Source organism: Zalophus californianus, chromosome 10, assembly GCF_009762305.2.
Source record: "Zalophus californianus isolate mZalCal1 chromosome 10, mZalCal1.pri.v2, whole genome shotgun sequence".
NCBI lineage: Eukaryota > Metazoa > Chordata > Mammalia > Carnivora > Otariidae > Zalophus > Zalophus californianus.
In genome coordinates, this window is record NC_045604.1 from 63,756,333 (window position 1) to 64,044,690 (window position 288,358).

Below are 288,358 nucleotides of genomic sequence, written 5' to 3' on the forward strand. Positions count from 1 at the left end.
AACCAACTTTCGGTTTCACTGATTTTCTCTGTTGCTTTTTAGTCTCTATTTTGTTCCTCTTCACTCATCTTTATTATTTCCTTCCTTTTACTGGTTTTGTGTTTAGGTTGCTTTCTTTTTTTAGCTCCTTAAGGTGTAAAGGTAGGTTGTTGATGTGAGACCTTTCACTGCTTTCAATTTCCTGTGGAGCGCTGCCCATGTTTGCAGCTTCCCATGGTTTTACTATGTTGTGCTTTTGTTGTCATTCATCTTTAAGTGTTTGCTGATTTCCCTTATGATTTCCTACTTGACCCACTGATTAAAAGTGTGTTTTAAAATTTCCACTGTTTGTGAATTTTCCAGTTTTCCTTCTGTTATGGATTTTTAGCATCATGCCATCGCCATCAAAGAAGATACTTTGTAGGATTTCAATATTTTTAACTCTCAGGCTTGTTTTGTGACCTATCATATGGTCTTTCTTGGAGAATATCCCATGTGCACTTGAAAAGAATATGTATTCCATTATTTTGGGGTAAAGGGTTCCATGAATGTCTGTTAAGTCTGGCTGGTTCATAATGTTGTTCAAGTTCTCGATTTCCTTATTGATCTTGTATCTAAATGTTCTATGAATTACTGAAAGTGGGGTATTGAAGACTCCAACTATTATCATAGAAATATTTCTCCCCTCAAATCCATCAATGTTTGCTTCATTTATTTGAGGGCTCTGTTGTTTGGTGAGTATATATTTATAATTATTACATCTCTTGATGACTTTTTTATCAATACATAAAGTCCTTTGTTGTGATAGTTTTTGATTTAGTCTATTTTGTATGATATTAGCATATCTTTTTCCATGCTTCCACTTTCAACCTACTTGTATTTTTGGATCTAAAGTGAGTGACCGCTAGACAGCATACATGACCTTGGGTTAGGCAGAAGACTTCTTAAACATGATAGTGAAAATGCAATCTATAAGTGAAAAAATTGATAAATTGGACTTGATCAATATTTAGAACTTTTGTATTTCAAAAGATACCACTAAGAAAATGAAATGGCAAGCCACAGATAGGGAGAAAATATTTGCAAAGTCTGTATCTGATAAAGAACTTGTATCCAGGATATATGATGATATACAGTGATCTGCTATAATTAAAAAGAAAATTACCTACTTCAAAAATGGGCAAAATATTTGAATAGACACTTCACCAAAGGTATACAAATGACCAAGAAAAGATGTTGCAACATTATTAGTCACATTAGGAAAATGCAGATTAAAACAACACAACCCTTCACACCAATTAGAATGTCTACAATCAAAAAGACACATTATTACAGGTTTTGACAAGGATATGGAGAAACCTTTATACATTGATGGTAGGAGTGTAAACTGGTGCATTTTGGAAGTTTCTTTTAAAAATTAATTATAAATGTACAATATGGTCTAGAAACTCCAGTCCTAGGTGACTAGCCAAGAGAAATGAAGATATGTCCACACAGACTTACAAATGCTGAACAGATGAATGAAGAAAAGGTGGTATATCCATATAATGGGCTACTGTTCAGCACTAAAAAAGGATGAAGTCCCTGGTATATCCTCATAACATTAAATGAAAACAGCCAGATGCAGAAGACTGCATGCATATTCCATGATTTCACTTACATGTAATGTCCAGAAAAGGCAATTTTATTGAGACAGAGAGTGAGTTTGTGAGGTTGGGGGTGGGAATGGGGAGTGACTGCAAATGGGCACAAATAATTTTTTAAGATTTTATTTGTTTGAGGGACGCCTGGGTGGCTCAGTCATTAAGCATCTGCCTTCGGCTCAGGTCATGATCCCAGGGTCCTGGGATCGGGCCCCACAACGGGCTCCCTGCTCAGTGAGGAGCCTGCTTCTCCCTCTCCCTCTGCTGCTCCCCCTGCTTGTGCTGTCTCTGTCTCTCTCTGACAAATAAATAAAAAAATCTTAAAAAAAAAATTTTATTTATTTGAGACAGAGAGGGGAGCAAGAGCACGAGCTGGGGGAGGGGCAGAGGAACAAGCAGACTCCCCACTGAGCAGGGAGCCCAATGTGGGGCTCAATCCCAGGACCCTGAGATCATGACCTGAACTGAAGTCAGATGCTTAACTGACTAAGCCACCCAGGCGCCCCTGGCACAAAGAACTTTTATGGGGTGATGGAAATGTTCTAAAACTGGATTATGGTGATGGTTGTACAGTTCCATAAATTTACTAAATCACCAAATTGTATTCTTAAAACAGGTGAATTTTATGGTATATAAATTATACCTCAATAAAGTTGTTTCAATAAAAACCATTATGTATGTATAATTTTGACAAAAATAAAACAAAATCAGACCAAGAAGTCTCTAAGGAAGACAGATCAATGCTGTGCATAAAGATGATCCAAATCTTATTTTCCTTCTTGGTAGAGTCTATAGAGGTGGATGCAGTTCTAAATGAGAAGCTAGGCTAATGGTATATACACTGGTATTTCCAAACAAAACTTTTCTTTAGTTTTGGAGAAAAAAACAAAAGCAGTGGGAAAAGAGTTACAGAGCTAATAGTCTTCTCTTCCCCCCCCCACCCCACCACATTCTAGAAGCTAATATACTACGTGACTGCTGAATCCAGTGAACGCATAGTTTTCCCTGCATTCACTACCTCTGTATTTGTGTCACTGTGGACCTTCATTCATGAGGTTTCTAAAGATTGAGCCAAAAAAGTGATGCCAAATGCCAGTATCCCAACCATACTTCCCAAAGGGGTAGTGACTGTGACAGACAATGCATTTCTGAAAGTATTAATCACTAAATATACTTGGTTCTCAGGTACACCTGAAATAGCAAATTATTCTCAGTAAACTGCTGTTGCTCATTTCTTAAAAACATTTAAAATTATATGCTTTTAAAATACAAAGATGAGGGGCGCCTGGGTGGCTCAGTCATTAAGTGTCTGCCTTTGGCTCAGGTCATGATCCCAGGGTCCTGGGATCGAGCCCCGTGTCGGGCTCCCTGCTCAGCGGGAAGCCTGCTTCTTCCTCTCCCACTCCCCCTGCTTATGTTCCCTCTCTTGCTGTGTCTCTCTCTGTCAAATAAATAAATAAAATCTTTAAAAATGAATAAAAATAAAAATAAAATAAAATACAAAGATCAGGGAATCCTTCAAGTCCTCTCCAAGTGACCAAGGTTAGCTATTTGATATATCCCCCCACATACTTTGTCCAAGCTTTAGATCAATAGTTTTCAATTTTCTCCTTCCCTTCCCCACTCTTTCCAAATGGGAGTTGCACAGTAGAAAACATGCTGCACTCATGTCAATGTGTCATGGTCATCTTATAATCAATACATATTGATCTAACTGGATACTTTTAAAGGTTTCATAGAAGATCGTGGCATGCCATTAATGGACATTCATGTGTTTCTAATGATACAATTACAAGCAAAATAGGCCTGCTTTTGGTGGGGGGATGGAATTGCTGGTGAGTCAAAGCATTTGCAAATAAATTGTATCAGAAATTGCCAAATTGCCTCCCCCATATTGCAGTAATCCCCCTCTGCTAGCAGTATACGAAAGGGCCATAGCACTGACTGCATATTTACCACTCTGCGAGATTGGAAGTGGGATCTCATCGCGTTAACCCACATTTTCCTCTCTGCAGGGACAGTGTCTGCCTTTTCATGTTTTGGGCCATTTACATTTATTTTTCTGCGGATTAACTGGTATTACTTTGTCCATCTTTTCTGTTAGTTGTCACGTTCTTACTTGTGGCAGCTGTGTAAGGGCTAGCTGTTGAAATATTTTTTCCTAGTTTGCCTTTTGTTTTCTCAGGGTTCTTTGTTTTTGTTTTTTAATGAGCTTTAAGTATTTAAAAATTATTTGATTTGGTCAAATCTGTATGTATTTCTTTAGGGTTTCTAGGTTTCCTAATTTTTCTTTACAAGGCTCTCCTGAAGATATTTTCCTGTATTACTTTCATTAATTAAACCTTTTATAATTTGAGTTTTATTCAATCTGAAGTTCATGTTTTGAGATTGTTTTCCTATCACCTTCTAATGCACTTTCCCAATGACATGAAATGCCATTGTTGGACTCTATCAAGCTCCCATGTAAAGCTGCACCTACCTCTGAAATGCCCCGTCCATTCCCTTGTGTATTTGTTCATTCCCATGACAATATCACATACTTTGACTACAGGAGCTTAACAGTGTTTTAACACTCTCCACACATTCTTTTTTCAAAAATATCTTAGGAATCCTTGCACATTCATTTTTCCACCAAAGCTTCAATTACAATTTTGTCCAGTTAACAACCCCCTGGCAACTCTGACTGGAATGGCATTCAACTCACATGCTCAATTGTGAAGGACATTCAACTCTATCACTCCATTAATATATAAAAAGTAAATATACTAAATAGGCCATCTCCCCATTGAAATACCTTGTTCTGCCATCTAGTTCCCTTCTACTGCGCTTTAAAATTTGGAGAGCTTGTTTCTGTTTCAGTTTTTCTGTGTCCCTGTTATGCCCTCCTAAGCATATCTATTACATTTTGGCCTTGGCCTTTTCTTTCAGGGGAAACATATTTTGGTTATTTGGCAGAGGGCTCCTCCAACTTCTTGCCAACTTCATCTGCCTCACCAGCCCCTCACTCATTTTTTTTCAGTTGCTCCAACTTTCCAAAGTGTTTCCAGCCTCTGGGTCTTTGTCCTGTCCCTGACTACTCATCCTCTTAATCTGTTTGAATGCTATTCCTGCTAAAGGCCATCTCTGACTCTTTCCAAACAGATTAAGTTCTCCTTCATAACACCCTGCACTTTACCATTGTAGCACAGATTGCTTACAAATAAGTTTGTCTGGCACGCTGTCCGCAATACACCACCACACCCCCAACACCTAGTGGATTCCAGCAAATACTCTTGTTCAATAAAGATTACTGTTATACAGTTACCTAGGATTTCAAACACTGAACTGTATCTGAAGAGCAAAACCTCTCTCTTAACCAACTTATTTAGCAAACAGCTCACTTCTGAAGACAGAATCACTCAACCTGGTCAAAAATGAGTAAATGTCCATCAACATCAACAGATTTGCACTTTTTTGGTTTAAAAAAGAAAAAGCACTGACTTGGAGTTTTTTTTTTTTTTTTTTTTTTGTAATCTCTATACCCAACGTGGGGCTCAAACTCACGACCTGAGATCAAGAGTCACATGCTCTTCCGACTGAGACAGCCAGGTCCCCCTAAGACAGTTTTTCTTTCTTTTTTTTTTTTTTAAGTTTATTTACTTCTTTAGTAATCTCTTTGGAGAATGAGTTCTTCACATCTGCCTCTGGACCATTACTAAAATTGTTTCAGTAACCCAACACTTTCAGCCAAGATGAGAATGTGGACTTAAAAAAGCTCATTTCAACTCAACTTGATTTGTAGTTCAAGTAGGAAGATAAAGGGTAAGGAGAAATAAAAGCCCATTTAATTTCCATTAGAATCAATAAAAATTATTTATTGTAATATTAAATATAAATTTTACATGGTCATTATTGATTGGCAATGGGCTTGAAAGATCATCTATACTATCCTTTTAGTTTATTGAATCCAACAAGGCTGGCTCTCTTTTAGAATTTTCTAAACTAAGTATTAATAAAAATATGTCTAGTGAAGACAAAAGATACTTACATTCTTTTCTACGACTGTTTTGATGTCTCCCCACTGTATCCCTACATACTACAGGGATAAAGCTCTCCCATATACTAGTATTACCAGTACTTCTTTTACTAGAACAAAAACACAATACACAAACCATACTAGAAATATTTGGTTCTTTTTAATCAGCTATTGATGGTATAATAAAATAAATTTAAGTGGCACCTAATTTAAACATTTAAAATAGTTCACTGAAGGATAATCTACAACACAGTATGTTAAGCCTAATTGTCAAAATGACACCTCTTTTTTTCCAAGAAAGAAAAAATAAAGGCATGATCAAAAGTATGACCGACAATTTGGGTTCATTTGGACACTTATATAGATGATTCTGTAGGCATACTGGCAGGCACAATGTTGAAAATCAATCCATTAGATTTAGAAATAATGGTAAGATAGAAAAGAACAGCTATACATTTCAGAGTTAATGCCTGAAATTAAAGAAAAATATCCACCAATTATCACAACGATCTTTTAATGACTAATTTTTTTTTAACATTAAGATTGTTGTTTTAGGGAACACCTTTCTCTGGACATTTAATTAAATGTTCAATGTATTAAATAATTTACAGAGAGAAATAAGTTTTGTGTTCTGTACAAATTAAAGAATACATGAATATAATCCCCTCCCCCCTGCCAAAGCTCAAATTTGCAATGGTCTCAGCAGAAAATAAACAGTTCACGAGTTAAACAGAATTTAAAGCATTACAAAAGTTTACAGAACCCTTCTTTTTATCATTTTTTTCAAACAGAAAAGATCACAATGACAAATTGAATGATCAGAATGTAAAAAATATTTGTGCAAAACTGCATTAATTGTTCTTCCTATTTAATAGAGGTGAAACCTAAGAACACACAATGACAATAATGAAGAAAAACTACACTGAAAGGAACTCTATTTTAGATTCCCAACAACATGGATCAAACTATGACTAAACACTGAGAGAGGACGCGGCACCGTGAGCAGCAGGAGCAGCACATGACTCGGCGGTTCTGCCAGCGAAGGTGGCTGACACCGGCACACACCGAAGCTTTTCTCCACACAGCCGGCCATCTGAAGTGACTGAAAACAACTGGAGGGCTTAAAACTCACTTCAGTTCTTTCTTCTTTAAATTTGCAGATCATAAATGATATATTTAAGAAAGTCCTTTCCCCCCCTCCTCATGGAGTGTTTCTTGTATCACTGGAAATCCTTAGAAGAGTTGAATCATAGACTCTCTGGATTTACCTACACCGATCCATTTAACTGGTAGGGGGGAAAGTACAAGAATAGTATTAATTCATTTATAATGTTCAATCCAGGGTCACTAACTTTGCCAGGTGCCTTCTGTTATCCTTTGCTGTCCTGCTAGAAGACTGGGCTGATTTCTAAACAGAACGTGCAGTCAACATCCAGCACAGCCTTACCAGCTCCAGTTTGAATCACGTGATATTTTCAAGTCCTCAATGCCTAATAATTAGGTTAGCAAAATATTGGCCTAAACCAGCAGAGACCTAAAGAACCCTTAATTAAGTCCCTAATAACTAGATAAGCATCTTTGATAAATGCAGGATGCTAAGAGATGACGGTGTAACTTCTGTATCTCAAAAAAGTAGAAGCATCTGTAAAAGAATACTATTTTAACTTGCACAGCCTGAACCAGTCTATAGGAATCTCTAAATATTGTACCACATGGGTTAACCTTTATGGAATTTTACACAGGCCACTGTTAAGTTCACTGTTGCTTGCATTTCAAAAAATGCTGACCAAGAGCCATAGCAAACATGCTGACTAAATTGGACGTCACACTGGCTGGGGCAGCGAGCAATTTGGAAAACAAGACTCGTATTTGAGACGAACCACAATACAAATCAGAGTAAGTATATAATGAATTCTACATAGAGGACACCTTCTACCCACTTCGCTTTTGTCTCTCCAATCTCTACCAGTACAAGTAGAAGGAAGAAAGCAATGTGTTAAAAGACTTCCCTTAACTAGTCACAGCCATAACCTGGTTATACCTAACTCCCTGGCCAGCTTGTTTTTTAATAAAGTTTTATTCTTTCCTCTCCTCTTGTATTTTTTCAGACTGGATTTCCTATTTTCTGTACCTGTTATCTCCTAACTATTCAAGAAACTCCCCCAACTCCCAACAGTGGTTTAATCTTGAGTGGAAAAACCACAAACCATTTTTGGTGGAGGTGAAGATACAAAAGGATTTGTGACTAGGAGGGAGAAAGCAACAAGCATGAATGTCACAGGGTAAAAACCAGAGTAGCAGAGAATTAAGACAGGGTCAAAACAGTGTGAGGTAACCTATTGTCTTCAGGCATACAAAGGATTAAAAAAGGATGACTATATTTACTCTAAGAAATAAGGTTATTTTGTATTTTCCCAGGCATTGATGCAAATCATGAACACTCTACAAAGTAATAATGATCTTTTATTTTATCTCAAAGGTAGAAAGGTACAAATAGAGAAAAGACAGTTGTTCATAAAGTATACTCACTTGGAATCTGAAGCTCATCTTCAATAAATCGAACATAATTTTGTGCATTAACAGGTAGTTCTTTAAATGTCCTTGCATTTGATATATCTGTGTTCCAACCTGGGAGCATCTTATACTGAACTTCAACTTTATTTAAGACTTCTTGGTTTGCTGAAAGTTAAAGAATAAGTCTGTTTTTTTCATGGTAGAACGCTGCCTATTGCCGAACAGCTTTTTGCTGTGTCAAAGGTTCATGATCTCTTATGAAAATCCTTGGAGCCAGAGGTGTTTTGGAATGCAGTTTCCCAGAGTGCAGGAAGGTCAGACAGTACACATTTACCACCTGAGGCAATATTTTCATAATCAAACACATTCCTGCAGCAACAGGACTCTTCACTCTAAGCAGAGAGATTATTAGCTCTGATATCAACTCAAGTCACGTTTTGCTGTCAAAGGACTTTGATGCCAAACTTTAAACTTTCCATTTTTAGAGCTTTTTAGATTTCCACACTGTGCATTAGAGATTATGGACCTGCGTAAAGGCAGCAACCTCACAGAAAGGAGACTTGCATACTTGCTCTCATCTGGGAAATCTACTGATTTTGTGATTGTGCAAAGCTGAGCTGGAAATTTCCTTCCTTATCTCACCTAATCATTTTCTCTGTATCCATATCCCCTAATAGAAATGGACAATGTACGAAAGTAAGAACAATTTCTTTGACTAGAGACAGTACAGTGGATGCTGTGGGGAATCTGTCCAGACTTCCCAAGTCAGCACTCAGACACTCATTCCACTGCCCACTGAGGACTCCCGCTCAGAAATTACTGTCCACTGAAGGGAGGTGCCTCCCCAGAACAGCCCACATCCCACGACTGGTCAATGTGCACAACAAGCAGCACAAAACTGCAGGTTCTGAGAAAAAGAAAACTCACAAGCAAGTCCTGAAAGTACTCAACTCTCTGCCCAAGGACAACTTCCCAGCCTCTGGAAGTCAGGACGCTAGAGTCAGGGGAGAAACAGTAGTCCCATTGAGCTGAGAAGGCAGATAACCAGGTTTCAGCAAAACTGAAATGGCTCGAGTCAACACGGGCAAGTGTCAGAGAGGAGGGAGCTATATGGGGAGCTCCCAGCCCTCAGAAGTCTGGGTGAAAGTCCCATGGCTAATGTTCAACTTCACATGGAAGGGACCCATGGGACCACTGGAGGCCTACCAGATGCAAGTCGTCACCCAGTTGAGTGGGACAGATTCTAGAGGCCAAGCAATGCTGGCAGAGGGAAAGGGACAGGATACACTGGAGCTCCAGCACTGCCACATTGGAGCGATCTCTTTACACCTTGGTAACTCTCCTGGCATCCAGCTGAGGTAGCAGAGAGGCTGCTCCTTAAAATTAAAAACCATGCTCAAGAGTATAACTGACTGCAGACCCTCCATAAGGAAGCCTAAAACCAAGCTACCAAGTTCCACAGAGGAGACCGAAATTTGGAGACTGACCCACACTAGGTTAGAGGTTTGGGAAACACCCTGGGCGCTTCACATAACTACACTAACACAGCAGAAAACCGAGCTTATACAAGTTCAAGATGATCAGCCAGTAATTCAACTGTCCCCTAAAACAAGAACCAATACTCTTCAGAGGAAGATAACAGAATCTGAGTCACTACAACCAGAAGTCATTAGTCCACAATCAAGGAAAAGAACAGTCAAGAGAAACCGACTGGAGATGGCCCATTGGACTAAAAGATAATGATTTTTTTTTTTTTTAAGAAAGATTTTTTTTTTAAGATTTTATTTATTTATTTGAGAGAGAGAAAATGAGAGAGAGAGAGCACGAGAGGGAAGAGGGTCAGAGGGAGAAGCAGACTCCCTGCTGAGCAGGGAGCCCGATGTGGGACTCGATCCCGGGACTCCAGGATCATGACCTGAGCCGAAGGCAGTCGCTTAACCAACTGAGCCACCCAGGCGCCCCTAAAAGATAATGATTTTAAACGTGTTTCTAAGAACTTAAGGTGATCCTTGGTTCCCAAGGACTGGTCGTCATCAGCAAGTCACAAAACCTACAAGCCTACCAAGTTTCATTAAGCTAGTGAGTATTCCTTTGTTTGGCATATTCCCAGGCTTACAGGATGACTAAACAAATGAATGGTTCCTATTTCTGGAAGCTGGAAACATTTATGGAACTTCCTGAGTAAATGAAGAAATCCTATAACTAAAGATATGCCTGAAGAAACACAGTACCTCATGTAGGAAGTCTCCCTACAACCACCCACTTTTGACATAGGAGATCAGAAAAAATCATTCATGTGGCTTGAAGAACAGGGTGGGTAAATGTATTAAGAGCCTGCTTACTTTTACGAGCAGCACTCTTCTCCTACCCCACATTTCTCAAGGAAGAGAAGAATGCTATACTGAAGTTACTTTCAAAATAGGGAAGATGAGATTCAGGAGCAGCACAGCTGGATGGGCTCAGAGGGACCGTGTTTCTTCTTTCCTATTTTGAGTCTGAACACACGCTTATTACTGCAACCCAGGATCCAAATGCATAGCAGCTATGAAACAAATGCCAATAACATGTGAATATACTTTTGCTATTCACAAAGAACGTATCAACCCTGTGGCTATACATCATAGACTAGACATAGGTACTTGATTAAACTGCTCTAACACGTTCACCTAATAATATTCTTTTTTTCACAGACTGAAAAAAGTACCTGGGAAATGAGGTATGATTTCACCATCTAACTTGTAAGCAACTCCAACTTTGATTTCCGTAAACATGTCCAAAATATCCAATTTGGTAAGTGCCAACCTAAGTGGAAGGAAAGGCAATGTTCAAACAGCAAACTATTAAAGGCCCTAACATCTAACTTGATGAAGAAGTAAAGGAAAATTCATACAAAGCTAAACATTCCAAAGCAATTCTGAAAACTGGTTAGGATTATATTCTAAAGTGTGCCACACATAAAGCATGCCTTTTCCTGATAATAAAAAAATGACTTAACTGATCTACTTGTGAGTTACTTTTCTAATAATTCTATTTTCCCTGATTGATCCACACCACCTTTATTTTATTTTTTGAGAGAGAGTGTGCACACGAGTGGGGTAGGGAGGAGCCGTGGAGGGGAGAGAGAATCTCAAGCAGGCTTCACGCTCAGTGCAGAGCCCAGAGCATGGCTTGATCTCACGACCCTGAGATCATGACCTGAGACGAAATCAAGAGTTGGACGTTTAACCGACTGAGCCACCCAGGAGCCCCGCTTAGCTTTCTTATGATGGATCAACACATATCTGAGGGACAGCAGCCTGGAGTAAAGGATGCACTCTGTGGGACACAGCAGAACTCGCTGTTCCACATGGAATACTACAAGATACAGGTACATTTACATGTAGGCCATCGATCCTCATTTCTTTACTCTGGTTATTATCACCTCCATCCTTCTGCTCAGAAACTGTCAAAGCAAAGTGAGGACACCACATCAAGGACCTCTTCAAGATACATCAAATCTCCCAGTAAACTGACTAGGAAATAATTTTAAGGGAAAATATATATAATTAGCTAAAAGAGTAAGTTTGGGATTCTTACCCACAAATTGTTTTTTGTATCTTTTATTCTGTTATTTGCTGGAACTTAAGCCTAATTAATACAAACAGGAGTACATTTATTTACATATTTATGTACATGTGTGAATAGCAACTTTTTACCAGGTGATTTCAGTGAGCCAGGCAGCACACTATATGCTCTCACTGTATTTCTCACCTAATTTTCAAAACACTCACAGGAAGTAGGTAATAATATTGTCTAGATTTTAAAGATGATGAAAGAGGCACAGAAAGAGTAACTTGACCAAAGTCCTGGCACAACGCATGAATCTGAGATTTGAAAACAGGAGTTAGACATAAATCAAGCCCATGCACTAAATCAGTTATATTGCTTCCCCTCCATATAAGCAAAATGCACCATCTACCTACCTACCCCCGTACCTCACTTCCTTCTATATTTACATGCATGTGGGAGTAACATGATTCCTTTTTCCCAATCGTGGATATGTAGGAAGACAACCTGGGGTCCTTTCCCTTGGGTACCCTTTCCCTAGATCTTGGTCCACTTGAACCTTGAGCTACAATTTCATCTGGAGGCCAAACAGTGAACCTTTTCTACCAGGGCACTGTTTTTCAAGTTTGCACTCCACAAAATTTAACTTGTGGTCATAAACTGTACCTTAGTTTCCTGAAACAAATGTTTCTAAGAATACTCACGCAGTAAATCCATTAATCATATGAGCATATTTGAGCAAAACCAGGTCCAGCCAGCCACACCTTCTTTTCCTTCCAGTGGTTACCCCAAACTCTCGACCTCTTTTTTGTAATAATTCTCCAATTTCCTAGAAAACAGAAAACAGGACTTTAGGATTATAATACCAATGCTGTCAATCTAGTAGAATTACATGTAAGATCATATACCAAGTCAAAGTCTTATAGAGATGAACATCTTCCAAAAAATAACTAAGTGGAAGACAGAATTCCCTACCGATGATGGATCGTATGTGAGGTAGGCATTATTTGGAAGAGATCCACTTTGGGCTTCATTTTTTACCATTTCTTTAAAACCTATAGTTTTTACAATGTTGGATAACTTCTTAAAATTTAGAGTAACATACAAAATGCTTCATATTAAAAACAAGGTTAATTATTTATTAAAATAGACAAGTTAAGCCAATTGTTCCAAGAACTGTAGTTCAATGAGCCTCCCAAAAACCAGGAGACAAACTCTTAGCTGGTCAGTCGGTGTGGACAGCACAATGCCCTTTCGACATTGCTCAAAGATCTAAGCCACAGCCATTCCCTACAACCCAATTTTTCACTTATTGTCTATCTACTCCTAAGTTACACCTTTCTGATTAAAGTCATCATTTCACTACCTCTTGTATTGACATCAATACAACTATGTGTTTTTTAAAATGTTGCTCTGTCAGGTTTGAATCCCAGCCCCGTCCCTCTGAGTGACTTTGCACAAGTGATTTCAGCTCTCCGTGCCTGTTTCCTCATGTGCAGAAGGGGGACGGTGACACCACCCAGCTCCCCAAGGGTCATGAGGTCCAAAGGTCCAAAGACCTTCCAAGTATACAACACTCAGACAGTGCCCCACCCGACGTCACTGCCACAGAGCTGTTGGCTGGGAATAGACCAAGTCTGGAAGTCTCTCTTCTCAGCCTCGGCCCAGAAAAGCTCTTGGGGAAAGGCAATTCTTATTTTTACCCACTTCTTTCTCCTCCACTATCTCAACCTCCCTCCTAAACCCACCTTCCTGTAGCCTGGTGCTTAAAATTACCTTTAGGTTCTCTCTAACCCTTCGTCTTTTGTTGCCAATCTGCTGTCACTTAAGTGAAAAGCACAGGAAGAATTCATTAAGGGAAAAAAAGCAGAAGTTTTTATTTTATTTTTTATTTTAAAGATTTATTTGACAGAGAGAGAGCGGGCACAAGCAGGGGGAACGGCAGGCAGCGGGAGAGGGAGAAGCAGACTCCCCGATGAGCTGAGAGCCCAACCTCGATCCCAAGACCCTGGGACCAGGGCCTGAGCTGAAGGCAGACGCTTAACAACTGAGCCACCCAGGCACCCCCCCACCCACCTTCTTTTTAAAGATTTTATTTGACAGAGAGAGAGAAAGATTTTATTTGAGAGACGGGGGCGGGGGCAAGAGAGGGAAAAGGAATCTGAAGCAGACTCCCCGCTGAGCGTGGAGCCTGACGCAGGGCTTGATCCCACAACCATAAGGTCACGACGAGCCGAAACCAAGAGTTGGACTTAACCAACTGAGCCACCAAGACACCCCAGAAGTTTTTATGTTAAAACTTTCAGAACTGGATCTACTGAAAAACAGGCTTACATTGTCTTGCTCTGTTGGGAAGGCACCAATGCCAACTCTAGTTGTGTAAGCTTTCACGACCCCATACACTTCTCCAACATTTTGAGGGGGCATTCCCAACCCGGTACAGACACCTCCAACTGTACAGTTCGAAGAGGTCACAAAAGGGTAAGTTCCTAAAAAAGAAACAAATATTATACACACATATACATTCCTCTGAAACAGAATTACTGTGAAAAATCTGCATATGAGTACATTCTAGGTACTGGACAGACTTGACTATAACTGCCCTCTCAAACCTCAACCTTTAGTCCTTGATCCTTTCTGTCTGTAATGAGATCAAAACACAGGCAGTTAGAGCTCTCCCTGCGGTGTTCATTCTGGGGAGGTTGCTTGAATGTGCACAGTTACTCAGCTCTATATGGTAGGTACTCACCTAATGGATTGCTGAATAATTTCATGCCAAAACACGGCGTTATAATCTGTGTTTTTAACATGTTCCTGTTAGTTTAAAAATGAATTTATTTTATTCTCTTGATATAGATTTTTAAGATACAGCCACAACCTAGAGTGACACCAGTATACTAAGAATTTTGTGGTATTCATTATCCTATCTTCTGATCTCTATTAAGGGAATAATCCCAAAAATGATAAGAGAAGCTAAGAGGGGTGTACTCCCCCATCCCTAAAGATCCTGTTCCTACTTAAACTATCCACTAAGCTAACCAGATACTCCGCTTTCTTTCCAGATTCCACAGGCATATTATGGAGTCAAAAATACCAATCTACAGTAATAGAAATACACTTTTCCTTTAATTGGTATACTTGGAGTCAAAAGCCAATGAAATGTCAGTAAGACCTGAGAACAGACTTATCTTTGGAGATTATGTTCAGAGGGAAAGGCCAACAACCTAATAGGGCAGTAGTTGGAAGAAGTTAAAGCCTTAACTTTTTTAAGATGGAGGATGCCCTAATCCATTCAGAATGTCACGCCCAGGGAGTTAAATGGATTTCCACAGATCTTAGAATAGGCATGTTTAATGACAATGTTGATTAGTTTTCGATATTTAAAAAAAAGGCTGAATTAAAGGTAAAGATCCTTCCATAGGATTCCCCTAATCATCTTAAAGTTCCAAGCAAATGGAGCATGAACCAAACAACGGAAATCGGTTTAAAGAATCCCAAACCCACTGACCCAAATAGTGATTTCATTTTTCTCCTGAACTACAAATCGTAACACATGCATTGTGTATTCCACAATATTGCTTTAAAAAAAAAAGAGAGAGATTAGTAAGAAGAAGATAGCAGGAGAGGAAGAATGAAAGGGAGTAAGTCGGAGGGGGAGACAAACCATGAGAGATGATGGACTCTGAAAAACAAACTGAGGGTTCTAGAGGGGAGGAGGGTGGGGGGGATGGGTTAGCCTGGTGATGGGTTATTAAAGAGGGCACATTCTGCGTGGAGCACTGGGTGTTATGCACAAACAGTGAATCATGGAACACTACATCACAAACCAAAAAAAAAAAAAAAAAAGAGATTAGTAGATGACAAACGTCCATCATTCCTGAATATACAAGCTAAAAGCCTTGTTTTAAAACCCCATAAGGCAAACATTAATTATTTATACCCTAAGTACTTTAGGGCTCAGTTAAGCTCCCGCAAGTCCTATCTCACTTACCAAAATCAATATCTAGTAGTGCTGCATTTGCACCTTCTACCAAGATTTTCTTTGGTGGTCCATGCAGGGCCTCGTAGAGGAAGTAAACTCCATCTCTCACCATTGGTTTAATCCTTTCCATATAACCCTGTAGACAAAGACAAAAAACAATTTCAATGTGTGCTAATAAATTTACAACATGACCAGTACAAGTACAACTCACCTGACTGTGACAAGGCAAACTTAACTCTTGCAAAGCAGAAGGGGGTTGGTGACTACGCTCACCCTACTGCATATTTGGATTAGCTTTGGTCTCTTGTCCTGATCCCCCAGAACCAGACATGAGACCCTAGCTCAAGAACAGTAGAGAAACAGTGAAATTCAGAGGTTCTACACTAACCTCACTGCAAGTAAGGTTCCTCACCTTCCATTCTTCACAAACCAGCTCTCAGGAAAATAAAAAGAGCTGAGTATATTACACTGTGCTTTTATATTTTGTGAGGTATTTAAAAAGCCATATTTATAATCCATGTAACCACGAGTTTTGAAACTTGCATCCGGGTGATTGTCAAAATGTTGGTGCAGGTCACAAGTGACATTGCCAAGCATGCAAACGGTGACAATTGTTAATATTCTTTGGCACTGTATTCCATTACAGCAATATCTCAGCAGTATTACTAGATAATATCAAATACTATTTTACACATAAGCATTGTAAAACTCTCACAAAACATTAAAAGTATTAATAACACTGCTTAATTTTAGAATTCAATTAAAAATGTAATATAAATAAGAATTCCCCCAAGGCCTAAAGTATAACTACAATAAAACCTAGTTTTAACTATGTTTCCATATTTAGCCAGTCTAGTATGCAAATTCCGCCATCCACTCATGAACTAACCAAGTATGTTACACCTACTGATGAATGTCTGGTGTCCCTCCACCCCCTTGGCTCTAGTCTCCTGCTTATTCCTGGTTTAGACCTTTTGTCATGCTGGAAATGACCATGCCATTCATCATGTCCCTTATTCCTTAAAGTGCTCGTTCGACATATACCACCTATCAACAATCTTCTTCCCCAATTCTGTTCGTGATTATTCATCTGCTTTACATTCACATGAAACATGGATAAAACAGAACCAAAGAGCCATATTCACATTTTAGTGCATAAATATTTCCAAGTTGCCAGGAATAAACTGAAAATATTTGTTTCATGACAGAATGAAAGAAGATGGCAGTCTATTCTGAGCAATGACCAATACACTGAAATCTAAATTCCCAACATTTAGAATCTTCCAGGGAGCTCTTTTTTTTAAAGGAATTTAGTGAGTAGATAGGCCTAAGGTATACAACCATTCTAGAATGGCATATGAGGTTCATAAATTCCTATTCAGCTATGGAATTCACGTTCATACCTATTTATAGAAGAGAAGTAATAATCATATACATAGGACCCATCTTGAAACGCACCAAACATCAGGGACGAATGTAAGGGTAGAAAGGTAGATTTGCCTACTGACGAACTCAGGCACCACTGACAACTGAAAGCGGCCACACATGGACCCAACCCTTGGCCAATCACCTTCTCTGTCTTTTAAGACAAACTGCTACAGACACTGGCCCTGTGGGGCGTCCTTCCAGAACGGGCCGGCCAGCTTTACAAGTTATCTCCTGCTGTCCCTCTGTTGATCTATGCTCCACATTACTAAAAGGGACTTTTATATAATACAAATCTAGTCTTTTTTTCTGCTCAAAATTACTCGATAGCTTTTCATTAACTCCAGGATAAAAGCCAAACTCTCTATCATTGCGTATAAGACCACTACAAGACCCCTGAACTCCTCCTCTCTGCTCCCCACTCAATCTTTTATTTCAGCCACATCATGTGAAGTGACTCAAACATACTATGTCCTTTTAGGTAGGCCTATATACTTTTAGACATAAAAAGGACAAGTAATTTGCTTTACCAGTTCTCACTTCCAATGCTTTACGCATATCTGTATGGCATTTATTATACTACAAATTATTTAACATATAACTTCTCAGTCACAAGGTAATTTCCGTAAGGGAAATTAAACACTCCACGTTCTTCATTCTTAGGTTTGCAGTTCCTAATGCAAAACGGGAATGAATGAAAGATCTTAGATGCCAATCTGGCAAACAAGTCTTAAAAAGGACATTAAAAAGGCCAGAAAGCATTACCTTGAGTTTTTGTAATTCGCCTTCAATGTCGATTTCCAGAGTGGGGTATATAGATTTGTATTGGTTAGCCAGAACTTTGAACCTGAGAAATAGACATAAATCAAGACAGTAGCTCAATTAAAAATAGTCTGAATATCATTCGATTCAAATGGTTTCTGTAGATAAGTGTTGAAACCACTTAAAACAAATGAATCCCAAACTGAAGCTCCATTCTAAGAAATAAAATCTAAACAGGTCAGTCATATGAATAAGTGACACACTCAAAAGCAGTATTTTTTATTCAAATTTAGGAATACCAACAACATAATTGGGGTGATGTGCGTGGAGGGAAGAACTAAAATCTCCAACACTTCAATATGAATTTTACTACACTGTGAAAAATAAAAGGGGGTGGTCTGCATGATGCTTTTAAGAGAGACAGAGGTAGGGCCTTTGGTGCCACCTGTTACTAAATACAACCAACTAACTCTCCATCACAGAGTCACCATATAGCTTTGATGATGATGATTAGGTTTCTCATGGAGATTTTTCTAGAGAGTAAGTGTCAGTGAGGCAATTTCTATTGTTTAAGGGGAGTTTGGGACACAAGAGTTCACCAGTACCTAAAAGCCTAATTATGTCTGGGCGGGGGGGGGGGGGCAGCGGGTCTCCAGAACTGAAAATCTGAGGGTCAAGACTCTGGGATGTGGTAGCTCCAAAGCACCCCCCAGAATCTCTGTTTCTCAGCAAACCATTCCAAACTCCAATCCTTAAATACAATTTTGGCTTTGCCTTCTTAAGGTACTGCTAGGATATCATCATGAGGTTACTTTTCATGAAGTTTAATTTGAAATTAAGTAATAAAAATAACTTTAAAGTCCAAATAAAACCAAAAAAGCCAAACACCACTATTCAACTACAATACTGATTTTACCAATTTGCATCCTGGATTTGAAAAATTCCAAAAATCCCATTTGCTCTTGCCACTCTGAAACACGAGTTTTAGTTACCTCTCAGAGAAGCCATCAAAGTCAGAAACCAGATCACACATCCGCAGTCCACTCCGAGCAGCTTTGGAAGAATAAACTGGGCCAATGCCCTTTTTTGTGGTACCCAAACTTAAAAATAAATCAGAACAAGCTTTGAGTTAGACAAGAAAAATGGAGTTCTTGTGGTCACATCATCACAACGAATGAAGGTACTTTGACTATTTTCTGTTTTGCTATCTTCTGTAAGTTTAGTTTCACAATCCTATAGATTTCTCTGGAGTCTAAACAGGATATTCTAATAATTTTTCTTAAACCTCTGGCCTGGAATTTAAACATTAGGGTCTGGATATGCTTAAACTGCACCGAAAACAAAAACAAAAAACCCTACTTTTTTCCTGCTTGTTCTTGTCTCTGCTGCTCCTGGATACCATCAGCTGCTTGATGAAAGTCGAACACTGAGGGGAAGAAAACCAAATCACAGTTGTTGTTGAAACAAAGGTAACACAGGAGGAGCAAAACATACTGATTACTCAAGCTATGAATCCCTTCAGCCTAATTTCATCATGACTAATCAAACGGATACATTTTATTTTTTTAAAAGATTTATTTATTTATGAGAGAGGGGGGGAAAGAGGGAGAGAGGGAAAGAGAGAGAGAGAAAGAGAGAGAGGGCACGAGCAGGAGGGGCAAAGGGAGAGGGAGAGAGGATCTTAAGCAAACTCCGCGCTAAGCATGGAGCCCGATGCGGGGCTTGATCTCATGACCTGAGCGGAAACCAAGAATTGGAGCTGAGCAGCTGACTGCACCACCCAGGCACCCCAAATGTATACGTTTTAAAAAGCAACAGCAATGGCGGGAGTGAAGGTTTATTATGCCAACAGGTATACTAATATGAAAATATGCCTGATTGTTCATTCCTACTAACTGCAACCTATATTATTTTAAAAATGGTTAGCGGGTACCCCACAATTCTGTGAAACTCGGTTTACTAGGATACCCTCTTTTCTTTAGGTTCCACCCTCCAGACATCTCTAGGTTATTCTGACATCTCTCTCTCTCTCTCACCAGTCTCTCATGAGCTTCCATCGTCTCTAGTCAAAACTGTAGCCAACTAATGAGTGTGCATATTTCCACTCTTGGACATCTCGAATTCATAATTTTGAATGCAGCAAAGCCATCTTTCCAAGACACAAATATAATGTCACTACCCCCTTTGCCTTTAAAAAGTCAATGGCTTTCTATTGCTCAAAAGAAAAAGAACTCTTTTATGTGGCCTCCCTGCATAGCCTGCTCTTTCATCTGGGGCCCCCTCCTTTCTGCCCTTGGGTCACAAAGACATTCTTCCACATCCTGGGCTACAAGGCATACGCTTCTGTCTGAATGTGCCTCGCCCTGTGCCTGCTCACACACGTGTACTCACGCCCACACACTCACTCTCTCCTACCAGTATTTTAGGAGTCTTGGGACCATGTCAGTTAGCTTACCAGATTTCCTGCACCTACAAGTTCTCAAATATTGACTGACTGAATAAATAGCGATTTTATGGAACAGGCAGGCCTAGAATTTGGTCTTCGAACTTTTAACCAAGGCTTCTTTTGTTTCAAAAAAGCCTTAGGGGAATATAATTTACGTACCATAAAATTCACCCACTTAAAGTGTACAATTTAATCATTTTCCGTACATTAAACCACGGTAAGTTGAAATGTATAAATTTTAAACAGAATGACTGATATAAGGTTCCTAGAACTAGTGGTGGCATGTATAAAAGAACTATTTGGCAGGATCAGAAGACTAATATTGTAGTTATAGATGTTGAAACTAAAAAAAAAAAAAAAAAAAAAAAAACCCCGAGGAAATCTGACCTTAAACCTCCCTCTGACTAGCCCAGCCTCTAAAGCCTTCTGTGCCCTAGGTCCCCTTTCTGAGACACTGAGAATTGTCAAGGCAGTCATCTCCTCTGCTTGGCAAGGTTAATAAGCACAGCTGTGTATAGCTAACAGGTTTCCCTAGTGGACTCGTAGGGGCGTTCCAACACTTCCGACACGAGGTGACCACAAGACAGAAACTACGTTCTTATTGTGTGATTTAAAATTATCCTGTAAATGACTATCTGCCTCAGTGCCACAGAACTGGATAGCAATGACATCCTTAAACTACACTGGGATATTGTACACCAACAGACATTTACAGAAATGTGCACAGCAATATTATTTATAATAACTCAATACTGGAAATGACTCAAAGTTTCATCAACAGTAAAAATGGACAAATTGGGCCACAGTCATACAATGGGATATACGATTCAGCAATGAAAATAAGATATTGCTTCATTTAATAATAAGGATGAATCAGGCATACTGCTGAGTGGAAGTCAGGCACAACAGATTATATAAATGTATAATTTGTATAAAATTCAAACACAGACGAAACCAACCTATGGTTGAGAGAATAGTGGTTACCCTTCATGAGGGGGAGTAGATAATAACTAGGAAAGGTCATCAGAGCTTTTTTTTTTTAATTTAGATATATGGACATATAACATTAGTTTCAGGTGTAGAACATAATGATTCGGTATTTGTATACACAGTAAAATGACTACCACAGTGAGTTTAATTAACATACATCACCATAAACAGCCACAAAGTTTTTTGTGATGAGAACTTTGTTTTCTTAAGTAGGCTCCATGCCCAACGTGGGGCCTGAACTCACAACCCTGAGATCAAGATCTGAGATAGCCAGATGCTCTCCCGACTGAGCCACCCAGGTGCCCCTTGATGAGAACTCCTAAAATCTATTATCTTGGCAACTTTCAAACACGCCATACAATACTGTTAACTATGGTCACCATGCTGTCCATGACATCTTTGTGACATTTTTATTCTGGAACTGCAAGTTTGTAACTTTTGACCACCCTCGCCCATTTTGCACTACAACTGCCTGCCCCTGGCAACTACCAATATGTTCTATCTCTGAGTCTGTGGGGTTTTGGGGTTTTCTTTCTCAGGACTGCCTTGACTATTCCATTTCTTTATAGTTCCAAATAAGTTATATTTGTTCTATTGTTCTATTTCTGTGAAAAATACCACTGTAATTATGATAGGGATTGCCCTAAATCTGTAGATTGCTTCGGGTAGCATGGACATTTTAACAGTACTAATTCTTCCAATCCATGAGCACAAAACATCTTTCCATTTATTGTGTCCGATTTAATTTCTTTCATCAGTGTCTTACAGTTGTCAGTGTATAGGTCCTTCACATGCTTGGCTAGCAAAGCAGCTTTTTCCAGCACTAGAAAGGTTCTGTATAACAAGGTAGTCAGTGGTTAAAGGGGTAAAATATTGTATACTTATTGTGCACTTTGTGTATTGTGTGCAATGTTAAAATGTTGACTTATTTCTAATAATAGCTATCCTATACTATAGGGATTAGTTTATTGTCATGCTAATTTAGTATACAGCTTATAGCCTTTCTTACCTACTTTTGAGGGGCCAGAATAGTTCTTAAGAAGCTGTTTCATTAAACTCCAACTTTGCAAATCAGTTATGACAAAAACTGAGATGTTGGAAGAAGCCATTTCTTTTGAATGAAAAGATACTTTAAAGTATTTTTGTTATTTTCTATGTTCAAATAAGTTACAAAGGCACCTGGCAAATCACAAGTAAATGGTTGATGGAAAGCAGGTAAACCATATTTTTCAGAAGTTAATTCAGTACCCTGCCATAAAGCTAATGTTTTTTAGGTGTTTGTAGGCCCTGGGGAGCTATTAGTGAAATCAGAATAATTACTTTCATAAAGCTCCATTGTAGCATGGAGCCTTAATACCTCCACTAATACTGTTTTTGAGAGAATAGTCTTTGTGTGAAGTTGAGTATCTCTTCCATTTTCTACAGCCTAGATACTAAAAACAAAAAATGCTGCCTTGGGAACGCAGTCTAATTTTTTAAAATAAAAGATGATTATGCACGTTCAGTAGGTAAGTTTTATTAACACCATCTTTTTTTTATTATTATCGTTAAGTTTTATTAACACTATTAATGTTACACCCTATGAATGTGTCCAGTGTGAGCCTCAGTACCTGTAATATCCAGTTTGCTGGCTTCTCCTATCTCCTTAGGTCTTCCTTCCCCAAAGTGTTTTTGTTTTTTGTTCTTTAAATCATGGTCCCTTCACATGAGACCTACCCTCTGAGCAGGTTTTTAAGTCACAATATGGCAATGTTATGTACAGTATGGTGCTGCGTGTCTCTAGAACTTACTCATCGGGCATCTCCTTCAGCAGATGACGTGAAAGTCATCTTCCCACTGAAGCGTCCCCAGCCACTTTATCTAAAATTATAGATCCCTACCTACATAGTACAAACAGCCAGACACTACCCATGGCTCCTTTCTCTCCTGCGAACTTATCACTGCATGCCATGGTACATTTATCACATATTTATCTTGTTTATTATCTGTCTCTCCCTACTGTACTACAAGCTCCATTAGGAAGTTTTCTTGGTCTTTTCTGAATCCTCGGTGCCCACCACCACACCGGGCACCGAGTGGTCTCTCAACAGGGAGTTGCTGAGTCAAAGGACAGACACCCAACAACCTGCATTTCAAATGTTCAAAAAAATTTAAAGTCTCAGCCACTTCTCAGGTCTCTTTCCCTCAATAAGGATCTCTTATATTACAAATTTTATTATGAGTTTCAACGAGACAGGGCACAATTATAATAGTTTCTTGCATAATTGCTAAAGTATGCTAATATAAAGAACTGGACTCTTAAATTTCTCTATAAGGAAACTGACTGCTCAAAGCAAAAATGTTAGAACACATTACAGAGTTCAGAACAATGTAGACATGAAATACATGACAATAATGACACAAGGGACTGGACGAGGGAAGTGGGAACATTTCTTTGTAAAAAGCTTGGGTTAAATGTTATATTATTTTAAGGTAGATAATGATGATTTAAAGTTGTATATTACAAATCCCAGAACAACTACCAAAATTCACAAAACAGGAGGTATAAACTAATAAACTAATAGTGCGGATAATATTTAAAACGTTAAATCTAAAAGAAATCAGGAAAAGGAACAAAGAGAAAACAAAAAGCAGATATAAATGCAATCATACTGATAATTAACTATATAAAAAATGATCTAAACACTTCAATTAAAAGCAACACTGTCACAATGAATAAAAAGCATTTATTTAGTCTATAATAAATGCCCTGTAAATACAAAGATATAGGTAGGTTAAAGATTATTAGATTGAAAAAGACACACCATGCAAATACTGTTCTTAAGGAAGCTCTGCTGGTTATACTAATATCAGAGCAGGCTTCAGAATAAGGAATATTTACATAGAAAGAGAGGATATTTCATCATGATGAAAGCGTTAACCCATCAAAAACATAAATTTAAATATATATGCAATCTACCTGAGCTTCAAAGCAAAGCAAAAACTGACAAGAGTCAAAAAGAAAAACAGACAAATCCACAACTCTTGTTGGAGGTTTCAACATGCCTCTCTCTCTCCAGGTGATTGATAGCAAGGAGAAAAACACCAGCTAGGACACAGAAGATTTGAACACCATTTAAAGGACACCTCAAGAAGACTCAACAACTCTCAACAGAAGACATATTCTAAGTGCATGTAGAACATGGACCAAAACAGACCCTGTGCTGGGCCATAAAAAAAGTCTCAACAAATTTAAAAAGATGGAGATCATACATAAAGTATATTCTGTCTACAACAAAATTAGAAATAAATCAGAAAAATCATCCAACCTTTAGAAATTTAAACATATTTCTCAATAACTCACAAACAGAAATCACAAAAAAATTATGAAGTTTTTCAACTGAATGGAAATAAACATACAGAGTGTATTTGTGGAATGTAGCTGAGGTAGTATTAACGGCACCTGTGCATCTTTAAATGCTTATATAAAGAAAAGAAGGGTCTCAAGTCAATGATCTAATAAGCTTCTAAAGAGGCTAGAAAAAGTGAGTAATACAGTTCAGTCCAGCTCAGTTTACTTCAAAGTTATTTTACTGGGTTACTGAGGCTACGCAGAGGCTTTAAGGCTCTGATTGTTATTTGGAGGCACGGATACTTAAGAATTTTGATTGGCTGCTCTTTTTTTGTTTTTTAAATGTAGGCTCCATGCCCAGAGTAGAGTCCAACACGGGGCTCAAACTCACCACCCTGAGATCAAGACCTGAACTGTGCTCAAGAGTCAGACCCTTCACAGACTGAGCCACCCAGGTGCCCCTAATGGGGCTGCTCTTAAATAGGGGTCATGCTAAAACTAGAGTAGCCACTGCCTCAAAGGACACCTGTATTTAAATACAACTGAAGAGTTTGTAACAGTCCATTGTCTCTTTCCTGGTTATTGTCTCGATAATTAACAATTCTATCACATCAGATAGTAACAGGAAACAAACTTCGAATTTATTAGTGGTGGTTGAAATTAATTTTTTTTTTTAAAGATTTTATTTATTTATTTTGAGAGAGAGAGAATGAGAGACAGAGAGCATGAGAGGGAAGAGGGTCAGAGGGAGAAGCAGACTCCCTGCTGAGAGGGAGCCTGATGTGGGACTCGATCCCGGGACTCCAGGATCATGACCTGAGCCGAAGGCAGTCGCTTAACCAACTGAGCCACCCAGGCGCCCTGAAATTAATTTTAGAATCCAGTTTGCTCTAACTAATCACAGAGGAGAAGGCTACTCTGGATAAAGTCTGAACCACTGAAAAAGCTGCAATATTACATTTCAGACACAGAGTCACTCTACAGATATGCCAGACAGCAGACCTGCTTTTAAATAATTAATGTGCAAGTAATGCTCTTTGTATTTTGATGCAGTGTATTTTATAATAGAATTAGAGATGTCTTGTGAAATACTGCTTTTATGATTCAATTGTAGCTAATTCTTTCTTCAGAAATAGGTAAAATTTAGCCTAGTCCTTTACCAAAAGAGAAAAAAGAAAAAAATTACTAAGATTTCATGTATTTGGAGCCCAACTATTATAATCCATCTTACTTAGTTTTCACTAAAATTAGAAATTGGCTACTAAATGCTTCCACGTGACAAGTGTCTGATAATAAGACAGTTAAATGCATTATGTGCCCCTTACCAATATGAGCTCTGTCAGATATGATAAGCCTTTTTTCCCAGCCTTCCAGACCTAGAGAAGGAGAAAAAAGATACGGCTTATTAAACACTTTGTATAATATCTCAATTTCTTTAGAAATACAATGTTTAAAAGTGTTTTTCACAGAAGTAATCACTTACACATCTTGTCATCTGTATGGGAAATATGTTTAAACAAGAATTTCCTCACCTGTCATTCATTATATTTACATTCATTCACAAATTCTCTTTCTAAATGTTTTATTCTAAACAGCTCCAAACTCAAGCCAGCCAAGTCCACATAAAATACTTCTAAGAATTCAAAAGCAAATGGAAGGTAAAGGTCATTTTTGTTAGAAGCAGGGGAGGGGAAATTAGCTGCAGAGCTGGAGGAGAATTTCAAGAAAAGGGTTATCTGGGGAATAGAACCCTTTCCCAAAAGACAATTATAAAAAGGTGGGATTAAATGAAATAATAAAATGTTCTAATTCCTCCAAAGGTCTATGAACTATACTGCCCTTACTACACTGACTTGTAAGGTGACATACGTATCTCCCCATTTAGCTGTGAATGCCTGAGGTCAAGGGCCATGAATTTTCATAACATGGGGCCTATCATTCCATAAATGTTCAAAGAACTATTGCTGAATGAATAAATGAATCTAAATGGATAGGTTTCTTCAAAGACGGTACCTTAGTAAGCTACATGCATTCTAAGAATAAGCTGCCAAACTCTAAAATTTTCAAAACTAGTATCGAGATATTCAAAATCAGCTGTTAATTTTGATAATATCCAAAGATGTGTTTCAAAAATGATTCCTTATAAAGAGGAAGAGCTAACAGTGAAAAGGGAATATTAAGCCTCCCCCTCTCTAGCTGTTTTTGACATTAAGTATGTATTCTAAAGTTAGCTTCAGGCATATTATACAGAAAATATTACAAAGAAAATCAGTAAAATGGATTCAGCTGGATCAGACAGGCTGAAAGGAAAAAGAAAGGAAGGCAAAATTTTTAAAGGGTACAAAGGAGAACAGAGGGCAGTATGGGAACCTCAAGTTGACAAAATTCAAAAGCAGCCAGCAATACCTAGGTAAAAAATGCAGAGGACAACAGAGATGGTAGGAGGGCAGGCAGGATTCTGTGAAGTCAGATTTAGTTGTCAGGAACACCTGAGGTCGGATTGCTACTTTCAAACCTGAACAATAAACTTTAACAACGTAATGGAATTGAGTATTTTAAATATGAGCCAAGCTAAGGGGAAACAATGCTTTTCCTCAACTGAGTATTATTTACATGACCAAATTCCCCTAAAACCCTAGCAAGGCAGCCAAACTGAATGTAAACAGCCTTCCAAAAATCCAAAAGAGATTAAGAAGGGCAGGAAATTAAGCCTTTAAAAAATTTTTTTTGGGGAGACGGAAGTGACTCTTTTGTCATAGAAGGGGCATTTCCCTCATTTGGAGGGAGGGATAAAACAAGCCTCTTTTATCCCTGGGTTGTATGACGAACAGAAACAAGACTGACTGACTGTGCAAAGGGGACCTCACTAGTTTCCTGACTCAGGAAGCTAATGTTTGGTTTGGGAGACGGGGATGCCGACTTGAGCACAAATGACAAAAGGAACTCAGGAATCTCGAGTCTGACCTCCAGTGGATAGTAATTCCAGCAACCTAAAGAGACACTCTGCAGATGACCCAGGTAAAAAAAAATTAGGATTTACACAATGACATTATGTCTTTTGTTTAAAATACTGATTAAAATGAAAACAATTTAACTGACATTGAAAAATTTGTCCTACAATAACCAGCAATTTTAAAGTATAAGACAAGGGGCGCCTGGGTGGCTCAGTCGTTAAGCGTCTGCCTTTGGCTCAGGTCATGATCCCAGGGTCCTGGGATCGAGCCCCATGTCTGGTTCCCTGCTCAGCGTGAAGCCTGCTTCTCCCTCTCCCACTCCCCCTGCTTGTGTTCCTTCTCTCACTTTGTCTCTGTCAAAAGAATAAATAAAATCTTTAAAAAAAAATAAAGTATAAGACAAAATGTTAACTTTGTCTGACATGAGATCCCAATGAACTTTCCAAAAAATAAACTAGTCCCCAGGCAAAGTGGTCATTCTTTCCATACCTTTTCCTTTTTGGACATTTTTCTCTGCTTCCTCAAATAATCCGGGAAGATGAATTACCACACCATTTCCTAAAGGAAAGCAAACAAATCCCAACCTTAAATATCTATACTTATAATACAGACATCTACGATAACCCTTATCTAGAATAGTGAAAGAGTAAAGGACTTTGACAAATGGGACATCTGATTTATCAAGGGAGTTACCATAGAAATGATTCCAAGTTTTAAACAGTAGTGTAATGTAAATACGTAACATATAGAATATAAAACACTAATACTACATTTGGTATAATTTGAAGTTTCTTTGCAACAAAGTAAAACTGTTCTTTTGGAAGAACCAAGTTACGTTGTTCTAGTTACAGTACAGTAGGCGCTAAATCAAGGCCTTTCAAATTAGGGAATCATACCCTATTAGCGGTCATAAAATCAATTTAGTGGGTTGTGATTAGCACTTTTAAAGATAAAAACCTAGAAGAAAAGATTGCAGACTGCATCATGTTATGAGGGTTCAGAATGAAATCCATGAAACACCTCCTGTATTGCTTACTATGTATGCATCAGTGTTTGGAAAGCTGACTTGATGATCTGCTTTATAAAATTAAGATTGCCAGTGACCACAATTAAATGCAAATCATTCCAAAAAGTATCAGTGCTAAAAGACAAGAGGTGTAAAATAGCCAGTCAGGTATATTCCAGAAGGTACCAAGGTCAAGATTAATAAGGGATCAATGAATCATTTGAGTAATGAGAGATGAAATCAGCTCAGGTAATGAAAAATGAACACAATTATCAATCGAGGGGAGAAAAAACCCGAAGCGGTTCAGTTTATACACTTACCAATGAATGCAGTAACATTTGGATTAATTATTCCACTGGGTAAAAGATGAAAATCATATTCCACAGAATCTACAACAACTGTATGGCCAGCATTATTTCCTCCCTGAAAGTACAAGATAGGGAAAAATTGAACCTGACGATAAATATGACAAGTAACACATCTCCCTTCCAAAGTGAATTAATAATTTCTTCCAAAAATGTCAATATAACTTAAGAAAACCCAAGTATGTATTTGCCACAAATACATATTCTTTAAAGGCTTCACAATATTTTGGCTACCCTCTCTTCTTTCCCCATCACAGTACATAGAGTGGTTTCTTTCCTGACAGGATCTAGAAAACTGGGGAATTCAGGTTTCTGGAAGGTAGACAAACATACACCCTCTTAAAAGAGAAAAAAAACGTGAAAAAAGTACAGAGAACAAATTATTTTGTTCTTGGCACTCTATAGGACATGTAGCAATCTAATCAAAAATACATGATATTTTATCCAAACATAGAAAAATCCCAAAATTAGAAAAGAGTAATCTATCCAGTTACCCTAACTTGATGTAAACATTCATGTAATTCCCATTGCATTCAGAGGGTATCAAGCACCTTTGTGACCTGAAATTTGTATTCTTACATGGACTTATCAACTAGGAAATTTCCCAAGGAACTCCTCAAATATTGGCTACCCTGAGACTCTAATTTTTAAATTTATAAATCAATCCTGTGAGTCTGTTTGGTACCAATCCCTGAATCCACTCATCTCTGGATAAAATAATAATACGCTGGGTCAAGGAATCTCTAAGCTGAGAAACATACTATAAACCCATGGTGAAACTTCCTGAAGCTCAGGCCTAAAATGGTCAAGAAAAAGCAAGATATGAAGTCAGATTAGAAAAATCAGGTACACAGCAGACTGATTAAGTGACCAGATACTTTTTCTAATTTCTAAGTTTAAAAAACATAGAAAACACAAATCAACTGATGATATGCTTAAACTTCTACACAATAGTAGCAAAAAGTTTAAAGCAAACAAACCAGGAATGTATTTGCAACAAACAAAAACCTTAACATCCTGGCTGGACTTTAAAACATTATCAATCAAAACTATGTCCCCTGAGAATGACTGGTTTAACTTCATCCCTTGGCTATTTTTGACAAAATGAATGTTATTTTTTACCAAATCATCACCAATCACGAATTCACAAAAAATGCAGAAAACAGGTCCTGCAACAACAACAAAAAATCCTCCAAAAAGGAAATGCCTATTTACACTGTGTTTTGCACAGCTACAAAGCAAAGAATTCCTTACTTGAAGACTAGTGTATGTCAGGTGTGTTTAAAACAAAACAAGCCTCGACAGTGGGGCCTGAAGTGTAGAAGACAACAGGACAGAGGTCGGGTGGTAAACAGTACCTCCCTCCCTCCCTCCATATACCAACGGAACTCTTTTAAACAGGAAACATCTGCATAAGATACAAAAGGCACCGGATTCGCAGTACAAGTGAAGGCTTCCCATACGCTCCTCTCCCCGCCCACCCTTCCCTACTCCTGCCAGCCAGCTACCACCAGTTTTTGGTGTCCTTACTGAGGGAATTTTGCATAAGCAAACAGGTATTTGTATGTTGTTTTCTTCCACACATACAAATGGTAGCAAACTATATACACCTGGGCAGCTTGATTTTACTTAGCAAATCGGAGCGCACATTCCTCATCCTGTAAGCCAAGCCATCTCCTTGTAACAGCAGCACTGTCTGTGCTGCTTAGATGCACAGGGAATTTACCTGGTCCCACAAGAGGCAGACCGGTTGTTTCCAAACTTCTGTCATTATAAACAATGTCACAATACACTTCTGGGTACACACTTTATTATTCACACTTGTGCAAGCTTATCACCAATTCTGATAGACTCCTAAAATAAAAATAACCCACAGGACAATTCTTACTTGGTTTTTACAGCATTTCTTTTACTTTATCCCTCCTACCAATATTAGCCTTTTTATCATGACTTTTTATGATTTAGGAAACCTCCCCCAAACTTTCAGGAAAAATCTTTTCAGAATATGAAGCTCATTAAAATTTCTTGAGACCCTACGAAGATGCTAAATTCTAAATTGTTATAAATCACTGAATCTAATAAATTTTTACTAAACTGTTATAAAGTACTAGTAACTTTGCCACACACAAAAAAAACCAGTCAAGATTATTTCAGCAAAATCAGTTTATTTTTTTAATCCATCATTTGCTTAAGATAAAAAACTACACCGTAACTTTTGGAGTAGATCTTTAAGTAAGTCTCCCTAATATCCACAAAATTATTATTTTTTTAAAGATTTTATTTATTTATTTGACAGAGACACAGAGAGAGAGGGAACACAAGCAGGGGGAGTGGGAAAGAGAGAAGCAGACTCCCTGCCGAGCAGGGAGCCCGATGTGGGACTCGATCCCAGGACCATGACCTGAGCTGAAGGCAGACGCTTAACAACTGAGCCACCCAGGCGCTCCCACAAAATTATTTTTATAGAGATACTAACATAAATCTTTTGCTGAAACAATTATTAACTCGGTGGTGCTCAATTCCGTTCTCATTGTGTAACAAAACCATACTCTCTTAGATAATATTTTACCGAGATAGGCAGTAGGGGTGGCAATAACCGTAATAAAGAGATGTTTCTTTCTGTGAGGCAGGTGGTTGTGATCCATCGTGTTAGATGATGTTAGGGGGATAAAATGGTTTAATCTGTAAATTCTTCCAAGTTTTCAGGTGGTGGTTTGAGTTGGAAAAGTTCAGCTGCAAAAGGCTTGAATCACTTTACTGACCATCTGAGCTCACTCCAACATTAACCAACCCCTTCAATAACCAATGTCCTATTAAGGCTTACTATATGACTTAAATCTATTTTAAATTCTACTTGGTTGAACAAAAACATATGGTTAAATATACCCAGAATAACCCTAGATTATCCTATTAAGGAGCAAGAGGACAAAAATGTAAGTGTGCGTATTAGTATATCTGGTCATTAGGGCCCTAAGGTGAGTTGGAGTATGATGGCTTCTAATCTTACAACACACAACTATGCAGAAAAAAGGTTCCTAAGGTGAGTGGAGAAGGAGCTACTAAGGAGTTTCTTGACAAGGTGATCTATACATGAAGTAAGTTCTAGTATACCGTCATATTTTACAAAATGTAACAGATGAAGCTTCAAATTTGCAATGTCTATTTGGATGCTAACATAAAATATTTATAAATTGTGTGGAATATAAAAAATCACCTTGGGAGCTCAGGCAGTTGTCTCCAAACATAGATTATACTGGTCCAAGGAGAGGTCACGTTTATTAGCAAACAGCAAAACAAGGTTTTGATATGAGCACCATTGCCAACCACCACCTCACCTGCCCACCCTCACCCTCCAGTGAATTACAAGGGCAGAGAGCTTGAACTGCGGGTTCCACATCTGTGATCCCACTGCCTCTCACACGGGCAACTTTATGGTGGGTGCCAAAGTAGCAAGAACATATTTTTAATCACATTTAATAATTCTATAAGTAGCACTGGGGAGGCCACAGAGAACTATAATACACGTTAAGAGATAAATATTTTCTTGTCTACTTTTAACAGGAACGTACCATTCGCTTCTCAATGCAAAATTTCTGCAAACTTGATAAATTATCCCTAATTTATACAGTACTAATCATTATTCAGATGATTAGTTACATGTAACTACCTCTTGCTGTTTTGCTAAATTCCCATAGCACATGATCCCAGTCATGTAGCATTTAACACTTTTAATCAAAGCTGTATGTTTTATATTATGTAACTAAAAACACAATATTATGGACTAGCAATTAATGTTTTCCAGATCAATCATATCAATAGAGAAAATATTTTTTAACATTTTAAAATTTTAAATACTAAACATTTTAAATTTTGAAATATACCCCCTAAACCCCCAGGAAACAAAAAACCAGCGTGAACCCAAAGTGACTGCATATTATGTGGCAAGTTTCTTTGAGGAAAAACGTAAGTTTATAATGCCTTATTGATGGCTTTTCCTGTAGTGAATACCAAGAATGAATGCAAATTCATTGTATTAAAGAATAAATATATGAAAAAATCCAATCAGGTCTCAGCAGTCACAAAACATCCCCTAATTTGGTATTTATTTTACTCATTTTGACTATTATTCTTACATTAAGATTAAATGTAAAAAAATATTAAATAAGCTTCTTAATGACCAAGAAAAAAATGTCTCATTGACATAAACTAGAACATGATGATGGGGAAAAAAAACAGAATTAAAATTCTATGTTCTCAAAGCTAAAAATCAAACTTTCTGATGTATATACACTTTCATTTTTTTAAACCATTACTTAGATAGCTCACTTTCATAGTTTGAGTTAAAACAATAAAAACCTATTTAATTCCAAACATTCTTCCCTCTAGAAAAACCCTAGGTCAACACTGTATTAAGACTGTTAGCAAACAATTCACAAACAAGAATAACCCAGAACTAATATCTCCTCCTTCCGTATTTTCCTATCTGAAATTAACTCTAGGTCACAGCTACACCTTTTGTTTGTTCAGTCCCTCTTCTTTCCCCCCTGCTCTCCCAAACCCCTTATTTTGCAAATCATAGTAATCATTCCCTCGGGCCACAGAAATTGATCCAGACTGGGAAACCTGATCCAACCAAGCCTGAGACAATCAAGCTCCTCCCACCTTGGGAATTTGATTTTGAGAACGAGGAAGGCAGTTAGTTTAGTGACGCCTGGCATTTAAGGGAGCATACGTTAAAAAAAAAAATGGTTGCTAGTTCTGGCTGCTGAGATCCCCAGAGCTGCCTTTACCTGAGGCCACTCAGGATTGGCCACCCCACCTGGCTCTTGCTTCAAACAAATCCCCATTTTGCTTAAGGTAGTCTCTCTCCATTGCTTGCAAACAAAAGAATCCAAATGATTTACAACACAAACTAAATGCGACAAAGTATGTATACAGCTCGCTCTCTAAAGTTCACGTCTTAACCCTGGTGATAAACTGAATATAAAAAATGAGTAACTTACAAATTTTAATAGTTATGCTGTCAAGAGCAAAACTCTAAAACACTACAGGGATGATATAGTAGTATTTAGTTATTTTGTAACTGTTCTCAGCTGTATACTTAGCAATCTGGTTTTAAGCTTAAGAAAGAAGATAATTTTCTTTCCGTGCCTTGAGGAACCTCTGGTTCTGAGGGAACCAGAAGCTGTCAAGCCCAACTCTAGAATAAAAGTTTGGATCAGGAAATGTTGATATGTGGAAGTTTCTAATTAAGCAGCTCCAAAGGTCCAGGGGAAATTAAAAAAAAAAAAAAAAAGTGACTCCTGATTCTTAACTCAGTTTGCTATTAGGTCTTCCTCTTCCCCAAACTACACTGCCCGCCCCGCCCCACCCCAAGTTCCTGCTGTGTTCGAGGAGGTAAAGAGGGGTCCACGGCCTCCTGCAGTGCTATAAACCTCAAACAATGGCCTCTGTACCAGCAACAGTAGAGACCCAAGAGTTCCGGGCTAACAATCTCATGCACACAGCCCGGAGGCATTTCTCAGGCCACTTAGGCCTCTAAAATGGTCTGTGTGTCTTCTCTTTGTCCTTTCTGCTCTGAATACATGAACACTGTATTATAATCACAGAGCTCTAAGTGAACATCCATCAAGAACAGTGACTGCCCTGGGTTACAGCACAGAGCAGCAAGACCTCAGACCCCATGCCTCAGAACTATTTCAGCAACCACAAAAAAGGGTCCCTGTTTCTTGCCTAGAGTCTTCAAGCATCTTAGAAACCTAACAATGTTTTGAGACAATGCTTATTACCTGTGCTGGTTTCTTAGTAAAGACCTGTGTCTGTCTTTCCAAGTGAAACATTTCACTATTCACCAAAACTAAAACACTCGTTAATCCACAGCAACAAGGATGACTGTTCTTTTTTTAAGTTTTTAATTAATTTATTTATTTGAAAGAGCGAGAGAGAGAGAACGGGGGCGGGGCGCGGTGGGCAGAGGGAGAGGGAAAAGCAGACTCCCTGCTGAGCACGGAGCCCGAGGACCCTGGGATCATGACCTGAGCCCAAGGCAGATGCTTAACTGACTGAGCCACCCAGGTGCCCCAAGGATGACTATTCTTTTATGAAAAGTCGTATAATTGCAATTAGCTTGTGATTTCAAAGTAGAACAGGTTAAGTTACTATCAGTAAGTTGATCAATTAAACTATTCAACAGTAACCAGACACAGTAGATAGAAAGAGAAAACATACAGGGTATCCGAATTTCTTTTTAGCAAAGGCATCCAAGCACACTGCAGTTATCTTTTTTAAAGGCTTAAGATACCCACTTTACCTTACGTTATAGTTACCTTCCAGCTTCACACACAGATAAATACACATGATCAAAAGTTTTGGAGGTTCTTAGGTCCTAATCACAAAGCTTTTAGACTCTAGGTACCTAAATCTAATATACACACTTACTAAACCAGGGTCATAGATGGGAAAATCAGACATGCAACCAAAAAATGCATAAACCAATGATGTGTGATGCAGCTCTTCACAAATCCTTGATTAAAAATTCACCTAATCATTACATTTATAAAGACATTTTCTTAAAAACACACTGAAATAGCAGATTTCAAGTCAAAAAATATTTCTAATAAAACCCTTCCTTTAAAGTTTGTTCTAAAGGTAACTTAAAATTACCCAACCAAACTACCCATTCCCACCAAAACTAAAGAGACAAAATAATATTGATCATACACCACTGAGATGATCTCATTTTTAAAAAATTTATGCCTCAAAAGTAGAGATGTTTTTAATAAATTATATATTACATACACTTATATACTACTCTACTATTATATACAAATGACAGGATTTATATATTATGTCTATCAACAGAACAGGCTTAAATAGTGAACAACTTGGGACATCCTCATTAACTAAACTTTCAGATCTACTGCCCTCAGCAGACAAAAACTATTTACTAGAATTACATGGCATTCAACTAAAAGATGCTGAGGAAATACACACAAAAAAAGATACAAATATCAGTTATCTATTTTTAAACAGATACAAGAGATAAAACTTTAGTATAAACTATTAAAGCCCATGAACATAATGGTACAATATAGTAAATACTAGTTAAAATACCAAGTAACAAATATTAATCCAACAAATGCTGGGGATTCCACCTTAAATTCATGCCATCAGTCAGTTAACCTGTCCAGGAAGATGTTAAAATAAGTTACAGGAAAGGGTTAAACTACTGGTTTCAAAGAAATTTCTAGAGGTGATCCAGTCACCTAATAAATATTTGCTGAGTATTTACTTCCTCTCTGCCTCACCGAGTATTTGGTGCTATGGAAAACAACAATAAAAAAGAATTAAGTCCTCTTTTTGAGAAAACTTCTAGCAGGGAAAACACGGTAATCCAAGAAAGCAAGATCTAACCAAGTACACCACACACTGGTATACACTTATGTACTTGGGAAATACTATGAACTATATATAAAAAAAAAACTTATAGTCAGGGGGTACAGAAACGGCAATTATTATAAATCTGGAAGAATGGTTTACCTTAAACACTAATTCTCTACCATCTTCCAAATTATGGGAAGTGGTCTGGGAGGTAATTTTAGCTGTATAAAGTCAAGGCATTACATAACACTTTAGCTATCCCTTTTAAATTAGCTCTCAGTTGTTCTGATTATTCCAAGGAGAAAGTCTCCGTTTGCTGCTGTTAGAGCTTTTATTTATTTTATTTTTTTTTTTTTGACTTAGTAATAGCTGGTTTCAGAGCCTTCTGTGGATGCCAGCATCTAGACACAAATTAACATTTTTTTCATTATATTTACTTCACAGCAAGCTTTTATATATATAACAAGTGACAGGATAGACTTTCCCTTTAAAATTAATTTTAGTTAATATTTTCTCTTTATATTAACTTTAAAACCCTGGGGGCGGGGGGGGGGAGGGAAACACCAAGAAAGGAAATACTGTTCTAGCTATTCCCAATCACAGGCAACTTCCAAAACTACCTTGCTTGCTTTCCAGGAGAAAAGCCCTTGCTTAAGAAGTAGCAGAAAGTGGAAAAAAAAAGAAAAAAAAAAAAGTAGTAGAAAGTGCAACAGTTAAAATCTCTGTAGTTTCTACTCAACAAAATAAATAAAATATAACAGTTTATTTTGGAGGATTTGGCCTAGTGGGGGAGACAACTACTTTTATGCTGCCAGAATGGGGCCTTTCTCTGCCCATACCTTAACCCTTTGAAAAACTAGTACCCTCTCCACCCCCACCCTGTCAATACTTGCTTATGTAGCTGTTGTCCAGTAGACTGTAAGCTCCTTTTGGGCACAATCCCTGCCCTTTTCAGCTTAATTCTGGGGCCAAGCAGTTCCCCTAATAGTATCACTTGTAGATCCTCATTACGTGATTGTTGGATAAATGAACTAGGCCTGGAGTTGGTCCTATACTTCTTTTACTTAAAAGACATCAATTTGAAATTAAGATGTTTCTAGTGGTAGTCCTTTGATGTAAGTTCTACACACATATTTTTGGATCTAGAGAATTTACCAAATTATAAATAACTGCATATAAATCCTGAATCTGAAATATAGGCCTTAAGTGCACCGATGATGAAAATGCCACTAGCTTTGCATCTATTCTTTCCAAAAGGCATTTGATATATTAAAATATACAGTTAAATGATGATTAACATAACAATAATTAAAATATATATATATATAGTTAAATACAATACCAGTTTTTCTTTTAAAAACTTTATTTTGGAAAAAATTTCTTATGATTCCATTGTTAAACTATGGACACATTATGTGTATACCACTTCTAGAGAAAATCTGCATAAAATTTGAGTTTGGGGCATGAATATGACCAAAAACACATATTAAGCTCTAACAAAGTACCTATTTTCAGTAATACACAGAACTTAAATCATCAAACAAGGCAATTCAAGCTTAAAATGTCTTTTCTAATGCTGACTTTCCCAGCGCTCTACACATACTAAGAATTTCAGCATTCCATAGTCTTCAGTTTTATAAGTCAGGAGAAATTCATTAAGGAGAAGTCAGCTTGCTAGAGCTGGCCAATTAATATAAAGTTACCAAGGTGAATCACAAGAGAGATCCTTCAATCTCTTCATTCTGTGTCTACTTCCACTAACAAAACTAGTAGGAATCCTTCTAATGATGAGTTCTTAAAAGGCACTAGAATATGAAGATTTTAGAATTATATAAAGTGTGCAGAAAGTCAAAGTTTACAGAAGAGGAAAGTCTGCCTAACTTTCATTCACATGTTCCTCCTCTATCTTCAGGTAACAGTTTAAAGCCAAACTTGGCTCCTTCTCAATCACTTCTCTCTAGGCTTTCCAAGGGCATCAGATGAGATTGGTCCATGACCTTCTTCAAGAGGATGTTCACGATAACATACTAACACCTTCTCCAATCTGCAAACTAATTCTACTACTTTTCAAAGAAATACTAAAATCGAGAATCTTTTAGAATAAATGCTATTGATCGTTACATTTCCCACACCTTCTTACAACCCATAACGTAACTCAGCCTAAGTATTACTATTTCCGGGAAAGGAAGAGGTCAGGAATGACATGGAAGGGGTCAAACAGGACCAGCCCCTCTCCCTTTCTACTCAGCAAGAGTTGGGTATTCTCATACTTCTTTCCCTATAGCACGGCCAGATCTGATTTTAAGGCAAAAGTAAGGTGAAAACTGGCTTGCGGAGCAGCTCCTTAGGCAGTGTAGGGCAGGACTTCAGTGGAAACACGCTTCGGAGTAAGGTATTAAGGTGTGTCCCCAGAGCACCACCAAGGTGGGGAGAGGTGGTGGGGGTGCTAGGGGTAATACTAAGAGGCAACACCTATCTTAGCTAAGGAATGGGCAGGGTGTTTCTGCATGCAAAAAATAAGACAAATCAGAATCTCTGCATTTAGCATTTTCTGTACTTGTGATTACCTTGTTTCTGCGTGCTCAGAATGATAATCAGTTTCAGGTGGAAAGCTTTCAATGAAGCGGGCCTACTAACTTGTTAGAACATATACAGCATGGCATCATCATATTGTGCCATGTTCGTGAAGAAGAAATCCTCTTCCAAGGTAAACAGTTTCAGATATATTACAATTTGTTTTGAAAGTGGTTATTGCTCAACTATTTCGAATTTTGAAATTGGCAATAGTTACCTAAGAGCCTTTACAAAGGCGTAGCCTAGAGGCTGCTTCAAAGCAAGCGACAAATAGGAAGAAAGCTTACACTGAAAACCACGTGTCTCCCGGTAGGAAGTACATTACCAATCCATTTCCCGAAAGTTCACTTTCCATGTGAGCGTAACAATGTAAATATTTCTAAATACCAGATTTGACATCCACGTATTTACTTGCCTCACTCGCAAAAGAGCTGGGATTCTTTCCTCTGGGACCAACAAGTAAAAATAATCTACCCCTAATATTAATACGCGGGGTAGGGAGTCAAAAACCGGGGCCATTAACCGTCCAAAGCCCGGAGGTGGGTTCTCGTGTCAACAAAGTGGACGGGAGGAGGCAAAGGTCTGAACGCTGGGGGCCTGAAGGTGGGGGAGTGGCGAGTGGGTTTTCGGGCGCTTCGGAACAATCCATTCCCACTCGGTCTCGCTGGGTGGGCGGGTGGGCGCGCGATGGGGGAGGGGGTTATGGCCGCGTGGGGTCTCCGCCAGGAGTCGGGAGCAGGCCTCGGGCAGCAGCTCCTCAAACTCAAACCGTATCCCGCCCCCACCCCGGCCCCAAGCTCGGGGCTGGATACTGGCCCCCAGACGGAAAACTGCAATTCCCCAGGCATCGCGCATCCCTCAAAGACTCCGGGTCAACCCTGGTTTTCCTCCAGCGCCACCGCAACCCCTCAGCCCAAGACCTCAGGTCAGGGGTCTCTGACCTCCCGCCATTTCTCCACGTCGCCGCAGCTCCAAGCAGGAGAGAACCTCAAGGTGACACCTTCTTTGGGACGACGGATCCGGGTTCCGCGCCCGGGCTCTCGGGCCCGGCTTCCCGTCAGATCCCGGTTGCCTCACCTGGCAGCGGCACACGATGTCGGCGTCCTGCGCCAGCAGATCCACCACCTTCCCTTTGCCTTCGTCGCCCCACTGCGCGCCCAGCACCACCGTCACCCGGTTCCCTCCGGGCCGCGCCCCGGGGCGGCCACAGTCGCCGTTGGGCAGGGAGGATGCCGCCGGGTTGGTCTCGGCGAACGCCATGGCTCCAGTGACGCGAGGAGAGCCCGAAAGAGACGCGGGCGGCGAGTAGTGCGCGAACTGAACTGCTCTGCGGCCGCCAGCCACATGCGGAGGAAAAAGGAGCCAGAGGCCGGCCCCGCCCCCGCCCCCGCCGGGCCACCACCCTCCAGCCAGGCCCCGCCCCGCTCTCCTCCACAGCCCACTCAAGGGGCGACCATGACTGCCCCGCGCAGGCAGGCCGCAGCAGCACCGCCCGCAGGAAGAGGCCCCGGTGGCGGCAACCGCCGCCACCCGGGACCGACGCCACGCCCCTTCCGCAGCCTGGCGCACCACCCCAGGGCGAGCCCCGCGAGCGGAAGGGAGCGGGGGCGGGGCCTCTAGCGTGCTTCGCCTCAACGCCCCGCCTACCCGCCCTTCTCCCGCTTTTCAAACCGGAGAGGCGCGGAGGTGCGTGCTCGAGCGTCGGACTACAACTCCCGGCATGCAACGCTCTGGGCCGAGGCGACGTTTTCTGGTGCCATGCTGTTTGCCGTCTACAGGGTCTCAGCCTCTGAAGGCGTTTTGTTTTTCAACGACTTGCCTTTATTAAGGGATGAGATAACGTGTGCGAAATACAGAGGGTAGAATTCCAAAATACAAATGCGATGGAATGGAAACGTAATTGGGAACTAAAGGTCTACAAATAAGAACAGAGATGGAACCGGGATCGAAAAGGGCATACGCCAAAGTAGAGCAATAGAGGACATTAGAACTGAAAATCTAGAGCTCAAGTTCTAACCCTTCTCATTCTATACATTAGTAACAGGGGCTCAGAGAGGAGGAGGGCAATAGTGATGTATAGTTTGTGCCAAATACTGTGATACACTTAGATCTTTTAAATCCCCCAACAATATAAGGTAAGTAATACTATCTTACCCTTATATTACAGTATTTAAAACTCAGTTAACTTGCTCTAGTGCAGGCTGAGTTGGTACCGAGACAGTCCAGAGCCCAGACCCTTTTTTTTGTATATTCCATTACTCTTCGTGTTTCAGTTGCAACTAGATTCTGGAGTAAACTGTACCTACTGCGGCAACACAAATTAACTATGATATCTAATTCCGATATAAAGTTGCTTCGGAAAAACCTGGGATTAGAATCACATTAAATGCAAGGTCTACGACATATACATCATATACACACAATCACGTTCTCTAATGGTCCTAGAGCGTATTTTAGTATGATACTAGTTTTACTCAATGATTCGTCAGTAAACATAGAGGACCTATTACAAACTATGATGGTACTGGGCCCTGATGACATAAAGAGGAGTACAGATAATAGTTTGCAGCACTCAAAGATTCAGATTATTTGGTCTACCATCAAATAAACATATAAATTATAATACTATGTGACAATTTTGGTATTTGTTTATCTTGGCTTTACCACAAGATTACAAACCCCTTTGTAAATCAGAAAGCTGTCATATTTCTTTGTACTCAAGTGCGCAAGGTGTTGGGCATAAAGTAGGTGCTCAATAAGTACACGTTACTGTTCATTTCCGTTGAATTTAAAAAACCATTTATGGAATGCCTCACACTGGAAAGCACTACCAGATACGCATTTGTTATCGCAGTACTTATATACAGTCAGGACGAAAATTTGGGCTAAAAGATACCGTAACTTAAAAGCTTCACCTTCGTTCAGTCACCTGGGATTTTCCGAAGTGGTTTTGCTATTTCACTCCCAAACAGCATGAATTCTGCCTTTCCTCAAGTCTGGTTTACATTTTCGACTCCGACCAACTGCGAGGTTCCCAGGGAGCCAGGTAGCGGCGCGCGCTGGCACGCATGCGCACACGCACTAGCCCGCGCGGGCGGGGAGGCCAACCCCACCCACCCCCGGGGCGCCCGGCCCCAGCACCTCCTACGCGGGTCCGCCGGCGACCCCCGTGAGCGCGCGAGGCCAGGGCGGGCGCGGCCTGGGCCGTTGGGCGGACGCTGTCCGGGCGCCATGTCAGTCCAGGGAGTGGCGGTGCTGCTGTCGTGGCTGAGCTGCTGCGGCTTGGCCGTGTGGAGGTAGAGACAGGCCACTGGCGCCCCAGGGCACCGGGCGGGGGTCGCCCCCGGGACCGCGCTCCCGGTGCCTCCGCGTCCTGACCCACCCGCCCCCGCAGACCACCGCCTGGAGCCCGAGCTCCCCGCGTCCAGCACCTGCGCCCCGCCGCCGCCTTCCGAGAATTTTCGATGGATGAGGGCGGAGAATGAAGGAGCAGGTTTAGGGCTTTGCTCCTCCAGGGTCTGGGTAACTTCGTGTCGCTGTCCTGTGGACAGCTGAGCCCCTGCGAACCCACCCATAACTCCTTTCCTCCTGCTGCACTCTTGTTTTGCCAGAGAGGAGAGGACCAAATGAGAGCCCAAAAGTCGCCACTGGGGAGTGGAGGCAGGGGGTGAGGGCACTTTTCTAGGATAACTAGGTAGTTGATGGTGTATGTGAGGCAGATGTATGAAAGATTTATGACAAAGTGCTTTATAAATGTAAGCACTGTACAAATGTAAGGGGATGTAATTCCTGCATAAGGAATGGGAGCTGGTTCTGTGATTTGATTTAGGGAGTGAAGGATTTAACAGTTCTGAGAAATCCTCAGTGCGAGTGTGATTTTTGTTCAGTATTTAGTAACTGCTGGATTGGAAAGTGAATCGAAATATTTTAGAAAGATTTTCAGCATAGGTTAAAATACAGATAATTAACCAGAAAAATAATAATCTGTGAATATTCCGTTCAGTGGAGGTTTTGCTATAACTATTACCCTCTAACATTAGGATGTAAGAATACCGACAATCAATCAAACTATTATAGAGATTTCAGAGGAAAGGGATCTAGGGCACCTCATTGGATGGTTGGGGGCATCGAACAGTTAAGAGTAGCCTTGGAAAGGGTCAGTGAAGTAGTGAGAAAAAGCAAAAAGGTAGCATTCTGACAACTTTGTAAGCTTCTATTTTCTCTATAAAGTGAAGAAAAGAAAACCTGTCTCATGGGGTTGTTGTGAGGCTTGAATGCAAAGATATATTTAGCTCCCAGAACATGCCTGGCAAACAATGGGTCAATAAATAAGGAGAAGGGATATTATTAAGAATGGCCTGTGAATTCAGGGACTTCATAAACTTTATGTTGTACACCAGAGGTCATCAAGCTTTCTGTAAGGGCCAGGTAGTAAATATTTCAGGCTTTTCAGGTGATACAATCTATGTTTTTAACTACCCAACTCTGCCATGGTAGGGGAATGCACACCCCCAACAGTAGTAAACCAATGGGTGTGGCTGTGTGTCAAAGAAAATCTATTTAGGGGTGGAATTTGACCATAGCTTGCCAACCCCTGGTCATAATGATAAATTTCTTTCTCTTCCCCAAATTTCCAATGAGAATTTAGTGAAGACAAAGATGTTATTGTTTCCCATGGTAAAGTCACATGCTCCTTGAATTTTATTTCTTAGTAAGGTGTTCTTTTAAAGGACAAAATTTCTTAAATTTGATGTAATGATTTTTTATTGTTAGCTTTTTGGGGGTTGGAGAATTCAGGGTAGATGTCTTATTTAAATAATTCTTCCTTTCCCCAACGTCTAAGAGACATTTACCTAAATTTTCTACTAAGAGTATTAATGTTTTTGACATTTCTTATCCCAATGGAGTTGCTTTTCTTAAATGATCTAAGGTAGGACTGTGATTATTTCTTTCTCCTTATGAATCGAGATCCATTTTCCAGCTCCATTTATTATCACCTCTGTCCTATACAAAACTTCTCTCCAGACTTATATCTACTTCCGGGTTTACTATAGAATCCCTCTTATTTGGAGGAGAAATTGGTTTTAATATTTATATTTGAACTTTTCCTCCACAGGTATTCCACTAACAGCCCAAACTACCACATTTTTAGTACCAGAAGTACTGTAAGTGTGTAATTTTTTCAAACTATAGTATTATTATCTACCTTAAAGCAGAGAGCAGTATTTTATACTCAATTATAGCACAGTTATCATTTATTTTTATTTCATTTCCTTTGTCTCATCTATCATCCTAATATAATCCCCTTGCCAATAAATGTCCTTAAATATATATGTAACAAACATAAGTAGTATGGTTTTGAGTGTTTTTGTGATTTAATATTTACAGATAGGGTGGCCATATAATATATTGCATAAACTATTGAAAATGAAAGATAGTGCTATTAATTTTTATGCTGGGACAACAGATATGAATTGCAACTGCCTCCACAAACTGGGATGAATTGTCACTGAAGCTGTAGACTTCATTCTCTATATTACTTTTTTTATTCAATACTTTGTCTACTTCATTTCTTAATGCTGCCTGCTTACTAGTATGTGTGTGTTTTATTTGTACAGCCCCCCAGTGATGGACACATGGCTTTCTATCACTGCAAACAACATTGTGATGAATGCCCTTTTACATGTCCTTTTATGGGTCTGTGCAATAATTTTTCAGCTGGGATATAGGGAGAGCAGATGCCTGATTTAACTAAATTCTGCATGATTGCTCTTGAATGGCAATCACAGTTTCTACTGTCACCTAGTGCACATCTTCACCAAAGTTTGGTATTATTGAATTTTATTTATTTATTTTATTTTTTAATTTTTTTTAAGATTTTATTTATTTATTAGAGAGAGACAGGAAGAGAGGGAACACAAGCAGGGGGAGTGAGAAAGGGAGAAGCAGGCTTCCTGTGGAGCAGAGAGCCCGATGCGGGGCTCGATCACAGGACCCTGGGATCATGACCTGATCCGAAGGCAGATGCTTAACGACTGAGCTACCCAGGCGCCCCTAATTTTCTACTTTTTTATTACCAATTTTATTACTATATGTAATAGCTTATCACTGTCATTACTTTCAGCTATCTGATGACTAGTGATTTTGAGCATCTCTTCCCATATTTATGCAGGTTACTCTTCTGAATTGCCTGATCATAACTTTTGCCCATTTTCCATTTAATTTTGTGCCCTTTTCTTGTTGATTACAGAGTGCTGTATACATTCCACCCTCTATATTAGTTGAATGTTGGTTTTAAATATTTCATTTTCTTGTCTCTCATCTACTCATCTAACCATTACTGTTGTCTGTGAATATTTTATTTTTTAAGAAAAAGCTGACTTTTGTTGAGCCAAACCACCCCCCCCACACACACACATACACACATGCTTTTTGACCTCATACTTTCTACTTTTTTGGAGTCTTATGAAAAATCTTTTCCTACCCAGAGTTGGGTATTTCTCCTATTTTTTCTTTTAGGTGTGTTATATCCTGACCTTTCAAATATAGGTCATAAATCCATCTGGGGTCCATTTGTATATAATATAAAGTATGCATTCACATTACTTTCTCCACATAGTGAGCCACCACCTATTAAACAACTTATTGTTTTTCCATTATTTTTCAGGTATTATATTTTTTTTCCATATATAGATGTGTCAATTTCTGAACTCTCTTCTTTCCTGTGGGTAGAGTTGACTAATCCTCTCTTGTTTCATGTAGCTGCAGTTTAGTTTCAGTGCTATATACTCTTCCTTTGAATTAACATACCATAATATATGTATCATTTTACTGTAGATAAGCAATTAGGTGGTTTCCATTTTTAGTCTTTTTAAGCCTACTATGATTAGTGGGCTACTGGACTTGGTAGTCTACTATGAACATTTTAATACCTATCGTCTGCTTAACATATACATGCATTTCTGTTGGGAGTGAAATTGGTAAGTTGTAGGGTATATGCACATGTTCAGCTTTAGTTGATGGTGCCAAAGATTTTACAAAGTAATTGTATCAGTTTACAGTTATATTCTATGTTTATATATATCATTTTATTTACATTATTCAGAATCAGTCAAAAGGAATCTATATAAACTATATTTTCTTTTACAATGTCATTTGTTTTTAAATTCATTGCTATCCATTTCTTATTAAATCTGTACTTAACAGTTAAACTGTCATTTATAGTTAATTTCTTTAATATCATTTATTTATATATTTCATCTTTGTTTTTTATACAGATTTGCTGTATAATTGACCATTTTATTAGTCATTTTAAAAATCTCCTTTTTTCTAAGTAGTCTCTACACCCAACATGGGGCTCAAATTCACAACCCTGAGATCAAGAGTTGCATGCTCCACCAACTGAGCCAGCCAGGCACCCCCTAAGAATCTGTTTGATCTCTGCTGTTCCTTTATCATTTTTATAGAGGTGACAGAAATGTGTCATGTAACCAAAATAATGGAGTTATGTCATTACAGAAATGAAAATTGGGAGTCAGAGTTTGATTCTCAACAAAGGAGATAGACAAATGCAAGCGAGTAGATGGTAAAACGGGTGGCTTTGCAGGTTGCTTGCAAGTGATATTCAGAAAAAGAAAATATTGAGTGTACAGAAGATACTTTAGGGATTAAATTGTTCATAAATCTTAATGGAAAGCATTTTAAACAATATTTCTCTACCTATTTGCTTTTCCTGGAGCTTTAGCATGAGGGACAGGATTCAGGTTGACACACATCCAGGAACCTGTGAAGGTGCTCTCAGGGAACATAAACTGGTGGAGGCCATCTCTGTGCTTTCCCTCTGCCTCACCACAGCTTTCCAGTATCTCCTATAAAGGACCTTATGCATTTGTCTAGAGCCTGGTCTTTGTAACTGCTGCCCACAGGATATCTCCAGATTGCCTGGCTCTGGTGGCCATGGCTTACACTTGTAGTCCCATAGGACTGTATATATTTGTATACTTTAAAAGCTGCTGCTTGAGAGTCTAGCTTCCACTCAACATGAATCTAGGTGCTGACTGAGATCTTCCCTTTGGGACAATGGCAGGACTTGGCACATCCTCATCTACTGGGAATTATTAAAAATAAAATAGGCTGCTTGGACAATCACAGAGTTTTGAAGGACAACCAAGAGCTAGGGCAAGGTTAAATGATAAGGCTCATCTTTTACACAAGGCCACTCCTTCAAGACTAAGAGAAGTGGTTATTTTATTTAATGCATAAAAATGAACACAAGAGAGTCAAGGAAATAGTAGAAACAGAGGAATATTTTCCAAACGAGAATAAGATAAAAGCTCAGAAAAAAACCTCAATGAAATGGAGATAAGAAATTTATCTAATAAAGAGTTCAAAGTAATGGTCATAAAGATGCTCACTGAACTCAGGAGAAGAATGGACGAACACGGTAAGAACTTCAACCAAGAGATAAAAAGTATAAGAAGATGCCAAGTAGAAGTCACAGAGCTGAAGGATATAATAACTGAACTGAAAAGTACACTACAGGGTTCAACAACAGACTAGTTAAGGCAGAAGAAAGGATCTGTGAACCTGAAGATGGAGCAGTGGAAGTCACCCAAACAGAGCACTAAAAAGAAAAAAGCAGAAAAAAGTAAACATATCTTAAGGCATTTATAGAATAACATCGAGTGGACTAACATTCACATTATAGGGCCCCAAAAGGAGAAGAGTGAAAAGAGCAGAAAAATTTCTTAAGAAATAATGATTGAAAACTTTCCTAACTTGGGGAAGGGAACAGACATCTAGATCCAGGAATCCCAGAGAGTTACAAATAAGATGAACCCAAATTATTTAAATTATAATTTAAATGTCAAAAGTTAAGCACAAGGAGATTTCTTAAAAGCAGCAAAAGGAGCATCTGTGTGGCTCAGTTGGTTAAGCATCTGCCTTCTGCTCAGGTCATGATCTCAGGGTCCTGGGATTGAGCCCCATGTCAGGCTCCCTGCTCAGGGGGGAGCCTGCTTCTCCCTCTTCCTCTGTCCCTCCCCACACTCATGCTCACTCTCATGCACACGTGTGCTCTTGCTCTGTCTCTCAAGTAAATACAATCTTTAAAAAAAAAAAAGAAAGAAAAAAAAACTTTTGTTACATACAAGGGAAACCCCAAAAGGCTATCAGTAGATTTTTCAGCAGAAATATTGTAGGCCAGAAAGGAGTGGCACAAGATATTCAAAGTGCTGAAAGAAAAAAACTTCCATACAAGAATACTCTATGCAGCAAAGTTTTCATACAGAATTGAAGAAGAAATAGTTTTCCAGATAAGCAAAAGCTAGAGGAGTTTATCATCACTAAAGTAGCCTCACAAGAAATGCAAAAGTAACTTTTCATGCTGAAAAAAAGCTGGATGGGAGCTAATTAGTAACAAGACAACATGAAAGAATAAATCTCTATGAAAAGATATATATTAAAGGTAGTGGATTAATTATAAAACTAGTGTGAAGGTTAAAAGACTAAAATGGTAAAATATAACTGCAATAATTTGTTTAGGGATGCACAAGATAAAAAAGGGGTAAAATGTGACATTAAAAACAATGTGCAAAGGGTGAGTAAAAATGTACAGCTTTAGACTGTGATCAAACATGTTATTGTCTACTTAAAATAGACTTCTTACAACTTTTTGTATGTAAGCCTCATGGTAACCACAAAGCAAAAACCTATAGTAGATACACAAAAGATAAAGAAGAAAGAATCTAAGCATACCACAAAAGAAAGTCATCAAACCACAAAGGAGAGCAGAGAAGAAGAAAGAAACACACAGAAAATTACAAACCAGCCAGAATACAGTTAACAAAATGACAGTAAGTAAAACCATACTTCATATTATTGTGCTTCACTTTATTGTACTTTGCAGATGGTGCCTTTTTTTTTTTCAAATTGATGGGTTATGGCAACTCTGCATCAAGAAAGTCTGTCAACACCATTTTCCCAATCTTTTGCTCATTTCATGTCTCTGTGTCATATTTTGGTAATTCTCATATTTCAAATATGTTCATCATTATTATATTTGTTACAGTACTCTGTGATCAGCAAATATAACTTGCTGAAAGCTCACATGATGGTTAACATTACTCACAATATTTTTAAGATTACAGTATGTACAGTTTTTAGACAATGCTATTGCACACTTAATAAACTATAGTATAATCTAAACAATTTTTATATACACTGGGAAACAAAAAATTCATGTGATACACTTTACTGTGATATTCAATTTACTGCAATAGTCTGGAAATGAAACTGCAGTATCTCAGAGGTATGCTTCTACCTACCTATCAGTAATTCCTTTAAATGTAAATGGGCTAGGGGAGAGGAGCAAGATGGCGGAGGAATAGGAGACCTGGATTTTGTCTGGTTGCAGGAATTCAGCTAGATAGGGATCAAACCATTCTGAACACCTACGAATTCAATAGGAGATCAAAGAAAAAAATAGCAACTCTCTGAACAGAAAAGCAACGACTTTCTGGAAGGTAGGACGTGCGGAGAAGGGAATCCGAGGTGATAATCAGTAAGATAGATGACGGGGGAGAGGGCCTCCGTCGGCTCTTTCTGGCAAGTGATAGAGCTGCAGAGCACAAAATCAGAACTTTTAGAAGTCGGCTCTGCTGAGGGACCTCGCTCCAGTGGCTAAGCGGGGGTGGAACCCTCGCTGGGACACTGTGGTCTCAGGACCCTCGCGGCCACAGAAATGCCGGGGGTGCCTGAGTGCGCCAGAGCTCCCAGGTATCAGAGCGGAGAAGCCAGCTGCAGAGATGGAGCCGAGGCGTGGGCTCTCAGCTCGGGATTGCCATAAACCGTGATCTGCAGCACAGTCGGGCCACTGCTCCTCCAGCAGGCTCCCAACAAGTGGCAGATCCGGGGAGACTCCCCTTCCTCCGCAGGAGGAGCAGCATGGGAGTACACTGCAGGGATCTGCTGGGTTTGGAGATTCCACACGAGGTCGTGTGCCAGAGATAGAAACGTTCGGTCACAGGCCAGGAGAGCACGGAGTGCGGCAGGAGGCTGGGGAGACAGGAGTGATTGCTTTTCTCTGGGGGCTCGCTGAAGAGTGGGGCCCCAAGTTCTCAGCTCCTCCAGGGCGGAGATTGGGAGGCCGCCATTTTCACTCCCGTCCTCCAAAGCATTACGGAAAGCTTGCAGGAACAAAAGCTCCCAAGAGCAAACCCGAGCAGATTTACTTAGCCCAGACCCAGCAAGGGTAGGGCAATTCTGCCTCCAGCAAAGACATCTGAGAACCACAGCAACAGGCCCCTTCCCCAGAAGATCAGCAAGAACAGCCAGCCAAGACCAAGTTTACCAATCAATGAGAACGGCAGAACTCCAGTGCTAGGGGAATATTGCACATAGAATTCATGGCTTTTCCCCCATGATTCCTTAGTCTTTCAAAGTTAATTTTTTTAACTGTCTTATTTTTTTTTAATTTTTCTTTTTCCCTTTTTCAACAAACATCAATTCCTTTTTTAAAAAATGTTTTTTATTTTTTATTTTTCAGTTTTAGAATTGTATTCTATCCCTTCATAGTAGTTACCCTTATTTTTGGTGTATATATGTATATATATGTGTGTGTGTGTGTGTGTGTGTGTGTGTGTGTGTGTGTGTGTGTGTTCTCTCTTTAAAATTTTGGGATACAGTTTCTTCTAACAGATCAAAATATACCCTAAATCTCTAGTGTATATGGCTTTGTTCTAGTCTCCTGCCTGATCGCATTCTCCCCATCCCCTTTTTTTAAAAATTCTCTTTTCTTTTTTCAACCGAATCCTTACCTTATCAATTCCTTTTATAAAATCTTATAATTTTCATCTTTACAGTCATATTCCATCCTTTCATTGTATTAACGCTTATTTTTGTACATATATAAGTTTTTCTTTCCTTAAAGTTTTGGGAGGCACTTTCTCTAACAGACCAAAATACACCCAAAATCTAGTGTGTGGCACTGATCTATGCACCAGCCTGATCATATTTGATCATATTCTGTTTTGTTTTGTTTTGTTTTTGTTTGTTTATCTTTTCTTTTCTTTCTTTCCCTTTCTTTCCCCCCGGTCTCAGGTCTTTTCTGATTTGTTTAGTGTATATTTTCTGGGGATGTTGTTACCTTGTTAGCATTTTGTTCTCTCATTCATCTATTCTCCTCTGGACAAAATGACAAGATGGAAAAAATCACCTCAAAAAAAAGAACAAGAAGCAGTACCACTGCCAGGGACCCACTCAATACGGACATTAGTAAGATGTCGAAACTAGAGTTCAGAATGACGATTTTAAAGATACTAGCTGGGCTTGAAAAAAGCATGAAAGTTATTAGAGAAACCTTTCTGGAGAAATAAAAGAACTAAAATCTAACCAAGTCAAAATAAAAAATGCTATTAATGAGATGCAATAAAAAATGGAGGCTCTAACTGCTAGCATAAATGAGGCAGAAGAGAGAATTAGTGATATAGAAGACCAAATGATGAAAAAGAAGCTGAGAAAAAGAAAAACAACTACTGGATGATGAGGGCAGATTTCAAGAGATAAGTGATACCATAAGACGAAACAACATTAGAATAATTGGGATCCCAGAAGAAGAAGAAAGAGAGAGAGGGGAAGAAGGTATATTGGAGCAAATTATAGCAGAGAACTTCCCTAATTTGGGTAAGGAAACAGGCATCAAAATCCAGGAGGCACAGAGAACCCCCTCCTCAAAATCAATAAAAATAGGTCAACACCCCGACATCTAATAGTAAAACTTAGGAGTCTCAGAGACAAAGAGAAAATCCTGAAAGCAGCTCGGGACAAGACATCTGTAACCTACAATGGTAGAAACATTAGATTGGCAACAGACCTATCCACAGAGACCTGGCAGGCCAGAAAGCACTGGAATGATATATTCAGAGCACTAAACAAGAAAAATATGCAGCCAAGAATACTATATCTAACTAGGCCGTCACTGAAAATAGAAGGAGAGATAAAAAGCTTCCAGGACAAACAAAAACTAAAGGAATTCGCAAACACAAAACCAGCCCTCCAAGAAATATTGAAAGGAGTCCTCTAAGCAAAGAGAGAGCCTAAAAGCAACATAGACCAGAAAGGAACACAGACAATATACAGTAACAGTCACCTTACAGGCAATACAATGGCACTAAACTCCTATCTTTCAATAGTTACCCTGAATGTAAATGGGCTAAATGCCCCAATCAAAAGACATAGGCTATCAGATTGGATAAAAAAAACAAGACCCATCGATATGCTGTCTGCAAGAGATTCATTTTAGACCCAAAGACACCCCCAGATTGAAAGTGAGGGGATGGAAAACCATTTACCATGCTAATGGACACCAAAAGAAAGCTGGGGTGGCAATCCTTATATCAGACAAATTAGATTTAAACCAAAGACTGCAATAAGAGATGAGGAAGGACACTCTATCATCCTTAAGGGTCTATCCAACAAGAAGTACTAACAATTGTAAATATCTATGCCCCTAACATGGGAGCAGCCAATTATATAAGCCAATTAATAACAAAAGCAAAGAAACACATTGACAACAATACAATAATAGTGGGGGACTTTAACACCCCCCTCACTGAAATGGACAGATCATCTAAGCAAAAGATCAACAAGGAAATAAAGACTTTAAAGGACACACTGGACCAAATGGACTTCACAGATATATTCAGAACATTCCATCCCAAAACAACAGAATATTTTCAGACCACAATGCTTTGAAACTAGAACTCAATCACAAGAGAAAAGTCGGAAAGAACTCAAATACATGGAGGCTAAAGAGCATCCTACTAAAGAATGAATGGGTCAACGAGGAAATTAAAGAAGAATTTAAAAAATTCATGGAAACAAATGAAAATGAAAACACAACTGTTCAAAATCTTTGGGATACAGCAAAGGCAGTACTAAGAGGAAAGTATATAGCAATACAAGGCTGTCTCAAGAAACAAGAAATGTCTCAAATACACAACCTAACCCTACACCTAAAGGAGCTGGAGAAAGAACAGCAAATAAAGCCTAAACCCAACAGGAGAAGAGAAATAATAAAGGTCAGAGCAGAAATCAATGAAATAGAAACCAAAAGAACAGTAGAACAGATCAACGAAACTAGGAGCTGGTTCTTTGAAAGAATTAACAAGATTGATAACCCCCTGGCCAGAGTTATCACAAAGAAAAGAGAAAGACCCAAATCAACAAAATCATGAATGAAAGAGGAGAGATCACAGCCAACACCAAAGAAATAAAATTATAAGAACATATTATGAGCAACTCAATGCCAGCAAATTAGATAACCTGAAGAAATGGGTGCATTCCTAGAGATGTATCAACTACCAAAACTGAACCAGGAAGAAATAGAAAACCTGAACAGACCTATAACCACTATGGAAATTGAAGCAGTCGTCAAAAATCTCCCAACAAGACAAAAGCCCAGGGCCAGATGGCTTCCCAGGGGAATGCTACCAAACATTTAAAGAAGAATTAATACCTATTCTTCTGAAACTGCTCCAAAAAATAGAAATGGAAGGAAAACTTCCAAACTCATTTTATGAGGCCAGCATTACCTTGATCCCCAAACCAGACAAAGACCTCATCAAAAAGGAGAATTACAGACCAATATCCTTGATGAACATGGGTACAAAAATTCTCACCAAAATAGTAGCCAATAGGATCCAACAGTACATTAAAAGGATTATTCACCACGACCAAGTGGGATTTATCCCTGGGCTGTAAGATTGGTTCAACATCCACAAATCAATCAATGTGATACAATACATTAATAAAAGAAATAACAAGAACCATATGATCCTCTCAATAGATGCAGAAAAGGCATTTGACAAAGTACAGCATCCTTTCTTGATCAAAACTCTTCAGAGTATAGGGATAGAGGGTACATACCTCAATATCATAAAAGCCATCTATGAAAAACCCACAGTGAATATCATTCTCAATGGGGAAAAACTGAGAGCTTTCCCCCTAAGGTCAGGAACACGTCAGGGATGTCCACTCTCACTACTGCTATTCAACATAGTATTAGAAGTCCTAGCCACAGCAAGCAGACAACAAAAAGAAATCAAAGGCATCCAAAGCGGCAAAGAAGTCAAACTCTCACTCTCTGCAGATGATATGATGCTTTATGTGGAAAACCCAAAAGACTCCACCCCAAAACTGCTAGAACTCTTAGAGGAATTCAGTAAAGTGGCAGGATATAAAATCAATGCACAGAAATCAGTGGCATTCCTATACACCAACAACAAGACAGAAGGAGGAGAAATTAAGGAGTTGATCCCATTTACAATTGCACCCAAAACCATAAGATATCTAGGAATAAATCTAACCAAAGAGGCAAAGAATCTGTACTCAGAAAACCATAAAATACTTATGAAAGAAATTGAGGAAGACACAAAGAAATGGAAAAACGTTCCATGCTCATGGATTGGAAGAACAAACATTGTGAAGATATCAATGCTACCTAGAGCAATCTACACATTCAATGTAATCCCCATCAAAATACCATCCACTTTTTTTAAAGAAATGGAGCAAATAATCCTAAAATTTGTATGGAACCGGAAAAGACCCCGAATAGCCAGAGGAATGTTGAAAAAGAAAAGCAAAACTGGCGGCATCACAATTCCGGACTTCCGGCTCTATTACAAAGCTGTCATCATCAAGACAGTATGGTACTGGCACAAAAACAGACACATAGATCAATGGAACAGAATAGAGAGCCCAGAAATGGACCCTCAACTCTATGAACTCCATTCATCTGTCGATGGACATCTTGGCTCTTTCCACAGTTTGGCTATTGTGGACATTGCTGCTATAAACATTGGGGTGTACATACCCCTTTGGATCCCTATATTTGTATCTTTAGGGTAAATACCCAGGAAAGAATGTCTAATGGAAAAAAGACAGTCTCTTCAACAACTGGTGTTGGGAAAATTGGACAGCCACATGCAGAAGAATGAAACTGGACCATTTCCTCACACCACACACAAAAATGGACTCCAAATGGTTGAAAGACCGAAATGTGAGACAGGAGTCCATCAAAATCCTAAAGAAGAAAACAGGCAGCAACTCTTCGACCTCAGCGGCAGCAACTTCTTCCTAGGAACATCGCCAAAGGCAAGGGAGGCAAGAGCAAAAATAAACTAATGGGACCTCATCAAGACAAAAAGCTTTTGCACAGCAAAAGAAACAGTCCACAAAACCAAAAGACAACCGATAGAATGGGAGAAGATATTTGCAAATGACATATCAGATAAAGGGCTAGTATCCAAAATCTATAAAGAACTTCTTAAACTCAACACCCAAAGAACAAATGATCCAAGCAAGAAATGGGCAGAAGAAATGAACAGACGTTTTTCCAAAGAAGACATCCAAATGGCCAACAGACACATGAAAAAGTGTTCAACATCGCTCGGCATCAGGGAAATCCAAATCAAAACCTCAATGAGACACCACCTCACACCAGTCAGAATGGCTAAAATTAACAAGTCAGGAAACGAAAGATGTTGACGGGGATGCAGAGAAAGGGGAACCCTCCTACACTGTTGGTGGGAATGCAAGCTGGTGCAGCCACTCTGGAAAACAGTATGGAGGTTCCTCAAAAAGTTGAAAATAGAGCTACTGTACAATCCAGGAACTGCACTACTGGGTACTTACCCCAAAGGTACAAATGTAGGAATCCGAAGGGGTACGTGCACCCCAATGTTTATAGCAGCAATGTCCACAAGAGCCAAACCGGAAAGAGCCAAGATGTCCATCAACAGATGAATGGATAAAGAAGAAGTGGTATACACACACACACACACACACACACACACACACACACAAAATGGAATATTATTGAGCCATCAAAAGGAATGAAATCTTGCCATTTGCAATGACATGGATGGAACTGGAGGGTGTTATGCTGAGCGAAATAAGTCAATCAGAGAAAGACATGTATCATATGACCTCACTGATATGAGGAATCCTTAATCTCAGGAAAGAAACTGAGGGTTGCTGGAGTGGTGGGGGCTGGGGTGGCTGGGTGATAGACATTGGGGAGGGTATGTGCTATGGTGAGCGCTGTGAATTGTAAGATTGTTGAATCACAGATCTTTACCTCTGAAACAGGTAGTACATTATATATTTAAAAAAGAAGAAGAAGAAGAAGATAGCAGGAAGGGAAACATGAAGGGGGGTAATCAGAGGGGGAGATGAACCATGGGAGACTATGGACTCTGAAAAACAAACTGAGGTTTCTAGAGGGGAGGGGGGCGGGGGTATGGGTTAGGCTGGTGATGGGTATTAAAGAGGGCACGTTCTGCATGGAGCACTGGGTGTTATACACAAACGATGAATCATGGATCACTACATCAAAAATTAATGATGTGTACTGTATTGTGATTAACATAACCTAATAATTAAAAAAATAATTAAAAAATAAATGTAAATGGGCTAAATTTCCAATCAAAAGACAGAGTAACTGGATGGACAAAAAATAAGACCCACTGATATGCTGCTAATAAGAAACTCATTAGCTATAAGGACACATACAGACTGAAAGTGAAGGGATGGAAAAAGATATTTCATGCAAACCGAAACCAAAAGAAAACAGTGTTAGCTATACTTATATCATATAAAATAGGCTTTAAGACAATGTCTTATAGGAGACAAAGAAGACAAAGTCTTATAGGAGACACCCTACATAAAGATAAAGAGGTGAATCAACTAAGATGACATAACATTTAGGTACCTATTTTTGCATTAAACATAGAAGTTACTGAATACATAAAGCAAATATTAAAAGTACTAAAGGGAGAAATACACAGCAATACAATAATAGTAGAGAACTTAATATTCCTCTTTCATTAATGGATAGATACTCCAGAGAGAAAATCAAAAAGGAATTATCAGTCTTAAACAACACATTAGACCATATGGACTTAACAGATATATAAAGAACATTCCATCCAAAATCAACAGAATACACATTCTTCTCAAACACACATAGAACATGGAACATTCTCCAGAATAGATAGGTCATGCGTTAGGCCACAAAATAAGTTTTAATAAATTTAAAGAGATTGGGGCCCCTGCGTGGCTCAGTCATTAAGCATCTGCCTTCAGCTCAGGTCATGTCCCAGGGTCCTGGGATTGAGTCCCACCTCTGGCTCCCTGCTCGGCAAGGAGTCTGCTTCTCTCTCTCCCTCTCCCCCTGCTTGTGTTCCCTCTTCGCTGTGTCTCTCTCTGTCAAATAAATAAAAAAATCTTAAAAAAAATTTTAAAGAGATTGATGTATCAAGCATCTTTTCTGACTGCAATGGTTTAGAAATCAATGATAAATAGAAAACGGCAAAATTCACAAATATGTGGGGATTAAAGAACATGCTACTGAACAGCCAATGCATCAAAAAACAAATTGAAAGAGAAATCAAACAATAACTTGAGATGAAAATGGAAACACAACATAATGAAACTTATGAGATGTAGCAAAAACACTTCTAAGACAGAGGTTCATAACTTAAATGCCTATATTAAGAAATAAGAAAAATCTCAAACATTACACCTGAAGGAATTAAAAAAAGAAGAAATGAAGCGCAAAGTTAGTAGAAGAGAGATAACAAAGATAAGAAGAGCAGTAAATGAAATAAAGATTAAAATAACAATAGAAAAGATAAATAAAACTAAAAGCTGGTTCTTTGAAAAGATAAAATTAACTAGACTAACCAAAGGGAAAAAAGACACAAAATCTGAAATGAAAGAGGACGGATTACAACGATAGCACAGAAATACAAAGAATCCTAAGAGACTACTATAAACATGTTGGATAACCTAGAAGAAATAGGTAAATCCCTAGAACCACACACCCTAACAAGACTATGAAGAAATAGAAAATATGAACAGACCAATTACTAGTAAGGAAATCCGCCCCCCCCCCCAAAAAAGCCCAGGACTGGACAACTTCACTGGTGAATTCTACCAAACATTCAAAGAAGAACTAATATTGGGGCACCCTGGTGGCTCAGTTGGTTAAGCGTCTGCCTTTGGCTCAAATCATGATCCCAGAATCCTGGGATCGAGCCCCACATCAGGGTCCCTGCTCAGCAGGGAGTCTACTTCTCCCTCTGCCCTTCACCCCACTCATTCTCTCTCTCAAATAAAAAAAAAATAAAATCTTAAAAAAAAGAACTGATATCAATCATTCTCAACTCTACCAAAATATAAAAGAGGACCCTGCTACCAAAACCAGAGAAGGACATTACAAGAAGAGAAAATTACAGGCCAATATTTCTAATGAATATAGATGCAAAAATTCTCAACAAAATATTAGCAGACATAATTCAACAATAAATTAAATGGATCATATACCATGAGCATGTGGGATTTATTCCATGGATGGTTCAACATCTACAAATCAGTCACTGTAATACACCACATTAATAAAATGAAGGATAAAAATCATATGATCATCTCAATAGATGCAGAAAAGCATTTTATAAAATTCAGCATCCATGTATGATAAAAACTCTCAACAAAGTGGTACAGAGGGAACATACCTCAACATAATAAAACTACATATGACAAGTCCACAGCTGACGTCATACTCAATGGTAAAAAGTTGAAAGCTATTCATTTAAGATTAGGAACAAGACAAGGATGCATTCATGCCACTTTTATTCAATATAACATTGGATGTCCTAGCCAAACAATTAGGCAAGAGAAATAAATAAAAGTCATCCAAATAGGAAAGGAAGAAGTAAAACTATCTCTATTTGCAAATAACATATTATATATAGAAACCCTAAAGACTCCATCAAAAAACTGTTAGAACTAATAAATACATTTAGTTAAGCTGCAGGATACAAAGCTGCACCATTCAAAAATCTGTTGTGTTTCTGTACACTAATAACAATTGAAAGAGAAATTAAGAAAGCAATCCTATTTGCAGTTGCATCAAGAAATGAAAACACCTAGTAATAAATTTAACCAAGGAAGTAAAAGACCTCTATGCTGAAACTGTAAGACATTGATGGAAGAAATAGAAGAAAATGCAAATAAATGGAAATATATTCCACACCCATGGATTAGAAGAATTAATATTGTTAAAATGACCATACAACTCCAAGAAATCTACACTTTCAGTGCAATCTCTTACAAAATTCTGATGCCATTTTTCACAGAAATAGAACAAACAATGGTAAAGTTTGTATAGAACCACAAAAGACTCCAAATAGCCAAAGCAATCTTGAGAAAGAACAAAGCTGGAGGCATCACGTTTCTGATTTTAAATTATATCACAAACCTGTAGTAATCAAAATATGTTATTGGCATAAAAATAGACACAGAGATCAATGGAACAGAATAGAGAGCCCAGAAGTAAACCCATGCATATATGGTTAATTAATTTGCAACAAAGGATCCAAAAATATACAATGGGAAAAGGACAGTCTTTTTTAATAAAAGATGTTGTGAAAACTGGACAGCCACATGCTGGATCACTATCATATACCATATACAAAAATTAACTCAAAATGGATTAAAGACTTGAATAACAGACCTGAAACCATAAAACTCAGAGAAGAAAACATAGGCAGCAAGCTTTTTGACATTGCTCTTGGAGATGATATTTTTTTAACTGAAACCAAAAGCAAAGGCAACAAAGAGAAAAATAAACAAATGGGACTACATCAAACTAAAAAGTCTTTTCACAGAAAAGGAAACCATCAATAAAATGAAAAGGTGATCTACTGAATAGGTGAAAATATCTGCAAATTATATATCTCATAAAGGGTTAAAATCCAAAATATATAAATAATTCTTACAACTCAATAGGAAAAAGCAAACAATTTTATTTAAAAATGGGCAGAGGATTTGAATGGACATTTTCCCAAAGAAGATATACAGATCACCAAAAGGAACATGAAAAGGTGTTCACCATCACTAACCATCAGGGAAATGCAAATCAAAACCACAATGAGCTCACCTCATACCAGTTAGAATGCCTATTATCAATCAGAAATGAGAGGAGAAATAACAACTGACACCACAGAAATACAAAGGATTATTATACTATGAAAAATTATATTCCAAAAACTGGACAACCTGGAAGAAATGGATAAATTCAAACAATCTTCCAGAGCTGAACAAGGAAGAAATAGAAAATCTGAGCAGACTGATTACAAGTAACAAAATTGTACTGGTAATAAAAAAACTACCCCCCAAAAAAGTCCAGGACCAGATAGAATCACAAATAAATTCTACCAGATATTTAAAGAAGAATTAATTGTAGTCTCCTTAAACTATTCCAAAAAATTGGAGAAGGAAAATGTCCAAATATGTTCTACAAGTCCAACATTACCCAATACCAAAAACAGACAGACACAACAAAGAACTACAGGTCAGTATGCATGATGAACATAGAGGCAAAAATCTCCAACAAAATATTAGCAAACTGCATACAACAATTCATTAAATGATCAGGTGGGATTTATTTCCAGGATGCAAGGATGGTTTAATATCCATAAGTCAATCAGAATCATAAACTACATCAGTAAAATGAGGGGAAAATTATACAATCATTTCAGAAGATGCAGAAAAAGCATCTGACAAGATTCAACATCCACTCATGATAAAAATTCTCAACAAAATGGTATTGGAAGAAACATACTTCAACATAATAAAGGCCATATAGGAAAAACCCACAGCTACCATCATACTCAATGGTGAAAAGCAGAGATTTCCCTCCAAGGTCAGGTCCAAGGTCAAGAACAAGACAAGGATATCCATGCTCATCACTTTTATTCAATATACTGGAAGTCCTAGCCACAGCAATCAGACAAGGAATAGAAATAAGATGCATGCATATTGGTAAAGAAGTTAAACTGTCACTATTTGCAGACCACGTGATACTTTACGTAGAAAATCCTAAAGATGCCACCAAAAAACTGCTAGAAGTAATAAACCAATTCAATAAAGTTACAGGATACAAAATTAATAGAGAGAAATCTGTACTATTTCCACTAACAATGAAGTTGCAGAAAGAGAAATTTGAAAAACAACACCATTTACATCACATCAAAAATAGTAAAATACCTAGGAATAAACTTAACCAAAGAGGTTAAAGACCTAAATTCTGAAAACTATAAAACACTGATGAAAGACATTGAAAATAACACAAATGGAAAGATATTTAATGCTCATGGATTGGAAGAATTAATATTGTCCAAATGTCCATATTACCCAAAGCAATCTGCAGATTCAATGCAATCCCTATCAAAATACCAACAGCATTTTTCACAAAATTAGAACAAATAATACTAAAATTTGTATGTGACCCCAAATAGCCAAAGCAATCCTGAGAAAGAAGAACAAAGCTGGAGGTATCACAATTTCATATTTCAAGATATACTACAAAGCTGTAGTAATCAAAATAGAATGATACTGGCACAAAAATAAACACATAGATCAATGGAACAGAAGAGAAACCCCAGAATAAACCCACATTTATATGGTCTATTAGTCTATGACAAAGGATGCTAGAATATACAATGGGGGAAAGACAGTCATTTCAATAAATAGTGTTGGGAAAACTGGACAGCTACATGTAAAGGAATGAAACTGGACTACTTTCTAACAATATACAAAAAACAAAAAAACCCCAAAACCTCAAAGTGGATTAATGACCTAAACATGAGACCTGAAACCAGAAAAATTCTAGAAGAGAACATAAGCAGTAATTCTGTGACACTGACCATAGCAATAGTTTCTAGATATGTCTCCGAAGGCAAGGGAAAAAAAACAACAATAAACTATTGAGATTACATCAAAATAAAAAGCTTTTGCACAGCAAAGGAAACTACAAAACTAAAAGATGGAATGGGAGAAGATATTTGCAAATGACATGTCTGATAAGGGGTTAATATCCAAAATATATAAAGAACTTATACAATACCAAAAAAACAAATAATCTGGTTAAAAATGGTCAGAGCAGCTAAAGACATTTTTCCAAAGAAGACATGCAGATGGCCAACAGAAACATGGAAGTATGCTCACCATTACTACTCATCAGGGAAATACAAATCAAAATCACAATGAGATATCAACTCAAACTGTTAAAATGGCCAAAATCAAGAAGACAAGAAACAAGTGTTGATAAGGATGTGGAGAAAAAGGAACCCTTGTGTACTGTTGGTGGAAACACAAATACAGCCACTGTGGAAGAGTATGGAGGTTCTTCAAAAACTTAAAAATCGGGATACCATTTGATCCAATAATTCCACTACTGAGTATTTACTCAAAGAAAAGGAAAACACTAACTCAAAAAGATATATGTACCTCTGTGTTTATTGCAGCATTATTTACAATAGCCAAGACATAGTCACAACCTAAGTGTCCATCAAGAGATGAATTGATAAACACACACACACACACACACACACGTCTGTGTATACATACACACAGTGGAGTATTACACAACTATAAAAAGGATGAGATTGTGCCATTTGAGACAACATGATGGACCTAGAGGGTATTATGCTAAGTGAAATAAGTCAGACTGAGAAAGACAAATGCCATATGACTCCACTCAAAATGGAATCTAAAAAATGTGAATAAACAAACAGAGCTATTCCAGACATATTATTTCATCCATAAATATTTTAGTATGTGTGTTAAAAATGCTGATTCTTAAATCTTATTTTATTTTATTTCCTTAAGTAACCTCGGCACACAACGTGGGGCTCAAATTCATGACTCCAGCATGTTCTACTGACTGAGCCAGCCAGGTGCCCCTAAGACTCTTAAATTAAAACAAAACAAAACAAAACAAAAAAACCAGCTATGGCAATTAGACAAGAAAATGAAATAAAGACATCTACATTGAAAAGGAAAAAATAAATTACCTCTATTTGCAGATGACATGATCTATATAAAAAGCCCTAATGAATCCACTAAAAAACTACTAAGTGAGCTTAGTAATTTCATATGGAAAGTCACATAGAATTTCACATGGAAGTCCAAAAAACAAGAATAGACAAAACATTTTTTTAAAAAGAACAATGCTGGAAGACTCACAGTTCCTGATTTTAAAACTTAACTACAAAGCTACAGCAATTGAGACAGTGTGAGACAGGCAGAAGGATATGCAAATAGATCAGTGGAATGGAATTAAGAGTCCAAAAAAGAAAGCCTTATGTTTATGGTTTTTGACAATGACTCCAAGAAAACTCAATGGGAAAAGAATAGTTTTTCAACAAATTATGCTGAGAAAACTGTATATCTGCATGGAAAAGAATGAAGGTGGACCCTCAACCTCAGACCATATCCAAAATTTAGCTCAAAATAGATCCAAGACCTAAATATAAGAGCTAAAGCTATAAAACTCATAGGGGAAAATCTCCATAACCTTGGATTAGGCAATGGTTTCTCAGATGTGACATTAAAAGCACAAGGAACAAAAGAAAAAAGATAAATTTGGCATAGTCAAATTTTTAGAAATTTAGTGCTTCTAAAGACACCAGCAAGAAAGTGAAAAGACAATGCACAGAATTGCAAAATTTTTGCAAATCATTTATATGATAAGAGTCATGTGTCTAGAATACATAAAGAACTATTATAATTCAGTAATACAAAGACAACCCATTTTTTAAAAAATGGGCAAAGGATCTCAATAGACATTTTTCCAAAGAAGATACCCAAATGGCCAATCAACACATCCTCATTAGAGAAGTCCAAATCAAAACCACAATGAGGTACCACTTCACACCCATTTAGATGCCAAGAATCAAAAAGATAGATAATAACAAGTAATAGTGAAGATGTGGAGAATTTGGAACCCTGATACATTGCTGTCAAATGTCAAATGGTATAGCAACTTTGGAAAACACTTTGATAGCTTCTCAATTGATTAAACATATAGTTACTATATGATCCACCAATTCCACTTCTAGGTACATTTCCAAGAGAAATGAAAACATTATGTCCACACAAAACCTCATACATGAGCATTCATGAAGCATTATTCATAATAGCCCAAAGGTGGAAACAACCGAAACAGTTCAATAACTGATGAATGGATAAATGAAATGTGGTATATCCATACGATGGACAATTATAATTATTAGGGAATGAAGGACTGATGCCTGGTACATGAATGAACCTTGAAAATATGCTAAGCAGGAGAAGCCAGTTATAAAGGACCAATATGTATGATTCTATTAATATGAAATGTCCTGAACAGGCAAATGTATAAGAAAGTTGTTTGCCTGGGGCCGGGAGCTATGGGGCTTTGGGTAGCAAACCCTAAAAAATGTAGGGGTTTTTGTGGAATGAGAGTTCCTGATGCTCCACATCCTCACATCATTTAGCATTGTCAGTGTTTTGGATTTTCACCATTCTAATAAGTGTGTGGTGTTATATCACACACACAGTTTTAATTTGCAGTTCCCTAAAGACATATGAGATTGAGCAACTTTTTATGTGCTGATTTGTTATCTCTATATCTTCTTTGGTGAGGTGCCTGTTTGGATCCTTTGTCCATTTTAAATTGGTTTTTTTTCTTACTGTTGAGTTTTAAGAGTTTTTTTAATATTTTGGATACTAGATTTTATCAGATATAAGTAGTTTTGCAAATATTTTCTCCCAGATTATGGTTTCCCTTTTCATTCTCTTAACAGTGACTTTTTTAATTTTAATGAAGCCCAATTTATAAAATTTTTCTTCCATGGATCATGCCTTTGGTGTTGTATCTAAAAAGTCATCGCTGAACTGAAGGTCACCTAGGTTTTCTCCCACACTTTAGTCTTTCCAGTCAACACTTAATGAACTTATTCTCCTTTTCTTTATTCTTTTCCTACTTCCAACGTATTTTTTAGTTGCATTATTTCTATTTGTCAGAATATATATAACATGTATTAGCCTTTAACCTTTATCTTCACATGTTAATCTTTTATCTACAATCAAATATATTAATGCTCACCATCAATCCTTTTGCCAGTTTTGTCAGTTTTGCCAGTTTGTACTGTATCCTAGTACAGTTGTTGATTAAGTTTCTATAATGGCTATATTTAAGCTTTGAAAATCAAATGATCTCTGTTACAATAATTAACTCTGCCATTGTAACTTGAAAGCAACCATGGACACTAAATAATGAAACTGAATGTGGCTGTATTCTCATAAAACTTTATTTACAAAAACAGGTGATGACACAGGCCATAGTTTGCTGGTCCTTGCTCTAGTAAATTCCTCAGAAAGGGGTCCTAGATACAGTATTTCCTGAGTTCTTTTTTGTTTTTTAAGATTTATTTATTTTAGAGACAGTATGTGGTGGGGGGCAGAGAAGGAGAGAATCCTCAAGCAGACTCCCTGCTGAGTGCAGAGCCCAACATGGGGCTCAATCCCAGGACCCTGAGATCATGACCTGAGCTGAAATCAAGAGCCCAATGCTTAACTGACTGAACCACTCAGGTGCCCTCTTGAATTCTTTTTAAAGAACGTTTTTTTCTGTGACTTTAATATTTAAAGGAGAGCTTGACTGGACATAGAATCTTTGGTTCATACTTTCATTCCTTGGTTACCTTGTTTCATTCCTGGTTACCTTCCTTGTTACCTTGCTATATAGATTGCTTTAGAGAATTCCAATGTTCTTGTATCCTATTTGATGTTTTTGTTGCGAGGCTTAAGGATTTTCCTTTACCTTTATTTATTTTGTTTTTTTTTTTAAGATTTTATTTGTTTATTTGACAGAGAGAGACACAGTGAGAGAGGGAACACAAGCAGGGAGAGTGGGAGATGGAGAAGCAGGCTCTCTGCTGAGCAGGGAGCCCGATGCGGGGCTCGATCCCAGGACCCTGGGATCATGACCTGAGCCGAAGGCATACGCTTAACCGACTAAGCCACTCAGGTGCCCCTTTCCTTTACCTTTAAAGTCTAACGTTCTCTCAGATAAGTTTCAGATTTGACTTTTAAAGGTTATTTTTCCGGGTACCAGTGATCTCTCTAGGTACCTGGTATGTATATATATATATATATATATATATATATATATATAGAGAGAGAGAGAGAGAGAGAGAGAGAGATCTTTTTTTCTTTCTGTAAAGCTTTCTTAGTTACAGATTTTAATATTAGTTCTGTTATTTTGTTTTTCAACTTCAGGGACTCCAGTTATACAAGAGTTGGATTTTGTCTGCCTTCCATTTCAGTCACTTTCTTTCTGTTGCTCTCTTTTTTTCTTCTTTACTTATTCCACTTATAGTTTCTTGGTTGTTTTTCTGCCTTTCTTCAATTCCTTTTGTTCAATTTTTATTCACATATAATTTCCCACTAGTATCTTTTAATTTAGTCTTTATTTCCTTTATCATCATAGTTCATGTGCTTGTTTGGTCAACTCTTTTTTTTTATGTTATGTTAATCACCATACATTACATCATTAGTTTTTGATGTAGCGTTCCATGATTCATTGTTTGCGTATAACACCCAGTGCTCCATTCAGTATGTGCCCTCTTTAATACCCATCACCAGGCTAACCCATCCCCCTACGCCCTCCCCTCCAGAACCCTCAGTTTGTTTCTCAGAGTCCATAGTCTCTCATGATTCATCTCCCCCTCCGATTCCCCCCCTTCATTTTTCCCTTCCTACTATAGACATTGGGGAGGATATGGGCTATGGTGAGTGCTGTGAATTGTGTAAGACTGTTGAACCACAGACCTGTACCTCTGAAACAAATAATACATTATATATCAACTCTTATTTCTATTTGTGGTTCATTTTCTGTTCCTAGCTTATGAATTTATTTTGTTTTAATTCTGGTATAGTTAACATACAGTGTTATATTAGTTTCAGGTGTACAATATAGTGATTCACCTAGTTTATGAATTTATAATTCAAGATTTTTCTTTCTCTTATCACCAAATGCTTGTTTGAGGTTATTTAATTCAGTTTAGGATATTAGTTTGCAGTTTTCCTCTGTGTTTGATTTTTTTTTTAAGACTTTATTTATTTATTCAACAGAGAGAGACAGTGAGAGCAGGAACACAAGCAGGGGAAGTGGGAGAGGGAAAAGCAGGCTTCCCACTGAGCAGGGAGCCCGATGTGGGACTCGATCCCAGGACTCTGGGATCCTGACCTGAGCTGAAGGCAGATGCTTAACGACTGAGCCACCCAGGCGCCCTGTGTTTGATTTTTTGAAGGGACTTTTATTAACTGAAATGTTTTGATTTTTATTTTCTATTCTTTTATAGCAACTCTGTATAGATTAAATCTGATTATATCTTTGAATTTTATGAACAGTTTGCCCGCTTGAGTTCGTTTCAAAGATCCTCACCTGGGGTGCTTGGGTGGCTCAGTCCAATTCTTGATTTTGGCTCAGGTCATGATCTCAAGGTCCTGATGTTGAGCCTCATGTTGGGGGCTCCATGCTGGGTGTGGAGACTGCTTAAAATTCTCTCTCCCTCTCCCTCTGTTTCTCCCCCCCCAAAAAAGAAAGATTCCTAGTTAAACCTAACTTTCTTCTCTTGTTCTAGCAAAGTACAATTTCTTTAATTGACAACTTTTTACTGGGAGTGTTATATTTCCTTGGTTGTTTGGTTTGGTTTGGTTTTTTTGACCTGTCCTATTCTAAATCTCCCCCTCTTGATTCTCCTTCCCTACACCATTCACTCTTCAAAGGGTTTCTCCCTTTCCTGAATCTTCTCTGAAGAAGTGACACCTTTCTGAAGGTCCCATCTCAAATCTCATATGCCTTTAGTTCTTGTCCTCATAGTCAGTGCTCTGGTCTTCTAGGAGTCTTTTTCTATTATATTTTTGCACCTAGGGAGTGCTTTTTCTCTCTGTGGGTGATTTTAATTCAGTCTTACCCTTTCATTTCCTGCCTTTTCCCTGTAGTTTTTCCAGAAGACTTTCAGAAGAAGGGTCTTGAGTGAGTTCTGCTAAAGAAAGTTGATTTTTTACTTATAGGTTTCTTGAAATTTGCAGTGTGCTTTGTCTTCTGGCTATGTTATGACATACAACTTTCTGGGTTTTATTTGTTGATATGTGTGTTTTTTTGGAAATGTGTGGAGAGAGTCAAACTTATGTGGCCACCTTTACCTGGGCTAAATAATCCTCCCACCACTCATGTGCTGATACACTGTCAGACTACAGTAATTAGCAACTATATCCCATCTTTTATACCCACCATGCAGACATAGTTCCAAAAAAAAAAATTCTTATGTAATACTTAGTATCATATTTATGCTGACATCTCTGCAGTCATTTTGGTGATCTGAAGCTCTTCTAGTAGATTCCTCAGGAAGGGCTCATAGGAGTAATATTTCCTGAATTATTTTGTGGTCATAAGAGCTTACCTGTAGGTTTTATATCTAAAAGTTGGTGTATCTGGATATAAAAATTATTGGCTTCTGTTCTATTTCTTTTTTTTAAAGATTATTTATTTATTTATTTGAGAGAGAGAGTATGAGTGGGTGGTGGAGCAGAGGGAGGGGATATTAAGCAGATTCCCTGCTGAGCACAGAGCCCAATGCTGGGCTCAATCTCACAACCCTGAGATCATGACCTAAGCCAAAATCAAGAATTGGACACTTAACCAACTGAGCCATCCAGGCGCCCTGTGTTCTATTTCCTTTTATATCTGTTAACTTTGTTGTCTCTGACAGAAAGTGTTGTTTCCAAAAAGTCTGTTGGAAATATGATTTTCTTTCCTTTATGAATAACATGTGTTTTGTTGTTCTTGTTGTTGTTTTAGTCAAGATCCCCAAAGTGTTTCTCTTTAAGCCCAGTGCTTTTATTAATATAGCTCCTGGTTGCTTTTTTTTTTTTTTTTAATCATTCTTATTGTTTTCCCTAGTTCTGAGCTGTGCCTTTTCAATATGCTGTTTCAAATTATTTTAGTTCACATATTAGTGTTGAATTACAGTTAATGTTGATGTTATTGTTCTGTTCCAAACACTTTGATTTTCTTCTTCAGTATCTCCAACTACACATATATTGAATTTTCTTTTCCTATCTTTTATATTTGTCACTTACTCTTGAATTGCTTTCTATTTCTTTTATTCTTTTTTTTAAAAATTTTATTATGTTGTGTTAGTCACCATACAATACATCATTAATTTTTGATGTGATGATCCATGATCCATTGTTTTCATAGAACACCCAGTGCTCCATGCAGTACGTGCCCTCCTTAATACCCATCACCAGGCTAACCAATTCCCCCTCCCCTATTTCTTTTATTCTTAAAAACCTATTAATCTCAAGGCCTTATCTATTTTTTATTCACAATTGTGGTTTCTCTAATTTGGTTTATTTCTGAAATGACTTTTGTTTCTACATTTTTCCCAAGTTCTAGCTTACTTATGAGTTTCAAATTCTGATTTATATTGTTCTTCATAACTTTTATCATTCTCTTATTTATTTTACCTCATTTAGAAATAGTAGGTGTATCATCCAGTGTTCTTACAGAGAAACAGAACCAATAGAATTTATACATATGTATAATAAGAGATTTATTTTAGGAAATTGGCTCATGTGATTGTGGGAACAGGTGACTCTGAAATCTTTAAGTCAGGCCGAGGGGTTGGAAATTCAGGCCAGAGTTAATGCTGCAGCTTGAAGCAGAATTTCTTTTCCAGGAAACCTCAGTTTTCTCTGAATGCTTCCAAGTGATAGAAGAGGCCCCATCCACATTATCAAAGGTATTCTCTTTTACTTAAAGTCAACTGATATAGATGTAAACCACATCATAAAATATCCTCGCAGCAAGACTTATGTCAGATTAAATAACTTGGGTGCTGTAATCTAGCCAAGTTGATACGTGAGACTAAACCTCATATTAAGTTGTAGCTTTCATTTATTTATTGGGTATATTCTTACAGAGATGTTATTCTGCTTTGTATTTTCTTTTTCTTATAACAACTGTGTGAAATTAGACTGTGATCCTTTTTCTGTTGCTTTTTTTTTTTTTTACATGAAATTGATTTTCCTGATCTTTAAGGCAGGTTGGGTCAAAATAACTTTTCTAACTTCATGGCTTTAGAGTTACCTCTTCTCTTGTTTTGTAAAGTGTCCAAAAATAAGGCTAATACTTTTTGAGAGCTCCAGATTCTGTTTCCTTCTCTCTTTCATCTGTAGTTTTTGTTTCCTTTGTCTTTATTGTCCTTTTCCAGCTCAGTTGGGATTCTTTTCCCTTCATTACAGATCCTTGCCCTAGAAGTTATCTTTAGGTCCTTGGTTTTGGTGTTCATAGATCCCAGTTTCTCCTGCCCTTTCAAATATTATCATGGACCTCTTGGACTTAAACTTAGAAATTGAAAAGTACAACAACCTCTCTGGTGAGAGTTGCTGTCTTCCCAATGTCCTGCCATGGTTTCCAATGAATACCTATCACTGATTTAAATGTTCTTCTCTTCTAAGGTCTACCATATTTGCTTTCTTTTGCTGCCTTATGCTGATATCATGTGAGTCTGGTTGTTTTAGCTGGCTTGTTCCAACCCACTTATATTTTGGGATTTTGAGGAATACTTTGTCACTAAGTTTTATTGTTGACATTATCCAGTGTTGTTTTGTTTGTTTCATTGGTACTACCCTAATTATCTTCTCTGTGCCTACAAGGAAACTGAAGTAGATTCAAAAACTACATCACCACTAACCCTTCTTAATTTGTTTTCTTCTGTAAATGCCTCTTTTTGTATCCTTCCTTTTACTTTTTTGGGTTTTCTCTGTTGTTATTTTATTAGCATCTTATACTGAAAACCAAGTTTATTCACTTTCAACCTACCTTATTTCTTCTATGTGTATTTAAGGCTATAAATTTCATTTTAGGAATTATTTATACTATATGCTACAAGTTTTAAGAACATTGAATGTTTTTATTCTTTATTTATAAATATTTTGTAACTTTCATCATGATTTCTCCTTTACTTCATGAATCATTCAGAAGTAAAGTTTGGGGTTTTTTTTTCTTTAAGAATTATAAATACCTTAAGATTTTTCTGGCTAACTTTATGAGAAATTCTACTTTTATTTCATTAATATCAAAGGCATAGTATGTGTGATGATAATTTTTTGAGATTGGCTGAGACTTCTTTTGTAAATATGATCAATTTTGGTAAAAGTTCTATGTGAGATTGAAAAGAATATATTTTATTTTATATTGGCTAATTTTATAGGTTTATCTGTAGTTTGAGAAAAATGTGTCAAAAATCTACCACTATATTTGTGGCTTTTAAATTTTTCCTGGTACTTTCATCAAATTTTGCTTTATATACTCTATAGGTTCAATGCAATCCCTATCAAAATACCAATGGCATTTTTCATAAAATTGGAATAAATAATACTAAAATTTGTATGGAACCACAGAAGACCCCAAATAGCCAAAGCAATGTTGAGAAAGAACAAAGCTGGGGGTATTACAATCCCCAATTTCAAGATAAACTACAGAGCTGTAGTAATCAAAACAGTATGGTACTGGCACATAAATAGACACGTAAATCAATGAAACAGAATAGAAAGCCCAGAAATAAACCAGTGAATATATGGTCAATTAATCTAACAAAGGGTGCTAGACTATCCAATGCAAAAAAGACAGTCTCTTCAATAAATGGTATTGGGAAAACTGGACAGCAACATGTAAAAGAATGAAACTGGACCACTTTCTTACACCATACACAAAAATAAAATAAAAATCGATTAAAAACCTAAACATGAGAGACCTGAAACCATAAAAATCCTAGAAAAGTGCACAGGCAGTAATTTCTCTGACATCGACCACCACAACATTTTTCTAGATATGTCTCCTGAGGCAAGGAGAACAAAAGCAAAAACAAACTACTGGAACAACATCAGAATAAAAAGCCTCTGCACAGCAAAGAAAACCATCAAAAGAACAAAAAGACAACCTACTGAATGGGAGAAGATATTTGCAAGTGACATATCTGATAAAGGGTTAATATCCAAAATACATAAAGAACTTATACAACTCAACATTGAAAAACCCCCAAATAATCCAGTTAAAATAGGCAGAAGACCTGAATAGACATTTTTCCAAAGAAGACATACAGATTGCCAACAGAGACATAAAAAGATATTCAACATTACTAATCATCAGGGAAATGCAAACTGAAACCACAGTGAAAATATCACCACACACCTGTCAGAAGGGCTAAAATCAAAACCACAATAAATAACAAGCGTTCATGAAGATGTGGAGAGAAAGGAACTTTTGTGCACTGTTGGTGGGAATGCAAACTGCAGCCACTGTGGAAAACAGTATGGAGGTTACTTTAAAAATTAAAAATAGAGGGACACCTGGGTAGCTCAGTCAGTTAAATGCTCAGCTCTTGGTTTCTGCTCAGGTCATGATCTCAGGGTGGTGGGATCGAGCCCCGCATAGAGCTCTGCACTCAGCATGGAGTGTGCTTGAGATTCTCTCCCTCTGCCCCTCCCCTTGCTCAAGCTATCTCTTCTTTTCTCTCTCTCAAATAAATGAATCTTAAAAAAGTTAAAAATAGAAATACCATATGATCCAATAATTCCACTACTGGGTATTTACCCAAAGAAAATTATGCACCCCTGTGTTTATTGCAGCATTACTGACAATAGCTAAGATACAGAAGCAACCTAAGTATCTATCAATAGATCAATGGATAAGGAAGATTGCTTATCAAAAGATGAGTGGTTAAGAAATACACACACACCCCAGAGTATTACACAGGCATACCAAAGGCTGAGATCATGCCATTTGAAACAACATGGGTGGATTGAGACGGTATGTTAAGTGAAATAAGTCAGACTGAGAAAGACAAATACCATATGATTTCACTCATAAGTGGAATCTTAAAAAACAACAACAGCAACAACAAATGAATAAACAAAAAGCAGAATCAGACCTGTAAATACAGAGAACAAACTGATGGTTGCCAGAGGAAAAGAGTGATGGTTTGGATAAAATGGGTGAATGGGAGTGGGAGATATAGGCTTCCAGTTATTAAATGAATTAAGTCAGGAGAATAAAAGACACAGTATAAGGAATATAGTCAATGAGAGTGTAATAGCAATGTATCAGCACAGATGGTAGCTACACCTGTGAACATGGCATAATATAAAAACTTGTGCAATTACTATGTTGTATATCTAAAACTATTGTAACATTGTATGTCAACTATACTCAAAATTTTTTTGCTTTATATATTTCAGGGTTATGTTATATCTTCTGGTGATTTTCTCTTTTTCTTATACACTGTCATTAATCCTATAATTTCAAATTTATGAGATAGCTGGTATCATAATCCTCATTTTATGACGAAAAACACTGAAGCAGTATTTACAGATGTATATCTACATGAAATTTGTACATATGTTTGTGTACATAATTGTTACTATAAAGGTGAAATTGGGTTCCAACCCTGGCTTAAGAAGAGGACCAGGGATACCTGGGTGGCTTAGTCAGTTAAATGCCTGACTCTTGATCTCAGCTCAGGTCTTGATCTCAGGATTGTGAGTTCAAGCTTCGTGTCGGGCTCCACACTGGGCCTGGACGCTCCTTAAAAAAAGAGGACCAATGTAGAGACTAAGACTGATGATGTTAGAAAGTGGATTAGTATCCTTCAAAAGGGGAAATAACTTATAAATGAAAGAATGTGGAAGCAGAAAAAAATAAGGAATAGGGAAAACGTGACTGATGGAAGTTACAGTGGTAGAGCCCCTGATATGCAGAGTAGGACCTCAGAATTTACCATGACTTGTTTTTAAGTGAAGGACCTTTTCTCACTAATTTTTCTTTATCCTTAGAATCTACTGGAGTGCCAGTCAACTGCTAGACACTTGACAGATTATTTTTGATGTAAAATAAAATAAGAATCATGGTTTTGGGGGGGAAGACATCTGAAGTGTCTTGGAAAAGTTATTTTTCCTTTTTCACATTTCTTTGTACAATTTTAAAGGAATCAAATTTTAGTTATTTTTTTCTTTTGATAGTAAGGACCCAGGAACTTGAGCCCTACATCAGAGCACTGAGATAAAAATTTTGAAGCAGATTTTTCTGTTTGAACTATTTTACCTTCTTTTTTAGATTAAGTTAGAGTATGAAGGAACATTATTTTCTGAGTGGAGTGTGCCAGCAACTTGTTCTGTGAAAAATAAAAGGTAAGATTTTTGCTGTGAATGTCAATATAATGTGTGCATTTACACATAAAAACATATTCATATAGTGTAGACATTCAGATTCAGGGCTGCATTTGAATGCAAATTTCTTCCCATCACATAGATGTGAAAAGAAAGACAAAATCTCTTTGAAAATAGGATAGAAGTAAAATATTGCTATATTTTTTATTTTTCTTATTAACATACAATTGATGTTTTTAGGCTTAAAAAGTAGTAGGGGGATTTTTATTAATCTTGCATGTATCTATGCTTATTTATCTTCCTGTTCTTTTTAAATACTAGCTCACCCAAGACAGAACTGCGTTGTTTTTCTCCTGGTGTTCAGACTATAAGACCAATTGTCACGGGCCCAGTAAGTTGATTTTAATAAGTTATTAAACCTTGCATAATTATCTCCATTACATTTTATATTCCTTATTTTGAACTTTCAACCTGTTTTAAATAGTGTGTTAAGTATGAATAATTTATAAATAAGTATAAATAAATGTTAAATATAAATAAATAAGAATAATAAATATAAATATTGTCAATATGGCAATTTTCAGATATATCTCATAGCAGATTATAAGTTATGAAATGAGGGGCACCTTGGTGGTTCAGTTGGTTAGGCATCTGTCTTCAGCTCAGGTCATGATCCCAGGGTCCTGGGATGGAGCCCCGAGTTGGGCTCCCTGCTCAGCACGGAGTCTGCTTCTCCCTCACTCTCTCCCTCTGTGTGCTTTCTCTCTCAAATAAATAAATAAATCTTTAAAAAAATAAGTTATGAAATGATATGTGATTTTTACATTAGCCTTTTCATCAAGTATGTTAAAGCCCCATTTACCACATTAATGATAATAGTACTCCCCACTGAGTGGGTCTCATGTCTTATACTTTTATTACAATTCCTTGGATTAAAAGCCATTTCTAGCAAGTTTGTTTTTACTATATTTTCTTCAATTCCAGAGAGCATATGCGAATGCAAATACATGAGAGGGATGTTGAATCCTCTCTCATTTACAAAAAGAAAAAAAGAAAAAGTTAAGCATTAAAAACATTGGCTCTCTACTAATGAGTAACAAGTACTAGCCACGCACCTCATAGCTGATATTCCCATACAAGTGTGTCTAAAGCTACTGCTAGAGAGACTCCCTGTGACAAATCTTGTCTTTATTTTGGGGATTGAGCCTTCTTTTTAATTAATAATCTTTATTTTCAGAAAATAAATAGAGTGATGTGGGAGAGGCCAGATGAATATTAATTAATTCATTTTTCCAAAACTTGTAGATTGAAAAATATTTGAATTTCGCTTTTGAGTTTATGAATACTTACCAGGTTCATGGACAAAATTCCTAAGCAAGTAAAAGCTTACTCCTTTTCCTTTTGTTGTATGTTGGAAGCCCAAATGTGCAATGTTATATAGAAAATATGTACACACAAATACATGCATATATAAGAATATCTTTGTCATTTATGTATGGTGCCATCAGATCTCACAACTTTTAAGGATATACATGTAACTTTTGAAATATACTCAAAGGCACTCAGATACAACAACCAAAAATGTCTCCAATGTCCCCTGGCGAGCAAAATCATCTCTGATTCAGAACTATTACAGAAGAAAATTAACTGAATTGTGTTTCAGTGAGCAAGACTGTCTAGGAAAACTATTTACCTTTATACACTCAAAGAGAACACTTCGATTACCAGATGTGGTGTGGGGGCTTGGTTTCCATACAGACTATTTCTGACACCAGCAGAGTGTCCTACAATTCAGAGTTCTGGCATTTTCTACATGGAGTAACTTCACATCCCACAAGTTAAGGGCTCAGTCCCACAAGACTGCCCCACTTCACATGACAATTGCAAGTTCCAGTTTATCACCTAACTGACTGGCTATAAATCCAGGTTCCCACAACCTTCTCCTCAGGTTCAATAATGTGCTAGAACAGCTCAGAAAACTCGGGGAAAAACATTTGCCGGTTATAATAATAAAAGATATGATAAAGGATACAGATGAGCAGCCAGAAAAGAGGTACCTAGGGCAAGGTCTGGAAGGGCCCTGAGCACAAGAGTTCCTGTCCCTGTGGAGTTGGACTGTGTCACCCTGCCAGCATGTGGACGTGTTTACCAACCTGGAAGCACTCTGATTTTTATGGGGGCTTCAACACATAGGCATGATTAATCAACTCATTTTCTACTCCCTCTCCCCTCTCCAGAGGGTGGGAAGTTGACCTAAAGCTTCCAAGCTTCTAATGATGGCTTGGCCTTTCTAGGGACCATCCCATCCAGTAGCCCATCCAGAGTCGCCTCATTAGAATAAAAGGGGCTCTACGTCAGACCCTCCTGTCATTCAGCAGATTGTAAGAGTTGTAGGAGCTCTGCATCAGGCACCAGAGTCAAAGACCAAATATTAGCAGGAATGGGGTGCAAAGACTCATATGTACATGTTTCATGATTTCACAGAGACAAATATAACAGAAGGGCGCCTGGGTGGCTCAGTTGTTAGGCGTCTGCCTTTGGCTCAAGTCATGATCCCAGGGTTCTGGGATCAAACTAGGTATCTGGCTCCCTGCTCAGCAGGAAGCCTGCTTCCCCCTCTCCCACACCCCCTGCTTGTGTCTCCTCTCCTACTGGGTCTCTCTCTGTCAAATAAATAAATAAGATCTTTTAAAAAAATCCTGCTTAAAAAAAGACAAATATAACAGAAATAATAAGCTATCTAAATTTGTCACTCATGACAAATTAAATTCTTTTTTTTACAAATTAAATTCTTAATTACAAGGAGTAGCTAACAATATTCATTAGTTCTATTCTGAAATTTGTTCATTATACTTCCTCTGATCTTAGATAATTAATTTAGTTCCTCTGTGACTTTTATGACTATATCCAAATTTGTATTTATTTTAAAGTTACCTTTATATACCATAGTTTATTGTCCATTTGCTTTCAGGATTCAGAGGAAGAACGCAATTTGTCTGTGGACAGTTCCCATATTTGTTTCCTGTGGTATTATAAAGTCATGTAAGTAATGTAATACTGAATACAAAGATAACTAATGCTTTTTTTTAAAGTCCGAAGGCAGACATTTAACGACTGAGCCACCCAGACACCCCAATTAATGCTCTTTAAGAGTATTTAGCTTTGGGTACCTGGATTGCTCTGTCAGTTGAGCATCTGCCTTCAGCTCAGGTCATGATCCCAGAGTCCTGGGATCAAGGCCCACGTGGGGCTCCCTGCTCAATGGGGAGTCTACTTCTCCTCTGCTCTTATCCCCTGCTCATGCTCTCTCTCTCTCAAATAAATAAATAAAATATTTTTTATTTAAATATTTAAATACTTTAACTTTGAATTAGCCACAAATGGATTATCTGCATTATTATTTTCATATAAGCTTTTCATTCACCAACCAAGATATACTCAAATAAGATGCCAAACTAATATTGGGGAACAAACATTAAAAATAACAGTAGCAACCACTATTTGAACTTATACTTCTAAGGTTCAGACTTTATGTAAATTATCTCTCTCAATTTTCATAACAAATGCACAAATGTAAGTATTATTATCTTTATTTTATGAATGAGGAAATGTGAGCTTGGATAGGTTAAATAATTTGGATAAAAATACACAGCTACTAAAAGATAGCACTGGGATTTGACTCTGGTTTTTCAGACTACTGGGCTCTTTGATTTCCATTGTATACATCCTGTTCCAAAAGAATACTCTTTGTTTTGGATGGTTTCTCAAACCCATTTTAACATGAGAGTGAATGAACATAACTAAAAAGAGAAAACTGGCACAAGGGAAGATAATTAACTGCATTATAAAATTATTTGACAAGTTAAAAGCATCAATGAATCCAAATATTCTTCATTGTCAGAGTCAAGGCAATATCCTAAGCCCTGTATAGGATACAAACAACTGTCTTATGTGGCCCTTGCTCTCCAGATGACTATGATACACGTATTTTTTTTTTTTTTTTTGTCTACTTAACTTTCCTTCCTTTGGGAGAATCATCCCTCCCCTATTCTGTGATGAAATTAATTTCGTGTGATTGATATGGTACTAACTTCACAACCTCACATTTCATGGGCCACAGTAATTAGTTGAGGATTAACACATGACTCAGGCAGAACCAATCAGAATACTCGTGTCTTCAATAAAAAGCATGGTTCTTGCTGATGGTTGTCTTGGTTTACATGGTCCATTAAAGTCAGGTGGCTTGGCAGTTTCTGTGCACTTTTTGGATCGAAGTCCTGATAACTAGATTTTAGCAGGCCCTTCCAGGGGTACATATTTAGGCATTCCTCTCCAAATTATTACCACCTTCCCAGAGTCTTACCAAGAAGCAAGGACTGAGTCTCTGCTACTCCTGAAACTGGCAGACTTCTGTCCTTGTTGTGGGTTTCAGAAATGCCAATTACCAGGTTTCTCCTGTGGATTTTGAACCAACTGGGAAAAAGACAAGGGAAAATGTGGGGATAAAAATTCCTGATACAGCTGAACGGGAGAATAGAACCTGCTTCTCCGGCCATATGGGCTATTTTCTGCTTCCCCCAAGTAGAGACCATGGGGGACCATCAGAGAAGAGAATCTGCCAAAAAAGCATTTATAGACAGTTTCCGACATTTCCAATCTCATACATACTGAGCCCCAAGACCTGGTGAAAGAGATGGGCCTCCAGATTACCCTGATCTGGTTATGGATAATGAAAGCAAAATCAGAAGAAGCACTATCCAGGGGGACAGGTTAGCCCAAAAGAGAGAACTCAGTGGGAGCTAAGTGTTTTTCTGTTACATAGGTGGTAAAAATGTTCACAATCTGTTACCTGTAAAAATACCATTTAAAGAATAAGATGAAACTAATATCCAGGTATTCATCACACAAGTCAAGAAATAGAACATTATAGGTACCCTAAAATCTGCTACTTAGAAATGCAGAATCTGGGGCCTCATTCCCAAGCTCCTAAATCATTATGTGCATTTTAACAAGATCCTATAGACATTGTATATACATTACTGCTTAGGACGTACCACTCCTAGTGGGACATACCACTCCTAGTGGGACATACCACTCCAAGTAGAATTGACTAGAAGTAGGATATGCATTTGTTCAACTTTACTAGTTAATGCCTAATTGCTTTTTGAAAAGATAGTTCAAATGTACACCTCCACCAGCTGTGGATAGAAGTTCCCATTGTGCTGCATCCTCACCAACACTTAATATAATCTGACTTTTTAATTTGCCAATCTAGTAGATGTGAAATTATATCATTGTGCTTTTAATTTGCATTTCCCTGATTACTATTGAGCATATTTTCAGTTATTCATGAGGAATTTTTCTTTCCTCTCTGTAAAATGAACATTTTTACCCATTTTTGAGTTATTTTTATGTTCATAATAATTTACAAGATTTCATTACATTTTAATTACTAGGACATTATCTATACATTTCAACATGTATATTGAAGGAGTTCTATCCCAGTTTATGTAGCTTTTCACTTCTTATGATCTCTATTGATAACTTACATCCTTCCTGTTGTAGATGAATTTATCAACTCTTACCTTAATGGTTTTGTGAGTTTTTAAATCAATTTAAGAAATCTTTTACTCCGAGTTCATAAAAATAGCCTCCTATGTTGTTTTCTTAAAGTTCTTAATCCATCTGGAATTAGTTTTTGCATATGCTTTGAGATAGAGATCCAGTTTTATGTTTTTGACATGAATAATTAATTTTATCAGACCTAATTATTGAATAATGTATTTACCAATAATGCCTACTTTGTCGTAGATCAGTTTTCCGTGTATGCAGGTTTCTTCCCATCAGGCTATTCTGTTCAGCTGATCTATTTGTCTACTTAAATCAATACTACATTATCTTTATTACTATGATTTAATTTTGCAAATCTTGATAAGGCGCAGTGCACCTGGACTCTGACCCCAACTCTTGACCTTCTTCAGGAGTCTCTTAGCTATGTATTGGGCCCATTTTAACTGCCTATGAATTTTTAGAATTGGTTTGCCAAATTCCACAAAAACTCTAGTAGGGATTTTTATAATTGTCTAAATATTTAAATCAATTGGAGAGTCTTTCAATTCAAGAATAATGTATAATCTTCCATTTATTTAGGTCTTTTTACATGTCTGCCAATAAAATTTTATAATTTTTCATGTAAATGCCTGGACATTTTCATTAGACTTATTCCGAGATGCTTTATAATTTTGTTGCTATACACTCAATTTTTTAAAGTTGCATTTTCTAACCAGAACTTCCTATTGTATAGAACACAATTTACTTTTGAATATTGATTTTTGTATTCAGCAACCTTGCTAAATACTTATATTAATTCTAATAATTTATTTATATATTCTCTTGGAATTTTTACAAATCATATCACCTGCAAATAATGGTGGTTTGGTTTATCCCTTTCCAATAACCATGCCTTTTCTTTCATTCATTCTTACTGCATGGCTAGAATATTCAGTATTCTTACTGCACAGCTAAAAGGGTGAAAACAGGCTTCCTTACCGTATTCCTGATCTTAAAAGGGAGGCTCTCATTGTTTCACTATTTTGCAGAATATTTGTTGTAGATTATGAATTAACGTTTACCCAGGTAAGGAACTTCCCTTTTATTCTAAGTTAGTGGTGAATTTTTCTTAGGAATCAGTGCTGAAATTTATTCAGAGTTTTTTTCTGTTTGCACTTAAAAGCTCATATGGTTTTCCTGTTTTACTATGTTAATGATGAAAAATAGTTATTAATATTCATACATTAAACTTACCTTGTGTTTCTAGAATAAGCCAACTTTGTCTTGATGAATTATTTCATATACATTGATGGATTTTGTTTGTTAATTTTCTGTTCAGATTTTTTTGGTGTAAATACTCATAAGTGAAGTTAGCCTGTGGTTTTACTCTCATTGTACTATCATTTTCCACATTTGCTATCAAGACTGTGGTAGACTCACAACATAAGTTAGGAATAGTCATTCTTTTCCATTCCTAGAGACTTTGTGTGAGATTGAAATACATATGTTCTTTGAGTATTCAATGGAAATTTACATGGAAGTTTACTTGAATCTAGATTGTGTGTGTGTGTGTGTGTGTGTGTGTGTGTGTGTGTGTAGAAGGATTTCCTAAGTGTTAATTCAACTTTTTAATGGTCATAATGCTATTTTGGAATTCTAATTATTGCAAAATCCATTTTTGTAAGTAGTATTTTTCTAGAAATTTATCCATGTCTTCAGTTAGCAATTTATCATCAACTTTAATATCAAAAATTACTATCCTCCTATATATTTTGGTCTCTGAGGTAGTTGTAGTTACACTTCTGTTTTAACATTTCTAATAATTTTATTTGTATCTTCCTTTGTTTCCATGTCCTTGTGGTATTTCTATTTTATTAGTCTTTTAGACTAGTCAAAAGAACCATCTTTTGGCTTTGTTGAGCTTTTCTCTCTCAGCTCATACTTCCATTATTTCCTTCTTTGAGTTTGTTTTTCTAAAACTTAAATTGGCTATTTAGTCCATTAGCCTTGAGGCTTTTTTCTGAATGTGTATGTTTAAGGCAATCAATTTTCTTCTAAGCACCTTTGTAACTGCTTCAAGTATTGCAAATACCTCCTAATTGTGATTTTTCATTTTTCATTTGCTCAGAAATAATTTTCTAATCCCTGCTACAATTTGTTTGACCAATGACTTGTTTAGAAATGCATTTTTCAATTTACAAGCACATGAGTGTTTCTAATTATTGTTTTTTATTTATAACCTAATTGTATTTTGATCAGGGAAGTGCCAGAGTCTAATTTTTGGTCTAGCATTTAATCAGTTTTTATAAATGTCCCATGTGAACCTAAAGAAAATATATTTTCCTTGTTGGGTCAAGTATTGTATTCACAATTGTATTCAGGTTTGTTATGTGAACTGTTCAGATCTTCTGCATACTTATTTGACTCATTGTCAGCTTGATCTATCAATTAATGAGAGGGTTCTGCTCAGATGTCCCAGTAGGATGGTAGATGTGTTATTGTTCCTTGTAGGTAACTACGTTTTTGTTTTATATTTTGAGGTTATCTTTTAGGTATATGTAACTTCAGAATTATTGAGCCTTTTTAAAGAATTGAAACTTTATTTGTAGTGATGTTGCTTCTTACTTGTAATCTTTTTTAATTTTTTTTTCCTTATGTTCTGCTTTGTTTTATTCATGGGTCTTTATTCATTGATTTTCAAGTTCTCTATAAACTTACATTTTAAGAGTTTCATTTATGAATGCTGTGAAACTGGATTTGCTGTTTCCTAGTACAACGATCTTTTAATTGGTTTAGTGCATTTATCTTTACTGTGATTACTTAAGTATTTAAATTTATAACTGTGGTAGCAATAAATGTGCTTTCCATTTACCTGCTTAAAACCCTTTACGTCTTTAGAATGTTTTAATCCTGACCATGCCTTCGTCAATATTTTCATTACAGTCAGTTCCTTTCTCCTTTTTTCTTGGCTTTCTTTTTTTTCCTGATTCAAATTTCCTTCATACTTATTTAGAAATTATGAACTGTATGTCTATCTTACATGATACTCCAGTAATTTTAACGTGTATTGAGTCTAAATTTAACTTATTCTTCTCTCAAACAATGCAAGAATCTTTAGAATACTTTAATTTGATATACCTCTTTCAACTTGTATGCCTTTGTATTCAGTATTTTAGTTCTAGTTTATTTTTATACTCTCAAATTTGACATTATTATTACTGTATTTTACCTTTATACAAGAATTTCTCTTATGTCTCAGAGACATAAGAGATGTCTCAATGCTCTCTGAGTTTACTTCTGCCTGAAATACTTCATTTAGTATTTCAACTAGTGAGGTAACTGTAGTGACTGTAGTGACTGTAGTGACTACCGTCAATGGTAAATACTCAGCTTTTGTTTGTCATAAAATGTTTTTATTAAATTTTATTCCTGAAAGAGAGTTTTGGTGGGTAAATAATTCTAGTTTCACAGTTATTTTCTCTCAGATTATGAAGACATTTTTCTACTTTGTTCATCTCATATTATTAATCATCAGGATGGTTACATTTCCTTTGTAGATTATCTTTTCTTCCCCATGTGGTTGCTTTTGAGATATTCCACATTTGCTAAAAAATTGCTAAATTACTATGATTTGTGAAGTTATAGTACTATGATTTGTGATTGGGATAGACAACTACATATACCATACAATCATCATATAAAACAATATATAGAATATTTCAGCCTTCTCAGAAAGTTTGCTTTTACAATCTCTTTACCCCTACAGGCAGCCACTGTTCTGATTTATATCACTATAGCTTAGCTTTCCCATTCTTGAATTTTATATAAATGTAATTATAATGTATGTACTCTTCTGTATCTGGCTTCTTTTTTTAATTTTAATTTTTTTTTTTTTGAGAGAGAGAGAGAGAGAGCACATGCCCATGAGCAGGGGGAGGGACAGGGAGAGGGGGGAGGAACAGAGAGAGGGAGGAGGGGAAAGAGAGGAGAGAGAGAGAATCCTGAGCAAGCTCCATGCTCAGCTTGGCTCAGAGCCTGACACGGGACTTGATCTCACCACTGGGAGATCATGACCTGAGAGGAAACCAACAGACAGATTCTTAACTGACTGAGCCACCCAGGCAGCACTGTATCTGGCTTCTTATCTTCAGTATAAGACTACTGAGACAAATCCATGTTGTTGTAGGTTTCGGTGGTTTGTTCCTTTTTATTTTTAAATAGTATTATTATATAATAACACCTCAATTTGTTTATCCATTCTTCTTTGTTGTTCCATATTTGGGTTTTATCCAGTTTGGGGCTTTTATGAATAGAGCTCCTGTGTACACTTTTGTACAAGTCTTTTTGCAGATGTAGATTTTCATTTCTTTTTCAGGGGTAGAATTTCTGGATCATGGGATAGGCAAATATTAAACTTTGTAAGAAAGAGTCAAATCACTTTCCAAAGCAATTACTTACCAGCAATGTATAAGCATTCCAATTGCTCCATATTTCTACCAATATTTGGTGTTTTCATTACAATGGCAATTAAGTGGTATGTCTTTTTTTTAATTCAGTTTTTAATTTAAATTCTAGTTAGTTAATGTATATGGTAAAATTGGTTTCAGGTGTAGAATTTAGTGATTCATTATTTAACATATAATACCCAATGCTCATTACAACAACAATCTCCTTAACACCCATCACCCATTTAGCGCATCCTCCACCCATCTCTCCTCCAGCAACCCTTAGTTTGTTCTCTGTAGTTGAGTCTTTTATGGTTTGCTTCCTTTTTTTTTCCTTCCCCATGTTCATCTACTTTGTTTCTTAAATTCTACATATGAGTGAAATCATATGGTATTTGTCTTTCTCTGACTGACCTGTTTCACTTAGCATAATGCACTGTAGCTCTATCCACAGTGTCACAAATGGCAAGATTTCACTCTTTTTGATGGGTGAGTAATATTCCATTGCGTGTGTGTGTGTGTGTGTGTGTGTGTGTGTGTGTGTGTGTGTGTGTATACCACATCTTCTTTATCCATTCATCAGTTGATGGACATTTGGACTCTTAACATAGTTCGGCTATTGTTGATAATGCTGCTATAAACATCAGGGTGCATGTGCCCCTTCAAATCTGTATTTTTGTGTTCTTTGGATAAATACCTAGTAATGCAATTTCCGGGTCATGGGATAGTTCTGTTTTTAACTTTTTGAGGAATCTCCATACTGTTTTCCACAGTGGCTGCACCAGTTTGCATTTCCACCCACAGTGTATGAGTGTTCCCCTTTCTACCCATCTTTATCAACTTCTGTTGTTTCCTGTGTTGTTAGTTTTAGCCATTCTGACAGGTGTGAGGTATATCTCATCGTGATTTTGATTTGTATTTCCTTGATGATAAGTGATGTTGAGTGTCTTTTCATGTGTCTGTTAGCCATCTGTAGGTCTTCCTTGGAAAAATGTTCATATCTTCTGCCCATTTCTTAACTGGATTATTTATTTTGAGGTGTTGAGTTTCATAAGTTCTTTATAGATTTTGGATACTAACCCTTTATCAGATATGTCATTTGCAAATATCTTCTCCCTTTCCATAGGTTGTCTTTCAGTTTTGTTGATTGTTTCCTTCACTGTGCAAAAGATTTTTTTTTTAAGATTTTATTTATTTATTTGACAGAGAGAGCGAGAGAGCACAAGTAGGGGGAACAGTAGAGGGAGAGGGAGAAGCAGGCTCCCCGCCAAGCAGGGAGCCTGATGTGGGGCTCGATCCCAGGACCCTGAGATCATGACCTGAGCTGAAGGCAGACGCTTAACCATCTGAGCCACCCAGGCGCCCCTGTGCAGAAGGTTTTTATCTTGATGAAGGCCCAGTCATTGTTGTTTATATTTGCATTTCCTTGATGACTAATGATGTTGAGTATTTTTCATGAGCTTATTGACCACTCCCAAATGACCTTTTGCAAATTACATGTTCAAGTCTTTTACCTAGTTTTTGATTGGGTTGTTTGTCCTTTGACCATTAATTTGTAGTATTTCTTTATACAAGTCCTATGTCATATATATGTTTTGTGAATATTGGCTATTTGGGGTCTTCGGTGGCTCCATACACATTTTAGAATTGTTTCTTCTGTTTCTGTGGGAAATTTGATAGGGATTTTATTGAATCTATAGGTTTTGGGTAGTATGAATACTGTGATATTAACTCTCCTGATCCATGAACATGGGATATATTTCCATTTATTTGGGTCATCTTCAATTTCTTTTTATCAATGTCATAGTTTTTGGTGTATAGATCTTTCACTTCCTTGGTTAAACTTGTTACTAAGTATTTTATTGTTTTTGATGCTATTGTAAATGGAATTGTTTTCTTCCCCTTTTTCAGATTGTTTATTGTTAGTGTATAGAAACACAACTTATTTCTGCATGTTGATTTCATATGCTTCAACTTTACTAAACTTGATTATTTTTAACAGTTTCTTGGTGGAGTCTTTAGGATTTTCTATATATAAGATCATATCAGCAAGCAGAGACAATTTACCTTCTCCCTTTCTGATTTGGATGCCTTTTATTTCTTTTTCTTGCCTGATTGCTCTGGTTAAGATTTCCTATACTGTGTTGAATAGGAGTGGTGAGAGTGGGAACTCTAGTCTTGTTCTTGATCTTAGAGGAAAATTTTCAACCTTTCACCATTGACTATTATGTTAGCTATGGGCTTGCATATATCACCATTATTATGTTGAGTTATGTTCTCTCTATACCCAATTTGTTGAGAGTTTTTATTAAGAAAGGATGTTGTATTTTGTCAAATGTTTTTCTGCATGTTTTGAAATGATCATATGATTTTATCTTTCATTCTATTAATGTGGTGTATCACATTTATTGATCTGTATATGCTGAACCATCCTTTCATCCAGAAATACATTTCATTTGATCATCATGTATGATCCTTTCAATATGCTGTTGAATTCAGTTTACTAGTATGTTGTTGAGAATTTTCGCATCTATTCATCATCATTTCTTGTAGTGTCATTTTCTGATTCATATCAGGGTAATGCTGGCCTTATGAAATGAGTTTTGGAGTTTCCTCCTCTTCAGTTTTTTGGAAGAGTTTGAAGGATTGTCATTCATTCTTCTTGAAATATTTGATAGAATTTACTAGTGAAGCCATCTATTCCTGGGCTTTTCTTTGATGAAAGATTTGTTCTTACTGATTCAATCCCCGACTCATTATTAGTCTGTCAGATGTTTTACTTCCTCCTGATTTAGTCTTGGTAGATGATATCTTTTTAGTAATTTCTTTCTTTCTTCTAGATTGTGAAGTATATTGGTCTATAATTGTTCATAGTAGTCTCTTATGGTCATCTGCTTTTCTGTAGAATTTGTAGTAATGTCTACACTTTCATTTCTGATTTTAGTAGTTTGAGTATTCTTTTTCCTTAATTTAGTTAAAGTTTCACCAATTTTGTTTATCTTTTCAAAAAACAATTCTTAGTTTTGTTGATCTTTTCTGTTGTTTTTCTGGTCTCCATTTATTTCTGCTCTGATCTTTGTTATTTCCATTTTTCTGCTAACTTTGGGCTTAGCTTTTTCTTCTTTTTCTAGTTCCTTGAAGTACAAACTTAGGTTGATTACTTTAGATCTTTCTTTTTCCTTAGTGTGGGTATTTACCACTCTAAATGCCTCTTCTTGAACTATTTTTTTGCATCCCATAAGTTTGTTAGATTGTGTTTTCTTTTTCATTTGTTTCAAGATATTTTTTGAATTTCCTTTTGATTTCATCTTTGATTCATTGGTTGTTCACTGTGTTTTTAATGTCCACATATTTGTGAATTTTCCAGTTTTCCTCCTGTTACTGATCTAGTTTTACTATTGTGGTCATAAAAGATATATGGTATGATTTCAATATTTCAAAATTTTCTAAGACTTATTTTTTTTAACCTAACATTTGATCTATCCTGGGGAATGTTCCATGTGTGCTCAAGAAGAGTGTGTATTCCGTTGCTGTTGGATGGAATATTCTGTTTAGGTCTGTTAGGTCCATTTGGTCTAAACTATGGTTCAAGGCCAACTTTCCCTTATTGATTATCTATCTAGATGATCTATCCATTGTTGAAAATGGAGTACTGAAGGTCCCCTACTATTATTATATTATTGTGTATTGCTCCCTTCAGATCTGTTAGTATTTGCTTATGTATGGTGCTCTGATGTTGGGAGTATACATATTTACAACTGTTATATCCTCTTGAGGAATTGGCTTCTTTATTATTACATAATTACTTTCTTTGTCTCTTATTAAACTTTTTAACTTATAATCTATTTTGTCTGATGTAAATATAGCTACCCCACTCTATTCTGGTTTCCACTTGCATGAGCCGTCTTTTTCTATCCCTTCACTTTGAACCTATATATGTCCTTGAAGCTGAAGTGAGTCTTTTATAAGCAGCATATAATGGGGTCTTATTTTTTATAAATGCAGCCATTCTATACCTTTGATTGGAGAATTTAATCCATTTACATTAAAAGTGATTATTGTTAGGTAAGGACTTACCAATTCCATTTTATTAATCATTTCCCTGCTGTTTTGTATTCTTCTGCTCTTTTCTTCCTCTCTCCCTGTCCCTTTGTAAATTGATGATTTTCCACAATGGTATACTTTGATTCCCTTCTCTTTATCTTGTGTGTACCTATGATAGCTGGGTTTTGTTTTGTTTTCTTTTCGCTGTGGTTTCCCTTTGGCTTACTTGAAACATCTGTCTATTTGTGGCTGATAGCAGCTTACCTTCTATCACATTCAAAACTCTATGATTTTATTTCCCCACCCCATATTTTATGTTTTTCTGTCACTGTTTACATCTCTTTAAAATTTTTAGTGTATTTTTATGTTTATTTTTTTATTCAAATATTATTAAGATACAGTGTTATAATAGCTTCAGGTGTACACTATAATGATTCAATAATTCTATACATTCGCAGTGCTAGCCCCTCCCTCTGGCAACCATCAGTTTGTTCTCTATATTTAAGAGTCTGGTTTTTGTCTCTTTTTTTTTTCTTTGCTTGTTTGTCTGTTTCTTAAAGAGCACATGTAATGAAATCATATGATAATTTTCTTTCTCTGACTGACTTATTTATCTTAGCATTATACTCTCTGTGTCCACCCATGTTGTTGCAAATGGCAAGATTTTATCTCATTTTTATAGCTGAGTACTAATCTGTTATATATATACCATATCTATAGATGGACATTTGGGTTGCTTCCATATTTTGACTATTGTAAATAATGCTGCAATAAACATATAGGTGCATATATCTTTTCAAATTAATGATTTCCTTTTCTTTGGGTAAATACCCAGCAGTAGAATTACTGGATGATGTGGTAATTCTATGTTTAATTTTTTTGTTAATTTCTTTATCTCAGAAGGGCTGCACCAATTTGCATTCCCATCAACAGTGCATGACAGTTCCTTTTCCTCCACATCCTAACACTTATTATTATTTGTTGTGTTTTTTATTCTAGCCATTCTGACAGATGTGAGGCAATATCTCACTTGGTTTTGATTCGAATTTTCCTGATGATTAATGATGTTGAACATCTTTTCATGTCTCCATTGGCCATCCATATGTCTTCTTTGGAAAAATATCTACTTGGGTCCTCTGCTCATTTTTTAACTGGATTATTTCAGTTTTTATGGTGTTGAGTTGTGTAAGTTCTTTGTGTATTTTGGATATTAACCTGTTACTGGATATATACATTGCAGATATCTTCTCTTATTCAGTAAGTTGCCTTCTTATTTTGTTGATGGTTTCCTTTGCTGTGTCAAAGCTTTTTACTTTGATGTAATCTCAATAGTTTAATTTTGCTTTTGTTTCCCCCAACTAAGGAGACATATCTAGGAAAATGTTTCTACTGATGATAAGAAATTACTGCCTGTGTTTTCTTCTAGAGTTTTATAGTTTCAGGTCTCACATTTAGGTCTTTAATCCATTTTGAGTTTATTTTTGTGCATGGTATAAGACAGTGGTCTGGTTTCATTCTTCTATATGTAGCTGTCCAGTTTCCCCAGCACTGTTTATTGAAAAGACTGTCCTTTCTGCATTGTATATTTTAGTATCTTTTGTCATAGATTAATTGAACATAAAAGTATGGATTTATTTCTAGGATGTCTATTCTGTTCTATTGCTCTTTGTGTCTATTTTTGTGTCTATACCATACTGTTTTGATTACTACCACTCTGTAGGATATCTTGAAATCTGAAATTGTGATACCTCCACCTTTGTTGTTCTATATCAAGATCGCTTTGACTGTTTGGGGTCTTTTGTGGTTCCATACAAATTTTAGGATTATTTGCTCTGGTTCTGTGGAAAATGCTGTTGGTATTTTGATAGTGATTGCATTAAATCTGTAGATTGCTTTGGGTAGTATGGACATTTTAACAATATTGATTCTCCCAATCCATGAACATGGACTCTCTTTCCATTTGTTTGTGTCCTCTTCAATTTCTTTCATCAGTGTTTTACAGTTTTCAGAGCATAGGCCTTTCATCTCCTTTATTAAGTTTATTCTTAGGTATTTTATTCTTTTTGGTGTAATTATAAATGGGATTATTTTCCTAATTTCTCTTTCTGCTGTTTCATTATTAGGATATAGAAATGCAACAGATTTCTGTATATTAATTTTGTATCCCGAAACTTCACTGAATTCACTTACCAGGTCTAGTAGTTTTTGGTGGAGTCTTTAGGATTTACTATATTATAGTGTCATATCATTGGGAAATATTGATAATTTTACTTCTTCTTTCCTAATTTGTATGCCTTTTATTTCTTTTTCTTGTCTGATTGCTGTGGCTAGAACTTCTAGTACTATGTTGAATAAAAGCAATGAGAGTGGACATCCTTGTCTTGTTCCTGTCCTTGGACCTGACCCTGGAGGGAAAGCTCTCAGTTTTTCACCATTGAGTATGATGTTAGCTACAGCTTTTTAATATATGACCTTTATTTTGCTGAGGTATGTTCCCTCTAAACCTAGTTTTTATAATGAATGAATGTTATACTTTGTCAAATGGTTTTTCTGCATCAGTTGAGATGATGATATGCGTTTTTATCCTTTCTCTTGTTAATGTGATGTGTCATTATTTGTTAATAATGAACCACCTTTGCATCCCAAGAATAAATCCCACTTGATCATGGTGAATGATTTTTTAAATTCATTGTTGGATTTGTTTTGCTGATATTTTGTTGAGAATTTTTACATCTGTGATCAGAGATATTGGCCTGTAGTTCTCTTTTTTTCTTATAGTGACTTTGTCTGTTTTGGTATCAGGGCGATGCTGGCCTCACAGAATGAATTTGGAAGCTTCCCTTCCTTTTCTATTTTTTGGGATAGTTTGAGAAGAATAGGTATTACTTCTTTAAATGTTTGGTAGAACTTACCTGTGAAGCTATCTGTTCCTGGACTTTTGTTTTTTGGAGGGGAGTTTTCTGATTACCAATTCAATTTCATTGCTAGTAATCAGTCTGTTGAAATTGTCTATTTTTTCTTGATTCAGTTTTGGAAGGGTTATGTTTCTAGGAATTTATCCATTCCTTCTAGATTGTGAAATTTGTTGGCATATAATTTTTCATAATATTCTCTTATAATTGTTTGTATTTCTATGATGTTGATCTTTCTCCTCTTTTATTTCTGATTTTCAGTTCTCTTTCTCTCTCTCTCTTACTCTCTCTCCCTCAATCTCTCTCTCTCTGTATGTGTGTGTGTGTGTGTGTGTCTGTCTATCTGTCTGTCTCTCTTTTTGATGAGTCCAGCTAAAGGTTTGTCAATTTGGTTGATCTTTTCAAAGAACAAGCTCCTGGTTTTATTGATCCATTCCATTGTGGGGTTTTTTTTGGTCTTGATTTCATTTAATTCTGCTCTAATCTTTATTATTTTTCTTTCTTCTACTGGCTTTGGGCTTTGTTCTTTTTCTAGCTCCTTTAAGTGTAAGGTTAGCTTGTTTATTTGGGATCTCTCTTATTTTTGAATTAGGCGTTTATTAGAACAGCTTTTGCTGCATCTCAAAGATTTTGGACCATTGTATTTTCATTTTTATTAGTCTCCTTGTATTTTTTTATTTCCTCTTTGATTTCTTCCTTGAACCATTTATTTATTGTTTAGTAGAATGTTATTTAGCCTCCATGTATTTGTGTCCTTTTCAGATCTTTTCTTGTGATTCATTTCTAGTTTCATACATACCATTGTGTTCAGGAAAAATGCATGATATGATTTCAGTCTTTTTTAATTTATTGAGACTTATTTTTCTGTCTAACATGTGATCAATTTTGTAAAATGTGTAATGGGCTCTTGAAAAGAATGGGTATTCTGCTGTTTTTAAATGGAATATTCTGAATATCTGTTAGGTCCATCTGGTTTAAAGTGTAATTCAAAGCCACTGTTTCCTTGTTGATTTTCTGTCTCTATGATCTATCCATTGAAATGAGGTGTTAAGGTCCCCTGCTGTTATTGTGTCAATTTCATCCTTTATGTCTTAATAGTTGCTTTATGTATTTCGGTGCTCCCTTATTGGGTGCATAAGTATTTACAATTGTTATGTCCTCTTGTTGCATTGTTCCCTCTATCATTATGCCATGTTCTTCTTTCTCTCTTGTTAGTCTTTGGGTTTGTTTGTTTGTTTTTTTTTAGATTTTATGTATTTATTTGACAGAGAGAGAGCACAAACAGGGGGAGTGGCAGGCAGAGGGAGAGGGAGAAGCAGGCTCCCCACAGCAGGGAGCCCAAGGCAGGACTTGATCCCAGGACCCTGGGATCATGGCCTGAGACAAAGGTAGACACTTAACTGATTGAGTCACCCAGGTGCCCTTTGTTAGTCTTGGTTTTAAAGTCTATTTCGTTTGATGTAAGTATTGCCACCTCAGCTTTCTTTTCACTTCCATTTGCATGATAAATGTTTTTCCATCCCTTCACTTTCAATCTGCATGTGTCTAGAGTTCTGAAGTGAGTCTATTGTAGGCAGCATATAGATACATCTTACTTTTTAATCTGTTCAGTCACCCTATGTCTTTTGACACAAACGATTGGAGCACTTACTTTTTTTTACATTTGAATAACTACTGATAAGTGTGTACTTATTGCCATCTTGTTATTTGTTTTATGGTTGTTTTTGTAGTTCCTCTTGGTTCCTTTCTTTTTCTTTTGCTCAATTCCCCTGTAGTTTGATGGCTTTTTTCAGTGATATGCTTGGATTCCTTTCTCTTTATTTATTGTGTATTTATTAAAGGTTTTTGATTTGTGGTTGCCATTAGGTTCACCAGAACCAGGCATGTCAGGGGTGTCTCCCATGTGGGTTTTGTATGCCCTACTGTTGTGGCTAAGCCACATTTGCCTTCAGTCCAGTCAGCTGCATTGGCCCACTTTTGCCTTTTGTGGGTACACCTGATGGGATTTAGTGCCTGTGCTTTAAGGGACCAATCTAGAGCCACTATGCACTTGCAGTTCGGCAGTTTCAGAAGTCAGAGCAGATGCCTGTCCTCAGCTGCAGTCTCACCAACCTACAGGGCACCCTCTCTGCCTTGTCCCAAAAGGCCTTCATTGGTGGGTGGATCTGGCAGTTAGACCAGATGCCTGCCCCCATTCCATTTGCTGGGGCTGTGCTTGCACCAACCTGCATGGTGATCTCCCAGCCTGTGCTTTGGGAGGCTTTTGTTGGTTGGTGGAGTTGGCAGTGAGACTCAAAATTTGCCCCCAGTCTGTCTGTGTATGCTACATTCACATTGAACTGTAGGGCTTTCTTCCTGTGCTGTCCCTGAGAGTTTTTTGCTGCTGAGTAAGGTCATAGTCAGACTGGATGCCTGCCCCAAGTATGTGTGCTGGAGCTGCAGTGACACCGACCAGCAGGGAACTCACTCTACACTGCCAGCTACAAGGTTCAGCCGCTGGGACTATGGGAACACTGGTGTGTGTGTGTGTGTGTGTGTGTGTGTGTGTGTGTGTGTGTGTTTGTGTGTGTGTGGTTATATTCCCCTCTCCCCAAGGCTAGAGTCACTTTGGAGAGCCACTGGTCCCTGCCAAGACTACTTTTGCAAGGTGTGTTGGGGCAGGATCTACTTTGAAGGGACACCTGCTAAGTGGGGTAGGTTGGATGGGGTGGGAGAGCATGGAGGCAGAGCATGCAGTGTTAGCAAGTTATGTGGATTGTGTTCATGCCATTTCCCACAAGTTTCAGCTGTCCAGGCTGGCAGGGGGACAGAGAAATGGTGTCTGCCAGCTCTTTTGTTCTTGGAGAAGTCTCTTAAAGATTCTCCCTGCTGCTCCAGCACACATTCTGAGATTAGTAAGTAAATCTACACCTCAGTAAATAAATCTGCCATATACCTCAGGCCCTTTCCAAATTGCTGCTTTTATGCTATATTGTGGCTGGGTTATTTATTATGCTGGCTTTTTAAGGGTGGGGATTCAGTTTCCTATTGACCTCTGGATCTCCTGGAGCCGAACCCACTGATTTTTATAGTATTCAGAATTAATCCCTGCTGATTATAAAAACTCATGAAATTGAGCCCCACCAGTTTTTAGAGCCAAATATCATGGTTACTCGTCTTCCCAGTTTGGGCCCCCCATGCCTGGGGTGCCTGATGTGGAGTCTGATGCTCTTGCTTCTCCATGCTTGTGATGTTCCCCCCGTTTGTGGTTAATCTCACCAGAGTGTTGGGTTCCCCACCATGTTTCTGCCCCTTCTACCCTTTTCAATGTGGCCTCCTCTCTGTGATTAACTGTGGAAAGTCTGTTCTGCCAGTCTTTGGGTCACTTTCTGTATTAGTTGCACTCATATGGCTGTTATCTCAGTGTTTCTGTGGGATTTAGTGAGCTCAGGATCCTCCAACTCTGCCATCTTTGCAGAACTCTACATCTCTTTATGTTGTGAATCTGTTACCAAATTATTTTAGCTATAACTGTTTTTAATAATTTTGTCCTTTAACATTTATACTAAAGGTAAGTGGCTAACATACCACCTTGTTACAATATTAACTTATTCAGAACCTCATCATATACTTACCTTTATTAGTGTGTTATGTATTTTCATGTTTTCTTTTTACTTATTAGAATCCTTTTATTTCAGCTTAAAGAACTGTTTCAGCATTTCTTGTAAGGAAATTCTAGTGGTGATAAACCCCCTCAACTTTTATTTGTTTGGGAAAGTCTTCATCTTGCCTTCATTTCCAAAGGAAAGATTTACTGGTAAAGTGTTCTTGGTTGACAATTTTTTCTTTTAGCCCTTTGAATATGTCATCTCACACTTTCCTGACCTGTAAGGTTTCTGCTGAGAAATCAGCTTTTCCCCTAAGGGGGATTCCTTTGTATGAGAGGATTTTTTTTCCCCCTGCTGCTTTAAAAATTCCCTTCTTAGTTTTGGTTTTAGACAGTTTTATTATAATGGTTGTGGAGAAGATCATTTTAGATTGAAATTTTGGGGTGACAGCTTTATGAACTTGAATATCAAATATCAAATCTTTCCCTAGGTTTGGGAAGTTCTCAGCCATTTTATCTTTAAGTTTCTAAGTTTCTCCTTTTCTCTTTCTAGGACCCCAGTGATGCATAGATTGTTTCTCTTGGTGGTATCCCATAAGTCTCACAGGCTTTGGTCATTCATTTTTATTTTTTTATTTTTTATTTTCTGAACTGGGTAATTGCAAATGATCTGCCTTTGAGTTCACTGATTCCTTCTTCTGTTTGATCCGGGCTTCTATTGGAGCTCTCCTGTAAATTCTTCAGTGTAGTCATTGTATTCCTTAGCTCCAAAATTTCTGTTTTTTTTTTTAATGTTTTCTATCTTTGAACTTCCCCTTTTGTTCTTCTATTGTTTTTCTGATTTCATTAAATTGTTGATCTTTGTTCTCTTGTAGCTCTCTGGGCATCTTTAGAACCATTGTTTTGAATTCCTTTTTAGGGTATTTATCTCCATTTTGGGAGATCCATTACTGGAATATACTGTGTTCCTTTGGTGGTGTCAAGATTCCCTGATTCTTCATGTTCCCTTTAGCCTCACATAAGTATCTACATATTTGAAGAAACAGTCACCTCTTCCGAAGGGGCTGGAAGACTAACTTTGCTAAGGAAAACCTTCACCTTGAGGTAGAGTGTGCTATGACCCCAGGTCTCATGATGTAAGGCACCTCAGTGGCATGTGGCATCTTTGGGTTCAAGGAGGCATGATGTCTCATTAGCTCAGGCCACTGGAGTCCATAACATCAACAGCTGTGTGGTATCTGGCAAGTGCTGTGTAGTGTCCATAGTCACTGCAAGGGCTGTTAAGGTTCTAAGCAGCTCCTCCAGGTCCAGTGACTAGGGACCAGAGTTGGAAGTCATAGTGGCCCAAGCCAGTGGTGTACACATACTCAGCTGTGGGGGCCTGCTGAAGTTTTCAGTGTACGGCCAGGGGTCCATTTCAGACACACACATAGTATTGAGGGCAAGGGCCAGGCTGAATGCAGGCACACTAGCAGCTATAGGAGCCCTGGCTGTCTATGTCTTGTGGCTGTGATGTCTCACCAGATATGCAGGAACAGCAATGGAGGCCAGTGATAGTAGATAGGGCCAGATCTGGGCTCACAAACAGCTTCGAGAGCCTTGGCCATTGGGATGTATTCCCATTGCTGCAGGGTCTTGCCACAGACATGCTCATGGTAGCAGAGCAAGTAATGGAAGTTGGGCTGGGGGGCCTCTAGGTGCACATTTGGAGAATCTAGCCCCAAGCACCCACAAGGGGGTGGAGGTCAGCTGTGGGGTTCTGGGCTGCATCTTGCACTTGCACAGCTGCAAAGGCTGGGGCTAGCTGCCTATGTGGATCCCATTCTCTGGCAGGAGTGAGGGGAAGGGAATGGGAAGGGACACAGGCAGCTGGCATCTACAAATGCAAAAACCTGTGTGGTAAAAACTAGTGAAATCTGCAGAGGTCCCTGGTGACTATACTGATCAATCGTTTCTTCTGTGGTGAAAGCTGACAGGTCCTCTCTAAAGAGCAGGTCACTGGGAACCCTGGTTGCTCCTACTGTGTGGCTGATACTGGTAACCCCTGCCCTTCTTCCTTGTTCCTAGTCATCTCTATACATCTCAGGTTTGCTGGTCCCTGGGTGGGGTGAAACCAAAAGCAGGTCCTTCATGCAATACCCAGAAAGACTGGGGAAGCTAGTCCCTCTCCCTGCGTTCCCTTTTCTGGAGAAGGGAATTCTCTAGCTGGTGAGTTCCCTCTTGGCACTGAGCAGGGCCAGCTTGGTAGATGGGGGGATATGGAAAAAATGAAGCATTCTTCCTTCCTCTTTTGTGCAGTTGTTCTCGGGTTTTTGTTCCACTATGTTGAAGTTTCTTAAATTGACTCTTGAGCACTCCAGAACTGTTTGTTTGTAGATAGCTGTCTAATTGTTGATTTTTGTGGGGGCACAGAGGCTGGCTTCCCTTACTGCATCATCTTGGTGACATCAGCTTCTTCTATGTCTATGATGATCCTTTCCCAGTTTCTTTCTTTGGCTTTTTATGATATGTCCTTACCTTAAATGTCAGCTCCATTCAGGTTTCTTTCCTTGACCCTCTTATTATACACTTCAGTCTGTGCACCAGTTCAAGGACGCCAAGCAAACTGATAAAGATCCAACAGAATGTTGCTAATCATCCGTGGGAATCAAGGTTATTACTTTAACATCAGCTGATTCTCTCTCTCTACAAGGTTACTTTTTATAAGCTTTTTAGTATTAATACTAAATAAAGCCTTTCTCATATTATCAGTATATTTCTCCTTTTGCCTTTAGATATTCCTTTCCAGATAAGTAACTCAGTTTTCACTTCTGTTCTTATTTCCTGCACCTCTGACAAGTAGCATAACACAGGGCAGACATACCAGCCCTGGAGCTATGGATCTTTTTTATCAACTTAGTACTTTGTGAACTCCTAGCACATTTGCCTATCAAGATTTATAGTACTGGGGTGCCTGGGTGGCTCAGTCGGTTAAGCGTCTGCCTTTGGCTCAGGTTATGATCCCAGGGTCCTTGGATCGAGCCCCACATCAGGCTCCCCCTGCTCTGTGGAAAGCCTGCTTCTCCCTCTCCCTCTGCCTGCCACTCCCCCAGCTTGTGAGCTCTCTCTCTCTCTCTGTCAAATAAAAAAAAATCTTAAAAAAAGATTTATAGTACTTATTTTCATTTTTTTTCTAAAATCAGATTGAACATATGAAATAGTGTGTTCCTTATATGGGTCTCAGACATTCACTGCATACATATTTACTGATTCCTGAAATATCTTCATTTGTTTTATATATAATAATGTACTGGGCACTGTGCAGCAATCAGCCAATAAAAGGACATAGTCCTGAGGCATTGACTTTTATAGATTATATGATAAAGAAAATATAGATATCTTTAAATGAAAAAAAAATCACTTTCTAAAAAACATGCAACTTAACATGCAAATGAATGTTGTCCCTTCCAGAAAATTTACATTGAAAGGCTGATTAATAAAGGATTTGCATTGCTAATTAATGAACTTGTATTTGACATAAATTACAGCATGTAAACACTACAGGTTTTCTTAGGCAAAATGATCATGTCACATTTTTAAAGATTAATACCCATGCAACTTTGGCTATATGAACTTGTAGTATTGTTAAGGCAGCATGCAGATTCAAGCCTCTCAGCCCTTTGACACATGATGACATGTGAGAATCAATAGTTATGTTTAATTATAGACATATGTAGCTTTTTTAACATTTAGTATTTATTTATATATCTGTAATAGAATACAAGGAGAATATTGAAGGACTTAAGAATATGTATATTGAAAGTGGAATATTCAAACTAATATTTAGTGTGCTGTTTACTAAAATATGATTCCTCTTTTTCCCAACAGAAATTTCTTTCACAATTTAACCCAGGTAAAACATTTTTAAAAAATTTTATATATCCTTCCTATATCACTACTATCTTATTTACCTCTCATCTTTCATGTTTCGCAGAAGAATTTTCCAAAATAATTTTTCAACAAAATTTACTTAAGAGTGCAGCGATATTTTAGATATGGTTTGAGGACCCCTAGAGCTCCACAGACCTTTTCAGGAGATCCATGAGGAGATCCTTTTCCAACCACATATCTGTGTGAGGGTAGATTTTCTCCATATGCTTCCACCAAAATAATATATACAAAACAGCTTGAATGTAAGAGCACAGATGATAATTCAGTTGTCTCTTATTAAGGCAGATATTAAAGACATTTTGTAATGTAAAATGTAAAACAATTTTTCTAATTTTTTGTTTTGGAAAATAGTTATTTTTCATAAAAATATATATCATGTTAACATTTATCAGTTTATTATAGTTTTTCAAATAAATTAATATCTTCAAATCTTCTCAGTTTGTTAATGGTAACATGGTAAATATTGATAGATCTAACCCACATAAAACAAAAGCTCTGTGAGATTCTCAATAATTTTTAAGGCTATGAAGGGGTCTTGAGATCAAAAGGTTTTAACATCTGGTCCAGAGACTCTTAACTATAGGAAACAAACTGAGGGTTGCTGGAAGGGAGGCAGACGGGGGGATGGGGTAATTGGTTGACAGGTATTAAGGAGGTGATGTGATGTGGGTGTGATGAAAGTGATGTGATGAGCACTAAGTGTTATACACAACTGATAAATTATTGAACTCTACATATGAAACTAATTATGTACTATATATTGGCTAATTGAATTTAAATTAAAAAAAAAATCTGGTCCAAGGATGGAAGATGGCAGTGGAGTAGGAGGACCCTAGGCTTGCCTCTTTCCATGAATACAACTAGATACTATCAAATTATTCTAAATGCACCAGAAGTTGACCTGAAGACTGGCAGAATAAACTCCAGAACTACAGGTAGAAAAGAAGCCACACTGAAGAAGGTAGGAAGTGCAGAGATGCAGTTTGGGAGAGAACAGATCATGGCCACTGTGGACGGGAGGGAAGGTGAGAGATAGACTAGCACACAGGGGAGCACACAGGAAAAATGAATCCCCATACCAGTTGGCTTGGAAAGTGAGAGGGGTTGAATTTTGTGAGTTGTTGCAACCAGTGGGGTTTAAAGCCTGGAGTTTTGAAAGTCAGTGAGCTTGACTGGGATACAGCCCAGGGGGTACTGCACTGCTCTTGGGGAGAAGTCAGGCAAACAACTAGCAGACATACAGCATGGAAACAGTGATTGGAAGAGAACCTGCAGCACACATTGGGAAGGTTACTCACTCATTTGTGAGTCCCAGAGAGGCAGCATTCATGGAGAGACACCTCTGGGAACAAAGGAATTGGCCAGAACCATTTCCCTCCCCTGACCCTCAGCACAAGCACAGGGCTCCCTGCAGGAACCAGTGCAGTGCCGACATTCACTAACTAACTTGTGTATACCAAGCCCAACCCCTGATACACACTCCAGGGGAACCACCCATTTGAACCATACTTGCCCAGTCCAGGTGCAGCAGGCCACCTCCCCTAGAAGACCACCCAAACCCCTGCTCACACCACACGTCCCACTGTGGGAGTTTTGCAGAGCCTCTGTTCTGCCAGCAGAGGCAACAGATCTCATATCACAAACAGACCAAAGCACACCTAGTTAAAACATGCCATGTTAAAGCCAGGGACAAGACACTGCCTACAACGAGCAAAGAGAGACTCTGCAGATAACTGGCCTGAAGGATAAAGCAGCCAGGACAAAACAGCAGAGTACATGCAGCACACATTGGAGACATTCCCAGAAGCATCAGGTCCTGGGGAACAGGGGACATTATATGGCAGGGCACTACAGGACCTCTTCTTCATAAGGCCATTACCCTCAAGAACAGGAGACATAGCTAATGTTCCTAACACAGAGAAACAGGCACAGAGATGTAGACAAAACAAGAAGACAGAGAAATTTAGCTCAAATGAAAAACAGGACAAGGCCACAGCCAGAGAGCTAAGTGAAACAGATATAAGTAATCTGCCTTGGTACAGAATTTAAAGCATTGATCATAAGGATACTCACTGGACCTGAGAAGAGTAGAAGACATGAGTGAGACCCTTAACACAGAGGTAAGGAACAATATAGCAGAGATAAAGGGCACAATAAAGAAAATGAGAAACATGCTTCATGGAATGAACAGAGGTTGGAAGAAGGAGAGGAATGAATTCACAACCCAGAAGACAGAATGATGTAAAGTAATCAAACTGAACATGAGATAAAAAAGAATTATGCAAAACAAGAATAGAATTAGGGAACTCAGTGACTCCATAAAACATAATAACATTCATATTATAGAAATCCCAGGAAAGGAAGAGAGAGAAAAGGGGTCAGAAAATTTATTTGAAGAAATAATAGCTGAAAACTTTCCTAATCTGGGGAAAGAAACAAATATCCAGATCCAGGAGACACAGAGAACCCCCATCAAAATCAACAAAAGCAGACACACACCAAGACATACTGTAATTAAATTGGCAAAATATAGTGATAAAGAAAAAATTTTTAAACCAGCAAGACAAAAGAAGAAAGTAACTTACCAGGGAAAATCGATAAGGCTAGCAGGAGATTTTTCAACAGAAACGTTCCAAGCCAGATGGAAGTGGTACGATACACTCAAAAGTGCTGAATGGGAAAAATCTGCAGTTGAGAATACCCTATCCAGCAAGGTTATCATTCAGAAAAGGAGAAGAGATAAAGAGTTTCCCAGACAAGCAAAAACTAAAGAAGTTCATGATCACTAAACCAGCCCTGCAAGAAATATTAAAGGGGACAGTTCGGGTGGAAGGGAAAGACCAAAAGTGATAGTATAAAGGTAGGAATCACAAAAGCAGTAAAAATGAATATTTCTGTAAAAAAAAAAAGTCAAGGAATTCACAAAAGTATGTGAAATATAACAACATATATTGAAAATGTGGGGGAGGAGGAGAGTAAAGAATGGGTTCAAACTTTAATGACCATGAACTTAATATAGACTGTTACATGAAGAAGAGGTTTTATATAAACCTGATGGAAACCACAATCAAAAACCACTAATAAATATACAAAGAATAAAGAGAAAGAAACCCAAACATATCACTAAAGAAAATCAGCAAACCCTGAAAAAGAGAAAGGAAAGAATCAGAGAAAATCTGACTGCAAAACTCATTTCCATAACCCAGTGTGTATAAGATTCTCATAGAAAACAAACCCTCTGAAAATAACCTCAAAGTAAAAGGTATAAACCACACACACACACACACACACACACACACACACACACACACACACGCAAAACAGTCTGGAATAGATACATAAAAATGGAGAAAGTTCATACTATTGAAAGCTAAAAATGAGAAGCATCTGAAAGACTACTAAATCCATATTTAAAGTATTCAAAGGGATAACAGAAGGAATTGAAATAAAAAACAAACTGAGGGTTCTAGAGGAGAAGGGATGGGGGGGATGGGTTAGCCTGGTGATGGGTATTAAAGAGGGCACGTTCTGCATGGAGCACTGGGTGTTATACCCAAACAATGAATCATGGATCACTACATCAAAAACTAATGATGTAATGTATGGTGCTTAACATAACATAATAATAAAAATAAAATAAATTAATGTAAAAAAAAAACAATTATATAGCATTCAGAAATTGAAGAACCTCTCAGTAAAATGTCTTGAAATGAAAAAATAGGATCTAAAAATAAAAATTCAATAGCAGTTTCAATAGAAGACCAGACACAGTTGAGAAAATTACAGAATCAGTGATTTGGAATAGGAATCATGCAGAATGCAGTGCATAAAAATGAAGATATGGAAAATATCTAAAGAGTTAAGAGACATAGAGAATAGACTGAAACAGTTTATCATACTGCATATATCATATCGTATAATAGGAGTTCCAAAAAGGGAATAAAATGAATTGGACATAATACTGAAAGAGATGATTATGGAGAATTCTTCACAATTGAAGACATGAATACTCAGATATGTGTATCTGAGTAATAGTGAACAAATGAACCATATAATATGCTAATAAATTTAAATAAGCATTGACAAAACTTTTCAATAATTTTTTTTAAAAAACAAAATAAAATTAAAAAGCTAGCCATAAAGAGTGGAAAATGAAGGGGGATTTGGGTTTGAAATTGTTTGAGGTCCTTATAAGCATTCAGGATAGGGATACTGGATTAACTTTAGCCTACATTAAATATGCATGTAAAATGTAAGACTATCCATTAAAGTAATAGAAATAAATATGTAATTTCTAAAATTTCTAAAAAGTAGAGTTCTGGAAGAAGAAATTTTAAAATGCTAACAGTTTAGTAGAAGGTAATGAAACACAAAATAAGGGAAAATTAAGCATAGAATATAGGGACACAAAAATAAGGTTTTCAAAATCATTTAAATTAAATTAGTAATCAATATTGTGATTGGATTAAATTCACCCATTAAATGACAGAAACTCCAGAAATCTGATTTTAATAAAAGTTACATAGTTAAAACAAAGAATAACAAAAAATTTGGAAAGAAAATGATGCAAACAGGCTAATACTATCAAAAGGAAACTGGGGAGCGGGCCCCGGTGGCTCAATTGGTTGGGCATCTGCCTTCGTTTCCAGTCATGATCTCAGGATCGAGTTCCATGTCGGGCTCTCTGCTCAGGGGGATGCCTACTTCTCCCTCTTGCTCTGCCTGCTTATCCCCCTGCTTGTGCTCTCTCTCTCTCTGTATCAAATAAATAAATAAAATGTTTTCTAAAAAAGGAAACTGGAGTGATGATATGAATGTCAAAAGATACGTGAAGCCCAAAAACTTTCAAAGACATGAAGAGGGAAATTATTTCACGATAATAAAAAAAATCTGTGCTTAACAATGTACTCTCACCTGATCATAAAGAAGATAGGAATTTCCCTCAACTCATTTTCTGAATCCAACACTACTTTAAAACCAAAAGCAGGCAAACAGAAAGTTAGGAAGGGAGGGGGGGAAGAAAGTGTAGACAAATATCCTTGTATATATAGGTGCAAAAATTCTACACAAATATTAGCAAATGGAATCCAGCAATATATTAAAAGAATACATTGAAAAGGACCAGTATCTTCCAGAATGCAACATTGGTTCAATACCAAGAAAGCTGACGACAATATCCATTCCATCAACACAATAAAGATGAAAATAAATGATCACATAGTAAATTTAAAAATTGAATAGACATTCCTAATGAAAACACCAAGCAAAATAAGTTTAGAAGGGAACCACTTGGTTTTAATAAAAAACATTGACTTTTCAAATAACTATAAATAATTATTACAAATTATAAAATACTTCTGATTCAACTAAAATCAGGAACTGGACAGATGTGCTCAGTATCATTATTATTTAACATTGTCTTGAACATAATAGTGTAAGTAATAAGACACAAAAAAAGTACAATATTACAAATTTATAATAGCAATAAAGACTATAAAATACGAATAAATTTAACAAGAAAGACACAGAACCTGTAGCAAGAGCCACTCTCAAATTTTGTTAAATGAGGGACACTGGGTGATATATGGAACTATTGAATTACTATATCGTATGCCTGTAGAATGTAATTCAGGCCTTATAAGAGTTGACACTGCAGAATTTCAATGATGTATATACTTGCATGAGAAAAAGAGAATATGTGAAGTGTGTATAATATGACCCAATTTTGTTTTTAAAACCCTTAAAATGCCTTTTTAAAAAATAAATAAATGTAAATATGTATTTGTGTACATGTCTGCAAACATATAGTGTGGAGAAAAATAAGGAAGGATACACACTAGTTGTTTAAATCAAGTTGCATAGATTGAGAGAGGCTTAATAGGTGAAGGGAATATAAAGGTGAAATAAAACCCTGCTATAAAAAGCATGGAAGGAAGGAAGGAAAGAAGGGAGGGAGGGCAGAAATATATAGGGACAATATACAATTAAGGCAAACAGGTGAAATAGGATAAGCAGGAATGTCATATAATTATAAAAGGAATAAAATCTTCATATATGTGTATATGTGTGTGTTTAAAACCACCTAACCAAAACACAGATCAAGATACAAAACATATAGATGTAGAAGTTCTTAAAGGACTTCCCCAAATTAGTAAATAAAAGACTAACAACCCAATAGAAAAATGGAAAATAGGTAAAGGAAATGAACAAATAGTTCACAAGACAGGAAATACAAGTGGAACTTGAACATATGGAAAGATGCTCAAACTTTTTTATAAATAAAAGAGAGTCAGGTTAAAACTGCATCAAAGTACCATTTTTCACCCATCAGACTGGCAAATTATAAATGTGACAATACACTATGTTGGGAAGGCTGTGAGGAAAGAAGAAATCTCATACACTGCTGGTGTGACAGTATATTAGTGGAGCTGCTATGAGAACAATTTAGCAGTATCTATGAAAATTACAAATGCATATACTTTATGCCTCAACAGTTACACTTTTAGGTATAGTCCAAGGTACAAAATAACTATAGCATTGATCATAATGGCAAAGGATTGAGAATGAATGTTTATTAGTAAGTTACTAGTTACTTATGATTCCTCCATAATTTGGAATAATAAGCAGTAGAAAAATTAATGAGAATATGTAAATATATCTAAAATATAACTTTAAGTGAAGAATATAATGTTTGAAAAGTGTATTTAGCATACTTACATTTATATAAAAAGAAAAAATAACATCTTAGTTATGTACAAAAATTTTACAGAAATATAAAGAAAACTTACTAGTAGTAGATACTTGTGGGGTGCAGATGGAGTACAGAGTGGGAGAGACAATTTTCACTTTATTTTTAATATAATTTTTTAACTATGTGAATAAATTGTCTATTCAAGAAAAAAATTAACAAGAAAGAAAAAAAATTAGATCTGCATCTATTGAAATGGCCGTGGCGTCTAAGTAACAAAGGCGAGTTAGGAATAACATGTATTATGTGATTTCATTTTTGTAAAAAGTGCAGGGGTGAGGGGTCGCTGTGTCTAATTATGATTGTAGAGAAAGAGACATACACAATCATACAGAGTTTTAAAATTAGTTACCGCAGGAGTGTAGATGGATCTTAACTCTTCCTTCATAGGTCTTTGGTCTATTTCCCTTGTTAAAAACACACAACACTTTTGATATTTTTAATGGGCTAATCAAAATTTTTTAAATAAATAAAAAAATTTTATGGTTGTGTTTTGCCACAACTAAAAATGAAATTTGTCCAAAATGTAAAGAAATGCAAATACTTTTTATTTTGTAGGTTGTTGTTATATGGATATATGATCCAGAAAATGCAGACCCCAATGAGTTGCTGTGGAATGCAAATGAACCTTCACTAGTAGGTGGAAACATTACTATTATCACAAAATAATATGCTGTTTCCTTTTTAAGGGCTCTGAATAATATATTTTAAGTATTCCAGAACTAACTAAATACACCTTAATTGTCCATTATCTTTAGCCATTGTAGTGATTTTGAGCTACTGCTCAATCGCCACAATTATAAATCTTTCTCTTGAATTCTACTGAGCATTGTCTGTAATTTCTATGAACTGCATTATTCATGAAGATGCTAACCTTCAAAGCGCTTTAAAGATATTCTTTGTGCATCTATCGTAAAACCATGCTTCAAAAATCTGTCCAGTCCCTTACTGAATCCTTTACCACTTGGAGACTAGTGAATTTCCTAAAGGTGCAGTGTCCCAGATAAATACAGATGGTTTTCTTTTCTTTTTTTTTAATTTTATTTATTTATTTGACAGAGAGAGACACAGCGAGTGAGGGAACACAGGCAGGCGGAGTGGCAGAGGGAGAAGCAGGCCTCCTGCAGAGCAGGGAGCCCGAGGTGGGGCTCGATCTCATGACTCTGGGATCGTGACCTGAGCCGAAGGCAGACGCTCAACGACTGAGCCACCCAGGCGCCCCAATACAGATGGCTTTCAATTTATGGTGGCTTGACTGACGGTTTTTCAACTTTACCATAGTGCAAAAGTGATCTGCATTCTATAGAAATTGTACTCTGAACTTGGGTCTTTTTTCCCCCTAGACTGGCGTACTAGCAATATGTGGTGTGATACCATCGCATGACGCTAGGTGGCAGCAGTGATCACAAGAGTAAATCCGTACACTTATAAACTCTTCTGAACCCATACAACCATTGTTTTAACTTTCAGTACAGTATTCAATGATTCACAGGAGATATTTAACACTTTATCATAAAACAGACCTTGTGTTAGATGATTTTGCCTAACTGTAGGCTAATGTAAGTGTTTTGAGCACATTTAAGGTAGGCAAGTCTAAGCTATGATGTTTGGTAAGTTAGGCGCTTTGAATGCATTTTTGACATATCCCATTATAATTCAAGGAATATTTGTAAGTCCTTTCTCTTATTTGTTACAAATTTACCTCTTTCAAGATTTAAGTTCTGTCTTCTGTTACAATTAAAGTGTGTTGAAGAGAAATATAAAATGAGCAGTTTTAATCTCATATGACTAATGAGTCAGGATCTGATTTTTGAATAGCATGTTACATGCCTCTTGGTAATGAAATTCACAAGAGATGGACTAATAAAGCAGAATGACAACCTATCAATTAATTGTTTTATTTGGCAAGTGGCTTTAGAGGGAATAAAATTAATCAATTGTAATTAAAAACTTTAAGCATTACTGTTAATTTCTAATCTTTCTAAGTGAAAATATGTGCATTTTAACATTATTTTGTCCATGCATACCTAATACTTCGCTTTTTTTAAATTTCATGTTTATTCACTACCATGTCATTCTCATAAAACCTTTCTATGGCTCTTGGTTACCAACAGCAGACTCTTGACTCTTAACATGGCACACAAAGCCTTGGAATATTCTGTCTCTGCCACCCTTCTCTGGCCTCAGCTCTCCACGTGTCCTACCTCCAGCAACAGCAGCACTCTGCTGTTTCCTTGCACACACCTGCTGTTCCATGGCTCTGAGTCTCTGCCTATGCTGTTCCATCTATGGTAACTGCTCATTCCCTATGTTCATCTTCTCATATTTTCCGTCTCAAGTCAAGTAACTGCCCTCTAAGAGGCTTGCCTTGACCAAATCAGGATTTTTTTCATATATGTAGTTTTAGGGCATTATTTTAATGCTACAGTTTTGGTAAATCATCAACAAAACAGCTCTGGTAAAATAAATATAAATTCTCTGTTTGCGTTTTTATCAGCCAACATGTAATGTGACTGACGGGCATTCAAATCATAATCCCACCCTTTACTCTTCATTCTCTTCCTGAACCACCTCTGACTTTGAACTCTAAATATTCCCTTATCTTTAACTCATTCCTGTATTTTATTACCTCTTTGAACCTCAGCCCATCCCTGCCTCTCATTAACTTCCCCTATGAGCCTTACCCTATGCCCAACACCCACACCAGGGAAAAAGTTGGGTATAGCTCAGGGGTGGGGTACAGAATAACTTATTGGTACAATTTAGTTTAAAGGTATTAAAAAGGTCAGGGTTTTATTTTGAGGTTTTTTTCTTGAACACTTTAACTGTGAATTATATCATGAAGAAAAAAGCATAAAAGTTGAGTATACAGTTTAATGAATAATAATTAGCCATATGACCACTATCAAGAAGTAAAACACTAACAATAGTACAGAAGGTCCCCATATGTGCCACCTGCATGGACATAATTTCTCCCTCTACCTTAGAAGTACTTGATGGATATAATCCCTTTGTTCCCTCTAAAGGTAACCATTATTCTGAATTTTACAGTAATAATTGCTCTGCTTTTATTTTTATTTTGCCTCCTGATTCCTAAACAATGCTGTTTAGTAGGTTTTGGGTTTGTGTTTATTTTCTGCTTTATATAAATGGAATCATGTTTTATATACATTGTGCATATTCCTTTTTGGGGAATCTACTTTATATAAGATTTGTGTTATAATGTACCTATAGTTTATTCATTTTTGTTCCTGTATGACATTTCATCATTTCAACACACTATACATTTTTTATCCATTCTGCCATTGATGAATTTTGGGTTGGTTTATGTTTTGTTTTGTTTTGTTTGTGATGAGTGTTGGTTTCTTTTTTTGTTCAGCTTTATTGAGATGCAAATGATATATAATATTGTATAAGTTTAGATGTACACTGCTGATTTGATACACTTATATATTATGAAATGATTACCACAGTAGCATTTTTTAACACCATTATCTCCTCACATAATTACCATTTCTTTTCTGTGGTAGGGTTATTTAAGATTTATCCTCTTATGAACTTTCGAGTATTTAATACTGCATCGTTAACTATTTACCATGCTATTCATTCGATTCCCAGAATTAATTCATCTTATAACTGGAAGTTTGTACCCTTTGACCACCATGTCCCCATTTTGCTCACCCCCTCAGACCCTGCAAACACTATTATACTCTGTTTCTATGAGTTCACCTTCTTTTTGATTCCACAAACAAGCATATCATACAGTATTTGTCTTTCTTTGTCTGACTTACTTCACTTAGCATAATGCCCTCAAGGTCCATCCATGTTGTTGCAAATGGAGACATTTCCTTCTTTTTATGGTCAAATAATATTCCATTGTATATAAATACCACAACTTCTTTGTCCTTTCATCCTCTGATAGACAGATTGCTTCTATATCTTGGCTATTGTAAATAATGCTGCAATAAACATAGGGGTGCATGGATCTTTTTGGATTACTGTTTCCATTTTCTTTGGATAAATATCGAGTAGTGGAATTATTGCATCATACAGTATTTCTATTTTTAATTTTTTGAGGAACCTCCATACTGTTTTCCACAGTGGCTGCAGCAATGGACATTTATATTCTCACCAACAGTGCACAAGAATTCCTTTTTCTCCACATCCTCATGAACACTTATTATCTTTTTTATTTTAGCCATTCTGACAGGTGTAAGGTGAGGCATCTTTTCATGTACCTGCTGGCTATCTGTATACCTTCTTTGGGGAAAAGTCTATTCAGATCTTCTGCCCATTTTTAATTGGATTGCTAGTCTTTTTGCTATTGAGTTGTATGGGTTTTTGTACATTTTGGTTATTACCCCCTTAACAGATACATGATTTGCAAATATTTTCTCCCACTCTGTAGGTTGCATTTTCATTTTGTTTTTCATTTTGATTTCCTTTGCTATGCACATATGATTTCTTTTTTTGGATTTTATTTTTATTTTATTTTATTTTATTATGTTATGTTAGTCAGCATACAGTACATCATTGGTTTTTGACATAGTGTTCCATGAGTCATTGTTTTCGTATAACACCCAGTGCTCCATGCAGTATGTGCCCTCCTTAATACCCATCACCGGGCTAACCCATCCCCCCACCCCCATCCCCTCTAGAACCCTCAGTTTGTTTCTCGGAGTCCATAGTCTCTCATGGTCGTCTCTCCCTCCGATTTCCCCCCTTCATTCTTCCCTTCCTTCTGCTAATATCCTCCATGTTATTCCTTATGTTCCACAAATAAGTGAAACCATGTGATAATAGTCTTTCTCTGTTTGACTTATTTCACTTAGCATAATCTCCTCCAGTTCCATCCATGTTGATGCAAATGTTGGGTATTCATCCTTTCTGATGCCTGAGTAATATTCCATTGTATATACGGACCACATCTTCTTTATCCATTCATCTGTTGAAGGGCATCTCGGCTCCTTCCACAGTTTGGCTATTGCAGACATACCTCTGCCTTACAATAACAATGTGGGACCCTTCCTCTGCGGAGCCTGTGGATGGAATTCCAAAGTCAACCCCATCCTATAATAAGGAAGCAATGAAGCAGTGAGGCAGTACTCCTTCCCTATGGTGCCTGTCGGCAGGACTCTGAATAACCTCTACCCTGTAATAACAAGGAAACACAGCTTCCCCCCCGCAGCTAGTGCTGTGGGGACTATTGGGTGGAGTCCTCTCTTCCTGTTAACACGAAAATGGAACAAAACAGCCCTGTAGTAGCTCTATAAGTTAAATTGACATTTGAAGCACAATCCACAAAAGTGATCTAGGACATGCATTCTGATCCTAAACAAATTGACTACCTGATAACGTAAAAGATTTAAATAGGAATTAGAATCTTATTATATAATACTTAAAATATTCAGGGGATACAGTCCCAAAATTACTCATCAGACCAAGAAAAAGGAAAGTCTCAATTTAAAAAAGACAATCAATAGATATATGATACAAATGTCATGTGATTAGAACAAACAGTGAAGTAAAAGAAACATTTCTAAACTGTAGCCAGATCTTAAAAGATATGTTATTTTAACAACGAGGAGATATCATGTACATTTCTGTTTAATCTCTTTGGGTTTTTAAGAATTTCCAATTTTAATCTTTGTCTCAGGATTTTTTTTCTAATAATGACTTATTGCTATAAATATTTGTTTACAGATTCATTTTCTTCCTACTGATTTCTTGTGGAAAATCACTCTAAAAGAAAACATAGGTTTTAAACTTTTTTAATAAGAATACTTTGTTGTTTAGAATTCAGTGATGTCTTCTGAATTTTATGAGTTGATAAGATTTTCTAATTATAATTAAATATATATCTATCAGATAGTATTAGATAGCATTTGATTTTATATAATTATTAGCTATGTATTTAATTACATAAAATTAAATATAAATTTCTATTTATAAATAAACATAAAATTAAACAAATCTAATTAAATATATATTTAAATGCTTTACTAAACATGTATGTATAATTTATATTAATTGCAATCTTAATTATTTTTCTTAGTGTCTTTTACCTTCAGAGGTGAAATCTCTTAGGAACTTATATGCATTGAGAAAAAATATCCAAAACTTAGAAATAAGGCAAAAAGATGACTGAATGTTCTTTCAGTGTCATATTGGAGAACTGTCTAACAGGCCCTCCCCAGGATCCCTTAGATATTTAAAGGAATGTACTTTTTGAAAAAACGTGTAAAATAAACATAAACATTTATCATTTTAATAACTACTTTAAGTGTACAGTTCAGTGGCATTAAGTACATTCTTATGGTTGTGCTTCTGTCTCTAAGAATTTGACAATTCTAAGTACCTTATATAAATGGAATCATACAGTATTTGTCTTTTTGTGACTGACTTCACTTAGCATAATATAGTCAAGGTTCATCCATGTTGTAGCATGAATTTCCCTTCTTTTTAAAGCTAAATAATATTCCATTGTATGCATTGCAAAGGAAACAACAAAACTAAAAGACAATCTACTGAATGGGAGAAGATATTTGCAAATAACATATCTGATAAAGGGTTAGTATCCAAAATATATAAAGAACTTATAAAACTCACCAAAAAAGCCCAAGTAATCTAATAAAAAATGGGTAGAAGACATAAACAGACATTTCTCCAAAGAAAACATACAGATGGCCCTCAGACACATGAAAAAATGCTCAACATCACTCATCATCAGGGAAATGCAAATCAAAACCACAATGAGTTATCACCTCATGCCTATTGGAATGGCTAAAATCAACAACACAAGAAACAAGTGTTGGTGAGGATGTGGCAAAAAAGGAACCCTCATGCACAGTTTTTGGGAATGCAAACTGGTGCAGCCACTGTGGAAGACAGTAGGGAGGATCCTCAAAAAATTAAAAATAGAACTACCCTATGATCCAGCAATCACACTACTAGGTAATTACTCAAAGAATATAAAAACAGTAATTCAAAGGAATACATACACTCCTATTTTTACTGGGGCATTATTCACAATAGCCATACTACAGAAGCAGCCCAAGTGTCCATCAGTTGATGAATAAAGAAGATGTGGTGTATATATATATATATATATATATATATATATATATATATATATATAGTATTCCATTGTGTATGTAATTTGTATATATATTCCATTACTATATAGTATTCCATTACTATATATATGTAAAATGTATATTTATAAAATGGAATATAATGTATACATATATACATAATATATATACATATGTAATATATGTATATATAATATGTATGTACATATATAATATTGTACATATTGTATATATGCATATATAGTATATAATGTATATATGTATACAACGAAATGTTATTCAGCTATAAAAAAGAATGAAATCTTGCCATTTGCAACACATGGATGGATCTAGAGCATATAATGCTAAGCAAAATAAGTTAGTCATAGAAAGACAAATACCATATGATTTCAGTCATATGTGGAATTTAAGAAACAGAAGAAATGAACAAAGGAAAAAAAAGAGAAAGATAAACCAAAAAACAGACTCTTACCTATAGAGAACAAACTGATGATTACCTGGGGGGATGGGTGAAATAGGTGATGGGAATTAAGAGTATGCATAATTATCTCGATGAGCACGGGGTAATATATGGATTGTTGAGGCACTATATTGTACACTGGAAGCCAATATAACACTGTATTTTAAATATACTGGAAACAAAATAAATTTTTAAAAAAGAATAAAAAATATTCCATTGTATGTATATACCACATTTTGTTTATCCATACATATTTCAGTGGCATTTGGGTGATTCTACATTTTGGCTATTATAAAATGTTGCCATGAAAAAATAAAATAAAATAAATAAAATAAAATAAATTGTCATGAACAAAGGTGTACAAATATCTTTTTTTTTAAGATTTTATTTATTTATTTGACAGAGAGAGATACAGCAAGAGAGATAACAAGCAGGGGCAGTGGGAGAGGGAGAAGCAGGCTTCCTGCCCAGCGGGGAGCCTGATGTGGGGCTTGATCCCAGGACGCTGGGATCATGACCTGAGCCGAAGGCAGACGCTTAACCAACTGAGCCACCCAGGCGCCCCTGTACAAATATCTTTTTGTGTCCTTGCTTTCAAAACTTTTGAGTTGTGAGTTTCCAAAAGTGGAATTGCTAGATCCTGTGGTAATTCTGTTATTAATTTTTTGAAGAACTGCCATACTGTTTTCCATAGCAACTGTACCATTCCCACCAACAGCGCACAAGGGTTCCAATTTCTCCACTGCCTCACCAACACTTATTTTCTGTTGCTTTTTTTCAGTGTTATGAGGTATAATGGACAAAATTGTTTATTTTTAGTGTATACAACTTGATGTTTTGATATATGTATGCATTGTGAAATGATTGCTCCAAATTAATTAATATATCCATCACCTCCCATGATTTCCATTTCTCTTTTACTTTTTCTTTGTGTGTGTGGTGAGAAGTACATCTACCCTTTTAGCAAATTACAAGTATACAATATGGTTAACTATAGTTATGTTGCTATACATTAGATCTCTAGAACTTACTCAACCTGCAGAACTAAAACTTTGTACACTTTAGCCAACATCTCCCCATTTTGCCCCTGGTAACCACCATTTTATTATCTGCTTCTATGAGTTTGACTTTTAGATTCCACAAAAAACTGAACTCAAGCAGTATTTGTCTTTCTGTGTCCAGCTTATTGCACTTTGTATAACATCCTCCAGGTTCATCCATGTTGTCTCAAATGGCAGGATTAGCTTCTTTATTAAAGCTGAATAATATTCCTTTGTGTATACATATACCACGTTTTCTTTATTAATCTATCAGTGGACACTTTGATTGCCATATCTTGGCTGTTGTGAATAATGGTGTAGTGAACATAAGAAGGCAGATATCTCTTTGATATTCTGTTTACATTTCCATTGGATACATCCCCAGAAGTGGGATTGCCAGATCATATGGTAGTTCTATTTTTAATTTTTTGAGGGACATCCATATTGGTTTGTATAATGGCTGTACCAATTTACATTCCCACCAACAGTGCACAAAGATTTTATTTCTCCACATCTTGCCAATACTTGTTATCTTTTTATCTTTTTGATGATAGCCATTTTAGCAGGTGAGAGGTGATACTGTGATTTTATGATTGATTTGCATTTCCATGATGATTAGTGATGTTAAACACCTATCATATACCTGTTAGGGCCATTTGTATATCTTCTTTGGAGAAATATTTATTCAGATTCTTTGCCTATTTTTTTTATTAGGGTTAATTTTTTCTTGCTGTTGAATTGTTTGAGCTCCTTATATGTTATGGGTATTAACCTCTTATCATCTATCCAGCTTACAAATATATTCACTCATTCAGTAGGTTGCCTTTTCACTCTGTTGGTTGTTTCCTTTGATGTGCAGAAGCTTTTTAATTTCATGCAATCTGATTTGTCTACTTTCATTTTTGTTGCCTGAGTTTTTGGTGTCATATCCAAAAAAGTCATTGCCCAGACCAATGTCAAGAAGTATTTCCCTTATGTTTTCTTCTAGTAGTTTTATGGTTTTAAGTCTTATGTTTAAGTCTTTAGTTCATTTTCAGTGGATTTTAAAAATAAGATGCAAGATAAGGGTTCAATTTAATTCTGCATGCAGGCACCATTTCCCAACACCATTTGTTGAACAAACTATCCTTTCACCATGTACATTCTTGGCACTCTTGTCAAAAATCAGTTGACTATAAATGCATGGATTTATTGCTGGGCTCTTTATTTTGTTCCACTAGTCTATATATCTGTTTTTATGTCAGTACTATACTGTTCTGATTACTATGGCTCTGTAATATATATTGAAATCAGGAAGTATCATGCCTCCAGCTTTGTCTTTTTTTAAGATTTATTTATTTATTTTAGAGAGAGCGAGAGAGTGCATGACCAGTGGGAGGGGCAGAGGCAGGGAAAGGGGAAGCAGACTCACCATTGAGTGGGGAGCCCAATAAGGAACTCAATCTCAGGACCCTGAGATCATGACCTGAGCCAAACCCAAGAATTAGATGCTTAACTGACTGAGCCAGCAGGTGCCCTTCAAGCTTTGTTCTTTTTGATTAAGGTTACATTTGCTCTTTGGGGTCTTTTGTGGTTCTATACAAATTTTAGGATTGTTTTTTTCTATTTATGTAAAATGGCATTGGGATTTTGATAGGGAATGAATTGAATCTGTAAAGCACTTTTAGTAGTAAGGACATTTTAGCAATATTAATCCTTTCAATCCATGAATATGGAATATGTTTACATTTATCCATGTTTTCTTTAATTTTCCTCACCAGTGCTTTACAGTTTTTGGTATAGAAATCTTTCACGTCTTTGGTTGATTCCTCTTTTCTTTTTTGTTGTTGTTGCTATTGTAAACGAGATTATATTTTTTATTTCCTTTTCACATGGTTCATTGTGAATAGAAGTACAACTTATTTTGAATGTTGATTTTTTTTATTCTGCAACTTTATTAAATTAATTCACTAGCTCTAACAGGGTCTTTTGTTTTTAATTCTTTAGGGTGTTCTACATATATGATCATGTCATCTGCAAACACAGACAATTTTACTTCTTCCTTTCTGCTTTGAATGCCTTTCACTTCTTTCTCTTGTCTAATTGCTATAGCTAGAACTTTTAGTACAATGTTGAATAGAAGTGGTAAGATTGGGCATCCTTACCTTGTACTGGATCTTGAGGAAAAGCTTTCAGTTTTTACCCATTGGTTTTTGTGCTAGCTGTGGAGACTCTATATACATAATCCTTTATTCTTTTTTGGATTTTTTTAAACTTTTTATTGTTATGTTAATCACCATATATTACATCATTAGTTTTTGATGCAGTGTTCCATGATTCATTGTTTGTTCATAACACCCAGTGCTCCATGCAGAATGTGCCCTCCTCAATACCCATCACCAGGCTAACCCATCCCCCTACCTCCTCCCCTCTAGAACCCTCAGTTTGTTTTTCAGAGTCCATCATCTCTCATGGTTCGTCTCCCCCTCTGACTTACTCCCCTTCATCCTTCCTTTCCTGTTATCTTCTTCTTTTTCTTTTTTCTTAAAATATGTTGCGTTATTTGTTTCAGAAGTACAGATCTGTGATTCAACAGTCTTGCACAATTGTTTTGAGGTAAGTTCCTACTAGACCTATTTTGTTGAGACTTTTTCTCATGAATGAATGTGGAATTTTTTAAAATGCTTTTCTGCATCTATTGAGATGATCATGTGGTTCTTATCTTTCATTCAATTAATGTGGTGTATCACATGGATTTATTTGCATATGTTGAACTATCTTGCATCCCATGGATGAATCCCACTTGGTCATGGTGTGTAATCTTTTTAATGTGCTGTGAAATTTGGTTTGCTAGTGTTTTATTAAGGAGTTTTGCATCTATGTTTATCAGAGATATTGGCCTGTAGTTTTATTTTCTTCTGGTGTATTTGTCTGGCTTTGGTATCAGGGTCATGCTGGCCTCATAAAATGAGTTTGGAAGTGTTCTCTCTTCTAGTTTTTGGAAGAATTGAAGAAGGATTCATATTAATTCTTCTTTGAATGTTTGGTAGAATTCACCCATGAACCCATCTATCTGTTCCTGGGTTTTCTTTTTTTGGGAGATATTTGATTATTGCTTCAATCTCTTTATTTGTTATTGGTCTGCTCAGGCTTTCTCTTCTTGATTCAATGTTAGTAAATTGTATGTTTCTAGGAATTTACCTATCCCTTCTAGTTTATCCAATTTGTTAGCATATAGTTGTTCTTAATAGTCTTTTATGATTCTTTTTATTTCTGAAGCATCTGTTGTAATGTCTCCTCTTTTATTTCTGATTTTATTTGAGTGTTCTTTTTTCTTAGTCTATTTTAGGATTTGACCATTTTGTTTATATTTCAAAACACTTACTCCTAGTTTCATTGATTTTTTTCCCTATTGTTTTTCTGTTCTCTACGTGACTTATTTCTGCTCTGATCTTTATTATTTATTTCCTTCTGCTCACTTTGTGCTTAGTTTGTTCTTTTTCTAGTTCATTGAGGTGTAAAGTTAGGTTGTTTATTTGGGATTGTTCTTTTTTAATGTAGGCATTTATTGCTTTCATCTAAGTACTGCTTTTGATACATACCATAAGTTGTGTTTTTGTTTTCATTCATCTTGAGGTCTTTGTAAACTTCCCTTTTGATTTCTTCCTTGATCCAATGGTTGTTCAAGAGTATGTTGTTTAGTTTTCCTGCATGTGTGAATCTTCACATTTTCTTACAGTTATTGAATTCTACTTTCATTATATTGTGGTTGGAAAAGATACTTGGAATTATTTTAATCCTCTTACATTTTTAAGGCATGTTTTTTGACCTCTAATGATCTAGGTTGGAAAATATGCACTTGAGGAGAATGTGTATTCTTCTGATGGTGATGAAAAGTTTTGTATATGTCTGTTAGGTACCCTTGATCTATAGTGTTGTTCAAGTCAGCTGTTTTTTAATTGTTTTTCTATCAGGATGTTTTAACCATTATTGAAAGTGGGACGCTGGGGCGCCTGGGTGGCTCAGTCAGGGTCCTGGGATGGAGCCCCACATCGGGTTCCCTGCTCAACAGGGAGCCTGCTTCTCCCTTTGCCCCTCCCCCTGCTTGTGCTTTCTCTCTTTCTCTCTCAAATAAATAAATAAAATCTTTAAAAAAAAGAAGGTGGGACATCGAAAACTTCTACTATTATTGTATTGCTGTATCTGTCTTCCAATCTGTCAATATTTGCTTTATATAGTTAGGTGCTCTGATGTTGAGTATATATATATTTATAAGTTGTTATTTTGTCCTGTTTAATTGATCCTTTTATCATTATATAATAACCTTATCTATAGAGACGGTTTTTTACTTAAATTCTATTTTCTCTGATATAAATGCAGTCACCCTTGCTTTGTTTTGGTTACCATTTGCATGGAATATTTTTTCCATCCCTTCACTTTTTTTATCTCCAAAAAACTTTATTAGCATGATTAAAAACATTTTTTAATAATGACAGAATTTCTAAATATGAAAGAGTATCAGTGGCTCTATTTTATAACAAAATATTTGCAAATGAATGGACAATTTTATTACTGGTCTTCATTTTATTAAAAACAATCCATATTTATTGGTTCCATGTGAATTCATGACTATTGCTTTGCCTGGGAATGAGTTTCCACTGCAATTAAGTAGAGAAAATATCTTCCATAATTGACCTGTATTACTGAGTAAAGAGTTGATAAAAATCCTCAAAGAATTGGGTTTTTGTTTTTTAAAAACATTCTTTTTATACACCACAAAGAAATAATTAGTATTTTGGCTTTTTAAATTCCTACATGATATTCAGAATGGCAGTCCCCAAAGGTCCTCCCTTCACATGTGTAATTGCAAAAACAGACATTCTTCTGGAGTGTACATTCTTGGGGTGGGCTCTGAAGACTTGGGCCTCCATATGTTTGTACTGGTTTGAACATAAAAACAGCATCATCCAGAATGTAGTAGTCATTATACATGTTGCTTTGACACAGGTATGGTAGTCTGGTGAAAGCTTCAATAACAAAACCAGCCTTTCTGAAAACTTTAAGCAGACCACTCCCTTGTTCTTGCCAACTCTGTCCCTTAATTTCTAAAATTTCTGATGGTTTCTCCCACTTGCCACCTGTTTTCCACATAGCAATGGAAGGGTAAAACCAGGGTAAGGATGACCCTGCCTCTAGTTGGCTCCAAGACACTTCTGATACCTTTTAATAAGTCACAGACTGATCATAGTGGTCCAGCAAATTGAAGCAGCTGATGACACCATACTGGAAGCCTTTATTCTGCATTTATTTATACCAGATATTCTGTATTTCTTCTTCTGAGGCTGTCATATCATAATTTCAGATAGCTCAGTGGCATACATTTCTTCAAAATGAGGGCTCATGATTTTTGTGACTTCTCCATCTCCAGCACTGAAATCAAGAAGACTATGGATTTTCCAGTTTGGATTAATTTTTAGTAGTCTCTGAAACTGACCTGGTGAAAACACAAACATTGAGCATCTTCCTAGCAACCCACTGATAGATGTTCTAGACATAAACAGGTTAAGAACAGATGACAGAAAAGAGTGATAAAATTGGATAAAAAGCCAGCCCGATTTCCCAATGCTGTTGTTTAAGATCTGTGTTCCTTGATCAAGATTACTCTGAACAAAAACAGCCTGGAGTGATTAGCATAATTTCTCTCCATTGTACACATACTCCTGGTGGTTCCCCTTCCTGCCACCTGCTGCCACCATCGTACCGCTTGTCATGTTCACTTACAGGGAGTGGGTGAGCAGGTTCCACAGAGTCCACATCCTCTGCACTAGCCATATGGTCACCAGGCTCAGGCACAGCCAGCCCAGGAACAGTCTCATTAGGGGCCATGGCCACTCTTTTGATCACTGCCAGTACCTGGGTGAGGAGAAGAAGCTGCTGCCTGGCAGCACTAGAGCTATCATGCCCAACTTGCCCATCCAGCCCCTCTCCCATCCCTTCACTTTTAGCCCATGTGTGTCTTTAAATCTAAAGTGAGTCTCTTGTGGACCACATATTGCTGGATCTTGGTTTGTTATTGTTTTTATCCATTCAGACCCTCTATACCTTTTGATTGGGGAATTTAATCCATCTACATTTAAGAAATTGTTGATAGGCGAGGACTTAATATTACCATTTTGTTAATTGTTTTCTGTTTAATTTGCAGCTGCTTTGTTCCTCTCTTTCTTGATGTCCTCCTTTGGGGGATTTTTGTAGTGCTTTGCTATGATTCTTTTTATCTTTTGTATATCGACTAAAGGTTTTTTCTTTGTGATTACCTTGAGGCTTGCATAAATTATCTTGTAGTTAAAGTGTTTAAGCTGATAGAACTTAACTTCAACTGCATATAAAACTACATTTTTACTCTGCCCCCTTTGTGTTCTTATAGTCAGAGACTTCTTTTTTACTTCTTTTTGTGTTGTATATCCATTAACAGATTTTTCTTCTTTAACTTTTAGATTAGCATTAAAAATAATTTATGCATCACCATTACAATTTTACCTTGTTCTGCGTTTGTCTATATAGTTTTCTTTACCAGTGAGATTTATGCTTTCATATGCTGGGGTTCAGATTGGTGAAGACTGTGGGGGTCCTCAGTAGAGAAGGCTGTGGAGGTCCATGATGGTGGTGAGGGCTGCTGGAGCCTCCCTGCTCTCCTTGTCCCCCATGGGAAGTTGTAGGCAGCAGAATTCCTCTTGGCATTCAACTGTGCTGTCCTGAGGGTTAGGGTAATGCAGGTTAAGTGCCTCCTGTATTTTCTGCACACCATCTTCAGATTTTGTGCTCCAATGGGTTGCTGAAGTTTCTTAACTATACTCTGGAGCTCTCCCAAAGCTCTTTTGTCCATGGAGTGTTGTTAAATTGTTGTTTTTGTGAGAGAACCTCCTCATCTGCCATCTTGCTGATGTCACTCCTCGTTTGTTAATTTTAATTTTTTCCAATTTTACTGAGATAAAATTGACATACTGTGTTAGTTTAAGGCTTGACTTATATATATTGTGAAGTGATTACCACAACATGCTGAGTTAACATCCATTATCTCATATAGATACAATAAAAAGAAAAAGTGAAGGAAGGAAGGAAGGGAGAGAGGGAGGGAGGGAGGAAGGGTTTCTTCTTGAGATGAGAATTCTTAGCATTTACTCTCTTAACAACTTTCCTGTATACCATATAGCAGTGTTAGTGGTAGCCACAATGCTGTATATCACATCCCTAGTACTTATTTATCTTATAAATGAAGTTTGTACCTTTCATCACTTCCTCCAATTTTCCTTCCCCAACTGCCTGCCTCTGGTAATCATAAATCTGATCTCTTTTTCCACAAGTTTGGTTTTTTAAAAAGACTCCACATATAAGTGAGATCATCCAGTATTTGTCTTTCTCTGACTTCTTTCACTTAGCATAATGCCCTCATGTTGTCACAAATGGCAGGATTTCCTTGGGGTTTATTTTATGGCTGAATAATATTCCACTGTGTATATACAGTATATCACAATTTCTTTATCTGTTCACCCATCACTTGGACACAGGTTGTTTCCATGTGTTAGCTATTATAAATAATGCTTCAATGAATATGGAGGTGCAGATAGCTTTTGGGTGTTTTCATTTCCTTTGAATATATTCCCAGAGGTGAAATTGTTAGATCATATGGTCATTCTATTTTTGTTTGTTTGTTTGTTTGTTTTACAGTCCTCCATACTGTTTTCCATAGTGGCTGTACCAGTTGCACCAATGTACAAGTGTTCCCTTTCTTCCATATCCAGGCCAGCATTTGTTATCTCGTGTTTTCTTTTTTTTTATTAAGGCTATGCTAACAGACATGAGGTATCATCTCATTGTGGGTTTGATTTGCATTTTCCTAATAACTGGTGATGTTGAGCATCTTTTCAAGTACCCATTGCCCATTTTTATGTCTTCTTTGGAAAAATGCTTGTTCAGCTTTTTGACCATTTTTCAATCAGATTATTTGGCTTGTAGCTATTGAGTTATATGAGTTCTTTAAACATTTTGAATATTAATCCCTTATGAGATAAAGCTTTGCAAATATTTTTCCCATTCCATAGGTTATATTTTCACTTTGTTGTTTCTTTTTCTTTGCAGAAGCTTTTTAAATTTGACATTGCCCCACTTGTTTAATTTTGATTTTGTTTCTTGTGTTGTGTCATACCACAAAAAATTCAATGCCAGGACCCATGTCAAGGAGCTTTTTTCCAATGTTTTCTTCTAAGAGTTTTATAGTTTCAGGTCTTACATTTAAGATTTTAATCAATTTTGAGTTAATTTTTGTGAGTGTAAGACGGTGTCTAGTGTCAATCTTTTACTCATGAATATCCAATTTTCCTCAGCACCATTATTGAAGAGACTCCTCTCCATCTAGTGTTCTTGGCTCCTTGTCTCAAGTAGTGGTTTACTGCATATGCTTCAGTTTATTTCTGAACTTCCAATTCTGTTCCAATGATCTATTTGTCTGTTTTTATGCCAGGACCATCCTACTTTGATTACTGTAGCCTTATAACATAGCTTGAAATCAGGAAGTGTGATGCCTCCTGCTTTATTCTTCTTTCTCAGGATTACCTTGGCTATTCGGAATCTTTTTTGGTTCCATATAAATTTTAGAATTCTTTTTTCTACCTTTGCAGAAAAATGCCATTGAACTCTTAATAGGGATTATATTGAATCTATAGATGGCTTTCAGTAATGAACACAGAAATACCTTTCCATTTATTTGTGTCTTCTTCAATTTCTTTCATCAGTGTCTTATAGTTTTCAGTGTACAGATCCTTCACCTTCTTGGTTAATTTTATTCCTAAGTATTTTTTATTGTTTTGATGCTATTGTAAATGAGATAATTTTCTTTATTTCTTTTTCAGGTAATTTATTGTTAGTATATAGAAATGTGACTGATTTTTGTGTGTTAATTTCTATCCCGCAACTTTAATAACTTTTGGATTAGATCTAACAGGGTTTTGTTTTGTTCTTTTGTGGGATTTTTTTGGTGGAATTTTAAGATTTTCTATATACAAGGTCATATCATTAGCAAACAGACAATTTTACTTTCTCCTTTCCTATTCTGATGCCTTTCTTTTTCTTGCTTGGTTTCTCTGGCTAGGACTTCCAGTACTGTGTTGAATAAGAGTTAAAGGTAGGAACCCTTTTCTTGTTCCTGATATTAGAGATAAAGTTTTCAACCATTCACCATTGAATATGATGTTATCTGTGATTTTTGTCAGATATTGCCTTTGTTATGTGGAGGTATGTTTCTTCTACACGTAATTTGTAAAGGAGTTTTTAACATAAATAGATGTAGAATTTTGTCAAATGTTTTTCCTGTGTCTACTGAGATAATCATATGATTTTTGTCTTTCATTCTATTCATGTGATGTAACTTATTTGTTGATTTGCGTATGTTGAACCATCCTTGCATCCCAGGGAAAAATCCCACTTGATCATCATGTATGTGCTATTGAATTTGGTTGGTTAGTATGTAGTTGAGAATTTTGCACCTATATTCATCAGTAATATTGGACTATAATTTGTCTTCTAGTAGTGTCCTTTTCTGGTTTTGGTATCAGCGTAATGCTGGACTTGTAAAATGAGTTTGGGAGCATTCCCTTTTCTTTGATTTTTTGGAAGAGTTTGAGAAGGATAGGCATTAATTCTACATTAAATTCTTAGCAAAATTTATCAGTAAAACCTTTATTTTTTTTACTCAAATGTCATATTTTATTTCTTTTTTTAATTAGCATATAAAGTATTATTTATTTTGGGGGTACAGGTCTGGGATTCATCAGTCATACACAATTCACATTGCTCAGCATAGCACATACCCTCCCCAATGTCCATCATCCAGCCACCCCTTCCCTCCCACCACCCTCCTCTCCAGCAGCCCTCAGTTTGTTTCTTATGATTAAGAGTCTCTTATGATTTGTCTCCCTCTCTGGTTTCATCTTGTTTCATTTTTTCCTCTCTTCCCCTATGATCCTCTGCCTTGTTTCTCAAATTCCATAGATCAATGAGATCATATGATAATTGTCTTTCTCTGATTGACTTATTTTGCTAGGCATAATACCCTCTTGTTCCAACCACATCGTTGCAAATGGCAAGATTTCATTTTTTAATGGCTGCATAATATTCCATTGTGTGTGTATACACACACACACACACACACACACACACACACACACATATATATATATACCACATCTTCTTTATCCATTCATCTATCAATGGACATCTAGGCTCTTTCCATAGTTTGGCAAAAACTTTATTTTTAATAATAGTCATCCTAAAGGATATGAAGTTGTATCTCACCATGGTTTTGATTTGCATTTCCCTAATAATTAGTAATGTTGAGTATCTTTTCATGTGCCTATCAGCTATTTGTATAATCTTCTCTGGATAAATGCTATTCAAGTCCTTTGTCTATTTTTTAATTGGGTTTTGTTGTTGTTGTTGAGTTTTAGAAATTCATTATATATTCTGTATATTAATCTGTTGTATTATATGTGATTTGCAAATATTTTCTTCCATTCTGTGAGTGAGTTGCCATTTTACTCTTTTGAGAGGTCTTTTGGTACACAAAAGTTTTAAATTTTGATGAGGTCCAATTTGTCTATTTTTCCTTTAGTTGCCTATGCCTTTGGAGTCATATCCAAAAAATCAATGTTAGATCCAATGTCATGAAGATTTCTGTCTATTTTCTTCTAGAGATTTCATAGTTTTACCTTTTATGTTTAAAGAATGCACTATTGATACACCCAACAACTTGGATGGATGCTGAGTTAAAAAGTCAATTTTAAGTGTTGTGTAATGTGTGATTCCATTTATAACAGATTTTAGAGGTGACAAAACTGTACTAATTGAAAACAGATAAGTGATTGCCAGAAGTTAGAGTTAGCAGGCAGTTGTGACTCTTAAGGGTTAACATGAAGGAGTTTGTTATTTGTGATGGAACAGTTCCATAATCTGTATTCTATAACAGTTCTATATTGTGGGTGATGGTTACATAAATCTAGACATATGATAAAATTTCACAGAACTATACCCCAAAAAAGAAGCACTTTGTAAAAAAGAATGATGAAATTTTAATAAGGTTCATACCTGAGTTAACAGTGTTATATCATCAATTTCCTGGGTTTTGACAGGCACTAAGATTATATAAGCTATTATCACTGGGGAAAGCTGACTCACTTCTTGTGAGTCAAACTATTTCAAAAAAATAGTTATAATTCTATTTTAAAATGCCTTTAACATTTGCCAATTGTACTAAGAATAAAATCCAAACTATTTTCCAGGACCGACAATGCTTAGCATGATGTGGTTCCTGCCTGTCTTTTATCTAACCTTTTCCTGTACTATTTCTCTCTTACTACATTCTAGCCATTATCTTCCTTTCAATTTCTCAAACATAATAATTCCTCTCCTCCCTCAGAGCCTTTGTAACTGTTGTTCATTCTGTCTGGAATGTTCCTCTCACAGCTGTATTGTGAAAGAACTATACTCTCTTCTGGGTGATGACATTTTTTTCTTCTTTATTCATTCAACAAATATTAATGCAGAGGGACGCCTGGGTGGCTCAGTCAGTTAAGCATCTGCCTTCAGCTCAGGTCATGATCCCGGGGTCCTGGGGTCAAGTCCTGCATCAGGCTCCTTGCTCAACGAGGAGCCTGCTTCTCCCTCTGCCTGCCACTCCCCCTGCTTGTGCTTTCTCTCTCTCTCTCTAATAAATAAATAAAACCTTTAAAAAAATATGTTAATGCAGATTTAGGAGGCAGAGCCTCAAGGCAGCAGTGCAGTTTTGGACATATTGGTTTGAAGTGTTTGTAAGACAAGCAAAATCATTAAAAATCTAGTTAGGTACATAGATCTGGAGCTAGAATATAAAATTTGGGATCTGGGCCATATAATTTGATCAGTTTTATAGGAATGGAATGATACTTGAAGCCATGTGACTGAGTGAGATTACCTAGGAAGAGAATGTACTATGAGAAAGGTACTGGGAGGAAGAAAATCTGGGACCAAGCCTGGGGATCTCTAATAGAGCAAGGAGCAAATGGTAACATGGAAGCCAAGTAAGAGAGTGTTTCAAAGGAGAAGATTAGTCCAACGTATCAAATGCTGCTGAAAAAAAAATCAGATAAACACAAAGTATATTAATTTTCTATAACCATATATTGATGTTATAACTGGAAAAATACTTTTTAAAATAATAATACAGAGTTTGACATCAGCATCGTGACATTTGTTGTCATAAATTACTAATAATAAAATAAACTCACACATTCCTTTTAGAAATTATTTCAATAGTACATATCAAGAGTTTTTAAAGTGTTTAAAGTTTTGACCCAGTAATCACATTTCCAAGAATCTAATTAAAGAAATAGTCTATAGTGTGGAAAAGACTGTACATCTGATGATATCCATGGCAATAATATTTATAATAGTGAAAAAATAAAAATTACCTCAATGTCCAGTAGGGGAGTGTTAAATCAATGATGATAATTCACTCAATGGACTATCATACTATCATTAAAAATGATGTTTATATAGATTTCTAGTTATATAACATGGATGCATAACAGTAGCCTACATTTGGTAAATTCTAAGAAATATACTAAATGTGTTTTTTATTTTTATAATTTCTATATGTTAATTTTTGCCATATTTATAAAATTATCTTTAATGACAATGAATTATCCTCTTGATGGAAAACCATACTTTTAATAAGCTTGTTTGAATGATTGTCTTAACTTTTTCTTAAACTATCCTTTTATCTATTATATTTTCGGTATGTGGCACTTATTATGTTTTATTCCTGTCTCAGTCTATGCTACATTTATTCCTTTCCTTTGCAGTTATATGAAAGACAGTTACTTGTATTTAAAATTCTGAATAGTGTAAAAAATAAAATAAAATTCTGAATAGTGAATAAAACTTTCAGAAGTAAAATTTAAAATATCCATTATTTATTATGTACCAGGCAAATCTATACTTCTCTATCAAAATCAATAAATGTGTATTCTTCAAGGAGGCCTTCCCTGACCACATTCACTCTCAAAATTAGGTTAAATCCTATTAGATAACTCCATAGTCCCAATGAATACGCTCTAACTGACACTCATCGTAGCAATCCCAAAGTCTCCTTTGTTGATGGTTGACATTTCTAGGAAATTAACTGGAGCATTATTGGAGGATTAGGGCAGAAAGAAGACATGGAATTTTCTTTTATTTATTTTTTATTAAAGATTTTTATTTATTTATTTTGAGAGAGAGAGAGTGTGTGCTGAGCAGGGGGAGGGACAGAGGCAGAAGGAGAGCGAGAATCTCAAGCAGACTCTACACTAAGCATGGAGCCGGAAGAGGGCTGGATCTCATGACCCTGAGATCAGGACCTGAGCCAAAACCAAGAGTCAGAGCTTAACCAACTGAGCCTGCCAGGTGCCCCAGAAGCTATGGAATTTTAGACTGACCCTCATTATCTGATTTTTTTTCCTAGGGATTCCCTATAATGAAACCATTGCCCCTATTCCAAAAATATCTATCAGGAAAAAAAAACAGTCAATTCAACTACTCCTTAAATCTCATTAGAACAAGAGGAAGCATGTCAGATCTATTATTATACTAAGAGAACTTTTGTTAAAGCCTCCAGATGTCATTTGAAACCTACCTTGAAAGATTATGTTGAGGGTGGCTGGGTGGCTGTTGGGTAAGTGTCTTACTTCAGGTCGTGATCTCAGAGTCCTAGGATGGAGCCCCACATAGATCCCTGCATGGGCTCCAAGTAGGGTCCAACTAGGGCTCTGCACTCAGCAGGGAGTCTACTTCTCCCTCTCCCTCTGCCCCTCCCCCTGCTTGTATTCTCTCTCTCAAATAAAATCTTTTTTTTAAAAAAAGAATATGTTTTGAAGTCAGATTCATATAGAAATAATCCTAACAGGTTAGTTTTAGGAACTCCATTACACAGTTCATTGAGACTAAAACATGAGGGTATTTATTTAAAGGTCCCCATAATCTCAATTCATTCAGGAATCTAACTATGTATAGTATTTTCAACATGTTGGAAATGGTATTACAACTTCTTTGTGATTCATAAAGTTCAATGGGGAGGAAGCTATATGGTAGAAAAAAACCAGACTCTTGAAAATCTGGTAAATGTATAAATATAAATAATGTCTTAGCTAAAATAACAAATTTAATATATCATGATTTAATTTCAGAATAATTTTTGTCTATGAAAAGTAAAAAGAGGATTTTTTTTACAGAATTCCATAATACTTACCAAGCAGTTGGCCACTTTGGGACAGAAGCCTGGCATATATACAACTCTGAGGAGAAGAATTTATCTTCCATATGACAAAATGAAGAATGGGTATTTAATTTTAAATTTTCACATATAAATTTTATTTTTAAAATTTAGTAAAATAACTATCAGAAATTTAAAGTAAAGAGGAGGAAATGAACCATGAGAGAATATGGACAACGAAAAACAATCTGGGGGTTTCAGAGGAGAGGAGGTTGGGGGTAGGGGGTAACAGGGTGATGGGTATTGAGGAGGGCACGTGCTGTGATGAGCACTGGGTGTTATACTTAACTAATGAATCATTGAACACTACATCAAAAACTAATTATGTACTATACAGTGGCTAACTGAACATAATTTTTAAAAAAAGAAATTTTAAAACCCTAGTGGAATTTCATGTAATATATATAATTTCCAAGTAGCTTCTTTCATGATACACAAAAAAATTGTTAACAGTCAGAACTAGTTACCAACTTAGAAACTGGCAGTCACACTTCTGGATTATCATTTTACAACTGGGTATTAATAGCTAAACTTCAGTCCCAGAGCCTCATTCAGGATGTGGGCAAATCCTGGCAATATCTCAAAATGCTTCCTGCCGGTTCAGAAAAGTGAACCACAGTGGTGTAACTGATGCCACAATCATTACCACCATCAGTACACACATACACACAACAAATACCACCTGAAAGATAAAATCTGTTACTGTTAAATTCAGTAAGTGCTTATGGGGTTTAGACAGGCTTTCTTAATCTATTTCAACTAGGCACAGGGCAAGGTGCTTATAACTAAAAGATACAATTCCTGCCCTCAGTAACCTTACCTGAGGTGGGGAGACAAGTAAAAAAATAGAGGCGAACCCAGGTGAAATGGAATAGAGGGTGCACCAGTTAAGGTTTGGATGAAAGGGAATCAAGGGGGACTTTTCTAAAGAGGTGACATCAGCAGTATTGAAAAGAAATAAAAATTAGCTAATTGGGGGAGCATTCCAAACAGAGAGGCAACATATACAAGAGCTTTCAAGCAGAAACCTAAGAAAGCAGACACATTTCAGGAGATACAAAGAAGTTGAATTCATGGGTAAAGTAAAGGATGACATTCAGAAAGAGAAGATGGTTTTAAACAATCATAATAATCCGGGGCTAAAATTCTTGCTGACTTTATAAAACTTTGGGAGATAGGGAGGTAGGAGAAATAGCCATTACAAAACCATCTAAAGGCTTGTCTGATTTAGCAGGCAGGTAGGAAAGTAATAGGTACCATTTGTTTCTTCTCTATTGTTAACTTTATGGAGCTTCATATACACATGATTCATCCTTTTAAAGTGTACAATTCAATGGCTTTTAGTATACTTACAGAGTTGTGGGACTATCACCACTGTTTAATTCTAGAACATCTTTATCAACTCAAAAAGAAATCCTATTCTTTCCTCCTCCCAGTCCTTGGTACTACTAATCTATTTTCTGTCTCTATAGATTTGCCTATTCTGGATATTTCATATTAAGAGAATCATATAATATATGGTCTTTTGTAACTGGTTTCTTTCAGTTAGCGTAATGTTTTCAAGGTTCATCCATGTTGTAGCATGTATCAGTATTCCATTCCTAAAAAGGAATAAAAATTGCCAAATAATATTCCATTTTATGGATACACCAACTTTTAAAAAAATTCATTCTTCAGGTGATGGACATTTTGATTTTGTCCACTTTTAGACTATTATGAGTAGTGCTGCTGTGAACATTTATTTACAAGTCTTTGTGTAGACATAATGTTTTTATTTCTCCTGGGTGTATACCTAAGATTGAAATTGTGAGTTATATGGTATCTAATTTCATTTCTTTGTTGTCAGAGAAAATATCTTGTGTGATTTCAATTCTCTTGTATGTATTGAAGTTTGTTCTATTGCCTAAAATATAGTTTGTCCTAGGGGATTTTCCATGTGCACTTGTGAAGAATGTATAGTCTGTTGTTGGGTGGAGTGTAGATATCTGTTAGGTTTAGTTGGTATAGAGAGTTGTTTAAGTGTTCTCTTTGTTGATCTTTTGCTATTTGTTCTATCCCAGTATTGAAAATGGTATATCAAATCTCCAACTATTATTTTTGTTGAACTGTCTATTTCCCCCTTCATCCTGTCAGTTTTTACTTCATGTATTTTGGGTCTCTGTTGTCAGATGAATATGTTTATAATTATTATACTTTCCTGATGGATGACAAACTATCTTGACATTATAAAATGTTCTTTATCTTTGTACTATTTTTGCCTTAAAGTTATTTTCTCTGATACTACTATAGCCTTTCCACCTTTCTATGGTTGCCTTTGCATAATATCTTTTTTTACCCTTTACTTTCAACCTACTTGTATTTTTTTAAAGATTTTATTTATTTATTTGAGAAACAGAGAGAGAGTGTGCACAAGCAGGAGGAGGGGCAGAGGGAGAGGGAGAAGCAGACTCCCCACTGAGCAGGAAGCCCAACATGGGGCTCCATCCCAGGACCCTGAGATCATGACCTGAGCCAAAGTCAGATGCTTAACTGACTGAGCCACCCAGATGCCCCTCAACATATCTGTATTTTTGAATCTTAAATGTATCTCCTATAGACAACATATAGTTGGAACTTATTTTGTTATCAGTCTGATAATCCCTGCCATTTGATTAGACTGTTTAGTACACTCACATTTAATGTTATTATTGATATAGTTGGATTTATGTCTGCCATTTTATTTTCACTTTCTATATTTCTCATGTCTTTTTTGTTCCTCTGTTCCTCTATTGTTCTCTTTTGCATTAAGTGAATATTTTCTAGTATAACAATTTAATTACATTAATTTCTACTGCATTTTTTAAAGATTTTGAAATCTAGGGCTGGCCATATACATATGGCACACTGCAACAATGGGAACACTTACATTGCACAACCAATTTGTAAGATAATTTTACATTATCACACAAAGCTAAAGATGCACATACCAATGGTTCAGCAATTCAATAGCAGCATATATTCTACAGAAATCCATGCACAAGTGCACCAGGAGATGTGTGTATTTGTAGCAGAATTGTTTCTAATAACAAGAAAAAAATTGAAATTCTAATTTCCATTCATAGTGAAATGGGTAAGCATCCTATAATTATGCTATAGACTATATGCATTATACAGCAGTAAAAATGAATCAAACACAGCAATCCAAATCAACATGAATGAATTTCACAAACATAACATTGAAAGAAAAAGGCAAGTCATCATGGAAGAAAAGTACTGTATGATTCCATCTATATAAAGTACAAAACTTGAAAAATTAAATAATATATTATTTAACAATACATATAAGTGGTAAGCTAGTTTTATAAAGCATGAGAATTGACTTTTGTATATTAACCTTGTATCCTGCAACCTTGCTACAATTGCTTATTAGTTCCAGGATTTTTTTTTATTTGTTCTTTGGGATTTTCTACATAGATAATCATGTCATCTGCAGATAAAGAACATTTTACTGCTGACGTAAGCTCTGTTCTTTCTCCTAGCCTTAAAAAAACAATAATACTAGGGTTGCCTGGCTGGCTCAGTTGGAAGAACATGCAACTCTTGATCTTGGGGTTGTGAGTTTGGGCCCCATGTTTGGTGTAGAGATTACTTAAAAATAAAATCTTTAAAAATAATAATAATAGGAGAAGAGCCCAAGATGGCAGAGGAGTAGGAGACCTTAATTTCATCTGGTCCCAGGAATTCAGCTAGATAGCTATCAAACCATTCTGAACATCTGCAAACTCAACCAGAGATGGAAGAAAAGAATAGCTGCAACTCTACGAATAGAAAAGCGACCACTTTCTGCAAGGTAGGAGGTGTGGAGGAGTGAATCCAAGGTGATACATGGGAAAATAGACCATGGGTGGGGGAGGAAGACTCCGTCAGCCGGCTACCTGCAAGTGATAGAGCAAGGGAGCACAAAATCAGAACTTTTAGAAATCTGCTCCAGTGAGGGACTTTGCTCAGGTGGCTAAGCGGGGGGTGAAACCCTCGCTGGGGCAGTGTGGTCTCAAGATCCTCAGGGTCACAGGAAGACTGGGGGTGCCTGAGTATGACAGAGCTCCCAGGTATCAGAGAGGGGAGGCTGGCTGCAAAGAGTAAGCACAGGAGTGAGCTCTCAGCTCAGGGTTGCCGTAACTGTGATCTGTAGCACAGTTGGGACACTGCTCTTCAAGGAGGGCCCCAACAAGCAGCAGAACTGGAAAGACACCCCCTTCCCCAGGAGAGGCGGTGCAGGAGTTGCTCGGTTTGGGTTGTGTGCTTGAGATAGAAACTCTCCATCACATGCTGGGTGAGCACAGAGTGCAGCCAGAGAGTAAGGGAGACAGGAGTGACTGACTGCTTTTCTCTGAAGGCTCACTGAGGAGTGGGTCCCTGAGCTTTTAGCTCCAGGGCCAGAGATTGAGGACCACCATTTTCATTCTCATCCTCTAAAGCTACATGGAAAGCCTTTGGGGAACAAAAGCCACATAGAGCAAAAAGGAGCAGATTACTTAGCCTGGCCCCTGACAAGGGAGGTGCAATTCTGCCTGGGGCAAAGACATTTTGAGAATCAATGCAACAGGCCCCTCCCCCAGAGGATCAGCAAGACTATCCAGCCTAGACCAAGTTTACCAATCAATGAGAACTGCAAACCTCCAGAGCTAGCAGAATACAGCACATAGAATTCATGGCTTTTTTCCCCATGATTCTTTAGTCTTTCAACTTTAATTTTTTTAATTTTCTTTATTTCTTTCTTTTTTAAAATTTTTCTTCTTTCCTTTTTCAACCAACTTCTTATCTTATCAATTCCTTTCTTAAAATCTTTTTTAATTTCCATTTTACAGTCATATTCTATCCCTTCATTGTATTTAACTTTATTTTTGTATAAGTTTTTCTTTCATTAAAATTTTGGGATGCAGTTTCTTTTAACAGACCAAAATACACCCAAAATCTTCTGTATGGCTCTGTTCTATTCACCCGCTTTATCATATTCTCTCTTTCTCTCTCTCTCTCTTTCTTTTCTTCTTTTTTTGGGGGGGTTGTTTTGTTAAAGTATTTTTTAATTTTCATCTTTATAGATACATTCTATCCTCTCAATGTATTTAATTTTATTTTTGTATATATAAGTTTTTCTTTCTTTACAATTTTAAGATGTGGTTTCCTCTAACAAACTGACCAAAAGACACTCAGGAGATAATGATTGCTCTGTTCTATTCACCTGTCTGTTTATATCCCTTCCTGTGTTGTTGTTGTTGTTTCTTTCTCTTTTGTTTTTTCTTGTTTAATTTCCATTTTTACAGTTGAATTTGATCCTCTCATTGTATTTAATTTTATTTTTGTACATATACAAGTTTTTTTTTTTCTTTACAGTTTTGGGATCTAGTTTTCTAAAAAACAGACAAAACTGCACACAGAATCCAGCATATTGTTCTATTCTGCTCACCTGTCTGATTATATTTTTTTTCCTGATTCCAGGTCTCTTCTGATTTGTTTAGTGTATATTATTCTGGGGTCATTGTTGCCCTTTTAGTATTTTGTTCTCCCATTCGTCTATTCTTCTCTGGACAGAATGACAAGAAGGAAAGACTCACCTCAAAAAAGAGAACAAGAGGCAGTACTGACTGCCAAGGACCTAATCAATATGGACATTAGTAAGATGTCAGAACTAGAATTCAGAATAACAATTATAAAATACTAGCTGGGCTTGGAAAAAAAAATAGAAAACATTAGATAATCTCGTTCTGGGGAAATAAAAGAACTAAAATCTAACCAACTCAAAATCAGAAAGGCTATTAATGAGATGCAAAAAAAAAAAAATGGAGGCTCTAACTGCTAGGATAAAAGAAGCAAAAGAGAGAATTAGTGATATAGAAGACCAAACGATGGAGAATAAAGAAGCTGAGAAAAAGAGAGATAAACAACTATTGGATCACAAGGGAAGAATTCGAGAGGTATGTGATCCCATAAAGTGAAACAATATTAGAATAATTGGGATCCCAGAAGAAAAAGAAAGGGGGGGCAGAAGGTATTTTGGAGCAAATTATAGCAGAGAACTTACCTAATCTGGAGAGGGAAACAGGCATCAAAATCCAGGAGGCAGAGAGAACCCCCCCTCAAAATCAATAAAAATAGGTCAACACCCCAACATCTAATTGTGAAACCTACAAACCTCAGAGACAAAGAGAAAATCCTGAAAGAGCTCGGGACAAGAGGTCTGTAACCTATAAGGGTAGAAACATTAGGTTGGCAGCAGACCTATCCACAGAGACCTGGCACACCAGGAAGGACTGCCATGATATATTCAGGATACTAAAGGAGAAAAATATGCAGCCAAGAATACTTAATCCAGCTAGGATGTCATCCAAAATAAAAGGAGTGATAAAAAGCCAGGACAAACAGAAACTAAAAGAATTTGTGATGACCAAACCAGCCCTACAAGAAATATTGAAAGGATTCCTCTAAGCAAAGAGAGAGCCCAAAAGTAACATAGACCAGAAAGGAACAGAAACAATATACAGTAACAATCACCTTACAGGCAATACAATGGCACTAAATTCATATCTTTCAATAGTTACTCTGAATGTAAATGGGCTAAATGCCCCAATCAAAAGACACAGGTTATCAGATTGGATAAAAAAGCAAGACTCATTGTTATGCTGCCTGCAATAGACTCATCTTAGACCCAAAGACACCTCCAGATTTAAAGTGAGGGGGTGGAAAACCATTTATCATGCTAATGGACACCAAAAGGAAGCTGGGGTGGCAATCCTTATATCAGACAAATTAGATTTTATACCAAAGACTGTAATAAGAGATGAGGAAGGACACTATATCATAATTAAAGGGTCTATCCAACAAGAAGCTCTAACAACTGTAAATATTTATTCCCCTAACACGGGAGCAGCCAATTATATAAGCCAATTAATAACAAAATCAAAGAAACAAAATGATAATAATATAATAATAGTAGGGGATTTTAACACCCCCCCCTCACTGAAATGGACAGATCATCTAAGCAAAAGATCAACAAGGAAATAAAGACTTTAAAAGACACACTGGACCAAATGGACTTCACAGATATATTCAGAACATTCCATCCCAAAGCAACAGAATACACGTTCTTCTCTAGTGTCCATGGAACAGTCTCCAGAATAGATCACATCTGAGTCACAAATCAGGTCTCAACTAGTACCAAAAGATTGGGATCATTCCCGGCATATTTTTGGACCACGGTGCTTTGAAACTGGAACTCAGTCACAAGAGGAAAGTTGGAAAGAACCCAAATCCATGAAAGCTAAAGAGCATCCTACTAAAGAATGAATGGGTCAACCAGGAAATTAAAGGAGAATTTTAAAAAATTCATGGAAACAAATGAAAATGAAAACACAACTGTTCAAAATCTTTGGGATGCAGTAAAAGCAATCCTAAGAGGGAAGTGTATAGCACTACAAACCTTTCTCAAGAAACAAAAAATGTCTCAACTACACAACCTAACCCTACACCTAAAGGAGCTGGAGAAAGAACAGCAAATAAAGCCTAAACCCAGCAGGAGAAGAGAATTAATAAAGATTAGAGCAGGAATCAATGAAATAGAAACCAAAGAACAGTAGAACAGATCAATGAAACTAGGAGCTGGTTCTTTGAAAGAATAAAATTGATAAACCCCTGGCCAGACTTATCAAAAAGAAAAGAGAAAGAACCCAAATTAATAAAATCATGAATGAAAGAGGAGAGAGCACAACCAACACTGAAGAAATAAAAACAATTGTAAGAACATATTATGAGCAACTATATGCCAACAAATTAGACAATCTTGAAAGAATGGATGCATTCCTAGAGACGTATAAACTACTAAAACTGAACCAGGAAGAAATAGAAAACCTGAACAGACCCATAACCAGCAAAGAAATTGAAGCAGTAATCAAAAATCTCAGTAAACAAAAAACAAAATCAGTAAACAAACAAGAGCCTAGGGCCAGAGGGCTTCCCAGGGGAATGCTACCACACATTTAAAGAATTAATACCTATTCTTCTGAAGCTGTTTCAAAAAATCAAAATGGAAGGAAAACTTCCCAACTCTTTTTATGAGGCCAGCAGCATTACCTTGATCCCAAAACAGACAAAGACCCCACCAAAAAGGATAATTACAGACCAATATTCCTGATGAACATGGATGCCAAAATTCTCACCAAAATACTAGCCAATAGGATCCAACAGTACATTAAAAGGATTATTCACCACGACAAATTGGGATTTATTCCTGGGATTTATTCCTGCAAGGTTGGTTCAACATCTGCAAATCAATGTGATACACTACATAAATAAAAGAAAGGACAAGAACCATATGATCCTCTCAATAGATGCAGAAAAAGCATTTGACAAAGTACAGCATCCTTTCTTGATTAAAACTCTTAACAGTGTAGGGATAGAGGGTACATACTTCCAATATGATAAAGGCCATCTGTGAAAAACCCACAGCAAATATGATTCTCAATGGGGAAAAACTGAGAACTTTCCCCCTAAGGTCAGGGACATGGCAGGGATGTCCACTATCCCAACTGCTGTTCAACATAGTATTAGAACTCCTAGCCTCAGCAATCAGACAACAAAAAGAAATAAAAGGCATCGGAATTGGCAAAGAAGTCAAACTCTCTCACTCTTTGCAGATGACATAATACTTTATGTGGAAAACCCAAGAGATTCCACCCCAAACTTGCTAGAATTCATACAAGAATTCAGTAAAGCGACAGGATATAAAATCAATGCACAGAAATCAGTTGCATTTCTATACACCAACAATGAGACAAAAGAAAGGAGTCCATCCCATTTACAATTGCATACAAAACCATAAGATACCTAGAAATAAATCTAACCAAAGAGGCAAAGAATCTGTACTCAGAAAACTATAGAATACTCATGAAAGAAATTGAGGAAGACACACAGAAATGGAAAAACGCTCCATGCTCATGAAGTGGAAGAACAAATATTGTGAAAATGTCTATGCTACCTAGAGCAATCTACACATTTAAAGCAATCCCTATCAAAATACCACCAACTTTTTTCACAGAACTGGAACAAATAATCCTAAAATTTGTATGGAACCAGAAAAGACCCTGAATAGCCAAAGGAATGTTGAAAAGAAAAGTAAAGTTGGTGGCATCACAATTCCGGACTTCAAGCTCTATTACAAAGCTGTCATCCTCAAGACAGTATGGTACTGGCACAAAAACAGACACATAGATCAGTGGAACAGAATAGAGAGCCCAGAAATGGGCCCTCAACTCTATGGCCAACTAATCTTTGACAAAGCAGGAAAGAATGTCCAATGGAAAAAAGACAGTCTCTTCAACAAATGGTGTTGGGAAAATTGGACAGCCACATGCAGAGGAATAAAGCTGGACCATTTCCTTACACCACACACAAAAATAGACTCAAAATGAATGAAAGACCTAAATGTGAGACAGGAATCCATCAAAATCCTTGAGGAGAACACAGGCAGCAATCTCTTCTACCTCAGCCATAGCAACTTCTTCCTAGAAACATCGCCAAAGGCAAGGGTAGTAAGGGCAAAAATGAACTGTTGGGACTTCATCAGGATAAAAAGCTTTTGCACAGCAAAGGAAACAGTCAACAAAACCAAAAAACAACTGACAGAATGGGAGAAGATATTTGCAAATGACATATCAGATAAAGGGCTAGTATCCAAAAACTATAAAGAACTTATTGGGGCGCCTGGGTGGCTCAGTCATTAAACATCTGCCTTCAGCTCAGGTCATGATCCTGGGGTCCTGGAAACGACCCCTGCATCAGGCTCCCTGCTCTGCAGGAAGCCTGCTTCTCCCTCTCCCACTCCCCCTACTTGTGTTCCCTCTCTCCCTGTCTCTCTCTGTGTCAAAAAATAAGTAAAATCTTTAAAAAAAAAAACTTATCAAACTCAACACCCAAAGAACAAATAATCCAATCAAGAAACGGGCAGAAGACATGAGCAGAGATTTCTGCAGAGAAGACATACAAATGGCCAACAGACACATGAAAAAAATGCTCAACATCACTCGTCATCAGGGAAATACAAATCAAAACCACAATGGGATACCACCTCTCACCAGTTAGAATGGCTAAACTTAACAAGTCAGTAAACAACAGATGTTGGCAAGGATGCGGAGAAAGGGGAATGCTCCTACACTGTTGGTAGGAATGCAAGCTGGTGCAGCCACTCTGGAAAACAGTATGGAGGTTCCTCAAAAAGTTGAAAATAGAGCTACCCTATGACCCAGCAATTGCACTACTGGGTATTTACCCCAAAGATACAAATGTAGTGATCCGAAGGGGCACTTGCATCCCAATGTTTATAGCAGCAATGTCCACAATAGCCAAACTATGGAAAGAACCCAGATGTCCATCAATAGATGAAGAGATAAAGAAGATGTGACATATTTATATATGTGGTGGAATATTATGCATCCATCAAAAAAATCTTGCCATTTGCAACAACATGGATGGAACTAGAAGGTATTATGCTAAGCGAAATAAGTCAATCAGAGAAAGCCAATTATCATATGATCTCACTGATACGAGGAATTTGAGAAACAAGACAGAGGATCATGGTGAAGGGAGGGAAAAATGAAACAAGACAAAACCAGAGAGGGAGACAAACCATAAGAGACTCTTAATCTCAGGAAACAAACTGAGGGTTGCTGGGGTGGAGGGAGTGGGAGGGATGGGGTGGCTGGGTGATGGACATTGGGGAGGGTATGTGCTATGGTGAGCACTGTGAATTGTGTAAGACTGATGAATCACAGACCTGTACCCCTGAAACAAGTAATACATTATATGTTAATTTTTAAAAAATGTTTTAAATGTTAAAAAAAGAACATTTTATTACTTCCTTCTCTATCTTGTATGCCTTTTATTTCCTTCTCTCGTCTTACTATGGCAGACACTTCCAGTGTGATCTTGAATAGGAAGGGTAATCAGAGGAGACATCTTTGCCTTGTTCACAGTAGGAATGGATCTAGTTTCTCACTATTGAGTTTTTTGCATGACTTTTGCAGATGCTCCTTTATCAAGTTGAGGAAGTTCCCCTCCATTGCTTATTATCTAAGAGTTTTTATCGTGAATAGGTGTGAGATTTTGTCAAATGCTTTTTCTGCATCTATTGATGTGATTATATGCTTTTCCTTTTTTTAACCTTTGGTGTGATAGATTACATTAATTGATTTTTAATGTTGAACCAGACTTGCATAACTGGAATAAATCCCATTTGCCCTTGTTATGTAATTCTTTTTACACACTGTTGAATTCGAAAGGTCTGCAACTTTACCTGTAATGTTTTATCTGGTTTTGGTATTAGGGCATCTTTCTCTATTGTTCTTCTGTTTTCAGTGCATTGATTTCTGCTGCAATTTTTTTTCTAGTTCCTTTAGGTTTGTATTGCTTTTTTTCTCTAGTTTTCTAAGGTGGAAACTTAGAGCATTGATTTTAGATCTTTCTTCTTTTCTAATATATGCATTTAATGCTACACATTTCCCTCTAAGCCTTGCTTTCACTGTAGCCCTCAAATTTTGGTAAGCTGTATTTTTTTCATTTGTTCAAGACATTTTTCATTTTCTTTTTGTTCAAAATATTTTTAAATTTCAGTTGAGATTTCTTCCTTGACTAATGTGTTATTTAGAAGTGTTTAAGCTCCAAATCTTTGGGAATTTTTCCAGCTATCTTTCTGTTATTGACTTCTAGCTTAATTACATTGTATTTTGAGAGCATACTTTGTATATGTTCTGGGTTTTTTTTTTTTTTTAATTTCTTAAGATGTGTTTTATAGCCAAGGATATGGTGTGTCATGGTCAATGTTCCATATGAACTTGAGAAGAATGTGTATTCTGCGGTTGTTGGATGAGATATTCTTTAAATGTCAATTGGATACACTTGATTGATGGTGCTGTTTAGTTCAATTATGTACTTACTGATTTTCTGCCTGCTGGATCTGTCAATTACTGAAGGAGGAGTTTTGAATTTTTTTTTAGATTTTATTAATTTATTTGAGAGAGAGAGAGACAGAGATAGTGAGAGAGAGCACAAGTGGGGAGGAGAGGGAGAAGCAGGCTCCCTGCAGAGCAAGGAGCCAGATGTGGGACTTGATCCCAGGACCCTGGGATCATGACCTGAGCCGAAGGCAGACGTTTAACTGACTGAGCCACCCAGGGTCCCTAGTTTTGAATTTCTAACTATACTAGTGGATTTTTCTATTTCTCCTTGCAGTTCCATATTGTTTTAAAAAAACATATTTGTGACAAAACTAGTTTTTAAAAAGCACAGGAATGGAAACACAGATGCAAACACAAAATCAGGCCAGTGATTATGTGTAAGTAAGTGGGGATGAGGGAAGGAGAGGCGTAGGATATTTCTAAGGTATTGGTAACATTCTGATTCTAATCTAGATGATTAGTACACAGACGCTCATCTTAGTGTTATTCTTTAAGTGTGTGTGTGTGTCATATACTCTTTTGTATATATGATACATTAGTAATAAAATTATTAAATAAGTGGTATTTTAAAAGAAACACAAAGAAAATATGCATATATAGAGAATATCAGAGGTTCATTTTTTTAAAAGATTTTATTTATTTATTCGTGAGAGACAGAGAGAGAGAGAGGCAGAGGCAGAGGGAGAAGCAGGCTCCCTGCCGAGCAGGGAGCCTGATGCGGGACTCGATCCCAGGACCCTGGGATCATGACCTGAGCTGAAGGCAGACACTTAACGACTGAGCCACCCAGGCGTCCCTGGAGGTTCATTTTTAAAAATACTGTCTTGGATGCCATAAAATACCATCCACATGATTGACTAATCTGGGTTTAGAAAAGGTTATCCTTATAAAAGATACATTTTGTGGTAAAACAAAAAAGCAAAATAGAAGAGATAGTTCTGGGCAGAACTTAAAAGACAGTGGAACATAAAGACAGGGAAGATAGAATGGGCACCCCAAGAAAGAGGAAGAACACATACAGTTCTGGTAGGCAAACAGGAAGAACACACCTGAAATATAATATGGCAAGTGAAATTAAATAGGAAAAAATATGGAAATTCCCTGAAAATCATTTGGAATAGCTTGAATTTTTTTCCTGGATATAATTAAGGGACCACTGATGTTTCTAAGCAGAACGTGACTTAATGAAATTCAGTTTAAAGGAGATAAATTAAAACATGGCAGATTAAATGCATTTATTTATCTCTATTCTTTCCCATTATCTTACTAAGATAGTTGCAAGCCTACAAGGAGAAACGATGGAAAGAGAAGCAAGAACAGAAAGTAGAAAGCAGAGAGAGAAGTGGTATCTGACATAGAGCATGAAATTGTGTTAATTAAGAGCTTGCAGAGGGGGGGCACCTGGGTGGCTCAGGCATTAAGCGTCTGTCTGCCTTCGGCTCAGGTCATGATCCCAGGGTCCTGGGATCGAGCCCTGCATCAGGCTCCCTGCTCAGCAGGAAGCCTGCTTCTCTGTCTCCCACTCCCCTTGCTTGTGTTCCCTCTCTCGCTGTGTCTCTCTCTGTCAAATAAATAAATAAAATCTTTAAAAAAAAAAAAAAGAACTTGCAGAGGTAAATTCTAAAGTGATGGGAACCCTCCACTGTGCCTTCAGTCCTTTCCTCCAGCGCTGCTCCCTGAATATGGAAAACTAACATATATCCTCCTGGCAAGATAGAAGAGGATTTCTCTTTGCATTAACTGATCAGACCTACTTAAAAAAAAACTTAAATTTGAAGTCAGAAGAGGAGAAGCACAATGGAACACAAGAGGAGAGAGAAGTATCCCTAAGAACTGACCCAAAACTTGTTACAACTTCTCTCTTATATATTAAAGGAAAACCAAAGACTACCAGAGAATTACAGAAACCTTCCAACATGAACGTCAGACACCTAAATCAATAAAGAGAACAATGGAACTCAGAGGAAACAAGACATAGCAGGGAGCAAAAGAAAAATCCAAAAAAACATAAATAACATCTTCACAGAAATAGGAGAAGATATTATATACATAAAAGAAAACTATGATTTTATAAAATGGGAAAGAAGTAAGAAAAGAATTTTGAGAAGTGTATAATCACAATGAAAAAAATCAAACACTTGAAAACAAAATAATAGACATGGAAAATTGAAATGCTCAGTATGTCCTGACCGAGCCTTGAGTGTTGGCTCCTTTCTAGGCCTTGTAGATAAACAGTTCTCCATCCAAACAAAAGAGTCACCAATACCTCATTATAATGTGACTACACATATGTGAGGTTATCATATAGCCAGTGGACAATGTAAAAAATGGTACTGATGATTGTAGAAACTATACTTGAAACTGATGTTATAGAGTCAGTAGTGTGACTTGCAAAAACAGTAATTGCATTGCGTTTCATGGTGGCATTGTTTAGGGCACAGAGGTTTGGTGACAACCCTACAACTGCCCAACATGGGTCCCCCTGAACTGCCAGGACCGCACTCTGAGTGGGCAGAATGCCATCACCCAAGTATGTATACACTGAGGAAAGAGGAAACTCAAGAGACGTTTACTGAACATCTACAACCTGATGAGAAACTCTCGGAATTTTTCATAACTTCCGAGATACATGGGAGAATCCTTATTTTCACAAATTCTGTAGGTCCACTCAAAAAATAGACCCAGCCCTGTCAAATTTTAGAATACCAAGAGAAAAAGAGAAGATCCTAAAACTTATAGAAAGAGCATATTTAAATAACAAGTCAATGTATCATCTGACTTTTCATTAGGAAACTTTAATACAAAAAGACTGGAGAAAATGCCCTGAGATTTCTGAAGTCTCTGCCTAGCCAATTTATCCAGCAGGTGTGTAAAATATTTTCAGATATTCAGGGTCTCAAAAATTTATGTTCTTATATACTTTCAGAGAGAGGTACTAAAGAATGTGCTTTAGCAAAACAAGAAAGAGAAAAGCTCTGGATCCAGTAAATGGTGGCTTCAACTCAGAGTACTGAAGTGAAACAAGTACTAGATTACCTCTGCATTTACCACATGGAAAATATTGTGGAGCACCACATCACCTATTGGAACACTTAGGAAACAACAAATTTTCAAAATGAAATAATTATTAACTCTAGGAGAAATATCATGAATATATATGTATATATGAAAATGTAATTATAGTAAAATAACTGACATACTAGTAAACAATATTTACATAGTAAAACAATGCAAAAACTATAGATTTAACTAAACTCTGTGATACTAGGAGAAGAGGCATTGTATGGGTAGTTATATTTTATGAGAAATACATCTTCATCTGTCATATAAGAAGCCAATATATAATGTGTAAAAATCATATATTAAGAGAGAAGCATAAGAATATTTGAGAATTTGGAGACCATTGCAGATGAAATAGCAATAAGCGTCAAGATTGTTTTCCTTTGGGAATAAGAGTGAAGAATGAGGAGAAATGGGGCAAAGGTAGCATTTTAGTGCTATTTGATTTGTTTAACCCAGATTTATGTTGATAAAAGTAAAAAATTTTTTTAAATGATAAATGTCAACAATGTACAAGATGGATGAGAGAAAAGAAAGATACCATTTTATTTTTCTATTTTCTTTTTTTTTCTTCTTAGGACCTGGCATATTTTGATGCCAATGACAACAGATGATGTACTAAAGGAGATTAAAGGAAATCAAGTGGCTTTTCAAGATTGCTTCACTGCAGATTTTCTTTTCCTGCTGACCTTTCCTTTGTTGACAATACCTGAGATTCCTGGATTTTTACCAATCTGTTCACCACATGGTAGTCAGTTAATAGCAGCCTGGGCTGCTTGTGTTCCTTCATTTGTTGTTGTGGTAGCTGATATGGAGACCTTTCAAACAAATGATTCATTCCGTACTTGGACCAGAATCAGAGTGCCTCCAAACATTTTGACTGAGGATGAAAGACACAGTGTGTCTGATGTAAGCCTAACACGGGATGGAATATTTTTTCTAATAAATGGTATTCTTTACATAAAAAGTTTTACTGGGTTCAAAAGACTGGGTATAAATGAAAATCTTCCTGATAGTGGAATTATTGGCATTACAACAAGAAAATGGTGTTGGATCAAATATTTATTAAAGGTTAGTAAAAGATTATGTATATGTATATTACACTTACACATTTAGATATATTTACTGTATTATTTATTTCAGCGAAATATGAGACTATACTATACAGCTTTTTTGCAGAGTTATTTTATTTATGGTTGTAAATGAGTCCATCTTCCTAACCTAACTTTTCAGAAGCCTCGTTATAGAGATACACTTCCAGCAAAAGAAATAAAATAAATATTGTATATTATTATGCAGGTTTATTTAGCCATATTATGAGAGTTTTGTTTTACCTTGACATGGGCAAAAGGTCCAAAAAATTATTTTTCCCAAACAAAGATTCTATGTGCTCTCAAAAATGAATTAACTTCTCTTTTTGACAATATAGCAAATAAGATATCCTAAAGCTATTCCATTACAAAACACCTAAAATGTTGTGTAAAATTTTAAACCTTTTTTAAAGCATGTAGCTGGACCTGTATGGAAGTAGGGGAAATCCTGAGAGGAATGGGGTACTCCTAGATCACTAATCCAGAGGCATAAGCCAATCTTAAATATTGTGCTAATCTTAAATATTTAGACCTCTGGTACGTGGACATAAGGCCTTGGGCCTGAGCATCTGATAAGCATTTTTTCATAAAACAAGAACCTTAAAAAATTTCCCCAACATAATTAAATCTATCTCAGCTTTAATTCTTAGAAGGAAAGAAAAGTCTGTCTCCAGAATTTGTGATCAGAATACTCATGAAAGAAATTGAGGAAGACACACAGAAATGGAAAAACGCTCCATGCTCATGGAGTGGAAGAACAAATATTGTGAGAATGTCTATGCTACCTAGAGCAATCTACACATTTAAAGCAATCCCTATCAAAATACCACCAACTTTTTTCACAGAACTGGAACAAATAATCCTAAAATTTGTATGGAACCAGAAAAACCCCCGAATAGCCAGAGGAATGTTGAAAAGAAAAGTAAAGTTGGTGGCATCACAATTCCGGACTTCAAGCTCTATTACAAAGCTGTCATCCTCAAGACAGTATGGTACTGGCACAAAAACAGACACATAGATCAGTGGAACAGAATAGAGAGCCCAGAAATGGGCCCTCAACTCTATGGCCAACTAATCTTTGACAAAGCAGGAAAGAATGTCCAATGGAAAAAAGACAGTCTCTTCAACAAATGGTGTTGGGAAAATTGGACAGCCACATGCAGAAGAATGAAGCTGGACCATTTCCTTACACCACACACAAAAATAGACTCAAAATGAATGAAAGACCTAAATGTGAGACAGGAATCCATCAAAATCCTTGAGGAGAACACAGGCAGCAATCTCTTCTACCTCAGCCGCAGCAACTTCTTCCTAGAAACATCGCCAAAGGCAAGGGAAGTAAGGGCTAAAATGAACTGTTGGGACTTCATCAAGATAAAAAGCTTTTGCACAGCAAAGGAAACAGTCAACAAAACCAAAAAACAACTGACAGAATGGGAGAAGATATTTGCAAATGACGTATCAGATAAAGGGCTAGTATCCAAAATCTAAAAAGAACTTATCAAACTCGGGACGCCTGGGTGGCTCAGTCGGGTAAGCAGCTGCCTTCGGCTCAGGTCGTGGGACCGGGGTCCTGGGATCGAGTCCCACATCAGGCTCCTTGCTCAGCGGGGAGCCTGCTTCTCCCTCTGCCTCTGCCTCTCCCCCTGCTTGTGCTCTGTCTCTCTCTGACAAATAAATAAAATTTTTAAAAATAAAAAATAAAATAAAATCCACATAGTTTAAAAAAAAAAACTTATCAAACTCAACACCCAAAGATAATCCAATCAAGAAATGGGCAGAAGACATGAACAGACATTTCTGCAAAGAAGACATCCAAATGGCCAATAGACACATGAAAGTGTGTTCAACATCACTTGGCATCAGAGAAGTACAAATCAAAACCTCAATGAGATACCACCTCACACCAGTCAGAACGGCTAAAACTAACAAGTCAGGAAACGACAGATGTTGGCAAGGATGCAGAGAAAGGGGAACCCTCCTACCCTGTTGGTGGGAATGCAAGCTGGTGCAGCCACTCTGGAAAATAGTATGGAGGTTCCTCAAAAAGTTGAAAATAGAGCTACCCTACGACCCAGCAATTGCACTACTGGGTATTTACCCCAAAGATAAAAATGTAGTGATCTGAAGGGGCACCTGCACCCCAATGTTTATAGTGGCAATGTCCACAATAGCCAAACTATGGAAAGAGCATAGATGTCCATCAACAAATGAATGGATAAAGAAGATGTGGTGTGTGTGTGTGTGTGTGTGTGTGTGTGTGTGTGTGTGTGTGTGTGTGTGTGTATAATGAAATATTATGCATCCATCAAGAAAAATCTTGCCATTTGCCACAACATGGGTGGAACTAGAGGGTATTATGCTAAACGAAATAAGTCAATCAGAGAAAGACAATTATTGTATGATCTCACTGATATGAGGAATTTGAGAAACAAGACAGAGGATCATAGGGGAAGGGAGGGAAAATAAAACAAGACAAAACCAGAGAGGGAGACAAACCATAAGAGACTCTTAATCTCAGGAAACAAACTGAGGGTTGCTAGAGTGGAGGGGGGTGAGAGGGATGGGGTGGCTGGGTGATGGACATTGGGGAGGGTATATGCTATGGTGAGCACTGTGAATTGTGTAAGACTGATGAATCACAGACCTGTACCCCTGAAACAAATAATACATTATATGTTAATTTAAAAAAAAAGAATTTGTGATCAGAAACCAACCCACATGGACTTTGGGGCCCAGATTCCCAGGACCTGTGTAGTTCAGAAACCATTAAGGCTAGCACCAAGCAGAAGTAAACACAATAATTTCTGGAGAAATAAACCCTCAAGTCAGGCTTTGAAAATTTCCCACAGATAACATTCTGACAAAATTGAGCTCACAGTAAAAAATAACAAAACACACAAAGAAACAAGATACCATGGGAGTCAGCAGAAACAATAAAGAGTAGAAACAATAAAGAGTAGAAAATTTCCAATCTAAACAATAGAAAAAAATTCCTGCAAGGACATCAGGTACTGGAGTTGACAAAATACAAAATATCTTCAATAGATTTAAATAAGTGGAAAACATAGGGAAAAAGGAATCTACCAAATGGCAAGACAATTAGTAAAACTAAAAGCAAGAAAGTCATTACTATTAAATTTAGGATAGTGGTTATCCTGGAAAGGAAAAATAATAGTGACTGGGAGAGAGCATGGGTGGCATTTGGGAGTTCTGATGATATTCTGTTTCTAAATCTCTGAGGTCATTACACAGACTTCTGCTTTGTCACAAACCTTCCAGCCATGTATTTTTCTATTCAGTCCATTTTCTGTCCATTTTCTGTGTGTGAATTGTATTTCAAAAATTTTAATATGTAAAAATAAATGTTAAAATATTACATTTTATGTAATAAGCTTAGGTAAAACTAATGAAAATTGAAATGTAAAATTCAATGGACAGCTTAAATTGAAGATTGGATCCAACAAAGATAACTAATGCATTGGAAATTAGATAAGAAGAAATTAAACAAGATAAAAGAATGAGAGAAAAAGAAATGGAAAACAAGAAAAAAGAAAAGGGAGAGAAAAGAGAGAATGGAAAAGAGAAGATCCAACATATATCTAATCAGCATTCCAAAATGAAAAACTAGAGAGATGGGAAATAACTGAGAATTTTTCAGACTTAAAGAAAGATATCAATCCTCAGTCCAGAAATAGTAATAAATGCCAATTGATATGGTAAAAAATAAAACCCACTTAGAACAAAGTAATCAAATTGCATGGTCACAAATTGCATGTTAGTCAAAGACTAATGAGATATTAAAATTATCCAGACAGAAAAGACAAATTACAAGCAAGGCAATAAAATAATTAAGACCAGTGGAAGTCAGAAGATAGTAAAATACTCAAATAACTGAAATAAAATTATTTTCAACCTAAAATTATATACATTCAATGAAAAAATCCTCAAGAAAAAGAATGCTTAAAACTATTTTAAAGAATCAAAACCAGATATTTTAGAATATAAATAGAATAACTGCATCGAAAACTTATTAGATGTGCTCAATAGCAAAATGGAGATGATATGACAGAGGAAACAGTCAATAAAACTGGAGTTACATCAATAGAAAATTTCCAATCTAAACAATAGAAAACATTGTCAAAATTGAACCAAGTCTGGGGCACCTGGAGGGTGCAGTTGGTCAAGTATCCAACTCTGGTTTCAGTTCAGGTCTGATCTCAGGGTCATGAGTTTGGGCCCCATGTCAGGCTCTGTGCTCAGCACAGCATCTGCTTAAGACTCTTTCTCCCTCTCCCTCTACCCCCATGCTCTCTCTCTCCCTCTCCCTCTCTTTCTCTCTAAAAAATAAATGAATAAATCTTTTAAAAAAATTAAACCAAGTCTTAGAGACCTGTGGGATGATACCAAAAGGTCTAGCATTCATGTCACTGAATTCTCAAGAGGAGAGGAAAAAGAGTATCATGTAGAAAAAATATTAGAATAATTAATGGTTAGAAACTTCCCATATTTTGGGGCGCCTGGGTGGCTCAGATGGTTAAGCGTCTGCCTTCGGCTCAGGTCATGATCCCAGGGTCCTGGGATCAAGTCCCGCATCGGGGTCCCTGCTCCTAGGGAGCCTGCTTCTCCCTCTGCCTCTCTCTCTCTCTCTCTGTCTCTCATGAATAAATAAATAAAATCTTTAAAAAAAAAAAAAGAAACTTCCCATATTTGGAAAATATATAAACTTATGGGGTCATGAAACTCAGCAAACTCCAAACAAGATGATTGCAAAGAAATTCATAAACTACTGAAAACCAAAGGGGAAGAAAACTGGAAAGCACCCAGAGAAAAATGACATATCATATATAGAGAACAATGATTCAAGTGATGGCAGATTTCTCATCAGTAGCAATAGATGACAAAAGGCAATGAAATAATATTAAATACTGAAAGAAAAGAAATATTAACCTAGAGTTCTATTTCTAGACAAAAAATGTCTTTCAGGAATTAAGGAGAAAAATAAAGATATTTTTAGATGAAAGAAAACTAAGAGAATTTGTTACCAGCAGACCTGTTCTAAAAGAAATAAATGCCAAATGAAGCTTATTAGGTGGAAAGGAAATAGAAAATTTAAAAAGTCAGGAATCAATAAAGAACAAGAGAAATGGTACTTATTTGGGTAAATAGATTATTTTTACACCCTTAAGTTCCTTAAGATAAGTTGACAGCAAATATGTATAAAAGCAAAACTTAAAACATAAATATCTTCTAGTGGGGCTTTTAATGTATCTTGACATATAGGACAATTACAACATAAATGAGGAAGGATAAAGGAACCTATGGAGTAGTGAGTTTTCTTTATTCCACTTGAAATGTTAAAGTATTAATTCTAAGCAGGTTGTGAAAAGTAAGGGCATAAATTGTAACCCCTAGAGCAACATTTAAAAAAGTATATGATCAGGCATCTGGGTGGCTCAGTCGTTAAGCATCTGCCTTTGGCTCAGGTCATGATCCCAGGGTCCTAGGATTGAGCCCCGCATTGGGCTCAGTGCTCCGCGGGAGGCCTGCTTCTCCCTCTCCCACTCCCCCTGCTTGTGTTCCCTCTCTCGCTGTGTGTCTCTCTCTGTCAAATAAATAAATAAAATATTTTTTAAAAGTATATGATCAATATATAAATTAAAATGGAATACTAAAAATATTTTTTTCAAATAATCCAAAAGAAGGCAGAAAGGGGAAACACTGGGACAAAAACAGAGAATACAAACTAATAAAATGGTAGAGCTATATAGAAATGTATCAATAATTTCATTAAATTTAAATGGCCAGAGCACTAATTAAAAGGCGTCAATTGTCAAATTGGATATATTTTTTAAAGTTTTTGATGTTCCAGTTATTTGGGGGCACCTGGGTGCTCAGTCGGTTGGGCATCCCAACTCTTGATCTTGGCTCAGGTCTTGATCTCAGGGTCCTGAGTTTCACCCATTTCACCCATTTCTCCACCCACCTCCCCTCTGATAACCATTAGATTGTCTTGGTTTGCCTCTCTCTCTCTCTCTATTTTCTTTCCTTTTGCTCATTTGTATTGTTCCTTAAATTCCACATATGAATGAAATCATATGGTTTTTGTCTTTCTCCGACTAATTTCACTTAGCATAATACTCTCTAGCTCCTTCCATATCATTGCAAATGGCAAGATTTCATTCTTTTTTATGGCTGAGTAATGTTCCATTTCCAGTGTGTGTGTGTGTGTGTGTGTGTGTGTGTGTGTGTGTGTGTGTATGCCACAAATTCTTTATCCATTCATCAGTCATAAAACTCAACACCCAAAAAAATGAATAATCCAATTTAAAAATGGGCAGATGATATGAACAGACATTTTTCCAAAGAAGACAACCAGATGGCCAACAGACACTTGAGAAGATGCTCAACATCACTCATCACCAGGGAAATACAAATCAAAACTACAATGACATATCATCTCACACCCATCAGAATGGCTAAAATAAACAACACAAGAAACAACAGGTGTTGGCAAGGATGTGGAGAAAGGGGAACCCTCTTGCACTGTTGGTGAGAATGCAAACTGGTACAGCCACTCTGGAAAACAGTATGGAGGTTCCTCAAAAAGTTAAAAATAGGGGCATCTGGGTGGCTCAGTTGGTTTAGTGACTGCCTTCGGCTCAAGGTCATGATCCCAGAGTCCTGGGATAGAGTCCCACATCGGGCTCCCTACTCCACGGGAAGCCTGCTTCTCCCTCTGACCCTACCCCCTCTTGTGTTATCTCTCTCTATCTCTCTCTCAAATAAGTAAATAAAATCTTTTAAAAAACGTTAAAAATAGGGAAGCCTGGGTGGCTCAGTCGGTTAAGCAGCTGCCTTCAGCCCGGGTCGTGATCCCAGGGTCCTGGGATCGAGTCCCACATCGGGCTCCTTGCTCAGCAGGGAGTCTGCTTCTCCCTCTCTCTCCCTCTGCTTGTGCTCTCTCTGTCAAATAAATAAAAAATGTTTAAAAAAATAAAAATAAAAAACGTTAAAAATAGAACTTCTCTATGATCCAACAATTTCACTACTGGGCATTTACCCACAGAATACAAGAACACTAATTCAAAGGGATACACGTACCCCAATGTTTATAGCAGCATTGTTGACAATAGCCAAATTATGGAAACAGCCCAAGTGTCCATCAATTGATGAATAAATTGGATTTTTTAAAAAAGACCAAACTGTATACATTCTATGAGAAATTCATTTAAAATAAAATGATGCAGTTGAATTAAAAGTAAAATATTGGAAAAGGCTATATCATAAAAACACTAGTTAAAAGAAAGAGAGGGCACCTGGGTGGCTCAGTTGGTTAAGTGCCTGCCTTCAGCTCAGGTCATGATCCCGGGGTCCTGGGATCCATCAGGCTCTCTATTCAGCAGGGAGTCTGCTTCTCCCTCTCCCTCTGCCTCCTCTCCCCACAATCGTGTTCCGTCTCTCAAATAAATAAATAAAATCTTAAAAAAAAAGAAAGATAGAATGGCTTTATTAATATCAAATAAGCTAGGAAAATACTCAGGGATAAAGAAGGACATTATATAATGATAAAAGGACCAATTCATCAAGAAGACATAACAATCCTAAATGTGATACACCTAACAACAAATCTTCAAAATACAAGAAACAAAATTAATTGAATGGAAAAAAGAAATAGATAAATCAACAAATTGTTTGGAAGATTTCCACACTCCTTCTTCAGGAATAGATAAAACAAGCACAAAATTCCAAAAATGTACAAAGAAACAGCAGGGGTCAGAAAATTATTGCTCATCAGTCAAATCCACTCTGCCACCTTTTTTTGTAAATAGCTTTATTGGAACTCAGCCATGCTCATTTGTTTATGTATTATCTCTGCCTGCTTTTGCACAATAGCACTGATGAAAATTTCCAACAGAGACTATGTGGCCCAAAACCTAAAATATTTACTATATGGCCCTTTCCAGAAAAAGTTTGCTGACCCAAGAGTAATACTATCTGTTGATCTAATAGTACATTTGTAGAATATACTCCACCTATCAACAGCAGGAAGCACATTCTTTTCAAGTAGACATGGAATATTAACCAAGATAGACTATATTTTGGAACATAAAACAAATTTTAACATATTTAAAAGAATAGAAGTCAAAGTATGTTCTCTGATCTTAACAGAATTAAACTAGAAATCAATTTTTTAAAAAATATATCTAGAAAACCCTCAGGTATTTGAAAATTTACAAATAAATGTCTAAATAACCCTTTGGACAAAGACATTTTCAAGGGAATTAGAAATAATATTTAACTGACTGAAAATCAAAATACGACATATTAAAACCATATCAAAACTGATGGAATTAAAAGAGGAAATTAACAAATCCATAAGTACAGTTGAAAATAGAATAGCAGAAAATAGGCAAGGGGATAGAAGTACTGAGCAGCTGACTGAATCTAATTAAAATGTATAGAACATTTTACCCACAACAGCAGAATACATATTCTTGGCAAGTGTTCATGGAACATTTATCAAGATAGACCATATACGGAGGCATTAAACAAACCTCAACAAATTTGAAAGAATTTAAATCAACTACAGAATGTTCTCTAACCACAATGGAATTAATCAATAACAGAAATATATCTGGAAATATCCCAATTCTTGGAAATTAAACAGTACACTTCTAAATGATTTGTGTTAAATAGGACATTTTAAGGGAATTTAAAAAGTCTTTTAACTGAATGAAAATAAGAGTATAAGGTATCAAATTTTATGGAATGCTGCTAAAGCAGTTCTTAGAGGGAAATTTATAGCATTAAATTTTTATATTAGAAACTTCCACTTCTGGTCAAGATGAAGTTAAAAAGCAGGGACTATATATTTACCTTCCTGCATAATACACACACAAAAAAAAACTGAACAAAATGTATGAAATGATCCCTCTCAAGACATTGTAAATCAAGATGAGCCCTAGATTAACCTCCTGAGAAAGTTCCCAGATTATGGAACAAGGACATGGGAAACTCAAGCAGAGTTTAGCAGATTCCCTGAGTTCAGAAGTAGAGCTGACAGGAGAGAACAGGTGGCTGGAGTTTGCAAAGCAGAATATCAGCAATGAAAGAGCTGCACACAGAATTCCAGAGATGTGCAAAGGGTTCCCCTCATGTATTCAGCAGAGTACTAATAAGTGTATGGATGTGGGGAAACTGTCCAATCTGGGGAAAGGGATGACTGAATGGGCAGGGGAATAGAATTGATAACTTACACAGGGATGGGAATAGGACCTCTTCTAACCAGCCAAATTGAAAATGCTCATAGTGATTCATGGGGCATTGGGTAGAGTGCTCTAAAAGTCTTGCCTCAGTACTGAGGAATAAATATCACCAGACTATCTAACAAATCTTAAAAACAAGACCCAGAAGGATTCAAATGTTTCCCAGTAACTTAATTAAATCTCAGAACAAAACTCAAGCATATTTATAAAAAATATTCAGCACTCAACAAGGTAATAGTCACAATTTCTGTCACCCGATCAAAAATATCACGCATTGGGAGAAAGCAAAGGGGAAAAAAGAGAGGGGGGGGCCAAACCAAGAAACGGACACTTAATCACAGAGAACACACTGATGGTTACCAGAGGGCAGGTGGTGGGGTGATAGGTGAAATAGGTGATGGGAATTAAGGAGTGCACTTGTCATGAAGAGCACCAGGTGATGTATGGAAGTGTTGAAGAGCTATATCATACACCTGAAGCTAATATTACACTGTATGTTAACTAACTGGAATTTAAATTAAAACTTTAAAAAAATCATACCACACACACATACCACAGACACCACACATATACCACACACACACACACACACACACACACACACACACACATACACACACACACACAAGACTACAAAACATTACTGAGTGAAATAAAAGACTTAAATGGAGAGATTGGTTCATGGGTGAGAAGACTCTCTACAGTTAAGATGTCTATACTTGAGAAATTCAGCACACATCATAACAATCCCAGTGGGCAGCCATTATTCATGTCTTTGTTCTCATATACACAATAGAAATTGAGAGTTGATTCTAAAAGTCATAAGGAAATTCAAGATAAAACAAAAAAAATACAGATATCTAAAAATAAATGCCACTGGGTGTGCCTGGGTGGCTCAGTCGTTAAGCGTCTGCCTTCGGCTCAGGTCATGATCCCAGGGTCCTGGGATGGAGCCCCGCATCGGGCTCCCTGCTCCGTGGGAAGCCTGCTTCTCCCTCTTCCACTCCCCCTGCTTGTGTTCCCTCTCTCGCTGTCTCTCTGTCAAACAAATAAATAAAATCTTTAAAAATATAAAAAAATAAATGCCACTAAAAGTGTATAAGATCTTGATTAAGATAAAAATAAAATATTATCAAAAATATTAATAAAGGGCGCCTGGGTGGCTCCGCTGGTTAAGCGACTGCCTTCGGCTCAGGTCATGATCCTGGAGTCCCAGGATCGAGTCCCACATCGGGCTCCCTGCTCAGCAGGGAGTCTGCTTCTCCCTCTGACCCTCTTCCCGCTCGTGCTCTCTCTCTCTCATTCTCTCTCTCTCAAATAAATAAATAAAAAGCTTTAAAAAAATATTAATAAAGATCTTAATACATAGCTAGCTATATCATGTTCATGGATTAGAATACAGAATATTAAAAGCTTTTCAGTTCTTCCCAGATTTATCTATATAGATTTGATGCAATTCTAATCAAATTTGCAATGTTACTTTGTGGAGCTCAATACACTGATTCTAAAGTATATGTGAAAGAGTAAAGGGCTGAGGGTTGGAAGGGGATGGAGTAGCAGAGTATTCTATCACATATCAAACTTTATTATAAAGCTATAGTAATTAAGACAAAATATTTAAAGCAGCTTTTTTCATTTAGTTCCATATCTCACCAATTTTTGGTGTGTTCAATCTTACTATCTGAACTCTTTTAGAGGGTATGCACTAGCTTTTTTATGTTTCATGCTTATATGGTGTATGGTTGTATTTGATCCTTTTACTATCAACCTATCTGTGGCTTTATAGTTCTTATAAACTGCAGTCTTCCTTCTTCTCCACTGTGACAACACGTGCCTTAAAGTTCTAGTATTCAGTCCACTTAGATTTAACGTAACTATTGCTATGGTTGGAGTTAGGTCTACCATCTTCGTATTTGTTTTCTATAAATCTCACCTGTTCTTTTGTTTCTCTTTTCTTGTCTTCTGAATGAATCATGTATTTTTCAGTATCTCTATGTTTTCTACTGTGTTGATTCTTTTTTATTCAAAACTAGTTTTTAGTGGTTGCACTTGGCTATACAACAATCATCTTTAATTTATCAGAGTCTAATTCCAAATATACACTTCACAACAGTGTTAAGAAACTTATAACTATATGATTTCATTTATACCCCACCCACCCTTTGTACTCTTATCTCATATTTTACTTCTAAATATGCTATAAATCTCAATGCATTGTTAATATTTTTGCTTTAAAAAGTCAGTTGTCATATGGGGCACCTGGGTGGTGCAGTCAATTAAATGTTAGAATCTTGGTTTTGGTTCATAATCTCAGGGCCATGAGATCAAGCCCCGAGTTGGGCTCCCCATTCAACCTGGAGTCTGCTTGAGATTCTCTCTCCCTCTTCCCCCACCCTTCCTGCTTGTGCTCTCTCTCTCTCTCTCTCAAATAAATAAATAAATCTTTAAAAATGTCAATTGTCATAAAGATATATAGGTATATAAATATCAGGTGGTAACAAAATACGTCTTTTATATATACATATCCTCCTGAGTATGCTTTATTTCTGTTTGCATATCCAGAGTTCTTCCCGAACTCATTTCCATTCAGCCTGAAGAATGTCTTTGAATTTTCTTGTATAATAAGTTTTCTCAGCATTTGTCTGTATAAAAGTCTTTCTTTTTTCCCTTCATTTTTGAAGGATATTTTTCACTGAATACAGAATTATAGGATGACAGCTGGTTTTTGTTGTTTTTAAAGTAATTTATAAAAACATCATTCCATTATCTTATGGCCTCTTACCATTTTGGGTAAGAAGTCAGCCATTATTCATGCCGTTGTTCTCACATATACAATGTATCTTTTTATCTGTAGCTGCTTTCAGAATTTGCTCTTTATCTTTGGTTTTCAGCACTTCTATTATGTGATTAGGTGTGATTTCCTTGTATGTATCCTGTTTGTGGTTCAAGGGAGCTTCTTGGATTTCTGGGATAATGTCATTCGTTCATTTAGGGGTGTTCTTGGACATTATCTCTTCAAATATTTCTTCTGCACCATTCTGTTTTTACTTTCCTTCTAGGAGTTTAAAAACACATATATGATACTGTTTAATATTGTCCCACAGATCTCAATCTATTTATTCTTTTTTTAACCCTACTTCTTTCTTTGTATTTCTGTTTGTATATTAAACTGTCTTCAAGTTATCTACTTGGCTTTTCCCACTTTACTCTTGAATCCATCAAATAATTTTTTTATTCCTGATATCATATTTTTTATATCTAGCATTTTCACTTATTTTTTATCATTTACATATCTCAGCTGAAATTCCCTATCTCTGCCCTCATGTTGCCCATCTTTTCCACTAGGTTCTTCAGCATTTTTATGAGTTTTTTTCTCTTTAGCCACGCTTGGGTTCTTAACACTGACAAGATTCCAGAGATCTCTTCGTACTTTACAACTGGCCACCACCTTTCCAAACCCAGGAGAGCTGTCTCTGCTCTACAGCCTAGCCCGCCAACTTTTTGATCACTGAGGGATTCTTTCCTCTCTCATCTTGCTCCAGATTTTCATGCTTTGGGAGATCTCTCTATCTCGCGCTGTTGCTTCCCTGTCCTGAGTCTGTAAAGGCCAACCATGTGTCAGAGGGAGAGTTTCCCTCAGCTCTCTTACCCACTCCCAGCCTATGGTAGCTGAGAATCCAGAATGCAGACGGATTTCTCTCAACTTTGCTGCCTTGATGCCTGCCCCCTCCTTGTCTTCAGAGGATTACTGCTTTATATTTGGGAGAGGCCTGAATGCCTCAGGGGAATCTATCAGCTCCCCTGCCTTGTCCCAAAAGCTTTTGGCTTCACTTCACTAAGTGAAGATCTATGGGAAAGTTTGTGGTGGGTAAAAACTCATTCCTTGGAATTCCCATCTGTCATATTTATGATGGATTCCCATCCCTCTGCCAAGAATAAAAATAACTATGTGTCTTTTCTATGAAGGGCTCATCATTTTGTTACTAATATATTTCCTCTTCAAGGATTGTCTCACACTCATTTAAAGCAACATAAACTCTAGACTTAAAATTGAATCTTCATTTGATAAAATGACTTTTTACTGAAATGACTCTTTACCAAATAGTCTGTTTCTTTGGTTACCAGTTTGATATCTGTCTACATCCTGTTTGAGTATATCCATTACTAAATATGTGTACATTACATAAACTTAAGGAGACAAGACGTGCCCAAGAGACTCCTTTTGGTCGTCATGAACATAGAAGTTACATGTTAAGTAAAAATCTCTAAGAATTAGAAACAGTTGGGAAGGAGAGATAGAGAAAAAGGGGGACCTTGGATCTCTAAATGAAATTAGGCCCAATGAATTTCAGACATAGCAGTCTCTCAGTGGCCTTCCTCTCTAACAGCCTGTGTTCATAAAAGGGTGGTATTGATTTGTCTAAGGTTTTCAGTTCTGTCTTCTCTTTATCCCATATCCAAGGAAACTATAATTCCAAAAATAACTTAATGTTTGAAGTGTCTTTATATCTTGACAGTAATGAACATGGAAGGGGCACTCGTGGCCAGAGTGGATAAATACATAAGAAAAGAGAAGGCTGATATTCTCTGAGGGTCAGTTTAAAAGGGAATTAAGATGAATTATTTCTACAGATAGAATATATATATATTCTATATATATATATATCAAAGAATAAAATTGCTGAAATGATTTATACTTATGAATACATATATTTCTATGTGATATATTTCAATGCCTGGAGTATTATTCAGAAATACACTAAAAGCTAAACCTTAGTAGTTACTACATTTTAAATATAGCAAATTAGAAGACCAGAATTGTTAGGAATGTCCCTAAAACCAAAGATCTTCTAATTATTTTCTATTTTGTTATAGGCTAAAAGAAGAAGTAGCATGGCAATCTGGACAGAAAATGAAGTTTATCTTGGATATACTTTTCTTAAATTTGTCAAAATAATAACTACTGAAAAACTGAAAAATCTTCTAAATATATCATCAGCTGCTACACTGACTATACACAATGTCGAGTATCCAGGACACCCTTTGGAACTTGCCTTATTATTAAATTACTGCACTGCGTGTAACATCAACAAAACAATTTACGTGGTAATATACAATGAAGATACAGAAGAGTGGATGTACCAAGACTTTGCATTAGATGTCTCTACTGACAGTTTTTTAACCCCACATTTTATATACGCAGCACTGCCAGATTTAATACTGCGGGACAAACATCGGATCTACTATTGTTATCACAATTTCACCGAGACGGGAGTTTTACAAACACCTACAGAATTTGGAAATCTATCAAGATTATCACATAACAGCATTATTCATGATATTTTCATAGGTGAGACATTCTCATTCTGCAAAAATTATTCTAAATTTTATAGTAGACATCTTCCTTATGAAGATGTAACAATTATAAATACACTCATATATGATGCTTTTGGTAGGTAAAAGTGCATTTTTTACCACCTAAAAATGGATATCTTTTTAAGTTCTACTAGGGTTATCTCACATAGTGAAATGGCAAACTCAAGTTTTGGGTTTTTCCCATAGATTCATTTTGATCATTCAGCAGATACTAACTAACAACCTACACAAGCATTTTCAGCGCAGGAGGTGATACGGTGTTGTCTTCATTTCCTAGGGCTCCCTAGAGCTACCACAAACTGGGTAGCTTAAAACAACAGAAATTTATTGTCTCAGTTTTAGAGAGTTGAAGTCCCCATTCAAGTTGTCAGCAATGCCATGTTCCTTCTGAAACCCAAAGAGGGGGGCTCTCTCATTGCTTCCTCCTAGCTTCTGGTGGCTTGCTGGCAAACCTTGCCATTCCTTGGCTTGCAGCTGCATCATTCCAACCTCTGCCTTCATCACAACATAGCATTCTCCCTGTGTCCTCACATGCCATCTTGTTGCAAGGACACAGGGCCCAACCTACTCCAGTGGGACCTCATCTTAACTGATTACCTCTGTACTGATCCTATTTCCAAATAAGGTCACATTCTGAAGTAATACTGGGAATTAGAATGTCAACATCGTTCCCTAAGGGACACAATTCAACCTATAGCAGGTGTTGTAGAGTTGAATGAACCCATCCATATTCCTAACCAGGAGCAAGTCATTGAACCTTTGCAAGTCTCATTTTCTAATCTAGAATATAGGGTGGTTGTGTTGATTGGATAAGGGATTGTAAGTAAAATGTTTAGAATAAAACTGGACATGTGGTAAACCTTCAGCTAACAGTAGTTATTCTGAATCTTATTATTCCCGAGGTAGTATACTAAACATTATAGGCAATGCAAAGAAATAGGAAGTTCAATCCTCAAAAAGTGTGGTTAGGAGATAGCCCTAACCATGGAATTTAAAGGAAATGTAGCTGTAATTCTTTCTTTTAAAAGATTTTATTTATTTGTTATTAAATAGAGAGAGAGAGTGTGAGCAGGGGGAGGAGCAGAGGGAGAGTGACAAGCAGACTCCACACTGAGCCCAGAGCCTGACACAGGGCTCAATCCCACAACTCTGGGATCATGACCTGAGCTGAAATCAAGAGTCAGATGCTTATCCAACTGAGCCACCCAGGTGCCCCTTGTCTTTCTTGATGCCTATCACCTGGCAACCTATCACTCCCAACCAGTTGATTTTTATGCTCCCCTTTACAACAAAACTCTAAAAAATATTGCCTAGTTTCACTTCTTCATCTTTCCTCCCTTTATCTTGAAGCCACTCTAATCAAATACTCCATGGGAAGTGCTCTTGTCAGGGTTCTTAACAACCTCCACTTCGCTAACCCATTGGCCAATTTTCAGCCATCCTCCATGAGCTGGCATTCAGCAGGGCCTGATTCCTTTTTTCCCCCAAAGATTTTATTTATTTGACAGAGAGGGAGAGAGCATAAGCAGGGGGAGCAGCAGGCAGAGAAAGAGGGAGAAACAGGTTCCCCACTGAGCAGGGAGCCTGATGTGGGGCTCGATCTCAGGACCCTGGGATCATGAGCTGAGCCGAAGGCAGAAGCTTAACCGACTGAGCCACCCAGGTGACCCTAGCAGGGCCTGATTCTTGAAATAACTTTTTGTCACCTGACTTCTGAGGTGTCACTTTTTTGCCCCTCCTGCTACTTCACTAGCTATGCCTCCTCAGCCTCTTTCCCTGATCCCTCATCTTCCTGATTCCCAAATGGAGAAGCACCTCAGGGTCTAGTTTTCAGACATCTTCTGGAGCTCTGTTTCCATGCACTCTGCCCTCCGGCCATGACTCCTATCCTGACTCCAAGCTCCTATTCCCAACTGCCTCTGGGATACCTTCACTTGGATGACTAGTAGGCATCTCAGATTTAACATCCAAGAATGAGTCCCTGAGTCTCACTCCTACCTCAACCTGTTCCTTGCCTAGTCCTTTCCTATCGAGTAAATATCACCTCTTCCAGCCTTTCCAGCTACAAAAACCTTGACCTCATCCTCGAATCCTTCCCTTTCACATCCCACAACTAATCCCTGGGCAGCTCCACTTGGCTCTATCTAAAACGTCTACCTAAAAGCCAACCCCCTTCCACCAGTCCCACTCCAGTCCAAGCCAGTGTCCTCTCCAGCCCATACATGCAAGAGCTTTTTACATGCTCTCCCTGCCTCCACCCTTCCACCCCAAGCCCCACCATTAGAGTCCACCTAGCAGCTAATGTTAGCCTTTGAAAACATATGCAAAAATCACATTATTCCTCAGCTTAAAACCCTCATTCGGCTTTCTATATCACTTTGGATTTGGATAAAATCCAACACCCTTACTATGGCCTGAAAAGCAGTATGTGGTGTGACTCCAGACTCTGATGTCCTCTCCTGTCACTTAACCCTCTGTTTGCTGTTACCTCGTTGCAGACTGGGCTCTTTGCTATTCCTTGGATAGCTACTGTTTCATATGCCAGATAATTCTTCACTTTGATGTCTGCATGACTCTTACATTTAATTCAGGTTTGAGTCCAAATGCCACCTGATTGGGGAGCTCTTCCCTGACCCTGCCCTAGCTCCCGTGCTCTGGCCCTTACACTTTGTTTTGTTCACAGAGCTTCTCATTACCTAACAAACTACATGTGTGCTTATTCTAAATTCACTGAATCTTCCATGAAAAAACAAGCTCTGTGTGACTTTGTTATATTTGCCGCTTTGCCCACAGTGTCTAAAATAATATATAATAGGTCCTTTTTTGAATAAATGGATGAACAAATATTCATTGAACATGCACTATTGGTAAAGCGCTCTGCAGGGAGGTGGAGATAGCGTAGAAATTGGACACAATTCCCACCCTTTCTTCTTCTTTTTTTTAAAGATTGATTGATTGATTGATTTGAGAGAGAGAGTGTGTTTGTATAAGGGCAGGGGGGAGGGCAGAAAGAATCTTAAGCAGACTCTATACTGAGCATGGAGCCCCACACAGGGCTCACAACCCTGAGATCACAACCCGAGCTGAAACCAAGATTCAGATGCTTAACCAACTGAGCCACCCAGAAGCCCCAGAATTCCCACTGTTTCAGAGTTTACAAAATTGCAAAGGGTAAAGACAAACATGCGATAAAGCAACATGGCTAATGCTATGACAGAGCCAACATCAGGTGCTAGAGAGGCACACAGATCGAGTACCTTACCCAATCTAGGGGAGAGGGAGGTACAGAAGGCTTCCTTGAAGAAGTGCTGTCTAAGCTGAGTCCTGCTGAATGGGTAGAGGTTAGTTAGGCAGTGAAGACAACAGTGGGGATGGGGTGCCCAACAACCCAGAGACAGAGACAACAGGGTACAATACAGGCCTTGAAAGACAATTCACTGCTGAAACAGAGTTCTCCATAGAGAAAAAGGAGAAATCTCTCCTGGAGAAATCAAGTTCAGGTTATGAGAGTCCTCATAAGCCATGTGAAGAAATCAGACCTTCTCCTAAGGCCCATATAGGGTTTTAAAGAGTTTTGAGCAAAAGAGAAGCAGAATCATATTTGTGTTTTTATAAGGCCACTGGCCACAGTGATAAGGAGATAAAGTTAGAATAATCAACAGGGGATAAGTTTTAGAGGGACCTAGAAGGCTGAATGTTTTACCGAGAGCCATTTGGAAATGCTGAAATAAAAAGTCTAACCTGTCCATAAGCATATGAAAGTTGAATTTAAAAGCCTTCAGCCTGCAACATTTCCATTTCTCAACCCACTATTTAAAAGTTGTCATGAGGGTGCCTGGCTGACTCAGTTGATGGAGCATGCGACTCTTGATCTTGGGGCCATGAGTCCAAGCCCCACATCGGGTGTAGATGGGTGGGTGTCTTTAGTCAATTTTAGAAGTTTGTGTTTCCTTAGGAAATCACTCATTTTATCTGGATTTTCTAATAAACTTTTTGGCAAAGTTTCCCATTTTAATTTTTAGACTGCTTATCATCTGTAATAGTATTCCCTTTCTCATTTATGATGTTGTCTGTACCCCACCCCTTATTACTTTGGCTTGCAAAATATTGTTTCTTATTCTTATGGTTTTTTGGTTTTGTTTTCTTTTCCTTTGAAAGGAACTCTTGGCTTGTTTATCGAATCTTCTTTCTATTTAATTCCTTAATTTCTGCTTTTGTCATTCTTGAATCTTCACTTGTGCTTTCTTTTTATAACTTTGGTGTCTGTTGCCTGCTTCTTATGGTAAATGATTAGTTCGTTTATTTTCAGTCTTGTTTTCTAAGCACTTAAAACTACAAATAAACATAAGACTCTACATTCTTCTCACTGTTGTTTTAGCTGCATCCACAAACCTTTATATATAGTGTTTTTAATCTCATTTGCAAATAATTCCTAATTTTCATCTTAACTTCACATTTAATCCAAAGTTCATTTAGTAATGTTTTAATGAGCAGGGCGCCTGAGTGGCTCTGTCGGTTAAGCATCCGACTCTTGATTTCAGCTCAGGTCATGATCCCAGGGGCCTGGGATCCAGCCCCACATCAGGCTCCCTGCTCAGTGGGAGTCTGCTTGTCTCCCTCTCTCTGTGCCCCTCACCTCCTTGTGCTCTCTCTCTCTAAAATAAATAAATCTTAAAAAAATAATGTTTTAAGGAGCAGTGTGACAGGCAGGAGAGTGACATCTAGTCCAGATTTATGAGATTAGGAAAGCCTGCATAGAGGAAATGCCTTCTCAACTGAGAACAGGAAAAGGGTACATATTAGAAAAATTAGATCAACAGTCAGGATGGGAGCTGAAGTAGCAAAGACCCAGAGGCAGGAGAGAACATGGTAAGTTTGCAGAACTGAAATTTGTTGTGAATCACTAGGTGGTATGTGAGCCCGAAAGTGGCAACCGAAAAGGCTGGCTGAAAAAGATAGGACTGCATCACCACATGACCTGGACATTATCTAAAATCCAAGAGCAACATACATTTTTTGTTTTGTGAGGTTTTGAGTTTTATGTATCATCACACTATGTGTATCCTGCACGTACTTTTCTCACTCAACATCCAGATAGATTTTGTTAGGTCATCTGCCTGCATTTTGTCTCCTTCTACCTGGTGAAATTTCTAGAAACACACACACAAAGTACAGCAGGCCAAGAATTTGGTAAGCCTGGAGGGAGGAAAAACAAAACAAAATTAAGTTTATAAAGTAAGTTATATGAGAAAAATTACCTCGTCACTGTGTTGCCCAAAGTACCTCAACTTCCCAAGTCACCGACATGTTAGTGCTGGGGTTTGATGCCCCGTGTATGTTGCCTCAGCAGGAAGGGCATTTTACCCTTGCAATTATACTAAAACACTCTGAAAATTATTCCGAGCTGCATATTAACCTTACCAATCAACATAACAATTTCACCAGCATTATCATATGGTTGGACCCTACTGACAACATCATCACTACATGAGAGCTTAAGGTTATAAGGACATGTATGTGGACAGTGATGTCTCATTAAAGTATTCTGATCCTAACAACAATTGACATTGCTGATTTAGGAGTTTTACAGTAATTTGCGAAAATGCCACTTATTTATTCAAATTTCAAATGTAAGATGCATAAGCACAATACACTCTGAACCTTCCTCACTCTATGAATTGAACTTCCTCCTTTTAGTCAGTCCCCTTAAAGTGTTGTTGTTGTTGTTGTTTTAAATTAGGGAAAGTATATCCCTAATTTGCTATCCACGGAGAATGTCGTGTCTGGAAAAAAGCTATGAAATCAACTAGTCCAGCTGTTCATTTTACAGATACAGCTACTACCAAAGAATTTGAGACTTATTGTCTGTGAACCTCTGTGACTTAGACCTAATACTCTGTTAAGGGAAGGAAGTTGGTTATTATTTATAGAGTGAACCTGAAGACATACCAACACACACACACACACACACACACACACACACACACACCCATTTCTTTATCCCAGTTGTAGTCTGCTACAACTACCATAACAAGAGGTCATGGGCTGCATGGCTTAAACAACAGAGATGTATGTTCTCACAGTTCTGCAGCCTAGAAGTCCAAGATCAAGGTGATATCAGGGTTGGTTTCTGGTGAGGACCCTCTTCCTGGCTTGGAGATATGGGCCACCTTCTTACTGTGTCCTCACACGGCCTTTCCCCTGCCTGCATGCACAGAGAGATCTTATGTCTTCCTCCTCTTACAAGAATACCAGTCATGTTGGACTAGGACCCTTATGACCTAGTTTAGCCTTCATTACCTCCCAAAAGACATTGTCACCAAATACAGTCACAATGCAAGCTGGGGTTTCAACCTATCCATTTTGGGGGAGGGGGACACAATTCCATCTATAGCACAATGCTTCCTAATAATACTATTCCTGCATGTCTATGCTCATTATTATTTAGTGCACTAATTCCAGCTTTTTATATAAGTGGTGTCATATATAAAGTGATGTCATAAGTACAAGAAGAAATATATCCAGGAAAAGAATTGTTCTACTATGAAGTGGGAGAGAAGCTCTCCAGCATCACATAAAGTTGCAGGTTTGTGTCTGCACACTCTAATTTTCTCAAAACAGATAAATCCTTCATTACTACAAAAGAAATTATTATGGTTAAAAGTGCATGGATTTATGGTTACTTAGAATAACACAAACTTTTCTCCTTCTTTTCCAGATTATTATGGAAATATTGTGGTAAAAATGGAAAATAACATAATGTTTTATTTCAAGATCAATATCAGAGCTGCAATAAAACTACATTTGTGGACAAATAGTACAATGAAGTCATTAATTTTATTGAGTTCATCTGCTCAAATATATCTCATATACGTTTTTGAAAATGGCACAGTACAGCCACAGGAATATCCTTTAAAACTGGAATCACAAAGTGTACATTTCACTTCAAAAGAAAAATGCCCCTACGTGGCATTTCATAATAATATTTTAAATGTTTTTTACTTTTTGGACAAGGGACAGAACCTGTCCATTTGGGCTCAAATAGTCTATCCAGAAAATGTTGGTCTGTACATTGTTGTGGAATCATACGGCCCAAATATATTACAAGAGAAAAATCAGATTCACTATGAAATCGCCCTAGGATACTGCACTAAAACCACGGTAAGTTAATATTATAAAATTTATTCATTTGATTGTAAAAAATGTAAAATTAAAATATTTACTTTTTTTTATCCTTTCACAAAAAATATAGTATCTAACATCATCGGTGACATTCAATGAAGTTTTCTGATAACAAACATTTATCCTTAATTTTATGTCATCTTGACTCTTGTTGCAGTAATTTCTGTTAGCTGATTGTGGTAAAAAATGTTTGATTTGAAAAGAAATTGAAACTTTCTTCATCTATTATAAATATATATATATACATATATTTATAAACATTTAAAACAGACTTTCTTTCTAGGTTTAGCTTAGAAAATGTTGAGAAATATACAAGTTTTTAATAAATAGTAATATGATAAGCCATTAACTCCTGAGCCACAATTTTCACTTTCAACATCCAAGGCAAATATCTTTGCCGCCTAAAAGCACTCTCCTGCAGAAATCTTTGATTGTCAATTGTATTATTTGCTTCCTTTTTTTTTTTTTAAACACATGGCTTTGTGTAGACTTCTCTCTGCTATCTTTTGTACTATATAACACCATCCCAAAACCTGACAGCTTCAAACAGCACCCAGTTCTATTTGTCAATAATTTGGGTTGTGATAGCTGGGCGATAGTGCTGGTTTCATCTGTCTGGATTCATTCATGAGGTGGTCATCTGGTAGCTTGTCTGGGACAAGGTCATCTAAGATGGCCTCAACCACACCTCAAGTGGTTGGTGCATGCACTGGCTTGTGTGAATAAGGGGCCTCAGCTGAGCACTTGTCTCTGATCCATGTGGCATCTATAGTCCAGGCCAGAGCTGGCTTTCTCCCAAGAGAGTCTCAGGGCAGTATTCCAAAACAGTACGAGCAGATTCCAGAAGGCCTCTTGAGGCCTATGTTTGGCCATGTTCTATTTGCCAAAGCAATTCACAAGTCCAGCTTACGTTAACAGGATGGAGAAATTGGGTCTACCTCTTGATGGAAGAACAGCAAACTTATCCTATAAAGGGAGTGCCTACAGGAATGGGAGCTAACTTTGCAGACGATCCAGCACAATTAGGTACAAATGTACTGTATATATTATTTTGTAGACTACTTTCCAATGAACATTACAGCATAACCATTTTACATGCTACTACAATTCCTTCCCAAACACTGTATATTCTATTTCCCACCTTCTTTTTCTGGGCTCAGATTTCTTTAGCATATACAGTAGTGGGCATCTTAACAGATGCAATGGAATGAAATGTTCAGTTAATTCCAAAATCAGTTAAAACAGAGAATCATAAAAAAGGAAACTGGTATGAATGAAACATTGTACTTTAACTTAAATAAATGTATGTACATTCATTAGTCAACCTTTTAAAATAGGACCACAGATTTTCTTTGAAATAAGTCAACTTACTGGAGAATCTCCTCTCCTTTCTTGCATAACCTTATTCATAATGCATTATCTCTGAGTTCCCACTTCTGTTTCTTTAAAGGGAGGGGGGGCGCCTGGGTGGCTCAGCTGGTTAAGCCTCTGATCTCGGGGTCCTGGGATCAAGCCCTATGTCGGGCTCCCTGCTCAGCAGGGAGTCTGCTTCTCTCTCTCCCTCTGCCTCTCCTCCCACTCTCACTCACATTCTCTTTCTCTCTCAAATAAATAAAATCTTTTAAAAATAGAGGAGGGAAAAAAATTAATGACACTGGCAAAGCCATCAAAATTGTAGATTTTTTCATTTTTTCCAACTTCTTACTGTTATCTTGCTCATACCTAATTCAGCAATTTCTTCAGGGACTTGTTTTATTAAAACTTTCCAGAGCAATCCATTTTGTTCTCAGGGAAATAATAACTCTACTTTCCTTTTACACTCAATTTCATCAGTCCATAATATTTAATTCCACAACTACCATAATACCACAATCTGGCATAAACAGGTTTAGAAACACAGAGAGCTGATTTAGATTTGCATACAGACATATGGATAGATCTTAAAACAGTGTCGAGTGGAAAACAGCGTCAAGTAAGAAACTAGATCCATCATAGAGTAACATTTACAAAATTTGCAAACACCTACACGTAAATCACAAGCAACAAAAAGAAAAGCGTTATTCATTTTACATGGACACCAAGATCCCAAGGACAGATATCAGATCAAATATATCATATGTCATCAAATATGATGACATCATGCTTGTTTGATATATGTTATGGGGGCCTGCACATAGGGGGAAGAGGAAGAGCAGAAGGGAATGGTGGAAGAAGATACAGGGAAAAAGTAAAACATAATAAATTAAATTAAATAAGACTGGATTGATCATGTTTCAAGAAACAAGGTGTATATGTAACTCACTTTTCTGAAACTGGGGTACCCCCTTCCTTCCAGAACAAGAACAGAAAAGATTTACACTCTTCTTCAGCCCAGGAAAGTTTTCTTTGATTATCTAGCTGCAATATCTGCATAAGCTCTCATAAATTTTCTTTCCAAGAATGGGCTGTATAATGTACATTTGCCCATTTGCAATTCAGAACTTCAAAATATAATTACCAATCAAAATATACAAATGACCAAGGACAATGAAATGTTAAAATTTGCATGTTTTGATAAAATACTGTCTCTGTCATTTATCAGCTGATAACATTAAGCAAGTTTTTTAAAATTTGATTCCATAAAAATCTTAATTTATTAAGATTGCTTTTACATCTAATTTTTTATTAAGTTATTTTAATTACAGTACAGTTAACATATAGTGTTATGTTAGTTTCGGGTGTACCAATACAGTGATTCAACAATTCTATACATCACCCAGTGCTCATCATGACAAGTGCACTCCTTAATCCCCACCACCTGTTTCCCCCAACCCCCCACCTCCTCCTCTTTGGTAACTATCAGTGTGTTCTCTAGAGTTAAGAGTCTGTTTTTTGGTTTGTCCCTTTCTCTTTTTTATCCCCTTTGCTCATTTGTTTTATTTCTTAAATTCCACACATGAGTGAAATCATATAATATTTGTCTCTCTCTCTGACTCATTTCACTTAGCATTATACTCTCTAGTTCCAAAAATGGCATTGCAAATGGCAAGATTTCATTCTTTTTAATAGCTGGATAATATTCCATATATATAGATACCATTTTGTAAATAATGCTGCTATGAACATAGGGGTGCATGTATCACACCTGTGAGAATGGCCAGAATCAAAAACACAGGCAACAATAGGTGTTGGCGAGGACGTAGAGAAAGAGAACCCTCTTGCACTATTGGTGGGAATGCAAACTGGTGAAGCCACTGTGGAAAACCAGTATGGAGTTTCCTCAAAAAGTTAAAAATGGAAATACCCTATGATCTAGTAATTACACTACTGGGTATTTACCCAAAAAACACAAAAACACTAATTCAAAGGAATTAGCAAGTTTTTTAATCTTTCTATGCCTTAGTACTTTCCATCTAAGTAATGATAATAAAAACAATATGTTATATGTAATATAATATCTAATTAATATATAATTATGTTCACATGTTAATATAATATATTGTTTTATATGTTAACTATATTTTATATAATAATATAATAATTATTGTCATAATATTTACTTCATAAGCTTATTAGGATTAAATGAGTTTATATACATAAAGGACTTAGAGGTGCCCCTGGCACATAGCAAACAGTATGTTTACATGTTATTACTACAACTATACTCACAACTGTCATCAATCCTAGAGCACATTTTTTAACATCTATGAAATCAGGATGAGTCTTACATCCTGTGGCATCTTAGATTTGATGAATTACAGTAGTAATATGATAACCTTGCTTATTTTGTGCAGATTGAGTCAATGCAACTTCACAGACTAATCATTGCATGTACTAGCTAGTATGGTTGCCAAGTATCCTACCTAATTACTCGATTTTGAAAAAAAAAAAAAACCTGAATATAACACCTATATACAAAAGTGGATAACTTTAAATTTGAAAAGTTTTTAGTGCTACTAGCTGGTTTCTTAGTGATATTTACACCAAAAATTAGTTTTGAAATTTTAAAAATGATTTGAACATCTTAATTGACATGGTCCTTTTTTTTAAATTGAGGTATATTTTTTATAATTGACATATAACAATATATTCGTTTCAGGCATGCAGCATAATGATTTGACGTTTGCATATGTTGCGAAATGATCACCACAATAAGCCTACTTAACATCCATCACTACACATAGTTACAATTTTTTTTTCTTGTGATGAGAATTTTTAATGTCTATTCTCTTAGCAACTTTCAAATATACAAAATAGTCTTATTAATTGTAGTCACCATCAGTACATTACATTACCATGACTTACTTGTTTTACAAGTGGGAGTTTGTACCTTTTGACTACCTTCCTCCATTTTGCACACCAACCACCCCCACCTCTGGCAAGGATAAAATTGGTCTCTGTATCTTTGAGTTGAGGGGGGAGGTTTCTGTTGGTGGGGGGAGTGTTTAGATTCCACATATTAATGAGATCATACAGTATTTATCTTTCTGTATCTGGCTCATTTCACTTAGCATAATGCCTTCAAGATTCACCCATGTTGTTGCAAATAGGCAGGAATTCCTTGTTCTTTTTTTTTTTAAGATTTATTTATTTTGAGAGAGAGAGAGCAAGATTGCCTTCTTATGACTGAATAATATTGCATTCTGTGTATGCAGGAGAGAGAGAGACAGCGACATAGGTGGCTTTCATGTCTTGGCTACTGTAAATAATGTTGCAATGGACATGGGGGTGCAGATATCTTTTCAAGTTAATGTTTTTATTACCTTTGGGTAAAGTAATGTTTTTTCCTGAGGTTTTATCTTGTTCTTTCATTTAGAGCATATTCCTCTGTTTCTTCATTTTTTTTCTTGGCTCTCTGTGTTGGTTTCTTTTCTTTTTTTTTTTAAAGATTTTATTTATTTGTAAGAGAGAGAGAACTCAATCAGGGAGAGTGGCAGGCAGAGGAAGAAGCGGGCTCCCCGCTGAGCAAGAAGCCTGATGCGGGACTTGATCCCAGGACCCTAGGATCATGACCTGGGCTGAAGGCAGATGCTTAACTGACTGAGCCACCCAGGCGTCCCTCTGTGTTGGTTTCCATGCAGTAGATAAAATAGTCATCTCTCCCAGTCTTGAAGGAGTAGGCTCATGTAGGAGATGAACCTTATCATTCAAACTTGCTCTTTCAAATCTTTGTGATTGTCCAATCAGCCTACTTTATTCTTAGTGGCTCCCAGTATTTGACAGTGTGCCAAGACCTGTCAGCATCTCAAAGGGGAATATCTCAGTTAGCACCTAGATGCAGGCTGATGAAGCCAGACCCTGATGCAGCAGCTTTTAAAGTATACAAACATACCTCCTTCTCCCTCATTGTTGAGCCCTGGGTTAATAGCCAAGTAAGAGCTGTTCTTCACTACCACCTTGTTGAACCCATGAACACAAGCCCTGCCATCCACCAGAGGCATGCTATCAAGGAACATCAAGGAACTGTTTGGGTGGCAGACACAAAAGCTAGGGAGCCAAACATGTATATAATCTCCTTTCTCAGAGATACCAACAACCTGAGGCAGGGCAGAGGGGAAGCACAATGATGGTGTACCTCCTGGCCTATCTGATCTCTACAGAGGATTGTAGTCAGCCCTTAAATGTGTGTCAAATTAGAAGCCTACCTCTCGGGCCACAGCCATAAATATAAGCTAGTAGACCTCTTTCACAGAAAGATGTGGGGTATGTTTCAGTCTACCATCACTGCACTGCACCCTGGGAGGGGTGGGTAATCAGTGAAGAATGGTTTCTCCATTTGTAATAGTCCTGTGGGTCCAAACATAAGCCCCTCTGGTCCCCAATGCCAGGCAATCCAGGGGTGTCCCCTGGCAGCAGCCGCAAAAATTAGGGCACCAGATGTGTCCACAAGCTGCTTTTAGGGAAATACCCATGGCCTAGAAAAAAGCAGAGCAAGACTGCAAAGATAGTGCTTCCCCTCTGAGGTCTCTGGAAAGAACTACTATTGGCTCTGCGTAGAGCTTTCATTAGAGCCTGCCCCTCAGGCCACAGCTATGAAGGTAAGCTACTAGGTATCTTCCACAGAAGAACTGGATATTTGTGTCTGTTGCCTCTGCTGTGCCTTGGAGTTATAGTCAGCTAGGACTTGCCCATACATCCATTACATCCAGTATAGTTCTCACGAGCTCAAGCCCCACTGGCCACCAGAGCCAGGTGATCTAGCAGCAGCCACAAAACGCAGGGTGCTGGATGGGTGTAGAAGCTCCTTTCTGGGAGATGCAAGAGGCTGGAGTGAAGCAGAAGGAGAGAACAAATATGGCACCACTGGCCTCCCCCTTTGGAGCATTTTGGTAGGTTCCTCCCTACATGTGGTAATTCAATGCCTGATAAGGATATAAGCCTCTCTCACAGAAAGCCTGGGCACTTCTCAGTCAGCTGCTTTGTATTGGGCGCTAGGGTGGATGAGTCTGCCCATGAGAGCCCTTTCAGAACTGCTTTTCAGTTCGAAATAGTCTTCTTGGTCTTGTGGAGGCAAGCCCCATTGGCTTTCAAAGCTGGATGTTTGGGGAGCTTGTCTCTCAGGTAAGGTCTTAAAAGTTGCACTGCCAAATGGGTTCAACCCTTCACTCCTCACAGGGGAGATCTCAGGATTTTGAGTTACCATGCTGGGGGTGAAGTTTGTGGTGAGGCTATGTTCTAGCCTCCCCTACCTATTTCTATGTGGGTTTTTTTTTCTCATTCACCTAATGTGTAGGCATTGCTCAGCTAGTTTTGGGGTTTCTTTCAGAGAACATTGTTCTATATGTAGCTATAAATTTGGTGTGTCCATGGGAGGAAGTGATTTCAGGATCATCCCATGTCACCACCTTGAACCAGAACACTGCCTATTCATTTTCTTAATGGTGCCTTTTAATAAGTAGAATTTTTTTATTTTGATAAGGCTTTTTCATTTATGGCTATTGCTTTTTGTGTCCTAAGATACCTTTGCCTATCCCTAAGTCATGAAAATGTTCTTCCATGATGTCATCTCAAAGTTCAAGGTTTTAGTATTTATGCCAATAATTTGGTATGGTCAAACTTTAATTTTTGCCCAACTAGTGTGTGTGTGTTATTTTTTTTATTTTCTAGTCTCTTCTTATTGACGAGGTTAAACAATTTTCCACATGTTTATTGGCTATTTGGATTCCCACTTCTGTGAAACTCAAGTTTTTTCACTTTTTCTATAGGGTTGTGTGCCTTTTCTTACTGAATTTTTTTTGCATCTCAAAGACTGTCTTTTTGAAGTGTTTTATTTGTGTATAATTCGCATGCAATACATTGCATATATTTAATGTGTTTGATAAAATGTGATGTATGTATACACCCATGAAATTATACCCCACAATCAAGAGAATGTCCATGTCCACCCCTCAAAGTTTCTTCATGCTCCTTTGTAAACCATCCCTCCTTCCATTCCCCATCACTAGGCAACCACTGATCCGCTTGCTATCACTATACATTAGTTTGCTTTTCTAGAATTTTATATAAATGGAAACATACAGTATGCACTCTGTTTTATCTGCTTTCTTTCACTCAGCATAATCATTTAGAATTATTACTTCCTTTTGATGAATCAACTCCTTTATCTCTATGAAATGACCCCTTTTCCTCTAGTGATAATTTTTGCTCTAAAATCTACTTTGTGTGATATTTATAGAAACACTCCAACGTTCTTTAGAATAATGTTAGCACAACGTATCTTCTTTTCTTTTAATATTTAATATTCTTTTAATATTAACCATTAGTGTCTTTAAAGATTTTTTTTAGGTTGGATTTTATTTGTTTATCCAATCTGAACATTTTTGCCTTCTCATTGGGTGCATTCGTGTAATTTTTTTATATGGCCGAGTTTAAATTTACCGCTTGACTATTTGTTTTCTATTTGTCCCTTCTGGTTTAAAAAAAAAATTTTTTTTTTAACTTCCCACACAGGGCTCAATCTCAAGACCCTAAGATCATAACCTGAGCCAAAAACCAAGAGTTGGATGCTTAACCGACTGTGCCACCCAAGCGTCCCATTTGTAAAAGTATTTATAAGAATTCTCTGAAGTGGAATAAGAAATATCCTGATCTTAAGATGATCTGTGTTTGCCACTGTCGGGGGCATGTCTAGGGGCACTACTGCCTTGAACTTTTTTAAAATCCCCTGAGTCTTCCAGGCAAAACTTTCTGGGATATAAAGCCATACAAGAACCAACCCATTGCCACCAATTGTTAGGACAAACTTTTACTTTTCTCGCTTTTTCTGATCACTTAGTTACTGATGTCACTGAAGCGTTAAGGAGGGCACAAATTTAATCCTGACTTACTCTTACTCTGAGAATATAGTCTTCTGATAACACAGGTTAATGTAGGGAGGATATCCAATTTGATTCTCTATCTTAAATCCCCTCTCTCTTGACTAGGTTGACAAATGCCTTTAGGCTAAAAGTAGACTATGGGCTCTGGTGTTCTGCTTTATTCTCAAGATTCCTAATTTCCCTGTCTTTGGGCTAATAGTTCCCTACTCTCTTGTCAGTTATTTGGTGTTTTAAGGTGACTCTTAAAAGGCTGCTGTTTGTAGGCTTTGTGATATGTTTGTTTTGTTTTGTTTTTATTTTATTTACATTCAATTGATTAACTTATAGTGTATTATTAGTTTCAGAGGTAGAGTTCAGTGATTCATCAGTTGTATATAACACCCAGTGCTTATATGTTTGTTTTTAAGAGCAAAAGTTTGTCCATAGAAACTACCTGCTGCTCCTAGAAATGAAAGTCTCCAAGTCATTTCTTAATTATTTATAATAAAATGGTTTTTAAGCAGATGATCACATCCACAAAATATACTTTTTAAATAGTTCCACTGGGTAAATATTTTCAGTGATTATAATCCAAAAAATATACGTATATGTTGGTTGAGTTACAGACCCAAGTTTGAGCACCACTTAAGTGACAATTGATAAGCAAAACTTGAAGAATATGCTTACATTTCACAAAATATTAAAATCTTCACACCTAATTATGTGCAAGAACATCTTTATAAAGTTATTTTAATGATTGCATATGAAGAAAAATATGGTGTACAATAGAACACAAGTGGAAATTTGACAATTAGTTCCTTTCCTTGAACATGAACTAGATTTATTTTTAATGTAATGACCTCCACAGCCTTCATGTTTTTTTTAATTTTATTATGTTATGTTAGTCACCATACAATACATCATTAGGTTTTGATGTGGTGATCCACGATCCATTGTTTTCGTATACCACCCAGTGCTCCATGCAGTACGTGCCCTCCTTAATACCCATCACCAGTCTAACCAATTCCCCCTCCCCCCTCCCCTCTAAAACCCTGTTTGTTTCTCAGAGTCCATAGTCTCTCATGGTTCATCTCTCCCTCTGAGTCCCCCCGCTTCATTCTTCCCTTCCTTCTCCTAATATCCTCCATGTTATTCCTTATGTTCCACAAATAAGTGAAACCATATGATAATTGACTTTCTCTGCTTGACTTATTTCACTTAGCATAATCTCCTCCAGTCCCATCCATGTTGATGCAAATGGTGGGTATTCATCCTTTCTGATGGCTGAGTATTGTATGTAAGGACCACATCTTCTTTATCCATACATCTGTTGAAGGGCTTCTCGGCTCTTTCCACAGTTTGGCTATTGTGGACATTGCTGCTATGAACATTGGGATGCATACAGCCCTTCTTTTCACTACATCTGTGTCTTTGGGGTAAATATCCAGTAGTGCAATTGCTGGGTCATAGGGTAGCTCTATTTTTAAATCTTTGAGGTACCTCCACACTGTTTTCCAAAGTGGCTGTACCAACTTGCATTCCCACCAACAGCCTTCAACTTTTTCATGAAAGATTATATATTTTGTGTCATACCACTTAGCATCCAACATATGAATAAATAAACCTTGTCTCAGAAGTAATATTTTTCGCAAAGGTCATTTTAGAGGCACAATGTCTCTGTTCTAATTACACCAGATTAGCCAGATCCAAATTGATCTCTTTGAAGATATCTAGATAGATGTCTATATCTATCTGTCTATCTATCTATCTATCTATCTATCTATCTATCTATCTATCTATCGTCTATCTACATATATAACAAAGAACTACCACCAAAAATGTAATTCAGGGGATATAGTGACTATAGTTACCATGCTTTAAAAATGTTAGGCTCATAATTTTTTGCCTTTAATATCACATATGTTCTATAAATGGCTTCATCCTGAAAAGATAGAGACCTTCTGGAATGCTGAAAATTGAGATGAAACATGCCCCAGATGGAAGAAAATAGCAAGGAACATATACAAAAAGGCAAATGGATTTTTTTTAATTATTCAAAAGCAAGAGAAGAAGGTTCAGGCAAATAATTCCTCATAGTCTCAAAAATTACTGACAACATATCTGTAATTATTTAAAAAACCTCAAAGAAGAAATAAAAAGGTCCAGAGACAAGGTGATTAGGAAATGGGGGAGAGCTGGCTGCACTTCAGGACATAAATGAAAATAAGAATATTGCAATGACAAAAGTAAATGAAGAGGGAGAGAGAAGCAATATAAATAAAAGGACTTCATAAGATACAGTTAGCAGAGAAAATAAGAAAAATGTAACAAAGGAAATTTAATATGTCCATAATTGGAATTTCTGAAATAGAAAAGAAATTGGAAAAAATGCTAAATATATTCTTTTTCTTACCTAAAGAAAGGTTTAAATCTGTCCTGAAAGTATTCATTGTCCCCATTCCCAGTTTTCATGTTTTACACAAACGTTCATTTTCTTTTTCAGACAGTAACATTTTTTCAGAATATAAATTATGAGGCAGTAGATGACTACTTCAAGTTGCAGTAAGTATGACTTTTAAAAGAACCTATTTGATGTGAAATGTGCTATTGAGATGATTGATTTGTAGGTATTCTTTTACTTACATGGCCTCATGTCGCTTTAAATATCTACATTTCAAATTTCTTTAAGTGTCTGGTTAGATGTGAAATTATTATTCTGTATAAAAGTGTAAAATACTCCTTGTAATTAAATGAAACATATCTAGAGGTTTCCATTTGTCCAACAGAAGATGCAAAAAAAATAGACTATTTCTTTTTTTTTTTTACTTAAAATCAATTAACACATAGTTTATTAGTGTCAGAGGTAGAGTTTAGTGATTCATCAGTTGCATATGACACCCAGTGCTCATTCCACCAAGTGAAAAATGGGCTATTTCTTAATTCAGTAATTTTCAAGCATGTGTTATCATTCATTCCCATCCCAAATTCTTTGCATACCATCCTTGGGCAGACTAGAACTCTAATATGAGAAGGCCTTTAACTATGAGTAGAATCAGAAAAAACATCATCTTTGACTCTTGGAATAGGTAGCACCTGAGCACGTCATTTCTGGAGGAAATAACTGACCTGGAATTGTGTCTTGAGGCATTCTATGGCTGTCATTATGTCCTGACTCGATAGATTTTTCTGGAAAAATAGCACTGTTTTTCTAGGAAAAAGTCCATTTTCCTTAGTCTGCTGCTCCTCCGAGTGAGTTTGAACACCCGCTCTATGCCAAGCACTTTGTAGGTGCTCAAAACACATGGTGAACAAGTAAGATGAAGTTCTGCCATCATGGGACATATCTCCAGTGAGAGAAGACAAAGAACAAGTAATCAAATAAATGAGCAAGATAATTTCAAGTAGTTATAAGTGCAGTTAAGAAAATAAAACAGGAGGGCACCTGAGTAGCTCAGTTGGTTGAGCATCCAACTCTTGATCTCAGCTCAGGTCATGATCTCAGGGTCATGGGATCGAGCCCCATGTTGGGCTCCACACTCAGCAGGGAGTCTGCTTGAGATTCTCTCTGTCTCTCTCTCTGCCCCTCCCCTGGCTCTCTTTCTCTCTTTAAAATAAATAAATCTTTAAAAAAAAAAAAAAAAAGAAAATACAACAGAATGAAGTGGTAGAGAGCGACCAGGAAGGGGAGAGAGAAAAGACCACTCTGGAGACTGTAGTCAAGGGAGGCTCAATTCACACCTCACCCCCTCACCCACCAACTTTTCTCTGGATGCTTCTAATGTTGTGGGTTCCTTGGGGGTATTTTTAGTTTTGTGGATATTTACTCAGAATTGTATTGTGCTGTCGAATACATACCAAATTGTCCAGGATACTTCAGGTCAGTCCAAGACTTGAGAAAAAAATACCAAAAGCTTTGAAATCAGCTGTAGTAGGGGAAAAGAAAAACCTTCTTACAAGAAACATTGTATAGAAAATTGTAGATGCAATATTTACTCGAGTGTCCTTCATAGACTATATTACTGTATAGACTATATTACTGTATTTGTCAAATCAAAGATTCCATCACACTGGAAAACAAACCATAATCGGCATAATTGTAAGGTGCTTCCTGGTTTTAAGGGTGTTAAATGAGAAAAAATATGTATCTTAGAATTGATGAAATATGTGGTACAGTGATTTAAAAATATAAAATGTGCTATTTGTATCCTCACTTATTATATTTTATACCTAATATATGACAAATAAATAAATATTAAAATGTGACAAATATTGGAAGAAAAAGAACATTTGTTTGTGGTTAGTTTGTTTTTCCCCAGTTTTTTCAAAAAGGAAAAACCTTAGCGGGGCGGAGTATCAATAAAACTTTCAAAAGTTTTTCTGCGATTTTTGACCCCTCCCATTTTGTCTGAGCACAAAACGATTCTTATGCACTTCAGAACCTAGAAATTTGATCTCACTTTTGCTCCCAGTCGGACCATATAGTATTGCAGCATAACGTGGCTCAGAAAACTAATCTCATAACTTACGCTTTATCGTTCCAAAAGTGTCATCAATAGAAGGAAAAGATCCGTAGAGGCTAGAGAAAGAACAAACAGAGCACCTGTGGCCTTCTAAGATCATTAGAAAGCAGGACCTGATGTTAGAGATGCTAAGGGACTGAGGGTGTTAATGAAAGGGGGCGGGGGTGGGCGGTGGAAATGATAGATGCTCACTTCTGTTTCCCATTGGGCCGACCCTACACTAGCCCGCCATGAGGTGAGGGTGACTTCAGGGAGTGCCCACAGGGCGCCGCTGCCTTAGCAGAAGCAGCAGGCAGTCACCCCCACCTCCCCCTCCCAGGCCTCTAGAATCCCTCCTGGGGTCCCGTCACCCAGTGTCCATGGGACCTTCCATGGGCTCTATGGGAAGGCGGGCTCCGTGCCTGCCTCCCTTGTGATTCTGTAACCACCTGCGTGTGCCGTTTCTCCTAGAGACCAGAACACGGGCCTTCGGCTTGTGCAGGTTCGGCCTAGTGAATATGCAAGAGCATGTCCAATAGCCCAAAAGGTAAGTGACAGAGGTGGATCAACACCTTTACTTCAGTAAAGCCACAGGCGGTGGGTAGGATAATCCTCACAAGCAATAGCATTCCCTTCATCTTGGGCGGGGTGTGTCGTGTCTCACGGAGCGGGGGCGGGGCGCACTATTTCACTTTGGAGACAGACCACGGTTCCATCTTCCTGGCGTTTACCATCGAAAGTGAGGTGTAGAAACGCATACAAAAATGGAAAATAATTTTGGAGATAAAACTATAAGGGAAAACTGAAATGAATGGGAACTCAAGTGGGATATGGTTTGTCAGAGAAGACGGCCAGTTAGGTCTACATTTATCATGTCTTCATTCACAAAAAATTAAAATCTAAAATTTATTGTGTACCTACTGTGTTCCTTAGCTTCAGTCTGCGTGCTAGGTAACGGGGAGTTACAAAGATGAAAAGACCGGCTCTTCCCTAGGGGCAAACAAAAGCTACTCTAAGGGAATATGAGATGCACAGTCATCAGAGAGCCCAGAAGAGCGGGCACTTTTGACTAGAGAGGGGCAGGGTGAGGCAAAAAATGTTGAAGAGTAAGTGGAAGGTGAGCAGGCTGATAGAAAGGGAATTCCAGGAAGCCGCGCCTACAAAAGCACATCGGGCGATACAGCAGCGGGGGGTCCAGGTAACTGAACACAGATCCGTCAGGCCACCACCTCTCCTGAGTCTGTTCTACCCTGAGGGATGCCTCCCCGCTTTATTCCTTCTCAGCTTAACTAACAATCAATAAGCATACATTGAGCGCCTACTATATACCAGGCGTAACACAGCAAGGAATGCCTACAAGAAGAATTCAAAGGTACACGATATGCAGTCCCTGCCCTTCGGGACCCCAGCACAAGGAGCCTGTTCCTACCAGGACAAGCTTCCATGAATTTGGAGGGAGCCCTGAGCTGAGGCAGGTGTGAGCCGAGCTTGAGCGCTGCCGACACACACCCTGCTTCCCCGGGAAACTGCCTGCGGGTGCTCACCAGCCCCTCCCCTCTGTCTGCCCACCGCGCGGCCCACCCAGCCTCATCCGCCCAGGAAGCAAGAAACAGCAACGTAGCCAGTTCTTCCCCAGCCTCCCGCCTGGGCTCTCCATCTTCAGCTGCTTGTTCCGTACAGAAGCCTTCCAGAAGCACCTTGCTTTCCTAATCAATAGATGTGTTAGGGACCCCATCCACTGTATTCTTCCCAGCCCCGGTATCACAAAAGCAGGTTAATCGAACCTGCGCTCCGATGGGAGCTCTGCCACCCGCTGGCCAGGGCAAGCTACTAAACACTGAGTCTCGGGGGCCTCAACCCTAAAAGGGAAATGTAACTTCTATCTCACGGTATTTATCTGCTCTGTTGAGAGTATTAAATGAGATCATTAAAGTGCCCAGCACAGTGCCTGTCACAAAGTAACTAATACTACAGGTTTGTTCCTTCTCTTCCTTGCTTGGCACACCCCAAGACACGGGCAGGTCAAACCTGGCCACCCTCTGTGTCGGGAGCCGGTAGTTTGTATGGTCGGCAGTGAAGCCACCCCCAGTGAGCCAGTCCCCCAGAAAGCCTTAGTAATTCCTTCCAGCATGAATTTTCCCAGGGAGAGATGACTACACCCTAACACATTATTTACCAACATTTCTGTGTTGAGGACCTTTAGAATTCCTGTCTCAGTTCAATTGTTTTGTCCACTTAGGGGGAATGTGCTGTGTCTGACCCTGGGCTAAGTGAAGAGCCTGCCTGCCCTGTCTCCGCATTTCAGAGAATAATATTAAATAAAGAAGACCAGAATGCACTCATTGTTTTCATTTGGGCTGTATGTCAGAATTTCTCTAATTAGGTATCCAGTCCTGAGTACACTGTCAGCCCTGTCACAGTGGGTAACCTAGAAAACAGCCTGATTCACGCTTCCCATACTCTCTACCCACGCTTCTGTTCGAGATCTACCTGCAGGTCAACTCAGATTTTTAATACTAAGCGTGGTTGTTGATTTTTGTCAACTGGGTGCCAGAAGAGAAGGGATCAAGTGATGGTGAGTCTTGACTGAAAGATTTGAGGACCTCAGTCAACCAAGGGTGTCATATGGATAGTTTAGTAAAAATAAAGGGCAGGCCCACACTTCTGAACACATCTGATGGGAAAACAAAGATCTGGGGCACCTGGGTGGCTTAGTTGGTTGAGCGACTGCCTTCAGCTCAGGTCATGATCCCGGGGTCCTGGGATCGAGCCCCGCATTGGGCTCCCTGCTCAGCCAGGAACCTGCTTCTCCCTCTCCCACTCCCCCTGCTTGTGTTCTCTCTCTCTCTCTCTCTGTCAAATAAATAAATAAAATCTTTAAAAACAAACAAACAAAGATCTGATGATGACGGACACCCAAGGACTGTGGGTAGAGTTGCTGACAGAACAAACCAGGTCCTGGGACCGAGATCAGGTGGTTCAGGCAGTAAAATGCCTGAACGCCTGCTGTGGAGCATGCCTTTCCATGAAGGCGGAAAGGTCTGGGTTTAGCAGGTATAACTCTTTAAACCCATCAAGCTTGTCTGGACATGGTTCCCTACCCCCACCCTCCTGATCCCCACATCCTTCTTCGGGGTAGGGAGTATTAGAGTTTTTTTCAGATTCACCTTGTGGAGAAATGCAACGTACAGGACATTTTTAAGACCGAAAGCAAGTGTCTAGATCCCACTTAGGAAGCCTGGGGGTGTCTACCCCTGTAGGGTAGACAGCAGTAAGTAAATGTCCTGGACCAGGTGGAAATAGAAATAGGCATCCTAGTCAGGGAAGAACCAGGTCTCTGGTCAAATGAATAGCAAGATACATTACAGAAACCCTCCAGCTGCCCCCGAGTCAGGTGCAGGCTGGAAGAACACAGTCGATGATGATGGTGGTAGACGTGCTGCTGAAAGATGAGATTGGGTTAGTTCTCTGAGATACTGATGTCAAAAAGCAGAGAACTAGCCTTTGGGCCTTGTGAGCAGTAATGGCAACAGGAAGCAAAGACAGAAAAAATGTGATCAGAAAGAAGGTGTAAAACAGCACAGAAAAGTATAACAAAACCCTACATTTAAAGGGTTATTATTTCAAATCTAAAATGTAATCACTTTTCGCTGTAGTAACATTTTAGCTCATGGGAATCAGAACCACACACCTCACCACTTAAATTGCTTCATTTTAGGTATTCCAAATAGCTGTTGGCTGTGATTCTACCAAATACATTGCTGTTAAAGGGCAAGTATATTTGCATTTGGCCTGTCTTACTCTTTACGTTTTCAAACAAATGGTGAACTACATGGTAAATACCGGTGGTACTATTAGCCTAATGACTGACATGTTCAAGATGAAATCCGAAAATTGAACTGACACTGGCGTCTAGAAACTGAATTGACAGTTTGTCCAAACCCGATTTGTTTGAACTTTCTGCCAAGTCAAACCTTACCTCTGAATCATACTAACAGGTAAAAAAGGATTAACCTCTTTCCCTGTTGCCTACATTTTTCTCCGCCTTCCCTTTTAATCACCCTGTTTCTATCCATCACCATTTTCTCTCTGAGCTCTTCAGGCTAGCCCTCATTCCCAGAGAAACAAGAGGGAGAAACATGTCTACTTTCCATCCTACTCAAACCAGTTATAATGTCATTTCCATCAGAGAATTGCTTACATCCACATCAGAGAAACCTGCACCATTACCCGTGGGAAATGTTTTTAGAGCAAACCTCACAGAACCCACCAGGGCTTCCTCCAGAGAACCCCAAGGTGTGATTTTATTGCTCGTGCTGTGGTCACAGTGAAGCACACTGGATTTTGTCATCCACTGGCCACAGCTGGCTCTCTCCTATATTGGGGAGAATCCAGGTCAGCATGCACAATCCATTCAGTGGAGATGAAGTGCCTACTCGAGACAGCAATGTACCACAGCTCCTCTCCTGTGGTTAGGAGTAGGGATGAGTGGGAGAGTAGTGACTCTTATCCGAGACTATTTATGGAATGACTTGTTCTCATCCAAAACAAATGTCTACTCACCTGCCATTCTAATAATCTTTTGAGTACAGAATTGTAATAATCAGTTGCTGGATTGACAATCAAGTTTTCCCATTTCAGTGAGCAAGAAATTTGCATTTCCACAACTCCTTTTCCAGGACACACAAAGGCTAACTGATTTATACAGTGCATGGCATCTGCTTCTGGAATGGTCTGTGGGTCAGTACTGGCATCACTTGGCGTTTATTGGAAATGCAGGATTTCGAGCCTTGTCCCATACCTGCTGAACAGAACCACTATTTTAACTAAATTATCAGGAGATTAGCAAGAGCATTAAAATTTGAGAATAACTGCTCTAAGCAACATTACCAAAATCAGTTCCCAGTACCACCACATGCAGTACCGCTGTGTGCAGATTTCAGTCTATTTCTGGGAGGGTCTATATTGCAATCGTCAAGGCTGGTTGTTCATCAGACCTACCTGGAGAGCACGTTTGAAAAACACATATTTTAGAAACTTACTCCAGGCCCCTTAATCAATGACCCACTGTTCTGGAACCCTAAAAATGGCCCTAATATCTTGCATTCAGGTTGTGGTGGGCCTGAGGTTTTCACAGTCATGAAAGGAGGCCCATGGGGTCCAAGGTACCTGTGACAGGAGAGATGTTCATGATGGAGGGCATCTCATGGGGTCTATTTTGGGCTTCAGGGTGGGAAATGGTCTAGACTTCCAGTATCTTTCTAAACACAGTGGTGACCAAGGTTCCTTCTGAGTTACACTGGAAGCAGCCAGCAAAAATGGTCAAATGAATAATTCAACTTATTGAAAACTTTATCATTTTATAGACCATGATAGCCTTATGTTTGCATGAACACTAACCAGAAATTATGTGCCACCTTAAAGTAGCTCCTTACCTGCACAACTGAGTCTCCAGTAGCAATTAGAAATCTGTGTTTTTTACAACAATTATGAGGAATAAAATAGCCCAAAGAAATTTATCTTGATTTTGATAAATTTTCATTGAATTTTTCACATGTATCAGATACAGATAAATCAGTATGTTTCGAATTCTGATGTCCTCAGAAACATTTATTTTTAAAAATAGAAATGCTAGGGCCATTGTGCACCTGGGTGTCTCTGTTGGTTAAGTCTCCAACTCATGATTTTGGCTCAGGTCATGATCTCAGGGTGGTGAGATCGAGCCCTGCATGGGGCTCTCTGCTGAGCATGGAGCCTGCTTGAGAATCTCCCTCTCCCTCTGCTCCTACCCCCACTCTTGTGAGTGTGCTCTCTCTCTCTCTCTCTAAAATAAATAAATAAAATCTTTAAAAAAAAAATGAAATGCTAGGGCCACACATTAACCCCAGGATTCTAATTCAGTAAGTGATGATTCCGTGATACTCTCAAGTTTGAGAATCACTGGGTTAAATGATTAAATGTTTGTGCAAGTGTATAAGGAATGATGATATTACAACTTCATCATGTTTTATTTTTTGTAGATTTAATAAAAAAGACTGTCTTCAGCATGATTTCTTTTACGTTATTGAAAAGTAAGAAATATTTTTAACATAAGCACTGTTTTATATTAATTATTAGTACCAATAATTTAGAATCAGCTAGTATTTATTCCTATTAACATAGGATAACTTTTCTAATATATACATTCATTGTTACAAATTTACCTCTAGGTACTGCTTTTGCTGCATCTCACAAATTTTGATAAGTTGTGTTTTCATTTTCATTTAATTCAAAATCTTTAAATTTCTCTTAAGATTTCTTCTTTGATGCATGTATTATTTAGAAGTGTGTATTTAGGGCGCCTGGGGGGCTCAGATGGTTGGGCGTCTGCCTTCGGCTCGGGTCATGATCCCAGGGTCCTGGGATCGAGTCCCGCATCGGGCTCCCTGCTCCTTGGGAGCCTGCTTCTCCCTCTGCTTCTCTCTCTCTCTCCCCCCGCCTCTGTCTCTCATGAATAAATAAAATCTTTAAAAAAAAAAAAAGAAGTGTGTATTTAATCTCCACACAATTGGGGAGTATTTTGTAATTATGTTTATTTGTTTAATTTTTGTGATACCTCCTTACTGAACAAAGTAATGGCTTTAATTTTTAAGTTTGAAAAGAGGAAAGAAAAATAAATAATGAAAAATGTCTTTTTTACAGGTCATACCTGAGGAATCAACCATCTAAAAACTTGGTAAGAAAACTATAATTTTATCAACCAGCCAAATATAGAAAATAACTAAAGCATTTTTCCTTTTCTAGAGAGTAAAATATGATTGGAAAAAATATGGCTGCCCATTGAGACTTGATTTTGGAGAAAAGTTTCACCCTTTGGTTCAGTTGTAAGTATATTCTCACTAAAATTTTTAACTTACTTTGAAAGTTTCAAAATGAAAGTAAGAAAACAAGGCTAATTAATCATGCACTTAATAATAAGTATTTCTGAGTACCTGTTATATACATCTCCAAGTTTTCAGTACCAGTTATACAAAGTTGGACTACCCATGGTGCCTGCATGTTGAGGGAGGTTATAATTTCACTGCTGACACATAGCAGATAAGAGAACTGAGGCTTTCACTGATATGAGGAATTCTTAATCTCAGGAAACAAACTGAGGGTTGCTGGAGGGGTGGGGGGTGGGAGGGATGAGGTGGCTGGGTGATAGACACTGGGGAGGGTATGTGCTATGGCGAGTGCTGTGAATTGTGCAAGACTGTTGAATCACAGATCTGTACCTCTGAAACAAATAATGCAATATATGTTAAGAAAAAACAAAGAAGAAGAAGATAGCAGGAGGGGAAGAATGAAGGGGGGGAAATCAGAGGGGGAGACCAACCATGAGAGATGATGGACTCTGAAAAACAAACTGAGGGTGCTAGAGGGGAGGGGGTGGGGGGATGTGTTAGCCTGGTGATGGGTATTAAAGAGGGCACGTTCTGCGTGGAGCGCTGGGTGTTATGCACAAACAATGAATCGTGGAACACTACATCCAAAACTAACGATGTAATGTATGGTGATTAACATAACAATAAAAAATCAAAAAAAAAACAAAAAAAAGAGAACTGAGGCTCTTCTCAGGGATGCAGGTGATCTCTTCACCCTTGCTTTAATCTCTCTAATCTCTAATCTCTAAGCTCCTACCAGCACCCCTGCCTGTTTGATAGGAACTGCCTTCCCCAGGTGACATAGGACTTTTCTTTCCATGGGCCAACAATAACTGAAAGCTTGTAAGGAAAGAAACTAGATTATTAATAAGGATGGTACATGGGGAAGTTTTCAAAATGTTATCTCTAACTTAATTCTTACAAACAGTATTTGATAATAATAGGAATAAAATGATCTGAGGAAGGCTTTTCCAAGTAATTTTCTATTACTTTGCTTGCATCTTTGATTTTATTCTTGATTTATGATTATAAAAGTTACACAGTTTATTACAAAATTTAAAATATAGAAAAATATGAGACAAATGACCCATTTTCCAAAATTTTTTTGCTATTATAAACAAAATGATGGTAAATATCCACTTACGTACATGTTTGGATACTAGTCTAGATATGCCATTAGGAAAAATTACTGAAAGGAAAATTCCTATGTGTAAAACATCAAAATTTTAGTCAAGGCTTCCAGCTTTTGGGGGAACTTCTGAGATCTCTCAGGGTGGGTAGGTGAGGCATAAGGATTCAGGTGCTCCCAATTTAGTTTTGCTATGGGAGCTTTCTCTGTTGGGACCCAGAAGGTCTCTGCCATCATGTCCTGCCTACCACTCCTCACCCATGGCAGTTCGAAGATTCTGTGCTGTGCCCTCTGCATCATTGTCCTACAGTCCCTCTGTCTGGGTCCTCTGGACTACCAGGCTAATCTGCTGTCTTCTTAAGTTCTGATCTCCCTCTAGATATCTAATGATGCCATTACTTTTCCTGGTAACCCTAGACACTCCTTCCCCCACTGAGGCCTCATTTTTTTTCTTCGTTTTGTTTTGTTCTAAGTTTTTATTTTAATTCCAGTGAGCTAACATACAGTCTTACATTAGCTTCAGGTGTACAATATAGTAATTCAATAGTTCCATACATCATGCTCTGCTCCTCACGACAGGTGCACTCCTTAATCCCCCATCACCTATTTCACACATCCCCCCACCCGCCTCCCCTCTCATAACCATCAGATGGTACTCTATATTTAAAAGACTGTTTCTTGATTTATCTCTCTCTTTCTATCTCTCTCTCCTTTTTTCCTCTTTGCTCTTTTGTTTTGTTTCTCAAATTCCACATGTGAGTGAAATCATGTGGCATTTGTCTTTCTCTGACCGACTTTTTTCCCTTAGCATTGTACTCTCTAGCTCCAACCATGTCATTGCAAATGGCAAGATTTCATTCTTTTTTACAGTTGAATAATAATATTCTATTATACAAATATAATGGAATATTATACACACACACACACACACACACACACACATACCACATCTTTATCCATTCATCAATCAATGAACACTTGGGTGGCTTCCATATCTTGGCTATTGTAAATAATGCTGCTATAAACATAGGGGTGCCCATATCCCTGTGAATTAATGTAAATACTCAGTGGTGAAATTGCTGGATTGTAAGGTACTTCTATTTTTAAATTTTTGAGGAAAACCCATACTCTTTTCCACAGTGGCTGCACCAGTTTGCATTCCCACCAACAATGCATAAGGATTCCTTTTTCTCCACAACCTCACCAACACCTGTTGTTTCTTGTGTTGTTGATTTTAGCCATTCTGACAGTCATGAGGTGATATCTCATTGTAGTTTTGATTTGCATTTCCCTGATAAGTGATGATGAGCATCTTTTCATGTGTCTGTTGGCCATCTGTATGTCTTCTTTGGAAAAATGTCTATTCATGTCTACCGCCCATTTCTTAACTGGATTATTTGTTTTTTGGGTGTTGAGTTTGATAAGTTCTTTATATATTTTGGATACTAGCCCTTTATCAGATACATCATTTGCAAATATCTTCTCCCATTCCATAGGTTGCCTTTTAGCTTTGTTCATTGTTTCCTTCACTGTGTAGAAGCTTTTTATTTTGATGTAGTCCGATGGTTTATTTTTGCTTTTGTTTCCCTTGCCTCAGGAGGCATAGCTAGAAAAATGTTGCTACAGCCCATGTCAGAGACATTACTGACTGTGCTCTCTTCTAGGATTTTATGGTTTCATGTCTCACATTTAGGTCTTTAATCCACTTTGAATTTATTTTTGTGCATGGTGTAAGAAAGTGGTCCAATTTCATTTTTTTGCATGTAGCTGGCCAGTTTTCTTAACACCCATTGAATGTTCTTTCCTGCTTTGCCAAAGATTAATTGACCATATAACTGTGAGTTTATTTCTGTTTATTTTCTATTCTGTTCTATTGATCTATGTGTCTATTTTTGTGCCAGTCCATACTGTTTTGATTACTACAGCTTTGTAATATAACTTGAAGCCCACCAACTTTGCTTTTCTCTTTCAATATTACTTTGGCTATTTGGGGTCTTTTGTGGGTCCATACAAATTTTAGGACAGTTTGTTCTAGTTCTGTGAAAAATGCTGTTGGTATTTTGATAGGGATTACTTTAAATCTGTTGATTTCTCTGGGTAGTATAGACATTTTCACAATATTTGTTCTTCCAATCCATGAGCATAGAATATCTTTCCATTTCTTTCTGTCATCTTCAATTTCTTTCATCAGCGTTTTATAGTTTTCAGAGTACAGATCTTTCACCTCTTTGGTTAGGTTTATTCTTAGGTATCTTATTATATTGGGTGCAATTGTAAATGATTGTTGTCTTAATTTTTCTTTCTGTTGCTTCATTATTGGTGTATAGAAATGCAACAGATTTCTGTACGTTGATTCTGTATCCTGTGACTTGACTGAATTCGTGTATCAGTTTTAGCAGTTTTTTGGTGGAGTCTTTCAAGTTTTCTACATGGTATATCATGTCATCTGCAAATAGTGAAAGTTTTACTTCTTCCTTACTGATTTGGATGCCTTTTATGTCTTTTTGTTTTCTGATTGCTGTGGCTTCCAATACTATGTGGAATAAAAGTGGTGAGAGTGTACATCCTTGTTTTGTTCCTGACCTTAGGACAAAAGTTCTCAGTTCTTCCCTATTAAGGATGATGTCAGCTGTGGGTTTCTCCTATATGGCCTTTATTATGTTGAGGTATGTTCCCTCTAAACTTACTTTGTTGAGGGTTTTTATCATGAATGGATGTTGGACTTTGTCAAATGTTTTTGTGTATCTCTTGAAATGATCATATGGTTCTTATCCTTTCTCTTATTGAGGTGATGTATCACATTGATTAATTTGTGAATATTGAACCAGACTTGCAACCCTGGAATAAATCCCACTTGATCATGGTGAACGATTTCTTTAATGTATTGTTGAATTTGGTTTGCTAGTATTTTGTTGATTTTTGCATCTGTGTTCATCAAGGATATTGGCCTGTAGTTCTCTTTCTTGGTGGTGTCTTTATCTGGTTTTGGTATCAGGGTAATGCTGGCCTTATAGAATGAATTTGGAAGTTTTCCTTCCTTTCAGTTTTTTGAAATAGTTTGAGAAGAATAGATATTAAGTCTTTAAATATTTGGTAGAATTCACTTGTGTAACCATGTGTTCCTGGACTTTTGCTCTTGGGGAATTTTTTGAGTACTGACTCAATTTCTTTACTGGTTATCAGGCTGTTCATATTTTCTATTTCCTCCTGTTTCAGTTTTGGTAGGCATATGTTTCTAAGCATTTGTCCATTCTAGGTTGTTCAATTCACTGGCAATTTAGTTTTTCATAATATTCTCTTATAATTGTATTCCTCTGGTGTTGGTTGTTATTTCTCCTCTTTCTTTTGTGATTTTGTTTGAGTCCTTTCTCTTTCTCTCTCTCAATCTCTCTCTCTCCCTTTTCTTTTGATAATTCTAGCTAGAGGTTTATCAATTTTGTTGATCTTTTCAAAGAATCAGCTCCTGTTTTCATTGATCTCTTCTGTTGTTTTTTTTTATTCATTTATTCATTTCTTCATTTATTTCTGCTCTAATCTTTATTATTTCCTTCCTTCTACTGGTTTTAGGTTTTGTTTGTTGTTCTTTTTCTAGCTCCTTTAGGTGTAAGATTAGGTTATTTGCAATTCTTCTTGCTTCTTGAGGTAGGCCTGCATTGCTATAATCTTCCGTCTTAGAACAGCTTTTGCTAGGGGTGCCTGGGTGGCTCAGTTGTTAAGTGTCTGCCTTCGGCTTAGGTCATGATCCCAGGGTCCTGGGATTGAGCCCCGCATCAGGCTCTCTGCTCCGTGGGGAGTCTGCTTCTCCCTCTCCCACTCCCCCTGCTTGTGTTCCCTCTCTCGTTGTGTCTCTCTCTGTCAAATAAATAAATAAAACCTTAAAAAAAAAAAAAAGAACTGCTTTTGCTGCCTCCTAAAGGTTTTGGGTTGTTGTGTTTTCGTTTTTTTTCCATGTACTTTTTTATCTCTTCTTTGATTTCCTGTTTGACCCATTCATTGTTTAATAACATGTTATTTAACCTCCATGTACTTGTGCTCTTCTCAGATTTTTTTTCTTGCAGTTGACCTCTAGTTTCATAGCCTAGTGGTCAGAAAAGGTGCATGGTATGATTTCAATCTAATTGAATTTTTTGAGGTTTGTTTTGTGGGCTAATATGTGATCTATTCTGGAGAATGTCCCATGTGCACTTGAAAAGAATGTGTATTCTGCTATTTTAGGATGGGATGTCCTCAATATATCTGTTAAGTCCATCTGACCCAATGTACCATTCAAAGCCATTGTTTCCTTGTTGATTTTCTGTTTACACCATCTGTCCATTAATGCAAGTGGGGTGTTAAAGTCCCCTACTATTATTGGCTATTACCAATTAGTTCTTTAATGTTTGTTATTAACTGTTTTATGTATTTGGGTGCTCCCATGTTGGGTGCATAAATGTTCATAATTTTTACCTCCTTGTTGGATTGTCCCCTTTATTATTATATGGTGTCCTTCTTTGTCTCTTGTTATGGTCTTTGTTTTAAAGTCTATTTTGTCCCATATAAGTATTGCTACTCCAGCTTTCTTTTGACTTCCATTTGCATGATAGATGTCTCTCTATCCCCTCACTTTCAATCTTCATGTGTCTTTAGGTCTAAAATAAGTCCCTTGTAGGCAGCATATAGGTGGATCTTGTTTTGTTTGTTTGTTTGTTTGTTTGTTTGTTTTTATCCATTCTGACACCCTATGTCTTTTGATTGGAACATTTAGTCCATTTACATTCAAAGTAATTATTGATAGATATGTATTTATTGCCATTTTGTTACTTGTTTTGTGGTTGTTTCTAAAGATTTCCTCTAGTCCTTTCTTGTTTTTCTCTCTTGCATGTTTTGCTGATTTTCTTTAGTGATATATTTAGATTTCTTTCACTTTATTCCTCGCATGTTTATTCGTGGTTTTTAATATATGGTTACCATTAGGTTTGTATATAACCTCTTCTGCATTTGGCAGTCTTTATCGATTTCATGGTCATTTAAGTTTGAACCCATTCTTTTCTCCTTTTCTCCCCATGTTTTAGGCTTATGTTATTACATTTTATATCCTTTTTTGTGAGTTCCTTTACTGATTTTTTACAGAAATATTCATTTTTATTGCTTTGGTGTTTCCTACCTCTCTTCTCTATATTTAGTTGTAGAGTTTGTTCCTCCCATTTTTAGATTGCTCTCTGATTTATTGACTTGGGACTAGTCAAGTTGAAAACATGGGACGGGGTGAGCTCAGGGTCCTCCTACTCCACCATCTTCCCAGGCTCCTTGCTTGCTTTGTTTTTGTTTTATGTTTTATGTTTTTAAGTGTCTTAATCCTCCAAGGATAAATAATGTTAATGTTCTCTCCCAGAGAAGTGTATTCTTCTCTTCAATTCATTACTATTAAACACTTCTGAATCTTTTACTGTGCTAGGTCCTGGGAATTCAAAGATAAATAACACTTCTTTTTTGAGAGAGGACTTCCTCTCTCAATTGAGGGCTTAAGAGTCTGATGAATCAGGTCACCATATTAGCTGATATGGAATAATAAAAAGGAAACTCAAAAGAATCCAACCCAGCTACAGAAGGGAGAAGGGCTTTGATCTGAGTCACTGAGTCTTAAAGGATAATAAATATTTAGTTGAAGGCAGAGAGGGAAGAAGAAAAGTGGGGAAGGTGGCAATGAGCTCCATTGGGTGAGGCTTTCAAGCAAAAGGGATGGTTTGAGGAAGAAGATGTACAGCTCAAACAGTATAATGCTGTTGGGGCATAAAGTGAGGCATGAAGTGTCAGGACAAGAGAAACTAGCTTGGAGCTCGGTGGAGTCCAGATCGTGGGAGACTTCCTGTCCATACTATGGTAGAGCGGTATGATCAAATATCTGCCTTAGCTAGTCCTCTCTGGGAGAAGGGAGAAGATGAACTTCAGGGAAACAAGTCTAAAGAGCGAGACAGGTAGTAAACTGTACTGGTAGTCTGTGGAAGAAAAACACAAATGATTGAAACTGCAGCATGGACAAAGAAGAGGAATCGTTTATGAGAAAAATTAGTGATTATAATAGGTAGGGGCTTGATAACTGATAGATAATTGGATAATTGATAGATGAGAAGAGAGAATAAGGAAGATGAACGAGTCCAAGTGACGTCAATCAGAAGAGATCTTCCACAAACCTCCACCCCCTTATCTGCGCCCACGAATTCTGTCTGTCTTCCTATCCCCGTAGGTGAACATATGTGTATCTAAGGTCTCTCTCTCCATCTGTGAACTGGATCCCCACCTGCTTTCCTACTTAAGAAACTGCTCCTGAAACTCGCCCCACCTTCTCCCGCATCATCAATTCTTCCCTGTCTACTGGATCATCAGAGAAATCTGCAGTTCTCTCCCTTACCGAAGACAAAAACAGGAAAAACCCTCTCGTGACCCCCACTACCCCTGTAGCTTCTATCCTCACGTCTCCAGCTCTCCTCCTGCTGTCCCCCATCCCTCCCAGCCTGCTTTGGCCACCACCCGTCACTAGCACTGCCACCCAGTGTGACCCGTGCCCTCCGACCACCGCGCCCAGTGCTCGGTCCTCAGGACTCACCCTAGTTGATCTGGGCAACCAGAACTACACAGCTGATCATTCTCTCTTACTTGAAATAGTTTCTTCATCTGGCTTCCAGGATATCACACACTCTTACTTTTCCTGCTACCTCATGATATCTTACCATAAACCAGGTGAAAAAGACAGGTGGCTGACATGTTTGTTTATGGCATCTTTAAATATAGATTCTTTTACTGGTGGTGAAATATACATAATGAAACATAGCAAACATTTTTGGATGTATACATTGTAGCCAATGCAATGGGGCACGGCCCTTAAAATGAATGAAAAGATGCTTGTAAGAGGGAATCCCGGGGGTCAGCCACCAAGTTCAGGTTGAATAGGGGAGGAGTAGTCAGGAGAGAGCTGCTGCTGAGGAAAACAGAGACCAAGAGACTGGAAATTTCTATGGATCCATCTCAAAACCTAATATTGAGTGGGGAAAAAAGTTGCCAAAAGATATTTACAGTGTAATATCCTGTATGTATATTTGCAAACTCATAAAGCAATACTATATGTGATTTATGGATATGTTTATGGATAAGTAAAGTATAAAACCTGGATGGAAATAATATGTAAGAGTTTTCACATTATTCTCTGTGTTTTTCTGACTATTTGAAACATTTCCTTATTAAAATAAAATAAGCTATAGGAGCCAGGTCCACGAAGAAAACTAGGGCAGTAGGATCAAAGACCCAGGTGGCAATGTTAAAAGAAGAAGGAGAATTCATCCTCTGAGGCTTGGAAGGAGGTGGGAAGTAAAACTAAATGTGGGAAGTGACTGGAAACAGAGGAGTGCAGGAGCTGAGAGAAGTCATGTCTGACAGCCTCATTTTACTTACAAGAAACAGAAAGGGCCACGTGTACACTGGGAGCACCGAGGGGTTGAGGAGAGGTTTTGAGGAGGGTGTCAGGGTCACTGAGGGTAATATGAAAAAGGCTGACCAAGGACCGGCAGAAAGATTATCAGACAATACCAAAGGCACAATTGACTTAAGACACTGCGAGCAGGCCCAGTGCCGCATATCTGAATTTCTCAAGTAGCCTGTGCATGAATGCGGAAGGCATGGTGTGACATCCAAGGCTGGGGCGAGATGTTGGAAGCAGGGCGAGAGCAACTGAGTGAATCCCGGATGCAGGGCAGGGAGGGAACTGCCCCTAGGAGGAAAGCGCAGAAAGGCAGGCCTGGATGTGTGATGAGGCCAAGGGGCGCATGAGAGGCTGTGGGGGTGGAGGAGGTGGGGTCATAGAGCAGCAACAACACTCTGGGCCATGTGGCCACACTCGTCTTTCTTGGGGTAACTTATGTATGTCTCTGCCACCGGGTGTCATTTGATAAGGCATGTTGCTTCCAATTCTCCTGCGGTAATTAACCCAACTATTAAAGCATCACAAAACAGAAAGTAAGAGACATGGTTAATACACTGGGTTGAGTGGTCCCACAGGACTGAAAACATATGTGTCGATGGATTAATAGCGGAACTGTCACAATGGAGAAGTTAACAAATTATAGGGAAGTTAGTCGCCCACTAGTGACATTTCTGAATTTCTCAGGTCTCACTGGTATCATATCCTCTTAATGAACATTAATGAAAATAAGCCATGCTTACACGGGCAAGTATTTTTGTCCCATATTCTCCATGAAATAATAAAGCATTATCCAAAGATTATAAACCCAGAAGTATGGGTCATGTAATTATCCTTATTGCCACTAGATGACACTATAGCTTATTGCTTTTGTGTCAACAACGTCCACTCCCAGTTCAAGGAAGATCTTTTTTAAAATTTAAATAAAACATATGGCTTTACAATTAGTTCTTAATAATTCAAGAATCTGATGGCTTTTGGAAGATGCAGGCAAAAATGTTGCACCTTCCAAAGCTCCTAGAATGAGAGCTTTGCTAAAGCCTGGCCCAAATCTCCAAAACTGCATACAAAATTGAGTGTGTCACACACGTGTGTGCATTTTCTTGTGGGAGGAACTTTAGAGTTTAGAGTTCTCTATGACCCTCTTCCTGTGCCAAGAAAGAAGTCGACCACCATGACTCTAACCCCTGGTTACTCACATCTGAGTTCATGTCTTTAAGGCTCTTAAAAATGAATTCAGATGGAAATAAAATAGCTTCTCAGGTACCACTTTCTGGTGTGTACAGATTTCCTGCCCAATCTGTAAATCAGACAAGAGCTGGTTTTTATAAGCAGAAATGGATGGCGCCAAGTTGTAGCAGATACGGAGAGCCAGGGGGAGCGACTGCGATGTCAGGCAGAAATGTGGGCCGTGAGTAAGGAAACACCACGGTCAAAGACCCATGATCTTATGGAGAGACACAGAGAGTATGGGGAGCAAGAGAATGCACCCGACCCTGGGGCAACAGTCCAAGAGTCAGAGCCCAGGAGCCAGTGCCTGAGACCAAAGTCCTAAGTGAAATCTCCATCCACAGCAGGGTGGGGACAGTCCCATTCAGAAAAACGGGCAATGACGGATGGAAAAAAGAGGACATGACCGTGTTTAAAACAGTTGTAAGCTCTGGTAATGCACAGGTGTAACTTTACCACTAACTGAACTTTAGCTTTGGTCTCAAACCCCTATTTTCATATGGTAGCAAGAAGAAAAAACACATCTTAACAATTTGAAGTAGCATCTCTTTTGAAACACACTGAGTTTGGGGTGAATAAGCTCAACGGGGTTTCTGTCTCCCGTGCCGGCATCTGGGGAGTGGGCCCCCAGTCCCTGTAGGACCGCCTGCGGGGGTGCTGCTGTGGGTGAAAGTCATCACGAGTTGTCTGGGCGTGGGCTGCGCGGGACTGTGGCTCCCAGGAACCGGTGACCGCTTCTGCTTCTTGGGCCCCACCTCAGCTCTCCCTGCTGCTGCCAACCCCCTGACACTCAGCCCCGTCTTCCAGCCGGGTCCCCCGGGAGCTCTGGAGCATCTCTGTTCTCAGCACAGTGAGCCCGTGAGATGCAACAGTCACCCCATGAATATTTGTTGATCAGATGACACCAGGGGCCCTTTGCGGTGCCCTTCCTCCTTCCTCAGTTCTTTCTCCCTGCTCCCAGCCGACTCGGCAGGGCCCCCACTCCCCTCACCTCCTCAACACGCGGTTCCTGTCAAAGTGAACAGCATTTACGCTTCCAACTGTGAAAAAGGTGAACATTTCCTGCTTTATTACTAGGAGGTTGATTTCGAGAGCTGAAGGAAACCTATACAATGGCACTGTTGTGATTTCACAGAGAAGTGACAATATTGAGGCTTCGAGAACATTAAGCCACTTCACAAGGTCGCAGCACTGTTCAGAGAAGCCCGTCAGATGGGGGGGCGGGGGACTGCAACTCTCAACCTCTCTTCGGCTCTAACCAATTATTGTTGTGTTGGCTTATCTCACTCAGATACAATGACAATGGCTACGTGGAAGACGTGGAAGTAAATTTCATCGTGTGGGAAATACACGGCAGGAAGGACTACAGCTTTAATAATACCATGAAGAAGGTACGGCATCTTTGAAATGAAATAGAACTTAGCATGCAGTGACACCTGCGGCTCTGTTTTAAATCTATATATAAATTATCTAAGGAAAATAGAACCAGTTACATGTGGGTAGAAAAAAAAATATGACCTGTGTATTACATTTTGTGACTACTGAAATTCATTGGTGACAAGCGAAGCCTTGGTCATCAGAAGAATAAAATAATGTTTAGAGTAGGGTGACGCAATTATAGGTGAATATTTTCTTTTTTTGCCACAGTGTATTCTGTGTTTGATTATTTATGGATCTGCCTTTGGCTCTCACACATTCATCATGCTGGTGCTACATTAAGGGCACACTCCCTAGGCTTCATCTCACTTGACTTCCTTGCGTCATTTGACCCACTGACCTTGGCTTCACTGTCCCCACACTCTCCTGGTTTCTTCCGTCCTCTGACGGGTCGAGCTCAGCCTCCTTGCTGACAGCACTTTCTATTTTGCAGAGCCTCTCCACAAACAGCATTGATTCCTACTTTTCCTCAGAAATCTCATGCTCAAACAAAGTCAGAGGGATAACTCCTTCCAAAGGAGCTTTCTCATCTATCAGAGACCTTAATTCTCCCAGAAGGAGAACCCACCCAGATAGCAGCCAGGAGACAACGAATTCCACCTGCCACCTGCTCAGGATGTTGCAAGAACTGTCTTTCAATTCTGTGGCCAAATAAATCCATCCCACCATATTCCTCCTACACTTGTCCAGCCCCCGAAGCGTGCATCCTTCAGGCCTACTCTCTCCTCACAACCTCATGCTTACTCTGTCCTCCTTCCACCTGGGCCCAGATCCCCATTACTCTCCACTGTCTCGAACTTTTCTAATATACCTTAGGGCTAAATGACTCTAGACACTTCAGCAAACATTTCTCCAAGAATATAATTTTCCATGTTTTTCTCTCAGACCAGGGGTACTCTTGATGAGCTCTGGAATTAAAGTGCTCCCTGACCCACAGTGTCATTTCCAGATCAGTATCTCCTCACCCTAAGCACAGTGTCCTTTGTTTGAGGCCCCTGTCATCCAGGCGTCATGTACCCCATCCCCACCTGTTGCTCTCTCATACTGAGAACTTGATGGGTTCTCCTCCTGCCCTGAAAGCAATGACAATTGACTCCTGAGTTCTGCTAGCCATCACGTAGGGCTGTTGCTGGGAAGACACTTTCTAAACAGGAAGGGCATTTCCTGGCCCCGTGTGCATCTAGGTGGGGCCGTGTGACTGGCTCTCACGCTGTGGAATGAGCAGAAGCGATAGGCGTCACTTCCAGGATGAGGTGTTGAGAAGGGCTCACATGAACCTCCGTGCTTCCTAGCTTCCTCCATAGTCGGTCTATTACAGCAACAATGATGGAGAGATGCAAGTCGGATGAGAAGAGTCCGGTGAGGGTATTCTTCAAGGAGCCACTAGAGAGAAAAGTCTAATCCACTGCTCTGCAGAGAGTCCATCCATGGGAACCATCTCCCCAGGGGCATCTGCACTGGAGTACGTGTGATTAGGAATTCAACTGCAACGCGTAAAGGCTCTGAGGGCTGGGGTTTACTGCAGCACAGCAGAGACTGCCTTGACCAATGCAGCTTCCCCTGTTATAATTACATTTAAATTCAAACACTCTGGTCTTTGACCTCAACCCCCAATTCTCTAGCTCTATTGGTGTTATTCCACTATGCCTCTGCCCCTTGCTTTTCCTCACACTGTCTGTCTAGACATCCACCATATGGAGCCCTCTGCTCTCTCTCTCTCTCTCTCTGCCACCGTCTTGCCAATATGTGCAAGTCACCTTCCCCAGTGTTGTTCCTGTGCACCCTGTGGCAACTTTAAACATCAATCGTTCTACCTTATCCATGCCTCTGTCTGAGCTGCCAATCACTTCTAGAAAAAACATATCAAAATTGTAATAACGGGAATTAGGAACTCAACTATTGGGAGTGATGGCTGAAGACAGAATTGGTCAACTGGAAGAGGGGTCAGAAGGAAATGCCCAGAATTATGCATAGGGAGATAAGCTGATTGAAAATAGAGACAAGAACATAATGGAGATTCACTGCCTAGATATGAGGACTAGAGTCCTAAAAAGAGAGGAGAGAGAGTGTTTGCCAGAAGCAATATTTTCCCAAAAGGCAAAAGACATCGAGGCACAGAAAAAGTAATCTGCATCTAGAAACACTACAGTTAAAGTTCTAAAATGAAAAACAAAGAGAAGAACCTTAAAGGTAGCCAAAGGAAAAAAGAAAAGTTACTCTCAAGAGAGTAGTTATAAGACTTAAGGCTGACTTCTCTATAGAAATAATGCAAACCAGAAAACTTTGAACAAAAATATCTTTCTTCTCCCTCCCTCTTTTTTAGCGGGGAAGGGCAGAGTGAGAGGGAGAGAGAGAGAATCTGAAGCAGTCTCAATGCCCAGCATGGAGCCCAACACAGGGCTCGATCTCACAACCCTGAGATCATGATCTAAGCCGAAATCAAGAGTCGGACGCTTAACCCACTGAGCCACCCAGGCGTTCCTGAACAAAAATATCTTTACTGATACTACTGAAAGAAAATAAAGTCCAAATCTAACATTCTATATGCAATGAAAACAGCCCTTAAAAAATGAAAATGAACAATGGATAATGCTTTAAAAGACACATGCAATTAGAAGAGGAAAAATTTTAAAGTGAAAAGAAACAATGGGATAAAAATGATTTAATACCAAAGATGGGCAAAGCTCCCATAGACGGGTAAATGGACATCCTGAAAGAGAAAACCAGAACAAAGGAACAAAACCAAGCTAATCATTCAAGAAAACATGTCTACCCCACCCCAGAAAAAAAGACTTGAAGTTCCATATTTAAAGAGCATATACTCAAGAATATGAAATCAGAACAGCCTACCCAAGCAGCCATCTAGGCAAACAAAGCAAGCAATTTACATATAAGGAAAATAAAATTAAATTATAATTTTTATAGCAATGCTTTATGCCAGGAAAAAATGGAGTAAAATACTCAAGATACTAAAGGAAAATAAACACGAGCCAAGGATTTTATATTCAGCAAAACTGATGACTCTAGAGAAGGCACAAACTGCTATTAACGTGTAAAAAGCTCAGATGATTTTGTTCCCATGAGCCCTTCCTGAGTAACTTACTAAATAATAAACCTTCAAACCACCAAAATCACTAAAGAGATATCAACATAAGAACTAGAGGAAAGCATAATGTAGTATAGAGTTACTTGCAAAACTGAAGCAAAGTGAGTATTAAAGGGGAAAGAGGATAGTATATAATGGACGTATTCTCTAACAATATAGATACAATACAATTATAAAATATGCTAGGAGAATATGAAAGCATACACCAGGGGGAAAATATAACTTTTCAGTAATCATGATAGTAGGGGTAATATTTGTATTAGTTATTCTGGTCTTCTGAGGTGTGTAAAGTGAGATATTCTAATTCTTCACCAAGTGTTTTTGGCATAAAAGCAAGGAGATACATATGTAATATAGAAGAAGTTAGACAAAATATCCTGAATTTGAATAAGATTCAGTGTAAACTCATGAGGTATTGGAAACTCATGTGATCTGGATAAAAGTATATAAATATATTGTTCAGAGAGAGAGAGATAAATTTTTCCTACACTGTCCATTAAAATCCCTAGAAACATAACTAATCAGTAGCAGTAAGTATCCTTAATACCCAGTCGGTTGTCTTGAAATATAATTTCCCACTAAAAATAACTGGGGATTCTTAGATAAATAGCGGATTCCAAGCCTGGGGGAGGAAACGGACATGATGAGTTTGGAATAGTTTGTCATTCCCATTAGCAAGGAATAACCAAAGACTGCTAGGGTCATGTCAAAAGTAATCGGAAGTCAAATTGAAGAGGTTGGCCAAAGATGGGACAATTAGAGCTTCCTTATGGATAGTTATCGCAATCTTGCTAAAACCCATTGAATATGTTAAACCTGTGAGTTCATAATGATTTTTTCAAGAAATCACCTTCGGAGAATGATAGGGAACCAACTCCTTATTTAAAAAAATGGCAAGAAATGAGAAAGACACCTATATTTATCCTACCGTCCCCAAATGAACTATACCAGTGGATAACCAAATAGTGGATAAGGGGAAGCATCTCTTTATAACATGTTTCTAGTTGACAAATGGAAAAAAAAGAGCATATCATCATTTTAAGCCCAAATAATAGAGGTTACTATAAACAAATTTATATCAACAAATTTTGACAATGAAGAAACAGATAAAATAGCAAATGCCTTGAAAAACACAAATTACCGAAGTTTCTTATATTCTAAGAAAGAAATGTCTGACATCTCTAATCCCAGATGGCTTTCCTAATGAAGTGTACCAAACATTTAAGAAAATTTTCCTTCAGTTTTCTAAAAACTCTTCCAGAGTTTTAGGGTGGAGAGAGCACTTCCCAATTCATTTTGTGAATCCAGGAGGACCCGAGGAGGACCTTAAAAGAAAAAGGAATTATGAGCCAATTTCACCCATGACCACAAATACAAAGCACCTAACCAAAATGCTAACAAATCAAACTCAGCAGTATATTTAAAAATCACACATCCAGACAAGTTTTGTTTATTTCATAAATAGAGTTGGAATATCGTTTGAAAATCAAAGAAATCCACTATAGTAATAGAATAAAGAAGAATAAGCATGGATTATTATAATAGTTGAAAAGTCATTCAATTAAAAAATTATTCATGCATAACATTATTTTTAAAATAAATCTTGGAGGGACACCTGGGTGGCTCAGTCAGTTAAGCATCTGCCTTCGGCTCAGGTCATGTTCCCAGGGTCCTGGGATCCAGCACCCCATCGCATCAGGCTCCTTGCTCAGCGGGGAGCCTGCTTCTCCCTCTGCCTGCCACTCCCCCTGCTTGTGCTTGCTTGCGCTCTCTTTCTCTCTGACAAATAAATAAAAATCTTTAAAAAAAATAATATAAAATAAATCTTGGAATTCTCAGGGTCATGAGTTTAAGCCCCACATTGGGTGTGAAGCCTACTTAAAAAAAAAAAAAAAGAATAACCCCCAAAATAAGTATATCGTAACTTCCTTAACCTAATAAAATGTAAGTACAAAAAGACAAACAAGAACAAAAACAAAAACCTTAGAAAACATCTTACTTAGTGGTGAAAATTTGAAAGCTTTCTCTCTGAAGTCCGGAGTAAAACAAGGGTGCCAGTTATCACCATTTCTATACAACATTGTTTCTGATCTCTGTAATAAGGCAAACAATAAACAATAAAAATAAATTAAAAGTATAAGGATTGGAAAGGAAGCAATAAGACTGTCATATTCACAAGTAACATGACTTCATGTGAAACACTTAAACTTAGTGAGTTTAAGAAGTTCTTTTTGTACAAGGTTAATATACAAATGTCAATTGTTCCCCCGTGTATCAGCAAACATTTAAATAATGAAAAGAATTAAATATATATTTTTCAATGGTATTAAATATATTAAATACTTATGAATAAATTTATATTCAAACATATGTGTGTACAATTTTTATTACATTTTTATTTTAACTACAGTTAGTTAACATACAGCATAATATTAGTCTCAGGTGTACGATACAGTGATTCAAAACTTCCATGCATCCCCTGGTGCTCATCACAAGTGCCCTCCTTAATCTGCATCACCCACCTAACCCATTCACCCTACCCACCACCATTCTGGCAACCATCAGTTTGTCCTCTATAGTTAAGAGTCTGCTTCTAGGCTTGTCTCTCTCTCTTTTTTTTTTCCTTTGCTCACTTGTTTCTTAAATTCCTATATGTACAATTTTTTGACAGAGTGGTTGTTTAAATGAAGCCCAGACGTGGAAGTCAATGACTAAGCTTAACCAGCACCTCCCACTAGAAGAAGCCTGGGGACCTGAAGTAAGGAAAATATTACCTACCAGATTTTATTTATAATAACTAATTTGGCATTTCAGTATTAACAAAAGTTTGATGAAAACGTTTTGGATTTAAATTTGCTTTTGAAAATCAAATCCAACTTTTCTATTGGATTAATATTGTGATTTCAGAAATGCATCATCTTAATTTCTATTTGATCTTCCATTGTTCCTCTGTTACTAACAATTTTGTTTTAATTTTTTCTGCTGAAAATCTGTTTGCAGATTTATTAAATATCTGACAAACATGTTGAAGCATTGAGAGTGAGGGTTTTTTTAAGATTTTATTTATTTACTTGACAGAGAGCGAGCACAGCCCCCCCTGTGGGGGGGCTCAATCCCAGGACCCCAAAACCACAACCCGAGCCACAGGCAGACACACAACTGACTAAGCCACCCAGGCACCCCGAGAGTGAGTCTTTCTAAAGAACACCTGAACTTTCAATTCTTGTACTACTGAAAGATCATGGGGTGCCTGCGTGGCTCAGTTGGGTAAGCGTCTGCCTTTGGCTCAGGTCATGATCCCAGGGTCCTGGGATGGAGCCCTGTATCCGGCTCCCTGCTCAGTGGAGAGTCAGCTTCTCCCTCTCCCTCTGCCCCGCCCCCTGGCTCATGCTCTCACTCTCTTGCTTTTGCTCTATCTCAAAATAAGTAAAATCTTAAAAAAAGAAAAAACAACTGAAAGATCATTTCTGAATGCCAACTATCAATCCCTATACTGCTTTCAATTTTTTCAATCAACCTTTCTTGAATTGAAATTAATTTCTGTTATTTGGAGAATAAAATCATATCTCATAAATTAAAGTGACCTATATGGTACCTGACCCCATAAAATCTAACCCCTACAACAGGAATGTTACTTTGCTTCTGCATCAGAATCTGCACATGTCAAGACAGAGATACATACAAATAATTGTATTATCCTCTGTAGTCCCATCTCAAAACATCCCACTTTCCAGCCACAATGTCGTATTCTTCCAGCAACATAACCCTAGAACCTTTACTCTAACAATCCTTCGAACAATCCTTCGAACAATCCTTCGAACAATCCTTCAACCTCAAAATGACATAACCACGCTCACCCTGCCCCTAGGTTCTCTTCTTGCTCTTTATGCTGCTTAAATTCCATGGTCAATAATTATAACACTCAATTAATGTGTACCCTCAATTCCTTCCTCCCTCTCACTTCTTCATACTTGTGTAGCTAAATCACAACCCTAGTTAGATCCCAACTATCTGCCTTGACAGCCGACTGTGGTCAAAGGAATACATACCCATGCTGGTTTATTTCACCTTAATTTCATGATTAAAACAGTCCTGTAATACTGCCGGACAAACATAAGTGTATTTCTCCAGTTCATTCCCTTTTCCTCTCTAGCTGCTGCATACTTTCTCCTCTCCCCTACAATCTCCAACACCTCTTCCCCTAGAGAAGGACCTTAAGGTTTTTGTCTTTTGTTTCCTATTCAGAACTATAAGCACTGTTTCTCTTATGCTATTGGAAAACCAGGAGATTTAAATCAACCATATGAAATAATCAACAAGTCTAACTATAATCATTTAATTTGGCCTGAGGACCATTCTGGAATGTATGTGTTTTGTGTGAAGATCCTGGATCCAAACTATAGGTGAATATAAATGTTTTATTATAATCGTTTTAGCATTTGTTTAAAGGGATAATGATGAGCTTGAATACAATTTCTACTTGACAAAGTCCAATAAATGAATTACACTAAAACATGGCAACATCACATAAGACATGAGGGAAGACCATAGCTAGTAGGAAAAATAAAAATGCCATAGAGTCTGGGGTCACCACTACTAGAAGAGTTTCATGAAACACTAACTCAAAAAGATATGTGTACCCTCATGTTGATCATAGCATTATTTACAATAGCCAAGACATGGAAGCAACCTGACTGTCCATTGATGAGTGAGTGATAAAGAGAATGTGATATACAATGAAGCATTATTCAGCCATTAAAAAAAAGAAGGAAATCCTTTACCTCAAGAAAGAAGAAAAATCTCAAATAAACAACTCAACTTTACACCTCATAGAACTAGAAAAAGAACAAAGCCCAGAGTTAGTAAAAGGAAGGAAATAACAAAGATCAGAGAGGAAATAAATCAAATAGAGACTAAAAAGACAATAGGAAAGATCAAAAAAACTAAGAGTTGGTTTTTAAAAAGATAAATAAAATAGACAAAATTTTAGCTAACCTCAATAAGAAAAAAAGAGAGAGTACTCAAATAAAATCAGAAATGAAAGAGAAGTTACAACTGATACCAAAGGAATATGCAGGATCATAAGAGACTACTATGAATAATTATACACCAACAAATTAGACAACCTAAAAAAAAATGGATAAATTCTTAGAAACATACAACCCACCAAGACTGAATCATGAAAAAATGGAAAATCTGATCAGACTGATAACTAGTAAGGAGAGTGAATCAGTAAGAAAAAAATGTCTCAACTAACAAAAATCCAAGACCAGATGGCTTCATTGGTAAACTCTACCAAACCTTTAAAGAATAATATCTATCCTTCTCAAACTCTCCCGAAAAATATAAGAGGAAGGAATATTTATAAACTCATTCTATGAGGCCAACATTACTAATACCAAAGCCGGACAAGGATACCACAAGAAAAGAAAATTACAGGTCAATATGCTTGATGAATATAGATACAAAAATCCTCAATGAAATATTAGCAAACTGAATTCAGCAATACATTAAAAAGGATCATATAATATCAAGTGGGATTTATTCCAGGGATGCAAGGATGATTTGACATCTGCAAATTAATCAATGTGATATGCCACATTAACAAAATGAAGGATAAAATCATATGATCATCTCAGTAGATGCAGAAAAGCATTTGACAAAATTCAACATTGATTTATTATAAAAATTGTCAACAAAGTGGGTGTAGAGGGAACATACCTCAACATAATAAAGGCCATATAGGACAAGCCCACAGCTAACATCATACTCAGTGGTGAAAAGCTGAAAGCCTTTCCTCTAAGATTGAGAAACAAAGATGCCCGCTTTTATTTTTATTCCACATAGAGTTAGAAGTCCTCTCCAGAGCAATTAAGCAAGAAAAAGAAACAAAAGGCACACGAATCAGAAAGGAAGAAGCAAAATTTTTACTATTCCCAGATGACATGGTATTATATTTGGAAAACGCTGAAGACTCCACCAAAAAACTGTTAGAACTAATAAACAAATTCAGTAATTGTTGCAGGATACAAAATCAATATACAAAAATCAGTTGTGTTTCTATATGCTAATAATGAACTATCAGGCAGAGAAATTAAGAAGCCAATCTCATTTACCCGTGCATCAAAAAGAATAAAATGGCTAAGAATAAATTTAACCAAGAAGTGAAAGACCTAGACCCTGAAAATTATAAGACAATGAGATGAAAGAAATTATAGAAGATACCAATGATTGGAAAGATATTACATGCTCATTTGGAAGTTTGGAAGAACAAATATTGTTAAAATGTCCATACTACCCAAAGCAATCTACAGATTCAATGCAATCTCTATCAAAATTCCAATGGCACTCCTCACAGACCGAGAACAATCCTAAAATTTGTATGGAATGACAAAAAAAAAAAAAGAAAGAAAAAGAAACCAAATAGCCAAAGCCATCTTTGAGAAAGAAGAACCAAGCGAGAGGCATCACACTCCCTGATGTCAAATTAAACTACAAAGCTATAGTAATCAAAACAGTATGGGACCAGCATAAAAATAGACACATACATCAGTGGAACAGAATAGAGAGGCCAAAAATAAACCCAGGCATATGTAGTCAATTAATTTATTACAAAGGAGCCAAAAATATATGGTGGGGTAAGGACAATCTCTTCAATAAGTGGTGTTGGGAAAACCGGACAGCCACATGCAAAAAAATGAAACTAGACCACTATCTCACACCACACACAAAAATTAACTCAAAATGGATTAAAGACTTGAATGTAAGACCTTATGCCATAAAGCTCTTGGAAGAAAACGTAGATAGTAAGCTCCTTGATTTCAGTTTTGGCCATGATTTTTTTGGACTTGACACCAAAAGCAAAGGCACCAAGAGTGAAAATAAACAAGTGGGACTACATCACACTAAAAGCCTTCTGCACAGCAAACGACACCATCAACAAAATGAAAAGTCAACCTGTGGAAATCACGCATCCAATAGGGGATTAATATACAAAATATACAAAGAATTCATACAATGCAATACAGAAGCAAACAATCCAATTAAAAAATAGACTGAAGATCTGAATAGACATTTTTTCATGACATACAGATGGCCTACAGGTATATGAAATGGTACTCAGCATCACTAATAATCAGGGAAATGCGAGTCAAAAGCTCAGCGAGATATCACCTCACACCTGTTAGAATGGCTAGTCTCAAAAAGACAGGAGATGACAAATGTTGGCAAGGATGTGGAAAAAAGGGAATCCTGTGCACTCTTGGTGGGAATGAAAGTTAGCACAGCCACTATGGAAAATACTATGGAGTTTCCTCAAAAAGCTAAAAACAGACTACCATATGATCCAAAAATTCTTCCCCTATTTTACCAAAGAAAATGAAAACCCTAACTTGAAAAGATGCACCCTCATGCTCATTGCAGCATTATTTACAGTAGCCAAGACACGGAAACAACGCATGTGTCCATCAATGAATGAATGGGTAAAGAAGAAGAGACAGATAGATAGATAAATAGATAGATATAGAGAGATGTAGATATATATATATATCTATATGTAATGGAATATTCAGCCATAAAAAAGAAGGAAATCTTGCCATTTGCTACAACATGGATGGACCTTGAAAACATTAGTCTAGCGTCTACTTCAGTTGAATCCTACTTTTGCCACTGGTAGATATGTCATCTTAAGCGAATTGCTTAGTCTCTGAGCTTATTTCTTTGTTTGTAAAATGAGTCTATAAGACCTATCTTATAGTATTCTGAGGATTAAATGACAGTACCTGGGTAAAAATCCCTAATTTTGCTCAATCAAGTTAAGTTCCTTTCGTTTCTCTTCTCCCACATGAAAATAGGTGAAATGCTATCATTAATGTTTATTTAGCTCCTGTCTCATTCCAAGCAATCTGATAAATCATGAGAGATACTCAGTAACCTTAGAAATAATAACATAGTGCCCTATATCAAGTTCTGAAGATTCTTAACTTCCTGAACCAGCCAACATCAGGTGCACGTCACAGGCTCTTCGATCAGAAAATCCTGAATTCAAATCCCATCTCTGCTACAGACAACTGTAAACTTTTGCAAGTAGCTTAACCTACCTGAGCCTCTGTTTCTTCATCCAAAAGAAAGTGTTGCTATGAGGATTAGGCAGATAATTCATGTAGGACATTCGATACATTGTCTGGTACGCAGCAAATGCTCAGTTAGTATTCACTTTCAACAAGTACTACGTGCTCGGTAAAACAGTATGATTATTATTAACATTATTCTTGCTGTCGCCTTGGGACCCACTATCAAAAACGACATCAAGATGTTAGGAGGGTAGTGAGGTTGCACTGACAAGCTCGGAGAAATCGTGCCACAAGCAGCCCAAGTCACACGTATGGAAAAATCACCACAGCTGTGATGTAAATGCATCTCTTCTCTCCATTATCGAGAAAGTGACACCCTCATTAAGATTATCTATGATTTGATCATTACCATAAAGATTTGGAGGGAGGCTTTTAATATACTGCACTTAATTTAATCATTAATATTATTTATCTCATTTGCAGTTTCTGTAACCTAACAGCTATATTTGCGATAGAGACCTTTGGAATGATTCCCAGGTAATGCCTGCTGCCTCATTAGGCTTTAGTGAGGGGAGTCGTAAAAGACAGGGGTGGCAGACAAAACAAGAAAAGCACCTCTCCCCCATTTCCCTGGGACCCTACTACTTCTGCCCTATATGTGACATCCTCAAATTGTATGTATCAATTATCCCAGGGATACAGCGGGAAGGAATTTTTGAGAATTGTTGCTGCAGCTGGGGTCCCATTTTGTCTCATCCCCTCAGTGGCCACTGTCTTCCCATCAAACACGTCTTTGAACCCCACCTGAAGGGCAGAGTCTAGGCTGCCGCGGGGGGCCTGGGAGGAGACAGTGGCTGCTTGAGTCTGCCCTCCACCACTGGCCATCATTCTGATGCATCCAGAGACAGGTAGGAAAGGCATGTTTCTGGACTCCAGTCTCCTTGGAGAGCAAAGTCTTAACGCTAACACTGAGATTGCAAATGACCTCGCTTCTTTGTCCTGGGCCTGGTTTTTTGTTTTTGTTCTTTTGTAAAATGTTAAACAAAAATGGAAGACAAACGATGAAGTTACTCATGGCCCTACTTTAAATATTGCTGACTCCTTGATGTTTTGTGCCAATGGAAGATTAACAGTGTGCATAACCTACAAATGAGATAAGCCACGCGCTATTTCTAAGTGACTTTGGGAAACATCTATGGCCTTTGACAGTGACTTCTCCTCATTAGATTGCCATGTTTGATTTAGATGAATATTAAGAACATACGTGCACACTGTCAGAAGGGGGCATTGGTGAATTGGAGAGGAGAGATGACAGTGAAGGAGGATTTCACCTATTTGCCCCAGCTTGTCTCCCAGGAGCTGGATTTCAGCAGCCAGGGGATATGGTGCAGCTTAGGGGTTGTCCCTAGATTAGTGACTGCAGCTTGGTCCCTGTTACACCTAAGCCCCCAAAGTGGGAGCAGAGGCAAAGCGGGGATTAGCTGGTGGTAACCATTTTCCTAGTGAGAAAGCCCTTTTCATGAGCAAACATCGGCTGAAGATCAGGCTATAGGAGGCCAAGATCTTGGTGCTTCCTTGTCTTCCGGAGTACTCAACCACTTTCCCAAATTTTCCACTGTGTCCTTTGGAGTTGTTACCTTTTAACCAGCAAACTCACTTAAATCCTCAATCGTCCTCTGAGCTCCCACTCTATGTCCCTCCATCCCCCAAGGACACTGCTTCACCTTCAGCCTTCTAGAGTGATAGCTGTTGACTTTCCAATGACCCCCAGGTGCCTCAGAGTGCCATTACCACTTCCGGGCCATTATTTATCCTGGGTCTTCTAAAACAAAAGCAGAAAAAAAAAAAAACTTTTTTAAACACACACCTTTTTTTCCTTACATTTCAAAGTGTACTACTTCAATAACACTTGCTAGTACTCCCTACCCCTCTGGGATTTGCCCCCCCAATCTGGCAAGCCCCCAACTACCTACTTTTTGATTACACCTGAGCAGCCAAGGATTGGTAAAAAAAGTTACACAAAGGGCAGATTAATCACCAACTTCATACAGGTCACCAGGACTATCTGAGAATCTTAGTATCTTTCTCTGGTCAACCAATATCTCCACTCTCCGTAACTACCTCAGACCTTATCGAATCAGCTTCCTCCTTGGACCATCTTTCCTTAATGAACATCAGAAGAGCTTGTTTCCACCATTACAAAGAACTTAGAAGCCTGCAGGAAGGAACACTCCTGATTCCTGATTCCAAACACACCTACCAACACCTATGTTCATTCTCTCCTTTTTCCATCCTGTTACAATTAAAGACATTTTTTCCTCTTCCTTAAATATAATTCTTCCACAGGTGCTTTGAACCCTCTTTCCACTTTCTAAGGAAACTTCCAAATCAATTATTTCTTCTCTCTTTTATATATTCAAATTTCTCGCTCAACTAGATCCTTCCCATAGGCTTTTAATCACCCCCAAGTTTTTAATTTAAATATATATAAAACCCCAACCTCCTATCCCCCTCTAGTTGCCATTCTCTCCCCCCAACTTTGCGAGACAAACTTCTCAAAAGGTTTGTCTACATAGTCTCCTTTTCTCTATATTCTATCCCTGTTTCTCTAATCCACCCAATCTGTTTTCTGTCTTATTATTCCACCAATTACCTCTCTGCATTGGTTTCTGAATTAGATAAAACAGCTACCTTTCCCAGTCTTGAAGGACTGGCCTCAGATCAGAGATGAACCTTATTCTTCAGCCTGGCCCTAGCTGTTTGTGGTCTCTCAAACCTTTGATTGTCCAAGATGCCTTCTTAGTTCCCAGGACCTCGGTGTCCCAAAGAAGAGGGCCTCAATCAGCACCTAGATGCAGGCTGATTGGAAGCTGGACCCTCAGGCAGCAGGTTTTTTAAAGTATGCAAATAGACCTCTTTCAGTGAAAGACTAGGAGATGGGTGTTTCGGTCTACACCGTCTGCACCAAGTCCTGGGTTTTGTTACAGTCCTGTACTACTAGTGAATGTAGTAAGCTCTGTGGGCCACCAGAGCCAGGCTATAAAAGGTGTGTCCCCTGGACAACAGCCATAGCAGCTGGGGCACAAGACATGTGCACAAGCTCCTTTCAGAGAGATACCAGTGACCTAGGGAGAAGCAGAGGGAGAATTTAAGATGGCACCAGCCACGCTCCCCAGAGTCTCTGGAGAGGATTGCAGTCAGCCCCTCGATTTGTGTTAAATCAGGAGCCTAAACCTCAGGTTGCAGCTTTTAAGATAAGCAAATGGGCCTCTTTCATGGAAAGGCTGGGAGATGGGCATTTAAGTCTGCTGTCTCTGTACTGAGGGGTGGCGGGGGGAGGGAGGCTTAGCCACTGCAAGTCCTCAGGACCCCTTTGTTTGCTATCACCCCGTGCATCTCATAGACACAAGCCCAGGTGGCTTTCAGAGCTAAGTGTCTGGGGACCTGTTCCTCAGGTGGAACTTTCGTAAGTTGGGACACGATGTTGAGTCCAAACTCTTCACTCCAGGGAGAAGCTGGTAGTCGAGAGTTCCCTCCTGGTTGTATGTTGCTGCGCTGGGTGTGGGGTTTATGGTAAGGCTGTGTCCCAGTCTCTTCTACCCATTATGATGTGGGTAAATTTTTTCTCATTCACCCAGTGTGTAGATGTTGCTCAGCTAGTTTCTGGATTTTTTTTGGAGGGAACTGTTCCTTAGGTAGCTGTGGCATGAGTGACTATGGAAGGAGGTGAGTTCAGGAGCCTCCCATGTCACCATCTTGAACTGGAACTGGCCTACACCGAACCTGATAGATATTTGCCAGTCCTCATCTCATTTTATGTTTCGTCGGTGTTGACTTTCCTTTTGACCACCGTATTGCTTTACGGGTTTTCCTAAACTTCTATAGCCACTCTTTCTCAAGTAAAGAGAGCCCTGACCTCCTTTACAAGACAGTAAATGTTGATTTCCCTCAGGGCTCAGCCCTGGTCTTGTGAGCTTCTCACTTTGGCAAGCTCATCCATACTCATGGTTTCAGTAAGCATCTATATACACATGACTTCCAAATCATATCTCTGGCCCATCCAGAGCTATACATCCCACCATCTATTAACCTCTTTTCTCAAAAAACTGGCCAAACTGGACATGCCCCAAAATGATCTCATGATCTTATCACGCACTCCCTTGCCCCATTATTTGTCCCACTCTAAAAGGGATCCATCAGGGTAATTGTATACAGGTGTCATTGCACAGCTCCAAGAGAATCCATTTACATGGGCTATAATATGAACAGTGCCTTCTGGAGATGAACAGTGCAAACCCTGTTTTCCAGAGTTCCTTCTCTTGGGAAAGAGCACACTGAACTGTACAAGCCAAATACCTATGAGTCAAAAATGAAAACAAGAAACCCCCCCCCAAAAAACAAAAAACCTAGGGTTGTGTTCATTTCTCTGTTTCCCCCAGCTCAACCAAACAGTCACTGGCTCCCATTCATTTAATCTCCTGAATTGCCCTTGAATGGATCCACTTCTTACCAACCCCATCACCAGCACTCCAATCCAAGCTACGATTGTCTCAGATGGGAACTACCACAATAGACATCTGACAGATCTCTCCTCATTCATTTCTATTTTCTTCTGGTTCATTTTCTTCACTGGAGCCAAAGTGATCATCTCAAATGCTAATTTTATAACTTGAAAGCTTTAAGTTTCTTTCCTTAGAATGATAACTCCTCAACATGGCCTACAAGACCTTCCATGATCAGGCCGCCACCTACTTCTCTAATCTTGTCTTGCATTATGTTCCCTGCATAATCTCTACTCTAGACCCACCAAACTTTCAGTCCCCAACCTTCTCCATGCTCTGTCCCATAGCAGGACCTTTGCACATTCTATTTCTTCTATCTGGCAACTCTTCCTTCCCCTCTTTTTTTTTTTTTTTTAAGATTTTATTTATTTATTTGACAGAGAGAGAGAAAGAGCACAAGCAGGGGGAGGAGCAGACAGAGGGAGAGGGACTCGATCCCAGGACCCTGGGATCATGACCTGAGCCAAAGGCAGACGCTGAACCAACTGAACCACCCAGGCGCCCCCCTTCCCCTCTTTATCTACTTAACTTCACCAACTTCATTTCCATTTGATTCTTCAAATTTTAGGATAATTATCTTTTCCCCCCATGGAGGCATATCTTGACCCTATCACCAGGCTAAATCCTGCTATAGTAAACTTTCATTGCATTGTATATCTCTCCTACTTAGTTCTTATCACAAGTGCAATTTTATATTTCTTTTCTCATCATTGATTAACAATTATGTCTCCACTAAAATGTAAACTCTCTAAGAAGGTGGAGACCATGTCTATTATTACTTATCATTGTTTTTCCAGGCACTACCACAATACCTGGCTCATATCAGATGATTTGTCAAGTTAGTTAATTAACTTCCAAGAAGGAAACCATTCACTGGAGCCAGATTAAGCTTGTATCCACATAGGAGGAAGGTCAGAGTAAGAGGACCAGGACCTGGGGAAACCGTAACACTGCAAATAAATAATCATGGCCTAAAAAGGAACCGAAAACTAAAGTCAGATGCCGGGACACCAAACAGAAAGTAGCACAGCATTTGGCTCAAGCAGTAAATCCACTCTGGTGGGAGGCACTCAGGCAGAGTCCCAGGTGAAGGGGCAGATGTCTGGCACCCAGCTGAAAGTAACATCTACTAAGTGGTGTACACGCACACACGTGCGCGCGCACGCGCGCGTGCACACACACACACACCTGGTTGACCCTCAGGTGCCTCCAATTCAATATGCCCAAAAGTAAACCAACTGTGTTTACATGCCCTCACTAAAGTGCTCTTCCCTCTGAATTTCCTCTCTCAGTGAACGGTGATAGCATCCTCATAGTCACCTCATTCCAAAACTTGGACAACAACCGTTACTCAAACCCCACATCTCAACAATCACCAAGACCAATCCAGTCTAACTTCCAAATCTGTCTTAGATCTATCTGCTTCTCTCCACTTACTCAGACACTAATTTAATGAAGACCCTCATCATACTTGCATTATTAAAAAACCTCAAAACTGGGGTTTCTTCCTCCGCACTCCTACTTCCCATTCATCCATTCTTCACCCTACAATCAGAATCATCCTTCCAAAATCCACACCCTGTAGCTTAATAAAAGCTGTCTCTGTCACCTCTAACCACCGATCATTCCTCATCTCTACCACTCTGCCTACCACCTGAGCTCTAATCATACTGAACTAGTTCTAGTTCCAGAATGTCTGGGGTGATCTTAAGGTTTTCCCATGCCTCCACAACTTTGCATAGGCATCTCCCTTAGCCTAAAACTCTATGCCCACCTGTTTCTTCCTCTACTTCCAGGCATTTTTATCTGGCGAGCCCATTCTAAGGCTCCAAGTCGTACTCCCATCCAGCTAACTCCGCTACTCAATTCAAAGGTGCCCTCCACTGGAAGGCCTTCTTGTATGTCTGGCCCCCATGAATTTTATATTTCTTTTTCTCATTCTATTGATCACACTGTCTATTCTCTTCCCTAGTCAACCTCTAACACTAAGAGGCAAACATCCTGAGGGTAGATAAGATGTCTTATTAATCTTTGTTTTCTGTCAGTGGCATAGGAATTAGTCATTCAAACATTGTTTGACTAAATAAATTAACGACGAAAGTGAATGATGACTTCTAATGACTTTTTCTTCTTATTTCAGTCCAAGTGGCTACCTGGTTGCTGCCTTCCTATTTGTCCTGATGCTACTGTTCTTCAGTATTCTAGTTTTGAGCTATTTCCATTATATGAGGATTTATAAACAATATCTTTATGAACCAATTAACAGATATGATAGAAAACAAAAGAATAATTAGGAAAAACGAAAGTTTGTTTAGTATTGAGGTATATATCCGTAGAGAGTGTATATATATATATACTTACAAGTGTGTGTGTGACCAAGAAATATTAAGGATAAGCACATAGTATGTATCAACAAATTCAAGCTCTAAAAATGTTCTTAAACTACCCAAGAAAAATATTCTCAGATCTATTGTGTGTTATAAAATTAATTTTAAGGTATTTGCCCTTACCTTAAGGTATTCTATATACTCTTACATGGCTTTTTTAAAAATTAAAATAAAAGAAAATGAAATTTGCCTATTAAAATCATTCTTAAGAATGAAAGTAAATTTTTGTAAGTGTATAAATATTTCAAATTTTTTTTAGCATGGGGGAGGGGCAAAGGGAGAAGGAAGGGAGGAAGCCGACTCCTCGCTGAGCGCAGAGCCTAACTGAGAGTGGAGCCTAACTCGGGGCTAAATCTCACGACCTGTTCGTGCCCTGAGCCGAAATCAAGGGTTGGACACTTAACCGAATGAGCCACGCAGGCGCCCCTCAAATGTTATTTTGCATGAAACTTTTCATATGAAATCTTACATAGCTGTAGTTAATTTATGTATAAAAGGCTTAATGTGTCCTAAAAAATCTGTCTTAAATGTATTTCAGAAGTTCTTCCAGTGGTAGATTCACACATGAAATGTACAACTTATTATACTGAAAATGAGAAGCTGATGCTCTAAGCTTTGAAGTTTTAAAATATGATTTTCATGTTCAACATAGGCTTAATTTATCTAAATGTTACCACAGCTTTCAAACAATTAGTATTTGTAACAGAGTTCAATAGAGAAGCAGAACTTGTGAGATGTGTGTGTGGTGTGTGTGTGTGTGTGTGTGTGTGTGTGTGTGTGTGTGTGTGTAAAGAGATTTATTTAAAAGAACCGGCTTATGTGATTGTGGAGCCTAGCTAAACAAGTTTGAAATCTATAGCACAAACATCAAGAATAGAAGATCGCAAAAAACAGAAGAGCAAGATGGAACTCCATGGGCACAGATCAAAGCTGTTGTCCATAATTAGAATTTATTTTACTGAAATCAAGAACAAGACGGGGATACCTGCTATTCAACACTCTTTTGAAAGTTCTGACATTACAAGAGGAAAATAAAATGAAATGACCGTTGTAAATACTGGGGGAAAGGAGATAAAAATCCTCTTTTTCAATAATAACATAATATGCCTAGAAAACCTAAAATTAGTAACAAGAATTACTAGATTAAGATAACTTGATAGCTCAATATGAGATAAATATTTAAAAATTAATACCTTTTCTAGGTGTTTGCCTTCCACTCAGGTAATGATCTCAGGATCCTGGGATCAAGCCAAATGGACTCCCTGCTCAGCGGGAAGTCTACTTCTCCCTCTCCCTCTGCCCCTCCCCCCAGCTCATGTGCTCTCTCTCTATCAAATAAATAATAAATAAATGAAATACCTATTCTCTATAATGTTCTATAACAGCCATAGAAAAAATAAAAAGTAATCTATTCATTGTAATGACTAATTATATATAATTAAATTTAACATAAAAGGTTTTAGACATACATGAAAAAATCTTTAAAATCTTTATTGAGGGAGATAAGACAAAATCTGATAAAAATATTTGATAGAAAAAAAAAACAAAACTACCCAATAGAAATGAGAGCAAAGAATATAGTCATTTTACATAGGACCATACCCAAATAGCCAATAAACATATTTAAAACAACTATTTTTTAGTGTTTACTATGTGCCAGGAATTGTTCTAATAATTTACCTAACCCTCTTCAACAACTCTGTGAGGTGGGAGTATTATTGTCCCAATATAGAGATGAGGAAACTGGTACAAAAAGGGTAAATAATTTTTGTAAGGTCACAGAGTGATAAGAGATGGAGTTGGAATTCACACTCAGGCACGCTGGCTCCAAATCAGGTGCTTACCCACCGAGGATTCTGGAGCTCACCAACAGTCAGAAAGATACAAACCAAATTTACAATGAGGTTTGCACTCCTCACCTGAGGGCACAAACGCAGACGGGTAATACTCTTGGGAAGTAACGAGGGTCAGGGATGGGAAGGAAATTCTCTTTTTAAAAAACATTTATTTATTTGAGATAGAGTGCGAGTGGGGGACGGGGCAGAGGGGAAGGGAGAGAGAAAGAATCCCAAGCGGACTCTGCGCTGAGCATGGAGCCCAACGTGGGGCTGATCCCATGACCCTGAGATTGTGACCTGAGCCCAAACCAAGAGTCAGATTCTCAACCGACTGAGCCACCCGGGCGCCCCAGGAAGGAAATTCTCTTGCACTTCAGAAGGAAAAGCGAATTATTTCAGCTTTTTTGGAAAGCAATCCAGTAAGATCTATTAAAAATAAACATGCTCTGGGACCCAGAAATTCCACTCTTAGGAATCTATTTATGGGATGAGATGGGACAGGGAGGATATGTGCTGTATCATTGGTTGTCATGACAAAACTCTACCAAAAAAAAGTGCCTTTCAATAGGTGAATAGTTGAACAAATGATTGTACATTGACTGCACAGATCAATCTGTACTAGTTGATCTAAAAGATTTTCCACACGGTTTTGTTAAATGAGAAGACCAAGCTGCAGAGAAGTAGTTACAGGACGATCTTGTCATATAAACGAAAGAAAAGCTCGGTGTATGAGAGCGTGAAGAAACGTATGGAAAGATACCTATCATTTTGTTAACATGGTGTGCATGTGCACGCGTGTGTCACCGTGGGACGGGGAGTGGGGATAGACCAAGAGATGCAGAGGGGAAGTTATAAACCAAACCCTTAAAACTGTGAAGAGGGAAACAAGAGGAACAACATGTGAAACTTGCTCCTAATTGTAGAACCAGGTGTCTGCACAAAGACAAACGAAAGGGCCATAGTCACCCAACTTAAAATGATGTAATTCCAGGGGCGCCTGGGTGGCTCAGTCGTTAAGCGTCTGCCTTTGGCTCAGGTCGTGATCCCAGGGTCCTGGGATCGAGCCCCACATGGGGCTCCCTCCTCAGTGGGAAGCCTGCTTCTCCCTCTCCCTCTCCCTCTGCCTGCCGATCCCCCTGCTTGTGCATTCTCTCACTCTTTCTCCCTCTGTGTCAAATAAATAAATAAAATCTTTAAAGGAACATGATGTGGGGTGCCTGGGTCGCTCAGTCAGTTGGGCCATCTGCCTTCGGCTCAGGTCATGATCCCGGGGTCCTGGGATCGAGCCCCACATCGGGCTCCCTGCTCAGCAGGGAGCCTGCTTCTCCCTCTCTCTCTGCTGTTCCCCCTGCTTGTGTTCTATCCCTCTCTCTCTCAAATAAATAATAAAATCTTAAAAAAATTAAAAATAAATAAAAATAAAAGAACATGATGTAATTTCAGGTGATACTTGCTTTCTTGCTATTGTTTCCCGCCACATTGAACTTAAACTAGTTTTTGAAAGATTTTATTTATTAGAGAGCACGAGAGAGAGAGAGAGAGAGAGAGAGAGAGCGCACAAGCAGGGGGAGCTTCAGGCAGAGGGAGAAGCAGACTCTCCTCCCCGCTGAGGAGGGAGCCCCACACGGGGCTCAATCTCAGGACCCCAGGATCATGACCTGAGCTGAAGGCAGACACCTACCAACTGAGCCACCCAGGCGCCCGAACTTATACTATTTTTATTCATAAAAAAATAAAACTCTTTTCATTGTGAACAAAAGAATGGGAAATGAAGAAGTGCAGACAGCAAGTGGAGACAACTCTTTCAGGGAGTTCCTTTCCTCCTGTGACAGGGAGCAAAGAAATGGAGGCCAACCGGAGGCAGAGAGGGGGCTGGGAAGAGGTTATTAAATACTGATAGGAATAATCCAGTAGCTGGGGGGAATTGATGATCCAGGAGAGAAAGAGGGTACCTGTTGGGTCAAAATCCTTGAGTTAGGCAAGACGGCTAAGATCCAGACAGCTAAGAAACTAAGAATGGAACATCTCCCTCACTGTTGCAGGAGGGAAGCCAGAGTTCCGGGGTTCCGATGTAGGTGGGGTGGCAGGAAGATTAGCGGTTTGTGGTAACCTTGAGAGTGCTCCTCACACGCCTCCTGCTGCGAGTGCAGTTGACCCAGGGCGCAGGGCAGCTGCGCTCTGACACCCACCATCACATTTGCACCAAGGCCACACACACCCCCACACTGCCCCCCTCCGGTGCCTGAGTGCAGTGGGGTGATTTAAGCAGACCAGATCCCGAGGAGACTGGGACTCCTGCCCGCCTGCCTCAAGGACTCTTCCCAAACCTTTGTATATTGCATGGCTATTGCATGGCTATGGCATGGCCATGTGGGACACCTCCATCCAATCTCTGTCTCTCACCGCCCCCCGATGATTCTCCCAACCTTCCACAACTTCCTATTTCATTTGAGTACTTCCTCTAATAAAATCACTGCATATTTAATTCCATATTGGTGACTGTTTCTCAGAGGACCTGGAGTAACGCAGTGGTGACACGAGTGGTCTGAGAAAACAGGTGGTCAGAGGGCATTTGAGACGGATCCAGCACTCCGCAAACAGAGACAGCACCATCCTGGAGGGTATGAGGGGCCCGAGTAGTTTCTGGCTTGAGCTACTGGTTCAGTTGCTAAAGTTTTCATTGGTAGTGACCTGGGGAAATGTCCTGGTGGAGGGAAGTGCTAGCAGGTGCAATGAATGGAGCAAGTGTTTGAAAAACATGGGCTGACAAAGACAACAAAGTCTGCTGGTTACTGCTAAGTTATGTGGGTTTTTTTTAATATTTGAGAGAGAACGAGCACACGCACAAGCAGGGGCAGGGGGCAGAGGGAGAAGGAGAAGCAGACTCCCCACTGAGCAAGGAGCCCGATGCCCGCTCCATCCCAGGACCCTGGGATCATGACCTGAGCCGCTTCATTGACTGAGCCACCCAGGCACCCTAAATTATGTATTTTTTAAACTTAAATATAGTTGACATATAACATTGTATAGTTGTGTAAGTTTAAGATGTACAATGTGTTGATTTGATACATTTATATGTTGTAATATGATTACCATTGTGGCATTAGTTAACACCTCAATCATGTCACATAATTATCATCTCACTTTTTTGTGATGGCAACAATTAAGATCTAATCTCTCAGCAACTGTGAGGTCCATAATGTGGTATTGTTGACTATAATGGAGATGCTGTGCAATAGCTCTCCAGGCTTCTTTATCTACTAGCACCTGCCCCATTCTCCCAGCCCTCTGCCTCTGGTAACTCCCATTCTACTCTCTGTTTTTATGAGTTTGGCTTCTTAGGATTCCACATATAAGTGAGATCATACAGTATTTGTCTTTCTCTGTCTGGCTTATTTCACTTAGCATGATAGCCTCGAGCTCCATGCATGTTGTTGCAAATAGTAGGATCTCCTTTCTCGTGGTTGAATAATATTCCATTGTGTATGTGTGTGTGTGTGTGTGTGTGTGTGTGTGTGTGTGTGTGTGTGCACGCGTATACCACATCTTTATCCATTCATCCCTTGACACTTAAGTTGTTTCCATATCTTGGCTATTGTAAACTATGTTTCAATAAACATGGGAGTGCATATATTTCTTCAAAATCCTGTTTTCATTTCCTTTGGCTATAGACCCAGAATGGAATTGCTGGATCATAGGACAGTTTTATTTTTAATTTTTTGAGGAACCTCCATACTGTTTTCCATAGTGGCTGAACAAATTTGCATTCCCGCCAAGAGTGCACAAGGGGTCCCTTTTCTCCACATCTTCACTTGACAACCTGCAGAAGGTTGATGAGAGACAGAGCCCTAGCAGTTGAAGGCTAAATCTGAGAACCACAGTACCTTAGTGGTAGTTTATATAAAGAGATCATCATCACCAGCAGCAGGACAGACACGATTGAAGACCTTCAATCCCAGGGCTCTAGAGAAGTTTGAACCCTCAACCAAGGCAGATCTGTTACACAGAGGTCAAGGTGCTAGTAGGATAAACCCAGGATCCTGAAAACTGGGACAGGGTCATCTGGATGGATGCCTCTGAAAATGCTGTCTCTCCGCAGCCACTCCTCCCCACGCCCACCCTCGGGGCACGCAGACATTGCCCATCCGTCTCTAGTAAGAGCTACCACTTCTGCTAGGCTGGAAGATGCTGCAGAAGCCACTCCCTCATGAAAGAATATGTGCCCCCTACCTGCTGTCATGGGTTAAATCCCAGCTTAACCTAGCTGGTGACATGCTGGGCCTGATAAGGGAGGGAAGAAGTACAAAAACGAACCTGCATGTACCCACAGAGCCGTAGCAGTACACCTGAGATTGGATTCCAAGGGTTCTTTAAAACTGGATAAGCAAGTTTTTGTTGACTTGGAGGCACTTTCTCAGGATATGGGATTTAACTAACACCCTAACAAGGACCGTAAGGGATGGGGCAAACTTACTTCTGGCTCCTAGAAACCTGGAAAAAAATGGCAGCCAACTCTCAGCAAGTAGAAAAGCCTGAGTGTCCTGGCAGTTGGGTGAGGAAGGAATAAAAAGGCTCAGGGAGGTGACGCGCTGGAATGGATGCATTACATGAGGTCCAGATGGCACACTATTCATCAAGGACAATCTGATGGGAGGACCACCAGCATCAGGGGAATGCCCAGTGGTGGTGGCCACTGCAGCCAAGGATGAGGGCAAGTGAGGCAGTCACAGACAGGGTTTATTAACACTCATGGGAGGATGAGGCCTCAAAGTAAGAGAGGCTTGGTGATGGTACTTTATTTCCAGAAGCCAGGAGACCACAATTACCATGATGACAGTCAAGGAGTGGTCAAGGGGACTTGACCTGCAGGGAATTGTGGTCAATAGAATATGCCGCGTTAGTGGCAAAACTGTCAGACAGCCAACGAGGCTCTTGATTACATCTATTAAAGGAGAAAAAATGGAGGTGGCAGCTAAGAGCAATTGTTCCAATAAAAAGTCACAGTCCCTTGCTCTAGTCCCCAGACCTGAGTAGATTACCAGATCCAGAACCTGCCAGTTCCCTAGGAGGAATGACCCTGCAACACCGTGGCAAGTCTATACTATGACAATTACCCCCTGAGACCTATGGCCACTTACTCAGGTGACCCTACTGGTGAAACGGGAACAACTAGACATTTTGAGGACCTTTAGACACAAGTCTGAGTTGACACTGATACCCAGAGATCCAAAGTATCCACAAGCCCCCTTCACAGTTGGGGACCTTGAAGGGCCACAGTGGCTCACAATCACCCAGAGGTACTTTCCCCTGTCCTCAAGTGCAAAACTGGAATTGATATATGTGGCAGTTGGAGTAAAGCCTACATTGGACTCCCGGTCTGTGGAGTAGGAATGATCAGGGTGGGGAAGGCCAAATGGAAACCTTTAAAACCGTCCCCTACACACACACCTAGCCACGTTAGAAAATCATTACCATTTTCCAGGGGGGTAGCTGAGATCAGTGCCACCATTAAGGACCTAAAAGATGGAGGGCTGGTGGTCTCTGTCATGTCTTTACTTAATGACCAAGCTGGCCCATGCAGAGGAGGAAAGGATCCTGGAGAATGACTGTAGACTCCTGCAGAGTTAACCAAGTAGGAGCACCAGTTACAGCTGGTATGCTAGATGTGGTGTCTGTGCTAGGGCGGGTTAACTGGAGCTTGGGTACCCGGTGTGCAACTACTGACCTGGCAAATGCATTCTTGTCTGTCCCACGAGAAAAGATCAGAAACAGTTCACATTCACGTGGAAAACAATATTCCATTATCTACCCATCTTACAAAATTTCCAAGGACACATCCTCATACAGGTCACCAAAGTGGCAAGCCAAGTCCGTGTCTAGTCTGGTCACTGCGCCTGGGATGTGATGCTGTTGTGGGACCCAGGTCCTATTGTACCAATTAAGAACAAAACAGCCACTGGAGCAGCTGATTACCCAAATTTCAACAAGGATGAGCTCTATCTTAGTGCCAGTATAATTCTGGAGATGTGGGAAGCACAGCATTGACAGGTGGGCTATGTTGAACTTTTACCACGTAGCCAGGAACAATTAAATGTCTTGCATAAAGTGATCATCTAAGACTGATCAAAGCTCAGTCACTTTCCCTGTCACATCCATAAGCTGGTTCAATTATCAATGGCTTAAAAAGCTACGTCATCAGTAAAGACATCTAAGACAAAAAAATTCAAGTATCCTCTGAAATTTCCAATGGCGTTTCCTCCTCCATTGGCAACTCTGAAGTGGAAAATGGACTGTTTCAAGATGAACTGTAGAATCCGCCTTTGCACCTTTTAACCCTGGATTACTTCTCCAGCCAGAGCAGTCAAGATGGCCCCCTGGCGATCTTTGCTTCCTAGTATTCACACCCTGTGTAGTCGTCTTCCCACATTGCTCCAGAGTTGGTCTGTGTGAATATGGGTCACTTCCAAGATTAGGTTATAAGACACCGCAGTTTTCCTTCTTGGTCACTTTCCCACTCTGGATCACTCTGAGAGCTGCAGCCACCAGGTGATGAGTGACCCATGTGGTGACCAACCGAAACCTCCCGCTTCAGCTACACAAGCGAGCTTGGAAGCGGAGCCTCCAGCCCTAGTCAAGCCTTCAGATGACTGGAACCCCAAGTGAAACCAGAAATATTCACCTAAACGTGAATCCGATGCTCTCAGACTCCTGACCTAGAAACTGTAAGATGTTTTGCTTGAAGCTGCTATGTTTGGGGTAATTTGGTACACAACAGTACATCAGGCACAGCTGGACTCAGTTCCTCTCCACAACACAGCTTACGCAGCTGTGTGAATATCTATTTTCCTCTATAATGCTTTGGAAACAGGTCTCCCTCCAGGTTGCCCAAGGAATCGTTTGTGGGAGGTTGTATCAAGGCTCCCACCAGTTTCAAACCTGCCTTTCCGGCTGCGGAGGCTGGAACTCTGGTCGGCTTCTCTGGCACCACGGGCCGAAGGGCCCCTGGCCAGCAGGAGGAGGAAGGGCTTCCCGTCGCCACCTTTCCTGTCTGTGTGAACTTAGCCACGTTTATTCACCCCAGCGGGACAGTGGGCTTCAGCAGCACTGTTCAATTTCCAACTCAAACTCGTAAAACCCTTCCAGGACCAACATCATCGCGCCCCTTTAGAGACACGAACGACAGCTCAACAGGACTCTCCTCCAAGCTTTAAAACTCTTTGAATTCCAACCTCTCCGTTCCCCAAGGCCTGGGGAGGACAGCGGCTTCTAGTGCCGACCGCCTCTCTGACACTTCAGTGCTCCCTTTTCTGTCTTTATAGGCCTCCAATACCCAATTTACATTTAAATTACATTTTATAGGAAATGTTCCTTATATTAGATTTTCTGTGTTAATATTTATATTACATTTCCTTTGTTTATATTAAAATTTCTATTTCTATTTTCTTTAATATTACTGGAGTAACTCCTGACAACTACCCCAAAAAAGTCTCCCTGTTACGCTTGACTACTGCTTGTCTCCTTCAATTTAAATGATAAATTAATGAATATATACATTTGTTTAATGTCCTCCACTGGTTTGTAAGTTTCATGAGGGCAGCAGTCTTGTCTGATTTATCACAATGTACGAGTGATACACAGGGGCTGACACGTAAAAGGTATTCCTTTAATACTTACTCAGTGAATGAATGAGGGATAATTTCAGTTATTGGTGGATCAATACCTAAATTACATGAGCACTACAAGTCATTCCATCATCAGACAGTGAATTCTCTTTTGTGTCTGATCATGGGACATCCTGTGCGGTAGGTAGAATAATAGCTCTCCAGAGATGTCCTCATTGAATTCTCCAGAACCTGCAAATATATTACCTCACATCGGAAAAAAAGACGTTGCAGATGTGATTAACTAAGGATCTTGAGATGACATTATCCTGCATTATTCAGGTGGGCCGATGTAATCACAAGGGTCCTTCTAAGTGAAAAGGGAAGGGCAGGAGAGTCAGAGAAGATGTGATAAAGGTCTGGGCAATGTGGCCATGAGCCGAGGAATGAGAGCAGCCTCTAGAAGCTGAGAAAGGAAGCAGATTCTCTCCCTAGAGCCTCCAGGAGGAACACAGTCCTTGATTTTAGCCCAGAGAGAACCATTTTGGACTTCTAACCCCTAGGACTCTAAGAAATTTGTGTTATGTCATTTTAAACCACTAAGCTGGTGATCATTTGTAACAGCAGATAGGAAACTAATACTTTTTGTGGAGAAGTCCTATAGGCTACAGGTCATACTGGCCTCGTGCTCAGGAGAGACAGGGGTGTGGGCATGGGGCCATCAGACTTTTCAGCATGCGTGTGATAGTGACAGCTGAGAGCAGATGAGATCACAAAGGGCAAAGCGAGTGTACAAGGTCAGAGGTGAAGTGAACCAGCGGTGTGTGCCCTCAGTAGTGCAGCCAGGACTAAGTGACGTGTTAACGGAGAGTGCCCTTCCCCTACACCTCTAGTTTGTTCAACAGGGTTAGGTGGACAGGAAGGCCACAGAGGGAAGGGGAAGGGAAGCAAAGCAGCAGGGTACGCCAAAAATTAATTTTAGAAATTCGTCCACAGCATGCCTGAGGACAGTCAAATAACAATCGTGCACACAGCCCTTACCGCCACTCAACACTGTCTGGCAAGTGAATCCTATTTCCCTAGTATGTTTGTTTTCCCCTATTCTACCTCTCTCTCTTTAAATTTCCTATATCCCCCGCCTTGCCTCTCCTGCTCTCCAGTGATCATCTTGCCTCTTATTCGTTGAGAAAAATCAAAGCAAATCAGGAGAGAACATCTTCAGCCCCCACCCTCAAATTTCTAACCTGCCTTCACCTTCTGTGCCACCCCTATGCACCTGCATCTGCCTTATATGCTGTCACTACGGATGAAGCATCCCTCATACTAAAGGCCAACCCTGCCACTTGTGCACTAGATCGCTTCCTCTTCTTACCTTGCCTTGAGAAATCTCCGTCCCCTACATCATCAATTTCTCTCTCTTTACATACAACTCTACCTTGGGATCTCTCATCTTTCAAATGTCCTCCATTGACCACATAGCCCTATGCCACTATTATCCCAAGTTGCCTACGGTCTCCATTTCTTCACTTTACATTCACTCCTCACATCATTGCAGCTGTCCCTTGGACCCCACTCCTCCCAAGACTGTTCATGTCAGGATTGGCGGTAACCTCCTTATTGCTGAATCTGATAGTCTTGCAGCTCCTGGGCTTCATGTTATCCTGCCTCTCTGGTTCCTTTGACCTCTAAATGAAAAGATCCTAGAGCTTCGCCTTTGGTCCCTTTCTTTTTTTAGCTGCACATTCTCTCCTAGGTCATCCAATCAGTCCCAAGGCTTAAGAGTCTATTTATAATGGCCACAACTCCAGTTTATCCCAATGTCTACCTGGTATCATAGATGTCTACAGGGCATTTCTAACGGAACATGACGAAACCACAACTCTTGATCTCCCTCCTCTCAACTGTACTTCCCAAGTCTCCCATCTTATAAATGGCACTACCACCCAAAGAATCTCCTAAGCCAAAAATCTAGAAATTACCGTTTCTCCCTAACAAACGGCACTACCACCCAAAGAATCTCCTAAGCCAAAAATCTAGAAATTACCGTTTCTCCCTAACAAACTCAACACCAACCCATTAGCAAGTTCCCGTAGGCTCCACTTGCAAAATACTAGAAATAGAATTTTCTCAGGGTTCCCCACTTCTCCCAATATCCAAGCCACCTTTTGGCATGCGCTGCGTAAGAGCTTCCTAATTGCCTGAATGTTAGCTTTGCTGTTCCCTTTTGATAGGATATTTGTCCAGACGGATATTTGCCATTCAAATCTCAGTTTAAACCAAACCTCGTCACCAAGACCTTCCAGCTGCAGCTAATCTAAGATTACTGTCAATCACTTCATCCTATTTTGATTCTCTGCAAAGCACATATCACCCATATTTGTCCTTCCTCCTCTTGTTTACGGTATTCCCCAGGGCCTGCAACATTGCGGGGCATACGGCAAGCACACGACAAATATTTGTTGAATAAATGGAAAAGCAACTACTGTGTCCTAGGGTTATGCTAATCTGTGAGTACTGCACACTCCTCCCATGTCGGCAAGATTGTCTCATAAAACCTAAGATTTTATATTGAGTACTAACTGGACGCATGTTGTGCCCCTCCCCCCACAGCTACCTGCCTTCCTCGGTTTCCCCACAGCTCCACGTGCAAAAAAAAAAAAAAAAAAAAAAAGCAAGGAAGGTTTTGGAAAACAGGGTCATCATTATGGTCTTTTGCCACATTCCGCTGGCTTCAACGGGCTCAACGCGACAAAAACTAATAGTAGCAGCACCGACAAAGAAGGGTTGAAGGTAGAGGACTTCACCTGCCGCCAAGGGCGGACCGCAGAGGACCGGCGCGGATCCCAAGCACTGCATGCTGGGAGCTGTAGTCTCCCGGGGAGGCCTGGTGCTGTAAAGAACGGGGCCCCCGCGGCATGCTGGGAGCCGTAGTCGTGGAGACTCGGCCTCTGCGCTTCGAGCGGCGAACCGGGGAGTCCTCACTGCAAGCCGGGAACTGTAGTCTTTCTGGGACTCCACTCCTCCAGCGTGGAGAGGCGCCATTTTAGGTCCCGAGGTGCGGCCGCGCGGAGCCAGAGCGCAGGCGGGCTCAGCCCCCGCGCCGGGCCGGCCCCGCCCCCGGGGCGCCTGGCGCCCGCCCCCCTCCCCGCTCAGGCCCCGCCTTTCCCCACGTGTCCGCCGCCGAGGGGAGGTGCCTGAGCCGGAGCGGGCCCGCCAGCGGTCCGGCCCCGTCGGCGCAGAGGGTCCTGTGGGCTGCGCCCGGGAGCGGCCCGGCTCCCCGATGCTCCCGCGCCGGCTGCCGCGGGCCGGGCTGTGCGCTTAGTGCCCGGCTCTGGCCCGCTGAAGTGCCCGCGGGGGTGGGAGCGGCCTCGGCCCCGCGGAGACGGAGCGGCTGGAGGACGAGGCGGCGGCCGCGGGGAGGAGGATGGGGGCTAACCAGTTAGTGGTGCTCAACGTGTACGACATGGTGAGTGCGGCCCAGGCCGGCAGCCTCCCGCCGCTCGGCGCGGGGCTCGGACCCGGGTCCCCAGCCCCTGCGCTTCCTGCCTCGCGCCTCCGCCTCCAGCTTAGTCCTCGGGGTGGGGGAGGGGAGTAGGAGGCTGTTTGAATCCTCGCGCACGTCGGCGGGCGGGCAGCGCTGCCCAGTCCGCCCGAGGGCTCTGGCCCGGGCTCGGGGCGGCTGGAGCCTCGGCGGTGCCCCCTGCGCGGCCCGGAGCCCGCGCCGGGCCCGACACCTCGGCGGCCGAGCGGCGTCCTTTGGGCGAAGCTCCCGTCGCGGGTCCGACCGCCCACTCCCGGCCGCCCGGACCCCGAGCGCCGGTTCTCCCCGCTCTGCCGCTTCTGCCAGCCGCACACCTCTTCCTGCCCGAGTCTTCAGAAACTCCCAAGCCCTTCCAAGTCCCGAAAGTCACAGCTGTCGGTGCCTGCGCTAGAATCTCGTCCAAGGTGAACGGGAGCCAGCACCCCTTTGCCTCCAAGGCAACCTCATTAACGTGAACGAGGCTCCAGTTTAGTAAGCCCAGCTGAGTTCTCTGGAGATCCTGGTGGGGCTCCTCTGTTAGCCTCTGAAGACCACTTTCCAGGTGATGCAACAGGTATCTGACGTGACCGCAGGAGAGGGAAGGCGAGAACTTGTTTATGAGGTCATCTAACTTTGGAGTACTGCAAGCACACAGAACCGAGTCCAAGGATTGATCTGCCGTATAATTGCAATTGAAGTCCCCGGTAGAGGATTAGCGTTGCAGTTAAGATGCGTGCTTGGGTTTGTTTGCTTTCCGTTGATGCGTTTTGTTTTGTGAAGGAGTTACTTCTGCCTTCGATGTGTGAAATCTCTTGGCAGATGAAGAAGTCCTCCTCATTATTTTTGCTGGCTTAAAGATGCAGAAGAGCTGAAATGCTAGGTGTCAGGAGTCATGGTTCTCACTCGCAGATCGAAACTTTTTATTCCCTGGCATTGTGTATGCATTTCTAAATCTACAGTGTAACTTCTTGGGTGGAAAGGAACTCTCGTGCCCTAATCTGGGAATTATATCAGGATGAGATAGACTGCCCGGGACTTGAGGTGAGGTCTCAAGTTGAGTGAGGTCGGGGTTTGGAGGTGGAAGGAGATGGATTAACATACTGAAGAAAGTGAAACATGGAGGAAAAAATAGAGTAGAACTCAAGGGCCTAGGAAAGCAGGGCACTTGGTGAGGTCTTTGGCCTATGTCACTGGTTAGAAATCATTCTCTAGATGTCAGCTTTTTATGGTACTGGATATCTTTATTGTTCAAGACTTTTTATTGCCTTTTTACTGTTTCATTGCCTACCCCCACCCCAGTGATCTGCATTTGGTTTCTTGTTTATTCATGAAGACAATTACAAAACATCTCACGGCATATATTCTGCTTTTGAGAGCACAGTACGTTTTTTTCTTCTGGATTATTAAACCCCTTTATAAATTAGGATTATGCAATGGCCAGAGGGTCGTAGACTAAAAGAATTCTGAAAGTAGAGGTAGAGAGAAGTTTGGCTTTTTAAATAAAAATGCCAGTGCGTTCTTTGGCATATAATGGGCTTCCTTACACTTTAGGTACTCTATGAATCACAAAAATCATTGTTAATCGTGGTAACTGTAGGAAAAGCTAGAGGTGATATTTAAACCAGTATATTTCAAAGGGAGTATTCAGAAAGATGTTAAAAATATAAACTTGTTTAATAAAGATCTCATTCCTTACATCATTTTTGTAAAGTAGGTACTTACGGAAGAGGCAGGTAGAGAAAGGGGTGAATTAAACCTGCCCAGATAACTAAAAATAGGATCTAGAATTTCTAGACTGCAGTCTGATTCATTATCTCCTCTACTGGATAATTTCTGTGTTTCTTACAAACTGCTTCCTAGCAGTAGGAGAAGAAGGAGCATATGAATGTCTATCAGAATGGTAAATAGTTGAAATATTAGACTTCTGACAAATTTGCCCTTGCATGTTCTTTGAGGGCTCTCAGGCTGTGGCTGTTTTGTGTCACTAACTCAGCAACCTGCAGTTACTTCATTATGACCTTGTAGAAGTCACAAAAATGAATGAGTTATCCTTTCTTCTTTGAGGAATTTAGAATATCATAGGGGAGGTACAACAGTAGTAACAATTCAAAACAAAGTAGCAGGATTTGGGTAATGGAATGACAGAAGAGTAGGTAAAGGGGGAGACCACATGTGGTGGGATCAGGGATTGCTGAGAGGTGCAGGGACCTCTACAGGCAGAGAACAGTCTTCGGGAACAGTGTGTGCAGGAGGAGAGTGCAGGTGGGACTGGGAAACATCAGCTGGTCCAGTATAACGCATGTAGCCTGCATGAAAGAGAAACCGAAAGTTTGCTTAGAACTTTATTAGGTTGGGGCTGGGACAAGGGCCGGGGGTGGGGGCGGGGAGCTGGTCTCTGAACCAGGGGGACCATCTCAAGTTTTCGTTGTAGGGAGCAGGGTGATCAGAGTTATGTTCTTGAATTAAGACCAGTGTGTTGAGGTACAAGATCGTATCTTTTATACTGCTTTTTCTCAAGTTGTATTGGTTTTGAAACAGTTTTGCTTGATGTCAAGGTCACATCTCTTTTATCTTTGATTGTACGGCGTGTGCATCACAGATGCCTTTGATGGGCGTTGCTCTTGTCTGTACGGGCCTTGTCTAGCAGAGTCCGTCCAGTCCAGACTTTGCAAACATCACAGTCAACCTTTGGTTTGCACTTGATAATCACTGTTTGTAGGGACCCCTTTCCGTGCATCCTTGTGTCTCTCTCCGGGAGACTGTCACCTGCTCCAGCTCGGACTGCAGTTTTCCTGTTCCCTAGACGGGGAATTGCTGATCATTTCTGTTCTTCCATAGCTGCCGCACGTAAGGGAGAAATCGTACCGGGGTCATCTGTATTAGCGTCTTCTCACGGAGGGATAGCATTATCCTTAAAAGGTTATTTAATCTTATAAAGTGCTGCTAAATTATTGGTTGCTACCTTCTCAGTGATTATGTTCCTCTTTGTACTTGGGGGTAATCTACCACCAATAAAACATGTCCTGGGTTGTTTCCGGGTCCTGGAATGAGGTTATTCACATATTCCTAGTTTACTGGCAGACGTCAAGCAGGTGATTCAGCTGAGTTTCAGGTGCTGGGACAGTCTCTGGTGTAGGCGCTCTCACACAAGGGCTTCATTTGCCAGAGACCCAGAGTTTGTGCCGTTTCAGATCATCTTGGCTACTAATGAATTTTTATAAAAATACAAATATGCAGCAGCACGATAGTATTTGGATTCATTCAGTAAGCAGCTTTCTTCCTGTTTTCAAATAGTGTCTGTACATCTTCAGAGCCTTAATAGAAAAAAACCGCTAAGACTCTTCAAATAAGGAAGTTTGGGCCCGGACTTCTTTTGACCATCCTGCTTCAGTCCAAGTCCCCTAAGAGCATGTGAGGGCACACACGTGTGAGAGGACCCGACTTCGCACACTTCTGTGTATCTAATTCAGACTTCTTAAGTGAGTTCCAGACGCATCTAAATATACTCTTCACCTAAATCAACATGTCCAGGGACAGACTCTCTCCCCAGCTCAGACCTCGCCCTTTGCTCCACCGAACACCCCCCACCCCCACTCTTGGGTCATAATTTTGTCTTGATAATCTTCTGCCTAGTTTCCCAAACTAGAACGCGGGGAGTAAAACTACTGATTCTTCTTTATTACGAGCCCATCAGAGTCCAGTCACCAGGCCCTGTCTCTTGTCGTTTGGTTGATTCTGTCTGAAAGGAATAGCTTGACCATCAGTAGCTTAAGCTGGAAGGATACTTCTCTTGAGTCCAGAGATAAAGCATCCCTGGGCTAGTTCAGCAGCTCAGTGGGGGCTCATCAAGGACCGAGACTTTCCGTCCTTCCACTCTGCTGTCTCTCCCCACCCTGCTGGCTTTTGTTCTGCTTTGTCCTCTCCCGGTTATAAAATGACCGTCCCGGCGCTAAACAGCATTGTCCTCCAGCAGGATGTGAAGGAAGACAGAGGCGAGTAGGGCCTTTTTCTCCTTTTCATAGGAGAGGCTTTGCCAGAGCCACCCTCCCCTCCCGAGGAAGGGTCTGGATCGGGCTCACCTGTAGCTGATGAAGCCAGGGGAGTGGCTGGCTGGCTTTCCTGGCCTGCGCGGTGAGCTGTGGCAGGGAAGGCAGGGAGTTGGAAATGGCACTTAGCCGGGAGCCTGTGATGCCTGTCACATATTTTACCTTCTGCGTGTTGCTTAAATTGGGTACCTTATGCTCATTTCCACTGTTGCTTCTCAAGTTTGGGTCCTCGTTATCTGTATAATAGCCTTCTCCTGGTTTCCGGCTCTGGGCTTACTTCATTTGAAGCCATCTCCCCCTCTGTCACCAAAGTAATCTCCGGACATGTGAATGATTGTGCCATTCCTCGGCTTCACGTTCACCTTCACCTGCAGGATAGAGGCTAATGCCCTTTATGATGTGACCCCTACCTGACCCTTAGAGGCCCACCTCCTGAGAGTCCCCCGCTGCTTCCCACCCCAGCATACACACTTTATGCTCACACGAGGGGATTGTTTAATTATGTGAACAGGGTCTCCTGTAGTAGCTCACGGCCCGTATCTTCACTCATGCTGGTCTCACCGAGAAATGTCCTGTTCCAGCATTGGTCAGCTGCCCCGCCCACCCCCGCGTCTCCTGCCTGTAGCTTAGCCCGCAGTCGTGAGACTTGAGTGACCTCCTGTGCCCTCGTCCTTTCTGCACACCTCGCAGTGCGCGTGTTAGAGTTCCGTGCTTCCCACTGGACCAGGTTCCTTGACAGCAGCGTCTAGAACAGGACCCGTCATGAGGATGTGTTCTATAAACATTTACCAAATGGACAGGAATTTAAGAGGCGGTTTTGTTAGGAATGGTGCCAGTGCTTAAAAATAGCACACCAACGTCTGAAGATATCCCTTCTCTTTGGGCCTGATACCTATTTCTGTATTGGTTCCCCTACTTTTACTTAGTATGTTACTGGATTTTAGCTTTGGTTATTGTAACAGGATGATTAAATGAAGGGGGGAGGATCATGGGAAGGGGATAGGAAAAATACCAAAATATTCTTCTTTGACATAGTTTTTTACTTTTTTTTAAACGCTGTGGGCCTAGACTGAGGAAATAGTCTTAATCTGTTTATTTTGTGAAGTTGGCCCTACTCGCCTCTCTTCCTTCCCGCGCTGCTGGGTGAGGCCACTGTGTTTGCTGCTGGGACGGTCATTTTACAACTCTAAGGGACAAACCAAGAACAAGTAGTCACTCCTTGGAAGATCATCTTTCTGAAAACATTGTCAGAACCGTAACATAGATTAACCAGTTACTGGGAACTCATCTTCCTGTCCTTGTTCCTTAAGTTCCTCTGCTGCCTCGGCCAGTGCCCTTCACTCCTGGACATAGAAGCTGTGAGTCCGTGAGTCTAGCTGAGAAAAGGACAGTCCTAAATCTGCCCTCCTACGTTACCCGTAGCACTATCTTTTCTTTTTTCTCGTTTACTACATATGAGAGAAGAATTCAGTCTGTGTATTTGTTTTCTATTGCTGCAATAACAAAATGCCAAAAATTTAGCAGTTTAAAACAAGGCAGATTGAGTATCTCACACTTGTGTGGGTCACTCTGCTTCGGGTCTCACCGGGCTGAAATCCCCGAAGTCGCTGTCAGCCGGCCTCGGCGCGGGGGCAGACGTGCCCCCGGGCTCATCCAGGTGGTTGCCAGAATTCAGTTGCTTGTGGTTGTAGGGCTGTGGTCCCATTCCTTGCTGGCTGTCAGCGGGGAGCCCTTCTCAGCTGCTTAAAGCCTCTTGCCTCCTGGGTCTTCAAACCAGCAGTGATGCCTGGGAGTCCCCCTCTCACCTCAGATGTCTCTGACCTCCCTTCTGCTGCATCTCTTCTACCTCCATCCAGAGAGACTTCTCCGCTTTTAATAGCTCAGGTCATTAAAGAGGACCCATGAGGATATGCCAGGGTAATCTCCCTGTCTTCAAGTGTCTCTATCTTAAATTACATCTGCAAAGACCCTTTACCATGATTCACATTAACTTATGCACAAGTTCTGGAAACTAGGGTGTAGACACCTCACGGAGTCATTTTCCCTGTCACACCATCTATGAAAGGTATTTTGTAAACCCAGAAGTACCTTTCAGCAGTCCTTTGACTTGGCATGGAATAAGTATTAACTCAGTAACTTCAAGTGGAAAATTTGAAGTGTTCAAAAAATAAAGGGTGGAGGGGTGCCTGGCTGGCTCAGTCAGAGGAGCGTGTGACTACTTGCTCTCAGGGTCGGGAGTTCAAGCCCTGCGTGGGGTGTAGGAATTACTTAAATAAATAAAATTTAAAAATAAAGCATGGAAACCTTTTATGAGTGGCTCATACTCAGATGTTAAAGGTCCAAGCATGTTGGTGACTACAAGCCCTTCAAACTGTGGTGGTATATTATCCACTCCGACGTCACATCTGTGATAAAGTTAACAGGATAGAATTTAGTGAAACTTGTAAATTAAATAATATTAAATACCAAGGAGAGCCTACTATTTTAGGTGAATTCTTCCACTAAATAGATCTTTTAAAACAGGACATACATTTACTTTTCATTTGTTGACTGATTTTCTACACGATTATTTACATTCCAAAGCAGCAACATTGTTCAAGTGTCACCCAGTTGGTGAATAGAATGTAAAGGGAAGATGGCCAAAATAAATAATCTTAAGCCATAAGAAAGGGAGAAAAATAATAAAGGGAAGTGAGATACATGAAAATAACTTCAAGTTTCAACTAATCTGAAATGGGTTTGGGTATATGACTGTGACCAGCCCCCAAAACAACAACTTAAAAACTAATTGACCCCACATTATTTGAAATAAAAGTCTTTGCTCACTAAATTATGATGTCATCCTTGTCATAACACTAAATTCTTGCCCGTACAGAATTGTTGGGTCTCTTTACTATTTTAATTATGATAATTTCACAGCATATCTTAGTATATGGCTGGGCCAGTTTCCTTTCATTCTTTTTCCCAAGGTTTTTTGTTTTTGTTTTTGTTTTTTTTGTTTTTTTTGGCTATTACTCATTTCCTTTTCTAGGCTCTCTGACAAATTCCATACATTGTCACTTTTTTTTTTATTGTGTTAAAATACACATAGAAGTTACGGCCTTAACCATTTATGGCTGTATAGTTCAGTAGTGTATATTCAGTGCTGTGCAGCCAATCTCCAGGACATTTTCATCTTGCAAAACTAAAAACTCTGTATTCACTAAACCTCCTTCCCCTCTGCCCCCTAGTTACTGCCATTCTCTTTTCTGTGTATGAATTTGGCTAGATACCTCGTAGAAGTGAAATCCAGTAGTACTTGTCTCTTTTAACTGACTTATTTCCCTTTGCATAGTTTGTCCAAGGTTTATGCATGTTCTAGCACATGTCAGAGGTCCCTTCCTTTTTACAGCTGGATAGTGTTTCGCTGTATACATATGTACACACCACATTTTGTTTATCCATTCATGTGTCAGTGGACATCTGGGTTGCTCCCACCTTTTGGCGATTGGGAGTAATACTCTGGTGAACATAAGTGTACAAATATCTATTCAAGTCCCTGCTTTCAGTTCTTTTGGATGTACACCCAATAGTCTGTAAATTGTTGTTGTTGCTTTAATTGGAATTACACTGGTTCTTATGCAGTTTAAAGTAACTTGGGAAGAATTGGCATCTTTCCTATTTCTGTATTCTTTTCTTCCCCATGAAATGGGTTTGTTTGGTTTTTCGCTCTTTGAAAATTTTATCCAGAAAATGCAAACAGTTAATATATGCAGATAGTTAAATAGGTTAATTCCAAGCCCATATATCTGAGCCATCTACTAACAATAAATTTAAAAAGTAAGTAAAATATGATTCTAGGTCATTGCCCCATAAACATCTTTGCCACAGACATCTTTGCTGCAAACATTTTTGCCGCAAAAGTAATTGACTGTAAGGCAATTTGCTATTTAAAAAATCACAAAAAAATAAAAGAGGGACTTTCATTTGAAAGGACATAATCGTGAAAAATGAGTAACAAAACTAAAAGACTTTATTGTGAAATACAACATATTTGAATGTATTTAAAACGCATGTGGACTCATGGAACTATTGTGCAAACAACTGATTTGATTTTGTGGATTGTACCAGGCACTCGTCTTCGAAGTCTTTCATTTGTAGTAGTATACTTTTTTTTTCTTTTTTTGGCCTGTTGATTCATCTTATTCAGCATCACAGTTTTGCTTCTTTCACTAAAGTTTCTTTCTCCATTAGGAGAGATATCAGCTTCCAAATAGCAGGATGCATATTTGGAACTGAGCTTTGCATTGCATTGTGCAAGCCTCCTCCGCTGCTGTTTTTTTTTTCTTGGCATGTTGTCACATGTTCATTGACAGACATTCCAGAGTTCTGTGGGAAGTGCTGAAGAAGTGCTAATGCTGTAATGCATTTGTGACTGAGCTTTGTTCTCACTGTAACTACTATGTTCTCATGTTCTAGAACAGTACAGTATGCAGTATGGCTTTACACTCTTTATTTCACACTTCCAGTAGGTTCCATCACTATTTTTTATCAGGTCAATATATATAGTTGTTACAATCCACTGTTTTAAGACCGCCATGTCTACCTGTCAGTGTAGAGATCGCTAGCTAAGATTTATATAACATAAAAATGGGAGCTTTATTCATAGAAAAATAACTGACAACTAGCCTTGGTACGTTAACCCCACTGAGGGCAGTTGATTCGTCCTTAGAAATGAAGCCAGACTGTCATCCAGTTATTTTATCTTTAAGGCAAAATTTTCTTACAGCCAACTGGTTATGCAGCAGAAATGTTTGTGGCAAAAATATCTATGGCCAAGCTGCATATAGCAAAAATACTGGACATGAGTAAAAAATAATATGGTATATTAAGTGGCAGTACGGCTAAAGAGGAAAAATGAAAGAGAGGAGGGGTAGGAGAGTGTAGGTCAGGATGGTGTAGTGTAGTTTCTACTCCAGTTTCCAATAGAGTGGTCAAGAAAGGCCTCACCAAAGAAGGCGTTCCTGAAAGGTGAAGGGGTACGCCATGTGGCTATGTTGGGAGAGAATGTTCCAGGCAGAGGGTACGCAAGTACAAAGGGTAAGTCAGGCCACGTGCCTCCTAGTAAATGTAAGAAGCAAGAGAGGTTTTGAGGGGAGTTTCTGATTGATGTTCTCAGGTTCATGAGGATCGTTGAAAATAGAGGAGGCGATACCAAAGAAGGAACAGGCTGAGATGGGGATAGTTTCCGCAAAGCTGAAGAGCAACATTGCCTAATTGAAAACTAAGGAGAAAATAGCAAGATTTAGAAAATCTCCGAGAACTCTGAGTAGAAGGGTCAACGTCAGTCTCCAAGAGGATCAAGTCCTAGGCAGAATTTCCTAAAAGTTAGGAACATTCGTGGAATTTGAGAAACAAAACAGGTGAATACAGGGGAAGGGAAGGGAAAATAAGATAAAGACGGGGAGACAAACTGTAAGAGACTCTTAACTCTAGGAAACAAACTGAGGGTTGTGGCTGGCGGGGGGGTGGGGGGTGGATGGGGTATCTGGGTGATGGCCATAAGGGAGGGCACTTGATGGAATGAGCACTGGGTGTGCTCTGTGCAACTGATAAATCACTAAACTCTACCCTGAAACTGATAATACACTGTATGTTAACTAAATTGAATGTAAGTAAAAAAAAAAATTTTAAGACAAAAAAGAGTTAGGAACCAAAGCCTGGTTTAACTTTTAAATGTTAAGGATAAAGTAGAAGGTCCTACAAATACACACAGGCAAAAAAAGTTACTGCAGGGGACAAAATCAGGCTAACTTCAGACTTTTTCATGACACCAAATCCTAAATAAAATGGAGCATTATCTACAGAGTATTGAAAGGGAAAACATTTCTGTCTGAATGCTATGGCTTCTCAAGTTGTCACTCGTGCAAAAGGACCTAGAGAGTATCAGGCACCTTTTGGGGAGCTGAAAAATGACTCAGCCCTTAAGAATGGAGTGAGCAGGGTAAGAGAAGAGGCTATGGGCTCCACTTCTCATTTAGCAAAGCTGTCTCCTATTACATATATATATATATGGTTCCAATGCCAGTGTCCAGAATTACTCTTCACAGAGAATGAACATGATGTTAAGAAGATTAAGTCTCAAATTATATTGACTAAATCTTGGGTGAGAGGGAGGAGGTAAGTCAGCACATGCAGTTGGTTTGGGTTGGTATTGGAAAATTGTTTGTGTAAAGTTTTTGTCATATAAACATAAGTATTGTTGGGATAAAGTTGGATCTGGAGGGGAAACAGAACACAGTTCATACAATGTAAGAGAGAAAACAAAAAAACGTGGAATGAAGACAAGTAGGACCAAATACAAAAATCATGAAATGACCTGTAAATAAATTAAATCCCTTGTTAAGTTTCTTAAGTATATTTAGGGTGTCTTTTGCCTTACAGAAATTTTAAATCACACATGGTCGAAACTGTTTTGTTTTATGACCTTTCTGGTTTCTGTCAGCCCTGGAAAGGTTTTCCCTGGCCTGAAATTATAGAAATAGTCTCCATGTTTATTCCCAAGTAGAAAACCAATTATCCCCACACTGTTGATTGAATTATCCATTGTTCCCATGCTAATTGGAGGCACATACCTCATTCATCTTATACTTAGTTATCATGGATCTAGAAGTCTTCTTTCTTTCTTTTTTTTTTTAAGATTTTATTTATTTATTTGACAGAGAGAGACACAGCGAGAGAGGAAACACAAGCAGGGGGAGTGGGAGAGGGAGAAGCAGGCTTCCCACGGAGCAGGGAGCCCCATGCGGGGCTCGATCCCAGGACCCTGGGACCATGACCTGAGCCGAAGGCAGACACTTGACGACTGAGCCACCCAGGTGCCCCTAGAAGTCTTATTTCTTGACTTGCTGGGTTAGTTATGTCCTTAGCTTCCTCTTCCCACACCATTACGAGATGTTTAATTGCAGTATTCCGGCGTGTTTTGATACTGGTGATGGAAGTGTCTCTTACTCTCTTCTGGAATTTTATGTTTCTCACATGACAATTTTTCAAAGAAGATTTAAAATCAGTTTGTCAAACTCACTGAAATTTTAAGTGCAATGACATTAAATTTATGAGTAATTTTGGGGGAGAATTGACAGATGTAGAATATCGAGTCTCCCCATAATATAAGAACTAACTTTGATTACAACATGTGAGCCCTTGCCTCATATTATTATCCCATTTTAAGATGACTACACAGGCTTAGCTGAAGAACCTGCTCAGAATCACACCATAAGTGGTGGAGCACAGTCTTGAACCATGAGCTCTGGCACTAGTCTGTGCCCTTAACCACCACATTATATTTCTCCTTCTCCCATCCCTGGAAAGTGCTGTTTCTCTATTAATTTGTTCTAATCTCATCCCCCCCCCCAAACTAACTTCTACTCTGCTTTCTGGAACTCATGAGTGGGCAGGAGCAAAAAAAAAAAAAATCCCTACATCTGTGATTATTTCTGTGATGGTTAATTTTATGTGTCACCTTGACTAGGCTAGTCCCCAGGTTTTAGTCAAACATTAGATGTTGCTGTGAAGGCATTTTTCAGATGTGATTAACATTTTCTTTAAGTTTTTATTTAAATTCTAGTTAGTTAACATATAGTGTAATGTTGATTTCAGGAGAATTTAGTGATTCATCACTTACATACAACACCCAGTGCTCATCACAACAAATGCCCTCCTTAATCCCCAGCACCCGTCTAGCCCATCCCCCCATCTCCCCTCCAGCAACCCTCAGTTTGTTCTCTGTAGTTTAAGTCTCTTCATTTAAGTCAGTAGACTTTGAGTAAAGCAGATTATCTTTCATAATATGGGTGGGCCTCATCCAAACAGTTGAAGGCCTTAAGAGAAAATACTGAAGTCCCCTAAAGAGGAAGGAATTTGGCCTCCAGAGGAGCTGCCACATCGTCTCTTCCTGGGTCTCCAGCCTACCAGCTGGCCCTGCCATCTTTACACTTGGCACCTCCAAAGTCATGTGAGCTGGTGCCTTAAAATAACCACTCCCTTACTATACCCTCATCTCAGTTAGATTCTGTAGTCTACCATTACAGTTGTTCCCTCTGGCAACCATGGTTAAATTGAACTCTCCATCTACATCTCCGCAGCTGAGTGCACCTAGAGAAAACCCCACAACCATACTGACTGATCTCACTTTAAAATCCTGACCGCAGACCCCAGGGGGACCCTACATGCTGTCTGGCAGCACATCCTGATTTCTCTGGCCAACTGACTTTCCCACTCTCCAAGACTACAGTATTTCCCACTCTCCACTGATGACCTCACTGCGGAGGGGGGAGATGAACCAGAGACTATGGACTCTGAGAAACAAACTGAGGGTTCTAGAGGGGAGGGGGTGGGGGATGGGTTAGCCTGGTGATGGGTATTAAAGAGGGCACCTTCTGCGTGGAGCACTGGGTGTTATGCACAAGCAATGAATCATGGAACACTACATCAAAAACTAATGATGTAATGTATGGTGATTAACATAATAAAGTTAAAAAAAACCCTGCAGAGAACCTGCTCATCCTCCCCTCACTACTGTCCTGGTGTGCCCCGCCCTGCCTCTTGGACGCAGAGTGGGAGTCGCCGTGTCCTTAACCCCCCGCTGTGTCCTGGATCCCAGCCCCGCAATGCCATGCAAGGACTTCTCGCCCAGAATTGTCCTTCCAGTCGGAATGCGAGTATGCTGCAGTAGCGCTGCCCGTCCTCCTTTTGAACTGAGGGGAATGAGTAGAGTTCCTTCAACATTCTCTCCACTGGCCTTCCACCGTAACGTACCATGCTCTCAAGCTGGAGGTTTGTGTCTTTTTTATTTATTTATTTATTTATTTATTTATTTATTTATTTATTTATTTATTTATTTATTTATTTATTTATTTGAGAGCGAGTGAGAGCAAGAGAGATCACAGAGGGGGAGGGAGAAGCAGACCCGCCGCTGAACAGGAAGCCCAATGTGGGGCTCGATCCCAGGACCCTGGGATCATGACCTGAGCCGAAGGCAGACGCTTAACGACTGAGCCACCCAGGTGCCCAGTTTGTGTCTTTTTAATCAACTTCTTTAGAAGGGTGTCCCTTTCAAAAGGCTAACAAGCAAGCCAGAACAGTGGTATTTGAGGCCCCTTCATCCATTGCGGTTGCTGTTTTATGTGGGTATGAACAGTAATTCAGCAGCATACCTGTTGAAGTTCCTCACTCTGCAGTGAGCTTGCGGGCAGAGACAGGGTCTTACTCTTACTCCCAGAACTTGGTGCATTGTAATTGCTTTTAAAAGGTTTGTTGGGCTTACTGCAACAAACCTTTTTTGACGTTCCCCTAGGACTTGTCATCCTGAAACGGTTCCTTTCTCCACTGTGTCATCTTGTTCATGGCCATTGCCCCCCTCGAGGGACCTGCTGCTCTGCTGTCCTGACGGACCGCCCTAGCCTGCCAGGTGGCGCGGGAGAGCCCCAAACACCTGCACTGGTTCGGAACAGGAGTAGCGATGTGACAGAGTCACGGCTAAGGCAGGGACAGCCAAAAGCCGTGCATGATCCCCTCCCTGGTCAGGCCTGCCATCTGCCGTCTGGAATCTGTTACCATAAGTGGTGTATGCAGTTCTTTGTCTTCGTGGTGTAGACTGGAATCAATCAGACCACATGGATTTGCATCCCGCCTCCTGCTTTTTAACTGTGTGACCTGGGAAAGTTTCTTGCTAAACAGAGAGTTTCTTGCTAAAATGAAAATTGTAGTGTATCCAGTTCATAGGGTTATTGTACGGCTCTTGAGATGACTTATGTGAAATGCATAGAATGGGACCTGGCCCGTGATAAGCCCTAGAAAGTGTTAGATGTGTGTTAGCGTTGTTTGCCCGGTTATAGAAGCGAAATTAGCTCCTGTCTGTATCTTTTGTGCAGTTGCTACACATAAGTAACCTGATCTGTGGAGTTGCCTCACTGGATCTCAAGGAGTGTTCTCCTTCAAGGAACAAAGTGCCGCCCAAACTGAGGCATTAAAAGCAGGCTGTTGTATCTTTGACATTTGCTCTGAAATCTCCCATCGTAGTATATGCATAACACTGGGGTTGATTATAGAAAGCCTTTTTTTCCCCCCTTGAGTGTTGGAGTTGACAGCTGGTCATTAGCCTTTCAGCCAGATGAACTCAATGGAACTAATTTCTAAGTCTTTAAACATTTATGGAAATTGTGAAAATAAACAAGTCAGCCTGAGGCTGGTTTGTATACCATAGCGTAGTTCTGATTTGTAGCTCATTGTCCAGCAATAAGTTAAAGGAACCACCAGATAAAGAATTTTACACATTAGCTGTTTCCACCAGCTCTCAATATGATCTGTTACATGTACTCTCGTTTATAACTGAACAGTATAAAAAGAGTTGTCCGCTTGGAGTACAGTTGCAGTTCTCGTTTCCAGAAGGACCGTATCTTCTAGATTTTCCCTCTCCTTTCAGATGTGAAGGTCAGCTCCCAGAATAGGAGGTCTCTACATTACTAAATTAGCAACCGGCTGGGCACATTATATGGCATTTAGACAAGGACTGGGTGACGACTATTTCTTTTTAGTAAAGTGGTGGATGAGGGGTCACCATAACTTCACACTTTAGGAAAAATGATGACTTGGTAGTCATGGTCTCCATCTTACTGTGAAGTTGGTCAGGATGCTTCAAGATCATGTAAAGAAAAGCAAGGGCATATGAGACTATCTGCTTGAGGTAGAGCCCTGTGGTTAGGAAAGCCTTAGGTGGAGACTGTGAAACCCGAGCTCTGTTTGCACTTCAGCCCCTTGTCATGTGACCGTGGGCAAATGACTTGCCAGAACGTTCCTAAAGCAATTTACATATTTTACATGCACTCTTTTTTTTTTTAAGATTTTATTTATTTGTTTGACAGAGAGAGACACAGCAAGAGAAGGAACACAAGCAGGGGGAGCGGGAGAGGGAGAAGCAGGCTTCCCGCGGAGCAGGGAGCCCAATGCAGGGCTCGATTCCAGGACCCTGGGATCATGACCCCAGCCGAAGGCAGACGCTTAACGACTGAGCCACCCAGGCACCCCTTACATGCACTCTTGTCATTATGAAAGACAGAGTAAGTGAAAGTACGTTGTAGGGTAGCATTCAAAAAATGAGTTACTTTACTATATATACACATATTTCTGTTTAAAGACTAGGTTGTGATTGTTTGTTTACATTCTTAATGGTTCCTCATGGACAAGGACTGTGAGTCAATCATCCTTGTACCCCCCGGCGCCTAGCAGTCCCTGACACATAGGAGGCTTGCCCACATCATACTGAATCAAAGTTGTCTGACTCGCTTTATTTATAGCTTTGCTGTAAGTAAACATTTTAAATGAGATTTAAACTGAGGTGCAATTCAGGGGACCCTTCTTTTTTTTTAATTTTAATTTTTTATTTATTTGACAGAGAGACACAGCGAGAGCGGGAACACAAGCAGGGGGAGGGGCAGAGGGAGAAGCAGGCTTCCCACGGAGCAGGGAGCCCGATGCGGGGCTCGATCCCAGGACCCTGGATCATGACCCGAGCCGAAGGCAGACGCTTAATGACTGAGCCACCCAGGCACCCCTCAGGGGACCCTTCTAGAACGGTGGTTCTCAATTTTATCCTGGACCAACTCAGAAATACATTTTACATAACATCATTATACACACATATAATGGAAAGCAAATGTTCAGGAAACAACCTTGCTCTGGATCATGTCCTCTTACAAGTTCTACTCCATTATATTTCATTCATGATGCTGGTGCAACCCACCAAAATGATTTTGGGTCCTCTAATGGGTTGCAACCTACAGTTTAAAAGACACCTCTCAAGAATGCAAGCTCCATGCAAACGGGAACTTCATCGTGTTTGCTTCTATGTTGCTAGTGCTTGGCACATAGAAGGTGTTCAATAAATAGTGCTGAGTGAGTAAAAGAATGGAGATGCTCTTTTCCATGGGCCACAATTAAAAACAAGATAAAGGGAAAGCTTTACAAATTCCTTGCTGCAGTGCTTCAATTCATCAAGCATTTGAGCGGTCTGCTAGGTATAGTACAATGCCCTAGGCAGCACAGAGCCTCCAGTGTTCAAGAAGGCTCAGTCTCAGGCCTCGTCCAGTTTAGATCCCAGTCCAGGGGGATAGTTAAGTACAGGTAGGCCATACAAGAAGTTTTAAGATTTTACCGAAATACCTGACACCAGCCATAGGCACAGCCAAAGCAAACGCCAGATAGGGACGATTGGCCGAGAACTTGGTTTTCTGGTACAGAGGTGGTATCGGGCCCAAGTACCCAGCCCGTGGATTTCTCATCACTAGAAGAGTCAAACTGTAGGTTCTGTAAAATAGGTTTAGTCTTAAATTTAGTCAAGGGGCATTTGGTTGCCCAGTGATTGGACTTTCAAAAATCTATTCTCCTTTAAATAACTTATCAGTTCACAGTGATCCTGTGCCTAGCTTGTGGGGGGTCCTAAAATTAGGTCCTTTGAGAAGCACGATGATTTATTTTTAAAATTGGAGGAGGAAACTAGCTTCATAAGAAATGCAGAGCACAACGTTTTCCTTGGTTTTAGGTTATCCCGTATGTGCATAGGTATGTGTACTCACACTCATGAGTCCAGGACAGTGCTTAGGAGTTTTTAAATCTCAAAGTACTGTCCTTAGGAAGGCCATCCTTGGGCTAACCTTAAAATTTATTCTCAAAACTGGGACTTGAGAATAAAAGAGAGTGAACAAATGTGAACTGGGACTGTCCCAGGCAACTGGGAATTACCCTACCAGAACTTTAGTGCACGTGTATGTTACATTGTCTCAAAAAGAGAATAAACTTGACAGAACATGTACAAAACTTGAATCAGTACTGACTGAAAAAATACTGGCAAATCTCTTCTAATCAGGAGAGATTACTTCCAGAGATTGCGGCTTAATACCCAGCATTATCTACAACTTATAGATAATGGTATAATGAAAATGTTTTTGTAATATACAGGTTTTTTTCCCTAAGACCTAGAAAGTGAGTGATGTGCTTATTTTAGATAATATTCTCTGGTAATGAAAAGATTGGACATTTTCTTAGAAATAGTAATGGAATAGGATCTCTATGTGGTGCCATCTTTCTTACAGCGTAACGCAAATTAACAGATAGCCCCGGATGTGTATGGTTTCATCTGGAAAAGATACTAGACCTATCTCTGCTCATTCAGTGCGTTTTTATTGACTCTGCTTTACGATTAGCCTTATGCTAAGGCTCTATAGATGGCATTTTAATATCATTTACTATAAAATAGCATTTGCTGTAGGATTATCTGGGACTCAACCCAGTGGTATCAAAAAGACCTCCTGAGCTAGTTCAACAGTGTGAATAGTGAGGACAGTTTTCCATGAGTCCGCACTCTAGTAATTACCCCACAGCCTCCACTACTCACAGTTTATTTTTAATTTTTAACTCTGTAATTGAAATGCCTTCTCTTTTCCCTAAGCACCTTTTTATGGGAAGTAAGTAAAACACTTGCTTTAATCCGCATGAACACTGGTTCTAGGATCTTTAGGGGAAACAATCACACTTTATATTGAAATCATTTTAAGGAAGTCAGGCCCAGGACCTAAGTTGTTATATTAAATGTTTTAAGTTCCAGACCAGAGAGATTGCATTTATTGTCATTGCTGCTTTCAAACAGGAAACCTAAAATTTTATTAAGTTGATAAGGCAAATCACTGACTGAAATGAAGTTTAATGAAAGTTCTCTATCAGAAGAATAATGTAACATTTTAATATACGACTATAATATGCCACAGTGAAGTTACTTCTGTAAACAGTGCTTTAAAGTAATAAATGGGGGGCACCTGGGTGGCTCAGTCGTTAAGCGTCTGCCTTCGGCTCAGGTCGTGATCCCAGGGTCCTGGGATCGAGCCCCACATCGGGCTCCCTGCTCTGCGGGAAGCCTGCTTCTCCCTCTCCCACTCCCCCTGCTTGTGTTCCCTCTCTCGCTGTGTCTCTCTCTGTCAAATAAATAAATAAATAAAATCTTTAAAAAAAAGTAATAATTGGAAATACCAAGGTCAGTTTTTTGCATTAAGGCAAGATCGAGTTCAAAAGCAACTGTAGTTTATTTATGCATTTGTTGCCTTCCGACATATTTTAGATGATAATTTTTCTACGAAGTGTTTCCTTTTACCTTATATTAATACTTAAAGTGCTTTGAAAAGCCTTGTAAACTTGAGCAGCAGGGGTTGGTGTCAGAAGAGGTAGGCGTGGGTTAGTGGTCCCTCCCTGGCCCTCGTCTCTTTACTTAGGAAGTGAAGGCCTTAAGCTCCTAGTGCCAAAGTGAGCTCTTCAGCTTCTTGCTCTTGCTTGAGTATCTAAGCCTCCTGTGAAACCACAGCCTCACTTACAGAGACCTTTTACTCAAATTGGTGCTTCTCAAGAATATAAATAATTGCTTGCAGGAGTCTTAAAGTAGAATCCAATTAATTCTGCCATTGTTTGCCATTCAGTTTAATGAGTCACTGCTCTTGATAATTTGACATCAACTCCCAAAGATTCTTGAAAATTGCGAGAATTAACAGAGAGCTAGAATTAATCTGCTTATTTACATGTGCATTCCCACCATGTAAAACAAGAGTATTAGGGAAGGATCATGTGGTCAGTATATGTATGTTTTTGCTACTAACAACACTTATGGCTTACCACAGGCTGGACAGTCTTCTAAGTCTGTACACATAGTCAGTCAGTTCTTACACTCATCCCCTGGGGTAAATGCCATGTCTCATCCCCATTTTATAAAGAAGGATGGAAAAGAGAGCATCTTTCCCCAGGTCGTGCAACTGGCAAATAGCGAGGCCAGAATTTGAACCAAGGCATTCTGGCTCCAGGATCTGAATTGGAATCAAACACTTTTTGAGACTGATTGGGTACCTGAAACAGGTTATGTGTATGTATAGGAAGAAACCAAGGCCAAGAGCTCCAGTCTCCTGACACTCAGCCCACTGTCTTTTCCACTTTAGTTCAGATGCTTCAACTCATGTGAGTTGTCATAACTTGGATCGACCTTTTTTTATCAGAGCCATGATCTCTGAAGGAAAGTTGAATATAACAGAAGCCACGTCCTTGCAATCTAACCCGGAACAGAGGAACACGGTGGGCCTTCCTGTTAGAGGCTGAGGGAAAGAGAGCCTTCGAGTCAGCGGATAAATGATATCCTCAGTGTAGATGATTTAGTGGGTGGTTGCTGTGGGGACGTGGTGGTGACTTTGCTCTCGTGTCGTGGTTTGAGAGAGACGATCTTGTGGTAGCGCCTGGCAGGCTTGTTGTTTTCCTTTGGTACGTTAGGAAGGGCTTGAGAAGAATCGAACAGTAAATTAACTTTCAAATGCAGACATCTGATTTCTCATGGAATCTGCTGAGGGACTCTCTTTCTCAGCACTGGGTAGACTGGGAGATCTAGGCACCTTTAGGGGACCTGCCCCTCACGTGCCGTGTCCTTTCTCTGTCACTCAGCCTGGCCTCTGACGGCGGGCCCCAGTGTCATGCCATAGAACTCTGGGAGCCACGGTTCTCGAACCAGCCAGAGTGTTAGCTGTCCTCTTACACTTGCACCAAGCTCTAGGAACGGAAGCAGGCTTCTCCAGGTCCAGGGAAAGGCTTTGGGATAAGACCGCTCTGCATTATCCATTTTCCCCAAGTATGTCATTGTAGACTTTGGCATCTGCTACTATTTAGACAACAAAATCAGTGAAAGACGTATCCAGCCACAATTCACAGAAGTCTCGCTAACATCCAATCGTATCTAATTCCGCAGCTTGTTCTGTTTGTTTGTTTTCCATGCATGCGTGTTCTTGGCTGGGATTTTATGTTGCATATTTATATTTTTTCTTTTAGAAGATGTCAGTGTTTTATGGCGTTCTGCAAAAGCAGGAATTTCCACATAGGTTCGAGAAGCTCTGTGGAGCTTCGTAGGGATTTTCACCACAGAGACGCCATGCGATGTGAAATGTGCCCTTGAATACTTTTTTAAAGTAAAGACAAAGGACAGAAACCACATTGGAGAAGCGCTGAGGAACACAACCAGTAATTTCAAAACTCTTGAGAGGATAGCTGTTAAATCACTGTGAGGGAAGTTTGACAACTGAAATCATTCAGTAAAAGGCTCCGTTGCCACATAGGTTTTTGTTTTTTTGTTTACAGTTACGTTACTGAATCCCCACTTAAAACAGGCACTGTCCGTATTGTCTGCAAAGCCTAGGCAGCACTTTGAGGCCGAAGGACTCACCAAGGCCCGCTGACCTTGAACTAAAGGCCTGGCTTCCCCCAGCTGCTTGGCCGGTTTTTCAAGATCCAGCCTTTTAGGCATGTGCTCTAATAATAAGCATGGAAGCCCGGACAGGAGCAGAAACACTTGGAGGGCATCTCTCTCCACGACCGCTTCTCCCTGGAAGGCTTTACCGTCTTTTCTTCCAAATTCATTCAGAAAAAGAATCACACCAAAGAAAAAAACATCAAATCTACGTCATAACGTAAATTCTAAAAATTTTGGCAGCAACATGCTGCTGTTGATATGTTCATTCTGGTAGCTGACCCAGAATACATCTATTTGGAGTTGGGTTTTTTCTGTTCTCGATGTGTTATTTGTTTATAGCTTGGTTTCTACGTGTTTTTGAAGGCAGCTGTCTGGAATTAGGAATGAAGTCTGTAATTTGAGAAGTAACCTATTTAAAGGTTTTTGAGTGGAGATAAGAGTTCAGGAACTAATTGGACCATCTTTGTTATTAGAAAATGTTTTAGGGTCGCTGGTATATTTTTAACTGGTTCTTTTTTAGTTTCTTTGGGGTTTTTTTTGGTCAGAAGTCCCACATTCATTATCTGTATATTGTTTTTCACTCGTAGAAGAGTTTGTATTAGACCATTTATTAGATTAAGAACAGGGAAATGGAAACTTTTTTCTTCATGAATTTCTTGGTTTTCATTTTGCTAACAGAGGGAAAATTTTCCTATGATGACAGATTTCCTTACTTTTTTTTCAAAGGAGCTAAGTATGTATTGTATTTAAAGGAAGATTTATCCCTGGGGGACACATGCTATTTATAGAACAGTTTGTGTTTAAGTTTGCCAACTATAAAATGATAGGCTCTTCTGCCGTTTGCATCAAGTTAGTACATCCTTTATTCCTACCATTTTTAAAACGGGTTTTTAATTCACATGCCATACAGTTCACCCTTTGTGTACAATTCAGTGGATTTTAGTGTATTCACTGAGTTCTACAGCTGTCATCATGGACCATATTAGAAATTTGTCTTCACCCTAAAAAGAAATCCCATCCCATTAGCAATCACTTCCATTTCCCTGCAAACCTCCCAGTTATAGGTAACCACTAATATACTATTTTTTAAATTTACCTATTCTAGGCATTTCATGTAAACGTAATCATACAGTAGGTGGTCTTTTCTGACCGAGCATAATGTTTTCAAGGGCCATTCATGCCGTTGCATGCGTCAGTACTCCATTCCTTTTTATTGAGAAATAATACCACATTGTATAGATAGACCAGACCCTATTCAGTCATCAGTTGGTGGACATTTAGATTGTTCCCATTTGTTGGCTGTTAGAAGTAATACTGCTAGGAATGTTTTATTGTTTTCAGATGCAGAGTTATATTCTTTTGTTAAATATATCCCTAAATATTTTTTTGATGTAACTGTAGATGGAATTTTCTTAATTTCATCTCTGTATTATTCATTGCTAGTATACAGAGATGCGATTGATGTCTGTGTATTCATCTTGTATCCTGTAATCTTGCTGAACTTGTTTAATAGTTCTTTAGTGGACTTCTTATCATTTTCTATATGCAAGAATACATCATCTGCAGATAGAGATAATCTTACTTCTTCTTTTCCAATCTGGGTGTCTTTTATTTCTTTTTCCTCTCTAATTACCCTGGCTGGAAATTCCAGTACAGTGTCTTGGAAGTGGCAAGCGCAGACATCGTTGTTTCGTTCCTGATCCGAAAGGGAAAGAAGGGAAAGAAGGCCTTATGTCTTTCACCATTAAGTATGACATTAGCTATGGGTTTTCATAGGTGCCTTTTCCTTATATTCCTAGTTTGTTGAGTGTTTTTATCATGAAAGAGAGTAGGATTTTATCAAGTGCTTATCTGCATCTAATGAGATGATCATGTGGATCTTGTCCTTTATTCTGTTGGTATAGTATATTACATTAATTGATTTTTTGACTATTAAACCCATCTTCCATTCCTGGACTAGATCTCACTTGCTTATGGTGTATAGTCAGTCCTTTTTATATGTTGCTAGATTCAATTTGCTAGTGTTTTGTTGAGGATTTTTGAGTAGTTTTCTGTAGCTTTCTTGTGATGTCTGTCTGGTTTTGGTGTCAGGTTAATTCTGGCCTCATAGAATGAATTGGGAAATGTTCCCTTGAGTAGTTTGTGAAGAATTGGTACTGATTATTGTTTAAATATTTGGTGGAGGGGCGCCTGGGTGGCTCAGTCAATTAAGCATCCGACTCTTAATTCCAGCTCAAGTGATGATCTCAGGGTTGTGGGATGTATCCCCACGTCGGGCTCTGCACTTGGTGGGGTGTCTGCTTCTCTCTCTCTCTCCCTCCCTCCCTCCCTCCCTCCCTCCCAATCCCTCCCTCCCCCACCCCCTCCGCCTCTCCTCCCACTCACGCACGGGCTCTCTCTCTCTCCCTCTAAAATAAATAATATTCTAAAAGTAAATGTTTGGTGGAATTCACCAAAATCATCTGGTCATAGTCTTTTATTTGTGGGTAGTTTAAATTACCAGTCTATTCTCTTTTCTTTCATCCTCATTTTTTATAGATCAATTCAGATTTTTTATTTCTTCTTGAGTCAGTTCTGGTAGGTTGTGTCTTTTCAGGAATTTGTTCATTCCATCTGTTATCAATTTATTGGTATATGATTGTTCATAGCATTCCTTATGATCCTTTTAATTTCTGTAAGGTCCGTAAAGCTGTGTATTCATAGATTTCTAACTAGTAAATAGTTACCCTAATCTCACAAAGAAATTAACTCTAAATTTGGGGGCTTTCTAGGGGTGGAATATACAAAGAAACATGAAAATAAAAGAACTATTGAGTCCCTCATTGTTACTGCTAACAGTGAGTAAGTAGCACCACCATTAATTCCTGCCTGGCACAGAATATTAAGACACAGACTTTGGTGGGGGGTGGGGGATGGTGTTGGGAGGGGGGCTTCTGCTTTTTAATACAACCCAAAGGAATGTCTCTGGGTTAAGACAGCCTTTTCTTAGCAACTTCTAGGCTTCCTAAAACCTTGAACAGAAACATCTGACCAGATTGTCCAACTTTGCGTCCAAGAGTAGAGGTGGATGCTGACACTTGCAAAGCTGTCAAGTATTCGTTTTTCACTGTAGTGCGTCAGCACTTCATGAGAAATCTTGTATCGATCAGGTCTCATTATAGTGAATTCCAAAGGACCAGCCAAATTTTTGGATACTACTTTTCTCTCTCATTTTTAAGTTTTTCTAATTTTAACGATTTTCCAACTCAAAAAATGTGTCACAACATACCCTTTTCTTTAGAATGTAAAGTCTTGAATACAGGGAAGTTTAAGACTCTAAAGTAGTAGAGTTACATACCCAGGCAACTTAAAGGAGTCCTAAGCATGGGAGAGATTATTTTCATTTGTGGAAGAGCAGAAAATAAAAGATTTCTGAGTTCAAGATCCCCACTCTGAAGTGCATTCCCATCGTCACCCTGGCCAAAAATCACTGTTTATATATGATTTTTAGTTTCATGAAAACCTTTCTGTCTCTTAACAAAACATTTAGATTCCCATTATAGAAATTTATTATAAAAGCACTTTTGGAAAACTAGTGTTCAACTAAAAGATAAATTGTTAAAGTTAAGTGATATTAGACATTAAATGGAGATAAAGTCTCAGTTTTCTAAGAGTTTAAAACCTTTTGATTATTGTAGAGAAGCCATTTTCGATATATGTCTTTTTGGAAAATATTCTTTATTTTGGAAGAGAAGCTCACACTGTAAAAAAGAGAAAAGGTCACCTTTAAAGTAGAGCTGTCCGCATCCAGAACAAAAGCCTGTTGGTGCTGTTGTTAAGGAAATCAGCAGTATACAGACCAAATTATTGGTTGCAAACAGTATAAACAATGGAATTTTTCAAATGGAAAAGGCAGTTTAAGTCGAAGAGAAGTTGGCTGCCAAGGAAACCACTAACTGGAAAAAGACTAGCAAAATTTTTATGCACACTAGCATGATCACCTTGTGGTATTTTCTACTCTCTTCCTCTGAAAAGGGAGAGAAAGTAGGAGGGCAGCAAGGAACGTGGAAAAGCATCCTCTTCTGTTTGTAAGGAGGCGAGGACTAGATCATTCTCTTCAGTTCCCCCTAACTTTTTATTTTGAAAATGTTTATGACTTAAAAAAAAAAAACTTGAAAGAAGAATACAATCTGTATGCTCTTCACCTAGATTCACCAGTTTTTAACCATATTTGCTTTCTCATACCCTCTCCTACGCGTACATTCACATTCACACCCATACAGAAAATAAGTCACAAACGTTATAGCATTTCATCTCTAAATACTTCAACATGTTATTTCCTGATAAGACATTCTCTACCTAACCACAGTACTGTTATCACACCCAAGAAATTTTCCATTGATTAATATTTCCCGTAATAATGTCTTAGGGAGAGGGGGATTTAACCTGAGATCCAGTGTTCCTTCGTTGCATTTAATTGTCATAATTTTTTCATCTTTAAAGAATAGCCACCCTTCTTTTGACTTTTATGTCACTCTTTCTTAAAAGACCAGGTTACTTTTCTTACAAAAAGCCCCACAGTCCAGACTTACTGATTTTTTTCTTATGGTTATATTCTGTTAAATGCATCTGACAAGAAAACTAACAAAGGAAATGTTGTAGCCTATTTTATCACATCGGGAGGCGCATAACATTAGTTTGTCCAGCTATCAATGACACTCTGTTTAGTCATCTACATAGATGATATTCACAATTTTTTTTCATATTTTCAAAGGTATCTTTTTTCCTTATAATGTAGAGAAATGTGGGGTTCAGTACTTTGAGACCATGTGAACATTGTTCTCCTTTTTCTCAAAGATCAGGAACAAAACCGGGATGCCCACTCTCACCACTTTTACTCAACATCATTTTGGGATTCCTGGCCATAGCGATTAGGCAAGAAGAAGAAATAAAAGGCATACATATTGGTGAGGAAGAAGCGAAACTGTCACTATTTGTGGATGATATGATACCATATATGGAAAACTCCACCAAGTAACTGTTAGAATTCAGTCCCGTTGGAGGATACAAAATTAATATATAAAAATCAGTTGTGTTTCTATACACTAATAAAGTATCAGAAAGAAAAATCAAGAAAACATCCCATTTACAGTTGCATCAAAAAGAATAAAATACCCAGGAATAAATTTCACCAAAGAGGTGAAAGACCTATACACTGAAAGCTATAATACATTCGTGAAAAAAATTGGAGAAATAGAAAGCAAGCTTTTGTCCTCAAGGACTGAAAGAAATAATAACATTAAAATGTCCCTACTACCCAAAGCAATCTACAGATTCAGTGCAATCCATATTAAAATTCCAGTAACATTGTCCACAGAACTAGAAATAATTCTAAAATTTGTATGAAACCACAAAAGACCCTGAATAGCCAAACCAATCTTGAGAAAGAAGAACAAAGCCAGAGATACCACTCTCCCTGATTTCAAACTATACTACAAAGCTATAGTAATCCAACAGTATGGTATTGGCATAAAAACAGACACATACATCATTAGAACAGAATAGAGCCCACAGAAATAAACCCATGTGTTTTTGGTCAATTGATTACAACAGAGGAGGCAAGAATAGAGATAGGGAAAGGACAGTCTCTTTCAACAAATGGTTTTGGGAAAACTGGACAGCTACATGCAAAAGAATGAAACTGGACCACTATTTTATACCATATACAAAATCAACCCAAAGTGGATTAAAGGCTTGAATGTAAGACCTAAAATTACAAAACTCCTCAAAACATAGGAGGTGATAAGCTCCTTGATACTGGGTTTAGCAGTGTTTTTTTTGGATCTGACTCCAAAGGCAAGGGCAACAGAAGCAAAAATAAACAAATGGAACTGCATCAAACTAAAAAGCTTCTGCTCAGTAAAGGAAACCATCAACAACATGAAAAGGCAACCTACTGAATAGGAGAAAATACATGTAAATGGGCAGATGATTTGAATAGACGTTTTTCCAGAGAAGACATACAGGTACATGAAAAGATGCTCAGTATCACTAATCATCAGGGAAAGGCAAATCAAAACTACAATGAGATATCACCTTACACCTGTCGAATGGCTGTTATCAAAAAGGCAAGAAATAACAGGATGTGGAGAAAAGGGAGCCCTCTTGCACTATTGGTAGGAATGTAAATTAATGCCACCACCATGGAAAACAGTATGTAGATTCCTCAATAAATTAAAAAGAGAGCAACCTTGTAAGCAGAAGTTCCACTACTGGTTATCTATCAAAGGAAAATGAAAACACTAATCCAAAAAGTTGTATGCATTCCTGTGTTCATTGCAGATTTATTTACAGTAACTGAGATAATGGAAACAACCTGTCCATCTGTGGATGAATGGCTAAAGAAAATTTGATTGATTTATAGATAACTCAGCCATAGGAGTAGTATTATGTAAATACTACTCAGCCATGAAAAAGAATGACGTTACTGTTTGCAGTAACATGGATGGACCTCGAGTGTAATATGATAAATGAAACAGGCAGACAGAAAGACAGTTACGGCATGACCTCATTATGTGTGAAATCTAAAAAACGAAACAAAGCTCACACTCATAGATACAGAGAATAGAGTGATGGTTGCCAGAGGGGAGGGTGATTGGGAGTAGGAAGGCAGAATGGGTGAAGAGAATTAAGATGTACATACTTCCAAGTTATAAAATAAATAAGTCATTGGGATATATTGTACCGTGCAGGAAGTGTAGTCACTAGCACAGAATTAACATTGTAAGGTGATAGATGGGAACTAGACTTATTATGGTGACCATTTCACAATGTATGTGAATATCAAATCACTGTATTCTACGCCTGGAACTAATGTAACATTGTATGTCAATTACACCTCCATAAATATAAGTTTTTTTCAGATTTTTCAGGTAAAAGTTGAAGCATCCCCTTTCTACTGTTCCACTCCCTCCCCTGCTATATCTGCGCCCCTTTCCCAAACTGTTAACAGTTCCGATCTGTAGCCTTCAAACTTTCTTTTGCTGTAGTTGATGGCAGTTTTGTTGTATTTTTCCATATTTAGCACCAAATATACACAAATGGCATATTTATTTCTTTATTTTGCAAATATGCAAATGTATCATACTTGGTGTTTTACCTTATATGTCTTAGGTATCTTTATGTCCATGTGTATCGAGTTGTAGTTGTACATAGCTACTTTTTTAGTAGCTGGATGATAGTTCATAATACAGATTTACCGTAATTTAACCATTCCATTACTGATATTTGTGTTGTTTCTAGGTTTTCAGTATTATAGACAACTGCAATTAATATCCCAGAATATGTCTTTGCATATGTTTATGAATTTCTGTAGAATAGATTCCCAAGAGTATAATGGTTAATTAACTGTTATTGATTCACACTTCAGTGGGAGCTTCCTCACACCCTTACCAACACCAGCAATATTTAGCAATATTTTTTATATTTGCCAATCTGATGGATGAAAAAAAGACTGGTAGCTTACTGTTTTCATTAGTATTTTCTGTTTACTAGTGAGAATGTTAGTTCATGTTTGTTAACCACTAATTTCTTCTATGATTGCTCACTTGTCTACGGGGTTTGGTTTTTTTTTTTTTTTTCGAAGATTTTTATTTGAGAGAGAGACAGAGATAGCAAGAGAGAGCACACAAGTGGGGAGGAGAGGGAGAAGCAGGCTCCCCAGTGAGCAGGGAACCCAAAGTGGGGCTCCATCCCAGAACCCGGGATCATGACCTGAGCTGAAGGCAGACGCTTAACCGACTGAGCCACCCAGGCGCCCCTGTGGGGGTTATTTTAATGGAGCTTTTGTATACGGTATCCCTTGCTGTCTGAATTTTTGCTACCTAAACTGTGGAATTAAGTAGATTGGATACAGTCTTGAGAAATCCCTTTTTGTATGTACTCTCCCTCCTGCATCCAAAATCAAATCAATTCAGATAAAAGCATTCCTAACTTGCCATCCAAATTCAGGCTGTCCAAAATTAGGAACCAGACAGAATCTGGTAGAGAGCAAGACGTATTATCATTCTAGACGTATTATCATTCTGATCTTTTCTTCCCTGTGTCTTGTTTGTCTTTTGATGTTGTTCATGTGGTTTTACACAATAAAAACTTGGAAGTGTTTGTTGAGTATCTGTGGTTTTCCTGTAGAAATTCTCGGTTTTGCTTTACTTAGGTCATCTTTTCCCATCCAAGAAATCTTTTTTTTTCGTCTATTTTATTTTCTTCTCTATGATGATTCTTAGACACACCAGAATTTTCAGATACATGAAATATATTTTTATGCATGAGTTTTGTCACCACATTTTTAATAGTTTTTCCTTTATCACTAATCATAAACACCACCTTTATCATACACCAGATTCTTACACATGCAAGGATCTGTTCTAAAGCCGTACCATCCTGTGAATGAGCGTATTGATATCTAGATGAGAAAGTTCCTTGTTCTTTTTCAAATATTTCTTGTTTATTATTGCTTAATTTTTCTTCCAGGTACATTTTAGGACAAAATAAATTGACTTTTACCATTTATGCTTCCTCCAGCAATATACGCAAACATGCACTTCCCAACGTCTGGCAGAAACTGGCTAGGGGTCTGGAACCAAGGCTGTAAGACTTGAATAAACCCAGAAAAATTAAAGACAAATTATCTGTCCTCTAACCTAGAAGAAACTTAATGGTGACACTGTTAAGTGTTGCCTAAGTGTTGGTTTAATGAGCTGTTGACTCATTTACTACTTTCTTCTAGGTAAACCCTCTCCAGTCCTCCTTGCACCCCCTCCACAGTCACCCCCAGATATTCACATCATGATGCTGGTGCACCCTTTTCGCCCTTCCAGACATTTCTCCCCATTCCCCTCCACTCCACCACAACCCCCACATTTTCTATCTGCGGAAATCTCATTTGTTCCTAAAAACCCAATTCAGATACTACCTTTTCTGGGAATGTTAACTGCATGTCAATGGTAAGAAGATTGTGGTAGCCTTTGTGCCTCATGTGATTTGTTCCTGTATTATCGTCATCAAACGTTGAGCTGAATTAGGACATACATACCATATATATGTCTTTTCCAAACGTTTTTGAAAAAGAGTACAATATCCCAGTCCTCGGGGAGCTCACCAGAGAATGAAAGGGAAGGCTTAAGGTAGAAGAAAAATAGATGTAAAAGCATACATTATATGTGATTTTTTTTTTAAAGTCACAGAGCTTTTATATCCATTTTTTTCCCCCAACCTGACCAGGTTTAGATTTTATGGCTTATGCTCTAAGCCTTTACAACTTGAGGCAGTCATTTTGACCCAGGAATGCATTCCACGTGGGATGTCATACAAGCAGAGGCGCAGAGATAGGACCAAATGAGCCATTTTCGTTGAGTTTGGGGCCGGAAGGAAAAATACTACAAGATGGAGTTTGAAAGGCCTAAATATTCTGTGGAGGATGTGGGGGCAGCAGTCTCCTCTCATGTGGAGTTAAATGGTAAATGGACAGATACTCTGAATCTCTTCTTTTTTTCCTAGTACTGGATGAATGAATACACCTCATCCATCGGAATTGGCGTTTTTCATTCGGGAATTGAAGTATATGGCAGAGGTACGTGTACACACAGTCTAAATAGACTTTCTGAAGATTGTTCTCTTTCAAAGGACTTGCAATTCATATCCATAGCTCTGCCTCTTTTTTCAGCTGCTTCCATACTTTATTGCAGAAAGTAGGAGAAAATCTTCCCATATTTGTTTACACTATTTTGGGAAAATGCCTGGAGTTGAATGTATTTGGGGAGAAAGTACTGTAGTACATGACCATACATTCATGTAGTTATCTTTTATTCCAAATACAGGGTCTTAAAAAATATTTACCTTTTGGGATTGTTTTACCATGACAGTTTTGTGCTAACAGATACTGGAGATGCTAAGAAACCTTGCACGTTGAAAACCAGTCATTATGGTTGGAGATGAGTTGGTGCTAGAGTGTCAAACTTGAAATACCAATTTCCTGAGGGAATTTCAGTATTAAATTTTTTTTATAGACTTGCAAGTGTGTCATTACAAAGTTTAAAAATATCACTGAGCAAATCCCGCCCTTGATTACATCTAACTTTTTGCTCAGGAATGATGGCCTTTGTCATTAACTCAGCCCTTTTATTCTTCGTGGCCCTTTATTATAAATATGACAGGAGCCACTCAAACCAAGCAGCTTTGTTTTCAGCAGCTTTTTCCTTGGTTCTAATTCCCACCGTGGGTGCAGGATAATTTCCTCTGGATCAAACTATAAGCAATAATGGTCTGCATAACACAGACCACATTGCCAGTTCCAGCAGGGTTGTAGGAATGTATTATTTTGCATCATAAACTCACCCTGTAGCAGAAATGTCTTTTATTTGCCTCAGCCAGGCAGTCTTTGTACAAGACCTCTAAGAACATGTGATTGCAGTCTACACAGAGTAACCCGTGGAGGCTACAGACCAGCTTTTGCGAACACGAGGAGAAGGCTCATTTCCTCCTATGTGTCAGGGTGGCGTTTATACTGTCCCCTCCTGACATTCCACATTAGCTGCTTCTGGCTGCAGCATAGCATAGAAAATATTCGCTATAAAGATCCACCACGTAAGCTCCGTCTTACTGGAAAGGCTACATCTACCAAATAACCCCCCAAAGCAAGGAGGCTCCTGCCGAAAGCGTTAGTGGCCAGTGTTGCTGCGGGTGGCATCATCGTCTGTGGGTTTGCTCCCTTGTTTGATTTGGCTTTTGCCAAAGTTGTGTGTGTTCCTTTTTAACTGAATTTCTGTAGTGTGTTACAGTCTTTTAAGTGCCATGCAGTTCTGAGCCACATGATCATGCTGCTGTGACGTAGAGAAGGACATGGAGACATGTGGCAGTTTCTCCATGTTGCAAACGAAGAAGCCCAAGCTCAGCTCTGCTGACAGTCCTACTACTAGTTAATTGAACGAGGACTTGAACCCCAGTGTTCTTACCTACTAGCCCAGTATTCTTTCGCCTGTCTAATCATTGCTCCCCTCCATAAAATGATTTAGGAATAATTAGAAACATGGTCAATATCTTGCAGAAAGTGAATGACACTTCTTGAATAAATGAATAAATGGCTTGACAATTTTTCTTGCTGGAATTGAGGAAGTAAAAAATGTAAACATTATCTTTCCATATCTAACCTGATTATCTACAGTGTTTTATAAAATCCTATCATTAAGGTAATTTTTACTGTTTCATAATTGAATGCCAGATGCTTTATTTCTTATCCACGTCCTTGCTTTTTCTCTGGAAGGTCTGGATCAAAAGTAAACTTGGTATCTGCCTTATTCTTTGACCTTTCATGATTATATTTAATAAATTTTAAGCAATGAGATTAATTTAAACATTTGTAATTTTGAAAATAAGTCCACCACAATTTGCCACTTCAGTATCTCCTCCCATTAATTTTAGTTCCTTCCTTATCTGAAAGCACTCTCTGCTTCTGTTCTGGATGAGAGTTGAGATCTCGTGAGCCAGTAGCACAAGTCGTCCGCTCCTGGCTCAGAGATTTGCTGTGGAGAGTGTGTGTGAGTAGGTGTATGTGTTAATTTGGCAGCTTATTTTTTCTTGAATGAGGGGAATGGAATTCAGTTTTTCAGGCTTGCTAATGTTTCACTCTTATTCAAAGATAAACCAAGAGTCTTCAGCCCAGGAGCCGTGCAAAATTATTGTTGTTAGACAGTTTTTCCAGTAAAGTGTAAGTTTAACATTTGATCACTTTAATTTAGAAAAAGACAAAACACAGCACAGACCACCCACTTAGTTTGGCACAATCGCTAGGCAGAGAGACCGCATTCACCTGTGAGTGTTCGTCACTCTGCTCTCGCCAGCATACACGAAATAAAAGGACAAGTCAGGATCACCTTTGAGTGTCTTTCGTTATTGGTTTCAGGCCTTTGTATCAACTGTTGTGTACAAGTAACAGCTGAATGAGATGTTTGTGAAAGTATTGATAACCTGGAAAATACTTAGATGGTATCATTATTATCCTCATCATTTATTAAAACTAATTCAGCATTCTGGTTAAGTTTTGTGTGATAAATACTAAAAATCATGAGTTTTCTCTTTTCAGAATTTGCTTATGGTGGCCATCCTTACCCCTTTTCTGGAATATTTGAAATTTCCCCAGGAAATGCTTCTGAACTAGGAGAAACATTTAAATTTAAGTAAGTAGGGAGGACAATTTTTATTACACTGTCTTAGGTGCCAAAGCTTGTTTTCAGGCATACAGAATTCATCCTGTAGATGAAAATCTAGGAAGTTAAAATGTTTCTTTAACGTTGTTTTAGTTGCTGACACTTTCTTTAAAATCGAATCTATCTGAAGTTGTATAAAGATGGGAATCAGCCAGATGAAGTGCCTGAAATAACTAGTTTGTTGCTTTTATTCAGGACCCACGTAAGTTACCTTGTATACTTTGAAAATGTTCTTACCTTGGTGTAACTTGGGTTCTGCTTTAGAAGACGTTTGTATTCATATGTAGTAATGCTTCCCCTGGACATCCCATGCGGGGGGGAGACGGAAGATGGTTTTCTTGTGGCCTCCCCAACACTGTTACAAATGTCTTCCATTTTTCGGGTGGTAGCTACCCTGGTGGTGAGCAGAGCATACAGGGCTGTTGACTCTGCATACACCTGAAATTAATGTGACATTGGGTGTCCACTCACAGTTAAAAATATTTAAAATAAAATACATGAAGAGAAAAAAAATGGTTTGTTTTTTTTTTTTTTTTTTTTTTTTTTTTTTTTGAGAGAGAGAGTGCGAGTAGGGCAGGGAGGGGCAGAGGGAGAGAGAAAATCCCAAGCAGACTCCTCACTCTGTGGAGCCCGACATGGGGCTCAATCTCACAACCTGATCCGAAATCAAGAGTTGGGACGCTTAACCAACTGAGCTGCCCAGGTGCCCCATTCGGTAGGATTTTATTTTTTTAATCTTTTCATTTTTCCCAATGAAAGGGACACTATTTATGCATTTGAAATAACTGAACAGTTGGTTAGCTGAGAAACTGTTACTAAGGTGTGTGTATCACATGTTTTGATATACCAAAATACTCTGGAGCCTTCTGATAGCAGCACTGAGTTTTGAATGCTTAATAATCAGATTTCTATTTCTTAATTAAGGTTTGTATTTGAAGAGATATTTAGAATCTAAGGTTCAAGGAGTTTTAAAGAAACTTTTGGGCCTATGATCGTTAACTTGCCAAGTAAAAAGTAGTAAAATGAGGTTGTAACCTGAAAATTCAGGATAGGACTACACAGGTTTTTTTTTGTTTTTCTTTTTTTTTTGAAGATTTTATTTATTTATTTGACAGAGAGCACAAGCAGGGGAGAGTGGCAGGCAGAGGGAGAAGCAGACTCCCCAGTGAGCAGGGAGTCTGATGCGGGACTCGATCCCAGGACCCTGAGATCATGACCTGAGCCGAAGGCAGATGCTTAACCCACTAAGCCACCCTGGCGCCCCAAAGGCTACACATTTTTATCACTACTAAGTTCATGGTTTTCTTGGCCTATCACTGATTTGCTATAATGCCATCCTGAGTCTATTCCTTAGGTTTCCCTTTTAACAGGACTTCTAGATAAAAGGGTTTTCTAAGTATTTTCAGTTTTCTTGGATGCCTAACTTGTATCTGACTAAAATTCTGCTTTCTATTGGATGCTGTCTATTGCATTTCCAGGGTAGTAGTTGGGGGTCAGGTGGAGGGTGTTTATTTTTTAATTGGGGGGTTTGTTGGTTGGTTAGTTTTATAATGCTGTAAAAAAAAAATTAGCTGTTTGGTAGTTCATCTCATGGTGGCACAGAAATAGATGACATAAAAGACTATTTCTGGATGAGACTGTGGCCAGCTCTTTGACGGCCGGTATAATGAGCAGGAGTATTTGCAGCACCGATCTGGTTCTCTAATAACCTGACTGCTTACCCAGTGCTTGTAAAAATAATGTATTGCTGCATTTTTAATATACGACACACTTTCGTAAAGAAAATGACCAAGTTTGCATTTGTATGATTCAGAAGTAACGTACCTAGGAGTTTATTGTAGAAAAGTAGAAACTCAACAGAACTTTTTAAAGTATCTCGTGTACCTTTTAGTCATATTGCATTAACTCGGCTTTGTTACGCCAGTCAGAATATTCCTGGAAATAAGCAAGTCTTTGAACATGCTCTTTAGAAATACTTAAAACTCACACAGTCGTGTTTGTTTCTTTCCTCTTTCTTTCTGTTCTTCAAGAGAAGCTGTAGTTTTAGGGAGCACGGACTTCCTGGAGGATGACATCGAGAAGATCGTGGAGGAGCTGGGGAAGGAGTACAAGGGCAACGCCTACCACCTGATGCATAAGAACTGTAATCACTTCTCCTCAGCCCTGTCGGAGGTGAGTCCATTTTCTCCTCGGCCCTTCAGGCGGAGAACCCCCGGAGCGTCCTTGCTGGCCGCTGTTGTCAGCCACTTTCCCACCCCTCGAGTTGGGGAGCGTGCGATGCTCTGTGTCCGGTATGAATGAGCGTGGGCTCCGACCGTGACCCCAATCACCACGTGGTCGCGGGTGGAGTGCGCACAGATAATCATCTCTTCCGGTTCCGATTCGTTTTATTACAGCCTGGAACTTGCTGCCTCTTAGCCGCCAGATTCTTCTTTCTCTCTTTTAGTTGCTGGTGTGAATTTTTTTCCTGGCTCTTAAAATTATTAATAAGTCGTTCATTTTGCCGCTCTGGAAATTTCTTTCTGCTAACTCACAGGCACTTACTTGCCTTCCCCGTTCTTGACTCCCAAGCAGGAGACCAGGGCTAGATCAGAATCGGAAGGCCTGAACACAGAAAATGGAGGGAAGAAATCACAAGATTAGGAAATGAGGTTGAGAGAATTAACTAGCACTCGGTGGCTGGAGGCAGGGGCGGTGTCCGGCCCACAGGACCTGGACGGCGGGCAGGACAGATGGAGCCGCCGCCTCGGTGGCCTCTCCGCCTCGGTGGCCTGTGCACGGGTGCCTGGCTCGCTGGCCCTCTCCCCTGCCCTCGTGGCTTCCACAGCATGACTCTCGGACGGGCCCGCAGTGGGGGCGCCACGTTTTTCGGACGTGGCCTGCACCCGCAGCATGGAGGACTCACGATTCACATCGTCTGCGCCCCACCGCGGTGCCTTGATGTTCATGTGAGCCCTGACGATTCGTCCGGCCGTAACTCCGGTCTTGTAGATGTGCTGATACCGTAGAGCTGACCTGCTTGCCTCTCAGGAACGAGAGAAGGTGGTTCAGGCCCTTCTTGACCGCACGTGTAGGCAGTGCATCCAGGGATCCATAGAATGTTAAAATTGGCAGAGATAGTAGCTAGCACCGAGTCCAGTCGCCTCGTTTGACAGATGAGGTTGGCTGTCGCCCATCCAGAGTATGTAGGGGCAGCCGGGCCACCATCCCTTGTGACAGGGGAAGCTATGTATGCAGTTAGGAGTGGTCGATCCAGCCCCGAAGACCCGGCGCACTGGATCCCCTGGCTGTTTCAGCCGGGCTGCAGGCGTGAGGGGGACGAGGTGTAGCCCAGGTGATACCCGAGGTCTGTCCTCTCCTCCCAGCAGGAAGAGAAAAGAAAAGCCCCCCAAGTTCCCAAAGTTGAGTTTTGGGGCAGCCAAAATGCTAAACCTTTGCGCTCTCCTCCAAGTGGGAGGGAACATGATTAAAAAGTTTCCAGGCCTGAGCCAAGTAAGAACGGGAACAGGGGGGCTACCACACTAATCCTTGAGCTGCTGAGGCATCCCTGCCCAATCCCAGCTGGGATCTCCCTGGACGGCTGTAACCTCTGTCATGGCTAAGTTTACTGCTGGGACAGTGTGAGTAACTTTGCAATGAGGAAAGAATTGTATTTTGTTATTATTGCATCTATAGATATAGAATAGGAATTGGTATAAAACGTTCTGTGTGTGTAATTTTTTAGAGGATACAGGGACTGTCTTACTCGGGGAATGCTACAAAGCGAAAGGGTTAGTGGGACACAACTTCCTTGCGTTTTGCAGCCATAGAGTGGATGGAGTTTAAGTCTTTTGATAATGAAAAGAAAATGTGTCTCCACAGCCGAGAATTTTACTATGACTTTTGCATATTACGGCCTCTGGGAAAAGGGAGACAACATACAAAGAGAGACCATTTCCAGGTGGACTTCAGAGTGTTAAAAAGCAGTTTTTGGATACTAATGAGCTCTTGTAAAGTCAGATGTCTGACCCATCAAGGCTGCTGATTTTCCAGCCCGATGTGCATATTTTGTATTGGGTTTTAAAAAAGGGCTCAGGGAAACCTTGCATGTTGCTTGAACTTGGAAGCATGGCTCCCTGGCCGTGCAGCATCTCAGCTTTACTCCTGCCAAAGAAAAGCCCTGGCCTTTTTTTGAAATCCTGAATTCGCAATCCTAATTGCTGTGGCTTGACTCATAGGCTGAAAGCCGGCGCTGTCTACTACCCTCCCTGCAGACTGAAAGGTAGAGGCTCAGGGAACAGGGCTTCTCCTCGGGGACCATTGCAGGTCAGGACACCGTCTGCGGAGCCCTATACTATGAAAGGCTTGCGGACATTGGACCGACCGGTCTGGCTTACTTGCAGGTGACCGCCAGAAAGGGCTTTTTCCCGCCGGGACCGGCTGTGTTGAGCTGCTCATTGGCTCGGCATTTCCAATATAGGGACTGATTGAATCCCTAACCCGTGATTCTTGCTAAAACTGCAAGTGGGGAGAAAGCACATCACCAGGACTGTGAGCCCCCGCCCGCTTCCAGTGCATCTCCCACCGAGGCTCCGGGGGATGACAGCCAGGCACCCTCCTCCCACTTCCCGCTGCGCACTCCTTAGCAGGGCCGCGCGGTTACCAAATGCAGTTGTCCGCAGACACAGGCGGCTTCTCTAGGCCGCTCACTGTGTAAGTGGTCAGGGTAGAGGGAGGGAGTCGCTGTATAAACCCATCTTGAAGTTTTCTGAAAACTCCGGATTTTATCCTGACAAATCCCTAACATGATGTGCCTGTCTAGTTCAGTTACATAAAAATATTTCCAGCAAGAACTCTGTCCCTCTTGTGTACATCCTTTCCAGACCAAAAAAGGGCTGGGTGAGAGCAGGGGATAATTTTTAAAGTGTAAAGTTGGGATTGCTAAACGGCACACACTGATTTTGTAATGACAACAAACAGAAACCCCAAATCCTGGTAGCTAGGGAGGAGAGAGGAACGGGGAAGCCTTGATAACCTTTGTTTTTCAACACTGCGCCTCCCTTGTCCCAAAGAAAAACGTTGCATTCTGCCTTTCTGAACTGCTGCAAGCACTTGGAATTCAGCCAGTCTGTTGCCCTGTTCCTACACTTACCACACATGACACCACACGTCTTCCACGCTCGTGAGGCCGGTGACGTGGCGTCGCGGACAAACAACTGTTTGGATCTGACCGTCTCTAGGCAGACCCCCTGAAACCAAGATTCAGCCAGTTTTTCAGGCTAGATTGGAAACCCTCAGGCAGAAGCCCTGTCTTCTCATCCATTTGGGCAGCTCAAACACAAGAGCACAGGCCGGGGGGCTTCTCAGCAACAGACCTTTATTTCTCACCATTCTGGAGGCTGGGAAGTCCAAGATCAAGGTGAGGTCGACTGGTGAGGTCTGCTTCCTGGGTCACAGGCTGCTGCTTGCCTTGGCCTTGGGTGGCAAGAGGGGTGAGGGGGCGCTCAGATCCCTGGTTAGCACACTAATCCGGTTCATGAGGGCTCGGCCCTCATGACCTGACCGCCTCCCAGAGGCCCCCCCTTCCACAGACCATCATGTTACAGGTTAAGATTGCTGCATACCAACTTTGACGGGACAAAAATCTTCGGTCTAGAGCAAACCCCACTCCCAGAGAGAAAGTGCATTGGGTGGGGGCCTTTTAACCTGGACTGCCTGACCCGGGTACCCTGCTTGGGCTGCCCTAACATTGTAAACTCACTTTCTAGGGGTACCTGTGTGCCCTCTGGGGTTTTACTTCATGTGTGTGTACCCTGACTGTCAAGACATTGCCTCAGCCCTAAAAACCTGTCAGGCCGACTCAGGGTACTGGCCAGAGTTTCGCTGATCCTGAATGATGCATCAGGCCAGGTAAAGAAGGTTCATACCAAAACTGAAGGTGGACGCCACCCAGCTTTCTAAAATAAACCTTGATGGTTAGTGAGATTTGTTTTAACTGGCTAAGGCCAGTTATACCCTTTAGGTATAACCGAAATCAATACTTGAGGTTGGTCTCACCCTCCTGCATGGGGCCCTTTGATAATATTTGCTGTAACAACAGCTTGGCCAAGTTTGGGAGCTGGGGGGTGCTGTGTAAAAAAAAAAAAAAGTTAAAACAGGCCAGAGCCTGCTGTCCTTATAAAGCCCTGCTTATCCGAAGCGGGGTTGGGGCTTTGGATGGCATCTGAGAACTTGATTTTCAGAAGGGCTCCCAACATTTTCAGGATAGAGGAGTGGCTCGCTGTGCCTGACTCATTTGTACAAACAGTGTGATTTCTGTGAAACACCTGCCAAGAGTCTGGGGAATCTAACAGCTTGGTACCTGCTAAGGAGGGGGTGCCTGCCTGCACAACCAGACCCCAGTAAAACTTCAGATGCTGGGTGTCTAGTGAACATCCCTAGTGGACATTTCACATGTGTCGTCCCCACTCCTTCATGGGGTCATTAAGTGTATCCTGTGTGATTCCACTGGGAGAGGCACTTTGAAAGCTTGTGCTTGGTTTCCTCTGGACTTTGCATTCTGTGCCTGTCGTGGATCATGGCTGTGAATGCAGCTGTGTACCCAGTCCCGCGGCCCTCTCGGCAAGTCATCATCTAACTGGAGGTGGTCTTGGGGACCGCTCACACAGCTCAATAGCATTCTCCAAAGGTGATCAAGAGTTGTTGTATTTTTTTTCTTTTAATATCATGAATTTCCCCTCCTCCCCAGATTTAAAAAATATTCCATATACTTCACAGGAAAAATCAATCTAACTTACATCTTAAAGGAACTAGAAAAGAAAAAAACAAAGCCCAAGGTTAGTAGAAGGAAGGCAGTAATAAAGATCAGAGTAGAAATAAATGAAATACAGACTAAAAATACAGCGAAAAGATCAATGAAACTAAGGGCTGGTTCTTTGAAAAGATAAGCAAAATTGACAAACCTTTAGCTTGACTCACCAAGAAAGAAAGAGATAGGGCTCAAATAAATCAAAAATGAAAGAAGTTAAAATGGACATGACAGAAGTAGGAAGGATCGTAAGAGAGACACTGTGAGCGGATTGGACAACCAAGAAGAGATGGACAAATTCCTAGAAACAGTCTTCTGAGGCTGAATTATAAGGAAATAGAAAATCTGACTAGACTGGTTATTTTACTAAGGAGATTGAATCAAAAACCTCCCAGCAAACAAAAGTCCAAGACCAGACAGTTTGGTGAATTCTACCAAACATTCAAGGATTCAATACCTAATCTCAAACTTTTCCCAAAAAAGAAAGAGAACACTTTGAAACTCATTATATGAGGCCAGCATCACCCCGATACCAAAACCAGACAAGGACACCACAAAAAAGGAAAATCACAGGCCAACATCCCTGATGAACAGAGTTGCAGAAATCCTCAACAAAACATTAGCAAACCAAATTCAACACCACATTAAGGGGATTCTACACTGGGATCGAGCGGGACTTTACCCGGTGACGCAGCGGTGGTTCTACATGTGCAGATCAGGCAGTGCGATACGTCACATTAACAAAATGAAAAGTAAAACTCGTATGATTATTGCAGTAGTTGCAGAAAAGCATTTGACAAAATTCAGCATTCACTTATGATAAAACTCTCAGTGAAGTGGGTAGAGAGGGAACATATCTCACTGTAATAAAGGCCGAAGGTGACAGGCCCACAGCTCATGTCATACTCGGTGCAGAAGGATCAGGAGCAAGAGCCCACCCAGCCGCTGCACACAGCGTTGTGACCAGTCACCCCGTGCATGCGTCTCTTCGTACCCAGCCAGTGTGTGTTGGAGGTGGATTTCTACAAGGGGGATTACTGGTTGAAGCCTAAATGCAAAAGTAATTTTGCTATATAGACTGCTACCCACCATAAGAAATATGTTTTCCATCATAACACAGTATATACACACATGTATGTGTCATGCGTTAAAACAAGTGTCACAGCTAGCCCTCCCATCTATAATCTAGATCATTTCGAAAATTTGGGTCACGATCTGAATGACTCACGAATGGGTCTGGACTCGAAGTTTCGAGATGTTGGCTTGGTGGAGGACCAGCACGCTTCTGACAAGTCCGGGCTGGGGGGTGGGGGTGGGTTGTTTATAAGCTGGGGGACTGGTCACAGACTGGACTCTGCCACTGAGAACTCAGCCCACCGGGGTGGCCGTGTCCCAGTGCAAGTCCCTCTGCCAAAACAGGAGGCCACCGTGGACAGTACTGTGTTTTCAGCTGATCAGGCCACACCACCGGGGGTTGGGAGGAAGGTAGCTTATTGAGTACAACCAGGACTTGGGAAGTAGGTTGAAGGAAGTAAGTAGTCAGCAGTGGCCATACACTGACCTATGTATTCCTCGCCAGCACCTCTGCGCTTAACCTGCAAATACGTAGATGCCACCCCACGTGTCAGGTGTAAAACACAACATAATACTTGCTGGCCTGGGTTTCTTTGGGGAGAGAGATGGGAGTGGTATCATGTGAGGTCATGGCTTGGCTTTCCCCCAGATCAAGTTCATGGACACATTTCTCAAATATTTTTTTTTTTTTTAAGATTTTATTTGAGAGAGCACAAGTGGAGGGGCAGAGGGAGAGGGAGAAGCAGGCTTACTTCCCACTAAGCAGGGAGCCTGATACGGGGCTCGATCCCAGGACCCCGAGATCATGACCTGAGCTGAAGGCAGACGCTTCACCGACTGAGCCACCCAGGCGCCCTCAATATTTTTAAGTACTCTCTGCCTCTAGTGCTGCCCGGCCAGGTGATCGTTTGGTCAGAACATGCCGTCTCCCCTCGAGTGAGACCACTTGCCCTGTGGTTAAGACAGAGATGTCATATTTAAAGCAAATGTAACCTTTGTCAGGTAAGGCTAACCCTTTAGAGAGAAAACTTTCCTTGCTTTATTACAGGTACCAGTTTATTTACATTTTCACTAATTTGGGGGCATAAGATACTTTGACACCTTTTTCCCAAGTCATCAACTAAGATAAGATGGCCTGATCCTAATCTGTGACATGACTGGAGGCAAAACTGCCAAGGTGACAGGGGAGCATGGTCCCAGGAAGGCCAGTATTGTCTACAGACAGGCAAGAGGGTTAAGAAAGAGTAAAGTTCGTTGTGGAAGGCCTGATTCTTACTATCGGAGATAGGCGGGGCGGTGGCTTGTGGCTCCGGAGTCCTAAGGACAGGGTCAGGGCGGGAAGTGGGCAGAGAGCCACACATCGTCAGCTGGAAAGACTCCTCCTGGCCCCACATCCGCCCCCGCCACCCCCAGCAGAGTCTGCAGACGAAAGCCAGCCGGGCGTTCCGGCCCCACTCCTGCCACGGACTCCCAAAGCCAGGTCTGCATCTGGGGAGCTGTTTCTCTCTCTGCTGATACGAGCCCCTGGGGAGAAGTGGGTTGGAGACAGAAGTCACGGGGTAGATAGAGATGCGGAAAGTGAGCCATTTGCAAGAGGCTCCAGAGAGAGGGAGGGATGGGGCTGCCGGAAGGGCCCAGACTCCGCAGGTAGGTGCCGCCTGTTCCCAGAGGCCCAGGTGCAATGTTTCCGGCACCGCCCTGCCTCCGCCCCACCCCCACACCCTGGCACCGGACCAGGCCCACCTTATTCATCTTACCTAACACCACACCCTTTGTCGCCCATAGATTCTCTGCGGGAAAGAGATTCCTCGCTGGATCAATCGACTTGCCTACTTCAGCTCCTGTATACCCTTCCTACAGAGCTGCCTCCCCAAGGAGTGGCTCACCCCCGCGGCCCTGCAGTCCAGCGTCAGCCAGGAGCTGCAGGACGAACTAGAGGAGGCCGAGGACGCTGCCGCGTCCGCCTCCATGGCCAGCGCCACAGCGGGCTCCAGACCCGGGCGTCACACTAAACTATAAACGTCTCCAAAGTCACACCTTCAGAGCTGTCTCTGACAGTTGACTATCAACTAGAGAAAAGTAAAAGAGTAAGCGTCCTCTGGATATTTTGTATGCAAAGATGGCTCTCCCCCCAATCCCAGTTTTTCAGCTCAGGATTATATTTGTAATCAAAAGAATCACTTGGCGCAGGAGGGAGAACTTTCTATGAAGCTTCCCTCTGGTTTTTTTTACCCACTTGTAAATTTGGATTTACTTCTGTTTTATACAAGCTCTGTTAAGTTATGTTTACAGTATTTTGTATCGCTGTTTACAAATCTTGCATGGACTCCTGCCACCGTGAAAGAAGAGAATCTTCATGGCTTCAAAAACGAGGCAGGTCATCTTTGTACACCTCCGACAGTTGCCAGAGCTATGGTGTTAACACTAGGCACACGAAGAGGTACTTGGGCGGTGAGAGTCGCCATCATCCGCTTGAGAATGGTCTTTTAGGTCTGTGTTTGGTTTTGTTCACGTTCAGGACGCAGAGGGGAAGGAGCACCCACGGCCGAGGGCAGCAGCTCCCTGCCTTGCGGAGGAGCGCGCTGCCCAGGCTCCCCCCAAATGCAGGGGGGGAGGTGCTTGCATCCCAAATACCAGTCCACCTCAGCAGCCTGGTCCCTTCCTGCGTCCGTCTGGCTTGGACCCCTCTGATTCTATAGTTAAGATGGTTTTCGTTAAAGATATTCTTGCTAGTCACTAAGGAGTATTTTTGCACACGTGTTGGGGGCTTCACCTTTATTTTAATACCTCCCACTACCCTCCTCCCTGCACCGGGCTGTGACAACGGGGTAGGAAGATCCTAAGCGGGCAGCCTTCTGAGTAGCGGTGTGAGTTGACATTCAGCTGCTTTCTAACTGTTCGGGCTGCCTTTTATACGAGACCTTGAAAACTGGAGTCTGAAGTAACACTGTCCACAGAGTGAATCATTTGATATTCCGCCATTTTATGTACCATTTCAGACAGAGTGTGTTGGAGTCCGTTGGCTTGTGATGGGAGTAGCGTCACCTCATCTTAGAAAACCGAGTCTCGTTGACTTTTTGTTGAAAGATATTTGTGTGTCATAAAATTCATCTTTTTCTGTTCTCTCAAATGTGTCTCTTACAGAAACTACTCTGAGAAAAGAAATTGTCAACTGCAGATAAGTCCTCATTAGCAGGGACTCCGTCTGCTCAAATCTACTCCCAGTTTGACCCTTGGATGTAAGAGCCGAGTCATTACATGTCAGATTCAATTTTTCTGCCTTAAGAATGAATGTCCTACATAGAATATTGGATGCAGCGTATAAATTATCCAAGGCAGTGACTTCAGCTTTATAGAGATTGTTAGTTTTAAAGGCACCTACTTTTATTTAAACTTCTAGATTGGATTGTTTGCTATTGTTCTTTGTAAAGATACATATCTTTCAGTAAAGGACATTTTTAACTTTTCCATCAGCTGATTTTGATTCATTTTATCAACTGAAGCACACACTATTCCTAGGGATACCAAACCTTGGGTTAGAAGCTTTGACCCGAGGAAAATGAAGCCACTTAACCTAATTTACGCTTTTGTTCTGTTTCTGGAGAGGAAAGCCTTGACCATTCTCCCCTCAGTTCTTTAGAGGGTGCAGAGCCCTCGCTTAAGAGATGTGACAGAAGGAAAAAAGGAGTATATGATCTTTGTGAGAAGTTGACTTGGTTCAGGCCTAAAAAAGAGATTTAGAATAAAACACTGACTCTGGCCATGTATCTGTTCCCTCAGAGGAGAGTCCTAGCACCAAAACCCAGGTTAGTGGAAAGTGTCTGAGGCAGTTTGCTTGGGATTTTTTTAAATAACGTGGTGGATGACAGTTGTTTCTCATCCATTCAGATATACATGATTTTAGTCTGTGCTGCTGACCCACATAAAGGAGTGGCCATCCGTTAGACCCATCTTGGTGAATAGCCAGGAACACCCCATCTGTGCTTATCTGGAATCCAGCACCTCGGCACACAAATGATTTCACCACTGTTCTGTTGTATTTACTTTCATCTGCAGCATTTGGAGTGAAAAATAGCATGAAGGGGCCTGGTAGAAATAACAAATGGCCTGAGGCCATTTATCATACTAGCAATCAGCATATAAAATTCTGGGTGTGAGATTGCTTGCAATCCAGTTGTACTTGAGGTTGTCTTTACTTTAGAAAATCTCATTTAAACCAGTTCCCCTCTATAGTTCAAAGTTGAGGTTGGACTTAATGGACTAGCATTTAACCAGCTTTTTCTTGCCCTTGCCGGGAAAGAATTGTGTTCTCAGCCTGATCTCTGTTCAGAAAAATCCAGTCATTTAGATACATGTGACGTGACAGAGTCAGAGATTCTCTTTGTAGTGGGAACCAAGCAAAACACATTTCTCATGGTGGGTTGGACAGCGACAATGTGGGAGTGCCAGAAGCTACTGGTTTCTGTTTGCTTTCAGTGCCCTAGGGTTGGTTGGTTGGGGTTTTGTCAACCCTAAGAAAAGGGCATCGGCTTTGGAAAGTGGCCTCTGGAATTGTAGGAGGTGGCATGGAGAGAGCCCCCGCTGGAGGCCTGGACCCCAGCTAAATGTTCCTCTGACCCACAGCAATAGCACACAGCTCCCTTCACCAGCATCCGCACAGAGCAGGGAAGTCCGGTGTTCGCCGATGGGTGCCGCTGCGCACACAAGGAGAGTCCACGCTACACTCAGCTGCGGGACTCCATATCCATGGCTTCTCTCCATCACAAAACGGGTAGAAACACATTCACTGCTTCAGGGCTCGAATCTGTGTGTCTTCTTACAGCTCCATTTCTGCAAGATACTCGGTCATTTCGATGGCGTGCGTGCTGTGTTTCTTCTGCCATCACACGTTCTTCCCTTCCGTACGGTCGTAGGGTGCGGCTCAGTGATTAGACTCGCCTTGTCAATACACATCTTCACTGTTCAAGAGGTGTTAACAACTGTTAAAGAGTCTTCATGAACCTGAAGATAATTTCTTGTGAAGTTGAATGCAAATGTACTGTCATTCATAGTGTTTATATGAAAAAAAAAATACCAGGAATTTCACTTTTGCTACCTTGATATAGCATTGGGCTATCATGTTAACAACATTGAAATACATCGATTTATTAAAAAAAATACTTTTATAAGAAATGTTTTCTAGTGCTTTCTGACTACAACTGTGACGTACTTGTGTTGGAGGGTGGGCGGTGACCCTTAAAACCCAAGGCTCCCATCTGCTCTGTGGATGCGGTCAGACCCTCTTGTATGACTCACATGCTTGCTCTTGAGCCCAAAGTCCATGGGCCAAGTCCATAGCTGCCAAAGAGCATAACCCCACTCCTCACTGCGGCAGTGGGTGTCAGCCCTGGCTCCCGGGCCGTGAAACAGGCCGGGAGGGGAGACACGTCCTCCGCAGTCCACCCAGAGTGCAGGGGAGGGGCCCACAGAGGGAGAGCCCCTGCTGCGCTTGCTCACACATGCACCCCCCCATCTTGGAGCATCGAGCATGCAGGAGCCTGTTTCCTATAAACCTGTTCGCTTCTGTTTAGCACCTCCAACCTGACCCTTCTCTGCTGGCCTTCTTGTACCTAGCATTTCCCTCCACTAACTGAAAAACTTCTCTTGAATTAAGTATAGTTAAATAAGTGCTGGCAGTCCGCTCCTTCTAAGAAGGAACAACGGACAAGGCATTCGTTCTCCCCTCAAGCGCAGTAACCAAAGGGAACCCCCCCTCCCTCTGAATAGATTCCTAACAGACTCTAACAAGTTGATCACAAACTCAGATCTGGTCAAGCAACTGGTCTCGTCTGCAGAGAAGACGCCAAATATACTGAGACACAATAGCCTTTTTTTCCCCCATTATCCGCCTAAAGTTCTCATCACCCAGATCCTGACCTTGTTCTAAGTTTGCGGAAATCTAATGGCTTCATGCTGTACTTTCCAAGATGTAACTTCGACACGGGCAGCTACTTGCTTCCTCATAGATTCTGAATCGAGAGAACTGAACCCTTTCAAACTTGTCCCTTTGATCCTTTCCCCAAAAAGAACACCCTCCCGAAGAAGACTGCACGTTGACCCCACACTGGGCAGTGGGGAGAGTTCCTTCTTGCCAAGGCCAAGGGGAAAGCGATTGAGAGTTAAGAAGGGCCATCTCTCAACGCGATCATGGAGACATTCATTTCCAGAGGCTGGACGGGCGCACCTGTACTCCGCAGCCACGTCCTGATGGGGAGGGCTCTGTGGTCCCAGTCAGGAATGTTCCATTCCCATGCTGTGGAGGAGCTACCTTGAGCTGCTCTCTGGCCCCCTCATTTGGGAGCAGTTGCCTGGTTCCACCAAACGCTTCTGGCCCCTCGGCCCCAGCTAGGGGGGCCGGTGGCCGCCACGCTAGTTTCCTCACACCCCTGACTCCCAGCGACTGTGAGAGCTAGTGCCTGGGCAACCTCCAGGTGCTCCTTAAGCTGCAGCCATACAGTCGGAGCCACCTGCCTCAACAGGCTGTCCTTACAGCTTTGCAGACAGGTGGGCCCGGGAATCCAGTTAGCCAAGCCACTAAGCCAGACTGCTCGGATGGAGGGAGTTACAACCCGCTCTGCTTGCTCTGCACTGGGAAAGGAATATGCATTGGGCAGGGCAGTGAAAAATTAGACAAGGAAAAATTATTCCGTCTACCTAGGGCCCCCAGTCTATGTGATTATCCACCCAAATGGGGACTGGGGTTTTCGATCACCAAATTGGAACAAGAAAGACTAAGGCAAGCAGGGCTGCCAGATTCAGCCTTAATCAAAGATAGAAGGACACTCTGGCCTCCCGCTTCCTCCCCCAGGGTCACGAGTGGGTGCCACGGAGAGGCCCTGGCAGTGGCCCCTGGTGGGCAGCTGACAATCCACAGAAGACCAGCACCCCGCAAATACAAAAAGTCGTCGCCTTGCATCTGGAAAGGCCAGTGGATTTTGTGGACAAGACAAAGTAGAAAAGGGAAATGGTCTTATTGTAGCCCTGCTGTGTGCGCCTCGGGGCAGTGCGGGGTGCAGTACTCACATTACTCCATGTAACCCGCACAACAGCCTATGACCTGATTCCTGCTTTGCACAGAAACAATCGAGTGCGCATGAGCCCAAGACCACGCAGGTGGCATAGGAAACGCCTGTATTGGAAACCAGCCCATCGTGAAGCTTCTACTCCTTCCATTCAAGCACACTGCTTGGGAATCCCTGGCCCACCCCGGAGCTGCTAAATCCTATCCAGCATTTGGACAAGACTCCCAGGTGATTCACGTGGACATTTAGGTCAGAGAAGCCCTGCTCTGTCCATTCCGTGTGGCTCGAGCCTTCTCTGCCCGCAGAAATGACAACTCCTTAGCCTGTCGTCTGTCATTCACAAGAGTGTCTGAAGGACCTGGCAGGTGATTCTCCTGGGTTTGACTGAATCCATATAAATGACTCGAGGAGCATTCCAGTAAAGCATAAACTTGAACCTGCTGGAGCGGCTACAAAGTGTAGTGACCTAGGGGCCCCTGATGCACGCACTGGGACTCCAGACTGTCTTTTGAGCTGTTGCTCACCTGCCTGCGAGAGCCCACCAGGACCGCACCCATCACACGGCCATCCCTAGGTAGTGGGCACTAGAAGTCCAAGCTCTTGGGCCACCCTTGCTCAGTCTGCATCCTGACCACTCCGAGCATGCCCGGCCACTCATCCTTGCTGGGCCCCTTCCAATGCGCCCAGTGGGACTCCCAGTCTAACAGGCAAGCACCCCAGTAGCCTCCACTTCTTCAAATGTCTGCTTCGTCTGAGACCCAGCTGTCCCCAGCAGGTGCGCACCCCCAGAGTGTGTCCCCCCACCTGCCATTGCTGCTTCCACGCACTTCCTCTCCTCCCTTCCAGATTGCCAGCTTCGCTGAGCCGGGCTCCCCAGTGCTCCTAGCTGCTCCCTCGTGCCATCTGCCCTCCCTCCTCCTGCTCATCTTCCCCTCCACCTCACCCCTGTCCTCATTCCTTTTCAGGGACTCCAGTCACATAGATACCCATCCTGTGCCCTCGCCCCGTGTTTCTCCCCCGGGGCTCTGTTGTCACTGGGGTCAGACAGTCCCTCCTGCCAGACAGTCCTGCCCCCTCCACAGTCATTGCCACATCAAAAGTCCGCGTGCATTTCGCCCCTGGGGTGTAGGCAGTGGGTCCCTGGTTGAGAACCATTGTCAATGTCTCCGCCCCACTTCCACCTGCACTCAAACCTTGACCGTGTCGCCACTGCGACTGACCCTCTGCTAAATCTTCACCTTGAGCATCTCTGGCCACCAGCCCGCATGGCTCCGGCGCCCTTGCGGGTCCGCTGTCTGACGCTCCAGGTGACACCGTAGGCCCTGTTGCTTCAGATCTCCCCCATGTCCTCACACATCAGCTGAGAACCTCGCTGTGTGCTTCCTCCAACACAGACACGGCAAAGGCAGTCGGCCCCTGTGTTAGGAAACCTAGTGCTCCCTCCTCTGTGCTCTTTTACTTTCACACAGAACATTCCACGTCCCACACGCTTGGTCACCATGCGGGGGGTTCCCCACCCCAAGCAATTCTGTGGTGACACCAGCAGGGTGTCCTATGATTTAACTCTGTTCTGACACTGTTGTCTACCTAGAGGTGGTGTCAGACCCCACAGGGTCAGGGCTCAGGTGCCAATCGCAAGTCGTAGGTCCCAGGTGACCACAACCTCTGTCTGACTTGGCAACAAATCAGAGGTTCCCACAGCCCCTTTCTTGAGCCCAGCTGATTTGCTAGAGCAGCTCACAGAAGTCAGGGCAACACTTATATTTACCAGTTGATTAAAGGACATGATGAAGGACAAGATGAACAGCCAGATGAAGAGATGTGTAAGGCGAGGTCTGGGAGGGTCCCCATGGAGCTGGGGGGTGCAACACCCTCTTGCACGTGGAAGTGTCCACCCCCCCAGGCTCCCCAAACCCTGTGCCATCGGGATTTTTATGGAAGATTCTTCAAGCAGGCAGGATCGATCATCACCTCCATTTTCAGCCCCTCCCCCTCTCTGGATAAGTGGGAGGTGAGGGGGGTGAAAATTTCAAGCTTTTAGTCATGGCTTGGCCTCTCAGGTGACCAGCCCCCGTCCAGGAGCCCACGCAGAGTCACCTCAGGAGGTCTGGAGATGCTCCTCGTGCTCTCACCACGGAGGAAATAATGGGTTTCAGGCGCCCCGTGTCAGGAGCAGGGGCAGAGCCCAGTGTCTGTGTCTTCTATTAACTCACAACCTCCCATTTCCCAATTACACCTGAATTTGTACCGGGAGTCACTGTCCCTGTCACAACGGGAGAAGGTTCCCAAAGGCCAGTCCCTCCCTTAGCACTGGATCCCACGCTCCCCCGTCTGCCCAGCACTCGCTCCAACATGATTCTTCCCGCCCCCCGCCATCCTGAGCTCTGTGCTCATCATCCCTTTGCTTTTCTTTATGGTTTTTACACCCGCATATTCATCCCTAGACAGTGTGTTGTTTGGTTGTACTTACTTTAAAACGTTATGTAAATGGGATCCCACTGTATATGTTCCCCCGTGGTTTTTTAAATTCTGGGTTTTTTTTTTAATTCATGCACATGAATGTGTGTAGTGATAGTTCATTCGTTTTCACTGCTGTATAGTATTCTGTCATATAAATATTTCACAATTTTATTTATAGATTCTACTCTTAATGGACACCTGGGCCATTTCCAGTTTATTGCTATTATGAGCAATGCTTCTATGAATATTACAATGCATGTTTCCTGCTGCTCATGGAAAGATTTCTCTCAGAGTAGAATCGCCAGGTTGTAGGGAATGTACCTGTTCAACTTTATTAATGTAGAAAAAACAAGACTCTCTGCTTATTTTTATTAAATAAAATCCTCTCTCCACCTGCTGCTAATCAAACAGAGTTCCACAGGCTCGCTATTTTCTTATCATGTCATATAATGAAATTTCAGAGCCTCGCCTTTAAAAATGTTTTTTCACTATTAACTGAAGGAGTCAAAGAGGTGAGAACTGTCTCCTGTTCTCACACGGCCACTGGGAAGGAAAACACTCAAAGCACAAAGAATCCGATTGGCGTGGTTTGAAGAACTTTCCACAGAATGTCTTGTTCTAAGTGGACACGTGTGAACAGTCATCACTGTTTGTAACTCTGTTTGAGCAGCAGAGTCTTGTTAGATGCCCACACTTTAGAAATTGTTGCCACATCCTGTGCAGATAACCACCATGTGAGTATAACCTCCAAAGGACAGCTGCATGTATTAGCGGCTTGTCTTATGTGATAATTCACTGACTTAATCATAATGTTGCAAATGGCATCTCAGTATTCCTCAAGGTCACTTCTCTGCCACGCGCATTTTGGAGAAACCAAAGCCCCTGCTAGATATATTATTTAACAAACCAGCTAAAAGTTCTTGTGGTATCTTGTTGGCACTGGGTCATCAAAATTGTTTTCCACCAGTGGCTGTCCACTCCCACCAGCAGAAGATTCTCTTTCCCAGTACTCCACACCTTGCCCGTACCTGATACTGACTGGACTCTTCAGTGCTGGTCAATCTGGCAAGCATAAATTGGCACCTAGGTTTGCTTTTGATCTGCATTTTCCTAATTATTAATAGGATTGAGAATCTTAAATGTTTTGGGGCTAAGTACTTACATCTCCTTTTCTGTGAAATGTCTGCCCTACCCTTTGTCTATTTTTCTATTAGGCTATATGTCTTTTTCTTGCTGATTTGTAGGAAATATTAACATACTCTGGCTACTATTCTTTGACAGTTCTATGTATTACAAATATATTCTCTCAGCTGGAGACTTCTCTTTTCCCTGTCTCTAAGGTGTGTTTGATAAACAGAAGTTCATTTTAAAGTAGTCAGAAACATCAATATTTTTCTCTATGGTAAATATTTTTTGTGTCTTAAGACATTCATCTCTCCCCTTAGATCATAAAGATATTTTCCTACATTTTCTTCTAAATATTTTAATGTTTCCTTTATACATCTAAGTCCTCAATTCATCCAGAATTGATTATGTGTATGTATGTGAGGTAGAGATCCAATCTGGGTTTTTTTTCTATATGGATAACCATTTGCCCTAATGCAATACACTGAGTAGCCTGTCCATTACCCACTGATACGCCATTCCCACTTTCTGTTAACCAGGTTTCCATGTATAGATGAGTCTCTTTCTGGGTTCTCTCTAGTCCCCCAGGTCTATTTACTATCTCCAGACTAATGATACACTATCCTAACTGCTAAGGCTTTATAATAAGCCTCGGTATATGATAGAGCAGGAGTGCTTTGGTTAGTCTTGGCCCTTTTCCATATAAATCTTAGAATCAGCTTCACAAATTACACACACACACACACACACACACACACACTTGAAATTCCATTGAATTTATATATCAACTTGTAAAGAACCAACATCTTAATGACATTGAGTCTATCCAAGAACATGATATATCACTCCATATACACTGATTTTTAATGACCCTCAAAAAGGTTTATAGTTTTCTCCCTGAAGGGTTTTCATATATTTTGTTAGATTTATGCATCAGTTCCTTATATTTTTTTGCCAGTGTAAATATCTTTTATTTCTTAATTATAGTTTCAGATCCATTGTTGTTCATATGTAAAAACACAATTGACTTTTTTCAATTTTTTAAAAATTGATTTTTTTTTAAGATTTTAAGTAATCTCTACACCCAATGTGGGGCTGGAACTTAGAACCCCGAGATCATGCTCCACCAACTGAACCAGCCAGGCGCCCCCATAGATTTTTTTTTTCTTAGAGTGCAAACAATGGGGAGGGGCAGAGGGAGAGTGAGAAAGAGAATTTTAAGCAGGCTCCACGCTCAGCACAGAGCCCGACGCAGGGCTCGATCCCAGGACCCTGAGATTATGACCCGAGCCAAAATCAAGAGTTGGATGCTCAACCGACTGAGCCACCCAGGCACCCCTAGTTATTATTTCTTTTTTTTTTAAGATTTTATTTATTTATTTGACAGAGAGACACAGTGAGAAAGGGAACACAAGCAGGGGGAGTGGGAGAGGGAGAAGCAGGCTTCCCATGGAGCAGGAAGCCCGATGCGGGGCTCGATCCCAGGACCCCGGGATCATGACCTGAGCCGAAGGCAGACACTTAACAACTGAGCCACCCAGGGGCCCCTAGATATTATTTCTTAAAGCACATTTAAGTTCACAGAAAAATTGAGCAGCTAGTACAGAGAGTTCCCATATACATCCTCTCTCACAAACGTACACTTTCTCCTGTTATTAACAGCTTGTATTAGGGTGGCACATTTGTGATTTGATGAATGAATTAATACATTACTAGGAGACAAAGTCCACTTCATTAGGGTTTACTCTTGGGGCAGTACAGTTGTATGGATTTTGCCAAATGCATAATATTATATATGCACCATTACAGTATCACACAGTAATTCCACTACCCTAAAATCCCATGTGCTGCATTTCTTCACCCTCCCACCCACTAATCACTGAGGTTTTTACTGTCTCTATAGTTTTGCCTTTTCCAGACTGTCATATAGTTGGAATTAGACAAGATACAGCATTTTCAGATTGACTTCTTTCACTTAATAGTATGCATTTAAGTTTCCTCCACGTCTTTTCACTAAATAATATTCCAGTGTACGGATAGACCAGTTTGCTTATCTATTCACCTACTAAGGACATCCTGGGTGCTTCCAAGTTGTGGCAATTATAAATAGAGGTTTTTGTGTGGACAGAAGTTTTCCGCTCCTTTGGGTTCATACTAAGTAATGCAATTGCTGGATCACAGGGTAAGACTGTTTCACTTTGTAAGAATGTGCCGAACTGTCTTCCAAAGTAGCTGCCATTTTGCCTTCCCACCAGCAACGAGTGAGCGTCCCTGTTGCGCCGCATCTTCACCGGCACTCAGTGTGGTCTGTACTTTAGATCTGACCCGTTCTAACAGGTTAGCACTAGTATCTCACTGCTGTTTAATTTGCAATTTCCTAACGATGGGTTATGTAGAGCATCTCTTTCTATGCTTACTTGCCATCCGTAGAGCTTATTTGATGAGGTATCTGTTCAGATCTTTTGCCCACTTTTTAAGTGGGCCGTGTGTTTTCCTATTGTTGAGTTTTAAAGCTCTTTGTATATTTTGGATAACAGTCCTTTCTCAGATGTGTGTTTTACAAATATTTTCTCCCATTTGTGGCTGCAGTTGGTTTTTATAGCTAGGGTTTTTATCCAACAATCCTGCAAAACTCTCTTGGTAGTTCTAGTTATATATGTGGGATTCTTTGGAGTTTTCTAAATGGATGGTTATATCATCTGCAAGCCGCAGGTAACGCCTTCCTTTCAAATCCATAGAGCTTTTTACATTAATTAATTAATTTATTTATTTATTTATATGCTTTAGCTAAGACCTCCCAAACAATGTTGCCTTGATCCTAAAGGGAAGTTTTAAGCATGTCAAGTTTTTGTCAAGTTTTGCTTCATGTATTTTGCCCACCAGCATGGTCAGTGCTATTTAATCTGGAGTAAAGCCTCAGAAACCGGGGTCGCCAGGTACTTCAAAGTAGTAATGATGGTCTCATGTATTAATTTGCAGTAAGACTGCACTGCATTGTATATTTTCTTCGTGTTCGATTCAAATTGCATCATGTGAGTGTGATAACACTTCGTTACCTTGCAAATCTTTGGTAACATATGTCCTTGATTAATAAAATGGAGGAAATAAACTTTAGTAAAGCAAACTTTTTTTTAAGAGAGTGCGCATGCGGGACTGGGGTTTGTTGGGGGGAAGGGTGGAGGCAGAGAGAGAGGGAGAATCCTAAGCAGGCTCCAAGCCCAGCACAGAGCCCGAAGCTGAGCCCAATCTCATGACTCTGAGATCATGACCTAAGCCGAAATCAAGGGTTGGGCACTTAACCGACTAGCCACCCAGGTACACCTATTTTTTTATTTTTTAATTTAATTTTTTATCAAGACTTAGGACATTTTATTTTATTATTAATTAATTAACTTATTTATTTTTAAAGATTTTATTTATTTGAGATAGAGACCATCAGCACGGGGGGGGGGTGGAAGGGCAGGGGGAGAGGGAGAAGTGGGGAGCAAGGAGCCCCTCGAGCAAGGGGCTCGATCCCAGGACCCTCGGATCATGACCTGAGCCAAAGGCAGACATTTAACCAACTGAGTCACCCAGCGGCCCCTAAAACAAACACTTAAAAAAAATTTTTTTAATGTGAAAGAAAAAATTAATACATGTATCCAGGAAGATTAAGGCCCGCTCCTCCTCCTGGGTGACACACATGAGGAGAAGGCCCGCGTATCAGCAGTGACACATTCTGTTGCTGGTTTCACAGAGGAGCTCACAAAACAGATCCAAAGGTCAGTGCCCACCTGGCCACCTGCGGAACCCCGGCTTCGCTACCCGTGTGCACGGACACCAAAGGGGACATCGCTGCTTAGTTTACGGCCCTTGGGGATCTCTGGTCCCCACACTCATGCTTTCTTCTCCTAAATGCATGACCTGCGGTCCAGCCCCGAGCCAGAGTTCTGACAAGTTTGGACGCATCTGTGGGAAAAGCTGGCCAGAGTCTGTTGACGTGAAGGATTCCCCCCAAGGAAAGAGAGAGCCAGAGCAGCCCATTTTGTTGAGGAACTGAGCTTCCATCTCATTAGAGATCAAGGGATAAGGGGGTGTTGTTGCCTCTCAGGTTTGTCCCTGGTCTAGCCCTCCATGGACACCTGTTCGACAGCTGTAGAAAAGGAGAACAAAATCCGAAAGAACCATTTCATCCAAAGTTCCATGAGAGCCAAGCAATCCCCAGTAGGTCTATTACATTCCGCCCCCTGGAAACTCAGGCATTAAACTAAGCACTGGGTTGGATAGGTGGGTGGCTAGGTGCCACCTGCATGACTCAAGCACCTGTCCTTCCCCAGCTTTGCATGCACCTCAGCTCGGTGAGCCCTCCCCCTTGGGTCCCCAGGCAGCCTCAGACAAAGATGCTCGTGTGGGTCAGTGACCAGCCTGCGACAGTTCCCAGGGAGCCTGCACCAGCTGCTGGGCCACGTGCTGAGCCCCAGGGCCTGGGACAAGTCAGAGCTCAGCCCACCCAGGGGCAGGGGCTGGGTCTGGACCTCCCTTGAGTTCCCACCGTAGCTCGAAGGAAATGCTTGCTGCCCCAGAATGTGCAGTTCTGCTAGAGAAGACAAGAAAACTAGATGGGAAAAACAGACTTCCGTGTTGAGCATAGATAATGAAGAAGCTACCAAATAGCTTGTGAGACCTAGACAAAACTCCTAGAGGGGATAAGTGTAGCAGATAAGTCACCTGTGAGATGTGTTAGAGACGGATGAAATAAGTGGAGCCCATGTAAGCCGAAACAAGTACGGCGCGCGAAGCTCCAAAGCTTCATTATACACCACGTGATTCCCTTGAACTCCAAAATCCCACGATACAGCAGCCAAGGCACCAAAATTCATAACTGAATATGCAGAATGCACAAGAGGCCCTCAATATCCATGAGCCTTAAAGGGGCCACTGTTTGCAAATGTACCCGGATTGATTTTAAACAGGTGTGGTAGGGCCTGCAGACGCAGAAATGATGGTCATGAAGGGAGATTGTATACTCACAGCAGAAGCAGGTGAGCCGCGTTCAGGGGGAAGCCCCGAGGGCAGTCGGGAGGCAGAAAAAGCCAGGGGAAAGGACTGGCAGAGCCTTCATTGTGGTTTTCCCAGAAAGAAGCAGGCAAGGCAGGTGGGCAAGCTGCACCAGCAGGGGACTGGACAGTTTGGGTCGCTGAGATGCGCCCTGGGCTACAGAAAGGTCCAGGTTTTCCAGTACCTGCCCTGGGGTGGGATGGGCCAGGAGGATAGTGCCCCAGATGGCAGGAGCCTGATGGCAGGACAGCAAACCCCACAGGGGCAGTCCCTCCCTGGGCCTGCAAGACCCGAAGATGGCAAAGGGTCGTAAGATAGAGAAAGTGAACAACAGGATTGGCAGGGTCACCCACTGGGGGCACCAATCTGGCTCTGGCCTTCTAGGTTCCCTCCCAGCTGTTCTTTTTTTTTTTTTTTCCCCCAGAGAGAGAGAGAGAGAGAGCATGAGCAGTGGGGGAGGGGCAGGGGAGGGAGAGAATCTCAAGCAGACTCCCTGCTGAGTGGGAAGCCAGACTCAGACTCAGGGCTCCATCCCAGGACCCTGAGATCATGACCTGAGCCAATATCAAGAGTCAGATACTCAACTGACTGACCCCACTCCCAGCCCTGCCGCCCTCCCCAGCTGCTCTGTAGGCTACCTGATGAATCAGCTACGGCCGGACAAACGCGTCCTGCCTCTCCTAGACAGAGTGAACATGACCTCAAACATCTTCAGTCTCTCTAGGCGCCCAGGGTGTCTTCAGCTCTGGTCCTCACAGCCTCCCCATGCGTGGGGCGAGCTGATATGGCAGGGAGACAATCGGATTCTCCTTGCGGCTACCGGCGCGTAAGCCTCGAGCCCGGCACCCCCAGGTCCTCAGCATCCAGGTGGGGAACACAATCCAGATCGCTTCCCTGATGAACCCAGCGTCTCCCCGGGTTCAGGCGGCTGGTTCTTCTGCCCCGCCTGGCCCCTCCCTGTGTGTGTTACCCAGCTCATCCTCCTTGCTCGAGACTGTTTTACAATGTCCCGATACACCGTGTCATTTGGGCATGTCAGCTTGGTCTGTGAGCTCGGCTCCTGGGCCTGAGGTGGCCAGCTTGGGGTGCGCCTGGAGCCACCACCTTGTCAAGGCGGCCCTTCCTCTCCCACGTGCTGATTTGCAAAAGGGCGCTTTGGCGCAAGAGACAGCCTTAAGTTTGTGACGCTCCCCGACCGCTGGTGCATAGGTGTGGCGTTCACTTGGACGAATATCCAAGTCGGCAGGATCCAGAATGAGAAAAGGAATTCGAACAAATGACTGGAGTCTTGGAGATTTCTGGGTCTTTCATTTGTGTTTTGTTTTTCAAGATCTCTTTAGGCGGTTTCCCGGAAACGTTTGCATGGAGAAGCCTCCGATCAGCACCTGGCTTCCTTCGGCCCCTGGAGTCTGGGGCGGGGCCCGCGAAGGGCCTGCAGCTCGCGCGGCCCGAGCTCCGCGGAAAGTCCCGTTTGCCGGTGCACGGGGAGAAGAGAGCCCGACCCGCCCGACAAGTTCACGTCCCCTCTCAGTCCCCGTTGCCTCCTCTGGGTCCGGCCTCGGGGCGGGCGGACACGCAGGGGCGTCTGCAGACTCCGGCACAGCCGGGGAGGTGGGGCTGGGAGAGAGAACAGGCGGCTCCCTGCGGTGCACCGAGGCTCCCCCACCCGCCCCCGCAACTCCTACCCCTGCGCGTGCTCCCCAAACTGTGGGCCCAAGAATCATCGGGGAGCTTAAAACAGATTCCCACAGGCGTCACCTCCAAATAGGCTGCGTCCACAGACCCGGATGGGGCCCGGGAATATGCATTTCTATCCCGCTCTCCAGGGGATTCTGACTTGGATCTGCCAACCGTACGGCCAGGCACATTGGGTTACAGAGGGGTGAGAGGGAGGGAGCAGTAAAAACCACATCTTCATCCTTCATCTTCCCTTCGCCTCTAAAATTTTCTCTTTAGGGAACTGGGGATCCCCAAAGCCCCCACTTTATTCAGACATTCAACTCTCTGGAAAGTGGACCTTATTCCCCAGGCTGGAGGTAAAGCCAGCCATGCCATTGCCACACGAGGAGAGTCTGCCGGAGGAATTCTTTTTTTCTTTTTTATAAGATTTTATATATTTGAGAGCGAGAGAGTGAGCTAGAGAGAGCACAAGCGGGGCGGGGGGTGCAGAGGGAGAAGGAGAAGCAGGCTCCCTGCTGAGCAAGGAGCCCCAGGTGGGACTGGTTCCCGGGAGCCTGGGATCTTGACCTGAGCCAAAGGCAGCCGCTTCACGACAGCCCCCCAGGCGTCCCTGCTGGAGGAATTCCGAAACGGACTGCTCTGTCTTATGAAGAAGATTGCAAGATGCAATGCTCTTCTTTTTGGTGCTGTTACACCTGGAAGATGCATGGGGACTGCCGTGGCCAATAAAGGTAGAGCCTTGCACCAAGGATAGGCAGAGCATAAATATGCACAAACTTGGGGCTTTAACGCTCCACTGAGCTGTAGATCATCCAGACCTGAAACCGGTCTCCCTAGGGATTTCTCATAATGTGAGATAATGTCCCTATTTGTATGTTACTTTGATTTGACTTTCTTATGTCGCAGCCAAAAGCATTCGAACTCATCCATCTAAAACAGCCCAGGGCTAGATCTGGCTTTGCTATCCTACCAAGGCTCATAAGAGGTGCCAGGCCCTATTTCTCTCCTTGTCTTAGCTCCACCTCCTGGAGACTGGCTCCAGCCTCAGGCAGGCCCTCTCCTGGAGATGTCACTGTAGCCACAGCCAGTAGCAGGCTACGGGTTCCTCGTTTGGGGCCAGCAGAGAAAAGCCTGTGTCCCAAGATCTTAAGGTCTATCTTGACTAGACCCACTGGAGAAACTTTCCCGTCCCTGAACTCAACAGTAGTCACAAAATGGAGTATGCTGATTGGCTTCAGATAGGCTCTCAAATAGGGCTGCATATTAAAATTAACTGAAGGGTTTTAAAAATGCATATGAAACTAATCTCAAAAGCCTAGATACTGTATGATTCCAATTATATGACATTGTAGAAAAGGCAAAATTATGACAATAGTAAAAAAAAAATCAATGGTTGTCAGGAATCTGTGGGGAGGAAGGGATGAATAGGCAGAGCACAGAAAATTTTTCTTTTTTAATACTTACTTATTTAAGTAATCTCTACATCCAGTGTGGAACTTGAACTCATGACCCTTGAGATCAAGAGCTGCATGCTCTTCCGACTGAACCAGCCAGGCGCCCCCCCCTTTTTTTAATTTTTAAATATCAGAAAGGTTTTTTTAAGATTTTATCTATTTACTTAAGAGAGACAGAGATAGCGAGCAGGGAGGAGAGGGAGAAGCAGACCCAGATGAGCAGGGAGCCCGAAGTGGGGCTCGATCCCAAGACTCTGGGATCTTGACCTGAGCCGAAGGCAGATGCTTAACCCACTGAGCCACCCAGGTGCCCCTGAATGTCAGAAAGTTTTTAAGACAGCGAAACTACTCTGGATGATACTAGGATGATGGACACATGTCATTGTACATCTGTCCAAATCCACCAGATGTCCACCACCAAGAGTGAACCGTAATGTAAACTATGAACTCTGGGTGATAAAATGATGTGTCAGTGTAGGGTCAGTGACTAACAAATATTCCACTCTGGTGGAGGATGCTGATGAGGGCAGAAGCCATGCATGAGTGGGAGCAGAGAAAGCACATATGGGAACTCTGTACTTTCCACTCAGTTTTGCTGTGAACCTAAAACTGCTCTAAGAAATAAAGCCTATCAAAAACAAAAACAAAGGGGCACCTGGGTGGCTCAGTCGGTTAAGCGTCTGCCTTCGGCTCAGGTCATGATCTCGGGGTCCTGGGATCGAGCCCCGGGGTCAGGCTTCCTGCTCAGTGGGGAGTCTGCTTCTCCCTCTCCCTTTGCCCTTACCCCCTCCACTCATGTTCTTTCTCTCTCTCTCAAAATAAATAAAATCTTCAAAAAAAACAAAAACAAAAAACAAAACCTGTGCCCAGACCCTACCCATAACAACTAAACGAGAATCTCTGGGGGTAGAGCACAGTGCTTCTGAAGGGCTCAGGTGAATGTGTGCGCAGCC

The 288,358-nt window shown here is 39.4% G+C and overlaps 3 protein-coding genes and 1 pseudogene across 7 annotated transcripts; 2 read left to right on the plus strand and 2 right to left on the minus strand.

Annotated features, from left to right (window-relative positions):
* Window positions 1-6,870: 6,870 nt before the first annotated feature.
* Window positions 6,871-41,883, minus strand: ADSS2 (adenylosuccinate synthase 2). 2 transcript variants are annotated; one of them, XM_027612818.1, is made up of 13 exons: window positions 41,828-41,883; window positions 28,914-29,016; window positions 28,077-28,145; window positions 25,959-26,009; window positions 19,226-19,292; window positions 18,859-18,966; window positions 17,870-17,951; window positions 15,689-15,815; window positions 14,032-14,186; window positions 12,402-12,526; window positions 10,856-10,953; window positions 8,167-8,316; window positions 6,871-6,923 (listed from the first exon to the last, which is right to left on the minus strand). In XM_027612818.1, the coding sequence occupies exons 6-13, from the start codon at window positions 18,897-18,899 to the stop codon at window positions 6,871-6,873; spliced, it is 831 nt and encodes a 276-aa protein (XP_027468619.1). In that variant the 5' UTR covers window positions 18,900-18,966; window positions 19,226-19,292; window positions 25,959-26,009; window positions 28,077-28,145; window positions 28,914-29,016; window positions 41,828-41,883. The 2 variants fall into 2 exon arrangements, with proteins under 2 accessions (XP_027468619.1, XP_027468618.1); XM_027612817.2 differs by lacking the exon at window positions 41,828-41,883 and adding an exon at window positions 39,990-40,332.
* Window positions 41,884-42,117: 234 nt separating this feature from the next.
* CATSPERE (catsper channel auxiliary subunit epsilon) lies at window positions 42,118-215,363 on the plus strand. 3 transcript variants are annotated; one of them, XM_027612349.1, is made up of 22 exons: window positions 42,118-42,208; window positions 44,029-44,077; window positions 73,987-74,060; window positions 74,361-74,430; window positions 77,011-77,081; window positions 98,444-98,468; window positions 105,813-105,890; window positions 128,125-128,231; window positions 143,788-144,280; window positions 158,445-158,919; window positions 165,664-166,106; window positions 176,907-176,965; window positions 179,374-179,449; window positions 182,621-182,673; window positions 184,923-184,973; window positions 185,584-185,617; window positions 185,686-185,765; window positions 196,908-197,007; window positions 202,831-202,917; window positions 204,405-204,562; window positions 208,715-208,768; window positions 214,934-215,363. In XM_027612349.1, the coding sequence occupies exons 1-22, from the start codon at window positions 42,144-42,146 to the stop codon at window positions 215,085-215,087; spliced, it is 2,856 nt and encodes a 951-aa protein (XP_027468150.1). In that variant the 5' UTR covers window positions 42,118-42,143; the 3' UTR covers window positions 215,088-215,363. The 3 variants fall into 3 exon arrangements, with proteins under 3 accessions (XP_027468150.1, XP_027468152.1, XP_027468151.1); XM_027612351.1 differs by lacking the exon at window positions 73,987-74,060 and having other exon boundaries at window positions 42,190-42,208; XM_027612350.1 differs by lacking the exons at window positions 42,118-42,208; window positions 44,029-44,077; window positions 73,987-74,060; ... (2 more) ...; window positions 98,444-98,468; window positions 105,813-105,890 and adding exons at window positions 116,293-116,301; window positions 116,400-116,443.
* LOC113931988 lies at window positions 118,631-119,703 on the minus strand (annotated as a pseudogene).
* A 12,407-nt stretch (window positions 215,364-227,770) lies between the features above and the next one.
* On the plus strand, window positions 227,771-273,760 carry DESI2 (desumoylating isopeptidase 2). Of its 2 annotated transcripts, XM_027611622.2 has the most exons (5): window positions 227,779-228,085; window positions 258,023-258,095; window positions 260,604-260,697; window positions 262,758-262,899; window positions 270,374-273,756. In XM_027611622.2, the coding sequence occupies exons 1-5, from the start codon at window positions 228,044-228,046 to the stop codon at window positions 270,605-270,607; spliced, it is 585 nt and encodes a 194-aa protein (XP_027467423.1). In that variant the 5' UTR covers window positions 227,779-228,043; the 3' UTR covers window positions 270,608-273,756. The 2 variants fall into 2 exon arrangements, with proteins under 2 accessions (XP_027467424.1, XP_027467423.1); XM_027611623.2 differs by lacking the exon at window positions 260,604-260,697 and having other exon boundaries at window positions 227,771-228,085; window positions 262,763-262,899; window positions 270,374-273,760.
* The last annotated feature ends 14,598 nt before the right edge of the window (window positions 273,761-288,358 follow it).

Bases quoted from the DNA above. Each gene is read 5' to 3' on its own strand.
- ADSS2 (XM_027612817.2), bottom strand. From the start codon at position 40,172: ATGGCGTTCGCCGAGACCAACCCGGCGGCATCCTCCCTGCCCAACGGC. The intron at 12,527-14,031 runs GTAAGCCTGTTT...TCTGTTTTCTAG, and splicing joins TCCCAACAGAGCAAGACAAT to GAAATTGGAGAATTATTACA. The intron at 8,317-10,855 runs GTACTTTTTTCA...TTTAACTTTCAG, and splicing joins AATCATACCTCATTTCCCAG to CAAACCAAGAAGTCTTAAAT.
- CATSPERE (XM_027612349.1), top strand. From the start codon at position 42,144: ATGTCAGTCCAGGGAGTGGCGGTGCTGCTGTCGTGGCTGAGCTGCTGC. The intron at 74,431-77,010 runs GTAAGTTGATTT...ATTTGCTTTCAG, and splicing joins GACCAATTGTCACGGGCCCA to GATTCAGAGGAAGAACGCAA. The intron at 197,008-202,830 runs GTACGGCATCTT...ATTTTTTGACAG, and splicing joins TTAATAATACCATGAAGAAG to AGTGGTTGTTTAAATGAAGC.
- DESI2 (XM_027611622.2), top strand. From the start codon at position 228,044: ATGGGGGCTAACCAGTTAGTGGTGCTCAACGTGTACGACATG. The intron at 228,086-258,022 runs GTGAGTGCGGCC...TTTTTTTCCTAG, and splicing joins TGCTCAACGTGTACGACATG to TACTGGATGAATGAATACAC. The intron at 258,096-260,603 runs GTACGTGTACAC...TTCTCTTTTCAG, and splicing joins AATTGAAGTATATGGCAGAG to AATTTGCTTATGGTGGCCAT.